Source organism: Manis javanica, chromosome 7 (genome assembly GCF_040802235.1).
Source record: "Manis javanica isolate MJ-LG chromosome 7, MJ_LKY, whole genome shotgun sequence".
Taxonomy (NCBI): Eukaryota; Metazoa; Chordata; class Mammalia; order Pholidota; family Manidae; genus Manis; species Manis javanica.
The window spans coordinates 15,922,990-16,211,347 of NC_133162.1; the positions used below are offsets into that span (position 1 = coordinate 15,922,990).

The 288,358-nt window shown below is 44.8% G+C and overlaps 2 protein-coding genes and 2 long non-coding RNA genes across 17 annotated transcripts; 3 read left to right on the forward strand and 1 right to left on the reverse strand.

Annotated features, from left to right (window-relative positions):
* Nucleotides 1–2,593: 2,593 nt before the first annotated feature.
* NRAP (nebulin related anchoring protein) lies at nucleotides 2,594–69,974 on the forward strand. 11 transcript variants are annotated; one of them, XM_073240383.1, is made up of 43 exons: nucleotides 2,616–2,654; nucleotides 2,771–2,842; nucleotides 3,160–3,254; nucleotides 3,826–3,913; nucleotides 7,976–8,080; nucleotides 9,849–9,953; nucleotides 11,026–11,133; nucleotides 11,834–11,938; nucleotides 12,691–12,798; nucleotides 13,071–13,175; nucleotides 15,828–15,935; nucleotides 16,897–17,013; nucleotides 19,314–19,418; nucleotides 20,853–20,960; nucleotides 21,976–22,080; nucleotides 26,775–26,873; nucleotides 28,057–28,161; nucleotides 29,250–29,357; nucleotides 29,609–29,710; nucleotides 32,188–32,385; nucleotides 32,949–33,053; nucleotides 35,445–35,543; nucleotides 36,636–36,740; nucleotides 37,847–37,954; nucleotides 39,498–39,809; nucleotides 40,915–41,019; nucleotides 43,727–43,825; nucleotides 45,417–45,521; nucleotides 46,254–46,361; nucleotides 46,905–47,018; nucleotides 48,616–48,813; nucleotides 50,501–50,605; nucleotides 51,778–51,876; nucleotides 53,769–53,873; nucleotides 54,221–54,328; nucleotides 55,186–55,497; nucleotides 60,821–60,925; nucleotides 61,738–61,836; nucleotides 63,113–63,217; nucleotides 66,546–66,653; nucleotides 67,915–68,226; nucleotides 69,017–69,148; nucleotides 69,714–69,974. In XM_073240383.1, exons 2-43 carry the CDS (start codon nucleotides 2,771–2,773, stop codon nucleotides 69,816–69,818), a joined length of 5,199 nt encoding a protein of 1,732 aa, XP_073096484.1. In that variant the 5' UTR covers nucleotides 2,616–2,654; the 3' UTR covers nucleotides 69,819–69,974. The 11 variants fall into 11 exon arrangements, with proteins under 11 accessions (XP_073096485.1, XP_073096486.1, XP_073096487.1 ...); XM_073240384.1 differs by having other exon boundaries at nucleotides 2,594–2,842; nucleotides 15,831–15,935; XM_073240385.1 differs by having other exon boundaries at nucleotides 2,594–2,842; nucleotides 11,029–11,133.
* A 234-nt stretch (nucleotides 69,975–70,208) lies between these two features.
* Nucleotides 70,209–102,107, reverse strand: HABP2 (hyaluronan binding protein 2). 3 transcript variants are annotated; one of them, XM_017641397.3, is made up of 14 exons: nucleotides 101,951–102,107; nucleotides 90,456–90,578; nucleotides 90,167–90,203; nucleotides 83,457–83,567; nucleotides 81,794–81,901; nucleotides 80,479–80,595; nucleotides 79,651–79,770; nucleotides 79,138–79,309; nucleotides 77,882–77,979; nucleotides 76,427–76,667; nucleotides 75,223–75,365; nucleotides 74,342–74,476; nucleotides 72,887–73,032; nucleotides 70,209–70,553 (listed from the first exon to the last, which is right to left on the reverse strand). In XM_017641397.3, the coding sequence occupies exons 3-14, from the start codon at nucleotides 90,192–90,194 to the stop codon at nucleotides 70,389–70,391; spliced, it is 1,584 nt and encodes a 527-aa protein (XP_017496886.2). In that variant the 5' UTR covers nucleotides 90,195–90,203; nucleotides 90,456–90,578; nucleotides 101,951–102,107; the 3' UTR covers nucleotides 70,209–70,388. The 3 variants fall into 3 exon arrangements, with proteins under 3 accessions (XP_017496886.2, XP_017496881.2, XP_017496896.2); XM_017641392.3 differs by lacking the exon at nucleotides 90,456–90,578; XM_017641407.3 differs by lacking the exons at nucleotides 83,457–83,567; nucleotides 90,456–90,578.
* A 137-nt stretch (nucleotides 102,108–102,244) lies between these two features.
* LOC108384362 (uncharacterized) lies at nucleotides 102,245–149,041 on the forward strand. The gene is made up of 4 exons (XR_001850000.3): nucleotides 102,245–102,362; nucleotides 104,182–104,276; nucleotides 144,614–144,759; nucleotides 148,766–149,041. It is a non-coding gene; the product is annotated as an uncharacterized lncRNA (long non-coding RNA).
* A 46,869-nt stretch (nucleotides 149,042–195,910) lies between these two features.
* On the forward strand, nucleotides 195,911–197,247 carry LOC140850554 (uncharacterized). 2 transcript variants are annotated; one of them, XR_012133488.1, is made up of 4 exons: nucleotides 195,911–196,069; nucleotides 196,203–196,264; nucleotides 196,548–196,925; nucleotides 197,074–197,247. It is a non-coding gene; the product is annotated as an uncharacterized lncRNA (long non-coding RNA). The 2 variants fall into 2 exon arrangements; XR_012133487.1 differs by having other exon boundaries at nucleotides 195,911–196,264.
* Nucleotides 197,248–288,358: the final 91,111 nt, after the last annotated feature.

A 288,358-nucleotide genomic window follows, 5' to 3' on the forward strand; every position in this document is an offset into this window, starting at 1 on the left:
TGCCCACAGAGAAATCAGCCAGAATATGACTTTTATTGACTCTTCTTTCTCTGGCTAACTTATCTCAAACCCCAACTCCTGCTTTTGGGATCACCTCCAAATAAACTCCCTGCACCCAAGTCCTTGTCTGAAACTCTTCTTTTGGGAGAACCTAAACTAAGGTAGGCACACCCCACCCTGCAGCCTGGCAGAAACAGCTCCAGTCTAACCAGACAGTGACGGGGTGAGGGATCAGTAGCTTTTCCCCACTTTGCATTTGTCATCTCTCTGTAATTTCAAAATCATTTCACATCCACAGCCCTGGAGGGCACTGGGAATGATTCAGAGCTAAGAAGAATGCCTCATGTGCCTGGATGACAGACCAAAGCACAAAAAGATCTAGACCAGCTGAAGCAGTGGGCCACCATCAACAGGATGAAATTCAAAAAAGGTAAATGAGTGCTACAGGTAAGTTCAAAAGGGAAATCAACCGCCCACATACTGAACATGACAGTCATTTATGTGAAACAAAATGTGGGGTTTTCCATTGAGCACAAGCTCTGTATGAGTCAAGACTTAAACAAAGTCAGAGCCTTGTGGGGCAGGGTCGGCAGAGCACCCAGACGAAGGATCAGCATGACTGTCTGTGGCCTGGCTCTGCCGCACACCACCACGCCCGGGTCCTGGCCTCTCTGCTGATTGGACAGTGTATCAGACACCTCTCAGGAGCCACTGCGCATCCGTTCGGCCTCCCGTCTTAGGGCCCTTGTCTGCTGTGCTGGCCCAGCCTCAGCAATGGCAACCAGCTCTGTGTGGGCTCTGGCCGTCTCCACAGGGGCACAACCAGCAGAAGTCCCTGGCCTTCAGCTACCCTTGCATTTTTTTTCCCTTGTTGCTATTGAGGTAAACGATGCTGTGGGAAGCCCTGGGCACATAGACAGTTTGTAGTAACTGACTTAAAAAATGAATATACCTTTAAAAATAGTCACTCTGCCATCTTGGATAAAGTACATTTCTAATTTCCAAGTAAAGCTTGAGAAATCCAGTACAGGGCAAACCATTCAGGGAACCCTTCATGTCTTTGTCCTTTACCTTTGCAGTTCTCCTTTGTCCCAATCCCATCTCAGCTTGGCTGTCTTCCAGAGCCTGGAGGCCCTCCTTCGAGTCCCCCTTCCTGCTGAGAGAGCAGCCTTGCACCCCGCTGTCGCCTGTGGGCCGCCTCAGACTGCGGCCTGTCCTTGGCGTCCTGTGAACCCCACTCCTTGCTCTGCAGCCTCCTCCTTTTCTTGGCTCTCCCAATACCTCACAAGAGCACTTGTGACTTCTCTCCACCTGGGGACCCCCAGCGTCATCTCAGAGCCTTTAGGTCACTAATTGGTAGCCTGCCAAATACTGCTTATGGCCCTGTTTTATTGTTGTAATCCCAGTGTTTTACAGAACAAGGGATTTTTCATGTGCAAATGCAGATATTTGGCTTCTCTGGAAAAATCCAAGTATGTAGTAATGCTGGCTAGTGATTCCCTCATGAACAGTTGGCTGGGACTGAGGAGTGATGGCTGCTTCAGATGGGGCATGTGCCCTTCTGTTTGGGACTGTCCCTACCATGACCTGTGACTTCACCTCTGGCCTCTGTATGTATTTTGGTGAGAGTATTACGTTTGTTTCATTGATTGGGCATATACCCATTGAGCACCTTTGCTGTGCCAGGCTGTGTTCTAGGCATTGGGGGTAGAGAAATGACAGGTACTAAGGATCTTATTTTGATGGAACTTATAATTTGATGGAAAAGACATAATTTTAAAAGGAAGAAACACTAGTATTTAAGCAGTCAGGTGGTGGTAGCTGCTATGAAGACCAATAAGCAGGCAAGTGTTATAGAAGGTAGGGAGCTGAGGGGTGGGGACAGATGATAAGGTACCATCTTCTATAAGCTGTTTCTAGAAGATCTGTTTTAAGGTGACATCTCGGTACACACTGAGGGCCGTGGAGGGCCTTCACAAAGCCAGGAAGAGAGTGTTTGTCTTCAAGCCTCCCCTCTTCAGGCCTGGGAGGCAAGGGAATAAACAGACTGGCCTTCTTGGAACAGTCCCAGATAGTACACAGAGGCCAAAATCCTGGGAGTTCTCATTCCTTCTTATTTTTGCCTTCTAATAGGAGCTAAATGCAAATTTACATCTTTATCAGTTTTCAGTCTCACTGTTGCAAACAGTTTTTCACAGATAAAGCTGAAGTTCAAATATGGTATCTACCCTTCCTGTGGAATGATTCAAGCCTGTTTTATTTCCTATATTTTTGGGAGCTGGCCTTTCTGCTTTAGTCATAGGCCTCAGAGAGCAAGCTTTTCTAATTTGATTGCTGGATGAAGGCGTGGAGTAGTCCTTGGGATTCTTTTCTTGGGTTATGATCACAGCTAGTGTTAAACTGCTACATGCTGCCTGATCATACACAAGCGTTTGATCATCCACATAAACATGATGCTGTTGTGAGTTCACTTTTCTATTTACAGAAACATGTCAGCTAGAAATACCTCCACCTTACTGTCCAGACGCATGCGTACTGAGCAAGTCGCCAAAATAGCCCTTTGAGTAAGTGGCAGCTTTAAAAGCCATCCAGCTGCTGACTTCAAACTAGAAGGTCAGCAAAGGAAAGTGGAAGTTGGATTCTGAACGATCAAGGTGCCCACAGGAATTAACAGTGGTCAGGATTTTGAAGACTTGGACAACCAGCCTGGGGCTTCTCCTTAGATTTCTTGCCTGTTGCTTATTTTTGTCTTCTCTTTTGGGACATCAAGATGAACGTGCAGGCTTGCTCTAGGTGTGGATATGGAGTTTATCCTGCTGAAAAGATCAGCTGCCTGGATCAGGTCAGTGCATATTTCTTGACCTTTAGGAATAATAACAAACAAGGGAAATTTATCTCCTCACATATGGATATGTGGGTTTTTTGAACCATCAAAAAAATGACATGTTTCCCACCTTTCTTCAGTTCTACCCTTTTCTCTATGTCTTCTATGTCATCTTCAAAAAAAACTTTATTTCACATATTGTAGCTGTGTGTTTGTGTGTGTGTGTTTATCACCATTTTATGCCCAAAGCTCAATTTTTTTAACCTGAAATATGTAAGAATCCTGGGTCTGAAAAAAAAGGTAATTTTGCTAAATCTTTTCTATATGATTTTTAGATATGGCATAAGGCATGTTTTCACTGTGAAGTTTGCAAGATGATGCTATCGGTTAATAACTTTGTGAGTCACCAGAAAAAGCCATACTGTCATGCGTAAGTGTTTGGTGCCCTTCCCCACCACCCTTTGAGTATACTTTATTTTTTAACAAGTAGCCAACAGAGGTTCAAATCATACACTTCAGAGTTAAGTCCAATAAATCTCTTCTCAAAAGTCTTCACTTACATACAACCACTGAAGAGCTCTAAGGAGAGATTTTATGCAATGGCAGAAAGTTGAAAAATTTTTAATTTCTGATAAATAAGAAATAAATTTGTTCACTATAACCTCACATAAAATTATTAAATATTGTGCAGAATAGTGTAATGGCCATGGATATGCACATGGAGCTTTAAAATGTTTTTTTAAAAAATAATTTCAGAATACTTTTCTATTTTTTAGAAAGTTTCAAGTGATTACTTCCAGTTAAATTTTGTCTTTAAGGAATATATATTGAATTTATTTGATTTACTTTTTTATTCTTTAAGACTTACTGCCTAGAAAACATGAACATAATTATTATTTTATACTTAATGATTTAAAAAATGACTGTACCTTTAAAAATAGTCACTCAATCATCTTGGATAAAGTATATTTCTAATTTTTGGTTTATATCTATTTTTGTAGTCATAACCCCAAGAACAACAGTTTCACAAGTGTCTATCACACTCCATTAAATCTAAATATGAGGAAGCAACCAGAAGCCATCCATGGGGTAAGTTACTTAATTTTGAATTTCCAAACAGCCTTTAATGAAAATTTCTTAGTTCATATACCTATTAGGTTTTTAAGCTCTGTGACTAGATGTGAACTTGACCATTTTTTCTACATATACAAGTGCAAAGTGCATTTTCATAAAAAATACTATTTTTCCTACCACAATAGAGGGGTCAATACCCAGGATAATCTAGCTTGGATATCTAAGGTCCTTATATCCAGTGTAATCTCTCTGTGTCTGCCACCTCTGGACAAATAGAAGACAGTTTATACAATAGGTCCTGTATACACTAGGTACTTAATACATGAAACAAAGTTTATATAGTTGGAAAATATTATAAGGGCTTTCCTTTCTTTCTCTCATAATAATTTTCATATAGAAAATTAAAAACCTCTACTTCCACACTTAAATAGCTCTGAATTCAGTAGTGTTTAAGATTATTTGCAGCCTCTCTTTCCACTTGGGGTAGGGGTAGGTCAAAAATATTTTGATTCTGAAGTGATGTTTGGGTAGACAAGGAGGCCACGTTGATAAACCAGCCTCTTGAAAAATCAACAGTGGAGTTTTATCAGATAACAAGCTATTCATTGGACACTTGCATTTATTAAAATGGTGAATCATTTAGCCTCTCTTCCCCATGCCCCACAAGAAGTTATTCTGTGGGAGGGAGCTAGAAGCTTTCTAAAATTAGAAAATTACACATGAGGCGAAAGGCTGTCTGTGATCTGCCTTCCTAATGTCACCTCACCTCATACTGACTCTCCTGCCTGCCCAAGCCACGGTCCTCCTCGAAAACGTGTGTCAGATTGAGTTTATCCTTATCATGGGGCTCTCTGCACCTACTGTCAACTAGCTTTATTCACTAAGTGTTTGCACTCATTTTGAGGTTTATTTTTAACACGCTTATATAACATTTACTGTCCAATTGCTTGAATTCATTTAATACACACTGCAAGCCAATAAACTAGGTACTATTATTATCCCATTATACTGGTGAGGAGCTTGAGGCACAGGGAGTTGCTCATATATCATTGATTTCTAAGAAATCACAAGCCTTAAGAATTTAAAGCAATAAAGCAATCCTAGATTACTGAGAAGGCTAATTCTTCTAGGATTCTCTCTTCATCTCTTGGTGTCTAAGGGCAGCTACATGAAATTACAATAAATACTGGCTTTAGCTCTTACATAAATAGAGTGCCAAATACTCTGCTAGACACTATATGATCTCATTTACTCTTTACAAGAATCCTCTCTAATACTGTCATATTGCAGCTGGGAAGGCTGAGGCTCAGAGAGGTTAAATAACTTGCACAGTTTTACCCAGCTAGCATCTGGCTTTAGAACCCATATCTGGAACTGCTCCATTGGCCTATTTCCATGTACCTGGAGGGTGGCAAACTCTCCAGAAGGAAAAAAGGACTTGTTTATGTTTGCAAATGTTCAGATGCTTCTGCAGTTATATAGCCAGAGTTTGACAGATTAAACACAAGAGTTACATATCAGAGTGCTGTTTGTGATACATTATACTTTCTATGAAAAGATCTATAATATCTATCCTGCCAGATGCTAGCTCAGCTGGCATGTCCTTACCTTACAATCATGCAACAGGTCACATAATATTGCCTTTCTTTGAACTGGTGGTGGATTCACTTTCTTTTAACTGCATGTGACAGGCCCAACCTGCAGTGAGGTTACTGGTGGCTCTGTTTCAAACCACAGATGCTGAAGTGAATTTCCCAGAAGGCCTGTGTGTGTATATTTACTTACATCTATGTGACTATGTGTGTATGTGTATAACTATAAATATGTGCATATGGGGAGTGTATGTTTGTGTATATGTGCATGTGAATATGTGTGCACATGTATACCTACATGTATATGAGGTGTGTATGCATATTTGTGTGTACATGCATGTGTGTATACATCTATGTAGAAATGTCTGTGTATGCATGTGTGGCATGCATATGTATGAATATGTGCATGCATATGTCTCTGTGTGTATATGTGTGATTATGGTATGTGTACACACACATATATGGGTGTCGTGTATGTGTGTGTACCAAACAATTGACTGGTGAGATCACTTCCTCCTATTTTCCCACCAGAGAAAAATTCAGATGGACAACTGTGTTCCTTCTAGACCCAGATCTTATAAGTGGCCTAGGGAGTGTGATGGATTACTTTCTTAATCCCCTGCATCTCTGAGAGACTTTGCTAGTTGAATAAAAAACAAATTCATTGTGCGTGTGCTAAAATAAAGAGGAAAGAAAGGGCTGCTTCGGTGATGGCAGTGAAGGAGAAAAGTAAAGATTGTGAGTTGGCATTTGAAGCAGGCTGACATTTTTCTGTTTCCTAAATGTTATCCTTTTAAAAATAAATAAATATTTACAAGGACAAAATTTCCTGTTTGGTAGGTGTGAATGGAATTTTTAGGAGAGCAAAGCCTCTAGGTTCTCTTCTCTTCAGAGAATGAACTTTAGCCCTGAATGCTTCCTTACCCCACTGGTAACATTTCTGGCTTTTTTTCTTTTTCCTGCTTCCTCAAAAAAATCATGAATCTCACGAAAGGTCTCAGGAGATGTGATTCTGATTCCAGAAGTCAGTGGCTCTCAGGGAGGGCAGTTTTACCCCCTAGGGGACATTCTGTGGTGTATAGGGAATTTTTTCATTGTTATAATAATAACGAGTGAGGAGGGGTACTGTTGGTGGATGGAGACCAGCCACGCTGCTAAGTGCCCTGCCATGCAAAGACAGTCCCCCACAATGAAGGATGGAAGGCCCCCCCGTGTCAGTAGGGCTGAGCCAACAAGAAACCCTGCCTTAAGTCTATATAATGTTCATGGTAGTTTCTCAGAATCCAGGGGAAAAAGCATGTACAGATTTCTCGATTTATGTATTAAAAAATGTACATATGGGAGCTGCATTAAGCAGTAGCAAGCCTAGAAAGCCAGTGACAAAAGGTACCCCTGATAGGGAACAAGAATTCCTGATTCTGAACCTGGCTCGGATAATCCACTGAATGATTTTAGTAAGTTCACTTCTTTTCTCTGAGTTTCTTTCTTCATTTGTAAAATTAATGATTTGAGCTCCAGCTTGTTAAAATTGCATATTTCTGGGCCCTACCTTAGATCTCATAAATTATGATATGTGGGTTTGGACCTAAGACTTTCTGATTTTTTTCTTTTATGGTTAGTCCTTTTTATGTTCTTTTTAAGAAAGCTTTGCTTATTCCAAGGTTATGAAGATATTGTTGAGATGTCAGTTTTCCCAAAATTGATCTATGCATTCAATTCAACCTCTGTTAAAATCCTGGTGTTTTTCATGGAAATTGACCACCTGATTCTAAAACTAATTTGAACATAAGAAATACGTTGAAGAACAACCAAGAAATCTTGAAGAACAAAATTGAAGGAGTTAGATTACAAGATTTCAAGACTTACTACAAGAATAGTAATAATTAACTCAGCATAGCATTGGCATACAAATAGACAAATAGAGCAGTGGAATATGATACAAGGTCCAGAAATAGAGGTGTACATATTTGGTCATTTGAATCTTGATGGTACACTGCACTTCAGTGTGGCAAGAATGATCTTTCAATAAATAGTACTGGAGTGATTTGATACTTACATGGAAATAATGAACCTTGACACCTACTTCACATTATGCACCAAAATTAACTCAAGGTGAATTATAGATCAAGATGTTAAAGGTAAAATTATAAATCATAGGAGAGCACCTCTACTCTAATACCTGCTGTTTCTGAGGTTACTCTAACCTGAATACTTGGTGTTGTGTGATAAGCTCACAGAGACTTTAAGTCTTTTTAATTGCACTGCTAACTAGAGCTTTGCACACAGCAGGTGCCCTGTGCATGCCACCTGGCTGGTGGAACAGATGAGGCCACAGTGAGATGACAGCACTGTGTGTGTTGTCATGCAGTTAGGATTCTTTGCAGTTGAGACTTAGGAACCACCTCCCCTCCAATTTCACTATATATTACTTTTTTTCTTTCTGTTCTCTGCTGGAAACATTACTGACAACATCTTCATTGTGCAGACTGGTGACCAAGACGATGGCGAGCGGTTTAAATCTGTTTTTCACTGGGATATGAAATCCAAGGATGGGGCAGCTGTACTGAATGGGCAACCCCTGGGGAATGAGGTGAGAGAATGGTCATGAATGAGCTTGGAAAAAGAGAAAAGAAAAATACGCTATACAAGTGGTACGTATTGTCATGATTACTTCTACAGGAGAGCAATTAGGCTTTCTGTTACCCAGTGTGCAATTCCAGGGTCTACAGAAGACCTCCATCAATGTTCCCCTAGCCTCACCTTAACCCATCTGCTCCAGTCCAAATTCACTGGCTTCTTCCTTCCAATCGCTTTGTTTCTGTCTCTGGGAACAGCCATCCAGGTGGAAACCAAGGTGCCCTTTCTTCTTCTGACCCTTCACTCAGCCCCACCCTTTCTCTCCATTTCACTCCCCCAGCTCTGACCCACTTCGTCTCCTGCGTGGACCTTTGGGAGGGCCCCCAAGGAGGCTTTTTCTCTTCTGCATTTGCCTCTCTGCAGCCTGTCATTGGTTACAAACAGCTTCTAGGACGTCCCTTGCTCTTAACACTACCTAAGAATTTATGGCCACTCTATTGACAGCCTCATCATGTTAAAATTGCTCAGCTATTAATTTTTAATTGTACACATAATACTTAAATTTTCTTACGAAAAAGTCCAAGCAGTTTAAAGGGTGGACCCCTTGTGTACCATCTCCATTTCCAGTTCCTCTATAGAGGCACCCATTGCTATCAATCTTATGGGCATCCTTTCAGACTTGCTCTGCTCATTAACAAATCCATATCTATGTAATTTATTTATTTTTTAGTACTTAACATTTGGATATGACTATTGGCACTTACTGAGGGACCTTTGATGAGGTCCATTTAACCATTCTTTTCTTTGGCTTTCTCACCTGTAAAGTGAACTCTAATAGTTCCTGATTCACAGAACTATTGTGAAGATTAAAAGAGTATATAAAAGTATAAAGATCTTTGAACCATGGTAGGCATAATAAATACCAGCTATTGTTTTTCATTGAAAATTATATTTGTATATTTCTAGTGAAATGTATAATTTTTTTCCATGAGATAACATGCATTGTTTCGCAACTTGTATTTTTCACTCAACAAATATCTTGGAGCTCTTTTTATGTCAGCATCCTTGTGAGCTGTTGTAGGTGGGTGCAGTTATCAAGAATGGATGGATCATGCTTTCCTGTTGATGGGCAGAGTTATTTCCATTTTTTAAAAAATTATGAAGTTGCAATGAACATCTTCCTGTCCAGAATGAGGCCCACTGTCTACAGATTGCTTTCTAAGAACTCTCCTATTTCTCATCAATGCAGTATTAGAGCACACAAACCTTTTCTAATCACTCATTATTTCATATGGGAGTTTTATCTCCCTAGATAGGCCATAAATGTCTTAAAAGAGGAACTTTGTCTTCCTTTTTATTTCCCAGCATTCATTGCCTAACACAGTATTAGCCACATAATAGGTAGTAGGTGTTTGCATGTTGTCTAATAATACTAATTAATCTCACATTGCCTGGCCACAGCAACTCCCCACTGCCCAGTGTTGGTGCAATAAAGAGCAAAGAAGTATTAAGTTACATTTGAAGCTCTTCTAGGATATAAGTGAATATCAAAAAGTTCAATTATTTAGCATGTTAGGTTATTTTCTAGTTTGAAAAAAACGAACGTTCTGGTTAGCTGACACCTACCATAATATGCCAATAAGAATTTAAAGTATTTAGAATGTTTCTATGTTGCATTGACTGTATACATAGGCTTTCTGGGAGGCTAGTGTAGGTGGGGGGATCTTACCAAACAAATGTGTGGTGTGTGTGTTATTTGCATTTGTGTGTTTCATTTATAGAGAGCCTACTGGTCTGGTTATGGTGAAGGGAATGCTTGGTGCCCAGGGGCTCTACCAGACCCAGAAATCGTAAGGATGGTTGAGACCCGAAAGTCTCTTGGTGAGGTAAGGGCCCTAGAAATTGCTTCAGCAATGAGTTTGAATGTTTCTTTATTTTAAGATTGTGGTAGACAGAATACTGGTCCCTCTCCCAAAAAGTTGCCGTGTCCTTATCCCTGGAACCTGTGTATATGTTACCAAAAGGAACTTGTAGGTGTGATTTAGTCAAGGATCCTGAGATGGGAAGATTATCCTCGATTGTTGGGGCGGGCACACTGTAATCACAAGAGTCTTTGTAAGGAGGGAGTCAGAAGAGTCAGAGTCAGAGAAAAGGTGATATGGCAACAGGAGCAGGGGTCCCAGCCATTTGGAGCTGTAAACCAAGGAATGCAGGTGGCCTCTAGAGCTAGAAAAGGCAAAGAACAGAGCCTTCTCTAGAGCTTCCAGAAGGACCTAGAACTGCTAGTCCATTTTAGCTTCCTGACTCCAGCACTATAAGAGAGACCAACTCAGTAGAAAAGGCAGTTTTAGCCCAGACTGTGGAAATCTTTAAATGATTTGCACACAGTACCCTCTAGTTCTCTCCACACACCCAGGGCACCTGCCCTTTGAAGAAACAAATTTGGAAAATATTGTGTAACTTTTATTTTAGCAAATGGAAAGAAAACAAAACAAACATAAATGCTAAGATACTACATTTCATAGGAAAACTATTCATCAGAGATGCAAAATAAGCAGGAAAAGATGAACAGACATTACACTCCCAATGCTGTAGAACTAACTATCTGTGGTGGACTAGTCACAGAAAAGTCTCCTGCAGATTAATTGCTGCATTATTATGCAAGTCTTTGAGTCAAAGGGGTTATTCTCCCTTTGGGTCCCTTGGATTCTGATTTCACATAATTTGCTATAAGCATTGAAGGGGAATCCCTTGGACCTGGAAATACGATTTCTTTAGTGTTGAAGATATTATTCAAATCACCAGTTGAATAACATTTTCAGATTCATTCCAGATTGAAATATTTTCCAAGTACCTTAGAAACCTAGTTGCAGTGGTTCTGATGACATTTGCTACTGCAGTTTTATTAGTTTTCATCTGATACCATATTGGTTCTCATGCTGACTTGGTTCTGACCAGCAGGACTACACAGAAGACTATGAGCAACAGAGGGGTAAAGGGAGCTTTCCAGCCATGATCACACCTGCTTATCAAAGGGCTAAGAAAGCCAACCAGCTGGCCAGCCAAGTGAGTGTCTTAGTGCTTATGCACCACAGATTATGCTAACTTTTGTCATTAAGGAACCTCTGGGATTCAGACAAAATCCGTAAGACAGTGCTTTTGGGCAGTGGGTACCATTCATGTGGCATTACAGAGAAAACTATGTTCTTATCTTTTCTGCATCAATTATCCCCTGTGCCTTGATTGGGCCACATCTATCAAATGGAGAGAAGACAATGGACCAATGGCTGGACCATACAATTTCTTGAGGTTGCTTTAGCATCAAGGACACAGATTTTTATTAAGTGGATGGCAGATGCTCCTGAAGAGTAGCATAGTCTGTCAGTTAGCAGCTCAGATTTTGGAGCCAGAATGCTGGGATTTGAATCCTGGCTCTGTCACTGACTAGCGATGTGACCATGAGCAGATTACTCAACCTCGCAGTTCCTCAGGAGCTCATTTATACAATGGGCAAAATAGCAGTCCTGCCTCGTGTGATTGTTACAGAGATGAAGTGAGTTGGTATTTGCTAATGTTTAGCTGTGTCTGGCACTCTTGGATGTAACCCATTAGCGTTGATGCTTTCTGCAGGGGAGCCCAGAACGTGAGCCTTAAGGACAAGTTTGTGTTGAGCGCAGCCCAGTGGTGTAGCTTCAGGACAGTTGCAAGGCGAGGTCCTCACAAAGGTGATGGGTATGGACTTGACTCTGTGCTGTCTCCTCACCAGGTGGAATACAAGAGAGGGCATGATGAGCGCATCTCCAGGTTCTCCACAGTGGCAGATACACCTGAGCTGCTGCGGGCCAAGGCGGGGGGACAGCTTCAGAGTGATGTAAGAAATGATGGAGGCTGAGGCTCAGTGACTGTATTTATAACACCCCATTCTTTCCTTGCTTGGCAGTGGAGGGAGGGAGCATGTAGGCAGAATCTCAGTCCTGCATAGATGCCAAGAAGAACTTTCTACTGAGATGGGTCAGCTGGCACAGACCCTGTGAAAACTCTTCTTTAGAGAGAAAACTTTAGATGGTAATAAACCCCATGTATCTGATTAATCTAAAAAAATTCTCTCTTGTCATTACAAATTATAGAACATAACTTCTAAAGAATTTCTACCACTTGCCTTTTCTTAGCCCAGTTGCTGCATGGCAGAATAAGACCAAGAACTTAGTATATTGTTCTGCGTGGGAAGTTTAAGCACAAATCCAGGTGCTGCTTAATAAGTGGCTCCCATTTGCCTTGAGCTGAGAGGCCTCTATGTCTCTCAAACTTGCATGGCTTCTCCTCAAGGGCAGTCAGTCCTCCTCTGCTCAGCCTCACCACCTGGCCCACACCAGGTGCTTCACGAGTATGTGTTGAACTCTGCATTGAGTGTCTCCATATGCCGGGCACTGTGCTGGGTGTTGAAAATAAAAAGGCAAATTCGATGCCCATGGTCCATCAAGCTAATCTCCCGTTACACTGATGTAAGAGCTGCCTCAGGGGATGTCCAGGATGGTATAGCGGCCCTTATAGGGCTTCACTCAGATTGCCTGGTAGACAGTGGAATTGTAGCATGTGATTCACATTTTTTTTTTCATTTTCCAGGTGAGATACACAGAGGACTATGAACAGCAGAGAGGGAAAGGCAGTTTTCCTGCTATGATCACCCCTGCCTACCAGATAGCCAAAAGAGCCAATGAGCTGGCAAGTGATGTAAGTGTCCGCGGCAAGTTGTCATGTTAGGGGAGGAGACAGGAAGGTACCTGGGCCTGGCAAGTCCAAATCCTGTCTGCTTTTGCATGCACCATGGATCCAGGAGGTGGCCTTCCTTCGTAGTTGTCACTTTTACCAGGAAAATGATAGGGCACTTTCGTGTCTAAGACACACTGCCTGGACCTAAGCAGCAAAAGACATTTCATTTTACACTTCTGGCCTCTGTGCATAGGAGGCTAAATTCACCAGCCTTGTCTTTTCCCTTCAAATAGGTGAGGTACCATCAACAATATCAAAGAGAAATGAAGGGAATGGCTGGCCCAGCTGCTGGAGCTGTGGGCACATTGCCAAAGGAATGTGGGGACCCGTATGGCCAGGTATGTGATAAAATGATTCCCTGGGATAAAATGATGCCCTTTCCCATGACTGGCTCTCAGATTGCTAACTCACTAGCCTGTGACACAACCTGTGACCATCTAATCAGGGCTTGGGCTGTGGTTTATCTTTGCTTTATTTGTGAAAGGAGGATTTACCAAGCCAGAAAGTAATAGACAAACAGTTACACAGGGTGCAACTTGACCCACTTAGGAAAACAGATTCCAAGGACTTTTTATTTGCCTTTTTAAAATAAAAGACCTACATCACTATGGTGGGTTTGCCAAGTACAAACTGTTCTCACCTATTCGTTGAAGAATGGTCCCAAGGACTGAAACTAGCTACTTTTAGCTTATCACTGATAAGCATGAAGGGGATCAAAATGCATGTCATAAAAATGTTGAGCACTTTACTGAGGACTCATTTTCCTAGAAAATATATATCTGAACGAGATTGCTAGAGAAAGCATTTGCCAGAGAATGCAAACCTTTTTCCCAGTACCGCTTCTCAAATAAAGGTCGAGGTGACAATTGCAGGATAATGTTTATGTGCACATCCCTTTGTATTTTCTGGTACTAACTAAGGGCTGTAGGAGAGAAAGGGAACATTAGTTTTTCACAGTTTTAACTAAACAGTATTGGGAGGCCTAGTATGTGTAGTGGAAGAGTACATTCAATGGGTTTAGTTGATTTTTTAAATTGGACAATTGTTTGAATTTTTTGTCAGTGGGTAGATTCAACAACACACGACTTACTCAATATGCATGATTTGTAAAAGGAAACAAAGAACTTATTTTTCTCCTTCATAAAAACAAGTTGCCTATATGGGGACACATGCATATGAGACTTAGGATGTGTGTAAAGATAGGCTGTGACCCCTCAGCAAATGTCCAAGCAAAAATGTCAAATTTTGAATATAAAAGCCTATTTTATTAAATTCTACAATAGGTTAATTAAATGGTTGCAGTGCTTTAAGCTCAATGAAATTTTGTTTTTTTATTGGTTTCAAGTTTTTAAAATGTTTAGAAGGCTCAGGACAACTTTAAAAAAATAAGTTTTAGAATATTTAGAAAATATTTGGTTTCTATATCCGGCAAAAAATACTTGTTCTAAATTTGATAGGACTGTCTGCCAATACTTATCACCCACACATATAGTTTCACGTGTGTATCTAGACATGTCTACACACATTGGTGAAATGAAACTTCGGGGTGTCATACTTACTTCTTGATTATTAGGACATTCTGGCTAAAGTTTCCAATCCTAATAATAACAAATGCAAGAATCAAAGTGGGTATAGTTTGATAGCACCACTAGCAGCTGTCAAAGGGATCAGTCTTGTGTGGCATTTCACTGTGATTTAGCAGGACTCTCCAGGCATGGGTAGGAGGGAGTGAGAGAAGCAAGCAGTCATATAAACTATAAATATCTGTAGTGCCTAAACTGCCAAATAATTCATTCTTCTTTTTAATGAGTAACTATTCTTTTAGGTTCATGGACTAAATCATGTGATCAGTTTATTATTTGTAACCAGTCTCCCAAAAATGTCTGTCTCCCAAAAATGGACTGTCTCCCAAAAATGTTTGCAAACATAACATAGCTCCATATAAGCAGAGAAGTTAAATAAAGCTACAAACTCGCCCCAAACCATGGAGCAGAATGGATACAAGGGGATTAACAAAGAATTTGAAAGCCTCCAATTGTTTTTTTTTAGCTTTGGCCCAAAACATAAGGGAGCCAAGCACTCAGGCTAAACAGTTGTCTTTATTGGATAAAAAGGAATCCTGGACATTCTGACCATGTCTCATCTAAGTGTGTGTGCCAGACTCCAAGCCTGGTGCTGGCACAGGACAGACCCTTGCCCTGGAGGGGGCTGGAGGGAGACGGGGTCATAAGCCAGAGGAGAGCATACAGGACAGGAGGGCTGTTCCAGATTTGTGGGAACACAGATAAGGAAGCAGCTGATTTCTGCCTGGGGCAGGTCTGGGAGCGAGGGAGGAGCTCTGCAGAGAGAAGGGAGCGTCTGATGGGGCCTTGAAGCCATCTGAGTGCCAGGGAAAACGTACAGTATACTCGGTACATGATGACAGTTCTGTGAGAGAGAAGGTTTTCCCGTGTGAGGGTGGGTGGCGGGTGTGGGGAGGAAGAAGGAAGAATTCAAGACTCGGATTACAAAACTTTGTCTGAAATATACATTTAGTCTCATTTCAGATCCTCTTCTGGCAATTCGAAATATTTTCCCACAAATTACAAAAATTCAAATAGTTATATAATACTTTCCTTCTTGGCAAACTACATCCATCCCCAGGGGAGCTCATATTTGGGATGTCAATGGGTCTCAATGCATAGATTTGCCAGTGGGCCTGAGAAAGCGAGTGTTTGAGATTTTTGGAAGACAGAGGGACTTCCCTGGTGTCAGCTAAGAAATGAGTTCTCTGTAACATGGGCCTCGGAGACGCAGAGAATGTCTTGATTCTTCTGGTGGAAACGATGGTGATGATAACGATAATAGTTACCATTTATTTAGTGCCGACTGTGTGCTTGGCACCAATATGGACAGGCTAATATGGGAACCAGCTCCAGGCAAGATCATTGCAAATCCCCCATGCATTCAGGGAGGTGAGCATTGCTGATTGACATTTTTGATTGGCCCAGCAGGGTTACTTGGAGGACTATGATGAACACAGAGGAAAGGGCAGCTTTCCTGCCATGATCACCCCAGCTTATCTGAATGCCAAGAAAGCCAACGAACTCGCTAGTGATGTAAGTACTGCATAAAGATGACCCTCAGAGCCACAGAGGCAGAGCAAAAATGGGACTGTGCCTACTGAGATCTGCACACTGATAAATTTATTAGAGCCGAGCCAAAGTAGAATGTTAGCCTTCAGTTTCTGTCCAAATTTATGACGTCTACTTCTTTTTCTTGGGCTGTTGGGCCGCATTTATCTGCTTCAGAGGAGACTGACGTGGCATAATTTGCTTTAGGTGAGTGGAAGCAAGTGCGAATGCTGACCCAGCCAGAGAAACCGGGGTTAGGCGAGTCTTTACAAAACAATCCGTCTAGAAATCAAGCACTTTAGAAGAAACAGCTGATTAAAATAAGTCATATGATTGTCAAACTGGGTGCAACCAAGTGGATAAAATTATTTTTATTTGCAGAATGTTGGCCAGCTGGCAATCTTGGAAAGATAGGCTATAATTAAACTTGGTAAAGTAACATGCACACTAACACGACAGCTTGAACTTGGGCTACAATCAGAAGCTGAGAAGTCAGTTTGCAGCCCCTTTGCCCTTTTCCTGTACTCTGTTACTGTGCAGCTATTGTAGCCATTTTCCCAGAAAATAGCACTTCTGCCCTAAGCGCGGAAGTGAAAGACACATTGCTTCCTTCACCCTATCATTAGCAGCCTGCATGGGAAATGATGTGACAACCAAGGGCAGACTGGGTTTGGGATTATACCTTTTGCTATGATTGTTTTGAGACCTTTCTTCATGCAGAAGTAGAGTATAAACTAAAAGAAATGTGAAAAGGGCCAGAAAAATTTTAATACAGAAGGGACCGAGTGGTGTGTGGATTTCATGGAGAAAAATGTCATAGGATTTTTTTCCTTCATAAAGTCCTATTAAGTAAATGGTGACATTAAATATGGAGTGATTTTGGAGTAATTTCTCTCACGGGGCATGCAAACAACAACTGTGGACCCCCTTTGTGTGTTTCTTTCAGATAAAATACAGGCAGGACTTCCACAAGATGAAAGGCCCCGCGCATTATCACTCCCTCCCAGCCCAAGACAACTTGGTTCTTAAGCGGGCTCAGAGCGTGAACAAGCTTGTGAGTGAGGTGCGTATGGGGGACAGGTGCACCCATGTGCTGACACCTCCTTTATCTCCTGGAGACAGTGGATGGGGCAGCCCCAGAACGAAAAGTTTCAGGGGGTGCCACAGAACTACACTGTGGGTTGCCAGCTCCCGAGGAATGAATATGCAGTACAAAGTAATTCATGAAACAGCCTAGAATCAAACAAATTCAATTTCTCTGATGGTTCAGAAGTTTCTTCCTGGATTCTCACAGGCCATAGATATTCAAAACTTCCAGGCCATAGATTTTGGTTGCCAGCACACTGCCTGAGCCAACCTTCCTAACAGTACTTCATTCTTAGAGAGCAGAAGTCAAAGGTCAGGAAGTGCTTCAAGCATCAGAGTGTGCCCTTGTCCTGTTACTGTAGTCGGGTTTCTGAGAAGCTGTGTGGACCCAATGAATCCCCCTTACCTCAGATTCTGAACTGACAGCCAGAGGGTGTGTCTGTCTGGCCTACCCAGTTGGTAAGATTTTAGAATCGTTAGTCATTTTTGGCAAGGAAATGGCCTAGCTCCTCAAGTCCTTTTCATGCACTAGCATGTTTTCACAGAAGCTTCTCTCGTTTGTGGTTCCTATCTGGACCCTAAAGGCATTTGAGTTGGCAACCTCTTGCAAACAGGAGATTCAAAGGCATTAATTCTTTATAAATAAATCAAATAAAAAGTATTCACATAACAAGCTGTCTGCAACTCAGACACAAATATGCAAAATAGCTGCAAATATTTTTTTTTCTCTGACCTCTAAAGATTTATCCTTTATCCAAAACTGTTACTTAACTTGAGGTTCCCTAATTTTGGGCTGCTCAGAGTCACCAGGAGTGACATTTTCCTGATCTCATCAGCAGCCTCACATACTTTGAAGGAGGAGGTGGGTACTGAGGCCTTGGAATCTGCATTTTAAAGACATATTCAGATGATTCTGATGCTCTAGGCCAGAGGTCAGCAAACTATGACCTGAGTACCAAATCCGGCCCACAGCCTGTTTCTGTAAATAAAGTTTTATTGGAACACAACAATGTCAAGTCTGTTTACATATAATCTATGGCTACTTTCATGCTACCAGGGCAGAGACCAGCAGGTGAGGTAGAGACTATGTGACCCACAAATCCTCAAATATTCACTCTCTGGTCATTTATAGAAGAAGTTTGCTGAACCTTGCTCTTGCCTCATAGAACAGTATGTCTAGACGGGACCTTTGTAATCTTTAGGCCCTCAGTTTGCCATAGGCCTGGAAAAGTAGGGGTCCTGGTCTGGTTTAGGGAGACTTTTAGGGATGTTCAGGCTACCAGACCTCTAATAGTACTGCTAACACTCTAGCTTTTTTTAATGTGATATATATGAATATACAAAATATATGTGAATATAAAAAATATATATATGAATATAAAAACATATATTTACTTAGAATTCAACTGTATGTACAGTTTTGTATACTTTTTACACTTTCTGTCATATTGTGAGCACCATATGATTTTGCATACTTTAAAAGGCATATTCCCACCATATGTTTTGTAAGATGTGATAACAAATTGTATTTCCTTTTGTAAGCAGTGACAAGGGAACCTTCAATTTCTTTTTGCCCTTATGTTTATCCAGTAAGAGAAACTGGAGAGAGCCTCACCTCTATTAATAGTAATCAGCCTTTAGCCACCTTCTCCAATTACTTGGGACACTTGGCATCTATTTAATGACTATACCCTCACATCTTACATTTAGTTACCCAGGGGAGCTCAACAAGCCGGCCCATTAAAATTAGAAGATACTCTCTGTATCTCTGAGTGGTTTCATTGACTATACTCCTTTGTAACTTTTGTGGTTAAATTTTATTGAAGCATGTATACAGAGAGATGCACACCTCACAAGCGTGCAATAAGGATTTCTGTAAGTAGGCATATCTGCGTAACCAGCACCCAAGCTAAGAAGCAGAACATGACCACAAGTCCAGCTACCCCCCCGCAATCTCCAGACACTCTCCCCCAGGAGTGAACACCATCCTGATTTCTAAAACCAGTTTTGCCATCGTTTGAGCTGTATGAAATCTGACAGTATTTACTCTTGAAAGGGACTGTATCTTTTTAACTTTCGGAACCACAACTGATTATCAACTTATTTATTATGTGAAGAGAAAACATGTACTGTTAACTCACAGTAATACACACTGCCTGGTAGTTTTAAATCTTGGGTTTGAAAGTTTTCTAAAAATATCCCAGTGAAGTCCTGTGGCATTTCTTAGAGTGACATTGGCTTTGGTTCTCTTGTGTGTCTGGTGTTTTGGTTTCCAAGGTGGAGTATAAAAAGGATCTGGAAAGTAGTAAAGGTCACAGTATCAACTACTGTGAAACGCCTCAGTTCAGGAACGTGAGCAAGATCTCAAAATTCACCAGTGATGTGAGTTTTCAATGCCTAAGCATTTTGGGTGCTTTTCTATGAGCTTCTTTTCTAGGTCTACTGAGAGACAGTCTGTGTGAATGTATGTAAGTGTCTTGGAGAAGCATGGCCTCTTAGGCACAAATACTTAAGAGCTATGATTAAAATTGCCTGCCAGGACTGGTCCATGTAGTGTTAAATTCTGTCACAACCCCCACCACACATGTGACTTTGGGTCTTCGGGGTAGCACTTGCCTCTTGTGTTCCTTGTATATTGCAGTGTCTGGCTCCTGGGGGTGAAAGCTGGTGAGGGAGCCCAGCTGAGCATGCAGCATCCCCCCTCCATGCAACTTTGTGCTTCTTAGTTAATGCACAGTCTCATTTAGCCTGCACGGTTGCCCAAGAACCCGATGTTACTACCCCATCTTACAGATGAGCAGATGTATGCTAGAGTGGCACTTGCAAATTTGGAAATTCTCAGAGAAGTTCTGGGGATGGTTCCTTGAGAGCATCCAGGACCTATACTAGATTATGTGATTTTTATGTCTGATTAGCTGCACATAATAGTAGAATTTAAAATCATGAGGGACTTTATAAGGCTCAGTGAAGAATTTATTGTGCATAAATGTAGTGGTTAAGAGGACCAGCCTTGGAGCTGACAGAGCCAAGTGGCTGACCTTTGGCAGATTGTTTAAGCTCTCTGAGCCACTTTGGCCATCTGTAAAATGAAGATCATACTAATTCATTCCTCCTCATAGAATGCATGTGAAGATTAGCTGAGATAAGTAGAATCCTGTCTATTATATAGTAACAGTTTTCTTTAAATAGTCTGACTCCTTGGAAACTCAGTGGCCTCCCAGGTTGGTGTTTCAATGTAGCTTCATTAGAAGCTATCCAGATTTTCCTATTTCTGACTTCTTGTCTTCATGTTTTGATTTTTTCTTTATTTGATAAGCTGCATTTGGAACATTGCATCATTATTTCATATGGTTGTAGTAGTAACCCATCTGTAATGTAAAAATCACAGAATTTGGCAAAGCTCAGATTTTATTCTTCATATATTTAGAAATGGAGGTAGCAGCATGCACTGATTTCTGCCAGCCCCCAGCATGGAGTTTTGCACACAGTGCCTGTAAAACTCTGGTTTTTGCCTGGTTTTGGAAAAATCTGGTATATTTACTTACAGCAGAATATGTAAAAAAAAATCAGGTCTGTTTTGTGCTGTTTGTGTTCATCAGATCCTATGTTTGCTTGTGCGCCTGTCTCCAACTTCTTGTGCTTGAAAATTAACGTGTTTAAAAGAAAAGGTTCATATTTTATTCAGTGAAACATTGACTACTTAAGTAGGTTCTATTTCATTATTTATATTTCCAATTTAGTGCATTAAGATGAGTAGTTTATCTTCAGCAAATTGGGAAGAGAATGCTTTTTAAAAAATTTTTTGTTTCTATGTAGAATAAATATAAAGAAAACTACCAGAACCACATGCGAGGCCACTATGAAGGAGTTGGTATGGACAGACGGACTCTCCATGCTATGAAGGTTGGAAGTCTGGCAAGCAATGTGAGTCCTTTTATAAAGGGCCTGTAGGTCCTGGGGACCCGTGGGGTGGAGTGAGGTGGAGCATGAGAATTCAGTCAATTCTTTTTCAACCTTTCTTTTTAAAAATCAGTATTTTTTTGTGTAAAGACTGACCCATAATATTTTATAAATGTTAACCAGTATAACCAAGGCTAAGTAAAATCCTTAGCCTTTGAATTGACTTTATTTCTCTCAGCTTTCTCTGGCTGCAAGAATACTTAGATCTATTATAATTGATCCAGTATGAGAAAAACTTTCAGTGTCTGAGAGATAAAGTGAAATGGATGAGCATAATTCTTACTTGAAATTTCTCAAATGTCCAAAACATTTGTGATTTATTTGGAGTTGATAGGTTGACTAGTCCATTTATTCAAACAGTGGTCATTGAAGACCTTCTGAGGCCAGGCACTGGTCAGGGAAGAGGGACAACAAATAGATCAGGTCCCTGTTTTCCCTGTAACGTGTCATCTATTAATCTCTTGTTGGCTTTGTCAATTAAGTTTACAGATTTGCAAATGCCAAGTTGTAAATCTTGGAGGTAAAGGGAACTTAAAAGAAACTGACTCCATTATTAAAACATACAAATGTAAATTGGCCTCTGCTCAAGAATGTGAAATTTGACCTTTAGAAAAAAATTTTAAATACTCTGAAGGTTCTTGACTTTTCATTTATTTTCTGGGGGTTCGCCAAGAAGCTCTTTCATTGTATGCCCCTGTGCAAATGCTTCCTTTTAACAAAAACTGCAAGAAGTTCCATAATTAGTAAGAAAGGTAAAATAAACGTGCCACAGATGGAAGTTAACTAATGTTGGATTAATTAAGAAGAAGAATTCAAATTAATTAAAGGCAAAAGTGTGAACATAATTTTCCTTGGAGGTGATGCAACTGAATTAATTTTGTTTCTGGATGCTTTTAAAATATCTCTTGTGACATTCAAACAAGGTCAGAAGAAAGTGGGGGCCAATTTCTCTCTTTTTGTTCTTTTCTTTGTGTTTCAGATCGCTTACAAGGCCGATTATAAACACGATATTGTTGACTACAACTACCCAGCCACTCTCACGCCTTCCTATCAAACAACAATGAAACTGGTTCCCTTGAAAGATGTAAGTCCTCTTGCAATGGCCCCTCCTGCTTCATTCCTTGTCACTTTCCTCCTGTGGAATGGGTCCCAGGCAGCAAGATGGAATGAAACAGGATAGTTCATAGGAGATGGAAGGGATTGAGAAGGGGAAGCCCTTTTGTGCATGTTTGGAAATGCTTTGATTTTTCAGTGTAAGGTGGGGACACCTCTGGTTTTTGCCTTGAAAATAACCTACAGTTTAATTTCTCCTCTTGGAATTTGGTAGACTGCTGGCTGCTGGGCACATTTAAAGTAACTGTTCCTTAATAGTGATGAACTTTTTTATTGTAAAATTTAGGAGTGTGGTATTTTTAGGGGCTGAAGGAAGTACAATGAAATGGTTGTAAGTTGAGAGGAAGTGGTAACGTCGACTTTTTTTTTCTCAGAAGCACTTGGGGAAGTACATGTAACCCTTAATTATTACAGCACTGATTTTATTTATAGTTTGACTTGTTCCCAATGAAATATGTATACTTAATTAGGTTTATTGTTTTCTAGTTATAAGAATTTTATTATGTATTATAGGAAATTTAAAAAATACAGAAAGTAAAAGGAAGATGATAAAAGTCATCTGCTATCTTGAAAAGTGCTTTAAAATTGAGTTGGTACCATGGTTATTTGTCAGCGAAGGTTATCTCCAACCAATCAGTAATTTATTCAACATATGTTTATTGAATACCCATTTATTGAATGCTACTTTCCTTCACATTCCTTTGGGATGGATGCAGCTCCAGTAGTTGACTTGGGTTTTGCTCTTGCCAGATAGTCTTCACATCTCTCTCTCTTGCTCATCTCCAGTGTCTAAGCAGTTTACACAATGATGATGGACAGTCACTGGTGGATGATTTAATGAATGAAATGGGCTTTCAAAGGTATAGTAAAGCAAGGGATGAGAAGTAAAGGAATATGAAAGGCCTAAATTTTGCTTCTCCTTTCCTGAGAAGTTTGGTTGGGTTGACTTACTCATTTCACTTTAGTGAAACCCAAGGTTAAACTTGACTGCCAAAGCTACTTCCTTTTTTGGGGGCTGCATGCATTACTTGGGAGATTCAAGGATCAAGAGCACCTCATTAAAATTTGAGTGTGTGCTCTTGCAATAGAATTCTGTAAATCACGCCTAATAGCACAAACCAAACACGATTCCTACAACTTTGTACACTTTCATTATAACGTGACTTGCTTTATGTTGGTCTGTATAAGGCTGTGGATCAAACCATGCACCTGAATTATCCAGCTCAACTGGGGAATTCTGATGGAAGAATTAAACTAGACTGTATTAGATAAATTAACTGGAAGCAGAGGTGGGTTCTAAGCTGGCAGCCCATGAGCCAGAGCCAGGCTGCAAAGGTGATTCACTTGGCCATAGCATGTTTAAAAAATAATTGGACCAACATGTAGGAATTGGGAAAGTTTGCATGTAACTCATATTTTCACTTTTTTTGAAAAATTGAAAACTCTGGGAACTGCAGCCCTAGTTCCTGCCTGGTAGCAACTGGCTGGGACTGAGTGGCAGCTGCTCTCTATTTGCTTGGCCTCCTTTACCTTACCTTCTTGGCTCCCATGTGAATCTGAGTTTACCATCCCTAATGGAGGGACTTCAGTCTTCAGGAAGCTTGTGGAATCGATTACAGTAACATTTATTTTCTCTCTTTCTGTTTTGGTAGCTTTAAAGGTGGTCACTTAGCTATGAAATTAAATAAGCATAGGTCCTTAATTAGAGAGCATTCCTTTTAGATGGATTTTATAAACACTAATAGCATTGAAATGAGACTCTATTCTCGTAAAGAGATCCTTCAGAAAGTAGATAGAAGCAATAGCTAAGCATCTGCAATGTTGCAAAGGTGTGATTAATCATGATGACCATTAATTATGTCCTGTAGAGGAAAGTTGTTGTGCTCTGCAACATACTTAAGGTGGAATTAACAGAAAGGAGTATGCTATTTAAAAAATACAGGTTTTGTGACATTTGATCATGCATAATTCTGAATTCTAATAGACTTTTTATTATGAGATGATACTTTTCCTCTGAATTAATGTATTAGGAAGTAACTGTACTCTATTCTCAGTAATAGTTGACATTGAAATGACTTCTCATTTCCTTGTTTTCCTACATACCTCATACCCAAAACCCAGAATGGGCAAAACCTTTTCTCCTTGACTCACTAACCAAGAGCATAAAGCAATGCTGTCCTTTATCTCTATGTTGTGGCCCAGTGTCAGGAACAGCTCTCCCTAGGTCCTGTTCTAGGAGTTAACTCACAAGTCATTGGTTTGTACCTGGAATACATTTCCTTGTTTAATTGATCTTAGCTCTGGCTCTGGGGAACCCCTGGTCCATCTGTATAATTATAAATAATAGTTCCAAGCACACTAGCTTTGGAGAACCAGGTTTATAATAATAGATTGAGGGCCATGTTAGGAGACAGAGTGCTGGGATTAGAATCCTAGCTCTTACGTTATCTGGGTGACCTTGCAAAAGTAACTTCATGTCTCTGGGCCCCAGTGTTCACACTGTAAGGTAAGAATAGTATAAGTGTCTACCTACAGGGTGGTTGGGAGGCTTAAATATGTTAATATGTGTACAATACTTGAAATAGTCCTAGGCACATGGTAAGTGCAATTTTTTAGCCATAATTTTTGTTAGCCAATGTTGGGACAGGTAATAATGGAGTGAGTACAAGAAAGAGGTGAGGTATTCAGTTGGCCCTTAGGCTTATTTCACCAAAGGTCTGTTTGGCTCTCATACACTTTGTGATCTTTGGGCTGCAAAGAATCCCCAACGTGGGCTGTCAGTTGTGGAGGCAGCAGTAGGAGGTAGCAGCAGGCAGATGGAATGGCAGAGGCATCAGATGCTAGTCTAGGCAGGCAGGAAATGGGAGGAAAGTGCAGCAGTGGCTGCAGGTGTGGCCCCCATGAAGGGCAGAGCCAGCTGCCAGAGGAGTGTGGCCAGAGGCAGCAGGTGGAGGTCTGAGCAGGGATTGCAATTGATCAGGGGATGCGGCAAGGGGTATGACGTTCTCAGGCAGAACCTAGGCCTAAAGAAGCTGCCACACCATGTGAGATGCTGGGTGGGGTCCTGGCCTTCAGGAAGTAAAACACAAGACTAGGCATGAATAAGAACAAGAATAAGAAAGGCATAAAGACTGAGTAGATGTTCAATGGTGATCTAATGACTAAACAAAGCCAGTGTCTCACCAACTAACGGGCCTACCTGGAGCATGTATGCAGACAGGTCAGGTGCCAAGAGGGTCTGGCTCAGTGTGAGGTCCTGGGCACAAGCACACAGCTAAGATCTCTGCGTGCACAGGGCTGTGCTGAGTTTGCCCACTCTGTTCAGAAGAGACCCTCTGTAACTGTTGAAGGAACGAATGGCTGAGCAAGCAGATGCATGAAAGAGGACCAGGCGGGCACACCGGAAGAAGGTCAGGATTGGGGATGACTTAACTGTTCCTTCTTTACCTGGCTTTAGGGCCAACCTTCATTAAACTGTGGCGGAGGCTATTTGCCCTCCATAGCCTCACCCTCTTTTCCTTCACTCTTCTGCATCCTGGCTCCCCTTTTGGGGCTCTTCCTCAGCTCACCTCAGCCCTCAGCCCTCATTACCCACCCACAAGTCTCAAACATATTCCTTTACCTCTCTGCTCGAGTTCCCATTCATTCTGCAGCTGATCTTAGGCATGTTTGGAGGAAAATAAGATGACTGGATGAATATATTCTCATGTGGAGATGGCTAATCATCCTTGACTCTCTGAAGAGCAGATTGTACTTTCAAAAGAGAAAATTCACTTGCCCCCAATATCTTGAAGTTGTGGGAGACTCAGGGGTCAATGCCCCAGGGTGCCCTCGAGGTTCCACGTCCTTCTCTTCTGAACCCACATCTTTTCTGAAAGTGCCAAGCTTAGGGCAGTTTTTTCAGGGGCTGTGGCATGGTGGAAGCTAGGGCCAGGCAGGGGCTGGTGTAAAGCGCAAAGGTACGTTCAGACTGTCCTCACAGAGCCACTGATACTCCATCATTTCCCACCTAGACACGCATATGGCTTTAGATAGACTTTCTATCCTTTCATTTTCCTTTTCCTTAAAAGAAAAAGACTATTTTCTTGTGAAGCAAAACATATATATAGAGAAGTACACTGAGTGCATATACACAGTGTGAATTCCTGTGAAGTGACCTTGTGCCTGCAGTTTCACTGGGAATGCACCCTGGGACTGAAGAGTGGGGACATCGGGGTGTGTATTTCCCACCAGGGGGCCACACCATTTCCCAAAGTGGTTGCCAGGCTGCTCCCAGCAGAGTCATGAGGGTTTCCACAGCTCTGCCCCCTTGTCCCCACTGGGTATTGTCTGCCATTTACGTTTTCACTCTTTGGGCGAATGTGGGGTGGCGTCTCTTATAGTTTTTACATGCATTTCTGTGATTAATAATATAGGTGAGTCCCTTTTCCTGTGTTCACTGGCCATTTAGTTGACCTCTTTTGTGAACTGCCTGTTCAAGCCACTCACTTTTCAATGTGCTGTTTCACCATCAGTGTGCTGGAGTGTCTGTTGGTCTCCAATTGGAATATTTTATTTGTTTCCTAGTAGTTGAAACTCACAGCTCTGTTGGGTTTAGGGGGAGAGAGCTAAGCAAATCTTAGAGAAAAGTGCAATCAACATCTTTTTGTGCCACTTTTTACCTAGGCCAACTACAGGCAAAGCATTGACAAGTTGAAGTACAGCTCTGTGAGCAACACGCCTCAGATTGTTCAAGCCAAAATCAATGCCCAGCAACTGAGTCTTGTGAGTGACCTACTCCTGCCCAGATGGATGTTGGGGACTCATGCTTTGTGGCTTCTGGATATCTGGCTCCCCAAGGATATGACTTTGATTAATTCTGATATATGTCTTATCACAACCATGATGTGACCCCCTTGATTTAGACTCTTTATTATGGAAAATATCAAATACATTCAAAAATAGAATATATAATGAATCTCCATGCACCCGTCACCCAGATTCAACAACTGTCAACTCATGGCCAGTCTTGCTTCATCTATATGCCCATCCATTTCTCGCCTCCCATATTGTTTTAAAGGAAATCCCAGGTGTTACGTAATTGAATCTAGAAATATTTTAGTATGCATCTCTTAAAAGATAAAAAATTATCCAAATTAATACTTTACACCAAAAAAACAGCAATAATTCTTAATTCCCCCAGTGTCCAATTAGCATTTGATATTCCAATAGTCTCTTAAGGTTATAATTTTTTAAGTTCCTTAGGATCTAAATAAGATCCACACTTTGTGATTGGTTGTTATGTCTTTAAGACTCTTTTTGTCTTAAAGTATTCCTCTTTTCCTCCAAGTTGTTTGTTGAAGAAACTCAATTATTTATCCTGAAGCGTTTCCCACAGTCTGAGCTTTGCTGATTGCATCCCAGTGTAGACTTAATGTGTCCTCTGGCCTTCAAATGTCCTATAAAATACTAGTTGCATCTATTAGCTTGATCAGGTTCCATTTAATCTGGGGGCAAGATTGCTTCTCAGATAATTCTGTTTTCTTCCATTGGGAGTCACATAATGTCTGCCTCTTCTTTTGTGATTCTTTTCAATTTGGACAAGTGTTTGATAATTTCTCTACCTTGCGTATATCGCGAGATGTTCAGCACCACAGCAAGTTAAAACAAAGTAAGCTTCATACCCTCCCATTGTTTCCAAGGAGGCTGGGGACATCACCATGGAGAAACCTGTCACAAACTCATCTGAGTGTGCCTCTGAGTTGTTCTACGGTTCATTTGGCATGTTTGGTCTGTTAATTTAAGACACTCATAAAATTACAGGCTTCCTTGTAAAATGCCGTATCAAGAAACTCCTCAGTGCTGGGTCTAAGAGAAAAGGGAAAAAGAGAGTGTTCCCCCCCAAATTCTCCTTCTGCCCATATAAAAACCTTGCATTGACTCCCTGGGTTTACTTTAAATCAAACAGGTGAATTACCGTGCCGACTATGAGAAAAATAAGTTGAATTACACATTGCCACAAGATGTGCCTCAGCTGGTGAAGGCCAAATCCAACGCTGAACTATTTAGTGAGGTAAGCAAGCAACAGGCGTGAGAACATGGGGTGGTACTCCTGCAGATGTGGAGATGAAGGTACCAGTCCAACAGCAGGAGCGGTGCTGTTCGTGGGAGGCCTCATCACGTTACAGTGTTTCATTTTGCTGCCTCACGGTTTGAGTGGGTCAACGGACAGATTGTAGCGATTTAAGTCATGTGAGCACGTGGGTGGTACTTGTTCAGACACACACGTGTCATCATCCTCTTTATCATCAGTCTAGTGACTGCCAACTGATGCTTTGCTATGTGGAGAAAATTTAAGTTTTAAGATCAATCTTAGTCACCAGATTCTTTCTGGAGTCGCAGGTAGGCTATGATGAAGCTTCTCATTCTATATGTATTTGTGGGGCAGAAGAAGAAGAAAATGAACTAATGTTTTTTGAATGCCTATTTTATGCTGGACACTGGGGTCAGCACTTGAAGTATGGAATTATTTAGTTACGAGAACCTCCAGGAGGTATTTGTGGGAGGGACACAGTTAGTGGCAGGGCTTGCCCTGAGTCAGACGTCAGCATTGCTATTTTTAATCCAAGTGACCCTGCATGAGGGGGCTGAGCCTCACAGCCTAGTGCGAAGAATTGGCAGCTGATGAGTAGAGGCCCTTAGGGAAGGAACACTAAGCTGTAGGTGGTGGCATCAGGCCAGCAGCTAACACCTTCCGCTTGTGTGGCACTTTCCTAGCTTAGGATCATTTCACATACTATATCCAATTTAGTCTCACAGCAACCCTGAGGCAGAAAATAGGATATTCTTTCTGCAGATGGCAGACTGAGGTCTAAAAAGTGAAGCGACTGGCCCAAGGTCTCTTGATCAGCAGAGTGAGGATAGGCACGTGGGTTTTCTCTTTGTCCTGTCCCATTACCACTGCTTTGCATGGCCCAACAGCTCAGGAATCAATTAACTGGGTTAATAATTGCTATTACCATTTGATGATAATAGCCAAGATCCTGGTCTGTAAACAGGTGAAGAAACCAACTTTGCTGTTTTTTTATATTTTAATGTCTTCTCAACCTTAGGCAGGAGTATAGAGAGTGAGTCCAGTTCACTTGCGTTTTTGTTTGTCAGGTTAAGTACAAAGAAGGCTGGGAGAAGACCAAGGGCAGAGGGTTTGAGATGAAGCTGGATGCCATGCCTCTGCTGGCCGCCAAAGCGTCCGGAGAGCTTGCAAGCAATGTAGGTTTTCTCTTATTATCTCAGACATGCGTAAGAAATGGTTCTAATGAAATCTCAGTGGTTCTGACAGAAAAAAAAAAAAACGACTGCAAATGTTGAAAACATCAGAATACTTTAATCTTTTTTCTGGGTTCAAGAAAGACTGGGAGGTGTTTTTTCCGAATGGTTCCCCTTGCTCTTGTTAAAACCAGAGCCTCGTAGATGGCAAAGTTTCTCTTTCCTTGATGGTAGACTTTCTTCTTTTGCTCAAGATTAAATACAAAGAAGAATATGAAAAAATGAAAGGCAGAGTCATGGGAACTACAGACTCCAGGCTTCTGCACTCCCTGCAGGTTGCCAAGATGAGCAGCGAGGTAAACTCTTTTCTCCCACAACCTTTTCCTTAGTGTTGAAAATTTGGCCAGGCCTGCTTCACCTGGGACTCTTACCTTTTTATTGACTTCCACCTACAATTTCTTTCCTGGCTTGCATGAGAAGTTTGTTCACTTTCCTCATTTTGCCAAAGCATGCTATTTTTTTTTTTCTTATATTGGTTTCAAATGTTATGCACAGTGGTTCAACAGTTAACCGTATTATTAAATCCTCACCCCCTCTAGTGCGGTTACTATCAACATAGAAAGATGTTACAAAATCATTGACTGTATTCTCCATACTGTGCTGCCCTCCCTGTGACCAATTTATATTGTGATTGTGAATTATTGTGCTCCTTTATCCCCCTTCCCCCCCCCCCCCAACCACCCCACTCCCTCCCTGGTGGTAACCACTAGTCACTTCTCAGTGTGTATGAGTCTACTGCTGTTTTGTTCATTCTGTTTTGCTTTGTTTTTGTACTCCGCAAGTAAGTAAAGTCATGGTATTTGTTTCTCCACCTGGCTTATTTCACTGAACGTAAAACCCTCTAGATCCATCCATGCTATTGCAAATGGCAGCATTTATTTTCTTTTTATGGCTGAATAATATTCCATTGTGTATATGTACCACATCTTCTTTATCCATTCATTTATTAATGGATACTTAGGTTGCTTCCATAGCTTGGCTATTGTAAATAGTACTATGATAAACATAGGGGTGCATCTATCTTTTCAAATCAGGGATTTTATTTTTGGGGGGTAAATTCCTAGAAGTGAAATTACTGGGTCTAACAGTATTTCTATTTTTATTATTTTGAGGAATCTCCATACTGCTTTCTACAGTGGTTGCATCAATTCACTTTCCCACCAACAGTGTAAGAGGGTTCCCATTTCTTTGCATCCTCACCAGCATTGGTTAGCATACTATTCTTTTAGAAAAGATAAGGTGTATAGCCCCTAAGGGTGACCAGCATCTACTGACCAAGGTACAAAGGTGTTGGCTACATTTATACATTCCATAGATATTTACAAACAACTATCCCGGACAATATCCTGTGCAAGGGGGACAGATCCTGGGGCTCTAAGAATGGACAATGCATAACAGGGCTCCTTCCTAATGGAGCTTAATTCTCCTTGGAGAGTTAGACAGTAAGGATCCTACTTTTTGTGGAAATATCTGGATGAATCCTGTGGTCACAATCACACGTGATTTTCAAAATATTTAACAAACCACTGAGGCGTCCAGGCTCCAACCAATCAAAAAAAATGATGCTGCTTGTAAATAACTGTGATGGCTGGACATTAACCTTGATAAATGTCATTTGCCAAAATCCTTTGGGGAAGGACAGTTCTGCTGGAAGGGACAGACCTGGTTGCTAAGCAAGTCTCCCCTGCCAGTGCCTAACAGGCCGAAAGGACATAAGAACATTGGGTTTCTGCCTTACAATTGCTGTTCCAAAGTGTGAAGCCAGCTTATGGTGCTCTGATGGTGCAGTCAGATATAATTATCTGATGAGTCATTAAGGAGCCATAGCTTGAATAGAATTAGAGAGTTGGCATCTGGGTTCCCACTTTGGAAGTGACTATCAAACAAGCCCTGTGAAGCCCTGTGAAGTGCATAGTCATGAAGCACACAGAGACATTGAGGATTTGGCTTCAGTATCGACAAAGAACAAAATGGTATTTCACATTTTCAGCTGGAGCACCTGGAGCCAAAAAGATTGTGTCTTGCCCCAAATCATATATTAGACAGTGTGGAGGGGTAGAGAATTAGATCCTAGAACTCTTCCTGGCACCATACTGCTAATACTGTAGCATGCTACCTTACCCACCACCACACCACCCTCGTCACCACCATCATCACCACCAACACCACCAACATCACTACCACTATTATCATCAACATCGCTATCACCAGGATCACCACCCTTATCACCACCAACACCAGCACCATGATCCCCACCCTCAACACCATAATCATTGCCATCCTCATTGCTAACCTTTATCAAGTATTTGCTATCTTCCAGTCTCTGCACTAAGCAGGTTTCAGCTGCGATTTCATTTACTTATCACAGTCGTGGACTCTTAGAGAGGTGGTGTAACTTTCCAGAGGCCCTCCAGCTGGTGAAGCTCAGATCAGTTTGGAACTCAGGTTTGGCTGGCTCTGGAGCCCAAGCTTTGTTATTCTCTCTCTTAAAGCTTCTACAGAAATCAGAGATAGAGTGTTCTCCCCCTGGAGCAGCCAGGTAAGAATATTTAGGATTGTTGAGGGGCACACCTTCAAGACAAAGCAGGGGCAACCTCAGCTCCTCGGCACCACCACCTTAAAGAGCCAGGAATCAGGTCACACCCTTCTGACAAATGGGTAGCATTCCCAAGAAAGCCAATTCCTCATGAAACCTGGGCTTCTTTCCTGTGTTTTTACATCACTCCTGCAAAGGCAGGCTTCAAGTAATGGGCCTCTTTCTGGTATATTCAAGGTTGAATATAAGAAAGGTTTTGAAGAGAGTAAGACCCACTTTCACCTACCCATGGATATGGTACACATCAAGCATGCTAAGAAGGCCCAAGCCCTGGCCAGCAACCTGGACTACAGGAAGAAGCTGCATGAATACACTGCACTGCCCGAAGACATGAAGACTCAGTGGGCCAAGAAAGCCTACGGGCTCCAGAGTGAGGTGAGTCCTGGCTCATTGCCAGTTCTCCCCAAGCTTCTCTTGTGATTGGATACAGTGACACATTCAGAGTGACTTTGAACCTGTGCATGAATCTATTACAGGACTCAAAGAACTGCTGAGATGTGCTGGGCCGTGGGAGGATGAATAGGTTATAGATAGAGTTGAGACAATGGAGACTAGAGGATGGAGGATTGGCTCTCAGACCTACTGCAGCAGAAGCCAAGATGTTGGTAATGGGGATGAGCAAAAGGGATGCAGTGTTGAATAGTAAGAAAATTTTGGAAATTTAGCAGGATGGTTGATAGGGTCCTTGGCCTTTCAAAATGTCTGAAAGGCCCTCTATTTGGTAAGGTTGTGGTATTTCAGTGCTGAGGTCGAGCATGCTCTTCTGGCGGTAAGGTGGGCCCAGTGGCTTCACCCCCAAGTAGAGTTCTGCCAACTATAAAGGAGGAGGCAGCTGTTGTAGAAGACAAAGGCAGGGCATGCATTTTCCTGACCCTCCTGTCAGCTTTGCTCAGTCTGCATCCGTGTGTCTGGTTGTAGCTTGGATTCTTCCCTTGCAGCTGCAGTACAAGGCTGACCTGGCATGGATGAAAGGAGTCAGTTGGCTGACTGAGGGGAGCCTCAATCTGGAACAGGCCAAGAAGGTTGGACAGCTGGTCAGCGAGGTAACCTGAGCTTAGGCCCTGGCTTTGAGGAGTTCTCAACACCTGAGTCACCAAGAGCCATACTTTCCTCTGAGTCCACCTCCCCGGCCCCCACGCTTGGGCGTGACTTGGAGGAGTTCTTTGCTTTGCACCTGTAGCACACCCTGAATTAACCTTCCACATCCTCACACTTCTGGGGCAGGTGTTTGTAAGAAGCCTCCAATTTACTTTAAGTACTTGCCTCCAAAGAATATTTCAGTAGGGCTATAATACACAAGCAGTTCACACGCTGGAAGACCGTGTTAGTTAAGGAGTGTGTGAAACGGAGAGTCTGATATTAGGAGGTCAGCATTCTCATTATGGCTGTGCCTTCAAGTCACTGCAGACTTTGGGCAAGTCGCTCAGCCCTCTGATCCTCTTCCTCTCATGTAAAACTAGAACATTGAAGAGATTCCTCTCCAAGTCCCTGTAGTTCTCAGCCTGTGCTTCTCTTCACACTGGGTAGGCTGGCTTTGGCAGCAGGCAGCAGACTTTTGAAGGGCATTTCATTTAGAAATGTGACTATTTCAGGAACTCCATTTGGGACCTTCAGAGGGGATTCTTGTTTCAGAACCAGGAAGGCTGAATTGGCATATCTCTTGTAAACGATAATAATAGCGATAAGGGTAGCTGCCATTTGCAGACTGCCAATGATTATGCAATAATTGCTCTCATTTATTGACCACCCTGAGTGGTCATTTCTTCATATTGTTCGTTTCTTGCTCACAATAGCCCCGTGTGAGTAGATGCTATTAATATCCTATTAATATCCCCATGTGACACATTTGAAAAGTGAGACTTAAAGTCACATTTCAGGTGAGGAGCAGATCTGGGGCCTTTATCCAGTGTGTTTGGTGCAATGCCCCTGCCCTTGACCTTGAAGCCATATTGCATCTACAAGGCACATTTTGTAAGTTATTCTTATTTTTTCCAGTGTACTTAAACTTCTGTGAGACACAGGCACAATTAAAGTTAGACTGTATGTCTAAGGAAGTAGATAGGAGGGACTAACCTTTCAGAGTTGCTATTACTTAGCTTCTTTGAGACCAGCCGAGAGCCAGGTGAAGCCACCAGAACCCCATTTGTCTTGGATAGGGGCATGATAAGACGACCTGACCAGCTGACCCTTCAGCCTTTGGAATTTTGATTTCTTTCTCACTTCCTGGGCCTACTAATTGTTAAGCTCCTTGAGGGCCAGGAAGATACCATTTTCTTGGCCTGTTTTACATCCCTGTTGTGTACAGGGTAGATTCTTGGCTCCTCAGTAAGTCCTTAGGATTGACCAACGTAGAGTCTGTGGTGACTGGGCATTCATTGCCAACCATGGATGGGCAACATGACCTCCTTCAGTGGTGTGCTGAAATTTTCTCCATTCAACACCCTGGAACTGAAAAAGAAAAAGCACAAGTTTCTTTGGAAAGTCTTCTCCAGAATTTTTTTCCTAAAGGGAGGACATTTGGAGTTTGAATATTCTAATCCCTATTTGGGGTCCCATTGGTATCTCTGAACCTCCTGCTGACAGCACTGGGGGTCCTGCTTATCTCTGATCTCCCCACCAAGGGAAGCTCTGCTTCAACGAGCATCCTCAGCAGCTGCCTTTCCTGTTGACTCTGGCACCTCCAGGGGAAATGCTAGAGGAACCAATCCCTGGGAGGGGAGAGAAGGGTCTGTGGGGGAACAGAATTAGCACATTTGAAATTTTGCCAGTTACCCTGTGGCTGTGAGATGGGGACACCATGAAGGCAAGCCCTTAGTCATCCAGGACATTAAGAAGCCGTGAGGATGAATCCCACATGACACTAGCCTCGTGTCTGCGGCTCCTGGCATTTCCCTCCCTTAGTGCTTAGTTGCCTCTTGGATAATATCACACTGTGAATAACGGTTACAAATGACGGCTCATGCAGCGGGCACTGACTGCGCAAGGACTCTGCTCATGGAAAGCACAGCTTTGGGGCCTCCACTCTTCTGCTGTTTTCCTCACAGTACAGCTGAAGCAAGAGTGGTTCCGGTGATTAAGTGATATACCCAAGGTCGTGAAGCTGCAAAGAGGTGGAGCTGAGATTTGGACCTTGGTCTTTGTGGTTGTGAACTCCAAGTTCCCTCCACCTCACTCTCCTATGTCAGACCTCATTTTATAAAATGGATACCTCCCAGGGCACGTGGTGAAATACAGCATTTTTATTGAGGGGGAAAAATTCAAATCCCTACTCAGTAGTAGCGACTAAAACATGATCACCAGAGCAGACCATCTCAGTTTAAAGCGGCAGGACCCATGCTTGGGTCCCCGAATGTGTGCGTATGTGAGTGTGCATGTGTGTGCTGGTGGGGACAAGCCACTCCTAATGCGGTGGGGCCCCTTTATTTTGGAAACAGAAAAACTACAGGCAGAAGGTGGATGAGCTGAAGTTCACCAGTGTGGCCGACAGCACCCAGATGGAGCACGCCAAGAAGAGCCAGGAGCTGCAGAGCGGGGTGAGTCCTGAGCTGCCCTTTTGCCACCAGGCGGCTGTGTCATGGGCCTGGGAACCTCTGGGGACAGGAGCCGGGGCTGCCCAGGCACAACCTGGGGACCAAAGAGCCTTCCCTTTAAATAGGTTGGACCCAACTTGCCACAGGCTTCCAGGCTGTCTCTGGGAACTGCTCACCAGGCCTGCCTGCCACCCACACCACACTTCCCCCCTGCTGGTTAGGGATAGATGCCAACTGATGTTATTCCTTCCCAGCCTTTAGTCTTGCTGAGTTCCCTCTTTCTCCTCCTTCTCTCTCACCCAGCACAGGATTCTCTTGGAGGAGGAGAATGCTTGCTTGCGGATGTGTGCATTGTATACCTACTAGAGCCTAAATACGGGAGGCAGAACAATAAAACACCACATATGCTGTTTGCATGTTAGTGTTCAACACTTTGTGTGCTTCTGCGTGGAGCAGGTGCCCAGCTGCTACAATCTAGCCAGCTCTTCCTAACGGTCCAGGTACACCTGCCAGAAAGGAGGCTATCAGCATAAATGAGTCGGCAGAAAGCCACTCACTACTTGGAAAGTCAAATTGGGGAGTATTTGGAAACCTTGGAAACTTGAGAAATAGCAAGAGTGATACATTTTCCTTGGAGGAGATGTTCACCCCTGTTGCCTTTGTGGTCGCTGCTCACTTTCCAGGTGTCAGTACCTGTGGGTACAGGGGGCAGAGGATGCTTCTTCTTTTCCCATTTGCGGGGTCTATGCTCATCTGAGCAGCTGGTGGGTTATTCTTTGTGGCTGCAGCCATATAAATGGAATAGCTCGGGGAGGTTGATGTCTTCTCAAGTGAAAAGTGTGAAAACAAACTCTTGGCAGGACTTTCAGGTTGCTGTCCTGGCCACATTCTTCTCCCAGCTCCCCCCCTGCTCTTTGCTTTCTCCCTTCCTGTCCCCCGCCTTCAGCCTCATGTGCTGTGTTCTGCCAGCTGGCATCTGGGCTAGTAGGTTTCATAATGCACTTGCCATGCAAGTCACAGAAGAGCCAAGCAGACATGAAGACCCATGAGTGATGCCACTGCACCTGCTCCTGACCTGGTGCTCTCTCCCAACAGGTGGCCTACAAGGCAGGAAACGAGCAGTCTGTCCATCAATACAGCATGAGCAAAGACGAGCCTCTCTTCTTACAGGCCCGAGTCAATGCTGCCAATCTCAGTGAGGTACAGTGAGTGGGAGTAGCCAGCTGTGGGCCCTGCCTCCCTGTGTAGGTGCCTGGTCAGCAAGACCCACCCACCGAATTAGTGTGCCCACTGAGGTCACATGCTTCTGGTCATTGTAAACAGCTTGTCTGGCAGACCTTGTTCCTGACCAGTGTTTTAGGGGGCGGGATGGACAACCTTTCATAAGAATATTCTGAGGTGATTTGAAACCCCGACTGTATAGTAGGGCAGGAGGCAGGGGTTATTCCGAGGTCTGGCTGAAACAGCATTAGCGCATTCATAGAAGGGAGCACGAGTTCAGATGTTAGTTCCAACTGCTCGAGTTTGAGCCCTGGTGCTGCCACGTCAAGTCTGTGACCTTGGGCAAATCCTTTGCTCTCATTGCCCTGTTGGTAAAGTGAGCGCAATACTAGTCTCTTCCTCATGGGGTTGTTATGAGGCTTCAGTGAGTGCTTGGAGGGATGAGCAGCAGGGTAGCCATTACTCTCAGGCATGAAAGCAGGCACAGTCCCAACTTTCTTCTGTCTTTTAAGGAGGGGCCTTCTATAGCTCCTCCATTCAGCTCCTAGGTCTTTGGGGTCCTGATCAGAGCAATGGGTAGAGAGGAGGATTAGAAGGAGCAGCAGAGGCTAAATTGAGAGGAGAGCCTTCCAGAAGAAAGAATTTGCAATCTGGGCAGGACAGGAAATGGGAGCAACAAGGAGAAGACCCAAGTGGACAAAAGGCTGGCAGCAGAAAGAGAAGGGAATGCAGCTGGAGAAGCACCTGGGCTGCATGGGGGGGTGTGGACAGAGATGGAGAACAGCCTTCAGATATGTTTCTGTGTGTTTTGCAATAATATTCCACCTTAAGCATGTCTTTGAGACTTCTATGAAGACTCCTAGTATTTTTCAAGGCCTCTGGAAGTCAAGTTCTTCTCTTGATGTGTTAAGAAGGCTGAGGGCAGGAACAAGAGGCCTGGCTGTATTCAGGCTATGGGGTTTCTGTGGTTCTTGACCTTTCTGTGGAAGTGTGGAAGTGGTGTTTGCCTCCTAGAGAGAGGTAGTTACAAGGTCTAGGAAGCTCTCTCACAGGAGGATAAGCTCTTCTCTCCTAAATCCCTGTAGAAACTGTATAAGAGCACCTGGGAGAATCAGAAAGCAAAAGGATTTGAGCTACGTCTTGACTCCTTGGCCTTTCTGGCAGCCAAAGCCAAGAGGGATCTGGCCAGTGAGGTGAGTTGTACAGGACACCACGAATCCTGCCTATTTACATCCGGTTGATCTGTAAAGGGTCTGGGCAAGTTCTTAATCTCTCTGAGCCTCAGGGTTCTAATCTGTAAAATGGATAAATATAACCCCCTTTCCATGAGATAACCATGTAGGTGCCTAACACATGGCCTGCCACACATTGATTTTCAGTAAGTAGAAATTTATTATTAGTGGTAGTAGTAAGCGTAGTAATCCAAATAGCTCAGTTTACAGGTAAACTGAGACATTGCATGACTCTCTGAGGATGCTGCAGCCTGTTAATGACTCAGAGTACAGGCCCTGGTGTCAGGTAGACCTTGGATAAAACCCTAGTTCCACCACTTACTAGCACTGTGACTTGGGGCTGTTGTTTAACCTTTCAAAGTCTCAACTGGCAATTGCAAAATGGCTATGAGGAAATGAACTGACTTGAGGCACAGGGAATTCTGCAGATGAGTGCAGACAGTTGTGAGTCTGATGTGAGTGAGATAAAGAGCCAGAATGTTTTCTTCATCAAGAGACCCTTGCTTCCCAAACATTCACAGATAGATAGATAGATAGATAGATAGATAGATAGATAGATAGATAGATAGATAGATAGATAGACAGACAGATAGATAGATAGATATAGATATAAGCTGAATGAAACAGGGCTGGGTGATGCTGTTGATTGACATTCGACACCAGCTCCTCATCTCATCAACTGGTAACATTTCCAAACCAGCACTGGGTCTGCAGATGCACTTTGAATGGTTGATGCCATTCATTGATACCATACCCAGCTCAGAGTAAGTGTTCTATAAATGGTGGCAGATACTCACCCTGTTGCTTTTGGCAGAGATGAGAGTGGAGCCCAAATCTGCCAATGGCCACAGTAATGATAAAGTTGAAAATGGTGCCACACACTGGTATCCTATTTTTCAAGCATTTCCATATTGATTCTTTCTTCTGATCTTCATTCCTCTTGGCCTAGTGTTTTTATCCAAGCCTGCATGCTCCCTTTTGTTCCTCGAACTCCTGAATATTTCTGTGTAGCCCAGTTGTTCTTCAATTTGAGCTCCTTTTCAAACAGCAGTTGTATTTTGGATATTCTGCATCTTTTTCATTTCATGACTACCTTTTATTTAAAATTTTCTCACTATTACCAAAAAGAATTTTAAAGGGGCTTTCACGAATGCAACAGGCCTTAAAAATAAATCCAGAAAGAGTGATCTCAAATAATACAGAACAAAGATGGAATTTCACCAGGAAATTGGGAGAAGACTGTTCCATAGCTGAGCATTCAGTTTAGCTCTGAGATTTCTGACAGCTGAGGTGAAAAAGGAAATAATGGGTAATAATATTTTATCTCACTGTTTGTTGAAAAGAAGCCTATCAGTTGTTCAAAATTTGGAGGCAAGCTCTTCATGACATGAACTCTAGTAGGATTCTGTTGTATGGTTTTATTTTAACTTTCATTCCTGTGGTTTGAACTTAACCATTCCTTTAGGAGAGTCTAATGTAGCCCTGCTCTCTTCCTCTCATTTAGGTGAAGTATAAGGAGGATTATGAGAGGTCCAGAGGGAAGCTAATTGGGGCCAAGGATGCCCAGGGTGATTCGCAAATGAGCCACTCACTGCAAATGTCCAAGCTGCAGAGTGAATTGGAATACAAGAAAGGATTTGAGGACACCAAATCCCAGTGCCATGTCCCCCTGGATATGATCCACCTTGTGCACGCCCGCAAGGCTCAGCATTTAGCCACAGACATAGGCTACAAGACAGCGTCACATCGCTTCACGGCTTTGCCCACAGACATGAAGGTGGAATGGGCCAAGAAGGCTTACAGTTTACAGAGCGATGTAAGCTCTGTGTGCGTGCGTGCGTGCATGTGCTGGTGTCGGTGAGAGGGTTTTCCCAAGCCCTTCAAGACAATAATTTATAGTCTGAGGTATCTGTTTCTGGATCCCTAAATGGAAACATTTTAGCTTCGTAGTGGTTTAACTTTTATTCAAACTATGCCCATTTTAGATTCTAGACTACCGAATGGAAAATCAGAAAGCTACTTTCTTATTCTTGGAATTCCGTTCTATGCACATTTTCCATGTTTCCTTTTATTGCTGGGGGAAAATGCATTTGTTACCTTCTTAACTGTGACCTCCCACACTGGTTGGAACTTCAGCAGTCCCCATTTTTAGAATGGGCAGATTGCTCATCTCACAACCCTCTCCCCTTTCTCCTTCTGTTCCCCACCTGGTTCACTTTTCGTCTGTCTTCAGTTGACTCTTGTACAAGAAAGTTGAGCTGAAAAGGCAGGTCAGCCGGCCAGCCAGTCGGTTACCTTCGGGATGGGGAGGGGGCAATGTAGACACACCCTTCCTGACAGAGCTGTTTCAGGGCAGACGGGTGACATCTAGTTTCAGTGAAGTGTCCATTTAAATGGCTTCCCATTAAAACTGTTCCTTCAAATGGCAAGTAAAGAAATGAGAAATAGGCCTTGCTCTGCACCGAGGTGCTTAGGAAGGAATGGACGCCATGGGAAGCCTCGGATGTCTTGTGAAATTCCCTCAAATAGCTCCCCACCTGGGTTCTGTTGTGAGTTCTCATTTTCTTCTCCCCTGCATGTCATTTTAAACAAGAAAATGGGGAAAGCAGACAATGAGGACGCTCCTCTTTCCAAGGTAGACACAAGTCCATAATGAGGGATAAGGTGGATTCTACCCCTCCAGCTCCACCTCCGATAGTGTGGGGTGGGGCCTACGCCACCAGCAGGGCGCTCCAATTAAAGCGGACATTAATTTACATTTTGGAGCCTTACCTGTGAGGGTGCAGAAATCGATAAGACAAAAGTGGCATCTAATTTGAGTCGGCTGGCAGCAAAGCTACATCCGGGAGCTGTTAATAGCCCTTTAAATGTCTGTGCACCAACAATGGCCTGCCTTTTTTTTCCCCTTTCTCCTTTGTCAGAACCAATACAGGGCAGATGCGAAGTGGATGAAAGGCACGGGCTGGGTCGCTACCGGGTCATTAAATGTGGAGCAGGCGAAGAAGGCAGGAGAACTCATTAGCGAGGTGAGATTTCCTGACAGCGTGCAACAGGCCTGGCTGCACTAGGCGTGTGGCATTTCTGTATAAAATTAAAATAATTTCCACTCAAAAGGCAAAGCTACATGAAAGGTCTCCATACCCAGACTAGGGCTGGTAATTAGAGGGAAACCATACACCAGACACACACCAGTAGGGGCCCATAGAGCCCCGGCAAAAACAAAGTGGGTGACAAATGATATTATGAATAATAATGACAATCAAAAGGGGCTCAATTGCTACCCATCAATTTACCTTTTTAATGAAGCGACACGGGAAAGGTGATAAAATGATGCATGTATTGCACCAGGAAAGCCCTTTTGTGAATTTATGCACATTTCCTCTGTTTCTGCCTCAGTGTAAACAGATTTTGAATTCTCATGTGGTGTTGAACATGTTACCCAGTTCTCCCTTCTTGTGGGGTGGGTGGGGCTCACTTCTATTTAAATCTCACTCCTGTCTTCTTGTAGCCACCCTAGCTGGACCCTAAGGAATTGTGGCTTATAAAATTGCTCACATTTTAAGACAATATGATTGAGTACATCTTTTAAAGCCTAGATCAGCGTTTCTCAAGCTCAGCACTGATTGACACTTGAAAACCCTTTGTTGTAGGGGCTGCTGTCCTGGGCCTTGTAAGATGTTGGGCAGCACCCCTGGCCTTTACCCACTACATGCCAGCAGTGCCTCTGCCTAGCTCTGACAACAAAAAATATCTCCAGAGGTTGCCAAAAGATGGAGAGGCACTAGACTAGACACACTGGAGAGTTGTCATTGCCTCATACTCACAAGGAGGCTGCATACCCTCAAACAACACAAATCCACCTCTGTTCATTCTGTTTGGAGAGGAACTTTTACAGAAAGCAAGTGAGCATTTTTAAAGTTGCCTTCAGAATAGCCTGGTCTTTCTGGACTTTTCTGGGTGGGGGAGGAGACCGTAATGGCCATAGTCCCAGAAGAATTTAGTCTTGGCAGTGAGCCTCCTGGAACCTTCTTTGGAGGAGACTTACTGAATATACAGTAAAAACAGAAAGACACCCATGTGGTTTTTTCAAACACACCCGCCTGCCACTGATATTTTCCCATGGGCAAGTATTGCAGTTATCTGACATGTCACAGAGCTGATTTCAAAAGTGGGTTCACTCTAATTGGCTTAATTTTTAGGAACATTCATCAACATTCAAGGCTCAGAAGACCCTGGGAGCTCAGGGGAGACTGAACTGCCCTGAATAGTTCAGTCTCATTAAGGAAAGGCCCTCTTAGCAGAATTAGCATGACTTACAGGAGCAACATTCAGGTTTGAGCATTCATGGTCCCAGACTCTCAATATTAGGCCCACTCATAAAAGGATGCAAAGAATAAAGACCAATGAATACACAGTTTAGACTTTAAGATGATTCCTTCATCATCTTAGCCTGGCAGCCAAGAGATCTTTTTGGAACCATGTGTTGCACAGTGGTCTTAATTTTCCACCTAATTTTTCAAACTTACTCAACAAATGTGCTTATTGTCCGTGCTTCATACCAATTCTCAAACTTTATTGAGGCAGGACATCTTTCATCAACTTTCCCTAACCATCTCAGTTCAGTTTGATGCATTTCCAGTTTAGTGTCAAATTGACTAACCTCTTAATTTGCAGACAGAATGCCAGCCACTGTTGAGTCACAAATGTCCACACACCTAGTATTTAAAGCAGGAGCCAGCAAACCTGTTTTTGTAAAGAACCAGATAGTAAATATTTTCAGCTTTGTGGGCCATCTGGTTTATGTGGCAGCTATTTGACTCTGCCATTGTTGCATGAGAACAGCCATAGACAGTACATAAATGAATAAGCATGGCTGTGTCCTAATAAAACTTTATTTACATAAACAGGTAATGGGCCAGATTTTGACTGGATATTGAGCGATGTCTTAAGACAGCTTTGTATACAAAAATCCAACCTGATAAATAAGGAAGTATTTATAAAATAGTTATTTGATTTTAGAAAAGATGTACTTCATAATTCCAGTAAGATAACAACAATTATAGTCTCCTGGAAATGTACTTTGATTTAAAAAAACAAACAGGAAACAAAATTGGGTATCTAGATCTCCAGCATTTAAATTTTTTGTAATTTTTAACATTTTTACTTCAAATTGTGTGATGATTCCTTTTAATAGTAGCATACTTTTTCTTGTTATTGTAACATTTTAAAGAATTATTGTTTATGTTAACTGAACTGGATTCTAAAGGATTGGCTAGTGTACGAACGCTAATTGTTAAATGCAGGAGTTTTCACTGTTAAGCCCTTTTGTAGAATGAAAATAGGAAGCTTCAGTTGATAAATGTAACTATGAATGTTCTTTCTTGCTTGGGAGATCCAAGCTAAGATACGTAAACAACTGCAAGATGGTATTTGACGCCTATAAGAAGAATCCTTTCCTAAGTGGGTTTCCCATAGTATTTTACCAGGATAACCTAATTTTGAGATGCTTTCTCTGCACCAGGTAGAAATACTTTAATGTTAATTGACATGAGGTTATTCTTAAATTGAAACAAATATTAACCTGAAGGCATCTCGGATATAAAGATGGAGGAAGCAGAATAATAATTATGTTCACGAATTCACTCTAATCTCAAGCAACCTATGATTTTCCCTTTCAAATGGCATGAAAGAGCAGCACAAAATTCACAGCTTTGATCTTTTTCTGCTCAACAGAAGAAGTACCGTCAGCATCCAGATGCTTTGAAGTTTACCAGTATTAAAGACACTCCGGAGATGGTCCAGGCCAGAATTAGTTATACCCAAGCAGTGGATGTAAGTGATAATATATATACATTATGACTCGAAGGGTGGGCTCTTCTTTCAACACTGCGATTGAAGCCGAGGGGTTCTTGGCTTGCTGCTTCTGTTGTTCTAAGGATGAAGGTGCTTCCTGTCCTTAGCAGGGGCGCACCTTAGCAGGGGTGCTTCCTCATTAGGATGCAAATGGGTGTTCCTTCTCTTAGGATGCCAAGTGGGGCTCTGCTCCCCCACTGCCCCAGTGCTCTCATCCCTTCCCATTTGCATGTCTCCAAGATCTGTCTGGTGGGCCTTTGACCCTCTCCTTTTGTCTTAAAGTCCTGTGTTCAGAACTGGAACTTTTGGGCGAAATTCTTGGTAATTGGAATACTGAAACCATGCTTAAGGCTCCTTGGGACCCAAGGGCAAGAATTCTTGCTCTCTGCATTCCTCAAAGCCTGAAAATTATTTGGGTCTTACTTATTATGTACATTAGACTAACTTTCAAGCCATTTCCCAGATTTCCTTTACAATGTGACCTTCTGTCCTCCCAGCACACAGGTTCGAAAGTTTGTTGGAGACTAAATCGAATGATAAGGTCCTCTAAAAAAATCACTTTAGAATGGGAATCAGCCCTGTTTGGTTGATTCTGCTGAGAGAGGCCCACAGATGTTTGCACAAGGCAGAAACACCTTTTAAACATCTTCAAACTGTTCAACTTGCCATGAGGAAAATTTACACATCTTGGTGGGGGAGGGCTTTGAAAATTCTCTCTCTTGCTTCCCAATGGCACAAATTATTCTGGTTGTGCCTTATTTGACGGGCATTCTGAAGTGGTCTGAGTGCCTGTCAGAATATGTTGTGGGATGATTTACAAGTTTGTGGGTTTAGAAACTTATAATTTCCTGACGATCAGCCCATCAGAAGTCCACTGAATTCTGAGAAATGGAGATGGTCAAATGACAACTTTTGCACGAAGGAAAACAATGCCTGCTTCTTCCTCACCCCAACCAACTCTAGAGGGCACTGCTGTGATACGTAGAAACTTGGACACAACTGATAAGATTTGGTATGGAAAAGCCTGCTTTAGAAACTTCCTCTGGTGGCTGATACCAGCACCAAGTGCCATCGCTCACCACTAAGCTCTCATAAGCCCAGATCAGAGTTCTGGGTGAACAGCACCCCATCCCAGTAGACACTGATTAGCACAAGAAGCCTTCAGATTGAGGATGGGCTAAGGATTGAAGTAGGTCCAGGGGAAACCTCACTGTGGAAGTGCTATTTCTCTCATGCCTTCTGAAGTTCGATGCCCTCTCACAGCTGATGGTTAATAACGAAATTGCTAGATGTTAACTAGACCTCATTTTCTCACTTGACACCCATCTCAGCAGCGGAGTGGTAACAGGTAACCAGCCTGTCAGGTTCTGAGGTGGAAGTAGAACTAGGGAGAGAGTGATGCAAATATCACCCTGCTAACTCTGAAGTCTAGGTGGAGGCTGGGCACCCTGGAGCCTGTCTCTCTGGGGAGGCAGCAGCTGCTGAACGCTTGTCTCCTGGAGGGTAACTTGGCTGATGGCTGCACGGAGCAGGCTTTCGGGTCTAATGCCAAACCTCTCCCTGTCTACAGAGGTTATACAAGGAGCAAGGAGAAAACATGAAGCATCATTATACACCCACAGCTGACCCCCCTGAAGTCCTGCTGGCCAAGCTGAATGCCATGAATATCAGCGAGGTGAGGTTAATGGAAGGGGCGCTGGGTTTCATTATGGGAGGTCAGGGCACCTGTGCAGTGTGCAGCATCTGTGTGTGGAGGGGCCCAGTGTCTGGTTTAACGCTCTGCTGTCACCAGCTTGAAATGTGTAATTTTTTGAATGACACGTTTGAACACATTTGCATTTGTACTGGGCCCTCCAAATTATGTAGCTGGTCTGAGAAAGAGTCAAGCTCATTTCTAAGCATGGGACTAGGAAAACTATCTCAGTACAAAGGGCATTTGTGTTGAGGGCCTCAAATGGAAGCACCCAAAAGAAGGTGAGTAGATCCAGGGCTGTGGCAAGGATTTGGGAGATGTCAGTCTTCCCTCCCATATTCTGTACCAGTAGCCCCTTCCTATTCTCCAAAATAGACGATGGAGTTCTCTTTTTGCCACATGAAGAGCTCTGAACATAGCCTCATGCCTCCTTTTTCCAATCAACTTTCTGCTCAGACAAGTCTGGGTCTGTCTGACTCCAAAGTTCTTGCTTTTTACTACCAGCCCCCACCCCCCCCCCCCCCCCGGCTCTCCACCTGCCACCAGGGGTGGACGCGAGGCAGGATCCAGCTCTTTGTTGGTTTTTGCTAAACCTTAATATCTCTAACTCCAACTGGGGAATTAAAAAACCCCATAGCAAACCAGATTCCCATTTCGGTAATGGAAAGGACCAAGTCACGTGAAAGTCTTTATTTGTGCGCATCTTCCCAACAGACGCGGTATAAGGAATCCTGGAGCAAACTTCGAGATGGCGGATATAAACTGAGACTGGATGCTATTCCATTCCAGGCAGCAAAGGCTTCTGGTGAAATCATAAGCGATGTGAGCGTCCACCTCCATCACTGTGACGGTGTTGAATACTAACCAATTTTTTACTCCTTTTGCCCCTAACCCCTGCCTTCTTTTGCCTGTGGACAATATCCTCTCCTCTCCCCGCTGACTGTGTTATCTGAGGCAATCAGATAACGACCAGTGAGAAAGAATGTACCTTACAACAAACAACCCCCTTGCCCAGGTACAAAGCCAGATGCTGGACTGTAACCATGGGCGCCGGGCAGATGAAATGCACCCTCCGCCAAACGTTTTCCTAAAGCAAGTCCATGTGAAGAGACTGTTAACAATGCACCACCTTCCTCCAACGTGGGCTGCCCGAGTGCTAGCATGTCCTGCCATTTCATATCCAGCCCTTTAGCATTGGGAGTCTTGCATATGAAAGAATAGGCTTTTTGACGACTCCCACGCGTTTTCTTTTAACTCACCCAGGGACTGTCAAAAGAACAAAACATTTTTGCCCAATACCCACCTCTTCCATTCTGTGTCCCTTGTCCCTGAGCTGTTACTCTCTCCCGCTTTCTTTCCCTTTAGTACAAATACAAAGAGGCATTTGAGAAAATGAAAGGGCAGATGCTTGGCTCCCGGAGCTTGGAAGATGATGTCAGCCTTGCACATTCAGTGTACGCGAGCTCGCTGCAGAGTGAAGTAAGTGGGAGAACATGCAACGGAGCTGGGCCCCCCGCCTAATGATGCACAGCCAGTGAATGGTGCCTGTCCTTCTGGTTATGGGTACTGGCTCTGCTAGAGCTACTTAGGTGGTGTTGTGAGGTCCCTGCGCCCCTCTGGGCTTCAGCTTCATCCTCAGTCAAGTGGCACATTGGGCCCATTGACCTTTTAGCTCCTTTCCATGCTCGACATTCTATGGTTTAACCAGTGGCTACAAAAGGGGGCTCTGTGGGCTGGATTTGGATTGCAGAGGTGTTCTGTTCGTTCTGCAGAGTGAATTAATTGCAAACCTTTAAAAATGGAAAACTGTATGTAAAAGTTTTAGACTTTTAAAGGCCAGAAGCCAGACCTGGATTCCTCGGGTGATTACTGACAATTCCATTTAGAAGGCATCTATGGTCTCCTGGTCATGCAGCCACCCCCACGCACCTCCTCCTTTACTCATTTATGCTACCTATCTGGCTCCTGGAGGCATCTGAGTTTGCAAATCTTGATTCGACCCTCTGGATGCTGGCACTTGTGTGCGTACACTGTCCCCTTGTGAGCTGGCTAATGGCAGAGATGAAATATAATATGTCTAACATGCTTTAGAGGGCCAAACACTTTACAAAACAATGTGAATTTACCCACTACGCTACCTCTGGGAACTGCACCTTGTTTTTCATCCTGGTTTAGTGATAAGGAGATCTAAACTCTGAGTGGCTCAGTCTTTTCCCTAAGCTCATCTAAAAAGGGGCAGAGCCAGGGCACGGAGCCAGCCCCACATCTCATGCTCTTTCCACAGCTTCACGTGTTCTTCTCTGCTTCAGTTTCTCTGTGTCAAACTTTCTCCCCCACTTTCTGTCCTGGGCTTGGACATGAATTGTCCTTGGCTTTATGCTAGAGGGATGGGAAGATCAGCAGAGGTGGGAGTGGGTGGTTGGGAGGATGGAGGAGGAGGTGTTGACTATGCATCTGACCCCAAAAACTCCTGTAGTAAGCACCGTAGCCCTTCCAACAGCTCCTTCCAGGACCGCAGTGGCACTTGTGGTCTGGGAATGGGCCCTACCCCCTCCCTCAGGATGCATGTTGGGTTCTTGGGAAGACCTACCCTCAGGACTGGCTTTCCTAGCATCTACCCACTGCTCCTGGATCCCAGATTTCTGAGAGGTCATCTGATTCTTTGATGTTCTTCATAAGCTAGCAGGAGAAAAGAACCCCCAGTGTCTAAAATCTGACCTAGAGAGGGTGTGCACAGGTGGGCAGGGGCGTCTTCTCACCTCTGGAAAATGGGCAGAACTAAAGATGGGTGAGGGAATCACTAAGATTATATCTGTCTCTTGAATTTCTGAATTTTCCCCAACTGAGGGAACCACAGGCTTTTGATACCCAAATCAGTGACCTCCAGGAGCTGGGAGTAGTGAGTGTCAGGGCCTGGAGCGAGTCCTGCTTGGTAAGCCAGCCCCCTGCAGAATGGCCCTGCCAAGAACATCTCCTGTGCTCACCTGGGACAGTTGCATCGTAGCTGCTCTCTCTGATGGTCTGGATGCAAATGGTGGCTTTGAAATAGCTGCCGTTGTTCTGTCTGCCCCTCTAGGTGAATTACAAGAAAGGCTTTGAACACTCAAAGGCGCAGTTCCATCTGCCGTTGGACATGGTAACCCTGGTGCATGCCAAGAAGGCTCAGAGCCTGGCCAGCGACCAGGACTACAGACATCCGCTCCCGCAGTATACTTCCTTGGCGGAAGACCTGAGGCTCCGCTGTGCCAAGAAAGCTCACCAGTTACAGAGCGAGGTAAGGAGGCCTGACCTCTCTCGGAGCTCTTTCCTCTCAGATTTCACCACAAGGCAGTGACCTGCAAGCTCTTGTTGGCACAGTGAAGGGCCTAAAGGTGAGGGGTCCTAAACCTGAGTTTTCTTTTGACAACACTGCCCCGGTGTTCCTGCCTAGCTCTCAGACACAACCCCACAAATCTCCCCAGCGCCACCCCACCACCACCATCAGCACCACCACAACCACTTACTGAGTATTTCTGCTGAATTCTAAGCATCACATCTTCATGTATTACCTTATTTAAACCTCAAAGTAACCCTACATCAATAGTCTTTATCCCCACTTTACAGAGAAATTATAGGAAACCTCAAAGAAGTTAAGTAACTTGTGCAAGACCACACAGCTGTCAGAGAACAAGGAGGGGCAGGCTGAGACTTGAGCTTAGATGGCATCTGGCACAGATGCCCTCAAGGTTCAGTTTTGCCAATGATGTTGCCTCTGGCCTCAGGTTGGACTGGGGGGGTTCCTCTTGGGGTTCATATATTCCTGTGCCACATCTTCTGAGGAGGGCTACAGGCTTTGGGAGAGGTTGCTCACAGCCCCTTTGTAACTGGCCCACTTCAGGCAGAGAGCGTGTTAGGAGGAGGGCAGGGAAACCAGGGCCCCAGGGATCCTTCCTGGGTCCTCTTGAGGGGTCTTGGACACCATCACGCTTCTCTGGCTCCTGCCCCCTGTTTACGGAAGCAGAGCAGGCCGGGGAGGGTTGGGAAACACGGAAAATTTCCTCACTCCCAAAGAGACACAGGATGTCTCCTCTGACCAGGCGGCAGCCTGCTTGGTTTTTCCTGTTCCCTAGCTTGCTGGGTTTCCATGCTTGAGATTTGCAAGTCGTGGGTCTGTGTGGAAAATAAAATGCCACACAAAATTGCTTCCTGGCTTGGTGATGCCTGTCCAGCACTCAGATCTGGGTATCTGTCATCTGTTGGAGTTTTACACCTGTGTACAGTGTTTACTGAATGACATGAACTGTCAGGAACCCAAGAGCAGCTGTAGGAACAAGGGAGCTGCCACACTCGGCTCAGGGGCCCGTCTGTCACTTGAGCAGAGTCCTCGCTTGTCCTGCCTTGTATTGTGATAACAATTGGAAGGCAGCACACCCAGGGGTACCCCGGTGGCTGAGGGGAGTGAATTTGGGGACCCTTTAAACTGTCAGCCCTAGTCACTCTGGCACACACACTTGCCTCCACCCACACAGACATGGGCAGGTCTTTGCCATCTTGTTCTTGATTCATTTATTAGTTCCTTCTTAACCCATGATTAATTCATGCCACCCTCTGCTGCTAGGTTTTGTTTTAGAAGACCTATTAAACCATTTCCAGTTTGCCCCAAGACAACTGACTTTCTCACCATAGTCTGCCGCAGCGTTTATTTTTTGATAGCCCACATTAAAATAAGTCTGCTAAGCATCCCTCTAACAGCTCTTGGGACAGGTGGCACCAGAAATTTTCTCTTCTGCCCTACATTTTTGTTTCCCTAAAGAGCATTTACTAAGAAGCGTTTGTGTGTTTGCTGAGGATGATACACCTGGAGAGACGGGCTTGGCCTGGGGCTTAATTAGGATGCTGTCCTGTCGTGGGTCCTCCGGCATCGCTCTGCTCGCTTGGTCTGTGAGTCTGGCTTTTCTGATTCCTTGTATTGTTTCTCACAGAATCTGTACCGGTCAGACCTGAATTTTATGCGAGGTGTCGCCTGCATCATTCCAGGCACATTGGAGATTGAAGGGAGAAAGAAAGCCTCTGAACTCATCAGTGAGGTAACTGGGAGCCAGGTGTGGGGACTGTGTCCAGTATGTTTGCACAGCTGTGGTAGGTCCACAGCGCTCGGTGTTTCTTACTGCTGGCTCAAATTAGGTGTCACATCCTTAGCACTGACAATTCTCTGCATAACCTCTTTTCCAGCCTGTCTTCTCATTGGTTTCTCCTTCATACTGGGTGTCATGAAGATGCCTTTGCAGAGAGTGATTCAGTTCCTCTATTAATGCAGAAGAATTATTCACTGGCTCCTAAGATGTACTTTCCTAGGGTCCTTTTGAAGAGTGGCCCTGGAGTACAATGAGAAGAGGGCAGACTTTGGGGATCCTCAGATGAAATTCCAGGCCAGCACTCATCTGCTGTGTGACCTCAAGCCAGTCACCTGTCCTCTCTGAGCCTCAACTTCTTAATTAGTCAAATAGGGATACTCATACTGCTCCTGTTTAGTTTTTGTGAGGATGAGCACTAATGTCAGCACTGGGTTTCTCCGGTGGCTGTATATCAAATGGTTGCTCTAAGTTTGGGATAATTTCTTGGTAAAAATACGGAAGTCTAGAATTCTAAGTCTTTGAACTCCTAAGGGATGTTTATCTTATTCAACCCTGAGAGGGCTCTGGGACTTCCACTCATGGTGGATGCATAATGGAAGGCCCTGGAAGTAAAAGGCTGACCATGGCCAGCCTGGGTGCTTCAGATGGGCTTACTCGTTGATGAGGAGCTCTGAGAAAGTGGGATTGGCCTCATTGTGGGAGGAGAGATTTAACTTTGTGGTTTGCTTTTGCAGAGAAATATCTAAAGCAAGTGGTTTCTAAACTTGGTAATGCATCAGAATCCCCTTTGGAGCTCTAAAAAAATACAGAGACCTGGGCCCAATGATGATTTACTGAATCCTGGCCTTCCTGGGTAGAGTGCAGGCATATGTATTTTTAAGATGCTCCGTTGTTTCTGGGACACTCCAAAGCTGGGGAGGTCTGGGTTTCCAGCAAGCAAAGGTCTCTGCTTCTTCATCCCACTGAGTTCTGAGGTCACAGGAGCAGGTGCTGATCTGGATTCCAGATGGCAGACTAAGCATCCTTTGCAAAATGACGTGGCATAACTAGTACTTAAGAGCTGGTTCTCCTTCTGGCTTTATCCCTTACCAAGTCTTCTCCTTCCCTCTTGTGTGTGACTTCAGAGTAAATATCGTCAGCACCCGCAGTCATTCAGGTACACAGCAGTGGCAGACACTCCCAGCCTCCTTCACGCCAAACTCAGCAACCAGATCACAAATGAGGTAAAATCTCCTGATGGCTTTAGAATGGGCTTTTAAAAAACTGCTAGACTGTTAAAAATATGTGTGACTATTTCTGGGTGGGGGGAAGCACGGGTGTGTGCTTGGACGGTTGAAAAGAAAAGAATGTTATTATGTGGAGCCTAAACATTTTTCCAGAAGGAAAGAAGACCTGGGTGGAAATCTGGTTTAGTCTATAGTCTTCCCCCATCAAATGCAAATGCGGTCACAGACCAGCAGTGCCAGCATCTCCTGGGAGCCTGTTAGAAATGCCGAACCTCAGGACCCACCTTGGACCCATTGAACCCACACGATCTTTTAACAAGATGCTCATGTGTTTCCTTTGCACATTACAGTTTGAGAAGTACTGGTCTGTCATTCAGTCATTCTTTCTAGGCAAATATTGGTGAACCACTTTTATGTTGTCATCCAGTGATGAGCAGATGGAAGATGTGTGTTTATTCAAGGAAGTTATATGTGTGGCATTTGTCAGACTTCTGGACTTTCTCTCTTCTCTTCTCTTCTCCCTCATCGTTTACCCAGTTCACACTTCAATAGAGAGGGAGGGAATCTCATTCATCAAATCACTGTCCCGGTCCTGTTGGTTCTGCTTCTTAGTGGCTCTTACAGGTTTGAAATAGAAAGTGAGCTCTTCGCAGAGAGTTGAATTAGAAGGCAGTTGAGATTTGGCTCTTTATATGATTAGCTGCCACTCTCACCCAAGTCAAAAACTAAGAAACAGCAGCTTGGGATAAGAAAGTCCAAAGGGCTGTGTAATGACATTATCAATTTTAAATTCCTATGGAGCCTTCCCTGCCTGCTTTGTGAGCTGACTGCCTCTTAGGATGGCCTCTGGTCTCGGGGAGCGCAGCAACCACAGACCCAGTTCTGATCATGAGAAAAAGTGCCTTCATACTGCGTGAGTCCATCCAGGGCAGTGTTGGGACTTGCTCTCCCACGGAAGGAGCCCCGGGCTTTAGTAAAGGATGTAAACCAAGATTTGGGAACCTCCCATTCACCAGGCAGAGCCTCCCCTAAGTCTCTCAGATCTTATTATTGTCTTTACACTGTGTCCTCAGGAAAAAGTTGATGGTGGAAAGAAGTTGGTAGTGTTCTGAAATGTATTTTTCTTTCCTCAGCTTATTATTGAGCAAAGGGTAGGGGAGGAAAAAAAATACCTTTTCCAGGACCCATCTTAGGTTATTAGCTGGGGTTCTGTAACAAAAGACAAATTAAAAACAAAAAGAGCACACAACTTTATTTAATAGAAGCTCTACGTGAAACAGGCACTTTCATAAGAAAATGAAGAGCAAAATAAACAGTAAGTCTGAACCTTTTTATACTAGGTGTGTTGAGGAGTATAAAGTCACAGAAATGTGCTAGGACAAAAGAAGTAAGCTAAGTGTAGTAAAAGGGGCGGTGTGGTGGTGGTGGTGGTGGGGATCCAGCAAGGTCTGTTTGTTACGACTCCCTCTGCATCCCTTGGTCTTTGGAGATAGGATGCGCTTTTCCTCCAGGTAGAGGGAGGGCACCTCTCCATGGAAGACCTTGCGACTTGCTTCAGGAGAAAAGGTGAGAGAGTTCTTCCAGCACCTGCCATTTCTCAAATTCCTTCAGCTTAAAATATTCAATGTGCCTAGGTGCCATCTTTTGGGGTAACATGTTCCAAACCCTGACAAAAGGAACTTGCAATTTCTTAGGTATGTAGTCCTTTTATAGTACTCAGTTTGACTCATCAAAGACTGTCTTTCTGGAAAGAAACATCCCTGAGGCTGAAGGTGTATCCGTGACACAGTGAATGGCCTTTTAAAATCTCTCTCTCAGTTGTAAACGAGGGACCTCCATGCACTCACTCACTCACCTTCTGGCTTTTTCTTTTCTCTTGCTTTGCCCAGCGCCTCTATAAAGCAGCTGGAGAGGACGCGAGACACCAGTACACCACGACCGTGGGTCTGCCTGAGTTTGTCCGAGCGAAAGCAAACGCGGCCAATCTGAGTGACGTAAGCCTTTCCTGTTGCTGCGGTTCCGCGTGCTCCAAAGCCACGTGGACCCGTGTCTGTGATGGGGTCTCACAGTGACCCTTCTGGTGGTCATGTAGACTTTTAGAAAAGTGTCTTCGAGATGCTCAGGTTAAATACACCTTTTCATAAATGTATCGAGGACACATATACCAGAGCCCATGATGGTGTGTGTGCTAATGAGATACTCTTTGCAAGATAGAAATTTTTTGCTTGTCAGGAATTGATTCTGGAACAATGTACTACAAATGAAAGGGTTAGCTGACAGTACATGTTGGCTGATTCATGTAATTTTTTTTTTTAAAGATCTACATATGTTCCTACTGTAGGCAAAATACAAGGAGTCTTGGCGTAATCTCCGTGCTCAAGGCTACAAGCTGACAATAGACGCTCTCCCCTTCCAGGCTGCTCGGGTCTCTGGAGATATAGCCAGTGATGTGAGTTGAATGATATGACCTTCCATCTTGCCTAATTTCTGTTAACTTCATGTAAAACCATGTCTGCAGCTGATTTTCTTGAATTAAAGCAAATCTGTCATCATGTGAGACACGATGTCACCTGCAGAATATATTAGTTATGAATGAGGTTCTTTGGATGGAGGGAGGGAAAGAAAAGGCTGTATGAATCAGAAGCTAAATTCAGGCCAAGGGCTCAAGCAGCCGGGAGATTATGATTTATTACTAATTGCAATGTCTAGGCAGTGATCCCTCTGCAGTGTGTGAACTAGCTTTTTTCTAATTCCACCCAAAACTATACAGACAACTCAGCCAAAATTGTAATACAGCCATAACACATCTCCCTCTCAGCTCTCTGTCGTTTTCACACGTTGGCATTAGGATTTGCCAGCTATGTCCCAGCCACTCTGTTGATAGCATCCATAGCTTTGGGATGTGAAGGTGACTTTTTCTTTCCCATGAACAAATCCTAGAAAATGTGAACTTCAAATAAATAGATCCTGTCTTTTGGGTTCCAAATGTGAACGGAGGAAGCACAAGTTTCTCTTTTACCCTTTCTGATAAATTCCTTTTAGCCACAGGACCTGTAAGGGAGTGGGGCCCTTACTTAGATTTTGAGGATCTGGTTTTAATTAGGTAGAAAGAATGTAGCAATGTTTTGATTGTTCATCCCCCAGGGAGGAAGATTGCTCTCCGGCCAACCTCACTGTGCTCTTTCTTATAATCATCACCTCTTAGTGTAAGAACAGGTGATTTTTCTAGGGTTTGCAATGAAAATGCACAGGTGGAATTGAAGCAGGTGCAATGCCAGCTCCTGACTGGCTTGTCCTCCCTTCCAGTTTCTCTACAGACATGACTTTGTGAAGGAACGAGGGAGGCTGATTGGGGCCCGGAGTGTGAGCGATGACCCCCGGCTCCAGCACTGTCGGCGGGTGGGCCAGCTGCAGAGCGAGCATCAGTACAGGAGGGAGGCAGCGAGCAGCCAAGCCCAGTGCCACCTGCCCATGGACATGGTGCACCTGGTCCATGCCAGGAAGGCCCAGGCCCTGGCCAGTGATCACAACTACAGGACGCGGTGCCACGAGTTCACAGCGCTGCCCGAGGACCTGAAGATGGCCTGGGCCAGGAAAGCTCATGCCCTGCAGAGTGAGGTAGGAGGGCCCTTGTGGGTCACACACCAGCCCCGACCTTCCTCCTCACATCAAGCCTGGGAAATCTGCTTCCTTAGCCTTTTGGACCCTTACCTCCCACCCCAAAAAAAGACTTGTTCAATTTATGTCATATAGATTAGAATCATTCAACAGATTTTATTGATCAGCTACTATGTACCAGACACCATTCCAGGCCCTGGGGATACAGCAGTCAACAAGAATCAAAAAAGTCCTATGCTCATGGAGCTTCCATTGTATGGGAGGGAGATAAAGTATGTTAAGTAATATATATATATAGTACATCAGGTGGGGATGCATGCTATGGAAACAGACAAAGCCAAGATGTGGGGTAGGAGGGTGTGAACGTGTGTATGTACCTGCACATGTGTACATTAAAATAGGGGGTCAGGGTAGTTCCCACTGAAATGGTGACATGTGAGCAAAGACCAGAGTGGGTAAGGGCAGAGGATAGAGCACTCCAGCAAAGAGAACAGACAATTCAAAGGCCAAGACCCTGAGCTGGAGAAGCCTCTGCATTTGTGAGGCCAGAGAGCAGCAGGTGGGTGAGTGAGGAGGGCGAGGTCAGGGAGGGAGTCCCAGAGACAGCAGGGGCTGCACAGCAGGTGATGGGGATGGCGGGAGGAGAGCCATGAAGCACAGCTGACACCTGCAACTGCTTGCCCTCCTGTCACCCTTGCTACAGCACTATCAGGTGGGGACAGGTGTTGCTCTTTTACAAATGAGGTCACATGGGAGTGGCCAAGGCAGGACTGCTCCAGAACCCACACCCTCGTGCATCCTGCTCTCTGGGCAGGTGGCAGCTCAGTGCAGGGGAGTCATGCTTCCTACAGTGCAGGTGTAGACACCGGATATAGAAAGGAGAGCACCCCCCAGTCCCAAAGGCACCAACCCCTCCCACATGGTGGAAGGTTCTGGGGTCAGCTGCTCTGGAGTCAGCCCTATGCCTTCTCTGGGCCTCACTTTTCTCGGCTGGACACGGTCAGATGATAGTGTGGTCATGGTCAGCACTGCAGAGCACACAGTGCGTGGCCAAGAGGCAGGCACACATTGTCTCTTTAAGCCCCAGGAAGAAGGCACTCATTTTAGACCATAACCAGTGGGACTGTTGTCACGTAACCCTACCATCAGTATCAGGGTTTCTCCACACGAGCTCCTTGGATGTTTTGGGCAGGATAATCCTTTGTTGTGGGGCCTGTTTTGTGTATTGCCGCATCCCTGGCCTCTACCCATTAGATACCCATAGCTCCAACCTACCCCCAGTTGCTCTAAATACCCCCAAGATATTCTAAGTATTGCCAAATTTGCCTGGGGGGCAAAATTACAGCAGATTGAGAACCCAGTTCTCAGTTGAGCCCTTAGCACAGGGCTGGGTCCATAAGACCATCCAGTAAGTGTTAGCTGTTTTGATGATGTTCTCTATACCAAGCCTTTTCGGTTGCTTTCAGGGCAATGACTGCTCTTAGTTGAGCTTTATGGCACAGGCAGAGTATTATAGACACATAATTGATGACTAAGATGTAATAATGTAATGATTTAATGATCATCTAATTATCCGTCACAATTTGCTGGAATGGCAACATTGTGCTGTTCACCATCAAGTCAAGTATGGAGCAGGTGGACTCATTGGGCCCCACAGGGGATGTAGTTACTAAAGTGCCAGCCCAAGTTCCATCTGGAAAGGCCTCCCCTTACTAGAATGCCGTCCTGCAGCCCTCAAGGATAGCTCATAGAAATGACTCCAGTGCCAGTCAGGGCCCCTCTTGCCAATCGCCTATTCCTGGGGAGAAGAGAAACCTCTGGAACCAGGCAAGGCCCTGAAGAAGACCCAGAAGCTGCCTAGAGCAGGTGGGGACACTCAGCTGGGAGCCTGAAGATGTGCATTAGAAGCCCAGCTCTGTCACTTACTGGCTGTGTATCCCTGAGCAGCGCCTTCACTTTCTGGGCCTCCATTCACTCCATCAGAAAAACAAAAACAATTTGATCAGTGACCCCAGATTTAGGGGCTCATGGGAAAATAGTTTTTAAATGGTGGCATCAACATAATGTCAGATTTTTATTTTACTAAGGAAAAAGGAAAAAAACTAAACACTACCTCAAGCTATCATTTATGTCACTGCTATTTATGAAAAGAAAGGATATTTTAACACTAAAAATGGTAGGAAGAACAATCTAAGAAGAAGTATTCCAAGGAATGGTAGTTGACAATAGGCTGACATTTTATAAAATAAGACAGGTATTAAAATTTTGAATGCTGAGAAACTATTACCTAAATTTTAAATTATCATATTGTGTTTCATGTATTGTTTTTTGTTCATTTCAACTTTGTTCATTTAGGGGGTCTAGATTCTGAGATTCTGTGAACAGTAGACCTCACAATGTCCAACCTGGTTCTGAAGCTTCAGTTTTCTTGCAATCATTATGGAAAAATCCAATTTCATGTGGCTATCTTATGCAGAAAAGGAAACAAATGGGCAACATGAGTTCACTCAGTTCTGCAGAGGCTGTAGGAGGAAGAGTAGCCCCCTGCCTTCAGCCCCTTCTCCTGCCCTCTCCCACCCAGGCCAAAAGGAAAGCTGTGGGTCTGGCCAGAGGGAGCCAAGAGGTGCTCAGCCCTGGGGAGACGGTTCTCAAGGGCATGATTGCTCAAGTCAAGGAATGCTCCTGACACATGCTCTGTCCAGGCAATTCTCCACCATGAATGGCTGTGATCTTGCACAGGGGCAGGAGGAAGTACTAAAAAGCACAGGTAGGGACTGTCGGGGGACAGTCCTGGTCTCATCCTTTATAGCTTGTGACCTTGGGAAGACTCCTTAAGCTCTCTGGGCTTCAGCTTCCCCATTAGAAATAACAGTGATGACAATAACAATTGCTAAAATGCATGGGATGTTTACTCTGGGCCAGGCATCTGTTTAAATATTTTGCACGACTATCTCATTTAGTATCTAGACAGGTACTGGTATTACTTGCAATTTTACAGATGCAGCAATATTAAGTAATTTGCCAGGATCCCAAGCTGGCAGGGAAATGACTTGCTCAAGATCAAACAGCGAATAAGGGGCAAAGACCAAGCAATGGTCTCCTGGCTCCTGGTTCAGTGCCCCCTGGTGGCTTGATTAGAAACCCAGGTGCTTTCTTAGTGCTACGTGTGTATTACGCCCAGACGACAGCAACTGATGGCTCCTCCAAGTTCTAAACAATCATTGAAACTCCAAAATTGCTCTGTAATGGGTAGAAGAAGCCCTCTGTTGCAGGATGGTGTGAGGACTGAGTGAGATCATGAGTCTAAAGCAAAATACATGCTATGTAAGGCAATGATTATAAAGTCTTATTAATATAATAAATATACTCCTTACCCACAGCCACCTCCCAGGTACAGTTGTTTATGTCCTACCTGTTGGAATCAGGGACCAAAATGTGCAGCTTGTACATTTGTAATGCAGTGCTCCAAAATATGGGAGCTGGGAAACCCCATAGGTGGATTTGAAGGTGTCAGCCAGGCCTTAATATGTGCAAGAGAAAAAAAAATAGAGACTGCCGTTTGGAGAAGAATTTAGTTGGGCAGCATGAGAAGATGTCTTATTATCTCCGACTCTGTCTTGGAAACCATCTTTGGGCAGCTGATTCTTCTCGACTTCCTTCCCCTCCTCCCCTCTCCCATCACCAAGTCTGGGGCAGGCGTGTTGTTTTTAGGTTCTATGTGAATAGTCAGAGCTGGGCTGGGAGCTGAAATATCAATAGACAATCCATTTATAAGAGAGTCAGAGGCACAGTCAGATCTTTGGGGAACCTGCATCTTGCCTTCTGACTTACCTGCGATTGTACTGTTCAGCTCAACAAAAGGCAAGTTGAAAGAGTGCTCCCCACTTCATCTTGCTTATGAAAGGAGCAGGGCCTGGCTGTGAAGAGGCCCTGTAGGATTATTCTCTCTAACTTAGAAATTTATCCAATTTTCTCTGTTCTTTATCAGAGTGGAAGGCAAACGCTTTGCCGGTGTAGACTAAAGATCGCCGTATAAAAAGCAATCTTACTGACATGGGGTTTTGAAACCTGCTCCTGAACCTGAGTGATGTCTCCCTTCACCAGTTGGAAAGCAGAGTTGAATTTGCACAGGGGCATTAACCAGCAGACAGTAGATCAGAAAGGGGCCCTCTTTGAGGCCAGCTGTGAGCAATGCTGTGAATCCCAAAATGAAAGAAAACTAAAAAGGACGAAAGCCTGACATCTGGAGTGATATTTTGCGTTACAGCAGAGCTTATATCTAAATTAGACAAATGCCATCAGCTTCATTTAAATCCGAATTTCAGATTTCCTTAGAGAGGCTTTTTCCACCTTTAAAAATACCTAATTTCCATAAAGGGAGCAAGAAAAGCATTCATGCGACTATCTCATCCTAGGAAATGGGCAGACAGAGGAATAGTAATAAGATTTAATGTTTTAGGAGACTACTAATCAGGCCTGTTGGCTTAAAGCACCACTTATGATTTTTCTCCCAGGAATGATGCCATAGTTCTAATCTTCTGAGTCCTTAAAATGAAGAAAATGGACGACTTGGCCCATTTTTGCAATATAAGCAAATAATGAATGATAGGAGGAGGAGTGGGCAAACCTAGGCGCAAAAATATTAAAATGGCTTATATACTCTTACTTAGATGGTGGCATCAAAGTTTGCTCCAGTTTCTGGAGTCCTGCTATAATTACCTCCCCCTCTCTCAGCTGCCACAAGACAAAAACAATTCTAACGTATAGAGTGGCTTTTGCTCCTGAGCGCTGTCAGTTATTTTCATAGGAACAGAGGGTTGTTATGACCTTCAGGTATCAATAGAGAGAAACTGAGTCACGTTTGGTAAAGTAATTTGCTTTGGGTCCCAGCAGGCTTGATCCAGAGCTCAAAGTCCTTTCATCAGTTGAAAGTGTATAAGATGTTTCTATTTAGGCAGGCAGGTGATCACCTCACTGCCAAATTGTAACAAGGTAATCAGGGCTGATGCTTGGGCTCAGGCATATTTCTCAGCTCTTTCTTAAGTTGATCCTCTGCAGAGGTCATTACCTTCTGCCTGAAATCCTGCCAATTCACTGGTGGGGCCTTCTTGTATCTTATGCATGATCCATTATTCAATTTTTGGCAGAGTGCACAAATTCAAACAGTTTGACTTAATGGCATGCAGAAGACGTCCAAATGAAGGTGTTGAAATGTTGTGATGAGGCATTATTACAAGTGTGATTACAAATCAAAGATCTTTTTGAAATGCTCTGACAGCCTTAGAGACTCTTCTGATAAAAGCCAATGATTCTTTTCCTGCAGTTGCGCTACAAATCAGACCTGATGGGCATGAAGGGGACAGCGTGGCTGGCACTGAGTTCCCCACAGATTGAGAATGCAAAGAAGGCTGGAGAACTCATCAGTGAGGTACTGTTAACATGACTCTACCATAAATACAACCAGCATTTATTTTCCCTTGAAGAGGAAACCTGCTCATGCAGTAGAGAGGACCAAGAGGGCCCCAGGGTCACTGGACTCCCAGTGTTTTTCCAGGGACATTTGCAACCAAATCCCATGACAGACCAAGATTTCCCTCCAAATGAACACACATGCTGGGGAGTCAAAGGCATGTTCCAAATCAGACAGTGAAAGAGGGATGATGCATTAGAAGATTCTCAAGAGAAACATCATATACAATTACGATCTAAACTGGCCCATTAATGGGGAGTGTGTGGAATTTGCCACCTACCTACTGAGTTTACTCGGAGTGTCCAGAACCCAGGGGTTAGCTGCTTTCTGATGCTGTTAAAAGTTGCACAAGAGTCATTACATTTACTGAGCTCCCCACGGTATTGATGGGAATTCTTACCCTGGAATCTCCTCTAGGAGATCCTCTGGCCTTCTTCAGTTTCTTAATAGCAGAACTTACTTGGACAAGGTCTGAGCAGGGCCACACTGATGCCGAATCCTTCCCTCTGCTCAATTCCTCTGTTGTGGTGGTGAGCTATGGTATTTTGCAGCCTCTTTTTTCAAGAAAGCAAATACCTATAAAATCATCCTTATCACAGAGGCAGCTTGGATCTCTTCTGTGCTCTTGTTAGGTGCCCACCAAGAAGAGAGACTTGTTTTCCAATAATGTCATTGGTATCTTTGGTACTAGCTAGGTGGGGGGAAGCTGCATCCAGAAAAATGCATGGTGTTGGACTCTTCCTTGGGGAATTTTTGTCTTCCTCTTACAGACCAAATACCGTAAAAAACCGGACAGTATCAAGTTCACCACAGTGGTTGACTCCCCGGACCTGCTTCATGCCAAGAACAGCTACATGCATTGCAGTGAGGTGAGTGTTTTGTCATTGCTCATCCCAGGTGTCCAGTAGTGGGGAATGCCTCCCAGTGGTCAGTGCTTAGGAGTATGGGCTCTGGAGAGATGTGAGTGCAAACCTTCCATTACCTGGGTCTTCCTGGGCTACTTTGTCTCTTCTGACCCCCATTCCCTTCAAAGGAGGGGAATGATCGTACCATTTCATAAGATCAAGTGAATTAAAACAAGGATTATGTAAATAAAAATCCTTGAAGCTCTTAGCAAGTATCTAGAACAAAGTAAGTCCTCAATAAATGTCCGTATGGTTTGATTTGTAATCATAACAATAATACTAAGTATCATTGATGATCCTTTGCCAAACACTACATCAGATACCTTGTAATTATTGATATATGGTGATGGAATTAAAAGCTGAACATAGCCCAGTTAGAAAAAAAGAAAAGGACAGCTATATGCAAAACTTCTTTCTGCTTTTACTCTATGATTTATTCCAGTTTCTTCTCTCCTGTATTTATTTCAAAGATAAGGAAGTTAAATATGTTTTTTCTCTGAAATTGTCAAGGGATTCGATTTCACACACATGTAACAAAGCTGGCCTGTCCTTCCACAGAGTCCAAATGTTGTACTGACTCAGTCACATTTGCAAAGCCCAAATTGAATTTGGGGAAGGACCAGAATATTAAATCCTATATTTGCTTCTCTAAAAATAGATGAGATTCAATCACTTCCTAAAATTGTTTGCAGTGCTCAGATCACTGCTCTAAAATAGCAACTAAGATTAAGCTTGAGTTTTAAAATTGTATCTTCCTGGGACCCTGATGGACTTCGAAAACTTTAATTCTCTGAACACACTTTAAGGCATCATATGATAAAAAAAGATGTGTTCGCTCTTGCGTCTTTTCATAATGTTAAAGTTAAGCCACAAAGGCATGAAGGCATCTGGTTACTAGTAAAAAGTTTGAACAACGGTCAATTGCAAAGACTCTGAAGTGTCCACTCACTTATACTGTTTGTAAAACACACATACGGCCAACCAGGATGTTGATATGCTGCTCATCTGGAGCGGATCTTGATGAATTTTTTGAACAGGGTCTATTTTAAAACCAGCCAAGCCCACCTGACCCTGGGCACACGGGCCCCTCCATGAGTGCTTTTTGGCGGGGGGTGCTGTCCGTGTGTAGGGCTGGGTTCTGCTCCCACGGTGGCACTTGGGTGGGAGGGGCAGCTTGCTTTTCACCTGCAGTTTCAGCAAGGGCAGCTCTTTGTTTACTGTGATCCTGTCTTACCCACAGCGCCTGTACAGGTTGGGGGATGCGGAATCCCTGCATAGATACACCCTGGTCCCTGACCACCCTGATTTCACCCGAGCCCGCCTCAACGCGCTGCATCTCAGTGATGTAAGTGAACCGCAGGTCATGTGCTGTATGCCTCATTTCTGTGAAGTTATCTGTGCCCAGGCTGGCTTTTATTTTATGTTTAAAAAAAAAAAAACAGTCTTAGGAAGGAGGACTTGAAACATAAAGAACACTGGACTGAGAATGGGACAAACTGCATGTGCGACTTCGAGTCACTTTCCTTGCTGGGCCTCAGTTTCCTCAGCTGTGAAATGGGGATGAAGCTGGGCTAACTGACACCTGTGGTTCCTTCCAGCTCTACAATTCTGATTCTGGGCATGGCTCCAAAGAGCTCTGTCATCAGAGGCACAGTCCCCTGGCCATGGCAGCTGCAGACCCCTGCTCTGTGTGTTCCCTGGGCACCTCTCAGCCGTTCAGAGCAGCAGAACTTTGGAGACGGAGTGTGCCTCCTCGCTCCACAGTTTGGAAAGACGCCGTGATTGTAGTGCATCGGGTCCGAAAGCAATCCGCTCCTTTGTGTGTGAGGCTATGGCCTCCAACACTTTAGTTTCCCTTGGATGTGTGCCCTTTGCGTGCATAACCAAGATGCTGTTTCCTAAACCCACGCTTGTTGTTAGCAGGGGTTGGAGGCCCCTGGTTGTAATAGAATAGGCAGCTGCTTGGCCAGCAAGGCTGTGATCCTGGGATAACAGGTAGCAAGGCGGCAGAATCAAAAGACGCTGTCAGATCAGAATAACACAGGCTGAGTGTGTCGGCCCGGGGCAGCGTAGGGCCTCCCAGAGTCCAGCCATTCTTCCCTCCCTGGTCTGGCCATTGTGTCCTGGGGCTCCGTGCAGATCAACAGCTGCTACCGCTCACCCCAGAGGTGGCTGCCTTGCGGGGGTTGGCGAGAAGTGCCTTCTAGTTAGCGTGTGTATTAGTTTGTTGCATTTGTAAAGCCCTGTGGGATCCCATGCAGTGAATGCGATGGCGCTTTGTAAATATGAGTTATTATGACCATTTGATGCTTTTGAGGGATGTACGAGGGATAATTTTAGAACAGCAGCTCTGGTGGGCTGACCTCCATCTGGGGAAGTGGGGCCTCCCCCCCAGCAGAGCTCCGACAGAACATCCATCATGTTAGTGCTTCACGGATTGGGGAAGGCAGGGCCTCCATCTGAGGAATATTGGAGGCCCATAGCCCTGGACCCTGGGGTAAAACTGCCAGTCCATTGGGGGCCCAGCGTAAGGAGGACAGCCGCCCCAGGTTGGTGACAAAGCATCTTTCCTCTCACAAGTCTGTAGAGTCCAGGAGCTGAAATTAGCCGCCAGGGCATGCGGATATGGAGAACTGATGAACCTCCTTTGAAAGAGCACTTCTTCGGGGGCGTGTAGAATACGCACAATTGGATCAAGTGCTCTGTGAGGAAGATGTGGAGGGAAAGTGACCTTCCTGGGCAAAGAAAGCCATTGAGATGTGTAAGGCAGCCGAAATAACTAAAAATCAAATGACTCTAATGTGTGAGGATGAGGACAAAACTGTGCCCACTGTGATAAAGAAGAGGAGCACCCCGGGTCCCAGATCAAAGAGCCTATGGAATCTAAAGACTCCCAGTGGCAAAGCAAAAAACCTCAACAGAATATAAAAACTCAGGGAGGAAGTGATGACAATCAAGCAAATAGTATACAGGGAGAAGTTACCAAGAGAAAGGGAGTCAGAGCCTTGGGAGAACCCCGATTTGGGCCATGTTCTCTAGGTGACCCTCAGTTGCAGAGACTTGGAAGCTGGGGTGCGTTGAACACCAAAGTGGGGGTGATGCTGAAGTTTGCTGCTGTGTACAGTTGTTACCGAGCCTGGCTCTTTTGGGGGGAAGTGCTGACGGTCTCCTTTTCTAGGGAATGAGAAGAGTTTTGACTCCATTTGCTACTCTAATATTTTGGGGACCGCCAAATAGGATGCATCATGCTAAAGGGTTGGTTGATTATCTGAATGCGTTTCCCACCTTCTGCATTGCTCAGTCCCACCTGCTAAACTCAGTGGTGACCCAGTTAGCCTAATCCCTTGGGCCTGTGTGTGACCCATCAGTTAGGTGAGTACCCCAGTGATTGCTGGCTCTGTGTTTTTTTGTCCTTTGAACATAGGGGGTGTTTAGTATTTATCATGCTTTGTGGTGTTGGATGTTGGACTCGATGGCGAGGCTGAAGGTGAAGGTGCTGACAGACAGCAGTACCTAAAAATGATGAGGTCCACCAGGTTTGGCGCAAGCTTTACATGGCCCCTTGCGTTCCAGGCCCACTTGCAGAGGGCGTGAGGCACTTTGCTTTTTATCTGCCATTCCTCCTTTGCTAAATCCCCCAGTCTGCTGTAGAAGAGAGCTTTAGCCTTGACCTCTATTTCCAAGTGATAAAAATAAGGTTTTTAAGCCTCCCACCCCTGACCCCACCCTGGCCTGCTGGGGCTCTTGGAGTGAGTGAGTGACCAACCTGGTATGGGGCTGTCACTTTGTCATCTGCTGGTGATGTGTCTCACCTGCTGTCTCCCTTCTCGGTGGCTGAATAAAGGACAGCACTCCGCTGGGATCTCCAGATGGCTCCTTTCATGGTGCCATTCCCTTCTCTTAAAAAATATTATCAGCTCCATGAAGGCATGGGAGATTTTGATGCCTCTCTCGGTGATGTGGGTCTACCTGAGGTCTAAGAGGATGTGATTATAGACTCCCAGAGGGTGTGTGAGAACGGCTTGAAAAGGGAAAAAAATGAAAGAGGAAGATGTGAAATACATGGGTCAGGAAGTCGGTCAGGTTCTTGGCAATCAATTTAATTCAAGTGAAGGCTCTTCCTCACTGCAGGCACTGGGGGTGCGCATGGGATGCGGCAGGCTTCAGAGTGGTGGTGTCACATGGCATCAGAGGTCGCTGAGGGACCCCTAGGAAGTCAGTGCAGCTAATGAACACGCGGGTGCCAGGACCCAAGGAACAGCACGCCCAGCATGTGGGAAGAAACAGGGTTCTCAAACTCTGAGTTCTGGCATCTGGAAGCTACAAACTTGAGGCACAGAAAGCGAATTCTGAAACAGGAAGGAGTGGGGTGGGGTGTCTGATGATACCAATGGGATGTAGCCAATGAGCCAGTCCCACTGGCCCCAAAACCCCCAAGATGAGGGCCTCATGCTCAGGTTGGGGCTTAGAGCTGAAGCTCTCTGTGGTCAGCCCCACTAACCCCAGAGCCAGGGAGGTCCTCGGGAGGGAGGTGGAGCCATGGGTTCTGCTGTTCTGGGCACCAGCAAGGCAGAGGGGATGCGCTTAGGAACTGCTCCCACTGACAACCGGCAACATGCCAGACATGGAGTGATTCACTGCCTGCTCACTCACTTTGTTGTGTTCCCCTCTAGAAAGTCTACAGAAACTCTTGGGAACAGACCAGGGCTGGTGGCTACGACTTCAGACTGGATGCCATCCCATTCCAGACTGCCCGGGTGTCCCGGGAGATCGCCAGCGATGTAAGGCCTCCAGCTGTCTCTCTTTTCCTCTGTCAGTGATGGGTTTTACTCTGGTTTTCCCAGTTCTGTTAAAAAGCAAACCACCAGGGGCCAAAACTGAACAAGTATTTCAAATGAAAGAAATAAATAGGCCTTATTTTCCAGAATCTTAGCCAGAAATTTGGAGTTAAGGAGGGTTGTATTCCTACTCTCTCTCTTCTAAGAGAGGCACTCTTAAAAACTGAGGTCTGTGTACCTGTAAGTTAATTAACCTGTGACTGATTGTTCATTTGCAACAGAAGGACTTCTCTTAGCTGAAGTGCTGTGTGATGGGGCAGAAAGAGTTTGGGCTTTTCTCCTGGATTGGCTTGAGTTACATCCTGGCTCAGCCACTCTGGACTTGGTCCTATGTTCCTGGGCAAGCTGCTTAATCCTCTGAACTCCAGCTTCTCCATTTGTGAAATAGGGATCAAATTCCTGTCTCATATGGTTGATATAGGAATGAAAACAAAATAGTTTATGGTGTCATGCGAATAACAAGTGTTCATAACATGGCAGCCATTATTATTAAAAAGTAAGGCATTATTGACTAGATACAAAATCATTCATGAATGGCTTGGTACTGGTCCACATGAGGCAAGTACAGAAATCAAGAGCAAACACTTAGAAACATTTTTAGCAGTTAGATAGTGAGACACCAAGGACTCATCTCGTTGAGCAGGGTGGAGACCAGTGTGTGTGTTATCAAATGCACGTGGTGCTACTACATACTAATCAGGTGGTAGGACCACACGGTGGACTTTGAGATTGGAAATTTAAAAAGTGAAAGGAAATGAACCTGGTTCTTCACCTAGTTGGTCTCAGGACCACTGGACTGGGTCCCTGACGGCTGGAAAGAATCAGAGGAAGAGAAGCTGCGAAGAGAGTGAGTGTACTTCTCTTCCTGCCAGATTGTTAATTACAGCAGCAATAGTACCAGTGCCCACTCACTGCTCAGTAACCGTGAACCTGTGTCAGATATGAAGCTTTGCACTGAATCCTCTCACTATCCCATGGGGTGGAGGTTCATTCTCCCATTTTGTCAGGTGGGGGTTCAGAGAGAGACTCAGTTATTGGCCCAAGGCCACACAGCTAAATAGCAGAGGGAGGTGCAGGTCCCAGGTCTACTTGAACCCAAACCTGTGCCCTTATGTTACTGTTGAGCTTCTTGCTGATAATCCTGTGGGCTGGACCTGGAGAGGAGGTGGGTGCCCATGAGCCTCTCTGCTCCTCTGACCTGCAGTTTCGGTACAAAGAGGCCTTCCTGCGGGACCGGGGCCTGCAGATCGGGTACCGCACTGTGGATGACGACCCAAGGATGAAGCATTTCCTCAGTGTCGGCAAACTCCAGAGTGACAATGAGTACAGGAAGGACTTCGCCAAGAGTCGGTCCCAGTTCCACAGCCGCCCAGACCAGCCCGGCTTCCTCCACGCCAAGAGGAGCCAGCAGCTGGCCAGCGACGTGTGCTACAGGCAGCGCCTGCCCCAGCCCACCTGTGACCCGGAGCAGCTGGGCCTGAAGCACGCACGGAAGGCCCACCAGCTGCAGAGTGATGTGAGTTGCCCCTGTCCACCTGGCCACAGGCCTTCCTCTGGTGCCCCATCATAAGAGAAGGTGGTCCCACATTCCACATGCCTTCTGTAGGAGCTGGACTGAGTAGAAGCCAGGGGACCTGACACTGTAGTGCCAGAAGGAGTAACAGTAATTGGCAGCTTATTGAGTCCTTCCCATGGGCCCGATGCTTTGCAAGCACTGCCGTGTAGCTCTCATGACTGCCCCACATTACAGAGGAGGAACCCGAGGCTCAGGGTAGGTACTGCTCAGTACTACTAGGGTATATTATTACTCAGGTTAAGTAACTACTCAAGATCACTCAGCAAATATGGGGCAGACTGGGGCTATGAACCCCGTTCGGTTCATGTGAGAGCCCGAGCTCTTGACTGCTATGCCAAACTATTGCCAAGGGTCTTAGTAGTCACCTCCCCCAGCCCCACATTTCCTCTGGGAGGGAACCGAAGCCCAGAGAAGGGAAATTACTTCCCTAAGGCCACAGAGCAAGTTCAGGTTGAACCAGGTCTCCCCGCCCTCCGCTCCCCCCCGCCGCCCCCCCCACTGCAGCTTCCATCACTGGACAGGAAAGATGCAGGAAACAGTGCTATTCTGGCCAGTTCACAGCACACTGAGTCCTCAGTGCCAGGGAGCTCCTGCTTAAGATGTTTGCCCCCCTTGCTTTACTGAAAGCATATTCTCCATCACACGGCAGCCTTTTGAAGCCTATCCCCTCTGTGCTCAAACCACCCCAAGCCCTGCTGACGTATTCCTCTGGTTTCCCTCCTTCCCCAAGGTCAAGTACAAATCAGACCTGAACCTGACCAGAGGTATTGGTTGGACACCTCCTGGGTCCTACAAAGTGGAAATGGCTCGGCGGGCTGCAGAACTGGCCCACAGGAGGGGCCTGGGCCTCCAGGGTGCTTATGTGAGTAGAAGCTACAAACCCGCCCCAGCTTGCAAGGCTGTGAGGAAAGGCAAACTCAACTGTTTCTTTTCAAACTTTATTTTTGGCCAAAGGTCAGCTAGCTCTAAAGAAGTGTGAAATGCAGTGCCTAATTCCATGGCTCTGAGGTGACCAGGCAGTTGATACCTGGGTTAAATTCCTGCAGGGTTTTCTCTGAAGTCACAGCTATTAGCTCTGCAGAGACAAACCCACTGGGCCCACGTGAGTCCCAGGCCCCAGCAGCCCAGGCCGTGCTGACTGCTCACTTTTTACATTTGTGGAAAGGGTCAGGGACTTGCTGGCTGCAACAGTCTGGGTTTTGAACCCTACTTTGTTCAGAAGGGAGGCATCATGTCTAAATGAGAGATGGGCTTTGCTTCTTTCTCGTTCTTGCCTTGAGGATCCTTTTTTCTTGAGGCAGGTGAAGCCGGGGAGAAGGAAGGGGAAGGTGAACATTTAAATGCTTCCAGGGCATCCTAGACAGCATGCCCTGTGGGAGCAGGGTGGGAGCTTCATTTTAACACAGGAAGGTGTTTGATTTCTGCAGGGGGGGCCAGAAGCTGTGGAGACTGAAGATAATCAGAGGGGGGATGTGAACCCAGATGCCACTGAGATTCTGCATTTCAAAAGGAGGAAGGCTGTGCCGTGGTGAGTGAGCAGTGTCTACCCAGGATTCTTGGGACAGGACCTGGAAAGGAAATTTGTGCACCAGAGACACATTTAGATGGCTTCTGTCTGGGCGAGCTGTAAAAATAGCGCACCAGCCCATTCCCTCATCTGCCTTTATTAAAATAGTGACTCTCTGAAAGCGGTTGTAGTTTGCGTCCTCTGTCTGATACCTGGAAGTGGATGGCTGGTCCTGTTGTGTACCCTGAGTGTTTGAGATGAGGAATAAAGATGTAAACGTGACTCCCACCAATGCTGGGTATTCTGAAATCCTGCATTTGCAAGTGTCCGAGGTAGAAGCACTCTGTGAACACTGATTTTCTAGAAGGTACAGTTGTTTGAAGGGAAGCAAACATAATGTGTCCCAGGTTGATTCTCTCATTTCTCGAGTCACCCAGGAAGCACCCTGATGAAATGCTGGAAGCACTGGTCCAGGACACCCCAGGCCGGGTAGCATTTGCCTATGCACGGACAATTCACGTCGGGCTTCCTGGAGGCTCCCGGGGGGAATCCATCGCTGCCGTGAGGAGGGTGGGCCTGAGGTTCGGAAGATGCCTTAGAAGCCAGCCTCCCTTTGGATGGTGGCTTTGATCCAATTCAGGAATTTGGTGACTTGGGTGTAGACCCCAGGCTTCTTCCCACATTCCAGGCCCCAGCTCACTATCCCGTAGACATAGTGGGTGCCATCCCTCTCACAGGTCAGAGGGCCCCCAGAGTCACCCTGAGGGAAAAAGACACGAGTTCAGCTTTGTGAATCAGAAAACATTCAGGGGCAACCCCACCTTCCATGAGGGGACACCAGGGAGCGGCGGGGTACGATACTGGCCAGCCAGCTTGGGCTTCTCTGAAAGTGGTGACAAGGGTCTTCTTGGGTCTCATATGATGCAAAGCTCTGAAGGGAGAGAAGCACACACCACCCTATGACCCTGAGTTCCCGAGGGCTTGGTGGAGGAGCCACAGGGCCATGGCGCCTACTTCCACTCTTAGTCGTGATTCTCAGTTACACGGGTATCACTCCTGTGAGTTCTCGGGTCCCCAGCTTGTCATTCCAGCAGGGGCCTGGGGCTGGTGCCGCTTGATACAGCTCTGCCAGGCCCTGCAGGGCACACACAGGCTGGGGCGGACAGGCTCGGAGGTAGCATGGCCTGGACGTGCAACTTGGTCTGTAGCATTAGATCTGGGCTTCCAACCAAACTTACTGTCTGCTAGCCACCTGAGCCTCAGCTTCTCCCATTGTAAGCTGTGGTGAGCAAAAGAACCCCTGCCTCCTCCCTGGGTTCTTGTGAGGATTAGTGTTTGTAAAGTACACAGAACACTGTGTGGTTCATGTGAAGCCCCCAGTTAAGCTGGGGAGGAGGAGGATGGTGAGGAGAGCAGTTAGGATCATAGCTTACATACTACAGCGGATAGGATTTTCAGTGAATTACCTCTTTTAATCTTAGCCACAACTTTATGACCTTGTGGAGATGCTATTTCTGTTTTTATATATTAGGCACCTGAGATTGGAGAATTATTTTGGTGCAGTGGACTGGATATTTGTGTCTCCCAAATTCATGTGTTGTAGCTTAGTCCCCAGTGTGATTGTATTAGAAAATGAGTCCTTTGGTGGGTGATTAGGTCATGAGGCTGGAGACTTCCTGCATGCGATTAGTGCCCTTATAAAAGGGACTCCAGAGAGCAGCTCTCTCTTTGCACCATAGGAGAATATGAAGTTTTCAGTCTGCAACTCACCAGAACCCAACTGTGCTTGCACCCTGATCTCAGACCTCCAGCTTCCAAAACTCTGAGAAGTTCCTATTGTTTAAGCTACTCAGTCTATGGTGATTTATTATAGCAGCGCAAACTAACTAAGCCATTCAGTGATGGGTAAATTCACACAGTAAGTGATGGAACCAGGTTTCAAATCCAGAGTGTCTGTTTCCAAAGCCTTGAGGTATCTAAGGAAGGAACAATCTGTTTTCTTTCTCATCTTCCAGGAGATCAGGGCAGATCACGCCCATCTGCCCATGCCCCTCCTTTGGGTAGGTGGATATCTGCGCCCTCTTGGGAAGGGACAGAGGATCGCAGTAGAACCACAAACCCACAGGGAGAGTGAGCAGGATTTCCCGTCCCAAGTGGATTCAAGGCTGGCGGATCGCTGCTGTCTCTGTAAGGAGGAGCTGTAGGGTTTGAATGCGTCTGTTCTAGGGTTTCTAGTGCAGTTGAGTGGTTTATGAGGACAACAGGCAGAACATTCTAAATTTAGGTGTTCCTGAGTCTAGAAGGACATTTCCTGTGTGATGTGACCCCCTACAGAGAGGGGGACTATGGGGAGTAGGCTTTGACATGGGCCAAGAGTCTGAGGTTGCCTCAGCACAGCAGATGGGCTCACCACCATCTCCCACTCCAGCAGCCGCTGAGTCACCACAGGCTTCACTAGCCTGGAGTCCCAAGTCCTAGACTGGGGTATGTCAGGCTCTAGGTTGGCTGTGACCACAGAGGAGCCACTTAGACACTTTAGTTTCCTAGGTCTAAATCATTCTCTCTGTCTTTCTCTCTCATACACAAGCCCATTTAAATCCTAACGATCAGTTAATATTATTGAAAATTCTCTGGGCTTCTCCCCTCTTCTACCCACTGGTCTTTTGGAAGTTTCCCTGCTTATTGGGATTTGCAGACCTGGTGCCCAGCACTAAGGCCAGAAGCACCGTCTTCATACTTAAACACAGTGGAGCAAGTTCCTGCTCTGCCACTTACCATCCAGGGGCTATGGGCCAAGATGATCTCTAAGCCTCTGTACAATGGAGGTGATGGCATTTCCCTTCACCAGAGTGTCATGAGAATTAAATAAAATAGTACTGCAGGCAAAGTGACACCATGGGTATACTGCTGAGTTATCCTGGGTTGTGTGGATCCAAATTTGCCGGAGGACAGACATGCCCACCTGTGCCTTAGCTTTATGGTAGGTAAGCTTCTGAAGCACCTCCCATCCCAGGACTCTATAAGGGGCCTCTGTGCCCAAGTGTAAGGTCCTGCCAGCCTCTCCTTCTCCAAGTGCCATTAGGAGTGTCTGACCTGGCAGGAGTCTTGCCCAGGCTTCTGAAGGTTTCCAGCACAAATCATGCTGTCATCAATCATGTGGTCATAGAGTCGTCGGGAGTTGCACACGCCATTGGTGATCAGCCTGACTTTGGCATCCAGGAGCTGGCGGGACCCTTCCCCTGGGGGGTACAGAAAAGAGGTAAGGACCAGAGTGGCACATAGACAACCAGATGCCAGCAGTGGTAAGAAGAGGGCCAGCAACTCTGAGCTTAGGAAGAGTTTTTCTGGGAGATGGGTAGAGAAGCCTCATCTTTCAAGGCTGGGGGCTCCTTGCCTTCAGCCTTCACCGTGGTTTACAGATCTTGGTGCTGTGCCTGTCACAATCAGCAGAATCACTTATTCCCTCCTCTGCCTCCTCAACTAGAGCGTGAGGTCAGGAGGGTAGTGATGGTGTCCTAAACCCTTTTGCAATTTTTCATGCCTGGTAGAAGGCTGGCACAGAGTGAATTCTTCACGATGGTCCCTCCAGCTCCTGGATGCCACGTCATCTACATAACGTGCCTCCTGGAGAAGACATTCCCTCTCTTAAAGAGCCACTATTCTGCTCAATCTGCTGTGGTCAACAGGGTGATGTTGAATGTTTTGGCTGGACTGCAACAAAGACAACAACAAGAAGGGTTTTCTGGTTAACCTGAATCCAGGTAGCCAGAAATCTTTTCCCAAAAGCTTCTTACAAATTTGTGTATTACATTACACCTTCTTATGTGATTCTTGCTTTCCATGATTAAGGACAGGATTTCAAGGGAAGAGAAATATATGTTGAGTATTTGAGAAAGATATGAAATATACCTCTGACTTTTGTACACTAGAGGAAATATATAAGCTCACCATGAGGAAAGTACTGTGAGGAAAGTAACCCTTTGGTTATTTTTTTTTTTAGCTAAGACCATATTCTAGAGACAAACCACAATCTTGATTTAACCACATTTTATAGGACACTACTATGAGGAGAGCCTCCCCCCCGCAAAGCATTTTGGGGGATACAAAGGTGAATGAGACCGAACCCCAGGGCCTGACGTAACAATGAATATCTCTATAGCATTCTATCATCTCCTATTATTATGATTCCAAACCAGGGAGCTAAGTGTCCTTACTGAGAAACTAAAACTCAGCTGGCCAAGTGACTCTAACATAAAACTGGCTCCAAAATCCATTTTCTTTTCCATCGACCTAGGGAAGGAGAAAGGTTTCCATGGTTAAAGGATCAATTATTGACGAAAGTAAAGGATCTAGGGGTAGGGGCCTGGGACAGGGATATCAGAGAAGACTCCTTGGAGGTGATGAGGTTAAACTAGAACTTGAGAGATGAGGCAATGTCTTTCTTTTGATAATACATTTTTTAATATAACACTGACTTCAAGTTGAACCCTTTCTTTTCAGGTTGATGTGACTCACGTGAGTCTTGGGAGACTGGATGGCCAGACTCACCTGTCTCTGTAACTCCCCAGCCAGAGATGTGACACTCAGTCCCAGAGGGCAAGGGGTCATCAGGCAAACACACAGTCTTCACGTACTTGGTTTCCACAGCACAGTGACCATCCACTGGCTGTAGCTTGAGCAAAGCTGGGCAGAGAGAGAGGGGGACGTGAGTAATGATCTGTCTGTCAGAGAAGCGTCAGCTTCAACTTGACAGGAGGTGGTCATAGCAAAGCCCAACTCGGGGGATTTTGTCTAAAAACTTTCTTTCTCAGTTATTTCATTCTTTTAAATTCCACCTGGAGAGAAGAACCATTTCAGACTGAGAATAATAAGAAACAATAGTTGAGTTTGAGATCATTTCCAATCCATCCTGTAAAAATAGGCTTTAAGAGGGTAAAAATAAATATTGAAGGAGACAGAGTGAGAAGTTCCATGAATGCAGAAATAGGTGCAGAACTGAGTGTCAAGAACACCATTGACTGTGTACCTGATCACCTTCCAGGTGCCAGCTGTGCGTGGGGACATAGGCATATCATGTCACTTAACACATAGGAAGCTGAGAGCTGCAACAGTGTCCCATTTTATAGAACAGGGACCTGCAGCATAGAGAAGTGAGGCCAGCTAGTAAGCAGGGCAGCTGGACTCTTTCCACGACACAACATTCTTGGTACCTCTTCCCCTCAATTTAAGAGCTTGTGCACATTTATCCATACACCAGCACACACCTTTACAAACCAAAAAGCTTTGGAATCAATTCTCTCTACCTTATAGGATCTATGAGGGACCAAAAAGCGGAGAGCACCTTATAGAACTAAACCTCAGCTTTCCATCAGTAGAGAAGTCCACCCAGAGCAAGACCCATGGGAGACCCACGACAGAAAAGAACTTGCCAATATCGTTGTGGGGAATCTCATCTCTTTCATTGTAGTTGCTGTATTTGAATATCTTCTCCACCCCGAAGCTCTGCTCATGGAATTCTGTCTTCTTCAGGTCCTGGTCCCCTAAAACCACTTTCAGATGATTGACTTTTATGCTACAAGGCAAAATAAGATGGTCAGGAAAGAGGCCGGGCACTTGAAGGACTGGAGCTAAGCTCTGGCTCTGCTCCTGGTGAGCCATGTCTCCTTTGAGAAATGACCTGACCTTCTGCAGTCTCTGCCTCAGCATCACAGAACTCTGGTGCAAATAAGATACGTGAAGAAACTGCTTTGTTAATGGAACAGTCTCCAGATATTAGCTGTAACTTGCATTCTGTATTTCCTGAGGGACCTCCCATTCTCCCTGGGCTTCACTAACGAGCAGCGAACTAACATCTTGATCAAATATCCTTGGTAGATGGTAACATTTGCATGCTTTACCTCTCTTGAGGAGCACCTCCTAGAATTCTAGAGGAAATTGTTTAATAACAAGGTGAACTAGAAGAACTTCAAGCCCACCACCATGGGACCAGCCTTGACCATGAACTTAGGAATTTTGGGGCTGTGGAGATACGCAGACCCCCAGAGGGTGCTGCTTCTCTAAGGCACGTGGGGTTTGTGACTGAAGACACCTGACCCACGAGGCTCATGGGTGATGGCATCAGTAGGGAGCTTGTTATTTTTCTCCAGGGAAGGACTGGAGAGGTTAAGGAAACAGCTAGATCTGGGTTCAGATCCCTCTTGCTCATGTACTTTCCACATGCCTGTAGGCAGGGTGCTAACCTTCCCATGACTCAAGGTCCTCGTTTACGAAATGAGAATAACGATCAACTCTCTCACTGTACAAATATTTACTGGGAACTTGCTCCATATGAAGATCTGTGCTAGGCACTGGGTATACTACAATTAATAAAAGACAAAAATCCCTGTTTGCCCTCATCTTGTCTTCCAGGAGAAAGTTCTGAGATTAACTGTCATATACATTTACTGCACATGGTAAGCATTCTAGGCACAGTTGCTCTTCTCCATCTGGTTTTGAGGAGCCATTCTTTGTCCTTGAACTAGATCAGATGATCTAATCCTGCCTGAGTCACCAAGATATGCTCAGATGGGAAGGGCAGAACACTCGACCCATAGACTCGAGTCATCCCAGCCTCTGCTTCCAGCAGGCACCTACTCAGTGCAGTGGGCGGCAGTAAGCACCCAGCAGGGGTAGATCAGCGCCCCCCCACAGTAGTGGCCCTGGGGCATGGACATGGCCAATGGCAAGGAGGTCTGCAAGGACGCCTGCCATGGGTGCTTGCCCGCCGTGCTCTTGAAGCCTCCGTAGATCCTCTTGACCTTCCTCTCTGCTGTTTCAGTCCTCCCGCAAGAGTCAAACCCTGGAAGATTGGTCAGGGGCTCTGTGTGCGCAGTGTCTGTAGGACACAAGAAGGACAGATCATGCTAATCACCCTCCCTTCGGGTCCTCAGAAGGACCTTGTCAGAGGTATGACTCAGTCCAGCAGCATAGTTTAAGAGATTATACTGGTGCACACAGGGTGGGCATGTACTAGGTGCACAATTAATATCTGTTGACTACATTGATTAATATAAAGCAAGTCTATAGAATTATCAATAGAAAAGGTTGCCTTTTCCTTATTTTGACATATATACATACACAAAAAATGTGTGTATGTGTATATATGTATATAATATAAATATATATTCATATATATTTAGTAATATATAAAAACAATTTATAATATATATTGTAAATACATATTTTATATTATATATAAGATTAAAATATATATAAAAAATATATATATAAATATGTGATTCATCATTCATTAAGTACTTAGCTATTCATTAATGTACACTTTTATTTGGAGGCTTTTTCTGCGTCTAGGGGAAGATATCCAGAAGAAATAGAGTGGAGAGGATAAGACATTCGCACAGACAGCTGTCCTACAAAGGAGGGTGTGATAAGTATAGGATGGTGGTGCCCATTCCACCCATGGGGTTTGTAAGGAGGGAGAGATAACACTTCACTTGGTAGATCACTGAGGACTCCCTGGAGGAGGGGCTACTTAAGTTGGTTCTCAAAGAATGGTTGGATATAGGTAAGAGTAGATATGGAATGGAGTATTTTAGACAGAAGTGACTATAAGAGCAAAGGCACAGCATGAAAACTGTCAAGAGGGGTAATCCCACCGATTGGGGTGGGAGGGTACATTGTTCCACACCTGGGTAGGGAGGTGGGCCAGGGCAGCTCAGCAGGAAGACTGTGAGGCTGGAAAATTCAGTCCCTGCTGCATCCTGAGAGACTGTGGAGGCCCAGCCAGTGTTCGATTACCACTGTGCACTGAAGGTCCTGGCACAGTGTCTGGTGCACAGCAAGAAATTGGTAAATGTGTACTGCGTGCACTGACTAGGAGTCAGGAAACATGAGGGCACACTTGGAAAACTGGCCTGAGTGTACAAAGGTATCCAAGCTTGCCTGGCATCTGGGAAGGGAGAAGAGGACTGGGTGGCTGGGTTGCCTCTGGGATCACAATTGTTTAGGCAGATGGGTAGACAGGGTGAGAGAGGGGGTATCTATGGAGGCGACCTCCCCACTACCAGGACCTCTACACAGCCACGGTCTTACCTAGCACTGAGCAGGCTGAGACATCACAGTACTCCCATTTCACCTTTGAATTGTTTACTTTAATGAAACACCAGGGCTTTTTGTCTCCATCTGGGTTTCTAAAATAAAAATAAATAAATAATGCAGGATCAAGGCTTCATGAACCAGCTGGATCTCATTGAAGACCTTTGGGTAAGAGGGTACCAAGTCCTTCATCCCCTCTGGGACTACATTCCATTCCATTCCTCCGACAAGCTAGCAAATGCCAGCATGTTAGGGTGGTCATAGCATTTTGATAAAACTTTAATTTCCAAAAGTGAATCCCAATGGCCAGGAAGTAGCTCACAAGCCTTGCACTAGTCCATGGGGCATATCAAACCGTAGAAAAAGAAATGAGATCCCTGCTGAAGATCCTTCTTTGTCAGGAAAGTGGAATAGCCACCGAAACATGGTGAGAGGAGGGCTTCTCTGCCCACTCCTCCAAGCCCCAGCGTGGGAATTCTCTGAGGGAGGCTGCCCTGGGGGCCGCCCTGCAGACAGCTCTGTGCAGAGAACAGCCCTAACTGGTGATTTGTGCAAGGGAAATCCTCTTGCTCCATGGGACTGGTTTAAGGCCATACAAAAAACCGTTGCCCCTTACATGCAGATCATATATGTCTTTGGCCTGTGTTAGACAATGAGCAGTAGAAGGAAACCATCAGAATGGTCTGCATGAGGAAGAAGACAGCTACTCATCACCAGGGACTGAAATGGCATTATCCTTACTTGGGACAACCCGAACATCCTGTGGCAGAGACGTTAATACTCACCAGACAGTCCATTTTCACCTCTATATTTTTCCCTTTAAGTTATGTGCAACTAGGCAACTATTTCTGGCTACTGAAATATGTGTGCAGAGATGATGTGTGACTTCCAGGTTGAGGTAGTAAAAAACCCATGTTATATTTTCCAGTCTCTCTTTGTCTTTCCTGGGTATTTGAGTAACTTGGTGGAGCTAAGAATCTCCCACCCTTTTCCCCAGATGACACAAGTAGCCTTAAAGAGAAATAAACATTGATGTATTCAAGTCACTGGGATTTGGGAGCTGTTTGTTGTAGCAATACAACCTAGCCTATCCTGAGTAGGAAAATCTTCCTGGAAAAAAAATGCTGATGAGTTTCAGTGTTCTGTTCCAAAATTTTAGGCTGGCCCAGGAAAGCTAGGAGCAGGGGAAAGGGGCAAACAAAGCCTTACGCTGACAAATGGCGAAGACTGATCATAAGGAAAGTGAGTTTTACCTGCAGAAGTTGTGCTCTGCAATCCCATGGGCCTCAGCATCCTCCATAAACGTGTTGTAATTCTTCTGCAGGAGGAGGTGGGAATTCCAGGGAAGGCACGAGTGCTGATTGACCGTCCTACTCACTTTCCCTCGGTAAGAGTAGCCATCACCAACATAGCAGTCATCAGGACCTCGGAGAAAGCAGGCAGGGACATGAGAACTGGGAGCAGCTGGCATGCTGCTCCGGAAAAGGACTTGGCAGATGCATCAAGCGGGAAGAGGATTGGGCCTGAATAGTGATCACCCTGAGATTTCACCCCAATGTCTCAGAAAGAAGGCAGCTTGAATGTTCTGCATTCAACCCAGCCTGAGACATTGGGGTTATTCTGTTAGGTTGGAGGGCCAAGGCAATAGTAGTTTGGGAATCTTGACTTGAACCCCATTCTGGCAGCAAAACCCAAACAGGAAAAGATTCTAGGGGCCTTACTTGTGTCCCCGAGCTTCTGATGAAGTGGTGATAAGGGAACCATACCTATTTCACAGAATCTCCCCTTGAACTGGTTGGGACAGGTGCAGGTAAATTTGGATCTCCGCCTATGCCGGGAGCAGGTGCCACCATTCTGGCAGGGATTTGGCCGGCATGCAGGAGCCACTGTGAACACAGAAAGTGGGGCCAGAGAGGCGTTGCATCTGAATTGATGAGATGTTGGCATTCTTCTAGTGTCCATCATTTCACAAAAGATGAGTCACCAAAGGAAAAAGACAGACCCATCGACACTCTAGTAAATGTATGCATGAAACTTAAGAACATAAACAAACATGGATGAAGCATATGGTTGGTTTCATGCAAAAAAAAAAGCATGTAAATAGATGGATCATTCAGTAAGAAATAACAAGAGGCATACACTGAGCAGGAATTTGGGGCCTAATCTGAGCTAGGTTGAAACTTGGCTCTGCCCCTTGATAGCTGTGTGACTGTGAGCAAGTTAGTTAACCTCTCTGAACTTCAGTTTCTTCATCTGTAAAACTCAGTGCTCTTGGGAGAATGTGAAAAACACGGAAATCCCCTGGGATAATGCCTGACTCATAGCAGTGACTAAATACAGACTTTTTCCTGTACCTGGCCCATTACAGGAACAGACCAGAGCTGCTTCCTGGAGGAAGTGAGTTTCACTTTCTGGATTCTTTCTGGATAGGAAGGAACGCAGATTGGGCAATTCTCATGGCCTCTCCAGGAATGATGAATCTTAAAAAGTCTTAGTTAAAAGGCCTACCTTGGATGCCATTAAAACATTGGCTGTCTCTGAACTCCCAAACAGGGTAGAGAAAGCCTAGCATAGAAGGGGCCTCCGGCACTTACCTGTGGAGCAGTGTGGACCCCTGTAAGGGTGTTTACAGGCACAGTGATAGTAGGGAGGACTCTGAGTAATGACACATTCACCCCGGCCACATGGATTGTTCTTGCACTTGTTTTGCACTGTAGGAGAACCATAGAGAAGTAGGGCTAAAGTACAGGACATTATTTGGGGCACATTTTACTTATAGGGATACCTGTACAGTATAATGTTTGAGGGACGGGGTGGCACTGACAGAACACGTGCCCTTGTCCATGGTCCTGAAACAGCATGCTACTCCCAGACAAGGCCTTTCTCTTATCCTTGGTTCATAGATGATTGCTTCCCAGTTCCTTCCCGTGCTCATAGTCTTTATTATTCTATCTTTATAAAAACCCTGGTAATTTTTACACCTTCAACAAAAAAAAAAGAGCTGTGATTCGAGTTTCTCCACTTTATAGCTGATTTTATATGCTGTTTACAGTTTTGTCATTCTTGTGAAAAGCTGAGGGATGAACCCTAATACTGTTTATACCTGATATCCCAAACCATCCTGAAGCATTTATAAAAGGACTTGTAGGATTGAAAACGGGAGGAATAAATGAAGAAGAAACAGAGGAAAGAAGTCAATCATAAAATGCTATAAAAAGACCTGCATTGCCTCCCCAACCCCAGTTAGATGGTTACTAGATGGAACAGAATCTGGGTTCTCGCTAGGGGTGCAATTAGCCCACAAGAGTTCCGTTCCCAACACCTAACCACATAGCCTCATGTTAGGTCCACAAGAGGTCACTAAATGTAGACACTGTTTTATCAGTCTCCGTGAGTGAAGATGGCAGGAAGAAAGAGTTTGGAGCAGGAGTCAGGCACCAGGGCTCCAATTTCTGCTCTTCTTCTAGAGCTGTGTGGCTGTGAGCAAGCCCCTTGTACTCTCTGGGTTCCCTTTCTCTAACTGGATTGGGCCCATGTGCCCTGAGATCCTCCCACTCTCCCACCTAGGAACGTTTCTCTGTTGTAGTTATTCTAAACACTCCTCTCAACAACAACAAATAATCCTGAATTTAGGATACATTTTGGTCAGAGTCCAGCTCCTATCTTCTCTTGGCCTCAATGTTCTCATCTGTAGATTGGACATACTAATCCTATTTAGCATGCAGGGGTGAGGATACAGGGAGATGCTGTTTATGTCCAAGCTGAGGAATCCATTAGGCATGACACAAAGTGCGTGGCTATGTCCTTTCCGTGAGCTCACTCAGCCCCTCTTTACCTCCTGGAGCTGGAGGAGGACCTGCCTCTTGTTCAGCTCTGAGGGAAGAGTGAGTCTGGTGAAGATGCACTCACCATTCTGACACCTTTTTCCAGAGAACGGGGATGGGCAGCTGCACGTGAAGGTGTCCCCACTGACAAGGCAGTCTCCACCATGTTCACAGGGGTTGGACAGGCATGGGTCTATGACACATGGGTAGAAGTCAACATTTGCAATGAACAGCAGGTGAGAAAGCCCCCAACTTGCTCATCAAATTTCAGTCTTTTGAAAGACCATTTTTCAAAGCTAGATGGTTTGTGCTTAATATCCCAATCCCAGATCATCCTGAAACATTCATTAAAGGACTTGTAAGATTGAGAATGGAAGGAATAAATGAAGAGGGCACAGAGGAAAGAAGTCAATCATAAAACCCTATAAAAAGACCTTCCCTTCCTCCCTGACCCCAGCCAGATGATTGAGGGTGACGAGAGGGTAACTGCATAGCCAGTGACTGGGGATGGGGGAAACACACATTGCCCCTAGAGAGCAAGGAAAACTGCAGCCACACAACTAGACAGAAGGATTCAGGGGAGTGAGAGGACAGGCGAGAAGGAGTAGTGACTGTCTCCCCTTGGCCTGGCTTTCGATGGGGCCTTTCTCATCGAGAAACTCTTCTTTCCATCATCAGTATTTTTCTCCTCCCAGTCTCGCTGGGAGTGCCACGGGGTCTGTCTCTGATGCTGAAGGCATTTCACAAGCCTGAAGACCTCCCCTACTCCAGTGCCCGGGGGTGGAGGTCAGGAGTGGGGAAAGAAAACCCACCCCTAATGAAACGCAAGCTTTCTGAACATCAGGAAAGAAGACCAAAGGCAAGAGGGTGACAGAAGAATTGACGGCGAGGAGGAAATGACCCAGTGGCCTTCATCTTTCTTCAACTACTTGTTCAGTTAGATTTTGTCATATTTCATCTGTGCCTTTGGCTTTTCATGGTTGTCTGAATGGATCTTCCCTTGGGGAATTCTTTATCCTTCTGTTCACACACATTGTTCTTTGGTTCAGGAACGAGGATCCCTGGGCCCGGCTCTTGTTTTGATGGTCCCTTCTGATGTTCCCCTGATGCCCTGTGTCTTGGCCCTGCCTTCCAGGCCACTTCGCACAGTTACACAGTTTTTATTCCAGTTGCGAAGTGCTTTCCATCCCTTCTCCTGCTTTAGTCACATGTCTGTGCTTGGGCCCAGGTTCTCATTTTCCTGTCTGTCCCACTGCTTGGGTTTTGAAGCCATAAAAACAAAAACAAATGTGGCAGAAGCACATGTGTGAGCATACACACACACAGACACACAGACACACAGACACACAGACACACACACAACTGAGCAAAGCTTCTGAAAAAGAAAAACCCAGCATAGGTAGAACTGAATGGAAGTCCCAGTGCCAGATCTGAATGCTATAATCTGATGCCTGATGCTAACTCAGGCTCTTTAGTGTCATTGCCTGTAACCAAAACTAGGCACGATTTTGAATGTGACTCTTGCAGTGTCAGGAGACCTGGAGGATGATACAGGAACTTGCTGTCGGATTTCAGTGTATGATTCTAACTAAAAAAAGGTGGGTCTAAATAATTTCTTGGACACCTATTTTATGGTGCCGGTCAGAGAGGAGGAGAGCTGGACCCTTGCATATGGCCACACATAAAACTCCCTTCCCAGCACACTGCCCTTCTCCCAGGAGGGCCCCCCAAACGGCATCGGGACCTACCGTCCTCTGTGTAGTACCAGTCAGGATTCTCAGCATAGGCAGTGGTACTACTGGAGGGCTCCTCTGGGTCGTATTGCTCATAGCTGTACTCATAGTTATCAGGAGTCCAGACTACAGAAGTGGGAACAGGACAGAAGAAACCCTGATCATTAGACACAAATTAGTCCACATTTTATTTTGCTGAACAGCTTTTTTCCCTAAATATTTCTAAGTTGTGAAGAAAGAATTTGTGTGTCTTTCCAGCTCCTCACACAGATGAGGTAGACAGAAGGGGTCATGCGCAGTGAGTTTTCATTTGGGGGGATGTGATGACTCAGCAAGGCAGCCTTGGCATTTGGCAGGGTCAAGAGCAATGGATTGGAAAGGGGAGAAGTCAAGTTCTGGCTTTCCAATGACCATGACCTTGTATGCCAATTGCATTCTCAGTCCTCAGTTTTCTCATCTGCAAACAGCAGGAAGATGATTGGGGCCTGGAAACTTTCCAAGGTCCTATATGAGATCTGCCCAAGCTCAGACCAGGTGGCACTTGAATGCTTTGTTGGATAGTTCTGTGAATGGCATTTCTCAATGTGACTTTATTAGTCACCTTAGCTTAATGAAGTAAAGAAACTCATCACCTTCCCCTCGGTCACAGCATCAAACTACTTCCAAGTTGTATCTACCAAGTCATTACAACAACTAATATTTATTAAGCCTTTACCACGTACCAGGCCCTGTGCTAAGCATTTTACATGCACCATCTTCTTTCATCCTCATAAAAACCTAGGTTATTATTATCTCTACTTTAAGTTGAGAAACTTTAGGCTGAAAGAGGTTAAGTAATGCCCAAGATCATATAGCTAATGACTGGCAGGGTATGAAGCAAGACAATTTATATCCATATAATTTCTAAATCACACTAGTTCAAGTCCTTCAACTGGCCTCTAACACTGCCTCAGATAATTCTCACTTCCCCTTGGGGAAGGATTCCAACCATCCCCATTGCATATTCCATCTGCTAATGAGAAATTGCCTGAGGACCACCATGAGAAGCTTCCTGCACTTTGTCCCCAAAGATGGAGGAAAGTGTATGGTGTTGCCCACAGTTGTAAACCTCACACTAGGCCAGTCTGTTGGGACGAGTAGGTGTGTTTAAGGCTGGACTCAAGCTCTTTGTTGTCTGGGGGCTTGGAAAATGCTGGTAGCTCCGTGGCTCATGGAAAGAATTTTGGGATTTGAAGAGAGTTGACTTGATTTTGCTTTCTCCACCTGGCAAGTGGGTAAGGAAGCTGCCCAGAGATGCACATGATAAGGAGGCAGGAGTAAGTGCAGATAGCCGACTTGAATCGGCACCCCCACAGAGCCAGCTGATGGCTGGTTAGATGGTGCTTTTCCTAAGCCTGATTATCAACAACATTATCTTACTGGTCTCTCAGTCCTTCCCCTTACAGTCTTTATCTCTTGGACTTTTGAAAAATCGACTTTTGCACAATGGCTGTTTTATATTTCCCATTAAAGTGGAACTATCTTTTTTATTTCCTTTTTGAATACGCCAACTCTGGTTCCTTGCCAGAGTTTCAGCTCATTTATCACAGTGTCAAGTCAAGACTCCCTTTGCTTGCTCATTATTTCTCCTGAGCTGCTTTTCCCCCACTATGAAAATGCTTCCAGAGGAGGCCACCTTTCCAGGGATGAAGATCTAAGCTGAAGATAAGGCCATTGTTTTCCTGGAGCAAATAAAGTTTCTTTCCAGTCAGTGTGCTAAAGCAGAGAGAGAAACTGAGAAAAAAATGTTTTTCTGAGTTTGACATGAAAGATTTCACACTGACATTTAGGAGAGACAACGGGCTTGGTAATGAGATGATTGCATCACTTCTTTCTTTTTTTCTTTGGAGAATTCATTTTTGTTTTTCCAACGGGTGTTTACAGATAAGTGCCTTCAGATTGCTCCTGTAATTTCTTCCATCACTCCCACAGGTTGAGGGTCAGACTGGCTAATCTTGGCTAGACCATTAAGAATTATTCTCTTCGCAGATACTTGGAAGCAGAGGTTTTTACATGGAAGGAATGATGTGACCTTTCCAGGTGACAGACGATGGATGAAATGTCTGTTGGAGGATTTTGACTTGAATCCAGCTCCATTAACAAAGTCTGCTCATTTCTTAGTGAAGCGAAAGAGGAAATAAAATGTGGGCTTTGAATCATACTTGTGCTAAGCAAGGCAATAAGTCCCTCTTATTCTCTAGGACTCAGGTCCTTGGTTGATGTGGATAGAAGCAGGAGAGGCTTGGTGGCTCCAGATTATCAGAAGCCATCAAGTTGGAAGACTGTACACAGGAAGGTACCAAGATCCTTTACATTTGGGATGGGCTGCAACATGTTTTAAAAGTGCTTTATGGGAGCAATCCTGGGAGCGTTTCTCTACCTCTAGATCCAAAGCTTATTTTGTCTTTTCCATTATGTTGGCACTTAAGGAAGACATTGGGAACAGAGGACATCGCACATGAAAATGAGTGGGATGTGGCCTGTTATCAAAGGACCCTCCAGTCTAGGGTGGGTGGGGTAAGAAAGCCAGCCAGGAAGGAGACAAAAAGGAAGTGAAGAGGCAGGGGAGCTGGAGGCCTGGTGGCTTGAGTGAGCTCCCCATGAGCCCTCTGGTGTGGCGTGAGCCGACCTAATGAACAAAATGGCCCCAGTTCTCCACTCCTCCTTGGAGCCACACCTTTTGCAAAGTGACTTTGCCGCTCCTCCTACCAAAAGATGGAGCCAATTTCCCCAGCCCTTGGGTCTCGGTTGGCCCTGGGGCTTGCTGTGGCCAAGAGCATGTGGTGGAAGGATGGTGTGCCAGCTCCAAGCCTGTGGAGCACTTCCTTTCTCTTTTCCTCTTTCTCATGGACCTGTGACTGCCGTGAGAACAAGTCTGGCTTTTTCTACAGAGGATGAGAGAAGATTTGGGGCAGCAGCAGGTCCAACTGTCCCAGCCAAGGCTTCAGACGCATAAGAAAGCCCAGCCAATCTACTGGCTGACTGCGCACACATGAGGTGGCTCAGTCAGGACCAGGTTAGCCTGTCCGGACTGGAAGAACTGCCTGGCTGAGCCCAGTCTAAATTGCCAACCCAAAAAATTGAGTTCTCAATACATGGTTAATGGTTTAAGCCATTAAACGTGGGGTACAGTATTATGCAGTAATAACGAATGGACACACAGGGCTCAGTTGATACTGGGTTGCTATTGGACTAAGAATTTTAGATACCAGAGCATTCCTCATTGGTCCAGGTGGCTGCCAAGCCTTCGGTTTCATGGATAGAGCTCAGATGGCACCTCTCTCTTGTGGTTATTGTTGAAGTTGGTCTATATGATTTGTTTCCTCCAACTAGACAGTTGGTTTCTTAAGAGCAGGGACCATGCCTGCTCCTCCTTCTGTCCAGTGTCCAGCACAGAGCCCTATATGCTGTTAATGTATGTGTGTGACAGGCCACTTTTTCCCTCTGTGGCCAAGCCAGAAGGAATCTGATTGGCCAGGACACAGAGGATACCCAGCTCTCCCGGCAAAGATGGTGTCTGCTTGGAGCACAGTAATCAAGGAATTTAAGAGAGAGTGAGATTTGGATCATAGGAGTTTGGTAAAGAAAATGCATCCTGAGCTTTGTAGGAGTCCAGAAATTTGTCCAAGTGCTTTTCTGAGTAGAAATGGATTGCAGCCTGACATGAAATTTGGTTCCATTGATAGGTCCAAGAAAAACACTCCAAGTTCAAATAAAAATTATTTGAGACTTTCTCTAGGCTGCAGAAAAGGAGAAAGCTTTAGGGGAAGAATGCAGCAGCTGTCAGAAGCATTTTATATTTAGTACAAGAAGAAAGCATTGCGAATTTATCTTGTTTATCAGAGTCTGTTTCTAGAATTTACAGGAAGAATGCTGAGAGTATCCTGAGTTAACTCAAATAATGCTACTCATAGTTTATTATCTGCTGAGTATTTTCTATATATTTAACCTTAAAAAAAAAAAAACCAAAGCTGTGGCATAGGTATTATCTTTCCTATTTTACAGAAAAGGGCAGGATGGTATCGCAACTCAGCTCACCTAACTCCAAGCCTGTTTGGCTTTTTGCAAGTCCCAGAGCCTCCTGTGGGTTTGTGTTTTATGGCACTCCATGAGCTTTAGCTTCCAGGAAGCAGCACACATTGCGGAATCATTTTTAGCACACACTCCAGGTCCCTCGACCAGGATTACTGTGGTCTATACCCACGGTCTCTCAGAAAAAGCTCAGAGTTCCCGTGAAGGGGGCTGTGCAGCTGCTCTGGTTAAAGAGCTTGCCAGATGTGTGGAACGGAATAAAAATCCCTGGAATGCCGTCCCTGTTGGTGTCATCCATCACTGTGGCACAGACGGTTCCTCTGAGGGCCTCCCCCCAAACCCCAGCCCTGTTGGCCCACATTTGACGCTTCCAATCCAGCTGACAGGGCAAGCCCAGCAGAGACCCTCACTGGCAGGCATCAGGACAGCTGATGGATGGGCTCAGCTTGTGTTGCTGGGCAGAGCCAAGCCAGCTTTGAAGAGGCATTTCCGCAGGCCTGTTGGCTGTCACGTCACCTGCTTTAGGGAGATGGGCAGAGTCTGTGCTGTTTGATGGCTACCTCCTCTGCCACCCGCTGGGGTTGATGGCCTGGGCACCTTCTGCTCCAGCAAGGCCCTCACCAGGCACTGTTTCCAGCAAGACCAACTAAAGAAGCAGGTTGCCTGTGGACATAAGCATGGTGTTACCTTGGCCACACGCTTGTCTAAAGCCAACTGGGATCTGACAGATTCCATCAAAGCACAACCCCTATGTGAAATTAAATCAGACACTAACAAGGGTGTTTTTAAAACCTAACCTGTTCTTTGCAGGAAGGCCCAGCTACTACATTTAGTGCGTTCCACAGCCAGATATTGACAGAACACCTTAAGATGGACTTGGGAGCCGAGGTGGTGTACTGCAGGGTCCCTTCTTCTGCTCACCAAACTGCCAGAAGCTATTGGCAGAGTTATAGAGCCCAGGATCTCAACACTCTCCACTCCCTATTAAGTGGTTTTTCATCCTGTGCTTAAATACCACCAGTAATGGAGAACTCACTACCTCACGAGAGTCCAAAAGGACATTCAGTTTTTTGGCCAGTTCTTGATAGAGAATTTTTCTTGTTTTCAGATCAAATTTGACCCTACAGCTTCCAACCTGTTTAATTAAAGCTAAAAGCCTTATGGACACTCAGAATAAATCCACTCTGTGATCTCTGTTCAGTAGTGTCCCTGCCTACAGTTCAAGAGTTGTTTACTGCACAATTCCAGGGTGTCATAAACGGATAGTCATTGTAGGTGTCTTTTACAACTTTCTGGCAGAGGGCAGGGAAATGTCTAGTGATAAAGACACCTCCTCATTCTCACTAGGATGGGGCTTCTTTTTGAACCCTTGAAGAGAACAAGGTCCCTTGAATCTTCTGTGTTCCTGTTTCTTCCACTCTGTGACCCCTCACCTCCACCCACCGGCTCTGCTGCTCTGTCTCTCTGACACCCAGACCTAAGCAGCCGCTCCGTGGAACCTGAGCAGTTGGGGTGAAAGCTGGGGAGGGAGGCGCCTCTTCCCGCCTTTTGGCTTGGACCCTGCCTGGGCCCCACAGAGATGCTGGCGTGACCAGCCGGGGGAGGCTCTGACATCTGAGTGTGCCGAGGAGCTGCATTACATTGCTGATGAATAGAACACTCTCCTCTGCTTTGTGGGGAAAGACACAGGTCCTCTCCAAAACCCACATACCATGTTCATGTGTTTTTTTTCTTTCAATTTCCACAAACATGTCCCAAGCACATGAGGTGACCAAAGTCAGACATCACTTGTGGTGAGCCAGCAGGAATTTGTCTGCCCATCCAGGGCTTTGCTGCTGGGCAGTATTAACTCTCAAGCTGAATTTGGCCCAGGGGTCACTGCCTTTGCTCCAAATAAATCCTTGATGCAAAGTTTTAGGTGTGACTGCGAAGTCCATGTGCTGCCTGCCTGCTAGTTTGTGTCCTCTTGAGGGGACACCAGCCTCTGCACCGATGGAGTAGGGAGCGGAGTTTCCTCTCTTGGGTCTCAGAGCAGCAAAGGGAGACTCGGACCCAGCGGCAGAGGCCACAAGGGGACGATGTGGCAGGGGGAGTGGCCCTGCTCAGCCCCAGGGCAGCGGTGAAGTGCTGGTGGGTGGCCGTCGCTGGAGTGGGTCAGCCTGCATGCTGCCATCCTCTCAGCACCGGGTGCTGGTGCCCCACCAGGTGGGCTGCAGGGAGTCGGGGTGGCACTGGCTGCCTGCCTGGGGGTAGTCCCTGCCCAGGGATGCCCTCGCTTTGCCTTGGCCTTTTCATCTCATCTCAGCCACTATGGGCTCTGTGACCTGTGGCAGGTTACTTCCACTATCTGGGCCACAGTTTCCTCCTCTGTAAAATGAAAGTGTTTAACTTAGCCAGTGTTTTTTCCCTTGGGGTCCTGAGACTGGGCACCAGGGGTGTCTACAAGCCACTGGAACTTTTGTCAGGCATTGTGTGGGTGCATGAACAAACACCCCGAGTGCACTTTTCTAGGAAAATTCTCAAAAGGTTCTATGACACTTCCAAACCATTTGAGCCTTGAGGCTGCTTCAGCACTTACGGGCATGAGCCCCCTTTCCTCCACCTCAAAACCAGCCTGAGGTTGGTAAAGAGCCCAGGGTGACCCTCACACTCACCTGGGTCCAGGTCTGCGCGCAAAGACATCAGGGAGAACTGAAAAACAGAAGGACACAGAGCAGAGGCAGGTGCAGTCAGCCCCCTGCTACACCTTCCCAAGGTCCTGCAGCCCAGAGGGGCCTTTCCCAGGGTCAGAGCCAGGGCACAGGCACTCTGGGCACTTTCTGATGGCTGCACTGGGACCAGGTCAGAGGGAGGGGGCTATTTGAAGATGGCCCCTCTTGCTGTGCTGTCTGAGCATCTGAAGCATTGCCTTTCTCTGTATGGACTCGTGGAATTTACACTTACTTGCTCCTGTTGGAAGTGTGGCTGCTCAGGTATTGAGGGTCTTGTCACTTACGGTGATTAGCATATATTGAGCACCTCAGCTCTGCCTGATTCTCATTGCTGCATTTAATGCTCAGGATGGCCCTATGAGGAGGCTTCTATTAGCCAGATGAGAACTTTGAGGCTCAGAGATCATATAGCTGTAATAAAGATTTAGATTCACACGCAAGTCTAGGGATTGTCTCAGGTGAGAGCTCCTTGGGACTGGGGATGGACAGATGCTTAAAACTCTCCAGTGACTTCTCATTGTCCTTGGAATAAACTATAAGCACATGACATGACCTACAATCCTCCTCCCATACCCTTCCCTCCCTCTGCCCCTTACTAATCTCCATCCACACCTGGGTTCACAAATGACACTAACCACACTCCTCCCACCTCAGAGCCTTTGCACATGCTGTTCCTTCTGCCAGAAAGCTCTTCTCCATGACCGTCGCAGCTTAAATGTCATCCTCTCAAGGAGAACTTCCCTAGGTGCCCTATCAGTATGACACCCCCCTCACTGTCTTGTCCCTGCACCTGTTTCCTCCATGATCCTTGCTAGAACACATAGTTTTGTATTTGTTTATTGGCACGTTATCTGTTTTTCATGTTAGACTCTGTCCTCCAGAAAGGCAAGGATCTTGTCTGTTTTGCCAATGATGTGTTATCCCCTACCGGGCACAGTGCTTGACACATGGCACTCCTCAAAAAGGTTTCGCTGAATAAATAGTGATATGAACAGTTCCTTTTAAAATGTGATACTTACCAGAAAAAGAAAGTTTTTCATCTTTTAACAGCTGAAATATTTTCTTTCACTTACGTCAGGGGCCAGCAACCTGAGGCCCTTGGGTCAAACCAACAGTTTTGGTTGTATAAATACATTTTTACTGGAACACAGCCACACCCATTTGCTTACATATTGTCCAAGGCTGCTTTTGTGTTACAATGGCAGGACGGAGACAGAATAGCCCCAACTATTTCCTATCTGGCACTTTACTGATTTGGAAAACAAGAGTCCTATCACCCAACAATTTTCCCTTTGGATCTTGGCAGCTGAAAAGCTGCGTCCAACATGGTTATCTTCCCGGTACCCACATTAGTCCGGGCAGTCTAGTATATTTTCTCCCTCCACCCTCAGCAGAGGTTTTAATTTTCTGTCGTACTGAAGGCCTCCTTAACCATCTGTGGAAGTAGGCAGATGATAAATTAGGGAAGAAAGGTAAAACGCAAGAATGCATCCTGACCCGATGAACCGAGGGCACCACATGGAGTAGGATCCTTGACAAAAATGCTTATGCTGAATCTTCTCACGAGGGGCACAGCAGAGCCAAATGTGGCCATTCTATGAAACTAGCAGGCCAGACTGTAAAATAAGGCAAATGTCATAAAAGGCAGAGAAGATGGAAAGATTACTCTTTATTAAATGTGACTCAAAAGATATGACAACTAAATTCCATAAGTGATCCTTGCTTTTTAAAAAAAACTATGAAGGACATTATTGGGACAATCGGGAAATTTGAATATAGACTTATTTTAGACAGTATCAGTGTCTCAATGTGGCATTTCTTGAGAATAATGGTGGTGGGATACTGTAGGAAAATGTCCTTATCCTTAGAAGATGCTGAAGTACTGAGGGTGGTGTCTGCAGTGTAGCTGCAAATACTTCAGCCAACCAGCCAACAAACCAAAGCCAACATATGTAGAGACGCACACAGGAGAGCAAGAAAGCAAATGTGGCAAAATGTTCACTGTTGCATCTATCTGGTGAAGAATATTCAGTGTATTAACCTTTCCATCTTTCTGGAGGGCTGACAAATTGCAAAATAAAAGGCTGGGGAGAGAACAGGGATGCAAACAAGGAAGGGAGGCCCTTTGCTGTCTGGCCTGAGCCGCTTTAATTCCCGCCTGGCCCCCCAGCCCTGTTTCTGCAGAGAATGAGACTAGAGGTGGGTGTTCTGTTTGGGTGGTGGTTGATAGTAGGGAGCCTCACAGAGGAAGGGTAAGTTCAGGTCTCAGGAGTGTTCCAGGGCCTGGGGCTTGAACAGGGGAAGTCTGAAGTTGACCCCTCTGGGCTTGAGTGCCCCGGCAGTGCCCCACAAGGGGCATGAGAGGACTCCCAGCACAAACCGTTACCCCCCTTCAATCTCAGTGTCCTTGCAGCCAGCCACCTTGGTCCTGGTCCTTTGTTCCAGGACCTCATTTTCCTCCCATGGAGCTTGACCAGAGGGCAGGGCCTGTGTCTCCACCTATATTCTCCCAGCCTTGGGGAGACAGCTGCTGACATCTCCCATTTGAGCTGAATAGTGCCGGTTATGCCTGGCCACCGTCAGCCCTGAGAAGTGGGCAGGACAGGAGAGAGGACTTTGAGGACCACACTTTCTCGGGGCCCCGCGCAGAAAAGGTCCTCCAAAACCTGTGCCTGGTCCAGAGCCCCAGATCTTCTAAACCGGAGCCTGAGGGGTGACCAGGTGCTGCGCTGCCCACGGCCAGCAGGTGGCAGACGTGCCCTTCTCGGGAGCAGGAGCTGGGGCTGGAGGTAAAGCAAACAAAAAGAGCCGGCCTTCCAGGGCCGGAGGGCCTTCAGATGCCACTGGCTCTCAGGGGAGCAGCTGCTGCCTCGCTGGGCAGCCTGGGCTGCATGTCGGGGGTCCCAAGGGCTCGAAGCAGGCCCACTCATTCTGTGAGTCACTGGGTCTACTCCCAGAAAAGCTGTGGTGACATGTGGAAACTGGCAGCCCAAACACGGGGCTTGTATCTGGGGAACCATCTGAGAAAGGCCAGGCCAGTAGCCAGTTACTTATGCCATTCATCTGGATCTGGAAACTGTTGTGCATAGTGGTGGGGCGCGTGGGGTGGGTGGACAGGCACAATATTTGCCTCCTTTCATCCCATTATTCATTCACTTTTTCCACAGAGACAGGGAAATGATAGAACTCCAGGCCTAACACTTGCAAATCCAAAGAGGAAGATCACTGAAGCCAGAGGAGGAGAAGGGAGAGACAGCTGAGACTTCAGTGCACGTTCATTAAGAGCTGCCACTGCACCAAGGACTGTGCTCAATATTTTACATGCATTTTTTGCACACAATACTTGGTAATTGAGGTACTATGATTAGGTCCATTTCAGAGGAGAGAACACAGGTTTGCAAAGATTAAGTTGCTCCGAGTAAATGAGCTGGGAAGGGCTGAGGCCAGCGTAGAGTGGAGCCAGTCTCACAGCTGAGCTCTTGCCCTTGCGCCCCACTGCAGTGAGGGATGGGGGGCCACGGCAGGAGTGCAGTGCAGTCAAAGGGTGGAGGAGAAGGAACCGGAAGAGCATCAAATTGTAAGAGAGGCAGGGCACTGAACCAGGTTAAGAGATCAGGCCCCTGTTCTTGGAAAGCTTTAGGAAAGGCCTGCCCAGACTAGTCCAGGCCAGCAGGACACAGAGAGGGCCACTGAGCCCCACTGACAGCTGTGGATGGCACAAAAGTCAGCTTGGGCCTCAGCCAGTTCACTGTGGCAAACACATCTCAACAAACATCACCACACAAATCAAAAGGCACGCAAGCCACCGCTCTCTTCTCCCACATCTATTCCTAGTCTCAAGAGGGCTAATGTAGGATGTGGTCACAACTGCCCCAGCTCCTCTTAGAGGCCTGGAAATAGGTGCTTCTTGCGCATGGGAAGAGAGATGCTTTGCAGTAGATTCAGAGAGACCCCTCTAGATTCAATTGCTGGTCCACCGACTCCACACTCAGGCTTCTCAATGGATCTGTGGCTTGGGACTCTGGCCTTCCCCAGCTAAGAGCAGGCTCTCAGCAATGCTGAACTCCCTTCAGTCACCAAGGAGTGGGTTGCAATATCATCTAGGCTAAGCCTGGTTAGTTAGGAAGATGGGGAGGGGTAGAGAGGATACTGTGTCTTGAGTATTGCACTATTTAAAGTGTAATCTTGGGGGTGGAAGGCATTGAGGTCTAATCTATTTTGTCCTATCTTTAATTGAGTGACTATTTTGACTCAGGTTCTTCCTCTACCTTTCAGAATTCTAAACCTTCTGGAAAACAAAACAAAAAGGCAGAGGCTAAAGTGCAAAATGTCCATGTTGATGAGTTCCAGGAATTAAGTGATGGAGAATGTTCTCAGAGGGCTGGGAAGCAGCGGAGGGATGAGATGGGGCTTGATTGTTCTTTAGGGCCAGAAGCTTGGTTTAGAATGAATCACCAACAGAAAAATATTTTACCTGGTAGGTAACGATGGGACTCTAATCCCAGCCATCCCTTCCTCCTTTGATTTTTTGCCATGACCTGGTGGTAGACCAGATGTCTACTGACCACTGAGGCAGGACTGCATTACTGCTGGGGGCAGCTGGAGAGGAGAGAACTCGGCACCATGGCCAAGCGAGGCTGCAGCTACTGGGCTGGAACAAGAGTGCGTAACTCAGGGACAAGCACACAGGGGCAAGAGTACACAGCTCAGCAGGCCAGTCCCCCCTGCTGAACAAAGAGCTCAAGGTCAGGCTGAGAGGTGGCAGTGACAGAAGACAGAGGTCGCCAGTGTCCCCGTCACTAGCTCAAGTGTTGCCCCATACCCCTCCCACTCTGGCTCCTACTGGAAACAAGCTATGTCATAAGATGAACAGTCATACAGAGCCACTCGGTCCTTTTTTTAAAAAAAAATATGTAAAATATATGTAACATAATGTTTTTCATTTTAACCACTTGTAAGCATACCATTCAGTGACATTAGTTACATTCACAGTGATGTATGGCCATCACCACTATCTTTACCTAAAACTTCATCATCTGCAACATAAACTTTATACTCATTAGACAATGATTCCTTCCTCCCTCTTCCAGCTCCTAATAACTGCTATTCTATTTTCTGTTTCTATGAATTTGCTTATTCTAAGTACCTCTTTATAAGTGGAATTATATAATATTTGTCCTTCTGTGACTGGATTTATTTCACTCTGCATGCTATAGCATGTATCAAAATTTCATTCCTTTTATGGCTGAATAGCATTTCATTGAATATCTCATTTTGTTTATCCGTTCATCTGTTGATGGACACTTGGGTTGCTTATATCTTTTGGCTATTGTGAATAATGCTACGATGAATATGTACAAATATCTATTCTTGTCCCTGCTTTCCATTCTTTTGGGTTATACCTAGGAGTGGACTTTGCTGGGTCATATGGTAGTTCTGTTTAACCTTCTGAGGAACAGCCATGCTCTTTTTGACAGTGGCTGCACCTTTGTACATTCCCATAATGCATGAGGGTTCCGTTCTTCCCACATCTTTGCCAACACTTGTTATTTTTCATTTTTAGAAAGTCACCCAGACTAATAGGTGTAAAGTGGTGCCACTCAGTCCTTTGTAATCACAGGGAACCCTTCCCTTCTTGCTTTAGCATATAATATGCACAGTGCTGTTTCAGGACTGGCGGGTTCACTGTGGCTTTGCTCTAATCTGAAGCTCAGGGCAATGGGGGAAGACTCCAAAGGGGAAATTTAGAGGCCAAAGGAGACACACTGGCCAGTGGCCCATGTAGGTGGTTTCCTTCTTGGGAGCCTGGGTAAAGCCCAGGACCACAGTGACCAGCCATGGTGCATTGTGGAGAGGAGCTGGTCTAGACCCTTCATGTACAGAGGAGGAAGCTTGAGGTCCAGTGGGGAGAAGTACTTCTATAAGGGCATGAGTAGATTGGGGCAGGGGAGGGACTTGAGGACAGACCTCCTGGGGCCAATCACCAGTGCCTGGCTCAGAGGGACCCTGGGCAGCTTTGCTGCTGTAAAGCTCAGACCTGTGCATAGTTAACTGAGGGCTGGACTGAAATTCCACGTGGCAAGCAGAGATGGAGCAGGGGCAGAGAGAAGAGTTCCTTGGTAGAGCCTGGGCATCGCCATTTTGACCTGAGAGCTTGGTAAAAATTCAGATCCCCGGCCCTACTCGGAGCAGCTGTGCTTGCTGGGCCTGGAGAGGGCCCAGGTCACAGACTTTCAACAGCACCCAGCAACAGCAAGGGCTCTGCCCTTGGCCACACCTTGATTATACCTCCCTTAGGCATGAAGCTCCTGGCCAAGGAGACTCATGAACCTATCTTTGCTCCCATGCAAGTCGTTGACTCTCTCTGTGCCTCAGTTTCCCTAATTATATAAGTAAGAATTCCCTTACCCAACCTGATGTTTTATTCCAGGGGATTTGGCTGCTCAGGGGGAGCACGGCATTTGCTAAGGACTTCCTGTCCCTTCAGGTAAGCACTTGGTGAGGAATATCAGTATAAATGGGGCATCCTAGGGACTTGGGTTAAACAGACTTGGGGGTGGAAGCTGATGATGGTTAAGGAGTGAGGTCCTCCAAGATAGGGAGATTGAAAAAAAACAAACATTCATTTTTGGATCTGATAATGCACCTGGAAGCCTTTTGAAAAGGCAAATGAACAAGCAAAGCGCAGGGTGAGTCTGAGGCCCACCATTTTGGCCAATCAGCCTCAGCAATAGCCCAGAGGTTCAAAAGAGGAACTTCCCACTGATGGGAGCCAGCTGCACCCCTGAAGCTGCCTCCACTTCTGTGTTTTCTTCTGTGTGTGGAACATGAACCACGGGTGGTACCCCAGCTGACTTGGGTGTTGCCTGGCCAGCGCATGATGTAACATCAAAACAGTGTGAGAAAGTCATTCCTTCTCAATTTTACTGTCACCTCTTCCAATGCCATTACAAAGAAAGACTCAGGGTGCTGCTGGAAGTCTTTCTCCTCTCCCTCTTGCTAATCTCCCCTTCTAGCAAGAAGACAGCAGGGCTTTAGGCTCTGAGCTTTAGTGTGACAACTGCAGCCAGTTTGAATTCAATGACACTGTTTTGTCTTTGATTTTTCTATTTATAGTAGTGACAGTTTCCTTTGTAAATATATTTAGATAGCAAAAAGGTGAATCTGTTTAACAAAAGTATTTAGAAACCACTTTGGGCTTTGGCAAAATGCTGAAGGTGGATTTATTCACAGCTAAAGTTTTGGAAACACTGAACTAATATTTGGCAAGACTTGATCCTCCTGGGGTTCAAAAGAAAAGCTTTGGGAACTGGTGAAGGAACCTCCAAGTAATAGTAACTTTATCTGTTGTCTGAGGCTACTGTCCCTTCTGATACCCTCAGTATCACATTGAAAGGTCCCATTTGTTTTAGGGTAGCACCTAACATGGCCAGCTTGACCACACTGGTCCTGAACATGACTTGGCAGCGGACAGACCCGGGTTTAAGTCTCAGCTTTGGAACCCCCTGGGGCTGCCATCTTAGGCAGATCATTTAACTTCTCCATTGCTTAGTTTCTTATCTATAAAATTAGGATGACAGTGGTCCCTACCTCATACCTCATGGGTTGTGGGAGGCTGGAAGGAGATAATACAGAAAGGACATAATATCTGATTAAAGATGTAATAAACTTAATAAATGGTTCCTGCTATGATTATCATTAGGATTATTAGCTACCGTTGTCAGTGAGTTGGAATAATTTTTTTTTCATAAATCGTGGAATGCCTGAGGAGAGCTCAGTCAGCACAAACTCCTCCTGGAGCTTGTTTGTCAGGTCACAGGCACGTCACACCGACCCTCCCTCCCCCATTTTTCCTGGGATGCTTGCCAAATCCTAAGCCAGGAAACCTTGTTATATTAATTATGAAGAAAAAGCATGTTTTATTTAAAATCCCGGCTGCCGAATATTCTGCCATGCTGTTTCTCTGTGACAGAATTGCTTTTGCATTTAGGAAACCTTAATGAATTTAAAATATAACTATATCTGTGCCTATATACACACCCGATTTCCCTAAATACCAGTGTATACTGCCAAAGCTAATGAGCTGGACTAGTGCTTACAATGCATGTTTTAAAAAAAATCTGTAAGTCGCAGTGAAATACAGTCCCTCTTTTTTCCAAAGGGCTCTGTGTGGGTCACAGCAAGAGGGAGGGATATTCCTTTAGGCCTGAAAGAGACTGACATTCTGGAGTGTCAACGCTTTGAAAACGGTGTCTTGTATCCTTCTGTCACAGGCCTTGTTTGGTTTCAGGGTCCGTACAGAATTAGAAGCTTGGATTAATCAGATGCTGAATCTAGTTAGTTGGCCATCCAAAATGGCTCTAATACTTTGATATCCGTAGTGTTTCTGAACAACAACCACACAAGCTTGTACTCTCTCTGTTAGTCTGTCGCTCTCGAAGATAGAATCAGGCAGGTCATGTACATCCATCAAGCAGAAAGGGTGTCAACAGTAGAAAGTGGAGGGGCCTGTGGGGCCTACGGGGGCTTATTCTTATGATGATGGGAGTAATAGTCTCTCCCCTCCATGGTACTGTGCAGGAATGTGAACCTCATGTTACTGGAGTATCTGATTTTCAAGAAAAGCTGAGTATCCATATTGTTCTGTGAAATGTGCTGATTTTCAAATGTTACCAAGCAATTGCAAGGAATTGAAATACTCTGCAGGCTGGACTTTGACCCACCAAATAAAACGCGGGCTGTGAGCAGAATGCACCCCAAGCTGTCACTTTGCAAACTTTGGTGTATGCAAATATTTCCTAGGTTCTTTACTTGGGAGGATTCTAGAGTTCTAGAGTTCTTGCGTTTAAACTCTAAAGCCCAGAGATGGGGGAAAGAAAACAAGCATATTAACTGTAAGGTCCCTCGGGAGAGGAGAAGTCAGTATTTTCTCTCCTCTCTGGGGATAGGCCAAGATAAGCAGGACAGGCCTGACAGGCTTGTTCCTCTGGCTTCTGACTTCGGAAGAAGTCAAATTCTATTAATGGCCAAGGCCAGTGTCCCCCAAAATCATCCTAAGAACCAGAGCAGGAAGAGATTTCTAAGTTCTGGAGAGAGAGCATGCCCTTCATACAGCCGAGCAGACCTCCTGCAAGGGGCAAGGAGTCGGACAGACTTGGGTCTCCATCCTGGTTGGGAAGTTAGTTTAACATCTCTGGGCTTGTTTCTCATCCATAAAACAGGGATTAACAATATGGGGCTGTGCTGGGGATAAGTGTTCAAAACTGAGAGGTAAGGAACGCCAAATCAAGGCCAGACCAGGGAGGCACTGTGATTGAATCCCTGGAGATCATTGCAACAGTATTTGAGCCACACTGCTCTGGATCATAGGTGTGGCTAAATAAAATCTAAGGTAAAGATCAAACCACAGAGAAGTTAGCATAAGGTTGGCTGCTTGCTCTGAATCCATGGGAGTATACAGGCATCTTTCCAATGAGTAGTGACCATATTTGCTGATTTTCTTGAAAGTTCCAGAGGTACCTGAGTCCATGACACTCCAACCAGCAAGCACAGAGCCCTAATCTAGGAGCCTCCTGTTCCGACAGGAAGGAGCAGGCCCTGAAGCTCCATGAGCTGAAGAAATCCCATCTTTAGCCAGGGGCCAGGCAATAGGCTGTCTGGACAGTGGACACCAGTCCATCCTCCCGAACTCAGTTCTGTCACTTCCCAGATGTATGACTTGAGCCCACTTATCTAGTACTTTATCTGTAAAATGGGAGCAATGACAGTACATACTTCCTAGAGTCCTGTCAGAGATGAACTGAGCCACTGAAAGTAGAGCCTGGCACACTAGACTTCTCATTAAATGGTAGCAGTTGGTTATTATCTTCAGCTACCTGGCTATGTGGCTCCTTCCCCCGATGATGCCTGGGACCCTCCAAAGCATCTGAGCAAGTTGGCCACTCTCCCCTGGATGTGTGTGTAGTAGCCTGTGGAACACAAGCAGCCTTCCCGACCACCTGTCTGGCACACATCTGGGGCAAGAAAACATACCAAAGCCCCAGATCCTCTCTGTGGAATTGACTAAGCTCATTGCCTGAAGGCTATCTCTCATATTTTCTCTTTTATCCATTATTGACTTATAATTTCATTGCTAACCCTACAAATTCACTGGGGCTTGCAAAAAAGGGATTTTGGGGGACCATCATCTTTCTGTGAACTTCAAACAGACTGCATCAGCTCTTCTCCTTGCCCACAAACTTTAGGATCTAATTCCTTCCGACTGGTTCTTTTTGTAGACCCCTCATGGGCCACTGATAATTTCCACCGCCTTTCTCTAGACTGTGTTATTTCTGCTGTGTCTCAGCCCCAGACAGCCAACGAGCAATCAAATGATGTAGGGACTTGATAATTTGTAATTGCAGCTATGCCACACATATACAAGTCATCATTGGAAGAGAAAATGCTTGCAGAGGTGAGTCACTTGGCAGCTTAATATGTGGCTATGGTAGATTCTGAGAATAGTTCACCGAAAGAGGAGGAGAAGCTGTTGTTTTTAATGCATCTAATCAGAAAACCTGGAATTTAATCTGCTTCCGACAGGAAAGCTCAATGGAGTAAAATGAGAAATAAAATGCAAAAGTATTTAACAAGATATGAAGGTTATGACTATTGCTTAAGTTCTCATTCTCTTCCTGTTCTTTAAACCCCCTTTTCAATGAAGGGGCACATGCACTGATTTTTAGAGAAGTCATGTTCATTCCGAAAATTTTAAGGGAAAAGAGCTAATGTTTATTGAAAGCCACATGCAATACTTTGTTTAATTGGTCTAATCAGTTCTTATCCTCCCCACATCTGTGAGATTATCACTTGGTTTGCAGTAGAAGAAATTTAGGCTCAGAGAGGTTAGGTTACTTGCCCAACATTTCACAGCTAGAAGGGGGCAAAACTGAGATTCAAACCCTGCCTCCCAAACCCACACTCAGCCTCAAACCGTATCTTGTATGGAATTCCAGGAGGTTCTGTTTCTGTTAAAAGCCCCCCTCACGTGCCCACAGAGATCCAGTGACCACTCTTGGACCACAGTGGCACACAGCAGCAGCCGACATCTCTACAGCTCACTCGCTTCCAATGCCTAGTGTCCCCACGCAAGTCCCTCTGATGGTACTTCCTTTCCCTGATCGTGATGGCCTCTCTCGGGTCCCTTGCTTGCCCTCTCTGCCCCATCCTCTAGGGTCCTTTGAAAAAGGAGGAAAAAGTATTACTCACAAATATGCTGCCCAAATCCAATCCATCTAAGTAAACCTGTTGCACAGATCAGTTGCAGCCAGCAGGAATCTCCTTTAGGGCAAATCACAGCGATTCTTACCCTAGTGTTGCCTGAAAAGGCTGGAAAACTGGGTCTACGTGTCAGCACATACTAAGGGAGAATTTGTGGCTTTCACTGTCCTCTCAAAGGGGTCTTGAGATCCATGCCAGATCACAACCCATTGCCTTAGCAGATTTTCTCACCCCTGTCCCCTTCATTGGAAGCTGTTTCTGGAAACTGCTCCAAGAGGGCTCAAGTCCTTGGGCTGCTGTACAGCCGCCAATGTTACAGACCCTCATTAGTGTGGAACATAGGCAACTTGGCAACCCCAGCCCTTCACAACTACAGTTTCTCATCACTCTTGGCCTAGCTGGTTTGGTCCTACTAGCAACCTCAGAGTCTCTTGACTACAGATACTTGTGAGTGAAAAGAACACTTACCCCAATGGCTGTCTTTCCCACCAGAACCATGAGCAGTGGAACATGGAGAGACATTCTGGTAAACATCTTTGCCGTTTAAGGGCTCTTGTTTTGCTCTAAATACAATTTCTTTTGTTGTCTCTGCCTTTGGGGGGTAGAGGGGACAGCAGTCTCCAAAGATTCAAGAACAAATGAAGAGGATGCCAATTATTAACTAGGCATCAAATACTGTTTAATGTTTAATGCTTTGCAAACCAACTATCTTGATTAAACAAATGGTAACTTTGGAGCTGGGCTGAGTCATGAGTGGTTTCTTTTCAGGGAAGAAAATCTCTTAAGAAAGTGGCAGAGATAAAGAGCTCCCGGCCCCTGGGTGCACCCAGGGGGTTGCTTTACCTAACATCCCGCTCACAGGATGAGAGTGCTGGATCAGGTGAGGCCCCTGTCACAGGCCCTGGCCATTGCTGGTTTGGACAGAATGTTAAGAGAGCTCTGATTCATTCAATCTCAGACAGAATTAAGGCATGGATGGGCTCCTAATAACATCATGCTTTATATTCATGAAAGATAAGGGATGCACAACTGCTATTGATGAACATTGATTTGGGCCCTTTGAAGCATTGCCCATGGTTACTTATTGGCTTCAAAAGTTTTCTTTTAAATTTCATTATGTAAGTTTTTTACTTTTTATTTATTTTTTCCTTTCATTGGAGTCTTTCTTTGATCAAGAGGGGGAAGGCAAGCCACGATGCTTGTATCTGGGCCCAGTTGTTTCCATGTACCGTATTTAGCTCTACTGGTTGCAGGTAGGACTATATAAAGCGAGTTACCTATTAAGTATGGGCTTTCAAGGACGCAATTGATCTCTTTGGTAGGTGTGGTCTTGAGCTCCTATAAACACCTGATTGCCCACAGTAATCTATGCAATGGCTCCAGAAATCCTCCCTCCTGAGTCCTAAATCCGAGGTCTGAAACCCTGCAACCGACTGAGGCAGGTGCTCACCTGGGCCTCCTGCTCTCCCATCTGCCATCCCTGTTGAGCGCACGCACACTGCTCAGTGGCTGCTTCACCTTTGAAAGCCGGGGTGCTATCTCTGGCGGGCCCCACAGGTACTAGCCCCAGGGAAGGCCAGTCACTGCCCCAGTCACCAGATGGCCTTTGGAAGACAAACCAAATCCTGCCATTTTACCTCCTAAGTGACTCCCACTTTGGCTTCTTTTCTCCACTTATTTGTCTCCATCTCATCCCTGGTCAGTATCCACCTGATTCCTATGTGCTCACACTAGTCTCTTTTTCTGGAAAATTCTTCTGTGACCTCACTCAGTCCTTCCCTAATCCTAACTCTCTGCCTAACTTTAGTAACTCCACTTAGTTAACTCACCTAGCTAATGTGCCTTTCAGATCTCGGCCCAGAAATTACTTCCTCAGAAGGCCTGCCTGTGCTTTTCCTTCATAGCATATACCAAGGTCATAACGGTGCACCTGTATTGCTGTTTCATTAACAATTGTTCCTCCATTGCTTTGCGAGGCTGAAAGCTCAGAGGGCAGGTATTCTGTTTGCTCACCATTGAATTCCAGGCATTAATGCCTAACACTTGTCTGGCACGTGGTAGGTGCTCGATAAATATATCTTAAAAGAATAACCACTTTATTAAAGTGACAGCTGGATACTTTATAACCAGGACAATTAAGATAGCATAGCCAACTCGATGTGAAAAGAAAAATGGATGTGAAACATTGAAGTGGTTGTGAAATTTTAAACACATGTCAACTTATTCATGAATACGACATTCATATCCATTGAATATACGATGGTCTGCTGTGAGCTAGGTGTTGGCCATGCTGGCATGGAGGGGGCAGACACCAACTTCCCTCTTAAGGAGCACACAGCATGCTTTCTGTGAAGGGGAGACAGGTGGGCATTGAAAATGCAAACAAGCTAATCTTCGCTGGTGGTAAGTGTGAAATGAATGAAAAAAAGGTAATGGAACAGAACTCTCTGGGAGTGGGAGGTTTCCATAGACTGGTAGGTGATGATGGTGGTGATGGTGGCTAAGTGGGTGTCTGGTGTGGTGCTGAGGACACGAAGATGGCTATCTGATCACAGAGGGAGGGTCAAAGAGGCAGCATGCACAAGGAACCTGCTGTTTGCCGGAGTTTTCGTAGCTTCTGTACAGTCAAAAGTAAAAATGGAAATTCTCAGGCAAGTGCATCACTCATGTGACTTAAGCACCTCTTTTCTCCCCTACAGCCTGGTGTCAGCTCCTGAGCTTCTGACTCAGGGGGAGAGATTCCCGGAAAACAAAGCAGAAGCTTTTCTACCTGTGTCAGCAGGAAGTGCCTGGGGTGAGTTTGATGTTCACCTTTTTACTCCAGGTTAATTTCCCTGGCATGTAATCTTCCCACTAACTCAGGCAAGAAGTGAACCGCTTGGCTCTTTGTGTGACGACCACAGGCCTCTCACATATTGTCTCTTATTTCCCTGAAGTTTGGTCATCACAACATTGTGAAGTTGAGGATGTTTCTGCATGTAGCCCTAATGGAGAGAGTTCTCTAAACGATGCTTAATCCTTTAAATTTAGGACAACAGGACTAGCTGATGATGTAATGTCTTTGTCAGGGAGTTGGAACAAACCTACCTGGGATCTCTGGTTTTAAAATTCAAACACAGAGCCGCTAGCCCCTCTCCCGGTGGGGTTTCATGGGGTTTCAGATGGTACCAAGTCAGTCCATTCTGTGGGGCCGTTTTCTCACGAGTTGGGTTACATGCTGCTGGAGACAGCTCCTGTCCTGCCTGGGGTGGCCCTGGGACACCTATTCTTTGTGGGCTGACTCTTCCACCCAAGGAAAGACTTCTTCGCAATGCCCGTGCTGGAGACCCAGCCTCTGAGGTACCCGGTTAGGGATTGTTTTTATACCGCAACCACGGGTTGGGCCTGAAGCAGCCTGCTGCATGTTTACTTGTAGTCCTCATTGCTTATACGCAACAGCAGTTCCTTCCTGCTAGGCCTTCGGTCAGTTGAGTGGTGTGGGGTGAGGTGGGGGCAGCATGGAGCAGCCTTAAGAACAGCAGCTGAGACTCAAAGCCACAGCCCTGCAGAGCGGCTGTGAGCCCATCACTTACTCTCTCTGGGTCTCAGTTTCCTCATCTGCAAAATAGAGATAATACAGTGCCTGCATTATGGTGTTACTGAGAAGTGTATGTGAGGTCATGAAGTTAAGGCACTTAGTGCAATGGCTGGCCCAGGGGAGGCTTTGCAAAACACACTGGCTTTGATACCAGTAAAGTGTTTCAGTGGGATGGTGCTTGCTGGGCCCCCAGACCCTCAGAGATGAAAGGGCCCTGTGCTCAGTGACTCTGGTCTCCAACCAGGGAAGGAATGACTGCCTTCTTGGGGGACTCTTTATCTTACTTGTTCTCACTGGGATGGGGGTCAGCAAACTATTTCAGAAAGGGCCAGATAATAACAATTTTAGTTTTTTTCTGGCCACCCAGTTTCTGTTGTGACTACTCAACCCTGCCACTGTGAAAGCAGCCACAGATAATGCTTATGCCAGTGGCTGTGGCCTTGGCCCAGTAAGGCAGTATTTATAAAAAGAAAGCTGTAAGTTTGCGGTTCACTGTCCTAGGAGAAAACAATGCAGGTGCAGTGAAAACATTGCCTGACATGAAGGGGCCGCCAGAAAACAATGGGGACACACTAGAAACCATGGGAGGGGGCCTGGACCTAGGGGACCCAGCTGCCCTCAGAGGGCTTGCCCAGAAATTGTGCCCCCACTCCAGAATCCTCCACTTCTTTGTGGGGTGAGGGGGCTAAAGTTCATTTGTCATCAATTCCAGAAGTATTTGTTGGGCACCTACTATGTGGGAGACAGTACTGCAGGGAATAAAGAGGATAGACTGCGTACCAGTGGTGTTACCTTCTCATGATGACCCTCACTCAGAGTCACATGACTTAAAGTCGTCTCTAATGGGAGGAAAGAAGGCGTCCTGCGGGGAAGTGTCACTGCTCTTCCTGTTCTTCCCAGAGGCCCCTGCCTGATCCATTACCTTCCAGGGGGAACCCTCTTCAGGGGGAGAGGGAGCAGGGGAGATGCTTGTTAACTTGGCATGGGGGTAACCTTTCCTCACTCAGACCCCAGAATGCTCAGGCCACTGTAAACTCATTAGTACTGTACATCTCATTCTCTTACCGGAAGACACTAGGAAGTCTCCCACCCATCCCCTGGGATTGTGAAAGGAAACCAGCAATCACAGACCACCTTCTCTGTTCCCATTACTTTTATAATCCTTAGCTCATATAGTCTTTATAAATACCCTGCAATGTGAATCGACCCATTTTACAGATGAAGAAACTGAGGCTCAGAGAGGGTACATACATTGTTCAAGGTCACACAGCTTGAGAGCAAGCTAGGTTTCAAGCTCTTCCCGCTCTACTGCAAAGACTCCATGGTACTGGGGTAGTAGTTTACCATGAACTTCAAGCCACCTAAGAACTTACTGAAGAAAACAACATGTCTAAAGCGAAGATTGCCCACTGTCTGGCCAATTTCCATGTTCTCATCATCCTCCCTATTACTTACTATTAGGGGTGGCAGTTTGCCCAGTGTTTAGTAAAGAAATCGTGTCCTCCAGCAACAGATGGGTTTCCTGGGAAACAGCGATGTTGAGGTTTGTGGGCAGGAAGCTTAATGGGGAGTGTTCTTGGGATCAACACCCATGGGGGAACGAGGGAAGCAGTGCTGAGCAGAGGGAGAAGTTGGGCTGCGATGCAGTCACAACAGAGACCCATCCACTGGATATTTCTGGTGCTGAGATGGCCCTCAGTGTTGTCCTGCCATGACCCAATGCAGCTGGGCTTTTGTACTGGGGTCCACCTGTCACAGGCTATGGGCTATCCCCCCGGAAAGAGCTTGAGTTCAGGCAGGGCAACCCTGGCTAAGGGTGAGACTCAGAGAGGAACTCAGATAAGAGCCTTCAACAGCTGTTTGAGAGGAAGAGGGCCTCACTTGTGCAGAGGAGATCTGGGTCCTCACCACAGCACCCACTCCAGCTACTAACTAGACATTCATTCCTCATCCCCTAGCTCGAATACTCAATGAAGGACACTGGGACGACTCGGTCAGATTCTGGACAAGTATCCCTAGTTTGTTCTTGGTCCAAGCATTGTTAACTGGAGCCATGCACACAGCCAGGCTGATCCAGGTGCACAGGACAATTACAGCTGCTTATTTGGGGTAATCAATATCAAGGAGGAAACCAGAACGCTATTGTGGAAACCATAAAGTCTACACAGTTACTAAGCCAAGCTACAAATTTACATCTAAGCTCTCTGTTGGCCAAAGGAAGAAGGAAACCCTGATCGTTTGGCATGATTTTCATTTACTGAAGTCAGTTTTGCAGGAAAAATAGGGTTTCTTTTAAATCTATGGTCAACTACGAGTCTATTTTTGTTTTTAAAAAACCTTATGATCTGATGAGCACAGGTTGGAGTTAGGTAAACAGGATGGGGAAGCCCACGGACACACTGGGAATCTCTTGCCAAATTGAACCCTGGTCTTTGGTTATTCATTGGTGGTTCTGGCTTCTGTGATCTACAAGTTTGGAAAGATAGAAGGGCTGTCAATGCTGTTCAGCTTTGGAACTTGCAAATGCGGCACAGCCCCGTATGAATTAAACACTGCAGGATCTTCACACAATAATTGATCTGCCCATTTGTAGACTTTTCCTTTCTTTAATCTTTCAGTGCAGCTTCAATCTTCCCTCTTGCATTTTAAATTTCCTCTGTTCGGTGGTTGTTTATGGCAGAGTGTATTTTTTCCCGATCTCTCCCATCTCATTAATCAGTTCTACAGAAATACAAGCTCTTCCTCTTGGATCTTCAGCCTCACAAGGAGCCTATCGCCTGGACTGTGTGATGCTTCTTGTTCTAAGTGCATCTTTGATTTATTAAACATTTTGAATAAAATTCTGCTTACGTTTTGCATGTTGGAAAGCTTCCCCCCCCCCTTTGATGTAATAGAAAATTTGAAAGGGAAGAGGGATCTTGAGATTTGGGTGTCCCTTTCTGTCTAGACTTGTTGGCATTCTGAGTAGCTGTGATATTTTCAAAAGCCTTTTCTCTTTTGGAGAAGGCAGACCTCTGAGCACCTCTCTAAAATATACTACTTCTAGACATGGTCTGACACTGACATCTTTTCTAGGCACATTTGCTTCTTATCTCTAGGCTGTGGTGGCAAGAGCATGGGCTGGCATCAGAGCCAGTAGCAAAGCCATTTAGTTGCTGTGTGATCTTGAGCAAGTTTCTTAACCTCTCTGAGCCTGTCTCTAGTGTGTGGATTAAAAGATGACATGTGAAAGTGCCTGGTATGCAGTAAGTACTTCATGAGCATTAATTTATCTTTCTCCCTTTTCCCATTCCATTTCTTGGCTTATTTTTAATTTATTATGGAAACTATACATCTTTCTCCAAATTAGCATGATCATCAACGAAGTAAGTTTTTATAAAAGGAGTTAGACAAGAGTAGAAACAACACACATTAACACACAACAGCTGTGTGATTTGTCTTCCTGGATCATGCATCTTTGACTCATCTTAGGAGTTTTCATTGAATTCTGGGGACTACGGCGTCCTAGATGCATAAGAGACTTCTCACTCTGCTGAGAGAAGCCCAAATAGGTGAACTGACAAACGTTTATGAGGCCAGATCCTTGTTGAGGCCAACTCTGAGCCATGCAGCATGCACAGAAGTCAGAGCAAGGCCCACTGGAAGAACGATAGGTGCAAAATGGGTTCCACTGGGGGTTAAAGGACAACCTGTCGCTCACACTCCAGCTTCATGTTAAGTCAGTAAAACCAGTTGCCATGTTGGTAATTATTGCCTATCACCTAACATGTATTTCTTGTGAGTCCAGCACTGGGATTGGCTCTGTGGACAGAAATCGGAGGACAGACCACACCCACAGCCTCTACTTTCAGGACCCTCATACCCTATCTTGGGAAGGAGGCTTTAATTTCTTTATGACTCAGTTTCCTCATTTGGGACATGAGAACAGTATTAGTATGCACCTCATGAGGTTGTTACAACGATTATGATGTATAAAGTTCAAAGTATTTGGAATTGTGCCAGCATGTAGTGTGTGTTCTACGAGCATTTGTTAAATGACCCGGCCTGCGGGGCATCTGTGGTCGGCGCTCCAGTGTTACTCTCTGTAGCTGCACCAAGGGCCCAGTTAATTAGCATGAAGAATGTTAAAAGAAATAAATTAGTGTGGATAAAAATGAGTGATATTCAAGACAGATGATTGAGAGGACTGAGCAGGCACTTTTGCTCGGACATAAATAAAATGACAGAATCTGGTGAAGCCTTCAGAGAATTCTCGGCCTTGACGTCCTTCTGATCTTGCCTCTGGCTCCTGGTCCAGCAAGGAGGCCAGCTGACCCTGCCATTGAACTGTGAATGCAAAGTGACGCTGCCCTGGAAAGTGGGGTCAGAGGGCCTGAAAAGGCAGAGGTTTGGGAGTTCAGGGACCCACACATGGGTGGTTTTATGCTTCTTTGAACATGTGGCAGAACTTATTTTAACATAATGCCATCAGGCAGCAGGTTGAGAAGGGAAGCTGTGTAGTGCCTATCTTTGGCTATTTAGCAGAGGACCCTATTATTTTCCAAAGAACCTGATGGGTATTGAATGGACAAATTGGTTAGGTCAGTTCACAGCATATGAAGAGTTTAGAACATCTCCTACCATGTGGTACAGATGCAAATGTTAAGCCATTTCTACCCTGTGACATGATTAGCAACTGGCCAAGTGTTAGATAATGTAGAACAGACCTATCGATTTTCATGCAATGTGAGTTGCAGAATTTAAGACTAGGAAGTCAGGAAAGTGTGGCCAGAAGCCAAACTTGGTCTCTGGACATTGTGATGTAGTTCTAGCTCCATTTTGCCCCAGCTTGGTACCTCTGGGCAAGTCAGTTATTTCCCTGAGCGTCAGTTTTCTCAAGTGTAAAATGTAGTTCATTCTCCCTATTTTGTTGATGTGATGAGGCAGGGCAGGAGTGCTTCAGAAACCTGACCACGCCCCAGTGTAAGGGCTGGTCCTTTGCTTGCCCGGGCTGGGTTCCCTCCTCCCTGAACTGGAATGGTGGTCTATGTGCTGTCACTGTGCCATGCACCTAGCTGCCACCTCTGTGATGTGCAGTCAGAGCTCATCAGCTGGCCTGGAGACACGTGATTTTGTCTTCAATCGCCTCCTTTCTCCAGAATTCATCTTCTCCTCTGTTCTGCTGGAATGTACTTCTTCCAGCTCGCAAGCCTCGTTCGCCCTGGGACGGGAATCCCTGCAAAGGATGCACACGATGTGTGGGTCTGTGTGTGCACCCACTGGTAGCTGTCACGTCTGTCTGCTCAGCCCCACCCTCACCACCACACTCTTGTTCAGACTCCCCACATCCCGTCTGGGCTCCTGCAGTGGTCTCCAGGTTCTCAGCCCTGTCCTCAAAGCTAGCCTTCACCAGGGCAGATGAGCATCTTCTAAAATGCCTATCTGGTTGTATCATTCATCAGCTTAAAACTCATCAGAGGGGCCTCACTGCTTATGGGACCAAGTCCAGACTCATTCGTGTGACACAGGAGGCCCAGCTAAACGGGCCCCTGGTGACTTTTGCTTTCTCCTTTCCCCACCAGCTTTGCTTTATTTCCCACTCCCCTGACAAACGTTCTAAATGCTCGCCCTAAGCTCCAGTCACAGGCCAGTCTGATGCCTTCGACTTACACTCCTCATTCCCCTGAAGAAAACTCTCCTTGTATCTCTGGCACTTGGAGAACCCCACCATTTTCTTTTTCAAAACTCAGCTCAAGAGTTATCCTAAGTAAAGCTTTATTTCCCTAGAAGTTGGAGTCCATTCTCTACCCTGAGGACTCATGTGGCATCTTGCATATTTATGACCTTAAGACACTGGCGTGTCATACCTGGGGACACTCTGGGGCCCAGACTGGTTCTCTGGGCTTTGAATCTCCAGCACATGGCACACAGTAGGTACTCAATACTTGTTGGTGAATGAGATGGATGTGTATATGTCGCTTTAGGAGTGTGTGCTATTATGGGGATCTTAGAAAGGAGAAAAAGGAAAGATAAAGAGGGAAGGAGGCAGCTTATAAACAAGCAGTGGTGCCCTCTAGAGATAATAGGTCCCCAGATCTGGTCTGAGTCTATTCAATTGCTGTCCTTGATTTCTATCCCTGGAGTTGAGAAAATAAGAGCAGCCCCAACAGTAAACAAATAAAGGGAGCATTTGTTGATGGACCCATGGGAATTGCTTCTTTCTGAAACAGGCTGCCCTTCCCTGTCAACAGTCATGCTCCTGCCAGTTCTGGCTCCTGTGACCCCTCCCATGGGCTTCCACAAAGATCTTTTCTGCAAGTGCCTCCTGAGGGTTGATGTTCACCCATAGGAATGGTGGAGCTGGGGAGTTTGGGGTTTGGAGCCTGGAGCCTCCATTTTCTAGCCCATTGATCTGGGACTGGTTGGTTATTCAATCAGCTGCGACCAATAAGGCCAATTGAATTAGATAATATTCATGAAGATCTTTGCACAGTACCTTGCACTTAGTAAGCACTCAATAAATGCAGCTGCTATTTCCCTGAGCTACTTAAAAGCAAAAATTCAGCAACCACAAATGAATGCACATATTGCAAGAGAAAATTATTGATGTACTTTATACAACTTCCTCAAGGTTCTTGTGTGAGGCTGGCATTCTTTATTTGATTTCTGCCCTTGATTATGTGTGCCCAAGGAAATCACAATAGAAACCATTACACATCAGCATTAGTTTCTAGAAAAATAATCACGTCTTCTCTTAAAGTCTTAAAGTCAAGCTCATTCCATGGTTGGATTTGGGACTTTGAGATCAGATTGAGGCCAACAGATCCCAGAGTTCTCCAGGTCTCTTTCTAAGTAGGACTTCTTCCAGCTCTTTCTCATGAAACCAGTTCTCTGGTATGTTCTTTACAGAGATATCCTTGAAACTTTTACCCTGCAGATGGCAACCAACCCCAGAAAGGGATACACTTCCTCGGAGAGCAGCAGGAGTTTCCCAGTGTTTGAGGAATCCCTGATTCACCAATGACACTTGGCTCAACTAGTCCATTCCTCATTCTATACACAAGCAGTAGAGTGCTAGAGCTGGCTGATCCTGGCTCACAAGACTGTACCCACCTCTTCCCAACTCTATACTCAGTAACATCACATGGGTAGCTTGAAATCAGCCATGTGGAAATACTTATCACAGATACTGGCAAGAGCTATAGACCAGGGCTTCCTGACCCTAAAGAGCCAACTGTTCAATGGTCGCCAATACACTATTTTCTTCAATGGAAAAGAGAAACTGAGAGACCAAGAGACTTTCTCAGTGTCACACAGGCCAGTGGTTTAGAAAGGAAATGGTTAAACAGGACATTTTAGAGGATGTAAAACTTGAACTGGGCTTCTGCAGAGTGTGATGAATAGATGAGAATAGAATAGAATAGATAGAATAATGGCCCCCAAACATGCCTGTGCTCTAATGCCCCAGAACTTGTATTAACAGGTTACCTTATATGGCAACAGGGACTTTGTAGATGTGATTAAGGGTATGCAGCTTGAATGGAATGATTATCTTTGCTTATCTGGGTGGGCCCAATTTCTTAAAGGCATGAGCCCTTAAAAGCAGAGAACCCTTCCTGGCTGGGTCAGAGGGATGAGACAGAAAAAAAAGGAGACTCAAAGTGCAAAAGACCAGACTATGAAGATGGAGACAGGGGGACATAAGCCAAGAATGTGGTGACCTCTAGAAACTGAGAAATAGCTTGAAGAGGTCAATGAGCCCACCACCCATCCCAGTGCTAGTCAACAGCATAGCCAGAATGTGAACTAAGGCAATCTGATTCTAGAACCCTTGCTCACCAAGGCATGTGCTTTACAAAACAGTGCTGGCCCATGCCTCACTTTGAACAGCAAACCATAACCCTACCAGGCCCCATGGGCTGACAGCAGCTCACGATGGGCCTTCGCAAGTGGCATTTCTCCCTGCAGCTCCAGGAAGGCAAGAGCAGCCTCGAAATGCTCCGGCAGTTGAAGTTTTGATAGACACCACTGCTTGGGCCCCAGAAAGGTCCTTTGGCTTTGATGGGAGACACGATCCCATCCAGGCAGTTCTGGGAGATAGCTTTGCTCTGAACAGATAACTCAATACAAAGAACAGGAAAAAGTGGAGGGGTGGAGGGAGAGGAGAAGAAGGGAGAGGGGGCGGGGGATGGGGGAGAAAGTCCCTGATTTCACAGAGTCCAGCCCCGACAAGACACTCTCTGATGACCAGGGGAAAGGCTTTGAAAGTGGAGGGGCAGTGCCACAAACCCCGTTCCCTGAAAGTGGAGGTGGATCCTGGCAGAAATCACATGGGGACCCCTGCTGTGGAACCAGGGAGACCAGGGAAAGAGTTCAGGTGATAAAAAAAAAATGTTAATAGAGGACTGCAATGCATCTGGCTGTCATTCCAGTCTTTGGATTCCCAGTTTGAAATCCTGAGGAAAAAACGAGCAAGCTGGCGCCGCTTCCAGCCCGCCGGGATGATGGTCCTCAAAGCCGGGGCACCTTTTGCTGTCTGCAGTGTGAGAGTTGCCGGATTAATCATGGCCAGGCAGCCACCCTGTTTTGAATGGCTCTTTTGTTAAGCACCTTTCTTCTCTCCCAGATCCCTGAATCACACAGATGAAAAAGTCTGGAGAGGAGATGGACACTTTTTCCCAAGAAAAATATGTGTCCATGCATCTAGTTAGGAAAGAGGAAAACCCAATGATACCTACCGTTTGTTCTCCAAGAAGGACATCTTAAAGCATGAAACTGCGGGCATATCGCTTCCCTGCTGATATATTTCTGTTCCTTCCTATTGTGCTTAGAGTAAAATACAAACTCCTTGCTTTGCCAGCCAGGCCCTGTGTAATTTGACTCTTCTGGCAACTTCTCCGTGGACCATTCTCCCCTTTGCCTGCCAACCTCCAGCTGAAGTACGTCTTCTCATTGCTTAAACACACTCTGTTTCCAATCACTACCACAGGGCCTTTGCACATTCACTTTCATCTTCTTGGACCTGTCTTCAGGCTGCTTTTTGCAAGCCTGCCTCCTTTGTATTCTCTGGTCTCCATTTGAATTAAAGTATTGGCTGACCTTTTCAATGGCTTCTTGAGCCCTACTACCAGAGTTTAGGGACCTTGTCTGTCTGCACACTTGTGTTCTCAGCATCTAAGCATAGGGTGGTTCTCAGCGAGTATTTGTTGAATCCATGACTGACTGAAGGAGGGCAGGCAGCTGAGAAGCACAGCTGGGAACTTGGGCAAGAGGAGTGGGAACTGTTCCTGTGGGTGACTGTTCCTGGGGGGGTATTGTTTCTCAGGGAGACTGTTCCTGTGGGTGGCTGCTCCCGTGGGTGACTGTTCCTGGGGGGACTGTTCTGGGGGGGTTTGTTCCTGGGGAGACTCTTCCTGTGGTGGCTGCTCCTGTGGGGGCTGTTTCTGTGGGAGACTGCTCCAGGCGGAGACTGTTCCTGCGGGGCACTGTTCTGGGGTGGCGATTTTTCCTCAGGGGGACTGTTCTTGTGGGAACTGGTCCTGGGGAGATTGTTGCTGTGGAGGCTGTTCCTGTGGGAGCTGTTTCTGTGGGGACTGTTCCTGTGGAGACTGTTCCTGTGGAAACTGTTCGTGTGGTGGCTGTTCCTGTGGGGGCTGTTCCTGTGGGGACTGTTCCTGTGGAGATTGTTGCTGTGGGGGTTGTTCCTGTGGAGGCTGTTCCTGGGGAGACTGTTCCTGTGCGGGTTGTTCCTGTGGGGACTGTTCCTGTGGGACTGTTCCTGTGGGGACTGTTCCTGTGGGGGCTGTTCCTGTGGGGGCTGTTCCTGTGGGGACTGTCCTGTGGAGGTTGTTCCTGTGGAGGCTGTTCCTGTGGGGACTGTTCCTGTGGGGACTGTTCCTGTGGAGGCTGTTCCTGTGGTGGCTGTTCCTGTGGTGGCTGTTCCTGTGGAGGCTGTTCCTGTGGGGACTTTTCCTGTGGGGACTGTTCCTGTGAGGACTGTTCCTGTGGAGGCTGTTCCTGTGGTGGCCGTTCCTGTGGTGGCTGTTCCTGTGGGGACTGTTCCTGTGGGGACTGTCCTGTGGGGGTTGTTCCTGTGGAGGCTGTTCCTGGGGAGACTGTTCCTGTGGGGACTGTTCCTGTGGGGGTTGTTCCTGTGGGGACTGTTCCTGTGGGACTGTTCCTGTGGGGACAGTTCCTGTGGGGGCTGTTCCTGTGGGGGCTGTTCCTGTGGGGCTGTTCCTGTGGGGACTGTTCCTGTGGAGGCTGTTCCTGTGGTGGCCGTTCCTGTGGTGGCTGTTCCTGTGGAGGCTGTTCCTGTGGAGGCTGTTCCTGTGGGGACTGTTCCTGTGGGGACTGTTCCTGTGGAGGCTGTTCCTGTGGGGACTGTTCCTGTGGGGACTGTTCCTGTGGAGGCTGTTCCTGTGGTGGCCGTTCCTGTGGTGGCTGTTCCTGTGGAGGCTGTTCCTGTGGGGGCTGTTCCTGTGGGGACTGTTCCTGTGGGGACTGTTCCTGTGGAGGCTGTTCCTGTGGGGACTGTTCCTGTGGGGACTGTTCCTGTGGGGGCTGTTCCTGTGGGGACTGTTCCTGTGGGGACTGTTCCTGTGGAGGCTGTTCCTGTGGGGACTGTTCCTGTGGGGGTTGTTCCTGTGGGGGCTGTTCCTGTGGGGGCTGTTCCTGGGGAGACTGCTGCTGTGGGGATTATTCCTGGGGAGACTGTTCCTGTGGGGGCTGTTCCTGTGGTGGCTGTTCCTGTGGGGACTGTTCCTGTGGGGGTTGTTCCTGTGGGGGCTGTTCCTGTGGGGGCTGTTCCTGGGGAGACTGCTGCTGTGGGGATTATTCCTGGGGAGACTGTTCCTGTGGAGGCTGTTCCTGTGGGGACTGTTCCTGTGGGGGCTGTTCCTGTGGGGACTGTTCCTGTGGGGGCTGTTCCTGTGGGGGCTGTTCCTGGGGAGACTGCTGCTGTGGGGATTATTCCTGGGGAGACTGTTCCTGTGGGGGCTGTTCCTGTGGTGGCTGTTCCTGTGGGGACTGTTCCTGTGGGGGTTGTTCCTGTGGAGGCTGTTCCTGTGGGGGCTGTTCCTGAGGAGACTGCTGCTGTGGGGATTATTCCTGGGGAGACTGTTCCTGTGGAGGCTGTTCCTGTGGGGGCTGTTCCTTTGGGGCTGTTCCTGTGGGGGCTGTTCCTGTGGGGACTGTTCCTGTGGGGACTGTTCCTGTGGTGGCTGTTCCTGTGGGGCTGTTCCTGTGGGGACTGTTCCTGGAAGAGGTGAGAACACAGAGTGAACAACTAGGAGCTGGCTGGTGAAGAGGGAAGATTACAAAAGAGGGTCCATGTCAGCGAGAGGAAGGCTGTGCTGATTGGCTCCCGGAACCCTCGGCATCAATGCCCAGCCTCTCTTGGCATCTGACTGTCTTTGGGCAGATGTGTGTACGAGCAAACCTGGGTGGACCTTGATTGTGTCACTTTCCCTGGGCCGGCTTCCAGGGCTGGGGACACCAGCTCCTCAGGCATGTCACCCTCCCCTTCACTTTGCTTATCGGTGGGACTGCAACAGTGCTGCGAGTGGTCATTCCACTCACCCAACCAAATTTTTTTCTCCATTTTGAGATCATGTAGATGAAGTCATGTAAGAGAAATGATGAAAGAAGGGAAAGACACTACAGTACATACGTACATATACAGGCATGTGTGTATAATTCTAAACACACGTGTGCATTATTCAGACAAAGGTGACCAAGAGAAGAACTAGGAACTGTGCTCTAGTGCTGGGGGGAAGGAAGGAGAGAAGAGGTGGGGGAGTGCTTTGAATGAGTCAAATCCTTATCTATCCAAGCAGAAGGTCCACAGATACAGTGGGAAGTGGTGGCAGAAACAGTATTTGGAGATGTGGAGAGGATCAGGAACTAAAAACAGAAACGATGATAAAAATCAAAAAGAAGTTGCTTCTGTGTCATTTTTTCACTGTAAGCCACTGAGCACTATTATTTTTCTAAACGTGTACATATCACTTTGGTACAATTGTAAAATTGTTAAATTTTTAAAGTATACGTTTTAGTGGTTTTGGTAAGCATTAAAAAATATTTTATGTTTTCTAAAATATTCATACATTTAATTTTTTTCCAAAAGATAAAGACAAGTAAAATTACAGCAGGGCAAAAGGAATAGGTTAGAAGGCATGTGCTGGATGCCATGTAAAAACCTGGAGAACAAGCTAAGATGCAGGATCTCCCCACCAGTACCCCTGTGCCCAGGTCCCCCAGGTGAGTTACATGGACCGCTTTCCTTTTTGGCATGTTCCCCAGCCTCGTCCCCACCCAGCGCTCCTGGGAATGTTACAGATCCCTGAAAAGCATGCAAGCCCAACATCCTTCCTCTTCACCAGCTGTGGGGGCAGAAAATTAATTACAGAGAAGCTGTCATGATCCTGAGCACAGACAATAAGGAACACTTGAAAACTGATGTGTCCTTGAGGTTCCCAAATCCCTGGAGGACGGGAGCTCAGCGTCTTCCTGGGGCACCTTCCCCATGTGGCAGCCTTTGAAGCATCAGTTCTCACCTTCGTAGGGCCCTACCAAGCCCCGCAGACAGTGCTTCCATTTCCCAGGGCCGTGCTGGGCTCCAGGACTGGTCTGAATTCTCCTGACATTCACATAACCTTAGACAGAAGAGAAAACTATAGCTCTTCCCTTCCTTCTGAATATTTCTCTCTTATCTTTCTTGGTTTTTAACAAAACAGGGCTGGGTTGCTTGTGCTGCCCTGGGGGCCCCTTTCTCCACCAGCCTCACTCTGCAGGGCTCTTCCTGTGCATGGGGTCCTGTCACTTCCCTGCTCCTGACAGCCAGCGCTTGTAGGGTCCTGCCTGCAGAGGTTGCAGTTCAGTCTTGATAGGTGTGATTATGAACTCATATGGCTGTTATTTTAAGTCACCAATACCTCCAAATTAGTGCTGTCCTCTTGGAAGCTCTCAGTTCTCTTGGAAAACTCAGGAATCCTAGTCAGGATGCAATAGTCCTGTTGGACCCACCTTCAGATCCCATGTCCCGTTGGCGCCTTTGATGGCAATCCTCAGTTTTCACGCACAGGCCTAGAATCCTCTGGCATCGAAGCCTGCCTCTCCTGAGAATGCCGTGGCCTTAGGTTAGACCCCAGGCGTGCCACAAGTGTGGCATGTGGCTTCCTCATGGGCGTGTTAGGTCCTCTGCAAGTGTCCTTCTACTGGACCAGAAGCCAAACCAGCCAGCCCTACCCCTCAGTCTTTGCAGAGCCCACCACTCATGCTTTTAGTGGCGGGAAACAGGCAGATGGGTGGTCCCCAGGCGGAGAAGGGAAGACACCTTGGTGGTGTGACAGAACGTATAAGTGACACCAGGGCGCCTCTTCCCCTCCCTGACTGTCCTGAGGAAACTCACCCTCTGTTCGTCCTCTGTGGGCTTGTCTTTCTGTCCTTGGGCTGCAGGGAAAGGATGCATCCACATTTCCACAAACAGCTCAATGCTGGGGCTTTTGGGGAGGGGCTTTCTCTTATCTGGACGCGTCTTTCTCGGAATGATGTTCAGGGCCCGTTTCAATCTGGGGATTAAGCTAACCCAACACGGGATCCACTTCTCTGCAAGGAGAGAGCTCTCCAGTCTGCTGTTTATATGTCCTCCTCCCACCCCCTCTCTGTTGCTCCCTAATCTTTGGAGCTTAAAAAGGCTTATAATGCTTCTTAGGCATGGAACAGTTCTTATAAGGCAACTATTGATGAGCTAAACAGAAATGACTTCGAAACTTAGCATGTGAACTTTCCTCCCTGACTGCCTTGCAGGATGCCAAGAGAGAGGGGAGAGAGGGTCCTCTCCTGTCTTTGATTGTCAGATATTTTCTTCCTGGGGGAAGGCTGACCACCGGTATGTTCAAATGTGGAACCTGGAACCTGCCTTTGGGGCAGCTGTGCCAAGGGGCCCTCTCCCTTCTTCCTTCACCACTCAGCTGATGACGTGGTGACAGGCGGCAGGAGAGCCTCAGCCCAGCGCAGACCAAGCCCTGGGCCCCCTGACCCTGCCCTGTCACCTCACCCTACTGCTGCTCCACTCACCAATTCGTAGCCAAGAGGCTTGCAGCAGTCGCCCCTTATCCAAGGTTTCACCTTCCATGGTTTCAGTTACCTGCGGTCAGCTGCTGTCCAGAAGCAGATGATCCTCCTTTGAACGTATCGTCAGAAGGTCAATAGCAGCCTAACACTGTGTCACAGTGCCACATCATCCCCTTCCTCTCAGCATGTAGGGATTTTACAGTCTCATATCATCATGAGGTGAGTACCGTATGTGATATTTTGAGAGAGAAAGACCACATTCACATAACCTCTATTTCAGTACATTGTTATAACTGGTCTCTTTTACGATTAGCTATTGTTACACAACAATCTCTTACTGTGCCTAATTTAAAATTTAACTTTGTCATAGGTATGTGTGTATTGGGAAAGATGGTATATAGAGATTCTGGTACTATTCATGGTTTCAGGTATCCACTGGGTGTCTTAGAATGTGTCCCCTCTGGATAAGGGGGGACAACTTTATTAAAATAGAAACCTAAGATCCAAGTTGCCCCTTGCGGTTTGAGAACTGCTTTCACATGCATTATTTCATTTTCTGATCACCACAACGCAAAGAGGTAAAGCACAATGATTCCCATTGGCCAGATGAGAAGACTGAGGCACGGAGAGCAGAAATTACTTAGTCAGGGGATCTCAGTTACTAAAGTTGTACTGTTAGGTTTGAACCCAAGCTTCTGACCCCGTGGCCCTCCAGAGGCCTATTCGTTACCATAGCAATGAGCAAAGCTGCAAGATGGGTGATGGTGGGTAACCTGGGCAAAGCATGAGCCCTGTGCAGTATTAGGAAAAGACAGGTCTATGAATCACTCCCCAGTCAAATCAACTGGAAACTCCATGCAATAGGATGGAAAGCAAAGGACCCCCAAGTCGGTATCTCTTAGCTGAAATGAACACACAAAGAACAATTTACCTTAGTGAGTTGGGGAGTTAGAATCCAGTGACCCTGAAACCTACCACCTAGGGTATATTAGCACTGCCCTAAACATGCAAAGGTAGGGGGGGGGCGGAATTAAGGGCAGAGCCAGATGATGGAGAGAATGCTGACGATTCTGGAGGGAAGCAGAGGCTAGAAGTCTCTCGATAATTCCATGGCATTCCCTTCATGCTGCATGTTCAGACAGGCTGAGCTGAAGGAGGAAAGAGAATTTATGAAATGCTCACTTGCCTTAGCAGCCCCCATCAAGGCTGATTGCACAGGGAAACTGGAAGCACCAGTTTTGGGGTTAGAAACCTTTGCTGCTGACATTTATCTTTTGAATCTACTATTTGCATCACTGAGAAGGCAGTCAGTGCTGGGTGCTTTCTTTACGATGCTTGTATGTTCTTCTGATGCGGAAGGACAAAATGGCATGAAGTGAAAAGAAGGGATTCAGTGATACGAAGAGAGCCTGGGATGCAGGCATGGAAATCTGGCGATATTCGTTCTGAGTACTGGGAGGGACAAGGCCCCTGGCTGTCTTGTCTAAATCATTCGAGGAGCATGTGACATCTACTCAGGGACTCCTGGAATACCCAGTGGTGTCCTAATGACAATAATGGGGCATATCCTCTTCCCCAGCATTTCTACAGGGCAGATTTACCATTACCCCAGACAGGGATTAGGCCTAATAAATTACACTTCAGGACACAGGATGCACAAAAAACGTCAGGGTTGCACACACACGGATGGCCCTGAGCACAGAAAATTCATCATCTTCAGGTTAGACACACAGCAGGCACCTAGCAGCAGGAAGTGGCCTGGAAAGCGTCCCAGTGCAGTGGTTCTTGGAGCAGGGAAGGAAATACCAACAGTAATGCAGGGGGTACTGACTGCGGGGGGAGGCCGGGCCAGAGGACTTGGTTCCTGCTTTGGGAGCATGCTGTCCCTCACTGCTTCTACACCCAGGTTTCTCAGCCTTGGCACCACTGACATTTCAGGACAGACGCTTCTTTGCTGGGGGTGGGGTGGGGCTGGCCTGTGCATGTTAGGATGTTAGCATTATCCTTGGCCTGTACACATAGATGCCAGTAGCACACACCCTCCCCCTGACTTGGATGACCGAAAAAGTCTCTAGATATTGGCAAATTCCCCAGGGTGGGGCAAATCACCCCCAGTTGAGAGCCGTTGGTCTATACTAGGAAAGACCGAGAGTAAGCCTGCTCCTCTGTTAGACTGCAAAGCCTCCACTGGCTTCCAATCTCCCTCGAAGCCCACCAAGGACCCCGGGCTCCTCTGTGATTCTCCAGTTCAGCCTCCCCGTCACCCAGTGCCTCTTCACCCTGCTGGCCCCACACCAGCCACTCTGGCCCGCTTGCTGTTCCTCATGTGCACCCAGCATCCCCTTGTCAGGGGTTGTGTATTTGCCTTTTCTTCCACCTGGAATGGTCTCGGCACTGCTCTCACCTGAGTGGGAGGCTCACTCTGTGGTTTCCCTTCTTCCTCATGGGATGCATGCCCCTTGAGGACAGGAGCCTGTCTGCCAGTCACTAGCTACAGTCCCGGCTCCTCTAGCAGGGCCTGGCCAACCACAGGTGCTCAGACACGTGTTGATTGGAGTAGGATGGACAGTGCCTGTATTGGCCCCCAGTGGGAACTTAGCACCCACATAATGGTAAAGAGGGCTGCTGAGTTATGAAGAATGAAGTCTTATACAGTGTCTTCTCTCACAGGTATGAGGTAGGAGTAAAATAGAAGTCAGAACTAACCAAGCAAAACACACATACTGGGAATCAGCCTGAGCCCAGTTCTCTGCGGGGCTAAGAGCTTGGCTTGGGGTCAGACTGATCTGGGTTCAGATATGTACTGAGTCCTGGTGAGACAGGGCGTTCATTGGCTGTTAGATCTTCAATAAATTGTTTAACTCCTCTAAGCCTCGGTTTCCTTGTCTAGACCATGGGCATAACAGTAGTCTCTTCCTCATGGGGTTTTGGGGATAAGGACATGAGATAATATGATGTACAATATACTTGGCACGTCCTGGATGCAATGAATGGCTAGTCTTAGTTATACATAAGCCCAGGGCTGGTCCTCAAGACACTCATAATCTTGTTAGAGATGGAAGAGCAGTCAAGTGTAGAACCAGGCATAAATACTCCAATCTCATGGCAGGCTGAAAGGCCTCAGGGAGGAATTTCTGGGTACCAGGTGGTATTTACCACAGGGTGGGACAGAAGCCAGGGATGCACGTGGTGCATAAGCATCTCCAGTTGCACTGCACTTCACTCACAACACTCTTTCCCATTGTCATCTCGTTTGATCCTCACAGCACAGTAGAGCAGATAATCTTTCCCCCACAACGAGGGAGGAGAGACAATGAGGAAGTGGCAGAACCCAGACTCTAATGCAGGTCTTCTGGCTCTAAATTCACTCCAGTATTTGAAGGATCAGAGTATGGTAAAAATATGCCTAATACTATTAAAATACTAGCCACCCTTTGTTGCAGGCTGCGAGGTAACAGGTGCTATGCTAAGAGCTCCGCAGGCATGGCCATGTTTCCTGGGCACCGTGACCCTGCGAGGGAGGTCTTCTCATGTACTCTTTGCAGTTGGGGAAGCTGAAGCTCAGAGACAGGAAGGCACTTGCTTAGGGAGGCAAAGCTGGGAGTCAGTGCTCCCTCCCTACATCCAACTGGGGGGAGATTCTGGCTGCCCCCTGAAGCAGATGCACTATGATGCTCCACGTGCCCTCTCTTCCTGCGGCCCATGCTGCTTGAGCAGGTTGAGTGATGGTGGGAATGGGGGAGAGAAGGAATGGCCCTGTACCTCCGACCTGGGCGAGCCCCACATGGCATGGCTGCCCAGAGGGGCCTGAGGATGAGCTGAGAAGGGGGCTCGGGACTCAGGGTCAGTGGGCAGCTCATTCAGTGAGGGCCCCCCTCCCCCTCCGTGGGGGGTCCACTGCCAGCTTCCTCCTTCCAGCCTACCACTGTGTCTTCCCTGTGGGTAAGCAGGGAAGAGTCCCATGGCTCTCTGATCTTCCAAATGGTGCCTGGGACTGTTTCAGCTGGGTGCCTGAGTCTGCCCTCTTGCCAGCCTGCAGGCTCCTTAGAGACTGTGTCCATTTTGGCTTTGTATACCCAGCTCATGGCAGGATTCCTGGCACAGCGAAAGCACTTGGGATGTGGAATGAGCTAGTGACTCATGAGTGGGTGGCCTGCAGACCTTCATTCCATGACATTCCTGTGGCTGACTTAGGTTCCATGTGGACCAGTGGTAGGCCGCCAAGAGGAGGGCTTTGTGGACCTCTTCCCCAAGGGCCCAGGTGACCTGAGATAGCTTTTCCTATTTCTGTCCCTACCATTTCTTCCTGAGGTTTTTCCTAAGACTCAGATCCCCCCCATACTCTCATACTCCTGGCTGCAAGAGAACATTGTACAGACGCATTTCCTCAGGTCTGCCCTAGGCAGGATGGATCCCTTCAGCTCCTTCTCCTGGAGCCGAAGACAGCCTCATTCCTTCCCACCACTCCACTTTTGCCCTGACCTTCTCAATTCTTTGTTAGAGCAGACACCGAGGTGGGAACAGCAGTCAAGGCCCTGGGTCACACTTTCAGCAAGGAGAGCCATTCAGCTAAGTCCCCAGGCCTTCTCCCAGGTCCCCTTCTAGTGGGGAGGAGGATGGCATAACAGGACACCCTTTGCCTTTCCTGTGAAACATTGAGGATGAGAAGAGTATTTATTCTATTTAAACCCACGAAAGGGGCAAAGAGACAAAGGAACAGAGGCCCTTAGAAGAATCCAGAAGTTTCCTGACAGTGACTCATTGTGGGTAAAATTGTAATATTTCCAGAATCTCTTGCCTGGCTTTAGCGCATCTGCATATCAATAGGTGTTTCAAGGGGTGGAGAGAGATGGCCATCTAAATATCAGTAGGTAATTACAAGGGTGTGTGAGGGTTTATCTGGACTGGGGAGGTTGGGTGGAGCTCTCTTCTGCTGTGGCCGGGTCAAGAGAGAGATTGGACGACTGCTTGTAAGAAATAAATGGGTCTCTTAACTTTATTTCTCCCTTTGACTGATGTCAGTTTCAGAGGTATTTTGCCCCGGGATTTTTCCCCTGGAGTTACACTCATCATGGAACATCTGATGGAAAGTCTCCTTATCTGGATGCCTGGCACCAGGCAAAATGTTACACCGAGGTGGGCTTGGGCCTGGGACACAGCACCGAAGAGCAATGGTCTGTGGTCCTTGCCCTCCCTCAAGTGTGACCCCCAGTCTTGAGGCATGGCTGTAGCACAGTGGTTAGAGTATAGGTTCTGTACTCAGACATCTGGGGTTCAAATCTTTCCTCTGCCACTTGGTAACTGAGACCTGAGGGAAGTTTGTTAACATCCCTGGGCCTCAGTGATCCCAGCTGTAAAATGGAGATGATAGTTTCCCGCTAGTCACAGTGAGGTTGGACTGAGTTAGCACATACTTAGAACAGTTTCTGGCACATGGCAATTGCTCAGTAAATGTTAGGTATTGTTATTATACTGACAGTTTAGCCTTCCTACAGTGAATTGCTTTTCTACCCTAAACTCCAACAAATGAATCAGAACCTTCCAGACTTTTAATCTTCTGGCCATCACTGGTAAGAATTCTCCAGTTCCCTCAAGGACAGACCTGGGGTCAAGTAGAGGCCCCATTTCTGCCCACTGGCTTTGGTTCAAGGACATTTTCTTTGGGTTGGTAGGGCACCCCACCCATGGGTCAAGGAGGCTGCAGCACTGGTCAGTGTGACCCCTCAGGAACTCCTGTGTCATGTAAACATTGGTGGAAATGGGGAAGGACTGGAGAGCAGACAGCAAAGTCCTCCAGACCCCCCCTGGGGCACAAGCACATGGAATGTGACAGTGAGCTGCTAATCTCCTGCAGAATTCCTGAAGCCTCTCCCACTTTGTCCCTTACAGGACAGTGCAAAAGAAATGTGCCCTTTGGTTTGTATCACTGTAGGGTTTCTCTGTCCCCTTTACAGCACTTCCCAGGAATCCTATCAGCAATGAAAAGATATACTGATTGTTTAAAATATGTTCTAAAAAAGTTAGGTGCTAGGATAAAAAGATAACTCTCCTACATTTATTGCTTCTTATAAGTCAAATACTAGACTTAAACCTCTACACACGTTATTTCATTTGATTACTGCCACAGTCCTGTGAACTAGGTACCCTATTATCTCTATTTTATGGATGAGTGAACCAAGGTTCAGAGAGGTTAAGTATCTTATCCAGGGTTGCACAGCCAGGAAGTGGTAGAGCTGAGGTTCAAATCCAGGTCTGTTTGACCTCTGAGCCCAAATGACTTTATTATACATTAGAAAATGGAGTCTCCTAATGAACGAACTGCCCCTTGAACTCTCTTCTAATTGCTTGGGTATTTCAGTTAAACATCCACTTTCTTAGCAACAGGGATCTTAGGGGTCCTGTGCCTGAGACTTACTGTCCCCTATTACCCAAAAACACTTTTTTCTCCACTCATTTTAGGTGATACTGTGAAAAGGACACTTGACCCAGATATGCAGTATCTTTTGGAATAACAGGATTGCAGCAAATGCCTCTTAATTAAGCCATGACCTTCACCCAGTTCATTTTCCTGAATGCATGCTCTCTTCTCCTACCCAAACTGCTTTGAGTAAAAGCGAGGCTAGGTGGGGAAAGCATGAACCTTTTTTCTCTCTTCCTCTCTAATATCTGCAGCTCTGGCTGTGTTTCCAATCTCCCATTTCCAGCTGCCCACAGGAAATTGCCACTGATGTCACTAAGTTACCTCCAACTCCACATGCCTGAAACAAAGCCCATCCTCTGCTCTGTGCCCCAGCCTCCCTTCCCGTTGGAGAGGCTGTTGTCCTCTCACCCTGAAGAGCTCAAGGTCACAGAAGCAGCTTTACTTCTTCATTCCTGCGGTGCCAGGAGGCACCAAGCCTACCAAGGCTTCCTTCCCATTCTCCTGTGTTTACCTCCCTCAGCACCTTATCCCGAGTTCCAGCCTTCCTCACCGACCCTCAGGACTCGGGACCCTTTGCAGGCAGCCCTGCACAGCTGCCAGAGAGATCTCTCTCCAAAAGGACCACCGTCACATGTTCTCTTGCCCACCGATCTTCTGTGATTCCCTTTGCCTACTGCTGCAAGTCAGCCCCGACTCAGTGGGCTCCATAAAGCAGCCGCTCTATGACTTACTTCCTTTTCCTATCAGATCTGTCTTCTCATAAGTCATCCTACTTTACTCTCTCTGGTTAAGATGCCTTCCCCCCTTCTTCTATCTATTCTTAACTACTCATGTGTCAAGACCTAGAAAGATAAATTATATGCCACTTTCCCCACTCTGCTTAATTGTTTAACTGGAGCGCTATCATGAGAACTTTGAGATTATGTGCTTGGTCTATGTGAAAGAGAGCTGTGATTGATTAGTGATGTCTGCCATGGGTAATCGGGAGAAACTGAAGCATGTTGAATCTGGCTAGAGCCAGCTGACAGCCTGCCTCTTCCCTGCAACCTTCAGACAAGGCAGCCCTATGGGTCATATTTCCCATGATGCACTATCATATTAATAATGGGCTCTGAGAAAAAAAAAAAACCCCTGAGATCTGCCTTGGGGAAGGCCATGATTAGGATTATATTCATGCCAGTCTTTATCACATCCCACCTGGTTCTCTATCTGCACTAGACAATTAAAAACCTTATTTATAATAATAATGGGAATTACTCTGTGCTGGGCACCACGCTGAGGTCTTGGCACACATCATGTCATTTAACTGTCAAGACAGTAAGAAAGAGGAACCCTTACCAGGTCCACCTGGCAGATGAGGAAATGTTCAGAGTGGTGGAGTAACTTGTTCAAAGTCATCCAAGCAGTAAGTAGAGGACAGGGACACACGTCCAGGGCTGTCTGGTTTTAAAGCGTGGCTGTTAGGTTGACAGGTGTTTTTATGACTCTCTGAGTAGACAGTGTCATATGGTGTCATCCTGAACTATTCACGTTGGTGGAGGTGTTATGAACAGACCCTTCGACCTCTGGGGGCAGAACTCTGCTGTGCACTTTGTCACATCCTTCTCTCCCACACCCAGGGTTGATGGACACTTGGAGTTTCTTTGATGCTTATTTTGAGGCTGGTCAGATCCTATTAGTTACTTGTCTATGATTATTTTAATATATTTCTCAAGATGCTGGAGGGCAGATTACAGATACATACAGGATATCTGGGGCCAGATCCACATGACTCAGGGATCCTAAAAGAAACCTGTACTCAGGGAAGGGAAACTATTTCCCTCTCAGGCCTCAAAGAAATCGCCTGCTTTTTCAGCTGCAGGAGCAATTTGTATCCACAAGAGGGCAGTAAAGACAAGGCTACCAGGACCAAATCTCACCAGACTCCTTCCAGGAGGGAGAAGCAGCTAGTGGAGACCTTGGCAGCAATTTTTGTTTCTTTCATTAGGGCCACTAGCATAAATCTTCAGATGCAAAGTAACCACAACAGGCTGATGCAAAGACCTAATTTATGACTTCCTTGTGATCTTCAGCATAAACTAAGCTAAATAGGATTTAATGCATGAATGTATTTGTTCCACCTGTGTTTATTGAGCACCTACTATTATTACAAGCCCTTGACAGATAACTGACATCCTGTACAGATTTCTAAAAGGTACCTGCAACCTCAGAGGAGGCGCACACCATGTTCTTGGAAGAGACCAGGTTGGCATCCCAGAGAAGGTGACATTTAAGCTGGGTCTGGGGGTTCCCAGATAGAGAAGTTTGGAGAGAGAGGGCATCCCAGACAACCAGAATAGGGAAAGACAGCTGCAAACGTCACTGGAGTGGAAGTGAATGTTTTTACTCTTTGGCAGGGACTGGAATTTAATAGCTATCTTCAGATGGAGATTCCTGAAATTCTTCTGTCTTTTTTGGTCAGGTTTATAACCACTCACAGGAGTGGAGCTATAGGCTCTGGCTAAGGGTAGCAGCAGGCACCATCTTTTCTAGAAAGTTCTTGTGGTTATATTCTTCCTGAGCAGATTTATGGGAATTCCCAGCAAGGGCATCACAGATCTTTCCCTGGAACAAGCCCAAAGGGACAAGACTGGGCAGGAACCCTTGGGGGCACTACCACCCCGCCTCCCACACCAGGCTAGAGGTGAGCTGAAGACCCAGCTCTCAACTCCAGAAAATAGGCCGCAGTCCCTGGGCAGCTGGATTTCCAGGCTGCTCTTTCTCCCTGACATCTTTTTCCATAATGGCCCTTCCCCTTTTCTCCTCTTTAGGCCTTATCTGGATTCTTTAGCAAAAAACAACTGCCCTGGCACTTGACCTGGGTGTAAGGCAGGGGTAGGAAGTCACAAGGTCGCTGAGATCAGCTCTTAGCTCAAATCTAGGCCATGTCCACATCTTGGCTATGTGAGCTTGGACTCAGCACTTAACCTCTCTGGTCTTCCATTCTTCACGTGGGAAATGGCCGTCACAGTCCCTGGTGATGAAAAGCAGCAGAGGTAACTGTGAACTGGGATCCCAAGTGAGGGCCTGGCTGTGACCCCAGCACAACTGGACATGTCCGGGTGTCAGTAGCACGTGGGCAAGGCCATTGCTTAACCGGCCCAGGGAGCCCACCAGCGGGCTGGGTGCCCTCCCCCTGCCAGCGTGTGGACCCCAGTAAGGAAATGATACCCAGAAACCGTTGGGAGAGGTTACTGTCTGTCAGCCCCAGGAACCTGGGAGCAGAGAGGGCCTGAAGGGACGAAGGGGGAACTGCGGGGCAGGAGCTGGCCCCTGGGGGTGCCAGGGTAGCCCTGCCCCCCTCAGCAGCTTCCCCAGAGCTGCTCATTCTCAAGGGAAGCCCCAAAGCTGGCAGGACTGCAAGGGACGAGGGGTCACAACTGGCTGTGTCAGGGCTGCCCCCAAGGCCAGGAGGGGCCACAGAAGCCCAGCATCACATGGCCCTCATGGCAACACCACACAGCTGCTGCCAACACAGCCACAACTTCAATTTTCTGAGCACCTAGCACCCTGTGGGCATCTGTGCAAGCGATGTGAGCACAGCAGCGCCTGCATCAGGTAACCCCTGTTCACACTTTACCAATAAGGATGCTGAGGCCAGAGCTGGAGGAGAGCTGGGGGAGAGCTGGGGAGTGGGGCCCGCTCTCCCACGCCCTACCTTCCTCCCTCCCCAACGCCTTCCCCCACACCCTCCCCTCCCCCCTCCCACCCTTCAGCTCTCGGAGCCATTCCCCCAGCGCGAAGGCAGCCCACGTCCCTTTGGCCACGGAGAGAAGGAAAGTGTAAAAGTTCTCAGGGAAGATTTGTTGTTCTCTTCTGTTCTGGAGAGACTCCCACCTGCTCTGGGAAGGCGGGAACTGCAGCTGGGGCAGCAGGGGGCCAAGCACCCCGCAGACTTCTGCGACCGCCTGCCAGGACGCTGCCCTGCGCTCCGCCCCTCCCCGGACAGCGGGGCCCTTGCACCTGCCTCAGAGCCCCAGCTCAGGGCTGCCAGGCGGACCACACCCCACCCCGAGGGCCCGCAAACCCTGCCCAAGGTCCCGTATGTGGGTGGGCAGAGGTGCCTCCCTGCTGCCCCGGAAACATTTCCTGCTCAAGGGCCGTCACCTGCAGCTCCCGAGCCATTGGGGTCCCAGGCAGGAAGTCTGCGGTGTCTCGTTTTTGTAAAAATGAGCCATATTTTTGCTCCTTGTTTGCCTACCCATCTTCCTTCTTGAGGAGCTGAGAAGGGAGAACTGGGTTTAGATAAAGGGAGGGTGGATGTCAAGTGCCCACACAGCGGAAGGACCCTGTGAGGTGCTGGAGCCACAGCCGTAGTGGCCAGCCCATGGGCCCAGAGGGGGGCCCAGCCAGGGCGCAGGGGCAAAGCCCGGACTGGCTGAACTCAAATTCTAAATAGACGGTATTGACCCAAAGAGATGGAGCTAACTAGAAAATGGTTGCATAAATAGAAGATATGCAGATACAGAGATCAGATGCATCTGACCTCAGCCCTCCTTATCTGTTACATGGGTATCACAGCACGGGTCCAAATTTCCTTCTGGTTGTTCTGAACTCTGAAAAGCTCTGAAAACAGTAAGTCTTTCCTTTTCTCCCCAAATGTTCAGCACTAAAATTCATTCAGTACTGAGATCTGCCCAGAACTGATGTGAAGCAATTTATAAGTTTTATTTGTGTCACCAAATGTGAAAATATCAATGTGTTTGATGAAGGGGGGTGACCACAGATGCTGTGTGTGGGGGTGGGGAGTATTATGTGCAATTTGGTCTATGCCCATATTATTCCTTTAAAATCTGAGGGTAAAGGCTTAATTTGGAAACATGGCAGGCCCGGAGCATTTCTGGATAAGGGCCGAGGACCTGAAATACCTTTCCCAGAAGATGATCCTGAGAATCAAATGGGGTAACACATGCAAAGCCCTTAGCTCAGGATTTGGCACCTAAGGAATTCTCTATTCAGCCCCTGTCCCCAAATAGCATTCCTGCCAGGCTTACGCCTCAGACAGAAAAGACACTGGGCATTCTCTTGAAGAGGAACTTTTCCTGAGGGGGCAAAGGGACACACCAAGAGATACTCCAGCATCTCTCCTTGCACCCCCAAATCATATTTCCCCCACTGAATCAAAATATCCACTCTGATACCTCCCAGTTTGCATATTAAAATGAGTCCGTTTCCAGAAAGAATACTGTATTACACACAGCTTTCTCCCCAGCTGCTTCAAGTTGCAATCCTCCCTGTTGGTTATGAAGTTGAAAAATACGTTCACATCTGTCCTTGAGCTGGTAAGTCAAGAACGTAAAAACAGCACCACAAAGGCATTCTTCCCGCCCCTTCCCAAGGAGCAGTTTCCATCAGCAGCACCGGAGACCCAGATCTGCTTTACATATGTTTTTGATGCCGAAACTATAACAGTTGACTTTTTTTTCCTGCTCCAAAGTGTTAACCAAATAAATAAGAATTAGATGATGTTTGCATAAACTTAGATACACAACCTAAGATTCTTGTTTCTCTTCTGACTTTGGCAGAAGGCTTAGCTACTTAATCCCTACACTTTAAAGCATGCATTCTATTTATTTGTTTCTCTTTTCAAATCTGTTTCTGCAGTGAATAACCCCTTCCTTGGCAAATACACGAGCCACGAGGTTGTTTTGTACTCTCTCCAAGGTGGGATGAACCCCACATTGAAGCCTGGTGACTGTCTAGGGGTTCGATTGCTTCTGGATCAATGCAGGTTCTTTTCTGCCCTCCTAGTCTTGGTCCTCTTGACTTCATCACTGGCTTTGAGGAGGAAGGGGTGTAGGGCAACCAGGTGACTCCACTTGCCTACTTGCCTGTGACTGAAGGGTTTTCTAGGCACAGAACTTTCAAGTTTTTAAAACTCGGTAAGTCCTGAGTGAACAGGGACCAAGTGGTGACCCTGGCATGGGTGAGAGAATAGGGCGTGTCAAATTAACCTACCCCCACTGCTGGGTGAAAATGCATGGGCCATTGAGTTAAGGGTCATCTTTAATTCTGAAGAGGTGCACTTGCCACATGGTCGCACACCAAAGGAAGGAAGGGGAAGGGGGCTACCGGCTATGAGGACTGTGGCAGGAGCCACTGTGGATTGCGCAGGGACAGCAGACGGGGAGCCCAGCCTTAGCAGGGACCGGCCACCAGGGCCCCTGGGACACATCCCTGAAGGGCTTGGTGAGGACCCAGGGGTGGCACAAACAGAAGCAGCCCACTGGACGTGCCTCCCCCACATGCCAGGGTGGAACACAAGTGCCTCCACCCCCACCCCGCCACTCAAACAACTAAGACAACAGTGAGCCACTGGGCTGTCTCCCCACCCCTCACCCCCACTCCGGGGAAGGGCCGGAGAAGGGAATGAGGAAAATCCAGGGTGATGTGAGAGCGCATTCTAGAATGGTCAGGTCTTTCCCCCAAGGAGTTCATCTTAGATTGTTTTAAATTGGAAGCGACTGAGATAGTAACGATGCCAAGTATGAGTTTTGTATTTCTCTGTGGTGGGGGTACAAGATCAGGTTGACATTAGTTGCAGGGGAAAAGTAACACTCTGCAGACACATTTGAGTCTTATAGTGTAAGTGTGGACACCCCACCCCCAGCCATGGTTTTGTGATTATGACAGCTTCCATTGCTTTTAGAATAAGGTCCAAGGCTGTCCCACAATACCCTGGCTGACATGGCGTCTGCCTTCCCAATCCCGTCTGTACCATTGCCTCTACTCCCTCTCCTTGCCCAACATACTAGCCCGTTTCCTTTCTCATGCTCAGATTTCCTACTGCCTCAGGGCCTTTGCACACCTCCTGGTCCTTCCTCCCAAATACCTTCCTCACTAGATCACTCTTATTTCCCTCTTTTCATCCTACATTAGATGTCCTTTCTTTGTGGATGCAATTCATGACCCTTGAGATTAGGTCACAAGCCTCTATCATTACCTAGATTCAATGGGAATTAATCACTTGTGATTGCCTTTTTAATTGTTGACTGAAGCACTAGATTGTAAATTCCAGGAGGGCAGAAACCAAGTCTGGTTTTATTAGTGCTTTATTTTTAACAGGTAGGCAGTATCTGGCACATATTATGTTTGTGGAAGAAAAGAAGGGAGAGAAAGAGAGAGGGAGGGAAAGAAATGAGAAAAGAGAGAAGGGAGGAAAGGATGGATCCAAATAATTGACTAGAACCCTTCCTGGTGCATTGTGGTGTTATTTAGACCCAGATTTTTGCCAAGGGTTTCTATTTGTCCTAAGGGTTATCTCTTTATGGCAAGGGTGCTTGACTTATTCTGTATGTTGTCTCTACCAACTATCTAGCATACAACAGGTGTAAAATAAGTATTTTTTAAAATGAAATTATTGTGTCTAGGGCTGACAAAGTGTTGGCTGGAAAACAGCAGAGCTCCACTGAATGACCAAGACATAGTTCTTTGGATGCTGAATGGCCCATAACCATTCCAGGTGAACAGCTGCTTCTAACAATGCAGCCACTCTGTCAATCTGATGGTCCCCTGACAGTAAGGACATCACTCGGGGCACTGTCCTTGATAAAACCCGGTGACCACTCCATAGGGATTCATGGGAGGAGGGCCTCTCAGGCCTAATATGCAAGCAACAGATATGGATGCACCTTACGGACAAAGCAAAGAGTAATTTATAGTCTTTCCTACTTCACCTCAACTCCTGAGAACTTAGAGACAAAATGGCCCACCTCCAGCACATGGAGAGAGCTTTCCAGCCTGAAGTTTGTGAGTTAGCTTCCCTCTCTGGGCACGAGATGATTCTTCTGGGGCTGGTTTCCTTTGCCTTTTTCTCTTTACCTGTTTTTAGCTGTTCTTTCCATACTATATGTGAGTGAGGGTGTGATGTGTGTATAGACTACCACTAGGTAATTTCAGCCTGCCTAGGCCTAATCAGAGCTCTCCAAGTCCCAAATACGCAGGTTTCCATTCATAACAAATTTAGAGACAGGAGCCTCAAAGAAGGTCAGTTCTGGGCTGGTGGGGAGAAGGTGACCCTTGTCTGTTGTGGGGCTGTGAACGAGTACTGGAAGGGATGACGTGGTGCCTCCCCCTCTGAGCACAGCCCCTAGAAGCCTTGTCAATGGGCCAGCACACCACTCAGCTATCCCATTTCTATTAATCCAGAAATTGGAGGCAATTTCTGGATTCTACTTCTTCATTTAAAGACTCAGGGGTTCAGGAAAGGGTGGCGGGCTGGCAGAGCCTTCATGGTGGACATTCTGCTAATAGAGGGCAGATGGTGTGCAGGCAATGAACTGGAGAGTTGAAGAGATGTGACCATACTTGTGTCTTGAAGCATATAAGCAACATAAATGTGTTCACCCACATCTATTATATACACAGTGTCAGGCTATTAATGACCTTCTGGTGAGACTGCAGGAGGAGGACCATCTGCTTCTGGACTGTGTATGAGCATCGGTGACTGAAACCACGGAAAGTGAATCTGTGGAATGGGGGGGACTGCTGGGTGCCATTTTGTGCTGTGGCCTCTGTGTAAGTTGTTGACCCACCCACGCCAAGTGTGACTCAGTAAAATAATCAGGAAGGGTCTAGGTCCATGTTTCTCTGATGATGAAGATGCTTCCTTAGTCCAGGCTAGACTGTAGTGAAGGCCAGTGAAAGGTCTTGTGTCCTTCGGGCATTCATCTGAGTTTGGCGGCTGCTGAGGAGCTGGCAGCTGGAGAGCACACTTGACTAAGAACTCAGAGAGAAGCTTCTGGAGCCTGGTGGTTCAGAATGCTGACTCGTGAGTGAGCTGCCTGGGTCTGAATCTAGCTTCCTACTCACTATCTGTGTGATCTTGGGTGAGTTAACATCTCAGCATCTGTTCTCTCAGAGTAAAATGAAGGCTTAAATGAGGTTCCACACGTGGCATACTTACCATATTAGTCAGAATTCACCAGAGAAACAGAGCCAGTAGGAGATACATTTATATATTTACTTATAACAGGAGATTCATTATAGGAATTGACTCATGTTATTACGGAGGCCAGGAAGTCCCACCATCTGCTATCTGCAGGCTAGAGAACCAGAAAAGCCAGTGGTATAATTTGGTCCAAGTCTGAAGGCCTGAGAATCGGGAGTTGACGGCACAAATGTTGGTGTGCGTCCAACGGCCTTAGAACCAAGAATGCTAATGCATGAGGGTGGAGAGGATGGATGTCTCAGCTCAAGCAGAAAGAACAAATTCACCATTCTCCTACCTTTTTGTTCTATTCAGGTCTCCAGTGGACTGGATGACACCCACTCACATTAGTGAGGGTGATCTGGATTACTTTACGAATTCAAATGCTAACCTCTTCAACAGACACCTACACAGGCATTCCTAGAAATAATGCTTTATCAGCTATGCGGGTAGCACATAGCCCAGTCAAGTTGACACATAAAATTAACCATTTCATTTATAAGGCATCCAGCACATAGTAGGGACTCAATCCGTGTTAGCTAGTATTATTGCTAAGGACAGGGTCATGGGCATCACTGAATATTGTAGTGTTCAGCGGGAGGGAGAGTGGACATCATACTCTAATGGAAGCTGGTAAGTTTCTAGGGTCTCATACTAGAATCAAGGGCCATTTCACTTCTGCATAAAAGTGCCCAAGAGAGTCTTCTAAACTCCTAAAGGAAACCACAGACTCAAATTAGTTTCCTGATGATCAGAGTCATCTACCATGTCCCACTCGCACCCTCCTTTATGGAGTTCCCTGCTGCTTGGCAGCAAGGACACCCCAAAGCCTTGTTGCTCAAACAAGATGAAGATTGAATAAACAGTCGTATGATGAAAGCTTTCACTCTGGTGAAAGCTTTTCTTCTCCTTCATCTAAGAAAACTTGGATCATTAATTAAGGAGACTTTGAGTTTGCCAAAGCAGTCAATAATTCAGACATTTGCTTTTGAAATACAGGACAAAAGACAAAGCCAATCTATCTTCATAATGACAACTCAAAAGTCAAAGTGTATCTGTCATTATCTCTCCCATCTCCTGCATAAGTGGGCTATAGCTTTCTGGGTCTTTCTTGTGTCTCCCAGTTACTCTTAGGGAGAACATTTTTTGGGGTCTACTTTGAGTAAGATTGGTAAATGTACCAAAAGTACATTAGACATATGCATGTTTGGTAGCTGTCCCTTTAAAGGCTTGTCACTTGGAAGGGACAGGTGGGAAGAGGTGTAGTGAAAGCTAGAAAGGTCTTGACCACTGGAAACCTTGTACTGAGAGCATCAGTCAGATATTGCTGCAATAATGCTGGGTAACAATATCAAAACCTCAATAACAAATATGCACTTTTCTCACTCATGGGGTCTGTGGGCTAGCTGAGGCAGTTCTGCTTTTGGCTGTAGGTTGGGTTAGATCTCCTCATTGAGTCTCTCATCCTTGGATTGATGACTCTTCAGGCTATGCTCTTCTTGTGGTGGGTGTGAGAACCTCAAGGGAGGCAGGTAGAAACCAAAACCTGAGTCTTCTGCGGGCCTATGCCTAGAGCTGGCACACTGCCACCTCTGCTCCTGTCGTATGACCGAAACAAGTCACATAGCCGAATCTAGTGTTTGTGGTAAGGAGACATACTCTACTTGTAGTGAACGATGCAGGGCCAGGAGGGAAAGAAAAATTATGAGTAAATAATACAATCTATCCCATCAAGCCTGAGTTGGAAGTCCAGGGGTATATCTAGGAGGTCCTGCTATGGTTCAAATTTCAGGGACAAGACAGGGAAGGAGGCTGCCTGTTCTAGGCCACTTCTGTTGAACAACATCCCATCTTCTCTGAAAACTCAGGCAAGAGGAATCTAGGGAAGTCATTGATATTCTGCCAAAAGTTCTTCTAGGCTACATCAAAAGTGAAAATAACATATACACAAAAATTTTGAAGGCTCTTCTGACCAGCGGCTAGAAGGAAATGACTATGTCATCCACATCTACTTTCAGTATTTAATCACATTCTTTCAGTACCATCCTTGGCTACATATGTTTACATCTTCAGGAGCTGCCTTCCTATGTGACTCGGAGGGAGATTCAGGTCGACTGGTGTCTGTGGGAAGTTTGAATTCAAATTCAATTCAAGAAACATTTTTTTGAGCACCAACTATGGACCAAGCACTATGTTAACTTCTGGGGTTGCAACGTGAATGAAGCAAAGTCCCTTCTCTTTAGAGCTTCATTTAGTGCAGGAAGACAGGCAGTCAACAAACAGGGTGACTATAATGTCTCACATGGCAGTAAACACACTGCAGGAGAATCTCTCAGGGGAAGGGAGTGAGGCCTGGGGAAGGGCAGGTTGTCACTGTTTCATGCAGAGTACTCGGAGAAGGCTTGGTGGAGAAGGAGTCTGAGCAGAGACCCACCGGCAGTGGGTGGGAGCCATGGAGATGCTGAGGAGGTGTCCCGGGCAGAGGGGAGGGCTAGTGGGCAGGTCTTGGAGCAAAAGCTCAGGCTGTCTGGGGAGTAGTGCAAAGGCCATGTTCCTGGATCAGAGTGAGCAAGTGGTAGTATGGTAGGAGATGAGCCAGCAAAAGAGCAGGGGCCCGGCCACACAGGGCCTGGTGGGGAAGTCTAGGAACACTCCGTTCCGGCTCTGTACTCACTGGCTCCGCAACCAAACCAAATGGGCTTGTCTGTCACAAAACCGTTTACCCCCAGTAGGTGAAACCCCTTGGGAGTGTGGAGGCTCTAGTCTGGACTAGGGCTGGGAGTGTCCTGGTCGATGGGGCCAGAGGCGCCAAAGGGAAAGAGCAGCTTTGCCACCAGCTCCCACCTGGCTCCCCAGTCACTCCGAGATCATGGGGGAAGCCAGCCAGTCCTTAGGGAGGGCATACATGAAACATCCAGTCCCATGGGCCCGGCGCCGAGTCAGCTGCTTCTGGAAGTGAGTGATTCTCTCTCACTTATGTGTCTTCTTCCTGCTCCCCATCACCTTCTGTGTGATTCGTGTGGCCTCCACTGCCTCTGTGTATCCAGGCTGCCTCAGCTGTACATCACTGTACAGCCATCCTGACTTTGTTGACTGCTCCTGGCTGGCAAGTCCAGGGGGAAGAGCCGCAGCCTGAAGGCGAGTTCGTAGTCTGGGCACAGCTGCTGCTGAGTCATTTGGAAGGGAAGAGGGAGCCTTTTAAAGGGCATTTATTTGGATCACAGTATAGGCTGGGGATGTGTTTCTTGGCTTAAATGTACATATTTGGGATCTAGAAAGAGATAACCCATTTGGTTTCCACTTGAGAATTCCCTTCCCTGGGAAGTCATCTTGAAATCCAAGATGGACAAGCAGATGACTGCCCTCTACTGACCCTCCTGCGGTCCACACAGGGTTCATCCAAAGTTGCCTGTGCCAAGGTGAAAGCTGGAGAAAAGCTGGAAGCATTTCTGTTCCTCTGTTTAGCTGTTTTCCTAAATTGCTTATTTTTCAAGCTATAATCCCTTTGTCCTTTTAGAAGGATGAAGTTGTTTTTGTCCCATTGTGTTTCCCCTAGCCCTTTTCACTGAGGGCTTGGTAACTTATGTCTGCTATTCCTTAGCTTCCAGGTATAATCAGTGCCCATTCTAATCATACAACCGACCAATCATGAGAGGCCCCCAAGGGGCCCAGGGTTGAGAGACCGACTATTCATAAAATCTTACTTAATATAGTCTTATCTTGCCAGGGAAAAAAAGCCATCTGTCTGGCACCCCACAACCCAGCACCGCACAGGTAGTCCAGCCCTCCTTGAGGGAGCAGCTCTCACCAAAGCATGTGGCACACAGACTTCAAAAGAGAAAATGCCACACACAGGAAATGACCGGAATGTTGATGGACATTGTCAAAGGGGAATTGTGTTTGCTGTTAGCAGAATGCACCTTGCAACCCAGAAAACAGAAAAATGAAAAAAAAAAAAAGACAGAAGGGGCGGGCTCTTCTGCATCTCTCTCCACTGCAGCCATGCAGGAAAAGCAGCTGGTTGTCCCTGTCCTTAAGATCTTCCTTGAAACTGCTGCAAGGAAGCATTGCCAGGCAGTTCCCGAGTCCCACCCCATCCCTTTCTGCTACCCCCTCCCAAAGAAGTGAAACAGGCTTATTTGCATAGGTCAGCATCTGAAGGTAATTAAAAATGTAATCTTATATTTGCAGCAAGCTCTCTCATCTGTAGTAAATTCCCACCACCAAATAACATTACTTCTCTACATCTCTGGTGTACTTAAACTTCTTTTTCTTCCTTTCCACTTATGTAATGGGTTTAGATCCTCACTACAATCTGCCTCAGCCAGACAGTGGCAAATATTTCCACTGTATGGATGAGAAAACAGAAGGGCAGAGGGGTCACAGCTCACCCAAGCCCCACAAAGCCAGGACTAGGAAGCCAGGTGTCCTTGTTTCCAGTGAATAATTTTTTCTACTGTTTTTCAGGAAATATTTTATCATGAAAATGATTAAGAATGGTTTATTCTAGTGTATTAATTGCTCTGGTCAACTCAGTTTCCATGCCTGCTAAGTTAGGCTACAAAATGTCCAAAAAATACAAGGAGAATGCCACTGACTAGGATTTTGTAGAGGATTTTATGTAGAATTTGGGGGCTGGAAGTTGACTTGAAGTACTTGTAGACCCCTCCTCACATCATGCACGGAACCCTGTGCCCTGAGGGGGTCAGTGTCAGCCAAGAGTGACACACCAAGGAAGTGGCAATCGAAGCTGGAGGAGACGGCTCTGACTCCTGGAAGATCGGTCCAACAGCTTCAATGGTTCCAGAAGTTACTTCCGAATCCTACTCCTATATAACCTTGTCTACTTACGGTCAGGGGTCAGCACTGTGAAATGCTGTGTTTGAAAACATGTCTGATTAAGTGAGCTTTCTGGTTGGTTGAGTTCTAAATGGAACTATGGTCTAACTGGACTCTTACACTAGAAGGCAGCTTAAGGTAGTGGATGGAGCACTTTACTGGGCACTGAGACACCTCTTTTCTGACTCAAGCTCTGTAAATAGTTCCTGGGCCTGTAGGGAAGTGGTTGGAGGCCTGGCACCTGGTCCCCCATCTGCTACTAACTAGCTGCCTGATTCCAATGTCTCTGAGCGTCAGTGTTCTCATCTATGAAACGGGGAGAGGACAGGTTGGACAGATTGATCTGGAAGGGCCCTTCCGCCTTGAGAAAACTTTGATTCTAGGGCACACACACAGCACTGTCTCTCCCCATCCCAGCCCCAGGGAGAGCATATTGGAACCAGTGAACAATTTAGGAGCACAGATCAAATCTCAGCGGGACCTCCAAAGGACCCTCATTTTCCTTACAATGCACTTGTGTTCCAGGAGGTGTCAAATTGGGTGAGTGGGTAAGAGAAGCCTTTAGTTCCATAGCTGTTTTTGTTCAAAAATGATAGGTTCTAATAGGATTTGAACTGTATGAGGGACCATTTAAGTTCCCTTAATAAAACATCTTCCTTTCTCTTAGTCCAGGGGGCTCTTTCTTTCAGCAAATCCAGGAGCAAAATCTCCTTAATGCACAAGTGACAGCCACATGACGAGGTTGGGAGCTTTTCCTGTCTAGCCCCTTACTGTCCAGCCAAGGGGGTTGATGGTCACTTTAGCATCACTGGGGCTCACAGCTTGCCATGACCTCCCCAGCCAGTGACCCTGAGTGGAGAAAAGAAAGATACACACCGAAAGGAGCAGTCAGCATTTTCCTGACTGCTTTTCCTTCTCCTAAGCCATTAAAGAAGCTCCCTTGCAGGTCCACAGGGAGGAGGCCTCCATTGCTAATGCCCTGGCCACTCAGGGTGCAGGACAGGGGAGGCTGTGGGGAGGGTGCCCCCTCTTCTCCTACTGTTAAGTCTCAAAGTAAGCCTCCTTCACGCCTTCTTCTCCAGGCTGAGTTTGCCCATTGCCATCTATCCCCAGCCCCTGACACACAATACTGAGTAAATAGGCCTGGCCCGGGTCCGTGTGGGAATTCTGGAGAGTTATGATTGTCCTTTCCAGGAATGCACAGACACCAGCAAAAATTCATTTCCCAGACACTCGGCTATTTTGAGAACCAAATCTCCAGCCTCTGTAGCAGTCAAATTGGGGCTTTTCAAGTCTTGCTTTGCAATAGAAACCTGTTCTGCCTTCAGCTGCCTCTTACCCACAAGAATTCAAGAGAGAGAGAGAGGCCATTAGAGTTTCTTCTCCCCATCTCTGCTCGGGCGCAACACACATTTCTGGCCAACTTTCCTGGCTCTGCATCTTAGTAAATTCTTCCTGACAATAGTTAGTGACAAGCATGTCAGAAACAACAAACTCCGTCATCTATATGGCTTATCAATAATTTAGTCTCTTCCCCCTCGTGAGGGCCTGTGTGTTTTGCAATAATGAAATATATGATTTTAAAAATAAATAATAGGCTGTTGTCAGCCCGATTGTAGCTGCAAGTTATGAATGTGATTGATTGATCGAACATTCGACTTCACCCGCTCGAGCAGGATCAAAGAGAGACTCTACCACCCGCCTAAGGCCACTAGCAATTTATTTAGAGACTGTGTTCGTATCCCAGCAGGTAGCAATATTGGACTGAGGTACACAGAAAATCAGCTCTTTGAGGTTTTTTCCAAGTCCAGGGGAAGCAACAAATGAGATTTTTTTTTTTTAGTTCATTAAATCATTAACCACTTAATCACTAAAAACACGGTGTTATAAGCGTTCCGCGTAGCTGGGATACCCAAGAAACGGAGGGAATGTTGCTTTGCCGAGATCTGGGGTTGGAAGGTGGGTCCCTTTTACACAACGGGACAGTCTCTAATTTTTTATTTATATGGCACTGAATTTTTTTTCTTCATCTTAATAATCAGTGTGGCAACAGCCACGCTGACATCCAAAAGTGACAGGTGTCTGAATTGCAATGAGGTGTCTATACAACCGCCAACGCGGGGGAAGGAAAAGACAAAGGTGTGGAGGAGATGTTTGTAAAACAAATACTGCAACTGCTAGGCTGGTTGAATGGAAAGGAGGAAAAAAGAGAAAAGAAAATGGGGTGTAGGACTTGGCTGGTGGTATGGAATACGACCCCCAAATGCATCCTCAGTTTTGGTGCCTGGTTGGCTTAGGAAAGACTGTCCCTTCTTTCTCAAGAAGGGTCTTGGGGTCAAGTGTGACTCTTCATCCCTCACACCACAGCCTCCCTAAGCTATTAAAATCCCTGCAAGCCAGAGCTCTCCCCAAGAGCAGGGCGGCTGTTTGGCATTCCAATGAGCAGCGCTGGTGAGGCGCCCGAGTCTGGAGCCGACCAGGGTGCTCGGAATAAAGGAGACAGGATGTGAAGGCCCGAGGACATCCACCCACAGAGGGACAGGCCCATCTTAACAAGAACAGGTTACGGTTTTAGTTGTTCTAGCAGGGGAGTGGAAGAAAGGGAATGTGTCTTCCCTCCCCGGCTCCCCTGTTCCTGCGCTGTCTGACCTCAGGCAAGGCAATTTAATAATCATCCGGTCGCATTTGACTTCATAGGGCCTTTCATCCACGATCTCAAAGCACTTCACAAATACCAATTCATTAACCTTCACAACCCACCCTGGGGGAGAAAGGGTGGGCATGTTTCCCCCGTGGTGGGAACGCTCAGCTGGAGGCACAGGGAAAAGAGTTCTCCCTTCAAGGTCACTTGAAAGTTGACCAGGAAACTCAGGAGTAAGATCCAGGAAGCTGGCATCACGCCCAGGCGCTGCTGACTGCTGGGGCCTCAGTTTACCCTTGGTGCCTTTGGGCTGGGTCCGCACGTCTGATTCTCCTCACATAGAGCAGAAGAGCCGCAAGTTCAGAAAGGGCAGGAAAAGCAACATCGTTGCCTGCCAGCTGTGTGCTGACCACTTTCATGTCCTACATCATCTTCACCCCCTGCAAGAGCCTGTGAAGTTCTATCCCCCATTTTACAGGGGAGGAAACTGAGGCTAAGGGAGTCAAAGATTTCCTCCAGGTCACCTAACTCAGAGGGAGCAGAATTAACAATCAATCTGTTTGTAATAATCATAATAATGATAACAATAATAATAATGATAATAATTCATGAACATTCACGGCCACCCCTGAAGGCCGCCCTTAAGAATTCTCAGTTCACAGACTTTTCTGCATCTCTGATCAACTCATCAATTGAGCCCATGAGCTGGAACAGGAAATATTGAGGAGTGGCAGAAAGCCTGGCTCAATTTACAGCTACAAAGTGGGGAGTTACTAACTGGGGCAAAAGAGTGGCTCTGAAAAGGGAGGTGGGGGGAGCAGGGGAGGAGAGAGGGACAGCTTGGGGTGGGTTTAAAGAGAGGTTTCAGGGGGATGAGTTTGGCACAAGGGGGAGAGAGATTTGGGAAGAGCTGCTATGCATGTGTGAATTATATCACAGAGAGATAAGGGAATAAAAAGAATTTTAAGAAGTTTTGCTTCACCTTGTGTATGGTTTCTTAAGGGACTGCAGTATAGATTTGACTGTTTCTGAGCTGCTTTTGGATGTCAGACTGATGCTTCCCTAAATACAATGCTAGGCAGAGGCAGGCCAGGCCCCAGTGTGGTGTTTGTGGGTTGCATGCCCTGCTCTTTCCATGTCGCGTTGCTGTCATCCCTCCCACCTCGGCTGAGCTGGACACCCCAGTGGCTGTGCGCCCATGATACGTAGAATGGGTACTTGTCGCATGCTTTTCATATGCTCTTATAACTTTTGTGATTGAATGCGCCTTCCTGTGAGTAACCTTGGCGGGACAAATAGCATCATTGACTACTATCCAGGTGAACTCATACACAGGCCAGGAAACAACCAGTACTTTCACGATGTCTAAGTCAGGGTAGATTAACTGCCATAAGAAACAGCTCCAAAATGTCAGTGGCTTAACATGATGAAAGATGATTTCTTATATGATGTCCCATGTTGATGTCACTAGCGGGCAGCTCTCCTGGGCAGGTCACTCCCAAGCCATGACTCAGGGACCAGGCTTCCATAATCTTGTTATTCCTCTGTCCTCTGAGGTCTAGGGGTCCTGCCCTTCCAGTTGCAACAATGGCAGAAAGATGGAGTATGGAGAAGGGCACAAAACTCAGGAGCTAGACCTGGCAGTGATGTACCTGTCACTCTGGCAATTACATGGTCCCACCTGACTGGTGGGGAAGCTGGAATGTGTTGTCTAGCTTCTTCCAGAAGGGAAAGGACATCTGATCTCTCTGCCACACAGGGTGCTCCCCCACAATACTGGGGACTCCCTTTGCAGCCAAACTTGGAGCTCTGCTGGAGTTGCTCCTGCAGGCACTGGGCACCAAGTTTGAGGGTGGCTAGGGGTCTCTTCCCTCCCAATTGATTTATGAGTAAGCTAGGATCCTGCAGAGGGGAGCAGAGCTTATTTGGGGAGTTTCTAAAAAGATGGTATGGACCTAGACAATTGGAAGGCATCTGACATTTTCTGGTTGGAGGGGGGACATGTCCAACTTAATAACCGCCTTGGTACTGACATTGACCCAGGCATCCTTCTCTTTCTTCTGTAAAAAATAAAACCAGACAAACAAAAAAACACCACATGATGTACAAACACTGGATAGAAGGGATTTCTTACCTACACACAAAAGGTGAGTGCTAAAACTTCTCAAGTTTCTGTCTTCAGTGTCCATCCAGCCAAGGTTGACTATGCCTTCTTGGAATATCTAGTGAATCTTAGTCTGAAGAGCGTTATTTGTCACTCATTTTCAGAACAAAAGCCTTAGTGCTCTTCCCATGTGCAGCCATGGCCTCAGCAATAAAGCAGGTGGAAAACTCCTCTGTCTCCCTGGAGAAACCATGCTTTCTGGGTCACTATAACAATCCCCAAACATGTAGCTGTATGTTGGAACATAACTGTCTACACTCCTCACAGATTTCAAGGGTCCAATAATGACAAAAATCTGCTTATAGCCCAGGCTCTTTCTTTCCATTTCCTCTGAAAATACCAAATACCAAACTCTGCTTGTAATACAGAATCAAGGCTGAAATATTCCAAAGAGACATCACACTTGTCCTTCCTCCCAAGTTCTTTTCTCTGCTGCCTTCAATTCCCCCTCCTTTTCCACTTGCAGAGACAAAAGAGAGAATTCTATAACCAGTGGCCTCTGTCCGAGAACACAGAAGAAAATGAAGCCAGGCAAACAACAGAGAAAAGTGAACCACAGAAGAACAAACTCGAATGAAACTGCTTAACAATCCTACAGCGCAAGCCCAGCAGGTGAGTGCTTTGACTTCTTTTCCTCTTCTTCCTAAATGTCCAGTTGTCCAAATTCTTAAAGTAAACTTGAGGGTTGGTAAAGAGCTTTGAAAACCCCTACATAGAAATGACTTGCTCATCAATATATATCCTAAATCTTTAAAGAAGTCATCTGGTTTGACTCAGTAATTCTAGTTCTGAGACTATCCAAAGTCAATTAATTAGGTCAGAATCTCCCAGAAGCAGAGCCTGAGACAAGGATTCGGTGCTTGTGAATAGTTTCTTTGGGAGGTGATCTCAACAAACATGGTGAGGAATCAGGGAATGTGGGAAAGGGCAATGAGAGGAGAGACAATACGATGGAGACGCTAATGAATTGGACACTGTGGGTAACTAGGGCCCAATCCCATGAGGACTGTCTGATAGACTGTGTAGAACAGACCTTTCAGTTGTCAACCTCAGGAGCAAGGAAGCTGAAATTCCTTTCCCCATTGACTGAGGGGAGCCCAGGACATTAATGTTGACATGTCCAGGCTGTTCCACATGTATGTAGGCCAAGTATAACCATGGCCAGAGGACAAGTTCAGGCAGGTGACTTAGGATGCCAGCAGACTATCCAAGGACAGTCTTCAGGGAAAAGCCTAGGAATGGGATGCTGATAGTATCTTCTACAGATAATAATCCTAATATAGAAAAAACTAAGCACAACAGATTTGCAGCATTACCTGTAACAGTGGAAAAATTGGAGGCAACTTTAATGTCCACATTATAGAGAGAGTTACATGTATTCTGGCATCCACTCAATGAGGTATTGCCAATTCTACTTTTTTCAGTAACAATACTGTGTGTCAGGCTCAGCACTAGGTCCCAGGATCACTATGATGAGAAAGATAGACCTGGTCCTTGCCCTCTGAGAGTGTGTGCTCTCATTTGTTTATGCAGGATTTGATAATACATGGACACATGCCTAGCTTGTACTACAAAACCCTGGAATCAGGATTGTACATACAGCATGATCTTAATTCTTTTTTTTAAATGCATAGAAAAAAGACTGGAGGGAAGTACACCAGATTGCTAATAGTGATTCCCTTTGGGTGATGGGAGTTTCTTTGCTTCTTGCATTTCTATTTTCACCAAATTTTCTCTAATAAGAATGTACTCCTCTCATGAGGGAGAATGTAATAAACTTTCTTTGAAAATAAGAGAAAAAGAAGTCACCTGCTAAGCAGAAGGGAACTCAAAGCTAGCCCCTCTCACCATCTCCCTACACCCAGCTTTAATGTGCATCTAGCATTTCTGGTTCCCCACTGAATCTGGAATCAGCTTCTAATCCAAAGTCACTTGGGGCACTTCTCAGGCATGACTGGGTTCTGGAGGTAGCAAGTATCTCCTGATTAAATGTGAAATTCTTAGGGCACCACAAAGAGAACAAGAAATAGCGATCCTTTTTAATTTTCTTAAATGAATTCATGGAAATATGAAGCCCATAGTCATGTGGCCCAGGTTGCTGGTTCCTCTGTATGCTGATCAGCTTTGCTACTGTCTCCAGCAGCTAGCTAGCGTCTTCAGTGTCTGCAAAGTTCCTGCTTCTGTTAGAAATTTACCATCCCACCATGGGGAGGAGACCTACATGTTGGGGAATTTTCTTGCCAATCATCTCTCTGGTAGATTCTTGCGACTTAGGGATGAAAAACATTACCTAAATACAAAATATTCTCATCAAATGCTTTGTAATTGTGAAATGAGCTAGATATAAGGAGCAGAAACATGACTATATCCAACAAAATTTCATTTACTGGAATAGTTACAGTTGCTGAAATTCATCCTGAAATATTTTACATGCAGTTTAAAAGAGTTAAGTATTTTAGAAATCCTTTCCTTGCCCCCAACTTACAACACCTCAATTCTAAATTATTTTTGGTTTAGATGGAAACATTTTAGTTCTTAAGCCTTTCATTAATTCAGGATGTGGCTATAGGTCCAGGCTGCAGCATTGTACAACACTAGGGCGCTCCACTCACATAGGGCTGTCCCTTGGAGTTTTGCAACAGAGTCTGTATGGATCTAAACACGATTTTTGAAACAATTTTTTCTTGATGTTCATGAATTTCTGATAGGGCTTTTGGATATTTCATTCTGACGAACATGCTCGAAGCGAGGGCCATATTCTGTTGAGGATCATGATGATCAACTCTTCCCAAAGAGTGTTATTTATTACTAGTTCCTTGGTATATCAACAGGTATTTTGTGAAAGAAAGAGTCCAAGGTTTAAATTTGAAATGAGTTTAGGAAAGGCTGGTTAAGTAAATTGAAACAGGATTCTCTACTGCAGGAGGACCTGGTCTTGAATATGCTGGTGTCATACATCTTTATGAATTTCCAAGACAGCAGCAGAATATACAGTGTTTCCAAATTATTAAATGCAGAAGTGACCCCTCAACTGCCCTTTTTGTTTTTTGTTTTTTGTTGGGATACCTCATACATCCATAGTTGGCAATAAGTGCATGTTATTGATACCGAAGCACGTGAGCTGTCAGATCTAAGCCAGTGGTTCTCAAACTTCAGTGTGCATCAGAGTCACCCAGAGAACATTCTAAACACAATTCCTGAGCCTTCCTGAGATATTCTGATTCAGTATGTCAAGGTGGGACCTGCAAATCTGCATTTATAAGTTCTTTGATGATGCTGTTACTGCTAGCACAGAGACCATATCACAAACTTTGAGAACTACTAGTTTAGAAAGAAAGATGTCGTGATTTCCCAGAAGGACAGACAACCTGGAGGGAAAGGAATGGTTTCCTAGTTGCACAGCTGGTCCTTTGGCTATGAATGTCCCATTTCCTCATGCAATGCGTGATGGTGAAAGGATACTTGATTTTTAGAGCCTGGGGCTGAGGGCCTAAAGGAGCAGATGAGATCTGACCCAGGAGCACAATTAAAGGTAGTCACAGAAGGTGCAGTACAAGGTAGCAGTCTACGTAGGGCAGGTGTAAGGAGCACCAGCTTTGGCGGCAGCATCTTGGCTCTGAAGCCCAGGCAAATAATCTCTTTTGAGCCTCAGTGTCCTCATCTGTCATATGAGCACCATGGGTATTACCTGCCAGGGTTATAAGAAGGGCAAATCGGATAGCAGTTGTGAAACATTAGCACCATGTTACGTGGCCGGCACTCAGTCCATGGGAGGAAAAAAAGACTTGCTCACTGGGAATAAAGCAAGACTTGGGTACAGAAAGTGGGGCATCAAGGCCAGACAACAACCTTGATTTACTGAACACTTGACACACAGTAGGTGCTCGTTAAATATCTATTGAAGAATCCATGTATTTGACAGAGGGATGGACCAGCCTGACCCCAGGAGCTACTGAAAAATGAAACAGTGAGATTTTGCTTTAGTCAGGCGAGCTTTTTCTTCTCAGAACAACAAACAAGAAACAAAACAAAGCAAAGCAAAAGTAAAATCAGACAAGGTTTTGGTTCTGAAAGACACTGAACAAAAACACTTGAGTTATTATCTCAAGAAAAATCAATGACTTTCCCATCCACCAATGTATGAGCCTTCGGCATTGACTTGGAAACACTGAAATCCTCCCTGTCTGATGCTCTCCCGAGTCCACAGGCTGAGCTCACACATTCCTGCATTCCCGGGTGGCCCAGCCAGTGTGAAATTATTTCCTCCTTGGATTGCAGAGCCATTGCTGCAGGTATGAACGTGCCTTCGAAGCCCTCTGCCTTCTGGCTCACATAGCAAGCGAGTGGACAAAGAAAAGATGAGGCAAATCAAGCAGGTGTGGGGTTTGGGGTTTGGAATATCACAGGGGAGGTAAGCACAGCCAGGAGGCCAACCAAGAGCTGAGCAGGTTCTTGGCTGAGCAGAACAATCACCTGGGGATAGGTTATTTAAATTATTATTATTATTTAATGACAGATTCCTAGATCCTACCTTAGACTAGATCAGGATCTCCATCTTAATATCCCCTTTTGAAGACTCTATGATGAAAATAATTGCAGGAATCAATTTCTGTTTCAGTCCTGGAGATACCATCATGCAGAGCTACCTCCAATCTTTTGCAGTTCACCCAGGGGCCTCAGACTGAAGAGAATTCCTCCCCAGGGCATTCAACACCTGCCGGACCAAGCTGACAACATTCAAGAGGAGGGTGTTCTTTTAAGAACATACAGTATGGAAAAGAAGAGCTGGAAAATTCTCAAAGACTCTTCTCATGTTAGCAGCCATGTTTCTGCAATTATGTTTTAGAAAGCATTCATCTGCAAAAATAATTACAAGGAGAATGTACAATGAGAAGTGGTCTGTGTCATGTCTGCTTAGAAGAATGTCAAGATCCCTCCATTTGGCATTTTGGCGCCCAGGAAGAAAAAGTGGATGAAGAGGCCCCTTTGGGTATCTTGTTAACAACTGAAGAGCCACATTTTACAGCCAGAGAAGCTGTGACTCTTCACACACTCCTCTCTGGCTCTCCCTGTGCCACACGAGAGTAATGCCCTTTATGGAGGGCCTGTAGGAAGCATTCTACATGCACTATCTCATTTAATTCTCATAACATGTGAAAAGGGCAGGGGTCAGCAAACTGTGGTCAGCCACCTGTCTTTGTAAATACAGTTTTACTGACACAGCCCCTGCCATTCATTTACATATTGTCTTTGGCTGCTTTTACACTAAGGGCAGATCTCAGTAGTTGCCACAGAACCCTATGCCCCATATTGGAGAGAAATCTGCATCCCCGTGTGCATGTAGCAATATTCACAATAACCAAGGTTATGGTAACAACCTAAGTGCCCATCATCAGAAAAATGGATAAAAAAGATGTTATGGGAGAGAAATCTGCATCCCCGTGTGCATGTAGCAATATTCACAATAACCAAGGTTATGGTAACAACCTAAGTGCCCATCATCAGAAAAATGGATAAAAAAGATGTTTTATATATATGTATATATATTACACACACACATATATATAATGGAATGTTATTCAGGCATGAGATAAAAGAAAATTCTGACATTGGCACCAACATGCATGGACCTTGAGGACATTATGTTAAGTAAGGCAAGTCAGACAAGGAAAGACAAATACTGCATGATATTACTTTTATGTGGAATCTGTAAAAGCCAAACTCATGAAAACAGTAAAATGGTGGTTACCAGAGGCTGGTAGGTGGAATAGGGGAGATGTTGGTTAAGGGTACGAACTTGCAACTAGTAGATAACTTGTGGAGGTCTAATGCCTGGTAGAGTGGACATAGTCAACAATACTGAATTAAGTAACCAAACCTGCGAAGAGACTAGATCTTAAGTATTGCCACCTCAAACACAAAATAATAATTATGTGATGTGAGAGCAATGTTAACTAGCACCAGAGTGGAATCATATTATAAGACAGACACATCGCATCATCATGATCAATATGTACGGCTTCTCTTCACCATTGTATATGACAGATTGATTTCAAGTCAAAAAATGAAATGAATGTGACATAATATTATATGTGTCTGTAATTCAGCCATAAATACAAAGAAAATCCTGCCATGTGTAGTAATATTGATAGAGCTTGAGGGCATTAGCTTAAGTAAAACAAGTCCAACAGAGAAAGACATATACTGCAGGTTCTCACCTGTGTGTGGGATCTAAAAAGGCTGAACTCAGAAACAGAGTGGACGGTATTTGCCAGGGATGAAGGGTTGGGGTACATGAGGGAGATGCTGGTCAAAAGATATGTACACTTCCAGTTACAAGATGAATGTATTCTGGGATTATGTGAAGCATGGTGGCTGTAGTTAACAACACTCTATTATATACTTTACAGTTTGAAGACAGTAGGTTTTAAATGTTATTTTAAAGAAGAAAACTCAACAAAAAATCCCATGACCTGCAAAATCTAAGATATTTACAATGTGGTAGAAAAAGCCTTTACAGAAAAAGCGTGTTGACCCCTGAAATGGGTCAGTGGCCCCACTTTACAGATGAGGAAATAGAGGCACAGAAAGGCTCAGTGAGTCCCCTGAGATCATTTAGGTTGTAAAGGACAGTGTCAGAGATGTCTTTGGCCACAGAGGCAGCATTCCTGTGCTTCCCCCCACCCTCAACTGTAGTGCCTCCTGCTCTGTCACACTGGTCTGTTCTTGCTAAACACGTCAGCCAAAGAGGACGTGTTCATTTGCTCTGAACAAAATGTTATCATAAAGAGGCCTGTGGGAGATTCGGGAGTCCCAGAGAAGTGTCACCCTCCTCTCCAAGCCCCTAACAACTGAGCTCCTAGCCTTGCCAGAGTTTATGAGAGAGACGATCATCCAACATGGACAGAGAGAGCTCTTTGAAGTCCGGCAGATCTGCTCAGGGATGTGCCTGGGGAAGAACTCAGGATGAACCAGGCAGCCCCAGGCCAAAGGCAACAGCTTCCCTTGGCTGACAACACTCCCCAGGGAGCTTGTCCTGGTCCTATTTCTGAGGACAGGCCCACGTTTGCTGTGCCTGCCACTCTGCCCTTACTGACGTCATCCCACCCAGCCTTGGCTTGATTTGCCTGTGGATATTGCTGATGATGCTGTCTTCCTGTTCCAAGTTCCCATCTGGTCCTGGTTTCTGCCTGTTTAGCCATAGCTCACGCTTCAGCTCTGGGTAACAGGCCACACCTGGACAGCAGTCTAGCAGTCTGCATCTCTTAAGGGGTGTCAAAGCTAAGGTTTCCCATCCTGGGCAGAAAACCCAAAGTTTCCATACATATCCTGAGATCAAACCAATTCTAAGAATGGGATAATAACTGAAACCTGTAGATAAGATTGCTAAGTTAAAAGTCACCAAAATTTCCCAGAATACAGAAATAGTTGTATAAATAATGGTAAATCTATGCAATGGAATACTATACGGCCACTTAAAATGGTATTAACAAAGATTTTTAGACACCATGGTGCATGTAGCAGAGGCAGGGCCAGCTTCATGGGTGTGTGAGCTGTGCAATTAAGCACGTTCCGTGCTTAGAGGGCCCCACATTTGGTTTGATTCTCCATGGCCACCATCTGGAAATTCTTAATAAAGTTTGAGTAAGGAAACCCCACATTTTCATTTAGCACTGAGCCCAGAAATTATAGAGCTGGTCCTGAACAGAGATCTCTCCCAGAATTCACTCTCTCCTGTCTTTCAGTAATACAACTTCCCTACTCAATGCACCCACCCACACTCACCCTAAGGTTTCCATGTAAGAATCCCTTCCCAATGTTCTTGGGGAATTTTTGTGTTTTTCCAAATCCTGAAAAGAAAACTCAGTAAAGCAATTGGGGAAGTGGGAAAAACTTAACTCTCCAGGAAGAATATTGGAAGTCTTTTAAAAATAACTTATGATTTCAGGCACTTTCAAGCATTCCCAGGGATTCCAATTTCTCATTTGGAATCAGAAAAATGGATAAAAAAGATGTTATGGGAGAGAAATCTGCATCCCCGTGTGCATGTAGCAATATTCACAATAACCAAGGTTATGGTAACAACCTAAGTGCCCATCATCAGAAAAATGGATAAAAAAGATGTTTTCTGTTGGATAAAAATGGATAAAAAAGAATAAAGATTGATATTCATGGAATATTTCGAAACATTGATCCCACATATGATGTTCAGCTGGAGACAACTTCCAGCCTCCCTTGAAGCTAGGTATAGCAATATTTTAAATTTTGGCCAATGAGATGTAAGCCTGAGTAAAGTGTACACCTTCTGGGTTATGTTTTTATGAGGAAGCTATTTGTCCCCTGTTCTTTTTTTTCCCTCCTCCCTGGCTTGGAAATGATGAAAACTGGGGGATCCACCTGGGATCAAGACATGGAGACCACGTGTCAAAGAAGAGCGTTGCCCTTCTGGCCTGTTCCCCGGATGGCTCTGTGCAGAACTGCCTACCTACCCTAGCCTCGCCTGTCTTTAGACTGTCACATGGGAGATAAATAAATTCTATTTCATTAAATTTATGTATCTTGGGGTCTTTTTATTACAGCAGCTTAACCTGTATGAACACATATAGGAACATGCTTATGCTATACTACTACTCCATAAACCACCATGCACAATTGTATTTAACAGTTTAGTGCATATTACATGATACACAATTGTGTATTTATATATAATATAATCTCAACCACTAATAAATACACAAAGAAAATGCCCAGGAGAAAATAGGTCAAAAGCCTAGAAGTAAAGGGGATAGGAGAAGCCACGTTGGACATTGTTCCATAAAGAAAGTAGGTGATGTTATCTACATAGTCATTCAACAAATACTTACTGAGCACTATTTATGTTTTGGGCAAAGACCTAGAAGAGAGAGCAAGAAAGACATTCCCTGTTTGTATAGAGTTTACAGTGAAATTGGAAAGGAAGAATGTTTGTAAATAATGACCAGTGTGAATGATAGGAAGAATTTATTCTCTCCTTTTACTGAGTCTTTCCCCAGATATTGGAATACTGGAGAGCTTTGGGGTTTTGGAGAATCTCTGTCTCCTTCAAGAACTGGTCATTTCCACTATGCCCAGAAGCTGATGGTTTCAGCAGGAGGTGGTCCACCCCTTCAGCAATCCTTCAAGGCTACAGTGGGCACAGGAGTCCTCAGGGCTCCCATTTCACATCCCTGCCTCTCCTCTCCAGAAACCTCACTCCAGCTTCCCTAGCCCCAGGCTAAAGAAAACTGGAAAATATCCAGCCCCTTACACTCTCCGTGGGTCAACGGAGCCCTCTTTATCTGAGAACACATGGTCTGTTCTTGGGTTGCCATCTTGGGAGAACCAAGAATGTCTATTTGGTTTTAATTTGGGGGAAAAAGCAAAGAAAGCTGAACAAACATGTGAGTGCAAATTTGGCACTTGTCTTACACGGTAGCTTTAATTTTTGTAGACTTAAAAAAAAGTGAGAAACTCTTGTATTCTGTGTAGCAAAAGTTATTAAATATCCTGTAAGAGCCTGTCTGAGTCAGCGAGAGGCAGTAAGTTTGCTGTTGGGTAATACTGGGTGTTTACTGGAGACTTTATCTGCCTATCTCTCCATCTACCTGCCTGGCTAACGCATGCAGCTCTGCCAGCCACTGCAGGGCATTTCTGTCCACATACCTGTCAGATTCCATTTTTCAGCAGAAGCTTCATTAAGAAATAAAGCCTGGGCATTCTTAGAGACTCTTTAAATAGCTGAAAATAATGAAGGAGAAGTCAATGCAATTAACCAAGCCCTTGGCAGTTGGATTTGAATAGCAATGAAACTAATTATGTGCCCCAGGCACCCTCACATTGTATGTGCCGCATCATCAGGCCACAATAAAGAATGTCTCAAAGATGTGCATCTCACAGGACAGGAACAAGACAGGAATTACCTTGGTGAATTCCTTTCCTTCTGTTCCTCCTCCATCAAGAAGACTGAATCTTGCAAGACAGTCTGCAGTTGTTTACCTACTATTCATTCTTCTCTTCTTCCTTACTAACAGAAACATTTTACTCAGACTGACAATGTGCCCAGATAAAAGAACCTATTTCCTAGTCTCCTTTGCAATTATAAGTGGTCAATAAAATGTCAGTGAAGTCATTTGAGGCTTCTGGGAAGCTTGTCTTTCACCCCTTCCTCCTTTTTCCACCAAGAACATGGATGTGATAAGTGAGTTCCATCAGCCATCTTGTCACCATGAGGTAATCTTTGGTGTGGAATTCATAAGCTTAAGATAGAAGAACAGAAAGACTAAAGGAGGCCGGATCCCTGGTGACCATGAAGCTGCCATACCTCCCTGGGATTCTTGACCTCAAGACTCCATGTCACATGACAGAAAAACAAATCTTCAATTGTTTATAGCAACTGTCAGTTCAGATGTCTGTTACTAGCAGCAAGTCTAATTTTAACAAATTTTAACAAATATAACATACATTTGATTTTTACTTCTCCCACAATCTTGCCAAGAGACTCCAAAAATTCAGTCACTGATTGAGGCAGTCATTCATCAACAGACATCTACTGAACACCCACTGTAGGTCCAACTCTGTGATCCAGAGAGGGCTGGAAAGATAAGTGGGCAAGGTCCCTGGGAGCACCTCTCCCCACCTCTCCATGAGAGTGAGCTGCTCTCTCCCACTTAACTTTGGATCTGTTTCCTCTTGTGACACACCAGGCCTCCCCTGTAGGTGCTCAGTCTCTCTGGGCCCGGGTACATGGAAGCTGAGACTTCAGCCCAGCCCAGCCCAGCCCAGCCTGTTTACGCATCTGCCCATATGTGACAGTCACCAGATAAAGAGTTGTCCAGTTCAGACTCAGGGCTCACCGATGATGCTCATCTCTTCTCCAGCTGCATGGTTTGGGGCTCAGATCCCCATCCATCCTCACCACTCTAATCAGATCTGATGGAGGAAGGCGGGACTTCCTCTTAGTTCTGACTTTGCCCTCCCATCCTGGCCTTGCTCCTGGTACAACCTTGTCACCGCAGCCAGGCCCCAGCACCCTCAGGCAACGAGCACACTTTCCAGCCCCAAATATGGTCACATGTTCTCAGGCTGAAGAAAACCAGGAAACCTGCCAAGCAGGGGTCCATTCTATCAACTTGCCTGGAGTGGGTAATACCCGGAGATCGAGGGTCTCAGAGGGGAGCCAATGAGCCTTCCATGGTACATTCCTGGGGTAAATGTTAGCAATGAGCCAAACACACCATTTTGTCTCTCTCCAGCCTTCTCGGACTCTCTGATGTGCATGTTTCCAAGACCGTCAAGACCAAGGCAGGCTGTCTGCCAGATCCTTACTCTGGCCAGCAGGGGAGGTGGCCATCAGCCTTGCTGTTCAGGCCCAAATTATGCTGGGGGGTGGTATGGTTTGAATACTAGCTCCATCCATCTCTATCTCTGGGATTTTGGACAAATTACTTAACCACACTAAGTGTCAGTTTTCTTGTCTGTAAAATGGGGATAATATGCTGATTAAGGGAGTCAATGTGTACCCCTTATCCTGACTTCTACAACACAGTGAGCTCTCAACAAACGGTAACTGTCATCATCAGTATTATTTAAAAACCTGACATCACCTGTTATAACTATCTCATAGCTTGATGAACATTAAACATATTTAAGACTTGGATGTTGACAAAGAATTCCAGTTAAATTTTTTTGAGAGGGGTGGGTAATTTTTTAAAGTAATGTTTTCACTTATTTTTCTCAACTCCCTACTTTATTTCCCAGTGTTCTCTCTAGCGATATTATTTATTCCTTAGGTCATAGGAAATGACCACATACCAATCCTAGTTCCCACTCTAACGTTCTTGCTCTGAAGCATCTTTATTAACCGTTCGATTGGGTTAACTTGCTGATTTTTTTTCTTTTATGAAGTTTACAGTAGAGGGTTGAGTTACCTGCCCGTTTTCTTCCCAGGACGCTCCCATCCATGGACACGTCTGAGGTGTAGTAAGACAGGCAGAAACAGAAAGACGCATTTGGGAATAAATGTGTTAATGCATTTAGACTTTATTTGGGGAAACTGGGCTTTCACCACCATCCAAGTTCAACAGACATGGCTGTGCAGACCAAACAGTGGTTAGTCGTTGACACCAAAAACCATTTGCAGCCCAAATTAGACACAACAAATCTGGGAAAGAATTTTTAAAATCCAAGCCTTGCAACCCATCCCTCACCCCAGACTACTTCAGGCATCAGAAGGAAGAGAAATCACATGCCGAGAGAAGGCAGGAGGCCAGAGCAGATTCCTCTGGCTATAGCAGGTGAAAATCACATTTGCTAAAGCACAGTGTGTTTGGGGATTGGGACGGAAAAGCTGGGAGGGTTCATGAGCCAAGGCCTTTGATCCTCCTCCCTCTAGCCCAACTATGAAAAGCCATCAGTGCTGAGGGTCATCCTTACACCAGGGCTACTGATAACAAAGTGGAAAAACTCAGGGAGTCGGAGTCTGTGAGTCTGGCCAAGACCCAATCTGCAAAAGCCAGACAGGTAGTAACATATGTCTGTGGAGTGGGTGGCCTTAAACCAAAGGACCTGGGGGTCTGCGCTGGATCAGAGAAGAAAGGCCCTGCAGGGGAAGAGAGCCTCTTGCCCCCAGTTGCCCCCAGGGGTCACTGTCTAATCCACTCTGGCTGGTGGACACTATGAAGAAATGTAGGCCTAGTTAGATCTTCAGAAGTTTTAAGAGATGCTATAAAAGCTTCTGATTTTCAAAATTCAACACACTTTACAACACTGTGTACAGATCGAAGCAAACAAATCTGTCATCTGAATCTAGCTTGCAGGGCATCCTGCTTCTGAATTCTGGACAGGAGCTGACTTTTATCTTACCTCTGAAGTTCAGGATTTCAGGAGAGTCCACATGTATCCGCGTTCACTTTTCTGCCCAAATCTTCCTACTGCTAAATTAATCTAGCCTAAGAACTCCTTTGCAGCATTGAGAAAAGTGAAGCTCAAAAATCAAAGTACAAACCCAGACAAAAACCTTCCAGGTAGAAGCCTCAAAGATTGAGCTTTACTTTTATTTTTTTATGTATTTTGCCATGTCCCAGAATGGCTGGCCATGTTAAAATCATAGGTGTAATAATAGTCACCGATCTTCTCTAGTTCCCAGGACAGGACAGGAGTGGGAAGGAAAGGAGAGATGGAAGGTGAGTGACATGCCCAAAACCACCCAGGAGGTTGTTGAGGGGGCCCAGTCAGGGGGCCAAATTTATGTCCCTCACCCTTTGATTCTTAGGATGAGTCCTGTATTCCCAAACCACCTCTGGAATTTAAAATGTCCAGACAATGGCTCTGTTGGACTCCTCGGAGTGCGAGGTTTAGAAGGAGGAGCATTGTGTGTGGGTGGGAAAAGTGGGGTCCGAGGATGCCCCACTGGCTGCCAGCAGCAGATCTCTTGTCACATCTAAGTCTTTTGCAGTGACCAAGCAAGGACTATCCGTGGGAGCCCAGACGTAGAAAAGGCCTACTAGCAAACACACACTATATGAAAATCTCCAACTCCAGCCAAGTGCTGTAGCTACGCTGCCAGTCAGCACCCTGAAGGTTGACATTCTCTTCCATGCATGGCGAGCTCTCACCATCACAGCATATGTGCAGACAGGGAAGAAGAGGGAAAAAACAAAACAAAACCCTGAAGCAAAAGGGAAGGTACAGCTCCCAAAGCCTGAGATTAAGCCCTAAAGTGCTGCCTGCTAATCACCACAGTGGCAGCAGTTCTCCCTGACGACACCCTCCTTGCTTTTCCGCCGATACCAAAGCACCTCTCTCACCCACGAGTACACGCCAACCTTTCCCTTTGTTCCCTAGAGCTCAGACACTGGGGCTGCTCCGAAAGATCTGGGAGCATGCAGAGCATTGTGGGTACTGAACATGCAAATGAGCAGCACAACCAAGTGTGTCCCACATTGCTTCAGAGGACCTGAATTTTTTATGGCTTGTATGTGGTTTTTGATGTTTCCATTGTCTCCCAGCATAACTGATAATGCATTCTGATTCTGCCAACTAGAACTTGTTTTTTTTCTTTACTTCTCCTAGAGCTGGTCTTCTCTACCATATAAAAACAAAACAAAACCAAAGAAAAACAAGGGGGGAAACAAAAACCCCAAAACAAAAAAAGTCCTCTGTAACAAACCGAGGTTACTTTAAGAAGAGAAATATTTTAAGCAATTCAACCACAGATGCAACCAGGAAAGGAAAACATGTTGATTCTCTTAAATTCCTTGGAGGAAAACAACTCCAGCTTGCCTACCTCACTTAAAGGGACAACTTCCAAAAGGACGTATTGGTGGGGTGGGTGGGGGGAAACAATGATTTTTAAAAATGTGTTGGTGGTCAGCGGTGAAGAGCCATTTCTATTATGAAATCTACCCTCTACGTCTGTTTGCACTTGCTCACAATTAGGTTGGAAAGTTCATTTGGAAAAAGTGAGAGCCTACTGGACCTCCTCCCTCACACACACACACACACACACAGTCTGAGGACTAAGTGAATTTTTAAGGGAACCATTTTCATTTTACAGCCATTTGCCCTTAAAGGATCCAGAACACCATCACCCACGCCAAATACCTCAGGTTCAGTGGTTTTGCTGTTTTGGCTGAGGGGGGTGATTGCTGGACATATCACAAGAGAGTCATTCTTGAGAGAATCCTGCCAATTCCCACCCCTGCCTCCAACTTGGGTAGTGGGCTGGATCCGAGTGGACCTGTCTGAACGTGGACATAGGACCTTCCAAGCATTCCAGGTTCATTCCAAACTTAACCACACAAAGAGAAAACAGAGCAGATCTTGTAAATGTGAACACAAGGGCAGTATCTGTAAAAATCCTATCAGTCCTTGAGCTTGGCTTGCCATTCTCCTCATCCAAGTCCTGGCAACTCATCATTCCAGCCTCCATATCCCTCTTTTATCTAAATTCAGCAGCACTATTTCCTTTCAGCACCATCCTGTGCCGCCACCAGCCTCGGACAACTTGTCAACCAATAAAGGACAACCTCCCAACTCCCTGGCGCTCTCACCCTATCCTGGACCATTTAGACCAGTTTGGTTGTACAACCTTCTTTGAAACTTCTTCCCACAATCCTCCACCTTTGTGGAAATTCCCCCATAGCCTGGGGGAGCCTCCAGGTTTACCGGCCAGAGCTGCTGAGTGGTATCAGTGTCAGCTCTGCTCCTCTGACAACCTCTATCTCCATCCCCAGATCCTTGCCGCTTGCCTTGCACACAGTCAGTGTTCCAAGGGATTTCTGTGTGAAACAATGTAGCACTTTACTGATGTTTCAGGCCTTGTGTTTGACTTCCACTAAAGGCCTTATGAGGTGAGTATTAGCATTTTCATTTCACAGATGATGAAACTGAGGCTCTGAGAGGGTACATGACTTGCCCAAAGTCCCCACCTGTTAAGCGTCTAACGTCCAGTGATCTCCCAGTGACACACTGCTTCTCCAGGGCAGATACCTCTCAGCCCTTTTCCGTTTTCAAACCACTTCCACAAACAATATTTATGAGACTTTCACAATGACCTTGTCAGACAGATATTAATAACAACCCTGTTCTACACGAGCGGGATCAAGTAGCATAAATCCCTGCATTCCTACTGCAGTTCTGTTCTCTTTTTCCAGAACCTTCTTTGGAAGACCACAACAACTGCAGTGATTAAAAAGCAGTCTGTTCTCCCATTGCAGTAGCTACTGGGGTGGAGGAAGGTCAGTTAGGAACTGTAAGAAGCCACGTTAACCTTTTCAATTACAAATGCCTTTAGGGACTTAATTCACCAAACCACGCTCAAGACCACAAGAATTTCTGATCCTTCTAAATATACCTAAATGAGTGTCCAGAAGTGTCTTAGGTAGTCAGAATTGAGCTCAGTAAAGCATATAAATACATTTAAAATAGCAGCAAGTGTTTCCACCCTTCTGGGTTTGTCTTATGACTGAATGTACCCCAAATAGAAATGTTGGCCACGACCTCCTCAGGAACGCTACTTATATTTAACTTATTAGGGTATAAATAGAAGCACAGCAGGCTCACATACCAGATCTTGGGTTTGTTTGCTTTCAACCTCAGAGCCAGACAGCCCTGATTTCGTCCTGATAATAAAAATAAAGGGAGACACTCGTGTGCTCACCTCATCTTTGGCTTCCAGTTGTTGGACCCTGCCAGTAGACATTTTTCTCCCACCAGGCATCTGAAAGGTCTCCCATGGGGGAAGGAGGTAGACGTCAAATGGGTTCAGCTTTTCAAATCATGAAAAGGAAGAGGATTTCTTGAGAAAGGCTTTTCGGTGGTGGCTACAGTAGGACTCCTAAGAAAACTCAACTGGCAGAAATTAAGGTGGACCCAAAAAGAAACAATATTCCTAACTTCACATAAAAGCTGTCCAAACTTCCCCCAACTAGCCCCTCCCCAGCACCCTCACATTGTTTAGATTTCAGGCTCTTGAAGAAAATGTATTTCTTTTGACATTTAATAATGTCTGTTGACATGCAACATCCCTGCTAGGGCTTTTCATTTTTTTACTAAATGATGTAAGTTCTGTAACTGATACCAGTTGTCATCAAACATCATAAAGCCAATCATGCCTCAAGTCATCAATATTTATTGTCCCTGGTTGGGGAGAGGCTGTTTTCAGTTTGGGGCAGATGGGTTTAATTTTTAAGTGGAATAGTTAAAGCAGACGCACCTAGTATAAAATATCAGACCAGCAAGGATCTGCCGACGTGGTACAATTGAGATGTTCACGCAGCTGCAAGGAGGGGCTGGGAGAAGAGAAGGGAATAGAAGGAGGAGAGAGAAGGACAGAGGAGGGAGGGCAGGCCGGACGGACAAGAGAGGGGAAGAAAAGGAAGTGGGAGAGAGGGCAGAAAAAGAGTGTGCCTGCTCCTCAGATGGGAGGCATTCATGGGAATAAAACCTTTTCTATTGAAGGATAAGAACCAAGACTTGGGGAAGTGGAGAGAGATGATATGCCCCCGAAGGGCAGGCTGACGACTGCAGCAAAAAGGAAGCTGGAGAAAGCAAGAGTGAAGTAGGAGAGAATGAGAGAAGGAAAAAGAGAGTCAAGACGAGGCAAAAGGAAATAGTAAGGTAAAACATGAGAGAAAGGGAGAGAAAAAAGTGAGAAAAAGAGAAAAAATGAGGGAGAAAAATCAAATATGAAAAGAGAAAATGAAAAAGGGATGGAGAGATCTGTAGAGAGAGAAGGTGAAGGAGGGATGAGTGGAGAGGCCGGGGAAGGTGACCCAAGCTGGTCTGGCACCCTGCACCTGGTGCCTGGGTGGTGAGGCCCTTCAGGGGGCCAGGGGACGGGCCAGCATCCCGGGCAGCAGCGGGGAAGGCCGGTCCCACCAAGGACAACCAAGAGAGGCAGGGGTTTGCCTTTGGCACCCTCACCTGTCCCGCCTGTGACCCCATCCTCTTTAGAAGTTCTCCATTTTAGGTGACAGGCTTTTGAAGGGCTCTAGAATCTTCTCGAAACTCTACCCTCAGGAGAGGCTCTGAGTATCTCATTCAGATTGAGGAGTAAATGACTGACTGATAAGGCTTAATGGGATCCTTCTGGCTGAGCTCAAGATTTCCTTGTTTGATTTTAGTTCTAGTGGGAAATAATGAGACATTTGTCAGCCAGGTAGGGGAAATGTCAGAGGATAAAGCTTGTGGCCAGAATCTCCTTCCCTAATCCAGTCTATCCTGCCTCCTGAATGCTCTGTGGGGGACATGCCTTGCAGAACCTAAGTGCTTTTTTGGAGTAATCGATGGGAGAAGTGTGACTAAGCCTTGGACCTAGATGGCCCAGGACAAACCTTGGGTCCTGAGGCCTCTGCTTGGGACTCTCCAGTGTTGGGCTGCTGAACAGAAAGACCAGAAAGTGGGATCTCTGGGGGACAGAGGATGAGGTGCCTTGTCCTTCATCCTTGGGTTTCAGAGGGACTCCTGCAGAGACCAGGTCCTGGGAGGATGGAGGTGCCAGGAATGGACTCCAACGTCCAAATGCTGCCCACACTGGCTTTTGTGCTGACGTCAAAGTCAGAGGGGAAAAAAGGAGGAAGGAAAAACCTTAACAAAGAGACTTTCCAAAAAAGCTCCTAGTGAAAAATAAATAGGTCAAACCTCAAAGCAGCCCAACAAACTCTTCCTAATGTTTCAGCCCACCGCTTGCATTTTGAAATTACAGGCCTTTGTGTTTATGTAACCTGGCCTGTGAGGTAGGCTTAGGCCAGGAGGCCCTCCCTCCCCCAAATGAGGATGCTGAGTCATGGAGGGTCCCTACAAAGGGCGGCAGAGCATGGCAGAGACACCAGAGGAACCAGATGGGGGGAGTCTTACATCTGACACCTTACCCTTCTCAGAAGAATGAGAGACAGGGCACAGATGTTCATGTTCCGATGCCCCATGACTGGCCACTATTTCTCCCACACTATCTTGTGCCTTCCTAAGTGGAAAAAAATTGCATTCTGTAACCCCTTCTCCTGAATTTTTCCATCTGATCTGGGTAAGTGCCAGGACCTTAATGACATCGTAGTCTCTCATGCAGGCCGCCCTTGGAGATCACCTGGTAGTTCACTGACAGCTCCACCTTGTGTCCCTTGAAGCGGCTCCCTGCCATGCCTGCTCAAGCGCTCAGCTAGCAACCTCAGGCTCACTAAGGACATAGGGTCCCTGTGTTTCTGGAGGATGGTGCTCAGTGCTGACTGCGTGCACAAGAGCTGATGGGTAGTTTCTTGGTTCCCCACATCTCTAAAATTTTTGTCTTTTTTCTCTGACTTTCCAAATTTTTTGCCAGTCAGCATCTCATGGCTATTTCAATTTGTCTCTTTCTAATTACTGATGAGGTTAAACAGTTCTCCACAAAAATATTGGCCATTTAGCTTCCCCTTCTAGGAAATGTCCGATTTCCCCATTGGATTTCCTGTCATTCTCTTGTTAATTTGCAGTATCTTATATTCTACCATCTATTCCTTTGTTAGTTTTAGGCAGTGTTCATTATCTCCTTCCAGTCTGCCAACCATTAGTTAACTATGGTTGTAGAGGCCATGTTTGAACAGTTATTTTAAATTTTAATATAATCAAGTTCACCCATTTTTGCCATGTGGTTTATGATTTTGGTGTTTTATTGAAGAAATGTTTACCATTCTAAGGTCAAAAAGATATTCATTTATATATTCTACTGAATATATAGCATTTTCTTTCATTTAGGTCTTTTCTTTGAGTTCCTTTCTTAATGTGGTTTGAATTAAAGGCACAACTTCATTCATCTTCATTCAGTGAGCCAGTTACTCCAATGGAATCTACTAAATAATTCATTTTTTTCCCTTCCACTGAGTCCTGGTGCCTTGTTAGCATAGATCATGAGTCTGTTTTTGCACTGGTACCCCACTAACTTTATTACCATATCTTTGTAGAATGTCTTGATATCTAATATGGCAGAATTTTCTTTTCTTTTCCGAAATTATCTTAGTTATTTGTGCAGTTTTCTTTTTCTTGATTTTTAGAAGATTCCTAAAGTTCCAAAACAAGGTGAAATTTTATTGGAATTGAATAGAATTTAAAGAATTGATGTAGGGAAGATCGACATCTAGGTAACTTTATTCCTAAACATGTTCTATGTTGCTATTTATTCAGGTTTACTTTACTTAAATTTTTTCTCTGTAAAGATCTTCTGTGTTTTGGAGTTAATCCCTAGAGGCTCCTGATAATGGAGGGTGGTGGTAGACGGTTATGAATTGTGACATTAGTTCTGTGATATTTTTCTAATAAGTTATCACTGGTACAGTGGAACCCCAATGATTTTTTAAAAGCTTTTTCAAACCTCAATTTTATTGACACAAAAATTTATAGACAGTAAGATGCATTCATTTGAATTGTAGGACTTAATGAGTTTTGACAAATGTGTACACCCATGTAACTATCACCACAATCAAAACATTGAACATTTCCATCACTCCCAAAAGTTCTCTCGTGTTCCTTTGTAATCAATTCTTATCCTTTCCATTTACCCAAGACAACTATTTATTTGCTGTTCATCACTATAGATTAGAATTGCCTTTTCTAAAATTATATTTTCTAATTTTTCTTTGATTATATATGGAAATATAAGTAATTTTTGCATATTGAAGTTGCATCATGAAATATTGTTACATTAGCATGTTAGTTCCAGTTTCATGTTTATAGACTCTCAAGATTTTCTACATAGGTAGTCAAAAAAATCTCTCAATAAAGAGAATTTCAATTCTTCCTTTCCCATCTGTATGCTTTCAATTTAAAATTTTTCTTCCCTGTATTATTGCACTGGCTAAGACCTCTAGTATGTTATTGAACAGACATGGCAAGAGTGGTCATCTATTTTTTTAAGGAAGAAGTTTTCATCTTTCACCATTAAGTATATTATCTGTAGATATTTTTTATAGATGCCCTTTATCAGTTTGAAGAAGTTTTTTTTCCTATTACTAACTTGTTGAGAGTTATTATCACGAATGGGTATTAAATCTTATCAAATGTCTTTTCTTTATCTACGGATATGACCATGTAAGATTTCTTCTTTATTCTAGTAACTAGGTGAATTGTGTTTACTGATTTTTGAATGCTAACCCACCTTTGCATTCCTAAAATAAATTCCAACTGGTCACAATATATTATTCATCTTATACATTATTGGCTTAGATTTACTAATCTCTTGTTAATAATTTTTGCATCTATTTTACGGAGGATAATGGTCTGTCACTTTTCTTTCCTTGTAGTCTCTCTTCTTTTTTTTTCTTTGCCTTGTTTTGATATTCAGGTAAATACTAGCTTCATAACATAAGTTGGGAAGTGTTCCCTCTTAATGCTTTTGTTGAAAGAACTTCTTTAAGACTGATGTTGGTTTTTCCTAAAGTGTTTATTAGACTTTACCAAGAAAGCCATCCAGGTCAAGACTTTTTTTTTGTTGGAAGGTTTTTAATTATAAATTTATTTTAAAAATTGATTTAAGATATTCATGTTTTCTATTTCTTCTTGAGTCTTTCTTTTTTTGATAATTTGGTCTTTTAGGTAATTTTTCTATTTTATATAGGTTGTTAAATTTATTTGATAACATTGCTCATACTATTCCCTTATTTTTTTAATGTTTGTAGGATTGATAATTATGTATCCTCATTCATTACTGGTATTGTTTATTTCTTGACTTCTCTCCTTTTTCTTGACCGCTGCCCTAGGAATTTAACAGTTTTATTGATATTTTCAAGAAACTATTATTTTGTTTCACTGATTTTTCCCTATTTTAGATTTCTTGGATTTCCATTCTTCCATTTATTATTTTCTTCCTCTACTTACTTTTGGTTTATTCTGTCTTTATTTTTCTTACTCTTTACAATGAAAGGTAAGATCATTATAGTGGAAGGTAAGCCCACTGATTTTAGACCTTTCTTCATTTCTAATATGAACTTTGAGGCTATATATCTCCCTCTAAATGCTGCTTTAGCTGCATGCCACAAATTTTAGTTTTTGTTTTCATTTTATTAAGTTAAAATATTTTTCATTTCATTTGACAGCATTTAATTGTGTCCAGTCTGACATTCTCTGTCTTTTAATTGGAGTATTCACAACATTTAAATGTAATGCAATTAACAATATAGTTGGATTTAAATATATTGCTTTGTAATTTGTTTTCTTTTTCTTGCATCTGTTATTCATTTCTTTTTTTTTTATTTCCTGTTTTCTTGTGGATTAATTCAGTATTATTTCACATTACATTTTATCTCCACTAATAACTTACTAGTTATACCTCTTTGATTTCTTTTGTGATTGCTCTAGAGTTTACCATATAGACATTTAACTTACCACAGTTTTTCTTTTAACAATAATATATCACTTCACATATAAGAACCTTGCAAGAGTGTATTTTTGTTTCTCCACTCCCATCCTATGTACTATTTTTATGATACATTTTACTTCTATATAAATAATTCTATATAAATAAATTATTATTTTGCTTTTAAAAGATAAATATTTTGTAAAGAAAATTTTAAAATGAGAAAAATGTATTTTACATTTATCTACATATTTACATTTCTGGCATTCTTTGTTCTTTTATGTAGATACAAGTTTCATATACTGTATTTCTGCAGGCAACTATTTCAACTTTCTTTTCTGATCTAAAACATTCTTTTTTATTCTAATTTTGCTGAACATAATATTCTATATTTCCTTATCTTTCGGCTTGCATAGTTGTAATGAGAAATGTGCAGTAATTCTTATCTTTATTTTTCTGTACACTTGCATTCTCAGTATGGGCACTAAGAGGCAAAAATTGGTACTTCTTACATATACATTGGTTTGTGTGTGTGTGTATGAAAAAATACTCCTTTTATGTCTAAAAGATAGATGTACATACAGTACATAAACAGGCATGCAATATGTCTATAGTATCAAATTTTCACAGAGGGATGTAATTAGAAAATAATGTTTAAAAAGGCTCTTGAGAGGAAGGCAGTAATGAAAAAAGATTGAAAAACCATTTTCTCTATATAATGTGTCTTTTTCCTTTGACTGTTTTAAAGATTTGTATCTCTATTATTGATTTAGAAATTTCAATATGATATGTCTTAGTGTGGTTTTCATTGTGACATCCTGCTTGCAGAACCTTGAGTTCTTGAATCTCTGAGTCTGTAGATTTTATCAATAAAGATTATTTTTGGCTATTATGTGTCCCACTAACTTTTTATATCCTCCTATTCCCAGACTCCTCTTTCCTCTGGAACTTAAATTTTATAACACTTGATACTGTCCAAAAAATCAGGATCACTTGCTATTAGATCACTTAATTTTATTTCACAGAAGTTCTGTTCATTTTTATTAGTCTTTTTCTCTTATACTTCATTTTGGATAGTTTCTATTGCTATGTCTTTAAGTAGTTCCCTGATATTTTCTTTTGCTGTTCTTAATCTACTGTTAATCCCCTCAGTAATTTTTCACTTTATACGCTGTATTTTTCATCTCTTGACATGCCATTGGGTAATTTTCATGTCTTACATTTCTCTCATCATTATGTTCATGTTTTCTTTTAAATCCTCAAGTATATTTACAACAGTTGCTTTAAAGGCTTTGTTTGCAAATTCTATCACTGATATCATTTTCATGTTTGTTCCTTTTGATTGTTTCTTCTTTCTTGGCTAAGGGTCATATTTTCCTATTTCTTGCCATTTTAAGTAGTATTTTTTGGATATTGGACATTGTGAATTTTATGCTGAGTACTGGATTTTGTTATGTTTCTTCTAGAGTGTCTTGTTTGTCTGGTAGGCAGTTCAGTAATGTGAATAACAGCTTGGTCCTTTTGAAACTTACTTTTAAGCATCTTTAAGGGTAGATTTAAGGTAACTTTACTCTGGGCTCCTTTAATCTTATTACTAAGGTGTGACTCTTAGTGGCCCTATTGAAAACTCTAGATGTTCTAGAAGGACTCTCTTTTTTTAGCTTGTCAGAATTCAAGTGTCTCCCAACCCTGTGTGAATTCTGGAGATTGTTTGCTTTACAGCAGAAATTTACAAAAAAATTATTTTCTTGGTGTTATAGAATTTCTCCCTACATGTGCACATTCTAGCAATCAGCAGAAACTCATGGAGTTCTTTCTCTAGCTAACCTCCCTCCTGTGTGGTTCTCTACCTACAAATTCCAGTGTCCAGCCTTATCAACTCATTTATCTTCCTTCTCAGCTCAGTGAGGTAGCCATGAACTGTTTGAGATCTTCCTCCTGGTGCTGTATTTCAAAATGTTACTCCAGGCAGAAGGTCAAGAATTATAGGGTTTACCTCATTTGTTTGCCTTTTTTTTTCAAAGATCATAACCCTGTGCTGCCTTCGTTCAATGCCTGAAAACAGCTGTTTCATATGTTTATTCTATTTTCTAGTTTATGGTAGGATGGTAAGTCCTGCCCCAGTTATTTCAAACATGACCATAAGTAGAAGTCAGAAGTGACTTTTTTCATTGATGTACGTAGATTACTCTTGGATCTGGCGATCTTGTGAACACTTAGGAGTCTTAAGAATCTCTCTGTTGATTCTGTTGTATTCACTATGGAATGATCATTATCATTTATAAATAAAGGACAGGTTTCTAATTCTTTCAATTTCCATGTTTTGTTTCTTTTTCTTACACTGTAGTATTGGACAGGATGCACTATACTATACTGTCTGAAAGGATAGCACATATCTTTGTCCTGTTGGCAAACTTAGTAGAATATACCTTAATTTTTTTTCCATTAAGTTTAGCTTTTACTTGCATTTCTGGTATCAGGCATTTATCAGCTTAATGAAAGCCTTTTATGAGTACCTTTACCTTTTTTCCTTGTTAAAAAAATCATAAATTAGATGTTGAGTTTTATGAAAATCATGTTCTGGATACAACCATGTAATTTTTCTTTTTAGTATATTAATATGGTAAATTATCTAACTAGATTTTCTGAGGCTAAGCTATCTTTGCATTATGAAATATACCCTACTTTGTCATGATTTATTTTAGCTACACTGTTGAATTTGGTTGGCTAATACTTTTTTGGATATTATATTTTTGCTGTTCTTATCTAATTGTTCAGTTGAGACATATTCTTCCCATTGAATGTATTAGACAAATTTCTCTCTAACTTCTGGAATAACTTGTATAAGTAGGGATTAACTCTTAATTTGACAATTTAATAGAACTTACTTCTAAAACTATTTGATACTAGGACTTAGAGTGGAAATCCATTTGATCACCATATCTATTACTTAGTTAGTTATTTCTATTCAATACTTCTATTTTTCTTAACTCAATTTTATCTTTTTATATTTTTCTGACAATTTATCCATTTGCCTAAGTTCTCCAATCTTTTGGTATACAGTTGTTTATAATATTCATTTATTATTCTCTCTCTTTTTTTTTTTTACTATACCTATAGGTATTTATCTGCTTTGACTATTTATCTATTTATTTGTATCTTTTCTTCCTTTTTCAAAAATCAGTTTTTCATGAGAGATCTTTATGGTGAAGGAACTATTCAATATCTTGTCTGGGGTGGTGGATACACAAATCTAAACATAAGACCAAATTTCAGAGAACTAAGTACACACACAAATATGTATGAGTAAAACTGCAAAATTCTAAATAAAATCAGTATATTGCATCAATGTCTCTATCTTCGTTATGCTTTGTACTATGATTTTCCAAAATGTTACCTTTGTGGAAAACTGGATAAAGACTATGTGAGAGCTCTCTATATTGTTTATTATGATTGCATGTAAATCTGGAATTCTCTCAACCAAAATTTCAGTTAAAAATTAATTTTACCAATGTTTGTCTCTTACTAATTTTTTCAAAATGCTAGCTTTTGGTCTTCTTAGTCTTGCCTGTGTTTTTCTGTACACTATCTCATTAATTTTATCCAACTGTTATTATTTCTTCCTATCATGCCTTTTTGAGATTTCTTTTTTGCTGCTTAAAACATCTGAAGACCTTTTTTTACCAATATATTTAAAGTCATATGTTCCTTCTTTTATCTCTTGCACAATTTTGGTATACAGAATTTTCACTTGCTTTTAGCTGTAAGTATTTTAGAACTTCCTTTATGATTTCTGCTTTAATGCAACAGTAATTAAGTAATGTGCTTATTACCCAATGGATGCTATTATTTAAGCTAATAAAATTTGATGCTGGTTTCTTATTTTACCAACCTGCCATCATTTCTAACAACTGTCCATTCTCTCTTCCCTTGGGATGAGTCCTTTCCCAGAAGGTTCCCCCATCTCTCAGACAAGTAAACTTCTGCAGGGTGGGCTCCAGGTCCTTTGCACTGGACACCATATGACTGTGTCCTTGGGAGAAGGCAGTTCAGACTTGAGCTACAATGCCCCCACCCAAGTTTAACTTGCCAAAACTGTTTGAGGTGGCAGATAATAAAAACTTTACCTGGTAGCTAAGGTAAACCAGGAGGCACTGGACCACATTCAGCTGGGGACTATCACTGAATGTGTTTCTTTGGTAAATCAACAATAAACATTTCTATTTTAAAAATCCCTCTTTTTCGAAGGTCTACATATATTTAAAAAATTTATTTAAACTCCTCTTCTCTTCTTTTATCTGGACAAGTTTTCTTCAAATTCACCTGACAAGTGAAAGAAAAATCATTCCCTTTCTCCTTGGATCTGCTTGCTGCCAACTGTGACTGCTCAATGACTATACTGAAAAAGTGCCAACAGCTACAGGGGATGATGTCAGCATCTCAGTTACAGGTTGTGGTTGCACAGGGACTCTGGGCTCTGTGTCCTTAGGTGTGTGTCCCAGCTCTGCCTCTGGAAAGCTGTGTGACCCACAAATGTTATTGGACTTCTGGGCCTCAATTTCTTCAACTAGAAAATGTAAATAAGACTAGCTCCCACCTCATAGAATTGCTGTAAGAATTAAATAAGGTGATGAATACAAAGCACATACCTGAGAGTAAGGTGAGTTACAACATTGTAACAGGAGCCACTATTTACTGCCACTTACTAGTGCCAGGCCCGTGCTAAGGGGTTTTCATTTAGTTGTGTATTTCTCTCTCCCAGGATCCCTGGAAGCAGACATACATTTTAATAATGAGGAAGTTAATGTATGTTTTACCATAGGAGGAGCCTACAGGTGAGCTCTCACCCTCTCCTTTGATGGATAAGGAAGCTGATAGCCAGAGAGAGGGGGTGACTTGCTCAAGGTCTTTCTAACTGCAGAACCAGTTCTCATTCAGGTGGAGTCCACGGCTATCTTTGCTTTGCCCTTCTGTTTCCATTTTATCATTGGCTTAAAAAAAATTTTTTTTTAAAGGCATGTCTTCACCATCTGCTTACCAGCAAGAGCCCTTTGTGGGTTCTGGAAGGGAGGTGAAGTACTGGGCTCAAATGGTGTGTGTGTTGGGGATGATGGGGTGCGGTGTTTCCTGTCCCTTCCCAGAACAATTCATTTCATACCTTGAAGCCTTGGGCGGGGATTTTTTTGTTACAAACTATCTATCCCCATTTCACAAGTAGCCTCAAGCAACAATTAGTCCTGCCTGTAATTTCTGAATCAAATGGTGGGTTTGGGTGACAACCATGCGAGCAGTTTGGAAGCAGATGTAGCCTGAGGTGGAGTCACTCCGGGTGTTCAAGGGGAGGTGGGAGGGGGTGGAAGGAAAAAGGGTGGATTCGGCGCTTGGGACGGCCCAGAACTCTGAATAGGAGCCCACAGAGGGGAGACTGTGTGGTGGGCAGAATAATGACCCCCAGAGACGCTCCAGGCCTGCTCCCCTGGAACGTGAGATTCTGTGGATGAGGCAAAAGGGACTTTGCAGGTGTGATTAAGGCTAATTAAGGACTCTGAGATGACGAGGTTATCCTGGACCATCCAAAGGGCCTCAGTCTAATCATATGAGCCCTAAAAAGTGGAGCACCTTTCCTGGCTGTGCAGCAGAGGATGTGCCAACAGAAGAAAGCGTCAGAGAGATGTGCTGTTGCTGCCTTTGAAGTGAAGGAAGGGATCGCAGCCCAAGGAACGGAGTGGCCTCTAGAAGCTAGAAAAGGCGAGGAAACAGATTCCTCCAGAGCCTCCGGAAGGAACGCAGCCCTACTGGCACCTTGATTCTAATCCAGTGAGATCATGTCCAACTCTTGTAAGATACTAAATTTGTGTTGTTTTAAGACACTAAGTTAGTGGCAATTTCCTACAGCAGCATAGAAAATGAATACAGCCCGGCTCCAACTCTGCCTTTTGCCTAACACTGTGGCCGTGCCACTGATGGCTCCACGAGCCTTGATGCCTCCATCAGGAAAATGGGGACATATTCATTTTTTATAATCCAAAGCCCTAGTCTTGGCCAGCCCTCCGGGGATTAGTGAAGTCAGTTTAACAATGATACACAAATGTGGGGGTCTGCCCCATGCCTGCCAAGCCGGCCTCCTGGAGGACAAGGGCCGTGCCTCCCGATGCCTGAGGACACAGGCCTGGCTTTCTTGCTGGGTTCCTCTTGTGTGCTTCAGCTTGGCCCGGACGAAAGGACTCCACGCTCAGTCAGTTTCACAGCCCCTACTGTAGGCCCTACACAGCAGCCCTCAACCCTCAGGGCCTCCTGGAATCACTGCGAGCCTTTTAGAAACACAGAATCTCAGGCCCCATCTCAGACCTCCCAAATCAGAATCCCCATGAAGCCCTGGGCAAAAGAACACTAGGAAATTTGGAAGACTGAGCATTTTGTCAGTATTCTTCCAGTAATTATATCATTTCTGTATCCTATGGGACAAGTCACTTGATCTCCCTGGATCTCATTTTTCTCATATGTAACCTGGAAGTGTTGAACTAGCGATCTCTAAGGTTCCTGCCACCACTGAAGACCTTCCATGTACAACGTATCTTTCTTTTATTTTCTGACGACACTTTAGGATTTTCTCCCATCTCAGGGCCATTGTGGCAAGCATCCATTGTCTTTGCACGAGGCTGTTATTGTAGGTTTGTAACCCTGGGGTGGGCCTAAACTAAGAATGTGACGAAGCCCAGCATTTTTTTTCAAAATATGTAAATAAATGTTTTGTTCTTAGAAAGGTGAAATAAAAACAACTCCACCAGACATCCTGATGACCAAACAGAGCTGGAAACCAGTGCCTGAGAAGGTGCCTGTCACTGCCAGGCATGATGGCATGGGGGGTGGGGAGCCAGTGCCTGAGAAGGTGCATGTCACTGCCAGGCATGACAGCGCAGGAGGTGGGGAGCCAGTGCCTGAGAAGGCGCAGGTCACTGCTAGGCATGACAGCGCAGGGGGTGGGGAGCCAGAAATGCAGAATGGTCAGCCTTCACCGTCTTCAACAAGGGTGACACCAACCTGCTCTGCCTTCCTCCCTGGTTACTGGACAAGCAAGCAGGACAGTCTATTTGGATCATTCTATAAATGTTGAGTGTTACAGGAGAGGGAAGGATTTTTTTTCCCCACTCCTTAAGTTGCAGACTCTCGGCAGGCCCAGACTCCCAGGACAATGTCGTAATTATAAGAGAAAAATGGAGTCCAGAGAAGGGAAGTGGCTGGTTCACAGTCACACCTTCTTCCCTGATAACCAAAGTCACTCATCTAAGTCATGCCCATTGTGTCAGTCAGGGCAGGTCAAGCTCAGATATAGTATAAACAACCCCCAAATCACAGCCACTTAACACAACAAGCCTTATTTGTCACTCATTCTACAGTTCCATCACCAATCGGGCAGGGAGAGCTACAGACGGCTGGGGGCCCCTTGCCGCTCCTTGATTCTAACTTTCTAACTGCTCAGTTCAGGGCTCAACAGGTTCCATTAGGGCGACCACCCACCACCCCGTCTACCTATTTTGGAGGCCATCCTAGATTTTGTACCCAGTTCAATTTTCTGTCAAACGTACCTGTCCTGTGTCCCACCTCTTTCCCTCAGGGGGTTGCCTTCTACAGATCTGATAGCTTCCAGGAAAGCGGGGAGGTGCTGAAGATAATTATTTTCCCCACTGACAGTTTTGCCAAAGGCTGGCCCTGAAGCAGATCGTCTACCCAGGGCAGAACCAGGCTGGTGGCGCAGGCAGCTCAGCTCTTTGTGATGCAGACTATCCCTGCAGCTGGATTTAGAGCAGCATCTTCTAGGAATCCTTGGCAAGCATCTAGTCAAGGATTTGCTTCCTCCTTTCAAATGCGAGCCCGGGATGAGGAGCCCAGGATGCCACGGGGTTATGGGAGAGATGAGATAAGCATTCTGCTGTGTTAATGCTGCCACCTTGGAACTAGCAAATGGCTTTTCTACCTGGAGCCCGTAGGGTCCTTTTGCTGGGGTCCCTGCTCACCAAACCCTTTTAGCTCAGGCTGACTCTCTCAGTGGGAATGCCATCCAGCTTGCCAAGTGAGCTTCCAGAGGCTGAGGGTAAAAAGCCACATCCACCAGGGGTCCCTGGACAGAGCTGTGGGGAGAAACAGGTCTGGTGGATGGAGGTGGTGCCAAAATGTCCAGCCTCCATGGCTTGCACTCTGTGTCCAGCGTCTGGACACAGTGGGGACTGTCCTGATGAAGTCTCTGTGAAGTGCTCTTTCCTAAGAATGAATTTTTTTGAAGTCCTAAGAATTCAAAAGTGCATTCTGGTTGTAATCTTCGCAGAAAGAAAAATTCCAAATTCCCCAATGATATTCAAACATGAATTTGTCACCAAACATGAATGCGGCTACAGGGGGAGGGATGTCAAGATGGAAAAAGATTAGAGGAGAGGGGAGATGTGATTCGAGGGGGAGCCTTCCAAGTGCTCGTGCGTTGAAGCTGGCCGGAGAGTGCCTTGCTTCTGCCCAAAGGTGCCACAAGATGGCAGCATTTCTGAATGTTCCAAATCCTCCCAGGGGCCACCTCTCAGGGCGCTGGGGTGCCTGGCGGCCAGTCAGAAGCATGGCCTCCCTCTTGTTCGGGAGGATTAAGAGTCCCGACCTGGGATGCTCTCGTCCTCAGCCAGAGACAGGAGGGAAGGGGGCCAGAGCAGAAGGGCTGGGTCACCCCAGTGCTCATTCAGCTGTTTCAACAAAATCAGCGTTGAACCCAAATGCCTGTTGGCCTGTGGCCACTTTGGATGTTGGGCTGGATTATCTTCATTTGTCTGAGAAATGAAATGCCTTTTTGGCCAGATATTGTGTGGGGTCCAAGGAACTTTGTGGAGCTATAGAGACTATATCCTTGCTGACCTCAGTTTGGGGACTTCATTCTGCATAGCCTGGCACCAAAGGGGCAGTCAGGTTCCCCCACCCCCCTCACTCTGGATGCTTGTACCAATCAGCTGGTGTGAAACAGTAGACAGTTTTTGCTGTTAAAACTTTCTGGTATCTGCCTTACATAATCAATTTGCTGGTTCATCTATTCACTTTTCAATAAATACTCAGCACCTACTGCAGCCAGATGTTCTGCTGTGTCCCGGGGATACCAGAGGTTGACCCCATTCACCAGAATGCCTGTCTTTGCATCTAGTTACAGGGTAGGGGGAGAAATAGTTAACCACAATTATAAAAAGTGCTATTCAGGAAAAGCGCAGGGTATTATGGCAGGGATTCTGGAAGACTCCACTATTCATTAGGTCTTGACCTTGGGCAAGCTACTTAGCTGGGAGCCTCTGTGTGTGGACCCTGAGATTTGGGGCAGGATGGTTGTGAGGTCTGCATAACTAATGTATGTGAAAATGTGTGGCATACTGTAAATGCCAAGTGAATGCCACCTGCTACGTTTAGTACTGTTATTCACCGCACAACTCCAGGGGTTGCCATTCCCATAGACAGGCAACTAATTAGCTCTATGGGGCATGAAAAGTATCTGTCCACCTGGCTAGCCAGCCGACTTGGCAAGGAAAGGCCACTCCCTTTGTGGAGTGATTTCCATGGTGGCAGCTACAGGGCCTGATATATGTCACTTCATTTCATCCTCAGGGCAGCCCTGTGACGCAGGCCCCGGTCCGAGCATCCTTAGAGATTGTGAAATGGAGGCCAAAAGATCATGCAGCAAATATGAACGGAAGCTGGGCTTTAAGCCCAGGTCGGTCTGTCTCTGGATCCTAAAGGCTGCTTTCGGATATTTGACGGAGGTGACTAGAATGTTACAGCTTAGCTATCCCCAAGCTGACAAGAGGCACTGAACTGCTTGCTGAATTGGGCTAATGGGCCAGTTTAGTCCAAGTGGGTCATCTATTGGCTCTGCATGTGGACAAACATGGAATGCTAGAAAATTATTCCATGGATATCTGACCGGCTTACATGATGTTAGCTTCAGCCCAGCCCACCCTCTCAACTGCCTCTAGGCGAGTGGACTTGCACGGGCAGATCGCCTCGCTGGGGGACAGGCTGTCCTTGGGAGTGTGGGCCCCATGCTGGGACTTTGGCATCTCATCTGACCTGTAGGAAGACCTCATTGTCCAAGACAATCAGGGAGGGGTGAAGTTAACCCTGTTCAGGGCCCTGGGGGAAGGACTGGTTTTAGGGTTATATAGCCTTTCTCTGAACATGTCCACCTGGCTAGGACAACAGTGATCCGCAGGGCTAGGGGAGGCGAATAGAGCCCAGAGCATGGATCACCACTCAGGCACATGGAAGGTGCTGCTCCTGGGCTCTTCTCACCACCTTGGTTTTAGGGTATCTTAGAAGAGCATGGATTTACATGGTTCTCAGACAAAGGAAAAAATATTGTTACCAAAATGTTTGAGGACTGAGGGTTTGGGTTCAATGGGTGTCAAGTATAATACAAACAACTAACTTTTTAGCAAGTGGACACCTGACGTTTCTGCCGACTGGCATCCATTCCCCTTGTTCTCATGAAAGCATCCTGGGTTCTCCTGCAGAGGCCACCCCTCCCTCATGCCCAGCCGTATGGTTTGAATGAGGTTGACCCCATTCACCAGCTGTGGGGATGGGCACATGACCACCACTGACCAATTCCTGAGTTTCATACCTTGGAGTGGTGACTGTTTTGGTTGGGTGTGTATCATCAGCCAGATCTAAAGAAAGTCAGTCTTGAGGTTTTACTTGAATTGGGACAACACACTCTCTCTCTGCAGGTGCTGCTAACCTGGGAACCCATCAGCCTGGAACTGCTGGTGGCTAAGTTGCCCCCACATGTTGCTGCTTGAGACTGAAGCCATCCTGAGGAAAGCAGAGAGAAGAGATGGTGAGACAAAGATTCCTGGTGACATCTTTTGAGTGGCTGTATGAAACCATGGACTTTCCCATTATGTGAGTTAACATATTTCCTTTGCTGCTCTTGCAAATCTGAATTGAGCTATTGTCTCTTGGACCTGAAAGCATCCTGTCTTACGTATAAACATTCCCAAAATATATCAGCAATTTGGGTGAGAATATAATGGAAATTTCACTTGAAATGCATTTGACACTTAATGTTAATCGTGAGTATTTTGAGGTGTAGGTATTAAAGATGTAAGAAAAATCGTGCTATTGCCTATACTATATCATGAAAAAAATTAAAAAAAAAACTGCTCTACAACATTATCCAGTAAACCCAAGACCTGCTTCTCTGTAGTTAGAAAGATCTGAGTTTGAATTGTAGCTCTGCCAGTTACCTTGGACAACCGTTATAACTGTGATGGGCCTTATTTACTCATCTGCAGTTTGGTGACGGTAAGAGTAGCTATTTCATTGGGTCATATGGAGGATTATTTGAAATAATAAGAATATCCAGCCTTATAACAGTCCTTTGAAATAAGAAAGATTAAGTAATTTGTTCAAGATCAGCCAACTAATAAGTGGCAGAGCTGAGATTTGAACCTAGGCAGTGTGGCTCAGAGATTCCATTTCTGACCACCGTGTTTGCCATCTCTTGAAGCTAAGAGAAACTGAGTAACTTGTACAAAGTTGTAGCACATCATGTTGTACACAAAGTGCTTGTCGTGGGGTCTGATACATGATAGATCTCAACCTGTATAGATCTTAACTCAAAAGTTAAGGCGCAATCTAAGAAAGGAGAGTGTTAACCAGCTGGTTACATCTCAGGGTAGGGCCATGTCCTCAGTCATGGGGGGAAGCAGGACTGGAATTTAGGAGATCCAGTTTTAGACTTTACTCCGTCACTAACTTGACATGTGACCTTAGGCAAGTCACTTGCTTCTCTGGAATCTTTGGATTCTGATACATACATCAAGAAGATCAGAATTGTTTCTCTAAGGACCCACCTATTCTAACCATCTACTGGACCAGGGTTTGGAGCCATTCCTCACAACCGAGGTGCCTGAAGCCATGTGAACTGGACTTGGCAAGCAGTTTTAGGCAAGGTGGCTAGACTAAAGGCTCCGGTCTCCCTGCCTGTCAGTCTGAGGGTAGGAGTCTGGGGTTTCATTGTCTGTGCTCTACACTGCTTCCATCTTGGGCCTTCTCTGCTAAGTTTTCCATCTTTCTTTAACCTAGTGCATTTCTAAGATCAAGGAAGAAAAATGTGACTGAAGTTGGCCATCTCTGAACCAGAAAAGCAAAGAAAGCCCAGGCCTGGCTCTCAGTCTCCCCATATGTCCAGTGTATGACCAGCTCCCAGCCTTTTCCCTGATCATTTTAAAGGCTTCTATCACATCTGCAAAAGCTTCCCAAATGGTAACAAACACTCCCAGGAAAAAATAAGTGTTTTCATGAGCTAAGTGTAAATGAATCAAAACCGTATGGAATTAATTATCTCTGAAACACACTGGACTGACCAATAAGGGCAAATGCTTTGGGATAGTCTGGGCTGCCGGTGAAAGGGGTGGAGAGCTCTCTGACTTAAACTTCTTCTCTGATTCTTAGCAACAAGGCTGTTTGTTCCATAGTGTGCACACCCCAAAGTTCCAGACCCCCAACTCACAGTAAATTTTTTAACAAATAAACAGATAATTTTAGACTGAAACTTAATGAGACTTTGGAGGAAAAATTCAAGTGATTAAGGGCAGCCTGCTTTAGCTGCGTTTGCTGTAACACTCTCTCTCTGAAAGGTGGCAAACTTGACTAAGGTGGTAAAGAACCCTGAACAGTTGGTGTGTTCATTCATTCAAAGAACATTCATTGTGCACCTAGTTTGTGTCAGAGGCTACAGAGTAACGTGAGGCAAAAGAGGAATAAAACAGTCCTGGCTTCTCTTTCCCGCCTACCTCTGCCGTGATGCCATTTGCCCTGCCGCCACTTCTCTGTGGGTCTCTCTTGTTTTCCACAGCACCAAGCTCGCTGCCAGGAGGCTTTCAGGCCAGTTTGGGGGTATTTTGTCAAGGCTTTGGTTTGGGTTTGGGACATACTGGATGGCAGCTTATCCACTCTTGATGCAACTAATGTGCTCCTTGCACATCAGACGCCCATCTTCTACTCGAACACCAAGGCAGCCTCCTAATTGGCCATCCTGTTTGTCCCCTTCTGATCCATCTTCCACCCAACCACCAGAACAGCCTGCCTAGACCTCGAATCCAGCCACACCATTCTACTTTTCAGAGGGTCAGAGCGCCTAAGCATCTACTCGGTTAAGTTCAAGCGCTATAGGCAAGAGCCTCTACGGACTTGGCATTTACTCTCAAGCCTCTTTATTCATCCCTCTCTACCTTATATTACATAATTTGGCCACACCAAAGTGCCTGTAGTTTCTACTACCATGCCTCCCATGATTTCCCATCTCTGTCCCCTGTTCATCCAAAATCCTCTTCTACTCTTCTTTACTCTACTAACTCAAGCTCCTGAGCTCTGCTCTGAGGAACACTGGCTCTGCAAGATGTCAAAGCTTTGCTCTATAAAATAAGGGCTCCCATGGTCAAAAAGTATGGGAAGTGCTGAGTTGGAAAAAGTGGGCTTTTTCTTACAGGATTTCTCAAAGCCTTTACTTCAGAGCTTTATTTATGTTAATGTGCACTGTGGCTTCTAAGACCAAACCTCATTGATCACAGAATCTTGTTTGTCTCAAATACTTATTACCATCTGCTGTTTCTGAGAACATGATTGAGGGATACTGTCCTAGCCAGTAATTCATTCTATGACCTTGAAGAAACAAGTTAACCTGTTCATTCAAGGAACATTTATTGAGTATTTGTTTCAAACTGACTAAAATGGAGGTTGTAAGCAAGCCTATAAAGCCTCTTAAAACCATTTAAGAAAAATATATCCAAAACATATATCTGAAAAAGGACTAGTTTATAGAATATATTTGAAAACTCCCAAGTCCCAACAGCAAAAAATCATATAATCCAATTATGAAATGGGCAAAAAACATGAAGAGACATTTTACCAAAGAGGATGTACAGATAGCAAATAAACATGAAAAAGTGTTCAACATCATTAGCCATTAGGGAAATGCAAATTAAAATCACAATGAGCTATCACTATATATCTACCAGAATGGTTAAAATAAAAAACAGGAATATCACCAAATGCTGAAGAGGATGTAGAGAAACTGGCTCATTCATTCACTGCTGATGGGAATGTAAAAGGGTATTGCTACTCTGGATAATAATTGGCAGTTTCACATAAAACTGATCATACAATCACCATATGACCCAACAAGTGAAATCTTGGGCATCTACTCAGAAAAATGAACTTATGTTCACACAAAAACCTGTACATAATGTTTGCAGCACCTTTGTTTATAATACCCCAAACATGGAAACAGCCCATATGCCATTCAATGGGTGAATGGTTAAACAAGCTGTGGTATAGTATACCATTGAATACTACTTAGCAATAAAAAGGGACCAACTATTGATATGCACAACGATTTGGATGAATCTCCAGAGAATTATTCTGAGTTTTAAAAAAAGCCAGTCCCAAAAGTTATAAACTATATGATTATCCCATCTACATAACATTTTTGTAATGACAAAATTACAGAAACAGGGAACATATTAGTGGTTGCTAAGGATTTGATATGGGGGTGAGGGCAAAAGGGAGGTGAGTGTATGCAGTTATATAAAGGCAACAGGAGAGATCTTTGTGGTAATGGAAGTGTTCTGTATTTTGATGATGGTGGTAGATACAGGAGTCTACATGTGGTTAAGTTGTACAGAAAAATGGGTATAGAGTTTTAGTTTCCCAAGATGAAGTGTTCTAGAGATTGCTTGTATAACAATATGAGTGTGCTTAATACTACTGAACTGTACACTTAAAAATGGTTAAGATGGTAAACTAAAAAATTTTTTTTATTAAGGTACGATTGATATACACTCCAGTTCCGTGAGGTCTGCTCTTTTCTCCAAGTGTATGCAGTCTGGCGCAGTCCTCCTTCCTGGTGCTTTTTCAGGATTAGTTGTATTAATTATATTTTCATATTATATGCAGTTTTAGGAGGAAGCCTCTGTCTCACCTCTCATGCCACCATCTTTAACCCCAAGACGGTAAATTTTATATGTATTTTATTACAATTAAATTTTTTAAATTTAAAGACAAAAATATTTCTATAGAACTAAACACCCCAACACACACACACACACACATACACATACACACACACACACACACACACAGATAAAACTGGGGAAATATGAATAAGATCTGTAGATTGTATCAATGTCAATATCCTACTTGTGATACTATACTATAATTTTGTAAGATGTTAACAGTGGAGGAAACTGGATGAAGACTCCATGAGCAACATACTATCTGAAATAGAAACTAAGAAAGCATCCCATTTATAATAGCATCAGAAACAATAAAAATACTTAGGAATAAATTTAAGCAAGGAAGTGAAAGACCTGTGTACTAAAAACTACAAGGTGTTGATGAAAGAAATTAAGGAAGACACAAATAAATGGAAAAATATCCTGTGTCCTTGAATTGGAAGAATTAATATTGTTAAAATGTCCATACTACCTGAAGTGATCTATAGATTCAATGTAATTCTCATCAAAATTCTAATGGCATTTTTCACAGAAATGGAAAAGATTTTCTAAAATTTGTACAGAACCACAAAAAGTGTGAATAGCCAAAGGAATCTTGACAAAAAAGGGCAAAGCTGGAGATTTTGCACTTTCTGATTTCAAACTGTATTACAAAGCTTTAGTTATCAAAACAGTGTGGTACTGGCATAAAAGTAGGCACATAGACCAATGGAAGAGAATGAAGAACCCAGAAATAAACCCTTGCATATGCAGTCAAGTAATCTTAGGCAAGGGAGCCAATAACACACAGTGAGGAAATGATAGTCTCTTCAATAAATAGTGCTGGGAGAACTGAATATTCATATGCAAAAGAATGACATCAGCTAGTTATAATGCTCACAAAAATTCACACAAAATGATTCAGTGTTAAGATCTGAAACAATATAACTCCTAGAAGAAAACATTAAGAAAAATCTTGACATCCAAATATTTTTTGGATAAGACCCCCAAAGTATAGGTAACAAAAGCTAAAATAAACAAGTGGGCCTACATCAAAATAAAAAGCTTCACAGCAAAGCAAACAATCAGTGAATTGAAAAAGCAACCTACAGAATGGGAGAAAATATTTGCAAACCATGTATCTGATAATATATCCAAAATATATAAAGGACTCATATACTTCAATAGAGAAAAGCAAATAAACCAGTTAAAAAATGAGCAAAGGACATGAATAGATATTTTTCCAAAGAAGACATATACACGGCCAGTAGGTACATGGGAAGATGCTCGACATCACTAATCATCAGGGAAATGCGAATCCAAACCACAATGAGATGTCACCTCATGCTTGCTAGGACGGCTATTATCAAAAAGACAAGAGATAACAAATGTTGGTGAGGATATGGAAAAAAGAAAGCTTTCATTATTATTATTATTATTATACATGGTTGGTGGGAATGTAAATTAGTCTGGACACTATGGAAAACAGAATGGTAATTCCTCAAAAAATTAAAAATAGAATTACTATGTGATCTAACAATCCCACTCCTGAGTACATTTCTGAAGGAAACAAAACCAGTGTCTCAAAGAGACATTTATTTGCATTCCCATATTCACTGCAGCATTGTTCACAGCAGCCAAGGTGCGGATATCTTTGATGGATGAATGGATAAAGAAAATGTGGTGTAGGTATATACAAGGAATATTATTCAGCCATAGAAAAGAAGCATTTGCAACAACATGGCTGAACCCAGAGGGCACTATGCTAAGTGAAATGAGCCAGACATAGAAAAATACTGTATCATTTATATATGAAATCTGGGGAAAAAAAGTTGATTTCATAGAACCAGAGAATAGAGTGGTGATTGTCAGGGGCTGGAGGGAGGGGGAAATGGGGAGATGTAGGTCAAAGTGTAGAAACTTTCCACTGTGAGTTCTGAGGGTGTCATGTCCAGCATGGTGATATATAGTTAATAATAAAGTACTGAATACTTGAAATGTGCTAATAGTAGAGTTGATGTGCTTTCACCACACACACACACACACACACACACACACACACACACACACACACACACACAAAGAGTTAATTATATGAGGTGATTGATGTGTAAATTATCTTGATCTTGGTAATCATTCCCTAATGCATATGTATATCAAATTGTCACATTAAACTCTTTAAATATACACAATTCTATTTGTCAATTATTTCTCAGTGAAGGTCCAGGGTGTGGGGGGGATATACATGGAATCTCCCTGTACTATTTGTTTAATTAAAAAAATATGCTGTCACCAATGAAACAACTCCTACTGTCTTTTACATCATCTTTTAAGGTCATGGCTCTTTCCCTCTGGTGAAGGTATCGGGTGTGCTTTTTATCATGTACTCTTTGTTCTTGTTCCCGTGGTCCACAGGATACATTTTATATGTTTATATATGTTATATAAATTCACACAATGATTAAATATGTATGCACGTATGTACACACAGACACATTACCACATGGTGGGCACTGTTAGCACAGAGCACTAGACCCAAGACCGCGGGAAGAACAGGACAAAGGCCAAAGCCAAAAGTAATTTTCCCGGGATTTGACGGACTCTGCTTGGTTGGGTGGGAAGCCAGGGCAGGAGAAGGAAAGTAGAGACGAGACTCCCGGAGCAGCCCTTTGAGGTGACTGCTGAAGCGACATGGCTTTTCCTAGAAGAGGCAGCGAGTTCCCACTTGAAGTTTCAGAGGCACTTGTGATTTGGAAACATCAAACTGAAATCCGTGAAACTGGGTTGTGGTTATAAAGACGACCCATCAAAGCAAATCCGTGCAATGACTTTTATTTTTCCCAAGGAGGAAAATGATGGGGGAGAAACGATTGAACCAAGTTAGAGGCAACCTGAGGGATTAGGGAATCTATCCTCTGCTTAGGGCCTTCTACTCCTGAGGGACTGAAAATACAAACCCACATTGGCTGGACCACATATAAAAATAGAACTTTGACCCACAACCCCCCAGCAACCCCTTACCTACAATGATCAACCCAAGGAGCCAGCCTGCTGTAGGTCCTACTTGCAGGAAGCCAGACTGCCGTCTCTAGCGACAATCCAGGAAGCTAAACAGTAACTTCTGTAACAATGGGCTCAAAATGGCCAGGGCTCAATTACTAGCTGACAGCTACCCTAATTTTGTCCCTGCTTCCAATTTATGATCAAGCAGAGAAAGCCAGATATATGCTCCCCTAACCAACGACACAGGATGCCCCCCCTTCTAGTTAGCTTGCCTTGAACTTCCCATGCCAACCGCTTCCAATCACAGCACACAGGAAGCTTCCTTTTTCTTTTCTTCCTTGTCCTTTTTATAACGTTCTTCCACTCCTACCTGCCTTGGGTCTCTGACAAGATGCAAGTGATGGGGGGCTGACTCTCTTGCTGTACAACAAGCTCAGAATAAATAGTGCTTGCTTTTCTCATTTGGTTGGTCTTTATTTCCATGCACCTTTCTAGATATTTGTGGGATAAACAGGTCCAAGCTGGTATCATTCCCCCATTCCATCTCCTGCAGCGCCAGCTGGTGAATGGGTGACTGCCAGTGGCTCCCTCCTCTTTGCCTACAGTTGGAGGTTCCTCCACTGACTCCATGCCTGGTGTGTGCTGTGCTGGGCTCCCGAAGTCCAGAACAGGCCTGTTGGGCAGCTCTGAGATGCTCTGGTGGGTCATGAAAGCTTGTTGGTGGCTGGTGTCTATTCTGTTTGCTCAATTCAACACCATGTTTCTTACTCAAAACTACCTGGAGAATGAGGACTTCTGGGTTGGCTTCTAATCCTAGCACTGATGAGCAGGGAAAGCCACTTTTCTTCCCTGGTCCTGTCTCTGCGGCTATAATAGGACGAGATGAAATAATATTTGAAGTGCCTTCTGTATCTTACCCAGCAGAATCTACTTTCCATCACCTCCCATCCCTCACACATGTTGGACATTCTAGAAATCTCAAAAGGACCACTGTTGAGCAGCTCACCCTTCACAGGAGGGTGAATTGAGCTAGTGGCATTTGCACTGTTTGGCTGATGAAAGGTAAATCAAGGGCAGAATCAAGACCCTGTTTTCTACAGAAGACCCGTTGTTCCAAATGGTACCGTTTAGTACCACCAACTCTTGAGCTCCCATACCCTTCGTTACAATTCTTACTCACAGACTTGATCCCCTGGAAACATGGAAACATGTTTTTAAAATGGCATGAATCCAGAGTTCACATATGTTGCCTGAATGCCACATTGTGTAATACCCCCCCCCCAACTATACGTATAGTCGCCCCCTTTAGAAAGCCACTGTCATTGAGTGGCATTAAAAAACAAAACAAAACAAAATCCTCACTCCCACCTAGAGGCCTAAGTCCTGGGGAGCCGAAGCAGAGGAGAGGTTGTCGCCTCTCAAGTTCAGCAACAAAAATGACTTTCTCCTTTCAGCTGCTGTTCCCTGATGTGACTCTGTGATCAGTATCAAATGCTCGGTAGCAAGGATTTCTGTAGAGCCTTCTCAGCTAAAATAGATTTAACCTGCCGGCTGCTCTTTGTGCAGGAACAATAGATGTAAGAATAATAGGAGCTGCTATATTGTTCATATGTGAATAGTCCTGATTCTAGATATTTGCTGTTGGGCCCTGTAGATTACCTGCAAAGAATGTCCGGCTCTCTCTGTTGAGAAAGGTTATGCTACAGGCAGGCAGTCCAGGCTGTTTCATGGTAATGAATCAATAGGGCCCTGCAATTAATGAACTCTTATTTCAAAATGGTAGGGAGTCACTTTTTGAAATAGGGTCTGTTTTCTCCTCTAGACTAATTGCACAGCCTGGGGTATCTCCAGTTTGAATGTGTCTACTTTGTGTGTGAACCAGGTTTGAGGACTGGTGGGAGGGGGCAGAGAGTGATAAGCAGGGTGGCTTTGGGGACTTATGTGGGCAAGCTCTGGGGGAAATGAAACCCATATGTGAGGTTTTATTGGTGTGAGGCAAACAACAGAGACAGCCTGGAGGGGTAAGAGCATCTTCTGAGGTTCTCATGCCCAGTTTTTGAGCTGGGCAAAATCTGAGTCCTCAGGGATTCCTGCTACCTGGCTGCAGATAGAGAACCCATGGTTAGTGCCCAGTGGTGATGGCAGATTCAGCACATTCGCATCTTAGGTGAACTACTTAACCTCTCTGGGCATCCTTTGTCTCATCTGTCCAACAGGAACATCATCACCTCCCTAATAGGGACTCAATAAATGCGTGTGGCAGTACTGCTAGTTTACCGATACGTATCCCTCCTTTCTTCCTTCCCAACAGAGTTCCACTGTTGTTCAGGGCAGCAATGTATTCCACCAAGAAAATCCTGATTCCTCAGTGTCCCTTGCAGTTGGAGTGCCTGTCTGACATAGTTCAGGTCAATCAAAAGTGGACATCTGCTGGGGTAGGGCTTCCTGGATGTCTATTATTCTCTTGATTAAAATAAAAAGACATACTTCACAAGGCTTTTGCTTTTTACTGCCTTCTTCTTCCTTCCTGGGATGCAGCTGCAATGCCTGGAAGTATAGAAGCTGCCATTATGCCACCATGAGGATAAACACCACACATGCTAAAAAGAGTGGTGCAGAGGGTATAGGTTAGGGGAGGAATTGATAAAGTGGGGAGCAGCTGTACCCATCCTTGAATGATGCCCTCAGGGCCTCTTATCAAGTGAGAACAAATTCCCATGTGGTTAAGTCCCTGCTACTTGAGCTTTCTCTTACATGTGGCCAAGCCCAATCTCTAAATGGTAGCTGGCGATTATTATTTCTTTAAGCTGGCAAAACAAGCCATTGGAAATTTCCTTGGTAAGGAAATTTAAGTACAGAGGAGGAATACACTGGGAGACAAACCACCCAGTCTCTGATATTTCAGGACCTCAACACCTTTTCCTTTATCTTTCAACCCATGTACCTGAGTTTTTTATTTACATAGGCTTCCTGGCTTACTATTAAATCCGGGCTTCTGGGAAGTAGAGTTAAATTAAGGGAGATTAGAGGCAAAGATAGTGATGGCTACTATATAAATACCTGTCTGCATCATATAAGATACTGGAATTAATCAACTCCAAGAACAAAGGTGGTCCCTGAATGAGAAACTGCCCACAGGAGCTGGCTGTAGGAACCCTGCTGAGCACAGGAAGTAAATATGGGAACCAACAGGCCAAAAATAAAAATGGCAATATGATTTAAAACTTTGTCCCTAATAAAGAAGTCTTTGCTGAATTGTCATCCACTGGAGAAATAGCCAAGAGTCTTGGGCTTATGTAAAGGGACTTAGAGGGAACTTGGGAGAAGTGTAGGCATGTCTTAGCTAACGCTGAGATGGGGGCCCTGGACCCAGTGGGAGAACTAGGAGGTAGCCTTCCATTGACCTTTGAAGGTCAACCTACTGACCCACACTCTGGGCAGTGTGGCTTAGAGGCTGCTCTCCAGGAGGGTTGTGGAGTAAAATGAGTCACAAATGAGCTAATCACCATTAACGTTTCAGCTGAAACTGCCAGTCTGACATCCCTCCTAATGGCTGACAAATGTCAGGGTGACTTGTGTGCTTTTTTTGTTAATTGAATTGGTTAATTAGGTCCCAGAGGCCTAGCTGCTAATTATGAGCTACAGCGAATATGAGCTTTAAAAAAAAAAAAAAGATGCAAGGAAGTTAAAACAAAAGAGAACACACACGCGCGTGCACACACACACAGGCACACCAACTCCTTTGTGTTATTTACAATCTGTGCTGTTACCTTCTCTTAATTTTTTGACCTACCACATGTTACTACCTTCTTGATGTGTTCAAAAAAAGAAGAGGACAAGAAAAACTCCAATTCTACCTTTTTCCATAGGAGCATCTGCTCAGTCAGCGCCTCGTTCATTAATTTTCTGCCAATTAGCAAGAAAAAAAAGGTAGAGGGGGAGGGAGAGAAAAAAGTCCAGACTTGCAGCCTGATGCGTTACCTTATGAAGACGGTACTTTCAAAAGCTACACATTGCTTCTCGTTTGGATAAAGACAGCCAAGGAGACCAATCAGGGACTTTGTTGATGTTTAAGAAAACTTCCAGCATTTCATAGACCAGGCCTCAGGCCTAGAACAGTCTACACTGTCCTGTTGAGGAACATCCTTCTTCAAAGGTAAATAAAGAGCCTTCAGGCTCGCAGGGACCTCTAGAAATTCAGTGTCAAAGGGAGTGTCTCCAGGAAGGACCCTCCCAACCCTCAACCTTCTGTTCTCGGTGTTGTCTTCCAATTTGGAGAGAGCCCTGCAGAAGCTGAAAGCTCGTAACTCCAGCTCACACTGCCTGTGGGAGCTGGCAAGCCCAAGTATCTGATAGACTGGTTCATTCTCTATGGCTGGTGGGGGAAGAGGGGTGGGCAAGGTCAGGCAGGGAAACTGAGATAGAGGGGAGGTCAAAGGATCTTTCTGGCAGAATCAGATTTTTACAGCGCCTGAGGTCCTGGCGGAGATATCTGGACAGGGGTGAGCTGCCCACTGTAGCTCTCCTCACAGAGTCTTGGGCCAGCTGAGTGTGGGATTTTGAAACATGTGGCCAGAGCTTGGGGACGTGGAGAATATGTGTGACCCAGACACCACTTGGAGCCATCTTCCCCCGACAGGTTTCGGGGAACTTGACTCACAATCCAATCACAGTCTGCCCTCCTGGCTCAGCCACCACGTCCAGAGCCCTCCTCCTAGCCCGTGTCCCGCGCATCTGCCCCTGAGGGGTGATGACTTAGGCTGCGCCAGGCTGGCTGTTGGCCCCTTGCTGTTCCAAGGCCTCCAGTCATAAAGGTGCAGACTTTCCTGAAGACCTGAGAAGGAGGGGCTGCTTCCCACATGGAGCCTTCTGCTTTCTGCAGGGCTCTCCTCCATGTTGCAGCACCTTTCATCACCCCTGGCCCGATCTAGGACCCCTCAGGCTGCTGCATCCAACCTCTGGCTGACAGTCACTGAGACACGTGGCCAGAAAGCTCAGAGTTAATAGGAACACTGCCTGTTTTGCAGTGATTCCACTTGAGTCTCTGTGGCTTTACTAGCAGGTGTGTGTATATGTGTGTGTGTGCGCGTGCGTGCGTGCGTGTGTGTGCGTGTGTGTGTGTGTGTGTGTATGTGTGAGCATTAAAATAGCATTGACTTTTGGTGTTTATCCCGAGCAAAGCATTTCTGAAAGGTTTCCAGGAAATCATGGTAAAAATGTATGGGGACAGTTAGTGAGGTTGGTTATGCTGGGGAGACATGACAGTGGTGGGTAGTGTAGCACACTAGGCAAGACCTGCCCTGTGCCCTGCTGACCCAGGTCCAAATCCTGGCCTTGACACTTACTAGTTGTGCACCCTTAGACCAGTTACTTCAACATCTTTGAAACTCATGTATTCAACTCCCAAATGCAAATAATGATAGTACCTATTTCCTCAGGTTGCTGTTGGGAAATAAGTGATATAAGGCAGGGGAACAGTTAGCCCAGTGCTGGGGTACACCAAGAACTCAGGAAACATCAGCTGCTATACTGCTTTCTTCTCCGACAATGTTCTTTTAAAATCTCCAGTCCACAGAAACATTAGCTAATACCCGGAACTTACTGGTGTCTTTAACCTGGTTTGCTTTGCTTATGTTTAAATTATTCTCAAATTTCTTTTACATATTTAGTAGAGTGGCTTCTGTTGTTCTTTCTCTAAGAGACTAGAGTTTTTATGACTCTTAAACCCACCGAGATTGCAAAATTGGGCCTCACATGAGACTCAAAGGAGAGGTAGGGGTGCCCTTTCACACCATTGATACTACCTACCACTTTCTAGAGAAGCCTTTCTAGGGAGGACCTGCCTCATCTGCCCTCTGATGCAAGAGGAGCTATTTAAGTGCATCCTCAGAGCAGGGAGCCTGGGATCTCCTTGGGTGTTCCCTTTCCTTTCTGCTAGAGAAACCCCATAGTTGGTCCCAAGTTAATTTTGTTCCATTACCAGCTGAGAAAGGAAGATAATCTGGCCACCCTGGAAGGCTGGGTGACCCAGGTGGTAGGGTGCAGGGGACAGAGGGGGTCCTTGGGACACAGGAGGAAAATCTAGAATTAACAGTATTTGAGAGCACCTAAAATCAGGATGGGTTGGTCACTCTCCCGGAAGGCTGATATCCCATTGTTTGCTCAGGAGAGTTACTGCAGTTGGGGAGGGTGCTCATCCCAATGCACCCAGCAAGTAACAAACTCACTAAAAACCCCGGGCCTCTCAGGGCATCCTCAGGTGCTGACTGCGTGTGTGTGGTTCAGAAGGCCCTGACGCAAGAAAATACATGGGCTGTGGGACTCACCCGCTTGGAATTTGGAGTCCCATGTGGGACCTTTGGAAATGAAGTCCTGAATTAACCCAGCCACTCCCAACAGATGACATTATGGAATACAGAGAGGGAGGGGAGATGTTTAGGTGACAGTAAAGAAAACACAAAAACCCACAGGGGCCTCATGGACATTGCCTACGAGAGGCACTGCCTGCGGGAAGTCAGCCATGCTCTCACGTCCTGGCACCAGCGCCTGGAAAATGTGCCCTTCTCAACGGGGGCAGAGTTCTCAACCTTGGGCTGGAGATTAAATGGCTAAGCAGGCTTCCTTCAGATTTGCAAAGAACACTGCAAAAAGAAAGGAGGTTAACATCTCTCCACAGAAGGAAAAAAGAGGAAACAAAAATTAGGGGAAGAGAATTAACAATAATTGGGAGCACCTAAAATATGCCAGTCCATGGATTACATGATACTTCATTTAATTTTCAGAGAATCATGAAAGGTTCATGTTACGGTTCATATTTGACAGTTGAGGAAACCAGCACTTAGGAAGGAAAGTAAGCTTTTCAAGTTCACTCGGTTAGCGAGTGGCAGACCTGGGAATTGTAATAATATAATAATAATTTAATAAAAATAGTGATCATAATGAAGCAACAGTTAATATATTAAGTACTTTGTAGGTCCAGGTATTGGGTACATACTCTCCTTAATGTTTATTCCCATTTAGTCCTGAAAGAGCTTTCCAGATTGCTACCACTATTAAGCCCATTTAAAATATAGGTAAACTGAGGACTAGAGAGGGTATATAAAGCTCTAGGGGACGCTGGCCAGTAAGTAGCAGAGCTGGAGTTTGAGCCTATCTATGCCTGTCTTGCTCCATAAACCTTTGCACAACAGCTTTGATGCTTCACAGTTTACAAAAACACTTTTGTACACATTACCACATTTAACCATTGAGACTGATCTTTTCTAGACTCAAAAAGGGAGGCCAAGAGAGCTTCTGACTTGAGCCACATCATACAGCTTTTTTGTGTGGGAGTGTGGCAGAAAACTGACTCTAAGTCCAGCACCCTAGAGAATTACAGCCGTGTGGGTCCACTGGGAAAAAGATATTCTTACAGAATGGTGGATTTCTCCTCTTTCTGCAGGAGGAAGGTTCTTCCATGACCAAAGCAACCCCACAGGGGATCAGTGACTCAGAAAGGAAGAGAAGATGGTGATCCTAGAGGGCAAAGACAAGTGGGGCAGAGCCTCTGCCAACTGAGGCCGCCTCCCCCAGACCCTGTGGAAGCACCGGGATTGTGCCTGTGTGCGGAATATTGACCTGCTAGTATTGATGCGCCACCTGCCAAGCTGCCTTCCCTTATTGATAACCAATGGCAGTGCCTAAAGTTCAAACACTGCTGGGTGGCTTTCATGTTTGTAAACAGTATTGATGTGCACAAATAAGGGCCCATCAGACTGCCGGATTACACAAGGATGGAGGCAGAACATTTGGGAGATTAAATCCGGAAGCAGCTAATTAAAATCAGAGCTGGGAATGAAGCTGCAAATGGTGACCGATTAACGTAAATGGCTTCCAGTTCTGGACACCCCACTACCCCAATGCAGGCTTTCCCAAGTTGGTGGCCAATAGTGCTGCTCCTTCTCCTTGGGATAAAACTGATTCAGCGCTGCCCTTGATTCTCCCGACTCCCCACAGAGCCTCAGAGGCCAGGGACCCCACAGTCGTGCCAGAGGAGAACCACTAAGAAGACTGGGTGGTCTCTGGGACAAGACAGGTGTCTGGCATCACCACTTCGACTAGGATATTCTGATGCAGCCTAGAAAACAAGTGTGCACAAACAAACCTGTGATTAACAAATGTACAAATAGCAACCCTTCTTCCCCCCGGGAGGGAGGCTTAAAGTCAAGGTCACTTGTCCTCATTATTTGTCAATTTTAAAAAACTGTTGTTGCTTAGGATGGCTCAATATCAAAAGGGCCATGTTGAAATGTCCCCTGGCTCAAAACAGCCCCGTCCAGAGGTCTTACTATAGTGTCAGGGCACCCGAGGTGTGTGAGGGCGGCAGCCACTTGACAGTGGGATCAAGAACTTTCCTCCTAACGGATTGCTCAGGGAAACAGCTTGAGAGCTGTAGGGACAGGGAAGTGATCCGTGCTTCTGTTGGTGCCTCACTGTCTCCTTTTTGCCATCTTTGGTGTGACTTTGTTCAAAGCCAACAAAAATAGTGACTGACACTTACTCAGCACTTACTGGGTGCCAGGCACAATCTTAAGCACTTTACATGCACAAGCTTATTTAATTTTCATAAAAACCCCAAGAGAGGGAACTGAGGCACAGAAAGATGGTGGTATCACAGTGACTTTGTTTCCCCAAGGAATCTCCGAAGCAGAACCAACAGTGTTAGCCCCACAGGACAGGCCCCCAAACCACTTTTTCCTTAGCTGATCTCAACCGAGCTACGCTCTGCTGGGCTGAGGGGCAAGACAGTTGCTCTGTGCAGATGCACCTAGGATTTCTGGGAGTGTGGGAGCCATCAGGCATGTGAGTGAGCAATCTTGTGTTCCTGGTTTTAGGTTAGCTCCAGCACTGGAATGCTTAACTCATGTGGTTTTTCAAGATTAATCATAACTTACAACAAGTTACTCCCCCTTGGGGTATTTCATTTGCATCATTTTCTCTCCCAGAGGATTGAAGGAAGAAAAAATATCCTCTGCACAGCTTTGGAAATTAGCTGCTTGTCACTCACTCACTTGGAACGGGATCTGGATCTCATGGCCTTTGCTGCAGAGCCCTGGACTGGCTCCCCATGAAGCAAGAGACGAACGACTGGAAAAGGCACCGCAGCCAAGGCACTTAGAATGAGGAAAGCCAGTTGCGGGCAGCTGAGCGGTAACATGAGCCCCTGGCTTCTGAGTGCCATCATTTATCTGTGGGTCCCCAGGCACCTTCAAAACTAGGCATCTAGCTCTCCATATGCATCGGAAGTCAGGAGTAAGCACACTCCATTCTCCACGGAAATGAAAGACCGTGGTTATACCTTGGGGAAGGGAGCTTTATGCGAAGTGTTCAGATCCTCGGCAGTCCACCAGGGGGCAGCCTACTAGAAACGGGCCTGGCTGGACGGCCAGATCAAGCTGTTGACTTCTTTCAGAAGGGCAACCCATTGCCCAGTTTTACATTATGCAAACTGTCGCAGCGAACCCAGACCGGATGGAGTCAGCGTCCGTGGGAGGTGGATTTGGGGAGAGGGACATGTGGCCATAGTTCCCTTGGCATGAGGTACCTGGTATCTGAAGAAGGACCTCAGCTGGAACCTGAGGGTCGGGGGTCATCCAGACTCAAGGCACTAGGCTGATACTCAGTGCTCCAAATTCTGAGTGGTAGACAAACTGGAATGGAAAACCAGGAAGGAGGATGGAAGTTGTGTCACACAGACGTGGACGAGGCATGATGGGGAGGTCAGGTCAAGGCTGGGTTCCCCCAGCGCAGATCTAGGGCTGCGCAGCTCATTGCAGATCGCAACTTCTGGCCAGAAGTTTGGGGGGACCGACTCAGGAGTGGGGCTGATGCAGGAGCTGGAGGGATGAAGTCAGCAGGATGCCTGAGGCCTGCCAAGATTCAGGGCACTGCTCCTGGAGAGTTGACTGAGGTGTGACTGCCAAGCGATGCATCTTATCAGAAGTTTAACCAACAAAGTAGCTTCTTCAGGAAGCACTATGCTTAATTGTGTAGCCAGAAGGAGATCTATTTACTTCACAAATGCCGACCATCCTACAAAACTATTCATCACTTTGTTACTTATTGTCCCAACTTGATGATTTCCTTTGCTCAACTAGACTTTGTCCTGATGAAAAATTTTGATCATTTACAAACCTGACTGAATCCACCAGAGAATTCTTCCTCAGAAAGTTGTACCGGTTCCTGATTGTCAAAAATGAAAGCATTCAGTGTTAGCCTGTTAATCAAGACCAAGGTTTCCTTCCGTGACCTTCCAGACCTACTTTCTTCCAGCATCACCCAACTCGCACATGAGAGGAATCAGCATGCCCGTCAGGCCCCAAACCCACAGTGGTGGGTTCCCCTTCTGGACCCTGATGATGCCACTCTCCTACCTAGACCATCACTTCCTCCCCACCCCTACTTTTTATTTACCAAATTTCTTCTCATCCTGACCTCATTTGCTATCACCTATGTGATCTTAAGAAATTGAGAGGTATATTAGGTATATTTGGTAGAGCTGTCATAACAAAGTATCACAAAGTGGTTGGCTTAAACAACAAAAAATATATTGTCTCACACTTCGGGAAGCTAGCGGTCTGAAATCAAGGTGTTGGCAGGGTTTCCTTCAGAGAGCTATGGGGGGAGGAGCTCCTCCAGGCCTCTCTCCTTGGCTTGACTATGGCCATCTTCCTGTTCATGTGGCATTCCTCCTGGATGTGTGCCTTGTGTCTAAATTCCCCTTTTTATAAGAACACCAGTCATTTTGGGTTAGGGTCCACCCTAATGACCTCATGTTACATTGATTACCTCTGGAAAGACCCTATCTCCAAATGAAGTCACATTTTGAGGTACTGGGGGTTAAGACTTCAACATATGAATTTGTCAGGAGTGTGGAACAAAATTCAACTTGTAGCAAGAGGCACTGATGGTCAGAATTGTACTGCTTTAGTCCATGATCAGAATGATTTGATTTTGTGTGCAGAGATAGTTAATCAGGGCTGTACGAAGAAGAGAGGTGTGTGCTAAAATAGGAAGCAGGGCCTACCATTATCAGGGTGCTTGCACTACCTTCCTCTAAGAGAGCACATGTTTTGTGAGGGGGCAAAATGTACAGGTCTTGTGGATGGCGGGTATGTTTTTAAGAATACACCATATCTGTTAGAATAGGCTAAGTTTTGCTGTGGTAACATACAACTCCACAATCTCAATGGCTTACAACCACAAGGTTTGTGCCTTGCAACGTGTATACTGTGGGTCATCTGTAGAAGAAAAAGACATATGGCAAGTCAAGCAGAGCCCTTCTCGGATAGAAGATACACATTTCACTGGCCAAATGAAGTCACCTGGCTGAGTCGGGTGTCAACAGGCAGGAATGTGTAATCTTCCTGCATAGAAGGTCATTGCCAGGAGAGACCCTGAATATAGGCAATCAGAAATCCAATCTACCTCACAGACCCAAGCACCATGACCTTATCTCTAAAAGAAGCACTTTCATGTGGTTTCGGGCCTCTGCTTCACTGTTTCACTTCTCATTGAGTAAATGGGAATCATAAAATGTTCCTTATTTCCTTACAGGGCCATTGAGTAAACTAACCATGAGACTAAAAATGAAACTGCTTAGCTAACGATTCTTAAAGCACCCCAGGGACAAAAGACATAAATCTACGATATTTGGGATGTAAAGTAAATTACAATTCATGTCAACTGAAAAGACAGGTGGTCAGTGATGAATCAGGTCTTTCCCCTGAACTCCTGGGAAGAAACCCAGCCTGGTTTGGTCAGTGGGCTCAGCAGGGCAGGGCCCACAAAGATAACCTAGGCAACTGGGAGGCCTGGGAGGGACTGGTCATCTCACTGGCAGGTGAGATCACTCACCACAATGGACTAGTTCCTTCCACCAGCTCCCCTTATCCAGCCGTCTTCTTGGCTAGTGCGGGTCCAAACACTGGTCCACTTTATTTCTTTAATTTCTATTATTATTAAAGAAAAATAAATAGAGCAGTATTGCTACCTGCATTTTGTAGCTGAGAAAATAGGCTCAGAATTGGTAAGCAATATCAAGTTCAAGGTAACATAATAAACAGACACATAGCATCTCTTTTAAGCATTTTAGATACATTAATATTCAATCCTTGCAACAACTGTATGAGGTGGCTGGTCTGACTATTCCCATTTTACAGACGAGGAAAAGGAGGTACAGAGAGGTTAGCTAATGTGTCCACCACCACACAACTCTTGAGCGGTGAGTCTTGTGGAACCCTGGTGTTGAACATCCTAAAATGCATGTTTTTCTCCCCTTATTGTAACATTCCTGAAATTGGGGGTGTGTCTTTTAATTGATAGCATATCATAGTTGAGGAGTCATCATTTTTTCTGTCTTAGGGATATGCAAAGTAACGGTGCATGCTAACATTGATGACATCTTATTTACGATCAATGAAATATGAGACATGATTTCTTCTTGACCTACCCCTCCCCACTTCCACTCATCAATTTTGAGATTTAACAGTACTTCTCCATTCCAGATGTAGGAGAAACTAGGCATGGATCTACCATCCTTCTTTCCCCATCCTTCTAGCCCTCTGGGTGAAAATGCTGGAGATGCCAACGAAAGTAGCCAGTTTGGATGCAAGGCAGTGAGCATGGCGCGGACCAGTTCTGTGCATGATTTGGGATCAAGAGGAGCTGTGCTGGCTTGCATTTCCATAGGACCAGAGCCCTGGCTGGAGAGCCCAGCACTCATCACCCACTTGTGTTCCTCTGTTCCGAGAGCAAACCTATTCTCTGAAGCTCAGAGATACAGCCAGGAAACACGAATAGGAACTTGGGGGCAACTGCAGAAGGCACGTCTAAGGCACTGCTGTTACTGAACAAGACACGAATCTGTATCCATTTCTTGGGGGGTAAGTACTACCACATGTGTCTAAAACTCCCACATCATTTAGTCTGTGTTGACATGAATCCCCTTGGAAGAGTTAGCATTTGGTTAGGTAAACGTTTCCCCTCTCCCTCCCCTCCTCACCTCCCTCATTCTGGAACAATATCTTGCAGATGTTGGAACAAGCCGATGACTCCTTCCCACACTGGAATGCTGGCCTGGGAAGAATGCAGCAGAGCCTCTGGCCGCCTGTGACCCTCAGCTATGACGGGCCTCCTACATTCTCCTGCTTGTGCATCGAGCCTTTGGCTGCTCTCTGCCAAGTATTAAGTGCTTGTTCCACAAACCTGGTGTAGATTATCACTTCGCTGTATAGATGTATCTAATAGAATTAAATAGTTGGCTCCTGACCAGTAACAGATGTGCTTCATATAATGCAATAATAATGAGATTGAAACCACCATGTAATATCAGGGGAAGAGTGGAGGGCAACTTGCATCTCTCTAGTTTTTAAGCCAGCTTGGAGGAAAACGAAACTAGGGAGGATGGCCATTTATTTGCACCGAGTGAGCCGAGTCTGTGTGCTTCAGATTCCCAAAGGTGTGCTTTTTGCAGCCATGTGCATATCCATGCACACCCATGACCTGGGGTGAGAGGCAGACAGGATGGGAATGGGGATGGTGATGCTGGAGGTGGTGCACCGATCCAGCTTGAGGACCACCTGCCCACTCCTCCCAGCCTTCTGCTGCCCTGCTTCAGGGGCAGTAACGAGATCATCATGACTGTACTCTTGCCGGCTGCTCCAGATAAGGGAAGACCAGAGAAAGCCTGAGCTCAGGAGGTCAGCCATATGGGCAGTGGGGAAGACAGAAGTGTGACGAGGACAGAAGGAAGTCAGGCTGCTGCTGGGCAGGGCCCCAGTGTTCCTGGGAGAGGGGGAATCCAGTGCTCTCTTATGATGGTTGTGCAGTTCCAGAACCTTCCTCAAAATTAGGACAAGCTGATTTCTTGGGACATCAGGGCCCCAAGAGTTGACAGGTCTGGTTTCCTAAGACTGCTAGTCAGGAGACCCAGATGGGAGTATGCCTACAGGGAAGGAGTAGCCACACTTGACCCTAGAGGTCAATGGGCAGCCACAGAGGTGGAATTCTTTCTATATAACAAGCCTTAATGGGAATTCAGAACGGGGGTTTTCTCGAGTGCTCTGATCTGTGGCTGTACCGTCTGCCCATCTTCTCCCCCCATTGTCCTCCTTTTCTCTACTCCTCCATATCGATTCTCTATCAGTTAGTTATTGTTGAGTAACAAGCTTCTGAGGATTCCCCGGAAGAATGGTAACACACAGAAAGCCTGGATGTGAGGGGACAGCCTATAATCTCTGAGAGGTTGGGTAGCAAGAGATGAAAGTCACAATGAAAAACCTGATATTGAGAGGAGTCCAAACAGGACAGGGGCTCCTTCATGCTCTGGGCGCAGAGGTACAACTGAGGCCAAGACAGGAGGTAAACAGGCCCAGCTTGTCAGGTGAACAATACCAAGGGCAACATAGTCAAGCATTTCCAACAGCACCAAAAGATCTGAAAAGCAAAAGGAAATCTGCCTGGCACATAATAATTGATCAGTGAATATCTGTGGACCGATTGGCCAGGAAACTATTCTAAGGGACCAAAGAATCTCAAACAAAGATTTAGGAACAAGGAGGGTTATTGAAGCATATTTGTAGATGTGGAAACAAACCAAATGTTCAACAATAGGGAGATGATCCAATAAATATGGCACATCCATATAATGGCATATGATGCAGTTATTTAAAATAATGTTTTAATTCAACTTTTATGACTAGAGCAGAGGCTCAGCATGTCATTTGAAATGAAAAGGTAGGATACAAAACTGTATGCAATATGATCCCAAGTAGGAATAAAACAAGTGTGGTTTTAACTGTGGTTATGGGAGATTTTTGTATCTCTATGCTTTCTATATTTTCCATGTTTTTCATAATGAGTCTCTATTTCCTTGATGACTATAAAAATAACTGAAGTTCTGAAAATATGTGGATCTTAATTTTGAAACAGGGACCAAGATATTAACTTCTTAAGTCTCAGACACCTCTGTATATTCTCATATATGCTCCTCTATTTTCATTGGTAGCACTGACCCCATATCATGTGTCATGGGCTGTGGCTCATCTCTCTCCCCCAACAAAATGTAGACTCCAGGAGGGTAGGGATTTTGCCTGTCATGCCCACTGAGGTGTCCCCAGCACTCACCACAGCCTCACAGACAGCAGACCCTCAGGAAATATTTGTTGAATGAATGAATGAACCCACTCAAAGGGAATTCCCTTTTCCTTCTACCGAGTCAACAAGTATCCAAGAGCATCAGTTTTAGGAGCTCCTTGATTGACCCACTGGGAGAATTGTTAGGATCAACTTTAATGTGTAGGTTTTCGCTGCCTCCAGTGACTACAGATAGCCTATCAGGGACTTAGTAGGGTGCTAAGCACTATGGTGAACAAGAAGACGGTAAGTACCTAACTGTTTATATCTCAGGACAGGGCATTCAACAGATCCAGGCAGGAAACTCGATTACAGAACACAAAGAACGGCTGCTACTTTTCCACCAAGACAGCTCCATCCTTGAGCTCTTCAAGAACCAATAAGATTGTTCTTGGCCTCCTGCACCAATTGGGAGTTCAGCCCCAAATACTCAGCCCACCCACGTCCTCCCGACCCATCCTTTTAGAGTGACTGATGAATGTTCCAGTCCTCTGTACTGTTTTCCACCACATGGAACTCACTTGATTGCATCTCAGCCAGTTCCTTGTCACAGATACAGGTCCAAGCAGTAACCACTCCGTTAGTTACCGTAGTTAACTACAGTTATTCTGATCTATTGTTCATCCCTGTCTGGGTTACTTTCCCAGGCACATCAAGATAACCTTTCATTTCTTTTCTTTCTTCTTCTCCCTTCTCTCTCTCTCTCCCTCTCAGTCCTATTTTGAGCTTTTCTCTTCCCCTCAGAAAGTCTCAGATACCACTAAAAGGCACATGAGTAATATCAGTAACAGAAAAGGAAAAAGAAAGTACCTAGCAAAATTCATCTTAAAGAGCATATTCACTCTTTAAGGTCCTTGAGAGTATTCCCAAGATTCAAATCAGAATCTTCTCATTATTCTGTAATTAAACCTCCTTCCCACATCCACCAGAGCCTGAGACAGAGAACATTAGTGTCTCCACCAGGGGTCTTATTATTCTCTCGTTTCATTATAAGTGAAGTTTTCCACTATTTTTTTAAAAGCACGTTTATGCAGTACTTTACTTTGTAATAACAATGGCTACTGTTTATTGAGCTCTTACTCTTGCCCAGACAGTGTGCTAAGGACTGGGACCACCTCAATTATTTGATTACCTCGCAACCCATGAGCTAACACTATTATTGTCCATTTTCCAGATGAAGAAACTGAGGCTCAGAGAGAGTAAGCTACTTGCCTGCAGTCATCCAGTTAGCCTCTTCTTAGGCTGATTGGAAAGAATAACCACCACTCCTAGCATATCAGGAAATACATATTTCTGTTCCAGAGGACAGACAGACAGACAGACAGACAGACACACATACACACACACACACGCACGTCAAGACCACAGTGTGCTTCTGCTTCTTAGAGGAGGCAAGAGTCAACGTGTGGAAGAGTCTGAATCTGGTGGCTTCTGGTGACAGATCAATGGATCCAGCTCTGGATTAATGGAAGCTCTTGACCACTCACAGCCTCAGTGATTGGTCCACTGAGTGGTCCAAGGTGAACTATAACTCAGGCTAGACCAATCAGGTCCTCCCCTAAGGTTTCAAAGATTGAAACTGGGAGGAAGTCCTCTCATCACAGAAAGGCTCTGAACAAGGGGTTGTGGAGGGAAGAGGGGACCACCTACTTGTAGGAGGAGAGATTGGAGCTAAGAAGAGAGAAGCAGAAACTAGCAGCATCAGAGAAGGAAGGAGGAGAGAATGAGACAAATCCAGTTATCCCCCTGCTCTTTCAGTTTTGTGAGCTGCCCCCTTAACTTCTTCTTCCTGTAATTGAGGAAACAGATCTGGGAACAGTGAGGATACTTGCTCAAGGTTATGCATTAAGCTGGTGGCACAGCCTGGAGCACAAGTCCCTAACTCCCAGCGCAGGAATCCTAGGGGCACCCACCTGTCTGGAGGACTGAGGAACACCCGAGGGTTGAGAAGGGAGAAGGGAGGACTGCTCTGTGCTGTTGGTTGTGCCCATGGCTTAGTCACACGTGCCGAGCTCCTGCCCCAGCCCCATGCCTGCTGCCTGCCTGGCTTAGCGGCAACCCAGTCAATGCCTCATTAACTGAATCCACCTGTGGGCACTTTATTTAATTATCTCAACTGGAATGGAGTCAAGATGCTGGAGTTAATGTCCTTCCTCTTTCTGAGAGCTAATTATCACCTGTAGCCTGGCCCCAGGCTCATACAGAAGGGGTCACCAACAGCACTGTAAATGTGTTGACCGAGTTGAGAGCATTCACTCTCTCTCATTTTGGTGGGAAATGTGAGTTAAACATGACAGAAGGTCAGAAAGCATCTGGCCCAGTGCCTGCCTCCCGAGGTTAGAGCACTGTGCCCTGGGTCATTCATTTCCAACTCCAGGCTTGGCAATAGGAAGTGCCCGGAATCCTGCTCCTTTGGAGCACCGTGTGCCAGCCCTCCTCGGCTATTATCACACGCTCTCGCGACGCGGAGGGGATTTGTACCTGCACTCCCGCCCAGGGAAGGTCTGTTGGCTCAGAGAGGTGAAGTGATTTGCCTGGAGTTTTATGCATAGATGGCTGGGCTAGGATTCAAGCTGCTGGCTGGTTAATGCCATAGTCAGACCTTTCCCTTGCCTTCTCTGCCTCATGGTGGATAATTGATTACCTTTTGTGTACCAAACACTGTGACCAGTTTTGGAAATATAGATATATTTACTTTTTACATATCCATTTCCTTCAAGGAGCTCACATAAGGTCCTTTTGGTGTTAAAATAATTATATTATCCTGATACTATACAAGTGAGGTGCTGCAAAGAGCACATACAATGGGGGAATCAAAGGTGTGGATTTGGTTTCCAGCTCTACCCCTCCCTAAATGTATGACCTCCATGAATTGGTCACCTTTTCTTACCTTGGCCTTCCCAGCATGAAACTCATCCCATCTGCCCTGTCTCATGGGGTCCCCAGGAGCTCAAGTCAGATAACATATGTGGAACTCTGTTTACGAACGCAAGGCTTTGTTTGTTGTGGGAACTATTATCATTGGGTGGATTCCAGGATTGACTTTGCTCCTCAAGGAGATGGAGGCCTCACTGTAGCATAATTCACAAGCAAGAGGTCTTGGCTCATACAGTAGGGCCCAGAAATGGGAGCAAGGTTCCTGCTTAGGAGTTCTTTCTTCTGCCTTATGCAGATCCACTGGTGAATAGAGAGTCCCTCTGTGCCTTTTAAATGACCTGCTGCTGAATAAATAATAAACAAAAAATCATAATTTACTCTCAGACTTGCTGGAACTGGAATTTAAGATGATTTCTTCTCATCTTTGCCCAGATTATCGTTCCAGGGAAACTTTTGGTTTTGTTAAACATCAGTCGCCTGTGTCATTATCGTTAGTTCCTCCTTCCTTTGTGGTGTATCAGGAGGGTATTTGGGGGAGGGGGTGCCCACAAGGGAGAAATAGAATTGCCTTTACTAGACCAATGTGCTGGTCACCTTACAGCCAGAGTGACAGGCACCACTGTCTGTTTCTCTGAAAAAGCTCTTGATATAAACACCTACAGAGGTTACTCGGTGTCAGACCACCCATACCCAGGGTGACCGACTCGTCCCAGTTTGTCTGGAACATTCCTGGTTTGGGCACCGAAGTCCTTCTTCCAGGAGCCCCTTCAATCCTGGGCACACCAGGGTGTCGCTCCACCCACACTTAACATTCCCCCTCTGGGGCAGACGCACAGTGGGGCAGGGGCAGCTCTGCTACCCAGAGTGCCTCCCCCTTCTCTATCATGTGGGAAGTTTGCTTACTTTTCCAAGCCTTGGTTTCTCCATCTATAAATGGGGATTTCAGCACAACCTGCCTTCTAGGTCATTGTGAGGAGAAAATGAACACGCATACAGAGCGGGCACATGGAACGAGGAATCCTTAGTTATCGTCACTGCCTGGCGCTGGTCTAAGGAACTTACACTCAAATCAAGGAGACAGGACAAAACCTTAAAAGGTAGTTCAGATCCTTTTTACTCTTCCCTCCCTCACAGCTCCTTGCTCCCCAACTCTGCCTGCACCCCCATCCCCTGTTTCATATTCCCTCATCCAAGGATGCATGATGCTGTTTCTTTCACAGTGCATTATTCATTTCCTGGCAGGGAGTGCTGTGCTCATAAGAATTAACATTTGGGTTTTATTTACTGGCTTACAAAGTGCCAGAATTGCATGGGGGATGCAGTTGCACAAACCCTCTTGATGGGAAATCAAATGACAAATTGAGAAGAAGAGGGTCTTGGGGATCAAATAGCAAACCCTTCACAATCCTTGTTTGAAAACTCAGTCCCGGCTGATTTATTGCCACTTCCAAAGTGGTACAGGGGAGGGACCGAGGCTTTCTCTGGAGTTCCCTCATTGACCACCAAATTGAACAGTTAGACCTGTTCCTAGTCTTACATGAGATTAGTCACAGGATATTTCATTTTAAATCCACCGGAATGTTTTCTTAAATCAGACAAGACTCAATGTTTATGGCTGTTTTACTGGAATTCTCTTTGGCTCCAGGATGGATTTGAAAATTAAATACATTTCCTTTTGGTGACCTGGGGCCGAGCTGGAGGAAGATGAGGCCTTAGGCTTGGGCCAGCAGTAACTTGTCAGGCTCGTTCCAAGAAGTCTGTCCCATTGGCCAGCCTTCCTGAGCACCTGCAGTGCACCACAGGGCCAAGCCAGGCACCTCAGCCCTGCAAGCCCTCCTTCCATGACCTGCTCACCGGCGTACCATGGGAAACTGGAGATGCAACACAAATGTTTTGCAAAATTAAAAAGGTGGGGTGAGCTCAAGCCATTTGGCAGAGAAGTGGAAGGCTCACATGGGGCTTCTTTTCACATCAGAGCTTTCTTTTTGCCTGTGTGGAGGTAAAAATAGAGTATTCTTATCAAAGTAACTGTGGCCAGAGGTTGCAGAATTTGTCAGATATGGTAGGTTGCTATTTCGCTTCTTCACAGAGATCAAGAGATGAAAGAGGGGCAGTCACAGAGAAATGATGGTGAGATGAGATTATGAAAAGATTATGAAGAGACACCAAGAGAAACGTGGGTAATTGCCTCAAACTAAGACTCTATTCTCTAAAGCCTACAGTGATTTCCCTGGAGACCGATGAAATCCTAAAGGTGGGTATTTCTCATTTTATAATTTTGACTGAGTTCTATTTTAATTGATCATTTCTGCCTCTTTCCTTATATACTTTTTGATCTGTGGATCATAGAACCACCTCAAATAAGAAACAATTCAGCTAGTGGCACTTTCTATAAAGACAAACTCCTTGAATTTGAATCTAGCTTCAGCCATTTATCAGCTGTGTGTCTCTGGACAAGTTACTTAATGTCTCTGTAGCTCAGTTTCCTCCGTAATACAGTGCATATAAGGGTAGGACCCATCTCATAGAGTTGTTGAGAAGAGTAAAGTATATAACCTGCTCAGATGTGCATAGCAAGTTCTGGAAAAGTGCTTGCTGCCTAAACCATACTCAATCCAAAAGGTTGATATCACCACAGTTTGTGTTTCAGTATGACTCCATCCACACAAGAGTGAGAATGCCTCAAACAGGCTGTCAGGTGAGTGGAGATGGGGCTTAACTGAGTGTGTCTCCTCTGGGAGGACCAAAGCTCTGACAAGGCCAGCTGGAGGTATAATCATTTAAATAAGTTCCTGGTTCTGTTGTGTCAAGGGCTGGAAATAATAGAAAACTCCATTTGAGTGGCCCTAAACACTAAGAAACACATTATATCCCAAGGCTTCCAGAAGTACCGAGTTGGCTGAGCTTTCAGGTTGGCTGTGGCCGATCGACTAGGTCATCAAGGACCCATCACTTCCTTTCTTTCCCTCTGACATCCATAGGGTTGGCACCATCCTCAGGGAGACTTCCTTCATGATTGTAATATGACTGGCATGGGCAATCCAGGTGAAATGTTTCTCTGTTGTGTCCATCAGGAGATAATATAGGGAGACCCTCTGTGGAAACACTTCATTAAGAAGAAAGGAGACTTTTTCCCAAGCCTCCAGCCCATCTCTTCTCATATGGTATCATCTTCAGTTGAGTCAATAATCATTCCTGAATCTATCATTGGCTGGAAGGATGGGATTACCCCTTGAGCTGTGGTCAAATCACCAAACAGCACTACTGTTACTCAGTTAGGGGAGGAGCAGACAGACACTGGAGAGCCAGCCTCCTTGTCCACCATCCTGCAGTTTAGGTGCCCCCCACATTAGATGGTAATTAATGCCAGGGCTGTAGACCTTTCCAGGAGTTTCAGAAAGTTCTATTATGTCAGTTAATTCCATCGACCACTCTGTACAGTAGAATTGCTAGGTGTGGAGTTCTGAAGATGAGCTTTTCAAAGATATGTAATGGTGAACATAAAGTTAACTGTGTGTCTCCTCCATACCAAAGCTTTCAGCTTTGACTTAAATATTATCTTGGATTAGATACAATATCTGGACACTGTCCTCCAAGTCTTCCTCTATAGTAATCAGTGAGAACAGGGTTGACTTGTGACTAGTTCACTACTGCATTCTATGTAACCTGGCCAATAGTTACTTAATCAGTATTTATTGAATGCATTAACTGCCCATCCTCACCCCTGCCAAAAAAATTTCTGGGTTCAGTTCTTTTTTTTAATTTATGTTCATAGTCTTTGTTCCTCTTGCTCTAAATTCTCACTCTCTTTCTCTCTGCTTCTTAGCAGCCTCAGTGACCTAGAAATGACCACTTCCTCTAGGAATAACAATAGCTTCCCTTCATTTATTGGGCACTTACTATATGTCCTGTCTGATGCCAAGCACTTCACACACATTGCCTCATTTAATGTTTACCAAATCCTGTAAGGTAGGATTTATCTATAGGTGAAGAAAATGTCTCACCAAAGGCTACATAATCTATAAACAGGAACAGAATAAAGATTCAAGCCCAGAGAGCTACCAACGCCTGGCACCCTAACTACTCCGTGTCCTTCCCAGACTTCCCAAGCTCACAGAACTCCCTTCCAGTGTTCTTCTCTGGCCTATGCTCTCCTCTTGTTTCCTAATGTCTATGTGTAAGTTTCACTTACCCCATGCCATGTTATGCTCTGAAGGCCAGAGTGCTGTATTTTTGTACCGCCGGGCCCCTAACACGTACCCTAGCAGAGTTTCCTGTTCCTGGGTAGATTTCATTTGAGTCAAATTGCATGCAGGGCCCTGGCCTCTGGACAGCCCAACCGCAGCCCATGTGTGGAGACAGCTGAGGCTTCCCATGGCCCAGCCTGTGTGTGTTCTGTGTCTTGGCCAAGCCAGCTTGCAGCAGGCCACTGCCTCAGACAATCACTCTAGAGTGCAGTTCAGTGTCCATCTGAATAAAGCATGAAGTCAGCCATGGGTCCCAGGATGACGGGCTTGGCTTGATTCTCTTCAATACAAGCGAGCTCAGTGACCCTAGCCTCTGGCCCTGATGTCAACCTCTGTGCCTCATGCTGTCCATTAGAATGTTGGTCAATGTGTGCATAGCTCTTCTAGGCTAGGGAGGAGCGCCCAGGCTATTAGAGAGCACCAGGACATTGGACTCTTCATCTTCCATTAAAGGAACTAGGAAAACTCTTGACCTCTGGCTAGAGGCACAGGAATGGAACAATTTACAACTGCTTGCTATGGGTCATGTCTCCCAGGGCATGCTTTAAGAGCTTTTGGCTGGGCCACACATATACACACAATCTGCTCAACACATCCCTGACCACTTGTTCCCAGAGCCCAGCCAAATTTAGGGCAATTGTGTGGTCACTGCTCTTTAGACCAGCCATTGGGGAAGTTGGAGGAGCTACAGCTGGCTGAGTCTTCGAGAAACCAAAAGCAATCACTGACAGCTGGATGCCTTGGGATTGGGTTCTGTAGCCACAGTCATGGGAGAGAAAAGTTGGGAGTGATGGCAAGGACAGAAAGAGAGTTTATTACTCCCTTCCTACCAGTTCTGCAGAACAGAAGGCAGAGACCTCTCCGCCACCAAAGCAGAGAACCCAACGGGTGAGTTACGTTCTGCCACTGAGACTGTGGAGCTTTGTCTGGCCCTGTCCTTTTCCCCTATGACTATGAAGGCAGAAAGACCAAGGGAGCAGCACCCTCTCCTCCATTTGGCTCAGCACCCAGTTTTCTCCCTATTCAAGATCTCCAGCCCTCAGGGAAATGAAGAGATTAGGAGATTCAGGAAACAAAGGACAGAATTTCCTAAGGAGTCACCGAAGTCCGTATGTGTGGTCTTTGTATGAGATAAAAAGGCAACAGGATATTTTCTCTCATCCCTTATGCTCAATATAAAGCCACTTGGGAAGAGATAAAGATTTGATAGAGGAAAAAACACACAAAAGAAAATGGTTTGAATAAATCAGAGAAACTGAGTGATCACAATAAATGTAAATGTATCAAAGCCATCATATTAAAGAATAAAGACCTTACGGTTGAATTTTTTAAATACCCCAATCTGGCTTTTTTTGTACTCAGGAGCAATGCTTAAAGATTAAAAAACAACATACAAGTAGGTCGAAAATGAAGGAGTGATAACACAGGCTCCCAGACAATGGGGACGTGGGGCTGGAAAGCAGAGAGAGTGGCTACCAGCCATCTTCCAGGCCCTCAGGGACAAACTGTTCTTAGACTGAGGACATGCAACTTTCACCTTTGTTCAGCAGAGCTGCTGCTCTGTCATCTCTAGTCACTTCCAGTCTGGAGGCAACAGAATGATGGGGAAGAAAGAGAAAACAAAGCACATTTCATCAACGGCTGAGTATCAAGTGCAAGGGCTAGCCGCACTTGACACAACCCTGACTTTTCTTAACAGGGATTTTTGCCTTTACCTCCAGAGTGAGACTCTTCTTCACCCAACCCCCACCCCATTCACTCCAGCTCTTGTGATGAATCCACAGTTTGAAGTGTGTGTCTTCTGAAGCCTGGGCTATAGGTCAGGGAAACCTCAGTGGCAGGCTGACCTCTAGTGAACCCCAGATAGTCAACCAAAGGGACACTGAGAATTAAGTAAGGCACTGGCACCTCTGAAAATTGCACTAGATACCCAGCCAAAGTGGGAAGGAGTCCTGTGTACAGCAGAGAGATCTGTGGTTGGACAAGTCTCCAAGTTCAGAACAGCTCTTTGCTGCAGAAACCATAGCCACCTTTTCCACCATGCTATATGGCACAAGATTTTGTTCCTTAATTTTGGGATTATGGGGTGGACACTAACCCACACTTGGGCCTATGGGAATTCCTTGTCCTAAGAGGGTCCAGAAGAGCAGAGACTAGTCTTCAAGGCAGGAGCATGGCAGAAAAAGATGGCAAGAGGAGTGGTGCAATCTGAGGTAGCACAGCCAGATTCATGCCCTGCCTCTACTGCTTCCAGGCTGTGCTACCTTAGCCAGGTTACTTAGCCTCTTTGTGCCTTAGTTGTTTCATCTGTGAAATGAGGACAGTAACTGCATCCATATCATAGGACTATTGCAAGGATTAAATGAAATATAAAACCCCTAAAAAAAGTGCCTAGCTCATATAGACATTCATGAGTAGCAATTGCCATTATCATATCATCATTATTACTATAGAATGCCCGGGATTGGGAGTCAGTCTGCCTGAGTTCTAGGCCCGGGTCTACAACTAATGTTCATCCTGGGCTTGGAACAGCACACTGGGCCTCAGTTTTCCCATCTTTAAAATGGCAGTTCTATACTTCCTCAGGAGTGTCATAAGGCTCAAATGAGGTAAGTACTAAAGTACTTGGGACAATGAAAAACTCTAAGAGAGTTCTCAGACATCATTCGGAATGAGCAGGCAGCCACCACATACAGTTCGGGTCACTGGCTAGTATTGACTCATCCTCAGCACCCCATGTGACTTTTCTCTCTCCCAACTCTTCTTCTTTCTGAGATTCTGGAGACTCAGATTGCTCACACTGAAGTGTCTGATATGGCTGCCAGGACTTCCGTTGCTGTGGCCTGTCTTCTAGTATCCTCAAGGAGACTTAGGAGATGACAAAGAATATTCTATCTTCTAGAACCTCAGAAGACTTCATTGACTTTATCAATTTCATGCTGTGTGACTGGACACTAAGGTCTTTAGAATAACTCTCAAAAATGGACCTTCTGAGCAAAGCCTACCCAAGAAAGAGAAAAATCCTCACTATGACAAGATTCATTATCATTATTACTATTTTTTTAGTATTATTTTTAGCAAACATTATTATGATTAAGATCACAATAACAAGAATTTGTTATAAGCCAGGTGCTATGCTGAAAGCAGAGCAGGCATTGATGTATTGATGTCTTACAACAGCCTTCTGAGGGAAGTGCTGGCATTAGACCACTTCACAGATGGTGAAACTGAAGCTCAGGAAAGGAGAAAGCAGCCCCCTCTGATGCTGTCGCCCTCTTCTGGAATGCGGTGTCCCTGGGAGCATGTCTCCTGTCTTCTCCTGTTGCATCTGGATGTGAAGACCCTGAGCAGGGAAGGATTTGGGCTGAGCTGATCATCTAGGCACTGTGGTGCTGCTGGGGTCCCCCACCTCAGGTCTACCATTAAAAAATTTTCAAAAGTACATTGCTTTCATTATTTTCTTGACCCTAAGGACAGCATGTTGAGTTACTCATAAGCCAGCTCTTGGCACATTATCATCATTGATAGATTGATTCATTCATTCTTTTATTTCTTCCTTTTGATCCTTATATTCCATTTCCATTTCTTTCCTCCCATAAGCAACTCTTCTAAAGTATTTAATGTGATCTTCTGTTTTCTATGTATTGCTGCATTATGTGCACCTACTTTTAATTTGGGTAAATTATACTTATCTATGTCATTCTACCGCTCCTTTTGAAAAAACGTTTTTACGCTCCATCCATGTTGGTGGATGCATACATATGCCGAGTGCACTCATTCTAAGTTGGGTAGTTTTCCAAGAGAAGGGTGAAGCAAGCAGGATGAAGGGCATGTGGGTTGTTTCATCAGCAAGTCAGTGCAGGAGTTTGAGGGAACCAAGGGGAAGGTTCTGCCAAGCAAAGCAGCTCTGTGCTCTCTCCAGCTCACACACTGACCTAGAAGTACAGAATGGATTCCTGCAGATGCTGCATTCAACAATGTCAACCAGAAAAGGAGGAAGGAAAGAAGCAAGGGATGGAGGGCAAGCAGAGTGTATTCTGATCCAGTCATTTCCACGCTGACAAAACCATATCTTCGAGGATGTCTGTGGTGCCCGGCCTCACACAGCCCCACCCAGGTTGCACAGCTGACATTGTCAGGAGTGTGTTATGGCTCTGTGGCTGCAGGCCACTTCTCTATCAAGTCATAGAAGAGTTTCCCTCTCTTGGGCGTAGAAATTTGGCCTGAGGGGCTGCAAAAGCTGGGGGAAAGGGGATCATCAGAAGTGACCCAGCCTTTTGGCAGCTCTTCTTGCCCTCTCTGCATCTACACAGAACCAGAAGAATGGGCTGACTTTTTAATAAATCAAAACCAGTTTCATTCTTTAAAATTGAAATTTCACAGGTCATCAGCCTACCCTGTGGCCCACTGCCCTTGAGTGGATGGAAAAATAATTGGAGTCATATGAGCCTGTTTGATTAGAAAAGTGAATGTGGTTTGGAGCCAAGGCCTGGATTCCTTATCCTTGGAGACTAACCTGACCTTCCTCTTCCCCAAACCTACTCTTTAGAGATAAAGCTGCCTTCCTGTCTTGGCACATTATCCCAGTTTAAGAGGCAAGATGTTGCCTACCTCTCCAGAGGCCAAAACTGTTCACAACCAGAATGGACACTTAAAAAGGGAAAATCTGAGCCACCTAACAGCGTCTCCACACCCGTGAGAGATGACTGCCTTACCCTCAGCCTCTACCCTCACCCTGCGGAAATGACCAGTTGTTTGGGTGCCCTGTAAACACATCTACACAGCACAGCTTCATCAATGACCTCAAGGAGCAGAGGTTGCTATGAAAAACTCCAGAAACGGTGGTACAGGAGAAGAGGGAGAGGCTAGGTGAACGGTTTCTTGTTACTCTTCTCTGAACATTTTCTGGGACATCTGACACATCGTTCCTAATTTAGCAGCGGCTGTACCAGATCAGGTCAGGGTTAGAGGAGCAATTAGTTTGCCATGTCCCACTTAACAGCAGACCAAGGAGTTAGGCAAAATCCCAGAAATCTATTCTTTGACTAGATCTTATACTCTCTTCATGGACATCCTAAGCTAATATGCAAAGAAATATGTATCAATAGTTAATGAATGAAAATGGCCCTCCCTTAGTGATGTTTCCACCTAGAAGTTCTGTAAGTTATGCTTTGAAAGTTGAGCGACCCTTAAACTTGAGGGACCTCTTCTAAGTTCTACAACAGTCTCCTCTCTCATGAGACTCAGCTAGTTACAAATCCCCCTGCTTCCTCTAAACCTAGAAACATGTCCATATTATCCTTAGGTTTTAAGTGGTGATCTTCCTTCACTGACTGGAAGAGGTTCTCCAGGGAGACCCTGCCTCCCATCCCACAAAAACAATCGCCCTTCAAAACAAAGAAATCAAGTCAAGCATCTTCTACGAGCACCTTGTAAGCCTAAAATCTACCAGCTCCAAAACACAGAGTGGGGAATTGGTGAGTGGCCACAGAATTGCCTCCGGCTGCCTGAGCTTTCCCGATAACCTATTATGATCCCACAAGCCAATCCCACAGCATATTGAATGCAGACCAGCAATGACCTCTAACAACGTGGACCCTAACAGCTATATGTCTCAGAGCCAGGGGAAGCTTAAGCCAGATGTGCATGCGAAATAGAGCTGGTAAATGGCTGAAGGGTTTTTTTTCTTTTTTTTTCCTTACCTCTGTTAAACATGTTTTTTCCAAGACCTCGAGCTATCTATTTGCTCTTTTTTTTTTTTTTTTTGTAGGCTTAGTGAGGTGAACTACCTTCCCTCCGTAGACCTCCCCTGCAAATTGCTTTTCAATAATCCCAACACAACCTCTGGCAGCTGTATTCTGCATAACAATGCAGCTCGAAAATGCATCACCTGCAATTATAACTCCAGCTTTGATGTAAGACCAATTTGAAGATAGAGAATCTGGGTCTAATTAAGGCAACTCAAGCTCAGTCTGATAAGGGCCACCTTCATTATATAGCTCAAGTGAGCTGAAAGCAGTCCCAAAGACTCAGGAATTGGTTGGGAATATTTCCCCGGAATATCAAAGCACATTTCATGTCAAACAGGATTCTGGCCTCAACATTAGCTTTTGTGGACTCACGGACTCATTAGCACTTTTCCCTTCCTACCTTCATCAACCTGTGCAAAAAATATTTCTCAGTGCTTTAAAGAGACAATGACAAGGGGTGGTCCTGTATCGGAAGATGTTTGCCCTCCGTCAATCAAATGATGTCACCACTACTTAAAACTCTCCAGTGGCTTCCCATTGCTTTAGAATAAAATCCCATATCCTTGGCATGGTCCACAAGGCCCTGCAGGGCCTGGGTCCCATCTGCAGTTCTAGCCTTATCTCACTGCCCACTTCCCTTGGTTCTGGGATTCAGCCTGCAGGCCTTATTTCTGTTCCTTGACCCCATGGAACTATTCCCATCTCACATTATTAGTATTTACTCTTTCCTCTGCCTAGGGTCTTGTTCTCTCTGCTCTTTGCAGCGTGGGCTCCTTCTCATGGTCTCAGACCCAATGACATCTCCTAGAGAAGCTCTCCCCTGCCCACTCCACTTACAGGAACCGCAGCCCTCCCCTGCTTCTTCCCCTTTCAATCCTTCAGGCCATCTTTTCATTCACATTTAAAATTTCAATAGTTCCTCTCTCTGAGTAGAGCTCCATGGGAAGCTCCCTGGTACCTAGTAACTACTGGGCACTCAATACAAAATGATAAAATGAATAAATTGACAAAAGGCCTTTAGTTGCCGGACTGATACATTAAGCAAAGCCATTGTTACCATCACTGTACCGACAGTTGGGGTCTGAAGGGAGAGGGCTCAGATGCTCCTTGCCATGCTACAATGCCCTCTCCGAAGTCATAAAGGAGTGTCCCCAGCCTCTGCTGTGACACCTCTGGTGACAAATAATCATGTTGGCCATGGGAGCCCGTTTTCCACAAAGCTATCTTGAATCACCATGAAAAAAATTCTAGGACAGACATTTCTCAAAAGCACTCTCTGCAGTGTGACGTGCCTGAACCAACCCTCCCTGGCGGTGAGCAGGATGCAGGCAGAGCTGTCTGTTTGGCTCTGGCTCCACATAACGAGCCTTGAAGCCACATTCAGAGTCATTGTGAAGAGTCTGATGTTTATGATGACATCTAGCATTTATTGAGTATATACCACGTGCCTGCATCATGCTAACCGCGGAACACCTTCAATGTCATTTAATGCTCACAACAACCCTAGGAGGTAGGTGCTAGTTGTTATTTCCATTTTACAGATAGGGAAATGACACTCAGAGAGGTTAAGTAAGTTGCCCTGAGTTGCACAGCTAGCTCACTGTGAGTCAAGGTCTAGTTCTGCCTCTGCTTCCTAATTCCCTCAACCCGATTTTGCTCCATTTTGAGTCTGAAGACCTTGGAAACCAAGCATGGATCTCCATAGGTGTCAGAAGGAAGATGCCAGTGCCGAAGTGTATGTTTCTGCAAAGCATGAGGCAATTTGCTGCCCTTCCCTGCCAGCACTGTGTGCGCTAATGAACGAAGTCCGAGAGTGAAGGCAGCGATTATGAAGAGCAGGCTGGGTCTGAGTTCAGTCTGGGGAACTCAGGGGCTGCCCCCATTGGTGCGCTGTGTATGTGATCTCTCACTTTGGCAGCCCAATCAATTGGGTGTTTCTCTGCTTAAAAATCACTGGGATAAAATGTTTCCTTTTCTATAGTCAGGGCATGTGCTTGGCCCTTCAGGGGGCCTTCGAAAAGGGCTGGTTTTGTATTTAAGAGTAAAGCATTGCTATCAAGAAGTTTTAATATATATTCTCTAGCAACTGAGAGATGACACTCGCCTCAGAACCTCCTAAAAGAGATGCTCTGAAGGGACTTAGAGGCATCCCAGGGGGAGGAAGGCCAGTGTCAGGCTCCTGGCTGAGGAGGGGCAACTCTGGGAGTCGGAGTGATGCCAGAGTCAGGGGAGAGAGGCCTTATGTTCAGAAAAGTCAGAGGAGGCAGAATGCAAGGCAGCGAGGCTCCAAGGGGAGTTTACAGAGTCCACATGGACAGAAGCTACCCTGGTGGAGGCTGTGTGAACAACTGTCCAGAGGGCCTCGGGGGTATATTTAGTGAGTCAGGGGGTTAGGAGGGTAGGTGGTGCTTTGTCTATTCTGCTTCGGCAGTAGTGCCCTCAGAGCTTCCTACCTGCCTTAGCAAATGACTTTGCAGAACCGGACACAGGGTACAGTGTGGTCTCCAAGGCAAAACCAGAATTTCTGCATAGTAGGGCTTAGGGGTGGTTGGTGGTGGAGACACACAGGCTAAATTTAGCCTTGAGTTCACCAGTGCCACTGGGGCTCGGTTCCTTCTTGAAGCATCTTCTTTGTGGCCCTCTAGGGAAGGGACCAAGTAGCTGTTCCTATAAAATCGTTGCCTCTTGGTGAAGGCAGCAGGTGGGGGCTGGGTGAGGAGGGGGGGGGTGGAGAAAGAGAGAGAGATCTGAAGAAATCCATGGCATCAATGGGAAAGTTCTTGATGTTTGAATCCTCTAGGGAATTAAAAGGCTAACCTACCTGTGCATAGCTGGAAAAAACCAATTCAGACAAATAGCTGGTCAGTTAATAGGAAAGAGCCAGAACCAGTTAACATACTTGTTTTCCTGAAGAATCTAATCAATTCACTCAAGGCTATTGATTCTCCCTCCCTAACGGGTGTATGTAATGTTTGTTTCTGGAAGTTTCCCCAGCTATTGTTTACAGGGGAAGCACAGCAGTTCCCTCATATTGAAAACAATGGCAGCTATCATTTTTTCTTTTTTTTTAAGAGTAGAACTTAGAAGAGAGAGGGATAAAGCCATCATAACATCACTGCCCACTTCTCCTCAAACTCTCTCTAGGTCAGGAAAGAAAATTCTGGAACCACCCCAGTCCTCTGCAAACTGAGAACAGTCCATTTTCTGACTATAGATCTCAGATAGTGATCTGAATCTTAAATAACAGTTTCTAACCTCGAGGTCAACCATTGAATCAACTGTCATATTTGTTAAGAGGAAAGTAGTGGTAATTTCATATTTCAATAGAATTTTTGAAGAAAATGTGACATAATCTGAAAAGATGGTAAATTTCTTTGTAAAAGGCAAAGAGTCAGTGAATTTTCTAAATCAACAACTCATGCATTTGTATGAAAAATAAAAACATTTGGTAGCACACAGGTGAATACTTTTAAGTAAGTAAGTACGAGGGGAAGTAGATGAAATCGTCCTTGTCCCAAAGACAGTGGACACTGTGCTAGCACAGGATGGGTTTGCACCTATCCCTACGAAGTTAAACAAATGAGACAACTACTTCTGTGGCCAAATCCCATTTCCCCCAGTATTCAGATAATCAGAGCTACCGCGAATTTCCCTAAATGGGCAGAGGGCTTGGTTTTAGAGGGTTCCTGTAGCATTATAATCTGCCTGCAGCTTCCTGACGCCAAGTTCGCACCACCTGGCAGAGCGATGGGCCAGGAGCCCTCCCCGCTGCCCCCTGGCTGGGTCTGGGTTGGGAGAGGTGGCCTCAGAAGGTTATTGATGTGGAGTCTTCGGTGCATTGGAAAATCTCTTCAAGATTTCTAATGCCTGCTTCCCGAAGATCATTAGCTGAGTCTTCAGGTATATTCAATATTTTCAACTTAAGAGGGAGAAGAGGCAAGTCGATGCCATTGTCCTAGGATCTTTTCATATGGAAGCTTTTCAAATACAGAAGCACACTGTAAATTATTCCACCACAGCCAGGACCCTCCCCCAGCATGAAGACTGGATCCCATAAAGCCTGCTTGACATTTGTAACCTGCTCTGAACAGGCCTCAACCTGCCTGCAGAGGGTGTGCTGTGCTGAGAGGGGAGCAAAGCACGGCTTGTGGGAAAGCCCAGTGGTGTCTGCCCAAGAAGGGGGGTCCCACTCCCAGAGGGCCCACAGCCCTCTTGCCCAGCATGTGGTGTGTGGCCCCAGGCCCCACGGCGGGCAGGAGACTCATGGTGGCTGGTGACATGGAGCACTAGCTGTCTTCCCTGACGACTTGAGAACCCCCAGCTGCCCCCTGTCCTGACCCTGAAGTGGCCCCCCATGACATCACTGCTGGTCTGTTGGGAGCCTGCCAACCTGTGCACCAGTCTGGGCTTTGGTTTCCCCATCTGTCAGGTACATTTTTTGAAGAGATAGTTTCCCAGGTAACCCCAGAATTTCCCTTCTAGCAGACAGTATTATTTTCCTAGAGCTGCAATAACAAAATTTCCACAAGCTGGGTAGCTTAAAACAACGGAAACTTACCACTCACAATTCTGGAAGCCAGAAGTCCAAAATCAAGGTATTGGCAGGGCCATGCTCTCTCTGAAGGATTCAGGGGACAATATTTCCTTCTATTTCCTAGTTTCTGGTGATAGCAGCCGATATCAATAACCCTCTGAGGCCACCTCTCTCCACTCAGACCCGGCCAGAGGACAGCAGGGGATGGTCCTGCCTCATTGCTCTGCAAATGGTGCTAACTGGGCATCGGGCAGATGCATGCAGATTGCGACCTGGTGATCCTTGACCTGCCTTGACTAGAAACTGCCTCACTCTGACCTCTGCCTCTGTCCTATCATGTCCTTCCTGTGTGTCAGTGTCCCTGTGCAGACTTCCCTCTTCTTATAAGGACACCAGTGAATAGAGTAGGGTCACCCTAATCCAGTATCTCACCTTAACTTGACTATATCTGCAAAGACCCTATGTCCAAATAAGGTTACCTTCAGAGTTGTTTGGGCTTGGGACTTCAATATGTATTTTTAAGGGGATACTATGCAAACCAGGACAGAAAGTATACATTTCCCCCCATTGCACCAAACTGTGGATGTTGAAGAAAATTCGGCATTTATATTGGCTTCAAGGTAACCACAGGGAATATTATGCTCACGCATTTTGTCTTTTAGGTGAAGGGAAAAGTTAAGACACTTCTGCAGAGACTCAGAACTTCTACAAAAATCAGAGGGTAACTTTAGACAAAATTCCCCCTCACCACCTTTCTGGAATCTTCTTTAGCTTTCTACTTTACAAGGTGAGAAGTGACCTGAGTTTGAAGAGCTATGATCAGAGAGGCAGTATCACCAGGAGGCCCGGGCACTCTGCCTTCCAGGGCAGGCTTTGCCTCGTATTAGCCATGGAACCATGAGCATATTTTCATCCCATACCACTGGGGGTGATGAGGATAAAATAATGCTTGCCTCATAGGGTTATAATGAGGATCAGATGAGTTCATGAAGAGTAAATGCTGCTGTTGTGCCTAGAACTCAGTAAGGGTTGGATAAAGTTTAAAGATTGGCACTGGCAGACGTCTGTTTGTCTGGGAGGATACTACTGGATCTGGGAGTGAGGGTCAGTAGATTTCTGCAAAGTCGCAACATTGGATTACTGTTATGCCTCAATGACACATCGAGGAAACTGGGTAGGATCTGCTAGCAGTATGAGTTCTGAACACTCAGTGACATTTAATGAGCCCCTACCACGTGTCATAGCTGGTACCTCGTGGTTTACATTCCTCATCTCTGTACACAGTCAAACTATAAGGTAGGTCCTGTTTCATCCCCAGTCTACAGGTGAGGAATCTGAGGCCCAGAGCATTTCAGCAACCTGCTCAGGTCACACAGCCGACTCTAGCACTTGCTTCAAACCCAGGCAAAACTAACGCTTAATTCATAAGTTCTCCTGCATGAGATTCCTTCCCCTGCTTCATCTCATGGAGAAGGGCTGGATCTGGAATGGAGAAATTCCGTCTTAGGTCTCAGGGGACAAGCTGCCCATGTGGGGAGCACAGAATCCCAGGCAGCACCCCCACTGACCCACAGCCCTGAGGGAGAAAGACCCTCGCCGGGGCCAGTTAGCTTAGCTCCCTTCTCGCTGGCAGCCTGCTCTGTAGACCCTGGGCTAAAGGCCCCATGCCCCATTTCCTCCTTTCCAGTCCTCCCAGCCAGAGAGGAGCCACAGTCCTTCCCAGCCCCTCCTCACACTGCAGGCTCAGGGGCACCTGGCAGCAAACAAAACCCTCACGGAGAGGACAGCGACAGCTCCCATCCTGGAGGCTGACTCTGTCCAGCTCCCAGGCAGAAACACAGAGGGCCATAAGCTGAGCCTTCTGGGGTCATGGCTGGCCTTTGCTGCACCAGTGTCAGCTCCCAGCTCTGCACACAGCCTTTGGCACTGCTGGAGCTAACAGCCCAGGCACCAGTCGGGGTTTCTGCCTTCCAGGGTCACTTCACAATTGCCTCCGAACTCTTACAGCCCCTCACCTTGGGGCCGTGCACTGAGCGGTCACCCTTCTCTGTATGGGAGCCCCAGAACCAAGACTGGGGGCTGGGGAGAGGGGGCCACCAGGCTGAAGCCTCCCCACCAGCCGAGAGACACTACCACTCCTGGCTGCCCACATCCTTCTTCCTGCCTGGCTGAAGGCTCTGACTAAACCCCACCCGGGTGCTCAGGGACCCACAAGGCAGGAAGTCCATGACCAGGGCAGCAGGGAGGCATGCCCGTTCCATCAAGAGGTTACGTTTCTGCCCAGTATGTTGACTGTTTCCTGCTGACTGGGCAAGTTGTAGAGCCTTCCTCAAGCATCAGTTTTCTTATCTAGTAAATGGCTATAACCCCATCTTCACTGTGTGAGAAACAAAAGAATGCAAAGAACGTCCCTAAAGCATTCAGCACAAAGCCTGCCATGTGCAATAGATGTTATTTGCATCATCATCATCATCAGAGGGGAAGATTCATAAATTTGGAAAGGGCACTTAGCTGCATTTGGGGCAGGGGATGGAAAACAGGCTGGCCCGAGGTTTCACAGAGGAAGGATGGTTTCCCATGTGTTCATCTTCCTGATCTGGGCTTTTACGAGGATGGGGAGGGGAGGGCAGAACATCTGGATGGGGAAAAGGAGCTGGTGATGGTGGATGTTAGAGGAAAAGAGAAACGGACCTTCCCCAAGGCCAGACTCGTGCCGGAGTTAGAAACTTAGATGCTATTTAGCATCTTAGGTCCCTACCATAGCTCAGCAAAGCATGTAAGGTTTCTCCCGTTTTGCAGAAGAGGGAGCTGACGTTTGGTGATGTGTAAGCGCTGCGCCCCATGTCCCTCAGCTGGTTAGGTGGTTACTTGGGGATTTGAACTCAGCTCTGCCCGACCTTCTCAATGGAATGGGATTTTCACACCAGGAGATGGACACAAAGCCGGTTGGAAGAAAAATGTCTTCCCTGATTCAAACACAGTGAAGGCCAGACTGGAAAGTGCCCTCATCAGGCACTTTGTAGATTCGTCAGATCTACGACATAACGCTGAGTCACTTCACAATGGCCTCCAAACTCCTACAGCTCAGAAATACAGATCTAGATCGGGAGGAAAAGAGGTCTTCAAAATGTGCAGGAAGGAAGCTCCAAGGATCTCTGGGTGAGAAGTTCAGGCGATTGGTCATTCCTGGGCTCCCTCACCGCAGAGCACATCCTCCCACAGAGCGCCTCCCTCGTCGGCTCCCCATGAGTTTTCCAGCCGACTTAGACAATGAACATTATTTCCTCATCTCAATCCTTCTGAGGAGGAAGGATCAAACTCCTCACTTTCAGGATTTATGAACTATTATTAAAAGGTTAATAGACCCCTGAAAAAGTAAATTTTCAAGAAACGTTTGTGTCTTGAGAATATACCTGTGTCAAGAGGCTGCATCATTTGAAAGAACATTCTTGAGGATCTGGAATGGATTTTGGTAACTGTTGTTGAGAGGCCCAGCAAAACAGGTTGGGTTAAATGTTCCTTATTACGCTGTCCTAACACCCCACCCCTGGTTAGCTGAGGTGCCTTCAGCTTGAATATTATTATCATAAGGATGATGATAGTCTTCACAATAATAATTGTTTATTGGGTGCTTACTTATGTGTCAAGTATTACTAAGTATTTTATACAGTTTCATCTCATTCTCCCATGCACCCTCCATGCACTTCCCCCTGCCAAATAATGTAGTTAATAATACCACTTAATAAATGAGACAACTGAGGATGGATAAATGGAAACTTGAGGACATGTGCTTTCAAGCTGTATCCTTAACCATGAAGCTATTGCTTAAAAGTTCTCACAGTTCCATAGAAGCATCAGATATAGACACAACTGCCTATTTTCCTCTCTCTCACCAATTGCTCCTTTCCAGCAGGTGTGGCCAAGTCTCTACTTACCTAGGAGCCTGGGCCATTACAAGCTTTCATGTATACAGTCAACAAACATCCCCAGACACTGAGTATCCAACTAGGATACAGGTACTGGCCTGTGCTTGGGGACCCAAGAGTGAAGAAAGGGATGTCCTGTTTTCAACAGGCCAGAAACAGGGGCATGATGGCTCTGGATGACAGCAGAAAAAAGGGTGGCAGGGACTGAGTAGGGAGTAGACCCCCAAGAATGTGGCTCTGAAGCTCAATCTCTAAGGAATATGAAGGATGAAGGAGAGTTTGCCAGACACAGAGAGAGATGTACAGGGAAGAGCATTTCATGCTGAAGGAACAGCATGTACAACAGCACAGAGGCATGAAGGGACCTGGCAGGCATGAAAGAAGAGTAGCCTGGCCCTTGGTGCACTCAGAGGGTGCTGCCCCGGGGCTGCCCAGAATTCTGACTTCCTTGTGCACATTCCTAATCCTCTTTTTTGTTCCTTGGAGATCTCTATTTCTGAGTGGTAGCTGACCCTTCCGTGGATTTGGGTGTGTTTGCCTATTGTGCCACTCACCAGGATTTGGAGTCATGACGTCTCTTGACTTTTATTCTACAAGGTCTTAAATTTATGAAGACTAAGATGGCTTCTAAATCTACCTTATGATCCCTACTCCCCAGCACCATGCAGAGCACGTAAAAGGTACCTGAAGAATAATGGCAGTGAAGAAGTCCTGTCCCGCCTGATTTCTGCATGGTCCTCTAAGGACAGTACCATGTGCCTAGAGCACACTCAGGGCCATTCACCAGGCCGACTGCCCCAGAGCTGTGCCTCCAAGGCCCACTTCTGTCAAGGTGCTTCCCGCTGCCCTCTCTCACCTGCTCTTGTCTCCTGCTCACAGCCTGCCAGGTGCACTGTCAATGAAGCCCAGGTTTCCTGAGCCAATGCCTTCTGGATGAGAAGGAAAGGCCACTCTAATCACCCAGTGGTCCATGGTGGGCTTCAAGGGGTCCAGAACCCCTTGACACTGTATGCAGTTTTTTTTTTTTTTTGGTGCGTGTGCATATGCGTGTTTTTATGGAAGTAGTTCAGTATTGTGGCTAAAGGGTCAGGTTCTGGAGCTAGACTCTCTGGATTCAAATCCTGACTTTGCTACTCATTAAATATGATGGGTTGACTGTGTTCTCTAAAATGATCTGTTCAAGTTCTAATCCCCAGCACCTCAGAATGTGACCTTATTCAGAACTAGAGTCCTTGTAGATATAATTAGTTAAGATGAAGTCATTATGATGGACACTTGCCCAATTACAGGTGTCCTTATAAGAGGAAAAGAGACAGAGAGAGAGAGAGGGAGACATGGAGAAGAATGCCTGTGACAACAGAGGCAGAAGCTGAACTATTCAGCTGCAAACCCATCAATGCCAAGATTGCCAGCAGCACCGGAAGCTGAGAGAAAGGCATGGAACAGATTCTCACTGAGCGCCTTTGAGTGAGTATGGCCCTGCCACTGCCACTTTGACCTGGGACTTCTAGCTTCCACAACTGTGAGAGAATACATATATTTCTGTTGTTTTCGGCCACTCAGGTTCTATTTTGTCGTGGCAGCCCTGGGAGACCAATCCCCCAAGGACAGCTGTGGCCAAGTTACTGTAACTTTCTGTGCTTCAATATTTGCATTTGACAATAATAAGTAGTATCTGCCTTCTAGGGCTCTTCTGAGGTCAGATAGTCCATGAAAGCACTCAGCCTAGTGCCTGGCACACAGTTAGTGCTCAGTGAAGGTTGCCATCATTCCTACTTTCTTTTCTTTTCTTTTTTTTAAATATGGAGAGGGACCATGACTTGCATTTGATTTTCAAACAGGTTTTATACTGCAAAGAAAGAGTTAAGAAGCCCTGCCCTAGGTCTTTCCATTTACAGGTGACACAGCACAACACTGTGCCCCAGCGCCTTCCTCCATCCCCCTGCCCCCCCATTATTTGCGTGTAGCATCCTGCCTGCCCCAGAGGATAGATGTTGGCATCCCTGTGCACCTCCTCTGTGCTGAGCAACACTACTCCTCGTGATTCACACAGAATTGCCTCATTGCCTGCTGACAGCCACTCCAAGAGGTGAGAAAAATCATCTCCATTTTAGATGAAGGAACAAAAAATTGTTTACTCTTGCTCCCTCCTGCTGGAAATGTCACACGTCAACCACCCTGCCAGGTATGTGTCGCAGGAGACCATGAACCTTCACTGATCTGACCGAGTAGGTGGATAGGGCTACGGACCCCACAACCACAAAACCTTGGGGACAAATTCCTCACAAAGATCACAGCTTGGCCACAGAGAGGTGCTAACCAGCTCTTAAATAGAAGGGTTTAGGAGACAGAAGTAGAATGAAATTACCACCCAGTTTTTTGTGTGATAATGGAAAATTATGTTACAATCCGCCAAGTTCCAGATTGCTCCTGCTAATTCTTGCTGTGCCTATGGACTTCTCTATTTTCATCCCCAGCCACTCAGTAGATGATGCTAATGAAGGGGTAGGTCGGCAGACACCATGTCGCCCGGAGCATTTCCTCTTTGGCTTCTGCTGCTAAAACTGTCCAGCCCAGGTCATTGCCCAAGTCTGAAAATCTACTCAGCCATGTTCTTCAAAGCATTCACTCTTTTTCCCACGTCCATGAGAGAGAATCTTGGCTTGCTTTTATTTGGCTGAGTACAGTCTTTTAATGCCTGAACTTCCTTGAGCCATCCAGGAAAAAGCTGGGAACAAACCCTCAATGCATGGTTACAATGCAACAGACAATTAGTTTAAAGTCTCTAAGAGATTGGCAGGAAAACAGGTTTTCCTAGATGGCAGAGCTACACCCGGAGGAGACAGATGGAGCACAAGAACCATGCTACAAAAGAGGCATCTCGGCCAAGTGGTAATTCCTTCATCCCCCAGCCATGGATGGGTGTGTGCGCCAATATCTGCCACCTATGTGTGCTTGGACCTAGGCAAGAGTGGCCAATTCTTTCTCTAAATTTGTGCAGTCATTTTTGACTGACTTTGTGAGTTGGTTCAGTCCCCCAAAAGTCAAAACTTATATTCAACTTTTCATTAAAAACAACTTTTCTCTCTAATGTCTTTATTAGCTGAGTGAGTAAATGACCCCCAAACGGCTGGGTGTTCTCATGCCAGCGCTCACATGTGAAATCAGAATGGATCAGAAGGAGGACATGACGGACTTTTTAAAAATACTGGCAAGAAATACTGTGTTGCTCCAGGCATGGAAGAAGGGTTTTAGGTAAGAATCATCCAGACTGGTTTCTGATTGGGTTGAGGTCATGGTGTGTGTGCCTCTCCTGGTCCCTGTACCTGCCCCACCTGTGCAGGCTTGGGACCAGTGCTGGTCAGACTAGGGTTTAGATTCTGGTAGTTTGGGGCACCTTTCCTAGAAAAAGAATCTTGAGCTCCGTGTTCCAGGAGATGGCATTTCCGCTCAATCCCAAATGTATCTCTCCTGGGTTATTTCAGCATTTCCTTCCTGGATGTGAGACAAGACACCAGATGTGAGCAGAGACCCGGCCTCCATCCGGAAAGCAGGCTGACAGCAGTGATCCCCTCAGGGGTGGTAGGAAGAGGGGTCACAGAGACCTCAGTTGGCTTCCTCGGATAGCCCAGGACCCTGGGGCAGCTGTGCCCAGCACAGGCCAAGTGGTGAATGAAGAGGAAAGCAAGCGATGCCAGACAGATTCCACCACCCCTGAGCACCGATTCACCAAAGTGCTCTGGGTAGCAGGGAGCTAGGACCATGCTCTCTCAGCTGGAAGTTTTAAAAAGAAGGAAGTGTGGACTCTTTTTGGGTGTGGATCTGAAGTGCCTCACAACTCAAGTTCTGGGTTGTGGGTCTTTCTTTACTGCTGCAGTATGAAGTTTTTGTATTCTGAAAATTCCTATGTTGAAATCCTCACCCCCAAAGGTGATGGTATTAGGAGGTGGTATTTGAGAGGTGCTTAAATCAAGAGGTGGAAACTCATGAACGGGAATAGTGTTCTTATGACTGGGGCTCCAGACAGATCCCTCACCCCCTCCCACCAGGTGAGGATACAATGACAAGTCTGCAGTGCAGAAAAGGGTTCTCAGTTGACCACGCTGGTACCCTGATCGCATACTTCCAGCCTCCAGAACTGTGGGAAGTATGTTCCTTTCATGTGCCCAATCTGTGGCAATTTGTTTCAGCCGTCCACACAGACTAGGGCATTTGCCTTCACAGTCCACCAGGTCATCACCCCTTCATGCAGGCTGCTCACCCATTCAGGGCTGGGCTTCTCTGACAGCCTCTCAGATACTTGGGAAAAAAAGAAAAGCAAACAGCACTTACAGTAAACTCTAAGGGGCCTAAGGACATAGTTCCATTCACCAGATCTCCCATCGCTGATGTTGAGCTTAACTCAACAGCTGTGCCAGAAAACACAGGCTGCCCACTAATCTGCTACCCACATGTGAAGAGCATTCTTCTAAGTGCCAAAATAAAAAAGAGTCTGAGCACCCATCTTTCCCCAAATGGGATGTTTCCTTCTCTCCTAACTTTGTTTCCTGGGTGTTCAGAAACAGAGTGGCGTAGATTATTTCTTCCTTAGAACAGAGTGGCAGCCGCCACTTCCCCACCACTCCATAGCCAGCCTCCCAAAATGCACCAGCTAAATATTTATCATAGCGTAACAGGGTCAGCTTGAGTTCGTTTGTTTTTCTGATTACCCCCAGCATCTGATACGAGAAAGGAGTGCCGCATAGACTATAAATATTTACAGACTGCTCGGATCAGAGAGTTTGACTCCAAATGGCTCACCCCACATCCCTCCCACAGGCAAGACAAGCACCAGTGCCATGTACATGGAGTGGAAAACCCACAGCAAGATGCAGGAGTGTCGCTTCAGGCTGGGGCAGCTGCTCCTAGAAGCATAGTTAAGCGGAGATGCCCTGAGCTTGGTGCTTCTATAATGGAAGCACCTTTAATTATTCATAAACATGATGGTTCAACACTATTTATAGTATTAAAGTTAATCATTTATTTAGCACAGTTTCTCCAAAAGAGTTCAACATAACGTTTTTAATGCTCATTAAGCAGCAACTTGTAATAATTAGTACTTGTTCCTTTTCTGTCTTCCTGTCTGGACAGTAGACATCCCAAGGGCAGGGCTGGTGTCTGACTGGTTTGCCACTTTATCCTGTGCTTAGAACATAGTCTTTCACATAGTAGGTGCTTAATACATATTTATAGATTCACACATCAACTCAGACGTTTGCTTTTCATTTTACTTTCAGAGATACACGGGCAAGATATTTTGAGGTTTAAGTCAACTAGGGTAAGCTCTGAAATTTGAGATATTACCTACATTTCTCTTCTAATGAGCCCCAAACAGGGAGTTAGGAAGCCTGATGCCCTTTCTGCCAGCAACCATCTGTGTGACTTTGGACAAACACATATACTGCTGATAAAGAGTTTTTTGCTTGGAGTCTTTGGAGCTGATATAGATCCATGGATGAGTTTCAGGTACCAGAAAATGTATACCCAAATATGCATGATCCAAATGTGCACTTAGGTCTAATGAGTGAGAGTCCATAGCTTCAACTAGATTCTCTAAGAGCTCTATAATTAAACTTAAGAACCACTCCCTCTTTTTCTTTAATAATTGAGGATAGGGACTGATTAATTCAGGCCTGCCTGACATGTAAATCAAGGTTGCTTGCAACATGTACCCCTACTCTGAATGCAGGACACCCCCTCCAGCCCACACCCATGCCTGAGAGTTGCTCCCACGCCCTGTCTGGGAGACCATTCTCCCATCCCTACTCCTTGCCTCCAAAGCAACATGCTGCTTTGCTGGCCAAGCTGGAGGACCTGCACACTGGCTCATCACCACCGGCCCTTCCAACGCTACATTCAAGCCTATGCCTGGCCTTCCCTTCTCATCTTTAACAGAGTACACAGTGTTGTACAAACCTTTTTTGCTACATCCAAGAGCTATCTGGATCAGCCTGAAATGCTGGCTTTGTGGAATGTATCTGAGAAAGAAAACAAAAGTGCCCCTCTAGGATTATGAAGCTAGTGAGCACAAGGTCTACTACCTCATTCTGTGAAGAGCAGCCATGAATAGAGTCAAGCCTTGGATCTTTGCAGCCAGAATTCCAGCTAGGAATTAGTGGGGAGTTGGGAGGTGGCGGGAGTGGTAGTGGAGGGGGCTAGTCGGCTTCATCCCTAACAGCTCATAGTGGCTGTGTGCAGCACCAAGCAGCAACAGTATGGTAAAAGTTGTATTTTTCTTGATCTTGCTGGCAGCCATTCAATCACTAGCGCATCTTCCCTTCAAATTCAGACTTTTCCATTTTTAAGACACATTTAAAAATGAAAAGGTATCATTAGAGATGGTAGGTTTGGGTACTGGTGTTGCATTTTTGAGGTTATTAACCAACACCTTGAGTAAGTACACAAGGCCAGGAAAATCTGCCACTTAAAGGAGGGCAAGTCATTTGACTTCTGTGGGCTTTGGTTTTCTCACCTTTAAAATGAAATGGTTGGACTATATTAAGCAAATAGGCTTCAACTCTGACGTAACTCTGGTTGCCTAGACCCATGTTTCTGAAATGTTATTGTGCATGCAAATCATCCAGGGATTTTGTTAAATGCAGATTCTGGGGTGGGGCTTGTAATTCCAAATGTCCCACGTGATGCTAAAGCTGCTGGTCCATGGAGCACTTTGGGGGGCAGCCTTCTTGACTGTAGTCTTGGAAGATTTTGAGGCTAGTCAGGACAGATTAGTGATGCCTGCCCAGGAAATGAGGGAGGTGGAAAAATGGTTATGGAATTACAATACTTAGAGTAGATGTTTCTTAAGGAACCTTCAAAATCTAACACAGTCATTTATAAAGTCTCTCTCCTGACCAGCAGCAACATCATCTGGGAACTTGTTAGAGGTATAGATTCTTGGACCCCACCCCATAGATACTGAATCAGAAGTGGGCTCCAGCCATCGGAGTTTAACACGCCCCCGGGTGATCCCAGTGCTCGATCAAGTGTGAGAACTACTGATCCAATATACAAGTCTTCTACAGAATTGATGACTATCAACCAAAATCAGGGAAGAGCACAGTACAGCACGAGGCACAGGATGTCCCAAAGGAGGAAAGGGGTCCAGAGAGTGGAGTTAGGTTGAGGCCCAAAACACCCTCTCCGATGTACTGTTATTCAACTATGGAGCTCTGATAAAAGTCACTCAACATTGAGTATCTCAAGGTCTCCCTGAATTAAGTTTATCTTCTGAAATGTATATCTGGTACTTATTTTTAAAACTGATCAGAATTTAGCACAGTAGCATGATCTGCTTGTCATTCCCACAGCCTTGGAAGTTGGGCTAGATGAGCCTTGATCAAAATTCCATTTTGTTCACAGGTGGCACATGAGCTGAGTCTTGAGCTTGACCAGCTGCTCCTCCCTAATCAGACTGTTTCTGTATTGCTTAGACATTTTATTTTATTTATTTATTTATTTTTTAGCCTCTTCAGCTTCAACATTTTTTTTTTGAGAGGGCATCTCTCATATTTATTGATCAAATAGTTGTTAACAACAATAAAATTCTGTATAGGGGGATCAATGCTCAATGCACAATCATTAATCCATCTCAAGCCTAGTTCTCTTCAGTCTCCAATCTTCTGAAGCATAACCAACAAGTTCTTACATGGAGAACGAATTCTTACATAGTGAATAAGTTCTTACATGGTGAACAGTACAAGGGCATTTTTCATCACAGAAACTTTTGGTTTTGATCACGCATTATGAACTATAAACAATCAGGTCAAATATGAATATTCGTTTGATTTTTATACTTGATTTATATGTGGATCCCACATTTCTCCCTTTATTATTATTATTATTTTTATTTTTAATAAACTGCTGAAGTGGTAGGTAGATGCAAGATAAAGGTAGAAAACATAGTTTAGTGTTGTAAGAGAGCAATTGTAGATGATCAGGTGTGTGCCTGTAGACTATGTGCTAATCCGAGCTAGACAAGGGCAATAAAACATCCATGGATGCAGAAGCTTTCTCTCAACACAGGGGGTGGGGGGTGAGGTTCTAAGCTTCACCACTGTTGTTCCCCAATTTCTCACCTGATGGCCCCCCTGCGACTGTGCCTGTCTTAGGTTGTTCCTCCCTTGAGGAATCATACCCGTCTCTGGCTAACCAGTCATCTTCCGGGGCCATACAGGGAAATGTAAAGTTGGTAAGTGAGAGAGAAGCCATATTGTTTGAAAAGGTTAGCTTTTTACTTCTTTGCAGATTTATGCCCTGTGGCTTCTATGCCCAGCACTTGTCTCGAGGTATCTTTACCACCTGGAGGAATTATGTTACTCGGTAAATTCGATATGAGTCACAAATTCTATTTAAGGGTTGTAATTAGGAAGGAAGAAGAAAAGCTATAGAGGTAGCATATGGAAGAAAACATGGGAGGATTGATTATTTCTTGGACATATCTTCTTGTAGAGTACCTTAAGTATGTATAGGTTTTAAACTACTAACTAACTTGCACTCACATATTAACATAATAGGAATACGGTGACATAAACAAAGCAAATCTATAATTACCAGCCATCTCCAGTGAAGCCAAGAAAACCATTTAGGCACCCCAAGCATTTGTGAAAATTAGTCTATGATATGATGGATATTGTCCAACTGTACTTGAACAGTCTGAGAGAAATCAGACAAATTAAAGCAGCCCATTTCTGGGATCTGTTCACATCCCATATGTTCTTTTAACCGTAGATGCTCTATAGTCGTAAGATTTTGGAGCGCTACAACTTGCACCCCTCCCAACTCCTGGTTGAGTTCCAACAGTACAGATCCAGTCAAATTCGTTGTCTCACTGTATGCACATGCCAACCTAGACATCTCCCTCCTCATTCCTATGGCAAGTCCAGGAAATGGTGGGGTGGACGCAGCCACAACCGCAGCATTGCCCGGATCCCTGTGGAGGCTTTTTGATGATCGTCCCCCGGCACGAGTCCTCCAGAGAGTGCTGATGCCGGAAGCTCCTCCTCGTATCGTATCTTAGTTCATTTTCTGGGTAGCCAAGCTAGGCCGTGATCTTCTGCACAGAAACAAACAGACCCTTTGCCCACACTTTGACATGCCCTCTCTACCACTGTGTAGAACTCATTGGAGGTCAGCACACAGGAACTGCTTTTATTTTATTTTATTTTATTTATTTTATTTTTATTTTTATTAAGAGAAAGGAATATTATCAGAAAAGAGTACCTCCATAGCTGATCATCTGACACCCTTTAAGTGATCAACATTAAGGATATTTAAAGCATGCGTTAATCTTTGATTTACCAATTGTTTGATCCTATCAAGGAGTAATCCCCCTTTTCTTTCTAATCCCCCTAAAAACCACATTACAGTCACTGTCCATCAGCATAGCAAAATGTAGAATCACTACTTGTCCTCTCTGTGTTGTAGAGCCCTCCCTCCCCTTTCTCCCTCCCTCCCCTGCATGCTAATCTTAATACCCCCCTTCTTCTCCCCTCCCCCCTTATGACCCCCTGCCCACCCATCCTCCCCAGTCCCTTTCCCTTTGGTACCTGTTAGTCCATTTTTGGGTTCTGTAATTCCGCTGCAGTTTTGTTCTTTCAGTTTTTCCTTTGTTCTTATACTCCTCAGATAAGTGAAATCATTTGGTATTTCCCTTTCTCTGCTTGGCTTATTTCACTGAGCATAATACTCTCCAGCTCCATCCATGTTGCTGCAAATGGTAGGATTTTTCCTCTTCTTATGGCTGAGTAGTATTCCATTGTGTATATGTACCACATCTTCTTTATCCATTCATCTACCAATGGACATTTAGGTTGCTTCCAATTCTTGGCTATTGTAAATAGTGCTGCGATAAACATAGGGGTGCATCTGTCTTTCTCAAACTTGATTGCTGAATTCTTAGGGTAAACTCCTAGGAGTGGAATTCCTGGGTCAATTGGTAGGTCTATTTTGAGCATTTTGATGAACCTCCATACTGCTTTCCACAATGGTTGAACTAATTTACATTCCCACCAGCAGTGTAGGAGGGTTCCCCTTTCTCCACAGCCTTGCCAACATTTGTTGTTGTTTGTCTTTTGGATGGCAGCCATCCTTACTGGTGTGAGGTGATACCTCATTGTAGTTTTAATTTGCATTTCTCTGATAATTAGCGATGTGGAGCATCTTTTCATGTGTCTGTTGGCCATCTGTATTTCTTTTTTAGAGAACTGTCTGTTCAGTTCCTCTGCCCATTTTTTAATTGGGTTATTTGTTTTTTGTTTGTTGAGGCGTGTGAGCTCTTTATATATTCTGGATGTCAAGCCTTTATCGGATCTGTCATTTTCAAATATATTCTCCCATACTGTAGGGTTCTTTTTTGTTCTATTGATGGTGTCTTTCACTGTACAGAAGCTTTTCAGCTTAATGTAGTCCCACGTGCTCACTTTTGCTGTTGTTTTCCTTGCCCAGGGAGATATGTTCAAGAAGAGGTCACTCATGTTTATGTCTAAGAGGTTTTTGCCTATGTTTTTTTCCAAGAGTTTAATGGTTTCATGACTTACATTCAGGTCTTTGATCCATTTTGAGTTTACCTTTGTATATGGGGTTAGACAAAGGTCCAGTTTCATTCTCCTACATGTAGCTGTCCAGTTTTGCCAGCACCATCTGTTGAAGAGACTGTCATTTTGCCATTGTATGTCCATGGCTCCTTTATCAAATATTAATTGACCATATATGTTTGGGTTAATTTCTGGAGTCTCTAATCTGTTCCACTGGTCTGTGGCTCTGTTCTTGTGCCAGTACCAAATTGTCTTGATTACTATGGCTTTGTAGTAGAGCTTGAAGTTGCGGAGTGAGATTCCCCCTACTTTATTCCTCTTTTTCAGGATTTCTTTGGCTATTCGGGGTCTTTGGTGTTTCCTTATGAATTTTTGAATTATTTGTTCCAGTTCATTGAAGAATATTCCTGGTAATTTGATAGGGATTGCATCAAATCTGTATATTGCTTTAGGCAGGATGGCCATTTTGACGATATTAATTCTTCCTAGCCATGAGCATGGGATGAGTTTCCATTTGTTAGTGTCCCCTTTAATTTCTCTTAAGAGTGACTTGTAGTTTTTCAGGGTATAGGTCTTTCACTTCTTTGGTTAGGTTTATTCCTAAGATTTTATTCTTTTTGATGCAATTGTGAATGGAATTGTTTTCCCGATTTCTCTTTCTATTGGTTCATTGTTAGTGTATAGGAAAGCTACAGATTTCTGTGTGTTAATTTTGTATCCTGCAACTTTGCTGTATTCCAATATCAGTTCTAGTAGTTTTGGAGTGGAGTCTTTAGGGTTTTTTATGTACAGTATCATATCATCTGCAAATAGTGACAGTTTAACTTCTTCTTTACCAATCTGGATTCCTTGTATTTCTTTGTTTTGTCTGATTGCCATGGCTAGGACCTCCAGTACTATGTTAAATAACAGTGGGGAGAGTGGGCATCCCTGTCTTGTTCCCAATCTCAGAGGAAATGCTTTCAGCTTCTTGCTGTTCAGTATAATGCTGGCTGTGGGTTTATCATATATGGCCTTTATTATGTTGAGGTACTTGCCCTCTATTCTCATTTTGCTGAGAGTTTTTATCATGAATGGATGTTGAATTTTGTCAAATGCTTTTTCAGCATCTATGGAGATGATCATGTGGTTTTTGTCTTTCTTTTTGTTGATGTGGTGGATGATATTGACGGATTTTTGAATGTTGTACCATCCTTGCATCCCTAGAATGAATCCCACTTGGGCAGGGTGTATGATCCTTTTGATATACTGTTGAATTCTGTTTGCTAATTTTTTATTGAGTATTTTTGCATCTACATTCATCAGGGATATTGGTCTGTAATTTTCTTTTTTGGTGGGACCTTTGCCTGGTTTTGGTATTAGGGTGATGTTGGCTTCATAGAATGAGTTTAGGAGTATTCCCTCCTCTTCTATTTTTTGGAACACTTTAAGGAGAATGGGCATTATGTCTTCTCTGTGTGTCTGATAAAATTCCAAGGTAAATCCGTCCGGCCCCAGGGGTTTGTTCTTGGGTAGTTTTTTGATTACCGTTTCAATTTCTTTGCTCGTAATTGGTTTGTTTAACTTTTGTGTTTCTTCCTTGGTCAGTCTTGGGAGGTTGTATTTTTCTAGGAAGTTGTCCATTTCTTCTAGGTTTTCCAGCTTGTTGGCATATAGGTTTTCATAGTAGTCTTTAATAATTCTTTGTATTTCTGTGGGGTCTGTCATGATTTTTCCATTCTCATTTCTGATTATGTTGATTTGTGTTGATTCTCTTTTTCTCTTAATAAGTTTGGCTAGAGGCTTACTATTTTGTTTATTTTCTCAAAGAACCAGCTCTTGGTTTCATTGATTTTTGCTATTGTTTTATTCTTCTCAATTTTGTTTATTTCTTCTCTGATCTTTATTATGTCCCTCCTTCTGCTGACTTTAGGCCTCATTTGTTCTTCTTTCTCCAGTTTTTATAGTTGTGATGTTAGGCTATTCATTTGGTTGTTCTTCCTTCTTCAGGTGTGCCGGGATCACTATATACTTTCCTCTTAAGACTGCTTTTGCTGCGTCCCACAGAAGTTGGGGCTTTGTGTTGTTGTTGTTGTCATTTGTTTCTATATATTCTTTGATCTCTATTTTGATTTGTTCATTGATCCATTGATTATTTAGAAGCATGTTGTTAAGCCTCCATGTGTTTGTGAGCCTTTTTGTTTTCTTTGTAGAATTTATTTCTAGCTTTATACCTTTGTGGTCTGAAAAATTGGTTGGTAGAATTTCAATATTTTGGAATTTACTGAGGCTCTTTTTGTGAGCTAGTATGTGGTCTATTCTGGAGAATGTTCCATGTGCACTTGAGAAGAATGTATATCCTGCTGCTTTTGGATGTAGAGTTCTATAGATGTCTGTTAGGTCCATCTGTTCTAGTGTGTTGTTCAATGCCTGTGTGTCCTTACTTATTTTCTGCCCAGTGGATCTATCCTTTGGGGTGAGTGGTGTGTTGAAGTCTCCTAAGATGAATGCATTGCAGTCTATTTCCCTCTTTAGTTCTGTTAGTATTTGTTTCACAAATGCTGGTGCTCCTGTGTTGGGTGCATATATATTTAGAATGGTTATATCCTCTTGTTGGACTGAACCCTTTATCATTATGTAGTGTCCTTCTTTATCTCTTGTTACTTTCTTTGTTTTGAAGTCTATTTTGTCTGATATTAGTACTGCAACCCCTGCTTTCTTATCACTGTTGTTTGCCTGAAATATGTTTTTCCATCCTTTGACTTTTAGTCTGTGCTTGTCTTTGGGCTTGAGGTGAGTTTCTTGTAAGCAGCATATAGATGGGTCTTGCTTTTTTATCCATTCTATTACTCTGTGTCTTTTGATTGGTGCATTAAGTCCATTTACATTTAGGGTGACTATTGAAAGATATGTACTTATTGCCATTGCAGGCTTTAAATTCGTGGTTACCAAAGGTTCAAGGTTAGCTTCTTTAGTATCTTACTGCCTAACTTAGCTCGCTTATTGAGCTGTTATATACACTGTCTGGAGATTCTTTTCTTCTCTCCCTTCTTATTCCTCCTCCTCCATTATTCATATGTTGTATGTTTTGTTCTGTGGTCTTTTTAGGAGTGCTCCCATCTAGAGCAGTCCCTCTATGATGCCCTGTAGAGGTGGTTTGTGGGAAGCAAATTCCCTCAGCTTTTGCTTGTCTGGGAATTGTTTAATCCCATCATCATATTTAAATGATAGTCGTGCTGGATACAGTATCTTTGGTTCAAGGCCCTTCTGTTTCATTGCATTAAATATATCATGCCATTCTCTTCTGGCCTGTAGGGTTTCTGTAGAGAAGTCTGATGTTAGCCTGATGGGTTTTCCTTTATAGGTGACCTTTTTCTCTCTAGCTGCCTTTAAAACTCTTTCCTTGTCCTTGATCCTTGCCATTTTAATTATTATGTGTCTTGGTGTTGTCCTCCTTGGATCCTTTCTGTTGGGGGTTCTGTGTAATTCCATGGTCTGTTCGATTATTTCCTCCCCCAGTTTGGGGAAGTTTTCAGCAATTATTTCTTCAAAGAGACTTTCTATCCCTTTTCCTCTTTCTTCTTCTTCTGGTACCCCTATGATACGAATATTATTCCTTTTGGCTTGGTCACATAGTTCTCTTAGTGTTGTTTCATTCCTGGAGATCCTTTTATCTCTCTCTATGTCAGCTTCTATACGTTCCTGTTCTCTGGCTTCTATTCCTTCAATGGCCTCTTGCATCTTATCCATTCTGCTTATAAATCCTTCCAGGGATTGTTTCACTTCTGTGATCTCCTTCCTGACATCTGTGATCTCCCTCCGGACTTCATCCCATTGCTCTTACATTTTTCTCTGCATCTCATCCCATTGCTCTTGCATTTTTCTCTGCATCTCCGTCAGCATGTTCATGATTTTTATTTTGAATTCTTTTTCAGGAGGACTAGTTAGGTCTGTCTCCTTCTCAGGTGTTGTCTCTGTGATCTTTGTCTGCCTGTAGTTTTGTCTTTTCATGGTGATAGGAATAGATTGCAGAGCTGGTGCGAGTGACGGCTGGAAGAGCTTCTCTTCTTGTTGGTTTGTGGCCTTCCTCTCCTGGGAGAATAGCGACCTCTAGTGGCTTATGCTTGGCAGCTGTGTGCAGACAGGGCTTTTGCTACCTGCCCGGTTGCTATGGAGTTTATATCCGCTGTTGCTGTGGGCTTGGCCTGGCTGGGGCTGCTCCTCCAAAATGGTGGAGCCCCGTTGGAGGGGGAGCGGCTGGGAGGCTATTTATCTCCGTAATGGGCCTCTGTGCTCCCTGTTGCCCAGGGGGTTAGAGTGCCCAGAGATCCCCAGATTCCCTGTCTCTGGTCTAAGTGTCCTGTCCTGCCCCTTTAAGACTTCCAAAAAGCACTCTCCAAACCAAAACAACAACAGCAACAACAAAAGGAAAAAAAAAAGGAAAAAACGCGCAATTTTCTTTGTCCTCAGGCGCCGGTCTCAGGCACCCGCTCACCAGTCTTGCTGCCCTCTTTCCCTAGTATTGGGGTCCCTGTCCCTTTAAGGCTTCCAAAAAGCACTCGCCAAAAAAAAAGGGAAAAACGTGCGATTTTCTTTGTCCTCAGGCACCAGTCTCAGGCACTGGCTCACTGGTCTTGCTGCCCTGTTTCCCTAGTATTGGGGTCCCTGTCCCTTTAAGGCTTCCAAAAAGCACTCGCCAAAAAAAAGAAAAGGGAAAAACGCGCAATTTTCTTTGTCCTCAGGCGCTGGTCTCAGGCGCCCGCTCACCGGTCTTACTGCCCTGTTTCCCTGGTATTGGGGTCCCTGTCCCTTTAAGGCTTCCAAAAAGCACTCACCAAGAAAGAAAAAAAAACCACTCCGGTTTCTTTCCACCCGCTGGGAGCCGGGGGGAGGGGCGCTCGGGTCCTGCCGGGCTGGGGCTTGTATCTTACCACCTTCGCGAGGCGCTGGGTTCTCGCAGGTGTGGATGTGGTCTGGATGTTGTCCTGTGTCCTCTGGTCTCTATTTTAGGAAGAGTTGTCTTTGTTATATTTTCATAATTCTATGTGGTTTTGGGAGGAGAGTTCCGCTGCTCTACTCACGCCGCCATCCTGGCTCCGCCCACTGCTTAGACATTTTAAATAGCAGGCCCCAGAGAAAGCTCAATGCTAAAACCTCAAGGTCAAAGTAGAATCTTAGCCCAAAGGATGTTAGCAATGATAATCCAGTTGCAGTGACTCCTGCAAATGAAGGAAACATCATCGACACATCAAAAAGTAGGAAAGGGCTCTTTCCTTCTATCCCGTGTCCACAACTCTGGGAAAAGTACTAAAAATCGAGCAAAACAACATTCAGGTGTGATACAGGTTACAGCTCACAGCTAGAGGGAATACGTTGCAGTTTTATCCGTAACACCAATTTAATTGGGTGTTAAAAGAACCTTAGGTTCCTATAGTAGTTATCTGGCCCGGCGGCAGTCTGTAATGGGGAAAAGGGGCACCTCTTCTTGTTGGGACTTGTGATTTGGGGTTGACGAGAGAAAACCCTATAACTGCTTAGAGTGCCAGAAGGTGGCATTTTGACTCTGAGGGTGAACTTGATGCGTGGCATGAATGTTGAAGACTTGAAGGCTCTCCTCCAGGGCTTTTGAGAACACAGTTTGAAGGAAGAGCGCAATTCTTTCAGTCCATGGTCCACTAGGAAAAGTCCTATAATTGGACATTTGGACTCTCCCACTCACTTCTTACAAATCTAAATCAATCCCCCAAATATGTAAACAGTTGGACCCAACCTGCATGTCCCACCTTAGCAGGAAAGTTGACAGACTTACACTACATCAATATCATGGCCTCAACTGCAGCCAGTATAAATGTCCATGAAGAATTTCTAATGATCTGGGGAAATGTCTGTGACATGATGCTAAATAAAAATGTAGGATACAAAATTGTGGTATGGTATGTTCTCAACAATGACCAAAAAGCATAGAAAAATAGCTAAAATTCAAAAGTTACTTCAATTCAAAAATGATGGATTGATAGGTAATAGTGTTTTATTTCATTTTACTGTATTTTCCAAAAATTCTACAATATCCTGTATGGTTTCTGTACACAGAAATAAAAACAATTTAATTAAAAAATTTTGCTCCTACTCAGATATGCCACTTTACTCTGACCGCTCTGCCCTCTGTGCCTGGCTTGATGTCTTTCCCCACTCCTTTGCTCCAAGCCGTTCCCCCACTTGGATCCTCTGCTTGCTCCCCTCTGCTCAACCGGCCCTTCCCCAGCCTTCACTTCAGGTGCCATGTTCCCCTAGGGAAACTACTGAGACCATTCCAGTCACGGGACATCCTCTCTTCTGGACACCTGTACCACCGTTTTATCCTCACTTATGAACCCTTGGAGTGTTAGCGGTCTTACTATCAGCATACTAGCTCCATGCCTAGCACATACCCCAGACCAACTACCCCAGAATCTCTGGGATGGGGCCCAGGCCTCGGTATTTTTTAAGCTTACGGGGTGTTGCCAGTGTGTAGTCAGGATGGAGAATCACTGATCAAAAGTCAAAAGTCACCTCCCATATATTCAGCAATCATTTGTCCCAGATTTCCTGGGCCCATTCTAATTCACAAACCTGTCAAGTTGACCCCACATAAATCACTGATGCTTCCCCAGAGTGTCAGTGCTTAACTACTATTATTATTATAACCATATTAACTATGTTTCTGACATGCACTTGGACACCAGCCTCACATCACATTTTTTTGTTGGTTCAGATATATTTGTTTTGAATTCCAGGAGGGTTGTCAGATTTAGCAAGCAAAAATACAAGATGCCCAATTAAATTTGCATTTCAGATAAGCTGTGAGTAATTTTTAAAGGATAAGCATATCCCAAATATATCGTGGGATATACTGATCCTAAAATTTTATTCATTGTTTATCTGAAATGTGAATTTAACTGAGATCTCTATGTTATCTGGTAACTCTTTGCTCAAGAAATAAAGTTTCTGTACCTAAGGGCTTTTATTTTCTGTAGTATTAGCATGGAATCCTCATGTAGTCAAGGCTGAATCCCCAGTATGGCTGAATTACTGAATGCAGAAAAGACAAAATCCAGAATTGACTGGAACAAAGTTTCTGCTTTCTAGGCTCTGGCCATACTCTTTTGCAAAAGTACAGATGAGGCCAAAATATAAGTACTGCTTCCAGCCTACACCTACAGTTTGAGAATCATTGGCCTACATTGGGCAGCAGTTTAAAGTACAAGGTTCTAGAGTGAGAGTTTTTGTGGATCTCATCTCTCCCTGCTAATGTATGTTTTTAGACAAATAAATTAACTTCCTTAGGCCTCAATTTTCTCATCTGTAAAGTGGGCATAGTAATGCATTTCCACCTAATTGATTAGTCTCAGGATTAAATGTGACTATGTTTTAAAGTTCTTAGTTATAGTGTTTGGATCATTACTATCATTACTATAAAAGGAATTCCTTTTTCAACTTCAGCCAACAAGCAAACAAATATATCAGGAGCTTCCTGTTGACCCTCCCCCAAATACCCTCTGGTCCTTATCCTGCCACTTCTGATATAAGCAGTCACTAATGACTGGGAAGTGGGCAGGAGACAAGCCTGCTGTGAGAAAAAAGGGTAAGACTCTTCTAGAATTTGAGATTGAAGATGGTTTAAATAAGGCAGATCTTGGTTGATGGAGTTTTATGCAAATTACAACCAAGTAGCTGACTTTTGTAGGAAGATTTTATGCAACTGAGTGTGGCTGCCAGCAAATCCAAGTGGAAATGAGTGGGAAGTGGAAAGTGGAAATGAGTGGCCAGGGTCACGGCAAACACTGGGGTCTTTGATCTGCCCTGAGTGCTGGAACCAAGGGCCAACACAACTCTTGTGTGTCACTTTTTCAAATTCCTGCAAGTCAAAACCCATGTTTCTCTCTCAGCAGTTGTTTCTACCCTGGGGCAATTCAGGATCACCTCCTCTGATGCTGCCCACAGCCAGCCCTTCTGGAATAGTGAGACACTAACCAGACTTGATATTTCAGTTTTTCAAAAACAAGTTTGAAAAGTATCACCTGGGACAGCCCAAAAAAGAATGCCAGCCTGCCTGCTCCTCAAGCAGTCCACAAAGAGACATGTCAGCCGCCAGTCACTGTCAACCATCAGCTCAAACCATGATGAGCTGCCTCCTGGGGAGGAGGAGGCCATGCGGCCACCGGAGGCAAAGGGCACTTAGCTCCCACACAGATCCCAGGAGGGAACTGAAATGGGGTCCGAAGGGGGGATGGGCCGTGAGGGAGTCAGAGGGCCCAGCAGCTTCAGGTCATTCCTCCAAGGTCACCTTCTACTGCGTTGAGGTCAGATTACTGGGAGCTCTCCAGACATATTTGGGGTCTGGGAGAGGGAGACGAAAGGCTAGCCCCATCATTCCATGGGCAAACTGCTCAGCCTCTCTGAGTCCCAGTATTCTTCTCTGTGACTCAGGAATAGTGTCCTCCCTGTGGTCCTTACCCGGGTGGAGAGGTTGAAAGGAGATCACAGACGCAAAAGTGCCTGGCAGGCATTGAAGTGCTGAAGGTATTCTCTGTGCTACTGTTATCATGTCTGTTGCTCGACGAGGACAATGAATGCACCCAGATGTTGAGTAGCCAACTCTATGAAGAGCTCTGCGATTCCTGCCTGCTTCACTCAACTTAAACCAGGAGGGCAGCTCACAAGCCCATGATAAACAACTGCTGATGGCCTGTTCTGTTTCCCCACAGTATACTTGGGTTTTTTCCAGTGTCTGTTCTGTGTCAGGGAAGGTAAAGCTGGTGAGCAGTGGGGGAGGGACATAGCCAGTGGCTATTAGGTGGTCAGGCTAAGGTGAGCATTGTACTGGTGACCCACCACGAGCTAGGTGTGGAGCGCACCCCAGATGTGGAGCTGACCCCTGGGTCTGTCACTTGATGCATGCCCAAACGAGGTGACAACACACTGCAGAGGACAGAGGCTGCTCTTAGTTTTCCATCTGGTCTCGTTTGGTTTTTGGGGTTTGGTGCCTCTGACAGACACATGGAGAACAGCCTTGTCATCTTGAGTCAGACAGTCGGCCTTGGTGCGCACGAATACGTGTGAGATTTCACACATGTTCGCAGGAGGAAGGAGGCCATGGAGCAGGAGAGGAGGCGTATTTACATTCTCTGTGAGTGTTTGGATTTTTCAAGAAGAAAAGTAGACATTTCACAGGGCATGTTATAAGTCAAGGTCAGCTTTTCCCCTGCGTGGTATTGAAGAAACGAGAAAGCCAACGCCAGAGAAAAATCTGATTCCAATCTGCTGGAGTTGGGAATGCCCACCTGATTTGCTTTAGAGGCTCACTCTCCTTATTTACTCTGCCTGCTGTCTCACCAGACTTTCTTCAACAAGACTCAGGAGCAGGATGGTATTTATACTATTTTAAAAATCAGTTCTGGGTACCCCATGTGCAAAGAATCAAAAAACTACATACCTTAAAAAACACAGAGCTGAGCATTTTAAAAAATATAGCTGTTTTGACTTTCGTGTGTTATTTGGCTTTTCACAGTAAGCACAAATTACTTGACAAAGAGAATAAAATAATTGTTTTAGAAAAAAGCAGTTCATGATAAGGACTGTTATGGACACAAATTTATATCAATAATGATTATGCAGCTGGAGACAGGGGATGAGCAGGAGATGTGGAGCAGATTCTCCACTCACCCTTGATGGTGATGTGATTCCTCTCAGTCACCATGTTTCTCAGGGGTCTCAGACACCTTAGTCATCCTGAGAAGTCCCACTGTGAGATTAGCTAAGAGGCACTCCTGAAAATGCTAATGTGTGCCAGAGTTGACCAGATAATCCACAGAGGATTCCATTCAGTAGCCCCAACAACCCTGTGGGATGACAAGTACCCCCATTAATGAGAGTTGAAACCAAGATGCAGAGAAATTCAAATATTTCCAGTTCCCATAGCTAAGAGGTGACACAGCTACGACTTCAGACTCCATGCCCTGTTCTTAGACTTAGGCAGAGACCAAGTCTTGCGGATGCTAGTGCCAGGTATCTAGGTTTGAGTCTCAGCTCTGATACCAGTTTCACTGAACTTGGAAATTGACCTTGAAAATTTAAGACACTTAAATTCTCTGACTTTTAGTTCCCCCCATCTATAAAATGGGAGTGATAATCACAGGACCGTTTGGGAGGTTGTTGTAAAGATTGAATATAATGATGCAGGTACAGCACTTAGCCCAATACTGGTCACTGAACATATGTCAGTTCCCTGAATTTGGGAATCATTTAGAAAAAATTAATTCAAACTATTCATATTTTCCATTCTATTAGGATTTCCTGGTATGTTTTGTTTTCCAGTCCTTTTGAAACAGTACCCAGTAGTCATCATACCTATTGAAAGGTCTCTCCAGACTAAAACCTGTTTCCCAAGGATGGAAATTTGGGCCAGACCTGCTTGACTGCAACAATATAAAATTTCTTCTAATGCATCTTCTATGCTCCTAGGAAATAAACAATGTCCTATAAACTCGTCCAGATTTGCAAGATCCCTAGTGAAGTGAAAGGAAGAGTCAGGCTCCTCCTGGACATTGTAGATATACCTTTTTGGATAGAATAAAATATTATTTGAAGTGATTTTATCACTGGGAGGGAGGTGTAAAAAAGTCTGCATGGAAATAAAGGAACACCCACTGTGACTAGTGGTTGTGCCTAGCTGGTGTGGACACAGGTAAGGGTGGGAACGTTTAGTATTTATACATTTCAGTAATGTTTGAATTTCTTACCACAGATCCATATTATTCTGTAGTAAAAAATTAAAAGGCAGCTCCATTCTAAGACTGGCTAGAGGGTGCACCCTGTAGAAACAGCCCCCAGGCCCTTCTCAACAGGGGAATGCTAGCTTTTTCTGTAAGTCCAGCTCAACTGCCTCCCACTCTAAGAAGCCCTGGCTGTGGAATCCATTATCTGTTCTTCTGTGATCCAAAGCTTCTTGTTTCTACCAGTGGTATAGCCCTTCATTAATTCAGTCTTTCATTTGTTCATCTATTCACCATCTTTGCACTATAAACAAGGCCCTGTGGGAAGCTCTGGGAAGCAAAGGCCAGCGAGACAGGCGAGGTGCCCACTTGTGTGGAGCACGTTCTAGAGGGAGACATGGACAGCAACCCCCCAGTCCGGGGTTCATTAGCCATCCTGTGTTGTGGGCTCTGATGGAGATGGGCCAGGGGCCAAGGGAGCAAGCACCCAAGAGAGCTGCCTGAGGCCCAGAGGCCTGAGAAATCTTGGCTGTTCAAGTGACCTTTCAGCTGGGAACCGAGAGATTAGAAGCAGCGTTAAATAGGTGAAAGGGGTGGGAGGAAGGCCAGGAGCGCTTTAGGCTGAGCACCCAGCAGGCACTGGGATGAGAAAGAACAGAGTTCACCAGAGACATGAGAGTGGACCTCGCCTGCTGAGGCATGAGAGACTGGATGGAGGAAGGGCTCGGAGGGGGTCGAGGAGGCAGGCTGTGGCCAGGTCACGTAAGTGACACTTTGCAGACTATGGGATTTCAAACCTCACCCTGAGAGCAGTTAAAAGCCACTGAGAGATGTATCCCATGGACTCCACTGGTTTTCTTGTCTGTCTTTCCTCACTTCCACTTTGACACACCAGCTCCTAATCCAGTGCCTCACAATTAATGAGGGCCTAAAATGATCAGTTGGAGGGGTGAATCAAGTCCGCCTAAGGGAAACAACTTCAAGGGAACGTGACTGCGTGCCCATCTCTCTCCCCCCTTATGTCTTCCCGGGTCCAGGCCAGAAAGCTGAGAAGGAGCTATTAGCAATGACACGCAGAGCTAAGCCCTTCTTCCCGCCTCACAGGTCTTCCAGAACGTTCACAACAAGATACTGTCATCCTGACCAATGAGACAAACCAACCCAAACCGGAGGCTCAGAATGGGTGAGCATTTGCTGCAGGCTGGACAGCACAGCCCAGGCTGCTCCGAGTCGTGTCTTGGCCAGTTGCCAAGGGCCAACGCCCCCCTTCCCTGCCTAAAATACATACTTATAGGCTTAATTATGTGGATTTGCTTTCCTCTGGCTCAGAGAGAGTAGGTGTAGGGGCACTTTTAATACTGCGCAAAAATGAAAGTATACTGAAACCACCCTGACCTCAAACCGAATGTCAAAGCAGTTGGATTCCTCCTCAGCAGCAACCGAATACTTTTTATAGAATGGGAAGTCAATTGAGAAATCATAAAAAAAAAAATTAGAGTTGGGAAGGACCTCTGTGCTCACGAGGGTCAGGCCCCAGGAGCTGCTGTAGATTCGTTCCCTGTGGTGAAGAGTCTAATGTTCTGTCCACTCAAGTTTTAAATATCTCTACCAACAGCTTGCCTCGGGGGACGCCTCTCCACAGGGCAGTAGATCTTGCTGTCAGGGCTTTTTCCCTGCTATTCAATCTCACTTTTCCTTTCCTCCACTTCTTCCCATTTGTCTTTGGCAAGATTTAGACAAGAGTGTGCCGATGTTTGAAAACAAACAGGTTTGTCTTTGCTTTCGTTTTCCAGACCCCTCTGCCTATGGAAACTTCGAGATCTGGCAAAGAGAAAGGAGAGGGCAGAAGGAAGGGAGGCAAGCAAACACTGATGTTGTTTCTGGAAGAAGTCGTTTCAAAAATGCAAACCCAAAGCCTTGAGCCTCCAGGTGGGCATGGAGAGCAGATACCAATGCTCAGGAGTGTGCAGGTTACCCAGGGCCTCTCTCTCCAAGGCAGAGGGGACAGTCACCAAGTTTTCTGGACCTCCCAGTTTAACAGCCTCCTGGCACAACAGCTGGAACAGAAGGTGGCAGCAGAGAATCAGGCTCTGTGGGCTGAATGGCCCTTCTGGGTAATGCATCAGGTCCCAACTACGAGGCAGCCAAACTCGGAGAGCACGTTTAACCGGACAGGCCGGGAAAGCTGCCGTAGGCCGAGTGAGCTGTGAATCAAGGCTCTGGCTGTTCTTTTAAGACAAATCCCAAACACTCAAAATTCTGTGAAAACAGTCTATTTACTCCCCAAGAACATCCTGCAGCCAGAATTTAATCCAAAGAATGACTTCTGTCTGAAACAGGGATGCTGGTCCAAGCTGATGGGAAAGCATCAACTCACTGACTGACCTGGTGTGGGATGTGCAAGTTTTTGTGTTTCAAGAAATTTGGGGTTAATGCATTTTTTTCTTTATCCTTTCTAGCTCCGAGCTATTTATTTCTGCATTTGTCTTTGGTTTTCCAGTTTCCCTTTGCTTGATTTCTTACTTATTTGGTTGTGTTTGCATGCAGTCCCTCCAAAGCAGAGATCTAGAGAGTACGCATTTCTGACTGCAGGCTGGACTCCTGCTGGGGAACCAATTAAATATACTACCCACCAGGGAGAGTGTGATATTTTTTATTACTTTCTAATTTGGGGCCTTGAAATGGCTTCAGTGATCAGAACATTCTTTTGCTTAAGAACCTAGAGAAGCCAGTGGAACGATGCTTTTGATTTGAATTTCATGTATAATGGTTCATACTGGCCAAGTATCCTCTAAGGATTTCCATGGGGCCTAAGATTCCTGAAGTGGGGAAAATGCAGGACAGAGAAAACAACAAAAACATCTCCTCACTTCGCTTTATCACACTGGAAACTGCCAGCTACCTTGGGAAAGCCTTTTTTTGAGAAGTCGGTGAACAGAGAGGAAAAGGATAGGAGAATTTCAAACAAAACAATTTCACTGGATTCTAAATCTGTTTAAATTACAATAGTAAATCACAACCATGCCTCTTTCGCAATACCGATGGCTGGATAGTAGGGCCTCCTAAAGGCTCATTAAGGCAAAAAGGAAGTTATGTTTTATTTCTGGATACAGTCACAGGACCCCTACCCAGGGTTCTCACTGTGGTCTATTTCATGCCTCTTTCTCTTCAAAGAGGTAGAATGAAACAGAAAAGCTTGAGAAAGAGGTGGGGGGAGAGGTCCAAATAGGTTCCAATGAGGAAGAAGGAAATAAAAGTCCTATTCCCCCTGAATGCCTGAATTTCTATTTCTGTATCTTTGCAATAAGGAAGGACGACATCTTAAAATCCAAAAGTGCTCTAGGAGAACCAAATTCTAACAACCCAGCAAAAGAGGTAAAAGCCCAAAGCATGAGCTGTTCCAAACCCTTTCCACTGCCCATGGGCATCTTGGAGATTTTTGTTCTCTTCCTTTCTTCCTTTTTTCTTTTTTTCCTTGTTTGCTTGCCTGGCCAGGACATAATTCTGAATGTTTACCTGAAATATCTCTCTGATATTCTGAGATGACTTTTCTCTCAAGCAAAAGGTCTTCTGAAAACAGGGGCTTGTTTAACTTTCCATTAAATAATGCTCTGAGTCTTTTACTAGTGAATGGTTTCTTTTAGTGAGACTGATGACAAAGAACCAACATATACAACTGCACTCAGCAACCAACCTTTGTAAAATGGGATTCAAAAGTTAATGTTTATAATTTTATAATGTCAGCTATCCTATTTGCCATTTATATGAGGCTCTGTTAAAATCATCTTGCCTAGTTTTAAATAGAGGTCCCATGAGAGCAAAAATGTTTATCTTTATTGTTTATAGCCCTGTTAAGTATCACTTTATCATATGATTTAAAATTCAACAATGTAATTTAACAGTCAGTATTTATTTATTTAAGGAAAGGGTAAGTGTTTCTTCTGAGTTAGTCTAAATTTGAAAACACAAATTAAGCCACCTCTCCCCTTTCCTTCCTTCTTTCCTTCCTTCCTTCCTGTACCTTCATTTTAAGATCCATCAACTGAATATTGCTGGGTTTAAAAGGTCCATAGAAATTCAATTTCCCTTCAGGAATAAATATTTGTAGATATTTGAAATAATGAACTTCCTTGGCAGGTCTTTAGGTAGAATATTTTCTATAATTTCAACGAAAAAGGCAATGTTCCAGATAAAAATACAGTCTGGGTCTGCACTGGCAAAAGGAATCAAACCAATTATTCAATGAATAGAAAAATCAGTGCATGAATGAAAGAATACACAGGCAGACATAAAGCAGAATCAAAATACCCAATGCATCCAGTTAACCCAGGTACTGAATTAACCGGACAACACTCTCAATTTTCCATGAAACTCTTGCTTACAACTGAGTAAACACTCATTGGACAACCTCTTGATTCCTGAAAGAGACAACAGATTGGTAGCCTCTGGGAAGGTGCACTATTTCAATCAGCCAACTTGGTGGGTTGTGTTTTACAGTTTCTAAAATTAACACAGAATCCAAACAAAAACACAGTCAGTGTAGAACTATATGCAAAGGATACTGTCCCCGGGTTGCTTCAAATCTGTTCACTATCAAAATTAGCTGCTCGTTCATTCTATTCCCATTTTCATAGGCACTCCATTAATTAACCAACCTGTCATTATCTGCTGGTAGTAACAACTTTCCCAGGATTCTCATTTTAAATATAGAATTTGATACGAGACCTAAAGCAGGGAGGTGGAGGATGCAAAAGTGATGGAGAAGGTGGAGATTTGCAGGAAGAACTCAGTCTTGCTTCTAGCAACTCCTGATTGCTAAAATGAGGACTGTACATGGAAAGCAGTGCCAGTTTATTGCCTTGCATTGAAGAAAACTAAGTATTTCCAGGCTTCCCTAAGTAATTTTCTTCACAATATCTGCATGATTATGAAGCTGACTTCTAACCAGATGTTGGGCACACTGCCCTTCCTGTTCACTCAGGGTGCATCGATGTGTAACTCATCATACCCTTCAGATTTGCCTCATTTCTCAGCCCATTCTCATTTGGAGGTTAAAAAGGGACAAGGGGGGTTTTGTAAGTCACGTTGATTTTACACAGTTTTGGTGAACAGATCCATGAAACTCCAAAGAGACTGTTGACAGAATTGAAGTGGGGAGGGAAGAAGGGAGGAAAGGGGGAAAGCAAGACAGATGATAAAAAAAAAACACACCAAAGAATAGTAAACATTTTCCCAAAGAGAATTCCAGCTGCCCACCTACACTGAAACCACCACTCGGGCCATTCTCGCGGCAGACACTTTCTGGAGGCGCACTACCTTCCGGAAACATTCCATGACATCCTTTGCAGGAAGCAAATTCAAGGTCAAAAGGAGCCACAGCTGATTCTTCAAATTTTTTCACACCCAGACTTTCTACTTAAACATTCCTGTTGAAACTTTCCTCTATCATCCTTAACATATACAATTTTCCACCACAAATAAAATGACTTTTTAGAGTCTCTGTGTGCCCATAAAATTCTGTCTCAGAGATTTTATTAATAATCATAAAAACATCAGTATGCATCAGGATCACTTTACAAAGGGGAGAGGCCTTTTTTTCCTAAACGAGTGTTCAAATTGTCTGAGACTGACGTTAAAATGCAAAGGGGGTTAACTGGAGACTGATGATTGATCGATTGCCCCCCTTCCCTCCCATTCCCTGTCAAGGACGCAGCAGCAGAAGCTAACACAAGGCTCCTTGGAGGCAGGCACCTGCACCTCTGTAGCCGGAGGCAGCCTGACGTAGAAGCAAGCACAGCAACCTTCATGGCTGCATGCAGGTTGTGCATTTATCCACGACATGGAGGGGAGGGGAGGGACTAGGGGTTCAGCACTACATACTTTTTTTATGGCGTGAGGATATGTTTCCTGGGAATCTGAGAATAAACTGCTTAACATGACGATTTGACTATTCCCCAGCCAGCTCTAAGCATCACTGGCTGAACAGCCCCCCCTTGTTGATTGTCAGTTAAGAACAACACAAACACCAAAGAGTGAATAGTCCCTGCAAAGAGATTTGTAGGGTGGTCTCCTCGGCTCACCTTTCAGAGCAGGTTGATTACGATCACAATCCTTCTTCCCCCAAACGTCTTCACCTTATCTTTTCACATCATACTTTAAACCCTGTAGTCAGACAAAACTTTGATCAGAGAAATTGAAAACTCTAATGACCAAAAATTGGTGAGGGCTTTTGAGCAATGGGGTGTATTGCATAATGCAATGCCCCACCAATGGGAGATATATTGGGAAGCAACCAAACAATCTCATAATTAGTCTACCAAATATCCCAGCAGCATGGGTGGCTCCACAAGCAGGGGTCCTGGAGCTGGAGAGATTGAACTATCTATCAGTCCTGTTGCTCCCAGCTACTAAACCTCCCTGTACCTTGGTTTATAGGAACATAGACCAACACTGTCCCATTACTACAAAGGATGAGGAAGAAGGATTAAAGGCATTCCCTGTCTCCAAGGGGTTTACAGTCTGATTGTGAAGACCAACACACATAAACTGTCCACTTAGCTATTCGTGGACAATGAGTGATAGACTAGAATCAGGGAATACCTGTGTGGCATTGTCAGTATGCTCTGAAAGATTTCAGAGAAAGGAGAATCCTGTTAATGGGAGTACACCAGAAAGACCCAAGAATATTGTGAATTCTACGGTGGTCTTGTATGAAGGAGATTGATTGCAAAATTCTGCATTCATGTGCGTGTCTATTTTTGGTGGGAGGAGGTTTTGCTGTGATTACTTTCACAAAGTGGTCCCTGACCTCTTGAAGTTTAGTACTGTAATGGTTGACTACATTTAATACTTACCATATGCAGAGCTGTCCCAAACACTTTACTTATATTATCTCATGTAATCTCACAACACCCTGGGAGGTAGATACCATATGGAGGCCGAGAGATGTTAACCGCCTTGCCCATGGTTACCCATTGTTTTAGACGGAATGTTTGTGGCCGCCCACCAAAAAAAAATTCATATGTTAAACCCTAGCCCCAGTGTGATAGTATTTTGGAGATAGAGTCTTTGAGAAGTAATTAGGTTTAGATGCGGTCTTGAGAGGGATGCCCTCAAAACAGGATTAGTGCCTTTACAAGGACAGGAAGACAGATCCCCAAATCTCACCCACCTCTCTCAATCTCTCTCTCTCTCTCTCTCTCTCTCTGAGGATACAGCAAGAAGGCAGCTATCTGCCAGCCAGGAAGAGAGCTCTCACCAGAACTTGAACCTGGCTGCACCTTGATCTCAGGCTTCCAGCCTCCAGAACTGTGAGAAATAAATGTTTGTTGTTTAAGCCGCCCAGTCTGTGGTATTTTGTTACAGCAGCCTAGCTGACTGAGACACTCTGCTAGTGAGTGACAGAGCTGATTCACCCCTGGACTCAGGCTCATGCTCTTACAGACCCTGCGTGCATTCAACAAGCTTTGTCTCTTGCTCCACTTCTAGAGCTGAATGAACCTTGTGGCTCAGACTTGGAAGAGAAAGGTAGGAAGCACCAAGAAACACTCTTACCCCTTGAGAACCAACCCTCTCTGAGTAAACAAGGCCCAGCTGGGTGCACTCCCATGGTTGGTCAGGATTCATTCATTCATTCATTCATTCATTCATTCATTCATTCATTCATGTGCAGAGAGATTCCAGGGTTGGGATGAGAGAGGGTAGAAAGAAGATGGCAGAGTAGAAGGGTTGTTTCTCACACCCAGCCTCAAGAAAAGGGGAAAACAAATGGAATTTTGTGACTGTCTTCTGAGAAAGTGGGGGGATTGAGAATGCTTAGAAGGTAGACTTTCTCTGGCAAACAACCATTGTCCTCAATTAAGTTTAAGCCAATTGTCCTTGATTCAGTTTAAGCCAGCGTTCTCAATCTTGTCACTGTTGGCATTTGGAAACTGATAGTTCTTCCTGTGGGTGCTTCCTGGGGCACTGTAGGGTGTTTAGCCATATTCCTGGCTTCTACCCCCCAGATGCTAGTGACATTCTTCCCCTGGCTGGGACAACCAAAAATTTCTCCAGACATGGCTAGATGTCCCTGGGGGGAGGGGCTGTGCAAAAAATCACCCCATTGAAGAATCATTGGTTTAGCTAGATAAAATATATTCTTGAAAGTTATACTTCTCCCACCCAAAGTGTCCACGTTATCCTGTGTCCCTTGTGCCATGACCACAAGGTGAGGTAAGCATCTGATAAGCGCTTACTGTACAAGTCTAATTATAAGGCAGTTTCCCCACAACTGCCCCACAGAATATTGGTCCTTATAGAGTTTCTTATTCCTGACACTTTCCCGATTACTTTTTCAATCAAGGAAGTTTGTTGGGGAGGATGTTAGCCTGAAGTGACCTCAACCAATGCTAGTTCTCTGGGGAGAGAAGACTGGAGGCTTATAGATGTCACCCGATAACATCAGGGGAAAAAAGAGAGGCAAAAATATTTAGCACAGATTTGGCTGTTATTTCTGAAGATTTGACCTCATCATAAAAAATATTGAAGTTATTTTAAGCAAATCTTTTAAAATTTACTTTTTTAAAAAAAGCGTATTGTAAGTGGTGACCTTGTGGAGATCATAAATATCCACCAATAGGACACATGTAAGAACCTCTTGGGGCTTAGAATACAATCTTCAGTTACAGCACTTTACATGGATTCAAAGTACTATGCCTCAAACAATTTAGAAGTGAAGGTGATAGGCAATGGAGAGCTGTGTTAGAAGATTCAAAAATGGCTTCAGTGATGACAGTGGCAAATGATAAAGATGCATGGGAAGAGCCTGAATGCAATGATTTCCTGACCTAGACTTTAAAAAAAAAAAAAGAAAGATTGCAGGAAATGATATTTTTAAGTGTTTATACTATCGTATGTGATATGCAATATATATAAATAAATTGATCCATTAAGTATGGGAGGAAGCATTTTACTATTTCATAGTTTATATATTCAAGTTGATCTTTTCTTTGGAAACTGAAATGTTGCCTTATGTTTGGGTTTGTCTTGTATTCAGGCATGAAAAGTACCTACTGCTTTCACGACTCCGTGAGTCGCTGAGGATAATACATGGAACTCATGTTTCTGGCCCTCGCAGGGTTTATGATCTCTGTGGAAAGATCAGACAGAAGCAGGAGAAATAGGTGGCACATACTCGGTGTAATTTGGGTCCAGGTAAGTAGTTCAGAGGATGTACTGGGAAGAGGAAGCAGGATGACCTTTGAGGAATGCCTCTAGATGACCTTGAAACTCGAATCAGATGACTTGCCCTTTAATGAAAGATTAAAAACCAACATTCCTAATGTGGTCTTCATGAAGCAACATCAGGGCTGGCATAGTCTAGACATCTCCCTCCTGCCACCCTCATCTCTAGCTTCAGCTCTCCTGCTGCTGATTGATCCCCCTACCCTGACCTTGGCTGGGGCATCTTAACACACGTCTCAGCTTCAACTGTCCTTCTGCTTCTTGCCCACCCCCCAACCTTGGCCTGTGCCTTGACTACACTCTTGCTCCTCTCTCTGCCCATTTCTGTCATTGCAATTTGCTCTCTCCTTTCCTCTTCCCTCTAAAACTCTCTTTCATTCTTCAGACCTTAGCTCAGTCCCCAAGTCCCTTGGGAAGCCTTCCTAGACCACCCAGTTTTAGTCAGGTTCCTTTATTCAGCTCTCACCAAACTGTGATTGGTCCCTTTAAAGTATTTCCCTCCAAATACGCTCATAGATCCTTTAGTGTCACTGTTGAGTCATGTGTGTATCTCCTTTTATGCTATAAGCCTAAGTGAAAGCACAACCCACATCCTTTTGACTTATTACTCATTCCCCAGGACTTGGCCTAAAGTAGGTGCTCAATAAATAGTTGTTGAGTGCATCAATGATTAATTGAATATGTATTTGCTATACACTTTAGCCTTAGGCTTGTTATTACTATCCTTATTATATAACAACAGTTAAGATCCAGTGACATTACTGTAAGTCAAACACTTGATGTGTATTATCTCATTTAATCATCTCAAATCCTATGATATAAATTCTGTTGTTAGTAGTACCCTTGTTTTCCATTGAGGAAACTGGGGCTCAAAAGATAAGTCAAATAATTTGGTCAAGGCTGCAGGCACAGCTTTGTGTGGAGGAGACAGGATTTGATCCTTGGCTTGTCTAATTCCAGAGCACTACCACTATTACATATTATGTTATATTAATCTTTGGTGTCTACCCCTGATAACAGATCTAATACCTTTAAGAAGCCCCAACCATACCTCCCCTCTTAGCCTCCTAACATTACTTTTAGCTGGTTTCCCACCATTTGATAATTGTTGTCCTGGCTGGTAGAGTCATTCTTGGTATTTATAAATGCATCTAATATGTCCTTGTTATATTATTCCCTTATTGAGACTGTATTGGAAAGTTCCCCTCCAGAGGGCCAAAAATGCATCTCGTTTCAATGTGACTAATGACATCTGGCAAGTGCTGAACACAGAGTGGGGACTCACCTGTTACTCCCTTATTGCTTTACAACATCACAAGGATTTCCTAGCGCAACAACTCAGAATTGAAGCATAAACCAGGGCTAGATCTTGTACACCTTTAATGTTATTTCCTTCTTCAGAACTTAATCAACATCAGATAAGATGTTGGGCAATATTTATTTTTAAAATCCCATGCACTTCACTCAACTCATTAGCAAATACTTGTTGGGGGCCAACGCCGGTCATATCCCCCACCTCCTTCATCCAACACCACCTGTTTCTTGTGGAAGGAGACATGGGTCCAGATGTGCCCAGGCCTACCCTCCCTCTTGTGTATATGAAAGGCTTTGTTAAATCACTCAGACCACTGGGCAACTCTGTAGGAAGCCAAAAGCACTGAGTTACTACAACACATTAGTTTTTGAACCCCACTCTCAGATGCTTCCCCAAGACAAAAGGGAAGCCCAGGTACAAGGCATCTGTGGAAAGACAGAGGTTGTGCGTGAGTTTAAAATAGCAGCAGAACATCTTAATTGTGGAACAATAGATCAAGAAAGAGGGAATCAAATAAGAAAGGGTAAATATTCAATAAAGAGCATGATGAGAGTTCTTGCATATGGAATATCCACACTATCTTTATACCAACTTAAATTAGGCAGAAGCTCTAATGACAAGAATAAAGTGAAGTAATGGATGCATTATTTCAAGTGGGGCTTGCATTGCTATTTGGCGTAATTATTTGTGATAATTCATAACCCATCATATAAGAAGCTTCTTCAGACAAAAGAAATAACAGTTTTTCTCTTGAGAACAGAGAACAAAGGGCCTTGGTGCTCTCCAGAAGCTCACCTATCATTAGGAAAAATAATCTGTCCATTAGCAGGAATTCCCCTAAGATCTTGAATATCTCCCCAGATAATCCCTGTGAACTTCAAATGCCCATAAAGAGGAAGATACAGAAACTGTAGGCTTTGCTGCAGAAGTGAAAGAGAAGATGTAGCTAAGGGATGATGCAAGTCAGAGAAACCTCTCCACCCTTGCTCTATGGTGACTATTCTGTGTGTGTGTGTGTGTGTGTGTGTGTGTAAACACGAGTGCATATCATAACAATAAAATGGGAAAACGGAGCATATCCCCAGGTTTGCTTCCTTCAATGACCTCTAGTGTAAAGGGATATGTTTGGCTGAGAATGATAGAAAACCCAAAATAACAATGGCCCAAACAAGATAAACATTTATTTACCTGTTGCTAGGAAGCAGGCCTGAGCAGTCCAGGCTGGAACAGCTGCCTACAGTCAGCAGGGTTTGAGACTCCATCATTATTTTCTGCTGTGACATCCCCTAGGCATGGCTTTCACTGGTTTGGGATATATGCTTCATCTCTAAACATCATGCCCAGATGCCGTAAAAGGGAGGGAGATAGCGTTACTCCTCTCAATGAAGACCCTTCCCTAGAACTTGCACGTATCACTTCTGTTTATATCCCATTGGCTGGAGCTAAGTCACATTGACTCACTTAACTGCAGGGGAAGCTGGGAAATATGGCTTGTATTTTGGGAGATGAAGTGCCCAGCTAACTGTCAATGGAAGTGCCAGCTATTGCTCTTGAAGAAAGAAACAGACATCAGGAAACAACCAGGGGTCTCTGCAACATTCTCCAAGGTATCATAGCTTCGGGAGTTGCTTTTAAAGCCACACCACTCCCTTCTATCCACAGGAGCTGATCCACACAGTTGTGGTCATAGTGCCATCCAGACTGCCTGCTTACAGTGAATGGGAATAAGAGTTTATAGAAGGCTCAGGTTAGAGTAATCATATTTTCTTTCTTGGGAATTTGGAATTAGGATATGGTGATGTCATTAGTCTTTTAAGCTGGACTCACTGTGGGTACCACGGAGTAGTTGTCCTCTGCCAAGTTTGTCTAGAATCAGAGAACTGGTCTGCAGAACCCTGGAAAGAAGCGATAGAAGACTCCGTGCAAGTCTGGACCAGGGACCGTCTGAAAGGGCAGCTGTCCTGGTACCTGATGCCTTTCTGGTCCTGGGGCTCAGCTGCATTTCCTTCCCTCGGGTGGCATGAAAACCCCCCTTGTTTTTTGAATCCTCTATTTTTGGCTTATCATAATCTGAGTGGGTTTCTCTTCCTTGCAGCCAGAAGAACCTTGGCAATGCCAAGGCCCCTGTGTGGCTATGTGTCTGAGCAGTCAGGTCAATGTCTCCTCACCCTGGCTTCCTGGACAGAGACAAAGCAGGTCCCTTTCTTCAGGACTCAGACCTCAGAGGCTAGTAAACAAACTAAGTTGATTCACTTTAGAATGTAAGCCATTCTCCTTCCATTGCAACACATTTACATTAGATCTTAGACCATCTGGAGACACGACTTATATCAGAGTACTACAAAGGAGGGACTATTTTTGGAAATATTGGGGGTTCCCAGGACTGGTCCTCTACCCAATATTATAACTAGCCTGGTGGTAATTGAATCTTGTCCTTATGATCATGTATCATGTGTAAGCAATTCCCATCCAAACAGCGAGGGACCGGGACTCTAATACTAGATGTTACAGCAATAATTAGCGTTTTCTCCTTTCTATTTCAAATATTTGACACTTAGAGAAGCCACCAGATGAATGCTTCTGATTAACAACTTGTCAGCTAAATCAGGTTCCCAAGCATCATCATCTAGCTTGATCTTTTGCCTCTCTGGGCCTCAGTCTCCTCTTTTGTAAAGTGAAGGGGTAGAGTTAGAGCCCTCTTCCAACTTGGAAGTCGTATGAGTCTGCTCACAGAGGGGGTAAGATCATCTAGCAGTTTTTGAAGGCAGGAGAGAGTTCAAATGTTGGCTCTGCTACTTATTAGCTGTTCACACCTGAGAAATCTACCTCTAAACCTAAATCCCAGTTTTTAATCTTTAAGTGAGGAACGGTAAGAGCACTTACCTGATGGGGGTCTCCCAGGGGCTAAATGATCATATTAACCGCTCAGCACAGTGTGCTTAACATATGGACGTGTACAATTGGTGTTAGTCATCGCAGCACTGATGACCTCAGATCTCCCTGAAATGCATCCATCCTGCAGATTATCACACCATATGACACGCATATAGACTGACTTGTCATCTTTGATAAATGTTGCTTTTATTAATTAACTCTGTGTGAGGGAAAAGCTAAAGCAAAGATACAGAGTGAGTTGGAGTGAAGCTGCCTGAGCTATGAAAAATTTCTGAGTTGTTTTCCAAATAATCTGGCTTGGCAAAAAGAAAGAGGGAAAATCCCATCCCCAGCACATATCCTGTTAATTTCAAACCCAAGTGCGTGTTACATTGGAAATTTAATCCATATGTTTCTGACTCTTTTGTACTTAACCTATCAAAGCAATGTTTGAAAGCAAGTATTTGATGTTCGATCAACAGCCTCTCCTGTTGATTTTCCCATGCAGCCATCTGGGTGATAGTTGCCTGAGAGGCAAATGGCCCCAGAGACTCGAGGTGCCTCCTACCCAGAGCCCTGTGGACCGAGTAGCCACTCTAGCAGCTCTCCCCTTCTGGCCAGAAGTGACTGGACTGGAGCGGCTGCTGACCTGGGCTGGCCATTCATGGGCATACTGGCCACCTCTGAATGCAACCTTACTTGAAAAGATGAGCTTATCTCTCTCCTAAAAAGGGAGCCAGTCTCTTTGGAATTGGAACAAAGTGAAACAGAATGAAAGTGCCAGTGAGCCATGGATCCTACAGCTGCACAGTCATGTAAATGCTGGGTTGGGGCCATGATGTATCTTTACATGTTGTATAGTCCCCAAGAAGTAGGCCCTCGAGTTTATTTGGGAGGGAACGGGAAAGAAGGAAGGAAAGGGAGCAAGTGAGTCAAGCACATTCCCACCGCGGGCAACTGGAGTTTCATTTTGCTAGGGAACTCCGAGAGCCAGGGCAGAATGTGTACCTCAGAGCTGTCTTAGCCAATGGGTGACGGAGCTGGTGGGTTGGGGGTGGTTCCTCCGAACCCTGTCAGTTATTGATTGGAGACTGCTCTCAGGGGTGTAGATTCCCTCACTCTTCTTGTCTGCCCATAACAAAAAGTCATAGGTGCCAGCAGTTAAAACATGGACTAGTGTGCCCAGAACCAGTAAATGTCGAGGGCATTTGTTCAGGGAAGATAGCATCACTGCTTACATGCAAGCTGAAGCTATGATAGACAGATAGAGAAATAAAAGGACAGAATGGATAAAGAGAGACAGAGACACAGAGAGAGAGTGCCCTCAGCTTCTGGGGGTGCTTTGGTTCCTTTCCTACTTCAAACCTAGTAGCTCAACTTTCCCTAGAATCCCACAAAGACTCTTTTTTCACTCACCTGCTCTCATTTCCTTGAGCTGCTTTCAGTGGGTTTCTGTTTTTCGTACAAGAAAGAAAGACCTTCCTTTTATTGTATCACCAGCATTTGCAGAGATATAATATCTCAGAGAAAATATCCTAGCTTTTCTCTCACCCCCTTCATCAATTAAGGGTTATTTTGGTTGCAAGCAACAGAAACTGACACTCATGAACCTAACAACAAAAAATGAATCTACTGGGAAGATCTGAGATACTCAGGGACAGGAAGGAAAGCCACAGAATTCAACTAGGGACAGCCAGCCACCAGGCATAAGGTCTCTGTGGCAGGAACCTCTAGATCTTCTCAGCCGGGAAATGCCACTGTAAAGGAGTATTAGTCTTTTCTTTCTTCCTTGCCATCCAGTCAAGTTTCAGAAGTGAGGGCCCTGCTCACCAAACTTTGGTCATATAACCACCACTGGGCTGCACTCAGCAGAGTTAGAACTCCTAGAAGAAAATGCTTTTAGGAAGGAGGAAAGGACGCAGGATAGGAGGGAAATGTACACACATGTGCACACGCTATGTGTGTGGATTCAGGAAACCTACTATTTAATGAAGGCATTAGAGATTATAACCCAAGGGAAGAAATGCTACAGTAGAGGTATATACACTCAAAGAACCTTGGGACTCCAAAGATAGGACGCGCTGGGGCCAAGGGCAAGGCGAAGGTGTTGTTAACACCCATATTCAACAAACGCTCAATGGATAATTATTACGTGCCAGGCATTGTGTTCACTGTGACATTTAAGAAGGGTAGGAAAGAGTTCTTAAGTGTGAAAGAGGGTTTTACAGGTTGAAAGAAAAGGATGCATAGAATCATGAAAGCGTGAAACAACAAATGCATGGAGCACAGCATGCAGGAGAGACTGTGTGGAGGAAAGAGTGAGGAAATAGATGGGATCTCAGGCCAGAACATCACAATGTGCTTTCCATGCCAAACTCATGAGACTGGATAGATCCAAGACAGTGGTCAGGCATTAAGGATATGTCATGTGTCAGGGATTGAGCTCTAGAGAGATCCCTGGGGTGGTGCGTGGATCTTAAGCACATTGTTTGGGGGGTACAACTAAGTCAGAAGAGCAGCTATATGTCCAGGGCACTGCACCAAAGAGGTGTGATGACAGCATGTAGCTCGTGGCTTAGAGAGGGAGAGGTGACAGGAGGGCTTTTTGGAGGGCAGAATGTGTGGGACTTGGTCAGCATCTTTTGGAGTTGGAAGAGAAAAGATAGTACTAATGGAGAAAACTAATAGGGTGACCATACTCAGCAGTAATTACAAGGCTTTTCCTGGCCTCCCATCATGGAAATTAGCAGGTCTAGTCCATTTTAATTCCAGAAATCCAGTGGCCAGCCACAGAGCTCCAACTGGGTTCTCATAACTCAGCCAAGGAGTAAAATATGCTGTGAAGTACCCCAGGGGGAAGAAGGAGAGGGGAAGACCTGCATCAAGCAGTCTGTGGAGGCACACATCCTCTCCACGCCCTGTTTCGGGACTCCCTACCCCCCCACTCAGGACCTCCCTAAGACTGATGCCCATCTGATGCATCGGCTTTGTCTCCCACCTTTGTCCTATACACATATTGTCCTTCACACTAGACTCATTGCCTTCCCACTTCCATACCTTAATTCAAGCCATTCCAATCAGCCAGAAAGCTGATAGCCTCCAAGTTCCAACACCACCTCTCCCTTCCATGAACCCAGGCAGATAGCCCCTAGGAAATCAAAGGCCTCTAGGAAACATGAGCTTGTCTCTTTTGAGCATCCCAGGAAGAATGGTGAAACAGAAAAAAATCTCTGCTCCCCAGTCTTCTATCTCCAGAAGCCTAGGAAGCAGGAAGCGGGAAGCTGGAGACGCGATAGATAGCAGATGCTGGAAAAGCCTCTGTTCAAAATGCAGGAGAGAGAATCCGATCACCCTTCTGCCTGGCCCTGCTTGTATCAAGGGAAGTGGGCCCCTAAGCTTCCATCTTTGCCAAGATGTCACATAATGGTGGATGGGGGAAGAGGTAATTCCCCATAAGAACTCAAGGTGCTGTGGGCAACCAGAAACCAAATGTCTCCTGCAGTGGGGAACAGGCTAGAGGTCAGATCTGACCAGGGGACATCAGAACGTCAGTGGCCACCACTTGCACATGTCTCACCAGGAAGCAGGGCATGATGGCTGCACTGCGGAAGGCTCTGTGACACTTCTGTGCCGGAGTGGAGCCTGGGGAAAACATTTTCCTAGTGTGCTTCTGCCCTTCCTGTGGACAACAGACTTGCATGGCTTATCCGATTGGGATCTTTCCCTGGGGATTGCACAGATGGCTTTTTCTTTCCCAGCATAGGGTATTCAGAGTGACAGGAATGTAGATTTGAATATAGAAGCAAAGGCCACAGAATCCAGGGTCCCAGTCTTGTCTGTCACCTTCCAGTTCTGTGGCCTAAGACAAGTCTCTCAGTTACCTCCTGTGTAAAATAGGCATGCCAACTCACACCTAATTTACCAGTTGACAATGCTAGAAATAAGTCACAGTTGCAAATGTGGTTGAAAAGCGTATCATATCAGTAGATCTGTATATAACTATTAGAAGCACCTTATTAGCAATTATCAAAATTTGTGTGTGATTATAACTAACACCTCCGCACAATGTTCTTACAAAAAATATATATATCTATACATATACACACATGCACATATCATGGGGGCTTTTGCATAACCACTGATGTTCTTGGGTTTCAATTGAAAAGAATCCAGCCCTCCAAACATCTTCCTGGGGCATGATCCATGGAGGAGAAGGGCTGAGTGTTTTATCACGTTTCCTGTAGTAACCTAAATTTCTCTGGACTTCTCTCAAGTCAAGGAAAGGAACAGAATAAAATGCTGGCTCAGCATGTCAGTTTCTGCGAGGATATGTGCCAACACGATATAGATCAGGGACCCAGGGGAGTTTTCAAACCAATAATGCAAATGCAAATGAAATAAGTGCGGGCAAGCAGCCTGCTATGTTAATACTATGTTCAGTGTTATGAGCTACCTTTCCATGAAAATTACTGCCCCTAGAGGTATTTGCTGGAAAACCAGAGATTCCTCTCCTAACTTGAAGATTTTAATCCTTTAGCTTGAAATCCACCAGATGCCCTTACGCTCCGTGGAGTTTCTTCCGGCCTTCACTTGGATGTTAATTGCAGTCCCCCTTGTTTTTATCTTACTTTCCCATCCATATTTCTACGACTTCCATTCTACTTCCCTGGCATAGAGGTGAATGTCCTGGGTAGAAACAGTTTTTCTCGGTCAGTGGTTCTGGAACATGCTGGAACTCTTTACAAATGGTAAAATCTCACTTCACTCCCAACTCCAGTCCACCTTTCTGATTACAGAAGTTGGAAAGCAGGTTTTTTGAAGGGAAGTGGGAAAAGACAATAATTAGGCCCTAAATACATTTAATTTAAACGTAAACCTGAGAGGAAAGTTCTCTTGGCCTGAAAATTGAAAAATAATTAGTTTGGCATTGAAAAAGATGAGGAGATGACATGAGCAGTTGTGAGGCCCTCTGAGCCAGCTCATCACTTGCTTTGATGGAGTTCATGATCTGATCGTCGTTCCCACATAAGCGGGGTTGGGGTAGGGGGTGGACACCCAGGGGCTCAGAGACTCAGAGCAAAGTATAGCTCTGGGGGGCTGGGAGAACAAGGCTAGGCAGGCCTGGTTACATGGTTGGCTGGGGCAGTGGGGGAAGCAGCATGTCTGGGAAGGGCCAGATGAAAATCCTGGTGGACTGTTTTGAGCTGTCAATCAGGTAGGGTCCAGGCAAAGAGAGAGTGGGATTCTCAGCATGGCCCATGGGGGACCAGGGAAGAAAAAAGGACTCCAGGGGAGATGGGAGGAAGGGATCTATTTCTGCTCTGCCCAGGGAGTAGTTGGATGACTTTTACAAGGGGTCAGTAGGAGGAAGGAGGGAGTGGGTGACTATTCCCCCCAACTGAAATGAATTTCTTTTTCTTGGTTTTACATGAGAGCTAAGGGTGGTATCAGGAAGAACCACAAGCAGATGGGAGGAACTTCCTAAGCTCTTCAGCGGACGGGAAGAAAACCCAAGGCAGGTGGGCTCTAACTGACTGGCATACAAGCATAATACCAGGAAAGCCCAGGCACTGTGCATCCTTCCAGTGCATGGGTGTGGCACAACAGTATTCCATGGGGCAAAAAGATCAAGCCAAGCTCATCAAAAGTCCATGAAATTAATCCACAGGCCCATGCAACACAGTTCTGGTAGAGAGCTTGGGACACCTACCTTTTCTGGAATCATCCCACCTGTGCCCCTTACTCACTGCATCACCACTGGCAAGTTCCTTCAACTTAACTTTACAAAGGGATTGATAATCACCCTTACTCGTACTGTAGTTAGTGGACTAAATAACACATGTGAAATGCTGGGACATAGCCTGGCACCAAATAAGTGTTTGGTAAGTATCAGTTCCTATCATTTGTTCTGAGGCAGTATCAGAATTGGGAAGTTTATCCCTGAGAGAAAATCAAAATAGAGAATGACCAATGGTCCTGTCTTCTGACCCACCAGCACCATATGTCATGTAGCTGTTGTTCTTTCCTCTTCTCCACAGCCTTTATTCTCATTCTATGCCTTTTATACTGGTTGTGTGAAAAAAGTCAAATCAGCTCTTACTGAGACTTAACTCATCCAAAAAGTTCATCTGGGAGATCATATGTGACAATAGCACATACATATATTAAATATAAATGAAGAGATGTTTCCCCACACAATACCCATCATTTAATGTGGCTTAATATGTGTCCAGGATTTTCCATATATATCATTTTATCCTTTAAAAACTTTGCAGGATCAATATTATTCTTATTTTTCACAGAAAGAGAGAGAGGGAATAGAAGAGGAAAGGAGAGGACAAGATAGGTCAGGAGAGGGAAGGGAAGGGAAGAAAAGCAAAGGAAATGAAAGGAGAGGAAAGGGCTGAAGACCTGGACTGGCCTGTTTGGTTAGCCTCTATATGCTCCAAGTCACACAGAGGGTTATGAGATAGCAACTTTAGGCTGATGACCCAAATAAAATCTTAAAGAGAGAAAAAGTTTCCTAGTCCCTCTTCAAGTATCAATTCACATGACACCTTCTTGGTAAGCTTTCTCTGACTCTTCTTGAAGACACATATCCTTCTTCTCTCCTATTCCCCTGTGCCATGTCCTCACCTCTTGTGATGATGATGAGGAGACTGAAATGTAACCTCTCCTGGCAGTGAACTCCTTTCTAAGAGCATCCATACAGAGCATATGAAAAATGCTCAAAATTAAACTGAATGAAGATAATGAAGATAATGTTTTCCCATATTTCATGGATGTCCAAGCGAAACAAAACATGACTAAATCTCAAGCTTTCTTTGTTCTCTTCACTTGGAATCCTAAACGAAGTAGTGGCTGGGTCCTTTGTGAGCAAAGAATCTATAATCCAGGTGATAAGAAGTTAGAAGAAAGTTCAGGAGCAGACGAAGATGCCCACTGTTGGTCAATGTGGTTCTGGAGATACTAGCTAATGCCTATAGATAAGGAAAAGAAGGGATACTTACAAAGAAAAAAAGGAACTCTAATTTGCTGATGTTATGACTGGCTACATAAAAACAAAAATACCAAAAGAATCCACAACTACTAGAACTAATGAAACAGTATATCAGGGTTGAACAGAAAATCAGTCCCCCAAAATTAATAGCATTTCTATACACCAGCATAAACCAGCTAAGAAATCTAATAGGAAGAATAAAAAGGAGGAGGAGGAAGAAAAAAGGAGAAGAAGTAGGCAGACACATGAGGGATGAAAAAAAGTGTGTTTCTAGTCGAACATATCATTGGAAATTGCGTGGAGGGATATAAAAATTTTGACCAAGGCAAGTACAGGACTCCTTAACCATATTTCATCGTAAAAGAGGAAGACTTTCTTACCCAGAAAGGACTGTACCAGAAAGAGGTCTTCAAGCTGAGTTGGCACAGAGAGCAATGAACATGGAATAAGTAGGGATTGAACTAGGTGATCTTTCTGATTCCCTCCAATCCTGAGACCAGTTTAGGGTGAATCACCCTGGCATATCTGAAAGGGAGAATACATACACATCATTACCTTGTTTGATGCATTATGGGTAACCTCTAAAAGGGCCCCTAATAATCCAAGGCTCCTTGTGTCCATGCTCTGAGATAATCCCCTCCCCTTGGGAGTGGACTAGATTTACTAATTTATCTCTAGCAAATAGAATATAGCAGGAGTGATGAGGTGTCATTTCCAACATTAGGTAATAAGAAGACTACAGCGTCCAGTGTGCCTGCCCTCTCTCACATTTCACACTTGCTAATTCCAAGAGAAGTCAGCGACCAGACTGTAAAGTGCCCTATGAAAAGGTCTGCATGGCCAAAAAGACTATAGTTAGTAAGGAATTGAATCCATAAGAAAATGAATGCAGTCCCTAACTGTGTGAGTGAGTATAGAAGCAGACCCTCCCCAGTCAGACCTTCAGATGAGAGTGCAGCCGTGACTGACAGCTTAACTCCAACTTCATGACAGACCATAATTCAGAGTCATCTTCTAAGCTGCACCTGGATTCCTGACCCACAGAAATTGTGGGATAAATGCTTGCCGTTTTAAGCTGCTGAATTTGAGGTAATTCGTTATGCAATACTAGATAACAAACACAGGTGTCTTTTTATATGTAGCTCACACCCTGAATTTGTGCTTCTGGTAAGTAGCCCATTTTTTTACAAGAATTTCTTAAGTTCAAAACTCTTAAAGTTCCTTCTTAGGACAGTCATAATTTTGTTGGATCCTGGGCCTCACCTTCCTCTTGTATCTCAACTGGTTAAAAGGAGAAAGAAGGTGCTACAGAGTGTGGCTTAGCTTTGAGGGGCATACTTGTCTCGGGTTGACCTCCATTCAGAAAACTAGCTGGGCAGCCAGCACTTTGCCTCTTATAGGTTCTCTGACCCACAGATGCAACTGTTAAAAGCACCGATCAGTATCACCACCTGAAATTAACCATATCTATAGTAGAACTGGGCAGGCAGATCATGGCCATACTTTGACCATGTTTTTGATGTTCACCATCATTCCACTCAGTAGTACTGAGATTCTGACAACCTGGTGTTCATGCGAAACTTACACATGCTGAATATTTCAATCCCCAATCCTCTCTCAGGCTGGGCTATATAATACTGTATCCTTGGCCTGTTACACTCTTTCCCTTACTTCTTCACATTACTTAATGCTTGCTCTGTATCTTTTTCATTTTAGATGCCACGTCCTCTGTAAGGAACTTCCTGACCACATTGCTCATGTCTGAGTTAGGTGCTCATCCTATGTTCTCTAATGACACGTATACTTTCTCAGTCACAACACTTATCCCATTAATTACATGATCTGGTTATGAATATTTTTCCCCCAGTAGACTTAAGCTGCAAGATAAATTATCTGGTCTCTTTTAGCCACTGTTGCATCCTCAATGCCTAGCACCCAGCAATTGAATAATGAATGTTTGTTCACTGACTAAATGCTTTGGATTCTTCAGGCCAAGTATTTGCTTCCAAAGCTTACCCAAGCATCTTACTATCAAAATCAGAGAACAACAATTTGGATAAAGAATATAGGCAATAAAAGGAAGTTGGGATACCAAAAAAAACAAAACAAAACACATACATATTCCACAAAAAGTGGAAGAACTAGATAGCTGTCCAGATAATACAAGCTATCAGACACATTTCGGCTACAATTCCCTGGTTAATTCAGGCAAGCATGGCTAATTCTTCATTTTGCTCTGTTTCCATAATCTCTTTTATCTCCTTTATAATTGGGTTTTTGGCAAGGCTTATCTCTCCCACCAGAGAATGTGAATGGGTTCCACGGCACTGACCTACCTCTTACCCAGTTTCATCCCTTTTAGTTCCATTTCATTTCTTTTAGTTCCAGTTGGTTCCCTGGGTTAAGGGTTTTAGAACTGTTTAAGAGTGACTTTCTGTTTTGACCAATTGTACAACAAAATCTCAGTGAGCTTCAGGGTTCAGTCCTTGCTTTTCATATTATTCTGGCTTGGGGAATGTTGATATCAAACTTTAAAAATATGATGGAAAGAAAGACTAAAATATTTTCAGAAAAGTTCATGTCGATGTCTTAAATCTTCTTGTCTTTTGCAATTTATCTTAGACCACATGACTGTACAAAACCAGAATGTTTGCCACCCCACAGTCTGTCTCTGCAGAAAGAAATAATTTTAAACAAAAAATGAGTTAAAATTTCAATTTAAAGGACTGGTTAATCTGATCATGAGAGTAATAAAAGGGTGGATACCAACTATTTTGATTAGCCTTTGCTGTATGACAAACCACCCAAACCTTAGTAGCTTTAAACAGCCACTTTTATTTATCAATTCTATGGGTTGGCTGGGTCATCTTCTGCTCTGAGCTGGCTCAGTTGATCTCTGCTGCTGATCACGCCCATGCATCTATAGGTAGGTAATGGGTCAGCTAGTAGCTGGATGATCTGGGATGGCTTCTCTTACATGTCTAGCAGTTGACAGACTCTCTGCTAGGTCACGCTGGTTTTCCACATGGCCTCTCATCTTCCTCCAACAGGACTGTTCAGGTGCACTGTAGTCTCAGGGATCCAAAACCAGTGAAAGAGGAAAGTGTCCAGTGGGAAAGCAATTTTCAAGTCTCTGCTTGCCTCATATTTGCTAATGCCCCAAGTCATATGCCTAATCAAGATTCAACAAGTGGAGAAATAGACTCTACCTCTTAATGGTATATCTGCAACATCAAAAGGGGTGAATGTAGAGAGGGGAAGGATTTATGGCCATTTTGACATCAATCACAGTATCATTTCCATGCAATTTACCTTGTTCCAGCCTCATGGCAACCCACTGAAGGAGCATTCATTTTCATTGTATGGATGAAATCATTGATGCACAGAGAAGTGAAGTAACATGCTCATGGTTATATCACTAACAAGTGGCAGAGCTGGGATTTGGACTCTGTTCTGCCTTGTTCTGAAGCCTGCATTTCTGATCCTTCTGCTGTGCATCTAATCCAAGTACAGGCTGGTGACTAACAGGTTGCTAATCTGAATCCGAGGCTATTTTTTTTTCCATGTATGTAGGTGGCAGCTTCAGTCTGTGTTTATCAAATATTTTCAAAATATTTTGCAAAGATTATTTTCATTAGAAGTTCAATAAAACCTCAAGCCCCAGATGTTGTGAGTCTGGCTCTTTCCTGAACTTTGAAGCCCTGAAGCACTTTATGGTCATGTAACCTCAACCCCACCAACTCCTTAGCGACATTCCTTCCCGCTTATAAACAGAAAGTATCTTCTTTTTGGAAACCACGAAATTTTGCTGCAGGTTCCATCCACCCTTGGAAGAAACAAGGCTCAGAACCTCCAGGCTCATTCCCAGGCCAGCTCTCCGTCTAAGACCAAGGGGGAGCTCAGGGCCATATCTGGGATGCTGGTCTCTGGATAAGAAGTCATGAGGGCCCTTCAAGTTCCCGACAAATTAGGACCCATGCAGATGAAACCAGAGCCTCAGCAAGCTGTGCCAGAGCTGGTCTCTGCCCAGTCTTTGCAAAGGGGGAAGGCTGTCCATTTCTTACTCCGCCCCTCCTCTTCCTCCCATGGGCCTCCCTCCCCTTCTCACCAACCCCCCACCCACCCTACCCTTGGCTCCTCCCATCTCCAACCTTTTCTTCACTAACTTTCTCCACTTCCATTTCCTAGAATCCAAACAGCCGTTCCTGTCCTCTGCCTACCTTTCTTGGGCTGAGGAGTGCCATTTAGCTATAGAGATGGGCCCAAAAGATGCCTTTGGCTGCAATTTGATAAGATGGAGCACCCATGAGGTGAATTAGATGCACTTGATGGATCTGATAACCGTTTATTTTGAGGGAAAAAAAGCACATTATTATTTTTTTTTACTTATATATATTCTAATTCCTCTGAGTTCTCCATTGAACAGGAATGAATTTATCTTCATTTGACAATTTTATGACCCAAATCAGCAAGCTCTGTCCATTTATCTGATTTAAAATGCAACCACAGGACTGGACGTCTTTACCAGACATCTAAGCATGGATAACAGTACTTGCCATCAACATAGATTTTTCATAATATATGAGTTTCCCAGCGTGGCTATCAGGGCCTCCTAGTTAAGTTTACCTCTTGTACGACCATTATTCAGCAAGAGCAAATGATTCAGTAACGAAAACAAGTGCTTGATTTTTTTTTCTTTTAAAGATTTATTAAAGCTCCTCAGAGGCTGTTTTTATAAACCTAACCCTTAGAGTGGCTGACCTTAAAAATGTGTTTATCTAAGCTATATTCCCCAAAACATTGACCAACATGATAAATAATTTATTTAATGGTTCCTTAAATATTATTTTGTTTGGTTTGAACCTAAAGTAGAAACTTCTTCTCCCCAAAAGGAACACTGTCTCATTTTTGTATACAATGGAAACATTTGGGGACAAATAAAAGAAATATAATCTTTTTCACAAAATTTGGCTTACTAAGTGAACATTGGTTAATCCTGGGGCTGCAGAATACACGTTGTGATGTTAGGGTGTTAAATTAGAAGCTGGGACTTTGGTTGTTGGTTATATGCTTATTTCAAGCATTTCCTCATATAGGTAGGAAAATAAACATCCACAAATAAACATAGCAAGTAGGGCACAAAAGGATAATCAATAGAAAAATGCCCCCCTCCCAAGCCCCAAACAACACAGGGGCTGTGTTCACACTGACAAAGTTTTTTTTTTTACAGAGGTTTTGGTGAATCCAAAGCTTGGCTATGTTGGAATTCTCCTTTGGGAGAACTTGCTAAAGGTTTCCACTTCCTCTGCAGAATTGTCCCTCAATCCACAGGACTAGTAATCCCAGAATTCCTGCCTCCAACATAGCCTAGCCAATCAGATTCCACTCTCTGGGACTCTGTCACGTTGCATATGGGTTCAACCTGAGCTGATTATAATCCTTTGGAAATTTTACAGTACCAAACAGGAGGAGAAAGGGCCTCACTCTTTGAATTATGGGACTAGAAGCAAATCAGAAGCTTCTCAAGAAGTCTGTCTACATAAGAGCAGGCTCCTGAGGAAGCAGAGCAGAGGGGTAGAGGCAGCGAGTTCTGACAACGCTACTTAAGCTCCTGAATCCAAGCCAAGCCTGATCCTAAATTCCCCTCGTGCTTTAAGCTGGTTGAAATCAGGGTTGGCATGTCACCTCTAATAACCCTGAGTCCTGACTAACCCAGTGAGTCAAGGATGAGACACAAGTGGCCCTCAGAGGATGTTTGTTTGTTTATTTCTCCTTAGCTTTCTGCTGGAACTTAGCTTTATGACTACCTTAAATCCTAGCTTCAGAGGTGTATATAACTGTTATCCTATTTTTTCAGTGAAAAGTTCTCTAAAGGAACAGCATGGCAGGATGCCTAGCTAGATTTTTATAGACAAGAGCTTGCTGAATATATCCCATAACAAGCGAGTCCCTAAGTGCATTCTTGCTGATTTCAGAAGAGATCGTTGGCTTAACATTAAACATAGGTGTGTACTCAATGACCTAGGAATTCTTATGCTTTAAATATAATTAAGAAACTAGTCTGTGAAGGCTCATTTTGGGTCTAGCTGCAGACTTACTTGGCATCTTAAAACTGTCGCCATTGGAGTGACTGCTATGTGCCTCACATTGTGTTGAGTGCTTTATATGCACAGTCTCGTTGAAGCACCCCAAATCCTATGTTGTAGGTACCATTACTATCCCATTTCACAGATAAGACTTTCAGAATGGTTCAGAAATTTGCTCAAGTTCACACTTAATGAGCTGTAGAGGCTGGTTGAAAGCCCATGTCTATGATATTCCATCCCCCCCAAACTCTGGTCACTGTGCTGAGAAAGTACAATGGTACGATGCTGGATGTAGCCACAGAAGATACAAGTCGACCTCCCAAGATTCAGGAGGGCTTAAGAAGAGTCACTGGGAAGCAACAAACATTGGATATAGAGCTCAACGGTTCCAGGCTGACTTCCTGGTTCTGCCACTTTCTCTCTATGTACTTATGGACACATCTTTTTAATCTCACTATGCCTCAGTTTCCAGTACTCTAAAGCAGGCTGATAATATTGTAGTAGACAGCCTCCAGACACCACTCACCCATCTGTGTAGACACATGCCAGTCCTTGTATCAAGAGAAGGATACAAGACATGGGCCTCAGGTATGGGCCAGCCTCAGCACGTGTCTGGGCCAGTAAAATGGGAAGGCAATGCTGTTCTGGGACTTCTGAGCCCAGGCCTTAAGCTTCTGCTTCTTCTCTCTTGGAGTCCAGACCTCAGTGCTGTAAGGAAGTCAAGGTCAGGCTGGTGAATGATGGGGGACCGTGGAGGATTAAAGGCACTGAGAATGTTCAAGCCCTGGCCAACCTCCTGGCCAAACGCAGCCTCAGGAAAAACTGAGCAAGACCAGCAGAAAAACCAGCCAGCTGAGCCCCAGCCAAGGCACAGAATTGTGAGACACAATAAATATTGTAATTTTAAGCCATTACATTTGGGGATGATTTATTAGGCAGCAATAGATAACTAACTAATGTACTTCGCTGGGCTGTTGGGAGGACTAAATAGGATATTATATTTAAAAGCAAGAACATTTGAAATAGTGCTTGGGATTCAGAACATGTTTATTGGCTAAATATTTTGTGCACAACATTGTTCCAGGAGAGGGGATACTGAGAAGAGTGGGACAAAGGCTTACTGTCTTGGAGCTTTTGTTGTACGAGGAAGAACAGTAAATATGCAAAAGTAAATGATCAAATGTCAAGTGCAGATTACTGCTGCAAATCGTGGCTACACATAAACTCCGCCTTGTTGATGGGTGCTGCTCATTACCCTTGGTTCATGTGATCTCCATTCATGCCTTCAAACATTAGGTGACAATGAAGTGTGTAGAAGGTGGAGCCTGAGAGTGTCGGCCTATTTTCGGTGGTGTGCTGGGAGGAGACCCTGCTGTGTGGGAGCTCTGAGCAGACATCTGAATGTACGAGGAGGGGAGCCACCCTGCCCCAGCACACTCATGCTGCCTATAGCTCGCACCAACTCCATAGCGTATTTTACCATGTGCTTTCATCTTGTCCATTTTCATTGCTTGAGAGCTCTCATGGCAGATGCAAGCATTCCTCTGTGGTTTGGCACCCAGTAGGTGTTCAAGGAAGATTATCTGACTGACTGCATGAATTCATGTCATGACCACCCACTACTCAACACCAAGGTTTAAGGCACGGAGCTTAGAAGCAGGCCCAGAACATAGCAGCTCCCTTCCACAAGGAGACATGACAAGCATGGTCGAGCTTCCCGCTTCACAAATACATGTGTTGGTGAATCTCCTACCATGCCCAACGCTCAACCTGTGGAAGCCCAGCCTTGCTGGTGCCAAGTTGCTGAGGGCAGCCACCCTCCTCCCACACACACATCCAGGCTGAAACCTCCAAGACCATCCCCAGAAAGGAAACACACCTGCACATCCCTTGAACAGAACCCTTACAGAGCCTAGAAGGTGCAGGGAGATCTCTAGGAATGGAGAAATCCAGGGGCAGGGGCCTGGACTCTGTCTCCCCTTCACCGAGCAGCCAAACTGCAAGTTCCAGGGAGATCTGGGTGCCAAGGAAGCCTGGTGGAACCGAGGTTCCTGCCCTGCACACGTCTCCCACTGGGAACAGCGCTCCTGTTTGCCTCATGAAAAACACCAAGTCTGATCTCAGAGAAAATACTTGCTTGTGCACAGCCATAGGCCAGTGGAGTGTGCTTCCCCCTCCACCCTTCCTGCCAAACTCCTCCTTATTCTCCCAGGATGATAGAAGTGGGGCGACTCATCTCCCCAGCGGCTCCACATTCCATAAAGGGGCCTTGCTATTTGCTGCTCTGGGAGAGAAAGCCTGTCCAGGGCCTTCCCCGCTGGGGTCCTCGCTCTCTCTTTCTCTCCCAGCCTTCCCTCCAGCGGCTCCTGGTTCAAGCCGCTGCCTGCCCCGGCTAATAATGCCTTGTCACGCAGTGACAGAATTACGGTCTCACACTGGTTTCACATGTCACAAATAATTGCGCTCCTTGCGCATCATATTGAAGTTGTCAGGGCTCTCTTACGTCTATAATTTGTGCTAGTTGATCATACTTTGGTAAATCAGCGGGTCACGACCTGTGCCCTTTAGCCCCAGTGGCTGGCTGAGAATGACCTACAAATCTCGTGACAGGGACAACAGAGAGGGTATGAACTGTTGAACTGCTTGTGTCTATCAGCTGCCACGGAGAAGTGCTCTTTGCTTTTGCCATCGCGTTAAATGGACTAACACAGCACCCCATGACATCCTGTCTTAATTTCTTCACATCTGTTTTATTCCCCCTAGATTTTTTTTCAAGCTCTTTTGGATATTTCTATTTTTTTTCTTTTACCACAAGACATTTTGGTGCCAAATCCAAGTGTCTTTCTTCCATGTGTTTTAAATAAAAACCTCCAGCATTTATGATAAAGCCCATAGACCTCACTCTGTGTCCAGCCCAACTGAACAGTATTTCCCTCTTGCTATAGCCATGGTTAAATCCCTCTGGCATCTTTATGAGCTCCTTTGCCAGCACTTTATTGGGTAACACATTTGCGAATAGTGTTCCCTGAACCTTTGTCTTCATTAAGGTACAACATGTACCATCAAGTTGCATTCAATTCACTGCTTCATATTTTATACTCAGTATTGCTGACCGAGGTCAGTATCTAATACTGAAAAGAGGGTAATGAGGTTCTAACTGCTTTTATTACCTGAGATCATCAATAATGAGCTTCTAAAAAGTTCAATGGAAAATAAACAAGATGGCCAAGTTGTGACCACACGGATGCTCTGCAGATATACTGGAGTCAGGCCGAGGGTAAAGTGGCTCTAAGATAGATGCAAATCTACCTCCAGGGAAGCTGTTGTAAGCTAGGTGTCCAGAGAGTGGCTAGCCCTCTCTGTCTACTCTGGCGGCTTCCCAGCAAGCTACCCCACCCCTGCAGTGAAGCGCCAGTGGTCTGAATTCCAAAGGCAGATGGCAACAAATGACTTCCCATCCTTTGATGCCCATGAGTGAAGACCATGCCGTCTGTTGGTACAATAGCAGGTGTAAGGGCAACAGGTGACCTGGAAACCAAATGAGTAAAGCTCTTGCGGCACACAGTACAAGCATGTGCGTTTCATTTCTGAAGCTGTCAGCCAAGTGTACATGAACCAAGGATAATTAGCATCACACACAAACAAGGCAGAGTTGCTGTGGAGGACACAAAGCCAAGTAGTTCCACTCTTTCGGTCCCTTTAGCCCTCAGCTCAGTGGTCTGGTTGACGGGCACAGACCAGCGATGATTCTCAGCACTGGAAGATATTTGCAGTTTTGATTCAATTCACAGATTGCTCATCACCAGGTTAGGGTGGGGAGTGCAGTAGGAATGGGGGTGGGGGAAGAAAATGTAGTGTCCCCGACACAGCTGTAAACAAAGGCCCCCTACAAGGCAAGTTCAATGCAAATGTGGACGGTCACGGGCTCTGGCTTTACCTGTTAACTCTCTTTGCTGAAAGGGTTTAGTGGAAAAGGCAGACAGAGAGGGGTTCGTGTCACGCCACCTCCTCTGACCAGCCTGGTGACCTTGGCAGGTTACCTCTATCCTCTGGGTCTCAGCTGCCTCCTCTGCACAGTATTTGGTACATGGTAGGTGCTGAGCATATCCTTTATTTTGTCTCAGTCTAGATTTCATTTGTGAGCAAAGAAGCCTCATGGCTCACCTAAGCAGAAATGAAGTTTATGGGAAGATGCTGGGTGGCTTCCAGAGTCTCCCAGAAGACTGGAAGGTGAAGATGAAATACAAGTCAGAACCAAGGGAACTGGAGAGCAAAGACGACCTGGGCACCGTCTGGTTACAACGCAACCCCGCCACCGCCACCACCGCCACTCCATTCCAGGCTTCTCTGTGAGCTTCTGCTTTGCTCTGCCCAGATTCAAAGTCCTAGGCAGCCCCTCTGAATGGCTAGGCCCCAGTCACATGGTCATGGCTCAGGGGCCAGAGGACAGGAAGCCGAATATACTTAGAAAGCTTGGAAGATGCTCACCATGGCTCAGTGAAACTCTGAGCCAAGTATTTTCTTTATTCTCATTCTCTACATGGAGCCGGGCAGAGAGGGGAGTTCAGGTTTCAGGTTTTACTCATACCTACTTTATATAGTATGTTTTTTGGCTTACTTTACACAAAAAGGAGTCCAAGCAGCCTGGTGGGCTTGTCCAAAGCCATGTAGAGTACAAGTGACAGTGTTTGGAATGAGAACATACATGTCTCCAATTCCCATTAAGTTGTGTCCATACTAGCTCACGGAGTGGCTGTGGAAAAACTGCAGAGGAAAGAAAAACTGTGGCTTCCCACAGGAGCGTGAATACTGGCTACCAAGTGCAAAGTCATTTTTAACTTCCATATCCATTGCCTGTGAGACAGAGCTTTTAAAGAAGTGCCTTGGCTAGAGAAACAAAATGGAGACTGGACGAAGTCCATGGATAAGAAGAGAATGAATAAAATATCTGGAACATTCAGTTGCATATGACATTATTGAACCGTTATGTTGCCGGCACTAGGCTAAGCACTTTTGTGGCATTATTTTGTGTTTACTTCACAGTCAAATAAATTAGTGAGGTATCTATTACGATCCCATTTTACAAACAGTGAAATCAAGGTCCAGAAGTTAAAAGCATGTGGAATAAAATAGACACAGTACAAAATCTGGGCCTCAGAGCTTTGCCTTCAAAGAACAACATGCCAATCAATATCTCTGGGTGGTGGCGGTGTATAAAAAGGACACAGGAATCTCAGGGCACAATATCCTGGGTACTTTAGAAATTCCCGATGATCCCATAATCTCAAGATAGTATTGTTTGGGCTGAGGGATCAAGAGACAAAAAGCTGAGGAATATTTCATGAACTAGAAACTTTCAGTTCCTTTAATATGAAAATGTTCAACATAAAGTATTAAAGCTGTAAGGATTCAGAGGTTGCAGGCGGCCAGCAAAGATTAAGGGCTTCTTTCTCTAAGCAAAGTGCATAGTGTATCCATTACAAGACAGAGAGAGTTCCCCTTCCCTCCCCCACCCTCTCCATTTAGAGAAAATGCTAAAAACTTTGAAGAAATGCGTTCTTTGTTCTTTAAGTTTCATGATTAATTAGGTATAAGCCACGTTTAAAACGTTTCGTCATTTATTTGTAATTCTCCCCAGAGCATGTACAGTAACTTGGCTCAGAACACACAGATTACATTGCAAATGCTACTCATATGCTGGAGCTTTTTATGTTTCCTTCCCTTTCCTTCTCTGCTTTCCCCTGTAATACTGGAGTCGGAGAACAAAGCTGGATTTCAATCTGAGAGCACACCCTTCCCTCAATGGATTTCCCTGGCCTCTCAGTAACCCCCAGAAGGAGGACCACAGCTGGAAACAGCCAGGGGGCAGCCTCGTTCCCACATGTCCATGAACCTCTGGGGCTGCTCCAGCCCCCAGTCAAGCAAAGATGTGCATTTGTCTCAAGACCACCTCCATTTCTCCATCGCCATCCTGACCCCCTCACCAGAAGTGGCTCCCCAGTATAAACTAGTGCGCAAAGCAGTGCAGTGGTAAACATGTGGAATCCAACCACGGGGGGATTTTTTTCTCATCTGTGAAATGGGAATAATAATAGCCTCTAGCATCCATTGGGTCAATTCTAGGGTTGAATATGGTTTAGGACACTGCTTCATTCAGAGGATGCTCTCTATGAATGCTCACCACTATTGTTATTATTGTCAGTTTGGCACACACACACACACACTCTCTCTCTCTCTCTCTCTCTCTCTCTCTCTCTCTCTCTGTTCCTTGTCTTTTTCCAGACTCTGAATCACTACAGAGGCAGCCCTTCACTTTGGAATATTTTTGCTGTCATATCTTTGCTTCCTCTCAGTCTTGTCAAAAAGAATACTCCTGCTTCAAAGCTCAGATCAAATGCTGTCACCTCCTCCTAGAGGCCTTCGCTAGCAGTCCCAGGCAGAACCAGTTACTCACCCTGTGCTTGTAGTCCTCTCTTTGCAGACAATCAGAGCTAACTAGATAACGTTGGTCACTCTTCTGTGTGTGGTTAAGGCTGAGGTCCTGTCTGCAGATGGAAGTGCTTTGAATTGACTTACTAGGTGTATTAGCTTCCTAGAGCTGCAGTAATAAAGTACCACAGACTGGCTTCAACACCAGAAATGTACTGTCCCACAGTCCTGAGGGTTAGAAGGCCAAGATCAAGGTGTCAGCAAAAATGATTCCTTCTGAGGGCTCAGAAAAAGAATCTGTTTCAGACCTCCCTCTTGGCTTTGCTGGCAATCTTTGGTGTTCCTTGGCTTGTAGAAGCAGCACCCTGATGTCTATCTTCATTTTCTCATGTCTTTCTTCATATGTGCGTGTCTGTCTCTGTGTCCAATTTTTCTCTTTTTATAAGGACACAATTATATTGGATTAGGGCCCACTGAATGACTTCATCTTAACTTGATCATCCTTAAGACCCTATTTCCAAGTAAGATCATATTCACAAGTACTGGGGCTTAGGATGCCAACTTTGTTCTTGGGTGAACACAATTCAATCCATAACACACGATTCAGCCTATGAGGAGTAAATGGATAGCAACTCTAAGGCTCTGTATGGAGCTTGTAAGTGGAGCCCCATAGGTTCATTCTTACTTATATCAGGGGCAGAACACTGAGAATTCTGAGAAAGGCTCACCGTGGTGAACCCAAGCCTGCCTCTATCATCACACTCAAGTCAGTGGCTCTCAAGCCTGGCTGCCACAAAGAACTACCTGGGAATAGAACGACGAAAACAAACACAATGGAACAATCCTGGGCTTAGAGGAGAACAGAGTCAGTCTATCTTCAAACATCCTTTTTTAGGTACAGTCAGGATTGAGAATCAGTGTACTAGACTAAACATACAAACAACCCAGGTGGTTTCCCTGGTCTAGCCCAAGAGGCATTTCTTGTTTGGGGGCTTACAATATACTCAGGATGTTTAAATGACTCTTAAAAAATTAAACGGACCTCTTATGTAGAATTCTATAAAACATAAAGAATGTTAAAATTCTCCAGATGGTTGAGATTAAGAAGAAATGTACTCTCTCCTGGAATATGCAGCCGTTGTGTTATGATTAGACTACTTTTGCTAGAACCAACTCTTGCCCAGGTGGATAAGTGTAGGCTAAATTTTCAGTCTCATATAGTAAGTACTTTGAGATCCATGAGGAAAACATTTTATAAGTGAAGATACCATTGTTGGCTATTCTTATTTTGGCCAGAAAGATATTTCAGGCTTACACTCAATCTGGCTGGCCGGTTCAGCATGGACATGGTATTTCAACTGGAGAAATGAGCTCGTATATGAGAGAATGCAGACACCTGAGAGAAGTGAACAGTCCACTGGCCACACTTTGGAAAGAAAAGATAGCAGGAACACTGACAATAATAATAGCTAACACTTAGATGAGTATGTTGTGCATCTGATGCTTATGGTGGCAATGCCCTTATTACTACTAGATTTTTATGCCGATTTTCTAACCGCCAAAATCCATTTTGAGTATTTTGCTGCTTGAAAGCCTGCATTCTTCCTTGGGTCCCAGAATACAAGGAAGATTCTTTGGAAATTAAATGCATTTTTCTTTGACATTTTTTTTTAAGAGCCTAGGAGGACAGAAGATGCCTAAATTAGTGTTTCAATCTTTGGTGAACTAAGGTTCAGATGCCTGAGAACAAGCTCTGAGAAGCAGCAGAGTAACAGGCTTATGGACCCTAGAAAAGGACTGGGAAATTATTCTTTCTGATCAATTTTCTTATTTCAGAGAAAGAAGAGGAGAAGAAAATGGGATAGTCAGTTAGGACCAACTGCATGGTTAGCTGCAGAGCCTACAAATCCCAGGGATGCCAATGATACCCACAGCTATGCCATCTTTACTTTATTGCATATAATAACACAAACAATAACTGATCAATTTCCACAAGTTGGCCTTCAGTTTGATTCCCCTGGTCATAACAGAATGGGTCCAGCATAATGGGGAGGAAGGTACAAGCTTTGCCTGGGTCACGTGAGTGACGGTGACGTTAGGGACTGAGGAACCCTCTTCTGCCAAAAAGTTGAGCTCCAAGTTTATTTGGGTGCAAACCAAAGTAGAATAATGGGGAAGGAGGTCCTTCATGTGAAAGAAACTCAAAAACTTTACAGACTGAATTAGGTGTAATCCTTATGGGATCCCTAACAGCTCATAAATAACTTTTAATGAGATTTCCAGCAAGTAAAATAGCACGTGAGGGAAAAAGTATTCTTTTTTATTTTTGTTATTTTGTTTTCAATAAAGCACATACTTCATACCGTTGTTTTCCCAACTCATAACTGAAAGACGGGAAACCATTTCAATAAGAAGAGATTAGTACTGAAAATATTTAATTAACTGATAGGGACAGGAAACGCTTGAATATGTCATTGAAAATTCTTGACATTGACCACTAATCTATGGAAACTTATAGAGCTGAGTCTAAAGCATGTTCCGGAGTTAAGCAGAGAAATAAATCAAGGTTTGCAAATGTCATTTAAGTTTTCACCTGTCCCAAGATTCAAAATTATTGGCTTCCCAATGAAAAGCATATGTTGTGTCCCTTGCCTAGGGAGTAGTAATGAAGTGAGGCAGACACTCTCCAGCTCTCCCTCCCATCGTGCCCCTCTTGATTTCCCATCGAGTGAAAATAATTACTGTATCCTTAAGGGAGCGCTTCCCTGGCTTCCCTGCGTCTGGTCTCCCGATAAGCACTGCCATGCTGGCTCCTAAAGCCCTGTGCCTCTTACTTGAGGGACCACGGTTTGATTTATGAGAAAATAGTTGGCAAATTGCAATGTCCATCTTGATGGATGACATCATTTGGACCATTTTGCTGATCATGTATGACTACCTTTTTTTGTTTAGCCTGGTTGCAATTGATCCACAGCTCCAACAGCTGGAGAAGAAAAAAAAATAGCAATTGCCTTTCCTTGGAGAGGCCCCCAAGCAGAAAGAGCTCTGGCCTTTTATTTCCTTGAAACCCTCAAGTGATGTTCAAACCCTTTGCACAGGGCTCTTGCAGATGTTATCTGAGATGATCTACTCGGAGAATCTTAGAAGTAAGCAAGACAAGAATAGTTCTTATTTGGAAGAAGAGAAAAGTGAAATTCAGAGAGACAGAGTGCTTTGCCCAAGGTCACACAGCTAGTCAAAAATCACAGCGTCAAATCTTGATCTTTTGACTCCAAAGCAAGTGCTCATTTCTCTTCCCCCTGCTTCTCAGTGGAACACGGATGTACATTTAATGACAAAATCAAAGTCCCACCTTCCACTTCCCCAGAGATTGCAGCTTCTTCCTAACTCATCTCCAGACCCCTAAACTCTTCCTTCCTAGCTGTCCTCCCAGCTGTCACCAGCTGGATGGTTTGACAAAAACAAATCCAATTACGTCTTTGCCCCGTTTAACAAGTTTAACGTCTCCCCATTTCCTACCACTTGCCTCTCAAAACTTTCCATTCCATCCCGTCTAACAGGAAAATCATGGTGGTGTGGGGTGGAAGCCAAAGCTGTCTACTCAGAATTTCTGTGAAATTCCTTTGAAATGTCATGGTTTATCTTAAATGTTAATATGGAGATTTTTATTCTACTCAATATATCCTTGTGGGTATGGCTTTTTGTTTTTGTTTTTTTCATTGAGAAGCAATGGTTTTTCTCTAAAATTCTTTGAGTACAATTCGTGTCCTGGAAAACCACTCATATTTGTCCCACAGCTTTGTGCACTCCCCAGTATGCCCCCGAGTTTGAGGAGACAGGTCCCAGGGGATGAAGGCTAGGACTTTCCTGGGCCTCCCTTCCTCCTGGCCTCATTTCTACTGCTCACTCCCAGATCACTCACAGCACAGCCACCCTGATCTTCTATACCTCAGTGCCTTTGCACATGTTCTTCCCTCAGCCGGTAAGTCTCTCTCTTTTTTTTTTTTTTTACCTCAAAGTCTCCCACCTGCATGGCTTGGGCCCCTAGGATGTGGCTGTGACTCTTTCACCTTCATCTCCTTCACGGCAGCAGCTGACTCTTTGGATCCTACTTTCTCTGCAAACTAAATGCTATTGTCCATCATCTCTGTCATCAACACTGGGGCCTTGTATACTTGACACAAACAAGACAGGAGATAAATACTTGTAAAATGAATGATATTAACAAACTTCCCATTGGGAGATTTGTTTTTAGGCGCTAGCCTAATCTCAGTTGCTTATATTGTACAGTTTATAAAAGCTTCCACACATTAAGAAAACAAAAGCTGAGGGCGCATTTTTTATGTGTGCCAGGTGCATACTCCAACTGGATCTTTGTATTTATGCCATGAAGCAGACAGAGCAACTCCAGGTTACCTCATCCCTTGGCTTAACTTTGAGGTGAAGTCCAACCACTGGACTTAGATGGCCTGGACTTCCATAGCCCTGTTCTTACCAGCTCTTCACCTGAAAAGGGGATGGTAACAGTACTCCTGAGAGGCAGCATCCTGTGGTGGTGAAGGGCACGGGCTCTAGAAATAATAACACAGGTCATGGGAAAATTAAAGCCTATGGCCCCAATCCAACCTACCATCTGATTGTATATAGCTAAGAATGGCTTTTATAATTGCAAACAGTTTTAAAAATCAAAAGAATAATCATGTTGTGACACATGACTATGACATGAAATTAAAATTTCAATGTCAACAAAGTTTTATTGGAACAGCCCTGCTCATATGTTTACATGTTTTGGAGATTATCACTGTTTTGTACTATAGCTGCAGAGTTGAGTAGCTGTGTCAGAGACTGTTCAACCTGCAAAACCCCAAATACTGACACTTTACAGAGGTTTGCTGACCCCTGACCTAGGTTCAAATTCCAGCTCTGCCCCTTACAAGCTCTGTGACCTTAGAGGAGTTAGTTCAGTTCTCTATACCACAGTTTCCTCTGTTGTAAAATGGAGATAATAATCATCTCTGGCTCACAGGGCTTTATGAAATTAATAGAGTGCTTGGTATGGACCCAGTAAATGTTAGCTAATATTACTAAGCTACTTTCCCAGAGGTCTAGAATTTGCCAAGTAGCAGAGTAGGGTGAGAAGCTGGTGCTAGTGCTAGCTGCGTGAAGACTTCCAACTCGATGTAATTGGAGAAACCGAGACTCTAGATGTGAGCCAAACTGAGTTGAGAGAGAAAGCTCAGGAGCAAGGTGCAGACACCTAAGAGTCTCAAAGGGCCCAGAAGCGGCCAAGGATGGAGTCATAAAGTCAAGGGTCCAAATTAGGTTTAGGTGAGACGCACTCAGAACAGTGAGAAACAAGCAAGGGGAAGGAAGTAGCTGGTTCTGGAAGATTTCCCAGGTCCAAGACAGCACTCCACACAAGAGCTGGCTCAAACGGACAAGCATGTCATTTCCATCTACCAATGAGGAGACAGCAGCTCTGGGTAGTTAAATGGCTTGCCCAAGATAATACAACTTGTAAATGACTAAATCCAAAATACCAGAAGCCTAGACCAAGGCTTTTCCCTCCAGCCGACCCTGCCAACTTTCCTACCCAATGTTTCAAATTCAAATTCTTTGGTGACCTTTATGAACACCATTGAGTGTGAGGAAAAATAGCACATCTATCTCATGTTGTTTTGTTTTTTCCAAGAACAGAAAGTCGTAAAATTTTTTAAACCATAGAGCATGAATTAAATATGTTTTCCCCTTTCTGCAGTGAGAGTCCCTGTTGCTGGGTTCAGCAGGCACATGCTCTGCAGGCTCACGTTTTCAGCAAGGCCTCAGACAGGACCTCTAGCCTACAGGCGCATTTTCCTCACGTAGTTCAATGACAACCCTGCAAATGGCAAATTGTTTATGATTTGACAGAGGCAAGGATCCAAGATGCATTGAAAGAAGTTGGGGGAAAAGGAGACTAAGAAAAGCAACAAGTAATTCAAGGATCTAGGCCAAACATAAACCAATAGATTTCAATGGACACTTGATAAAAGTGTCTTTATAATGTCTACATGTCTTCGAAAGAAGGCTCCAGACCCTCAGCTCTTCTTATTTATTATTCCTAAAAATGTGATTGCCGAAGAAGACTGAATTCAGAAAGGCATCCTCCGAGGGCAGGGAAGACAATCCTGCTTTAGAGCCTGGAGACACAGAATGTTTTTGCTACTCAGTCGAAAGTGGGGATTCTTGTTTATTTGACGATTTTTCTTCCCTGGACATTGTATTTAAACAAGTGTCTCCTTTTGGTCCAGTGTTTCTTCAAATTTATTTATAGAAGAACTTTTGCTTCCCCCTTCTAGTCTGTTTTTCATATTTTGGTGAAAGGGATAATATATAAAGTTTTACAAGGGTTTAGCTTTCTTTACATTTCCTAAATGTGGGCATCTGGTGTTCTCATTAAGCAAGTGATGTCCATTCATAGACTTACTCCATCTTTAATTCATGCTAAAGAACAGGGCAGTGAGTTCAAGAATACACTGTCTTCCAATGTCTTGGAAAGATTCCTTTTTTAAAAAAAATTTGTCTAGCATTCTTCAGTTAGAATCACTCTGTTCATATCTTTAATTTTCAATAAGATTCCCTTTTCATTCTCTTCTCCCAAATGGTAAAATACATAGCATTATTATTTTCTGGAGTCTGCCAAAAGCATGCTTTTTTATGTTGTAAGTTTTTCACTAGGACCCATCTACATTTTAGGCTTGAGGGCTGAGCAAAGAGGGAGATCAAGCCAGCAGACTGCACAGCACACAAAGAGTTTCTCGTTACGCATTACAATAACCCTCGAAATACTATATTCCTGCTGAAAGCACCTCAGATTTTTGTCAGACTTTGGAAAGCTCAAATTAGAGTTTATAGTCTCCTGAAAGTGATATAAACCCAAAGGTTGGCTCAGTTCCTGTAATGTCATCAATACATTTAATTATGTAAGAGAAATGTTTCGATAGTATGCATGGAAACATGCACACACACATGAGTGCATGCACACAGCCATGCAAAATGCAGTAGTTCAACCATGGACCAAGGTATTAATGCCAATTTCAGAATCTTTGCCTAAAGAAATCTTGTCTAGAAACCCTTTATGATGCTTTTATTATGTTGTTGGTAATAATAATACTAATAGTTAAAAATTAAAATAGCAGTTTGGGCAGAAAATGTTGTTCCTCATTTGATTCAGGTAGGGGTGCTCCCCACAAACAAGTCTTTGGGCAATTTGCATTTTTCTGATATGCTGGTACAACAAGTTTCTCCTTAAAAGTTTTCTGCATGTTAGAGAGTCACTTATATAAAGAAATCCATTTATACTCACAAGCTGATGAATGGCCTACCCAGGTAACCTAGATGACTGTGGGTAAACACATTGGGTGCAATATATTTTAATGATGTCTAAAGAGTCAAATGTTAGCATACCTACCTGGGAAAGGTCTGTTGAAATTGAATCTGTTTATTTTCTTCAAGGTAATTCCCAGTAATTTATAAGTTTGAATGTGGTCTGTGAGTTTGTATCCCATGGTTTTCCCTCCTCTGGAGATGAGTTGGGGCTCTGCTCCATTAGGCTGGCAAATGAGTTACTTTAAATTTAAGTAGTTCCTAGAAGTGGTATTCTTTTAAAATAATTAGTCTAACAGAATCAGAATGAATACTCATTTCTTTGACACCTCACACAGCACCTGGTGTTGTGGTCCTGGAACAGTCCTTTGGAAAGCAAATAGTCTAGTAGATCAAGTAGAAGTTATGTGATACACATATAATAATACACAGCATCACTTACGTTGTATTTTTGCTCAAAGTGTTTAATCGAATCCATCAAGCCTTTAGACACACAGGGGATAGGGGAACAAGTGCAATGCCACCACAAGGAAGCAACCAAACAAATCTAGACAGTAGAACATTTTGCAGGACCCTCTGGCCTGATCTCTTCAACAGATCAGTGATGAAGAAAAGGGAAATCCTAGATTTAATGAGATTTGAAGGGCATAGTTATTAAATGCAATGTGCAATACTGATTTATATAGTGGTTTGGACAAGCACTTGTAATGAATATTTGGGATCAGTTTGGGGAATGCAAATATGGTCTGGCCTTTAGAAGAAATGAAAATTTACTAAAATGGGAAGGTGGAGACAGTTGATGTAAAAAAGTAGATTATGAAAGATTATGCATAGCATGATACTATGTTGCTTAAAATTAAAGAAAATGTGTTTGTGTGCATGTGTGTGTAAAGATCTGGAAGGATATGCACACATACTAAATTACATTTGTGATCTTAGGTGAGAGGCATATGTATTAGTCTCCTATTGCTGTTGTAACAAATTACCACAAACTTGTGGCAACACAGATTTTATCTTGTAATTCTGGAATTCAGAAGTGTGGAAACTGTTCCACTGGGATAAAATCAAAGGCTCCTTCTGGAAGTTTTAGGGAGAGTCCATTCTTATGCTTTTTCCAGTTTCTAAGGGCCACCTGTGTTCATTGGTTCTTAGCCCCACATCACTCCAAGCTCTGTTTCATCATCACAGTGCCTCCTCTGACTCTGACCAGCCTGCCTCCCTCTTATAGAGACCCCTGTGATTATATTCAGCCCACCAGAAAATCTAGGATAATCTTCCCATCACAACATTTTTGTGTGTGTGTGTTTGTGTGATATATTTTTTTTTTCTGAGAGGGCATCTCTCATATTTATTGATCAAATGGTTGTTAACAACAATAAAATTCTGTATAGGGGACTCAATGCACAATCATTAATCAACCCCAAGCCTAATTCTCAACAGTCTCCAATCTTCTGAAGCATAACGAACAAGTTCTTACATGGTGAATAAGTTCTTACATGGTGAACAGTGCAAGGGCAGTCATATCACAGAAACTTTCGGTTTTGATCACACATCATGAACTATAAACAATCAAGCCAGATATGATTATTCATTTGATTTTTATACTTGATTTATATGTGAATCCCACATTTCTCCCTAATGTTTTTTTTTTTAAATAAAATGCTGAAATGGTAGGTACATGTAAGATAAAGATAGAAAGCTTAAGTTAGTGCTATAAGAAGGCAAGGGTAGATGATCAGGTCTGTGCCTATAGACTAAGTATTAATCCAAGCTAGACAAGGGCAACAAAACATCCACGGATGCAGAAGATTTCTCTCAAAACAGGGTGGGTGAGGTTCTAAGCCTCTTCTCTGTTGATCCCCAATTTCTCACCTGATGGCCCCCCTGCGACTGTGCCTGTCTTAGGTTGTTCCTCCCTTGAGGAATCTTACCAGTCTCTGGCTAACCAGCCGTCTTCCAGGGCCATACAGGGAAATGTAAAGTTCCCATCACAGCATTTTTAACTTAATGATATTTAAGTAAATATGATTAAGTCTCTTTTACCATGCAAGGCAACATATTCACAGGTTCTGGTGATTCAGACATAGCTATCTTTTGGGAATAGACAGGAATTATTTAGCCTACCAGAGTGGGTTTGTGCTTTCTTTATCTCTTATTTTTTTGTCTGTACCTTCTGTTTTATACAGTGCACATGTCCTGGTTCTTTAATATTAAAAGCAAAATGGCAGATTTCTCTTCCTGCCTGGGATCTGAAGTTCCCCTTGGGTGAGCCTCAGCTTGCACAGGACAAAGAGGACTGCCTCCCAGATCATGATCCGACTCCACCCGGGGGAGGGAAAGACCCAGGAGGTGTTTCTAACTCCCTCCAGACACACAATCAGACGTCAGGATGCCTTGCTGCACTTCAAATGGGTTACATCCACCACCACCACCACCAGTGCCAGCACCATCATTGCTTGAGGGCTTCATGTGTGCCACACCCTGTGTCAAAGGTTTATCTCAACCCTAACGTAGATACTCTGGACCCTAGTTTATAGAAAAGGACACTAAAAGTCAGACGGGTTAAGGCACTTGCTCGAGGCCACAATCAGTTCATCGCAGAGTGAAGTCCCAAGCCCAGAGTGTGAGTCCTAACCTCTACTCATATTTCCTCACTGATGTGACCTGAAATGGTCAAGTCATTTCTCTTTAGCATAAACAGGGAATGTAACTGTTCTAGAGTTAAAAAGCAGAGGGTTTAAGCTGGACAGGGTCTTTGCTATCACCTAGTCCAAGTTGCCTGTTGTACAGAGAAAACAGCTGATCCAGGTAAGTGTAACTAGTCAGTGGAAAGGCCAGGATTGGGACTCGGGGCTCCTGGCTCTACCAGAAAAAGAATCCTTTATCCCCAAATGAAAAGAGATAAAAAATGAAATAAGATAACTAGGATTGTGTCAGTGCTTATAACTGGGAGGCTAAGCTCCTAGCTCTAGGGAAATGGCTCAAGCCAAGTCTACCCTATGATTACTTCCATCTGATGGAAGCCTCCGGTGGAAGGGAAGACACAGTTTGCACAGGAGCTGGATCCCTGGTTGCTATACTGGTTCTGGCACCTGTTATACCCAAAGAAGGCCCCAGGGATTTCCCAGGATACCAGAACAGTCCACTGCCCATTGACTGCAGGCCATTTCTGCCCTATCTTTGATTCCTTCTAATGTAAAGGAGCCCCAGAGGACAGGCAGCTTGGCACTAAGTCAGGGCAATGGCCTGGCTTGGTAGCAGTGTTTGCTTGGTTCCTTGATGATAATCCAGTCAGTTCTGGTGTGCCTCACCAGATGCATGGCATAAACCTTGAAAACATGAGACCCATGACTCACCTAGTGTCTAGATACTCTCTGGGGATTAGGTAAGACCTCCCTCAACTGGTGATGGTGGCCACTTAAGTCTTCCTATGGCACCCTCTGACCTTCTGCCTTGCTCAGGCCTTCAGTGTGAATTGCTAAAGCAAACTATTGTAAACAACCTCCCAGTGGTGTCCATGCCTCCAGCCTCCTCTGCTCGTCCCTTTAACCTTTCTATACCAGGCCAGAGCACCATTCAGAAAACTAATTTTGACCAAGAGTCCCTCTTCCAAAGGCTCTCTATGGCTCTCTCTTGTCCACAGGATAGAGAAACTGCTCCTCTATGCCCCAGCCCAGCATATGTCACAGTGGGTCATCGCGTTTTCCCTCCAAGGCTGCCAATGCCCTATAAAGTCAGCCCTGCTGCCGGTTCCTGTAGACATCATCAGTGTGACTTCTGATGCTCACAGGCCTGTGACGGTATTACAAATCCTGACGGTATCTGACTGGAGGGTGTCAGTGCCAATACCCCTGCCCACTGAAGACAGCCAGAGTCTGCACCAGCTCTGCTGATGTGGAGGCAGGACCCATCCTTCTGAGGTTGTTAAAACCCCAGCACCGGTGCCATTGAGGCCTTAGGTGTGTGGTGCTTTCACTGTTAGCTCCAACAGAGACCCCACACCAGTGGCCACAAGGATAAGATTTTGGAGGTGGAATGAAAAGATGTCTGAGAGAATCTTCCCTCTTACCCCCCACTTGCGCACTGGCCCTGACTCATGACTCTCACTATCTCTTTCTTAGGACAAGCTTGTAACCAGGCAGCTCCTGAAATCCTCCCAAAACAGAGCTTGGAGGGACCAGCCCACAGTCTCCCCAAAGGCCCAGACATGCCTGAATCTTACAGCAAATATATTTTGATATATTCCATTCCATAGTATGAGCCAGGAACTACTTCACTGACAATAATATGACTGAACGTGTATTTAGGACACCACAGTCAATTCTTTCTTCAAGAGCATAGTTAATTTTTTCATGAGCATTTTTGATGTTTGCTCATTTGTGGCAGATAGCAGGTATGAATGGTGTAAGAGGAATATGACGGCAAAAGCTTGAAGTTGAGAAGCCGCTTTCAAGTAATTTAATTACATTTTGCAGATCTGGAAAAGCCCTGTCTTATTCCATTTTCAGAAAAAAATTCCAGTGTTCCACAAACATATAGCTTGGCAAATGGTCTTCTGCATTTTACAAGTGAGGAAAATGCCCAGTAGGGAGAATAAGAAATTTTCCAAGACTTTCTAGAACCCAGAAGTCTGGCCTCCCTTGTACCACACCTACTCGCTGCCCTTATTCTCTGTTAGTAGTGACATCCTGGCAAACAAAAATCCCCCTGCTAGGCAGAGCTGCAGCCACCACTGCAATTCCATGTGGTCCATTTTGTCACTTAGCATGCTTTACCGATGATGTTACAAAAATCAGAGCTTGGCAAGAAGTCCTTCCTTTCAGATATTTTATATGGAAAAAAGAAGAAAAGGAGAAAAACATATCCAGATCTTTTTCAAAAATCACTTACAATCAGCTGGAAGGTATTCAGTGAACTTTGTTTTACAGCATTTTGTGGCCAGTTACAAATTTGGGTCGTGCCCTGCAATCAATCTCTGCCGGGAACTTTCGCTGAGGCCATGGGGGGAATTCGAAATAAAATGTTAGAGGCAGGATCAAGAATGTACAGATGAGCTGGAGAAACTTAGGACTGGCTTTCTAGAGGCGTGATGAAAGAACAGCTTGGATAACTCCGGTGCAAGCCCAGAGCCAGGGTCTCATCCAAAGTCACTCAAAATTAAACCTGGACTGTGTTTCCCTCCATGTCTGATGGCATGGAAACTTTACTTACATAAGACCGAGACCAAATCATCTATTGTGATTATCTTATTGGCTGCAATGTACAGGAAATAATGGTTCCAACATGAAACTGTACTGTGTCAGAGGAAACAGGGGGACAGCCAAGTCTGAAGAACGTTCCACGTCTTATCGGCAAATAGACACACTCTTTGCCTGGGAAGCTTAGCGAAGTTCTAAAGGAATGAGGGCAATTACCCCGAATATCTGGTGAGTGAAAGTGGCTTCTCTTTAATAAAATTTCTTCTTTGTTAAGAACCTGACTTTCATTTCCAAAAAACAACTGGGGGAGAGGGGGACTGGGAGCACCATTTTTGTTTTCTTTGAAGGATGCAAAGATGCTTCAAGCTCTTCTCAGAAGCAAAGTATTAAATGTAGAGGTTCTCCTCTCCTCTACAGCCTCTCAGAGGAGTTACCCAACAACAAAAATGGACGGTTACATTCAAACTGCCAAGATTTCTTTTGGACTTAAATGAAGAAGCTCACCAACCTCCCCAAGCTACCAAATCCTGGGGAAGAAAATTTGACCCTAAATATGGAGGTCCTTATTGATATTATATTTGGTAAGCAACCCTCTGATTTTCTTAGAAGTAAACGAAGCTATAAAACTAGTGCAAATAGTGATCTGGACTTGTATCTTTGATCCCTAGAGATCTTAATCAGATAACAGTATAATAGTTCGAATCACAAGACATAGCTACTGTTAATGGAGCACTTACATGTGCCAGGCTATAAGCTAAGTGCTTTGTATTAAATACCTCATTTAATCTGTCTGAGAATCCTACAAATTAGACAGTGCTATTATTTTACAAATAAAGAAACGGAAGTTCAGAGAGGTTAAGTAACTTGCCAAGACCACACAGCAGTTAAGTCACAGAGCTGGGGTTTAAACCTACTCTGTGTGGTTCCCAATCCTGTCCATGTCAGTCCTCAGAACTTCCTCCAATCTGAGAAGGGAGAGATTCTAGTCAGACTTTGGAGGACTGAGGAAAGGTTCTATCCAGAGAGGAGCAGAGTTGAACTTGAGAAATACA

Coding starts and splice junctions, on each gene's coding strand:
- NRAP (XM_073240383.1), top strand. CDS start 2,771: ATGAACGTGCAGGCTTGCTCTAGGTGTGGATATGGAGTTTATCCTGCT. Junction 19,419..20,852: donor TCTCAAAATTCACCAGTGAT/GTGAGTTTTCAA, acceptor GTTTCTATGTAG/AATAAATATAAAGAAAACTA. Junction 29,711..32,187: donor TTGCCAAGATGAGCAGCGAG/GTAAACTCTTTT, acceptor GGTATATTCAAG/GTTGAATATAAGAAAGGTTT.
- HABP2 (XM_017641392.3), bottom strand. CDS start 102,016: ATGTTTACCAGAATGTCTCTCCATGTTCCACTGCTCATGGTTCTGGTG. Junction 90,204..101,950: donor TGGGAAAGACAGCCATTGGG/GTAAGTGTTCTT, acceptor TCTGTTTTTCAG/TTCTCCCTGATGTCTTTGCG. Junction 80,596..81,793: donor TGGAAAAAGGTGTCAGAATG/GTGAGTGCATCT, acceptor GTTCTCCTACAG/TGCAAAACAAGTGCAAGAAC.